Raw genomic sequence first — 255,442 nt, forward strand, 5'->3', positions numbered from 1 at the left:
CTTTTTGAGCGTGCGCGAATGTTTTGCTTCTTCCGCCGCCATGTCTCGTCAAGTGATTGAAAGGATGGGTTTTCCCACTAATTAGGATCATAAACTATACACTGGCTAAACAATGAACATGTTCTGCTTTCCAGGTCAAAGAGTTATTTTGTTCTCTCTTGTCACTTTTTTATGACACCGCACTGACCGACAGATAACTTCTATTCTTTTCATGCACCGTGTCGCCTTTCTTTTTCTTCTTTACCGCCTTTGTTTTGAAAATATGGGCACTCCAACATAAAACACATAAATTCAGTCCCGAAAAACTTTCAAGATATCATTTAGAAGATCACACAATATGTGTATCATCATTCATCTTCCTTTTCAGTCCTTCCTTCAAATGCAGATAAAATCATTTACAATTAAATTGTGAAATCAAGAGAAAAAAGAAAATAGTAGAGAAATAAAATTATGACTGAATAAAAAAAATAATCTAATAGACTGAAAGAAAACAGTAACTGAATATAAAAAAATTCAAATGAAAAAACTATCGTTTGAAAAAACTATTCGAATGAAAAAACTATCGAATAAAAAAAACTATTCAAATGAAAAAACTATCGTCTGAGAAAACTATTCAAATGAAAAAACTATCGTTTGAAAAAACTATTCGAATGAAAAAAACTATCGAATAAAAAACTATCGAACGAAAAAACTATTCGAATGAAAAAACTATCGAATAAAAAACTATCGAACGAAAAAACTATTCGAATGAATGATTTTAAACTATCGAATGAATGAATATTTTAAAACTATCGATAGTTTGATAGTTTTTATTCGATAGTTCCCATCACTAAACATTAGTGATAACACAATTAACCTCATGAAAACCAGGAAAATTTGGAAACGTCAACTTAAACGCATTTTTCATAGTAATGGAAATCGAAGAAATCAAATATATCAAGAACTTTCTGCTCGGATCTTCTGTTTAAGCAAAATTATAAGAGACAAAATAAGAATCGACTTAAACGAAAGACTTAAATCAAGACTTCAAAACCTTAAACCTTCATCCCAAGTTTTTAAAGAGATTAACCAGCTCACTGGTCGTAAAAAATCCAGTCCCTCTCAACTGCCACTTTCATATAGAAATAATATTCTTCTAACAGACTCCGATAAGATAAATGCATTTCAAAATTTCTTTTCTGAATTATATGCAGATCAAAGTATTTCGTTCAATCCAGTCACTGCACTTGAAGTTTCAACTTCAAAAAGTGCCTTTCTCACTTATAATAACAACCCTACCATTTCTTCTTTTTCTCGACGAAACAAATCAGACTCTCCCTCCGAAAATAATTTCATTTCGACTTCCTATATTGAAAACACAATCCTAAACCTAAATAATAAAAAATCTTCGGGCCCTGACAAAATTTCAAATTTTTTTATTGAGAAATGTAATAAACCAATTTTAATCCCGCTAACTATAATAATAAACAACTGCTTAAACAATTCATACTTTCCCAAGGCTTGGAAGGAAGCCATTTTAATTCCAATTAAAAAAAAAGGAAATTGCAATAACATTGATAATTTTCGACCAATCTCAATAATTTCAAATCTGGGAAAAATTTTAGAACGCGCTATTTACAAACAAATTGAACCTTTCTGTGATGACAACAATATTATCCCAAATACTCAATTTGGGTTTAAAAAAGGTCACTCTACAGAGCATGCAATATTGATCTTAGAAAACCACATTTTAGAAAATTTGAGAAGAGAATGTACTGTGACATGCGCGTTAGATCTTAAGAAAGCATTTGATTCTATGTGGCATGACGGTCTCATCTTTAAAATGATCTATTTAAATTTCCCTGTCAATGTTATTAAAATTTTAATCAGCTTTTTATCAAACCGTTAGCTTAGAATCAAAATTGGTTCTAATTTTTCAAATCTAGTTCAAGTCCATTCTGGTGTCCCGCAGGGATCCTTTCTGGGCCCTTTTCTTTACAACATATTCATTCACGACTTTCCATCTTCGATAGGTGCTTCACGGAGTATTTAATACGCCGACGACACAATAATATTTGCCTCTCATGAAAGACCTCATGAAGGCCTTGAATTAATTAAATCTCACCTTAATCAAGCGATAACTTATTTTGATAAATGGGGTATGTCACTCAACTTCCAAAAGTGCGAATTAATATGTTTCAGAAATGCTTCTCCCTGAGGACATTACTTGGCAGTAAGAGAGAGTAAGCAACTTAATCTCTCTATACAAGGCAACACAATTCCATTAAAAAATCAAATAAAATACCTAGGCATAAACCTTCACCATAGATTAAAAATGAACATTCACGCTCGGCTTTCACTTAACAAGAGTAAGGCCGCTGCTGCTCAACTTAAATTTCTATTTCGATCTAGATTTGTCAATAAAAATACAAAGCTTCTTTTGTATAAATCACTTATTCGGCCTATACTTGCTTATGGCTTTACTTCTTGGTTCAAAATCTCCCCTACAGTAGCCAAGGAATTTCAAATTTTCGAACGATACATATTAAGAAATTGTGTCCATAAATATAGGAGACCTGGAGGTAAATGGTATAGAAACTCAATTATTTATGACGAATCTGAAATCAAACCGCTGCTATCTTATCTTTCCGAATTAGCAATCAAAAGAATACAATCATTTCGTTACCACGAAAACCCACTTATAAGAAATTTGTATTCTGAAAATATTAATTTTAATTTAGAAGAGAGATACTAAGCTTCTCCAATTAGTTTAGCCAATCCCAACTCTTTACAACTTCTGCAACTCAATAATAACGAATTCCTTTCTGACTTCTTCAGGAGAAGTAACCATGTCATAGATAGAGGATAACAATTCATAAAATTTTATAAATAATTTTTTTTTTTATCTTCAACCTTATTTTTAAATTAAGTAATATTTTTTTTTTCTTAAATTTGTTTTTGTATATAGATAACCTAACATTTAATTTTATCTATTTAATATTTGTTTCTTTTTCCAATCAATTTTGAAAATGTTACCAAATTTGTTATTTAAAGATTAAAACTTTAACTTGTATTAAAGCAATTTTTTGATAAATTACCATACGTTCCTTTTGTCAAACTTTGGTCATTTCACTTAATGAATTGACAAAAACACAAGTACCTACTTTTCTTTTTTTTTTTATTTTAGTTACTTTTTAATTTTTTTTTTATTGTTTGTTAGTTTTAAGTTGTATATACGTTTGTCTTTATATCTAATTTTAAGAAAACCTACACAATTTGGAAACTCTGTAAGTGCCTTTGAGCAGCACTAATATTGTTCCTATTACTATATAAGTTTCTTACCATAACATATTATAGAATTAACAAGTCTATTAATTTAAACTAGCCGACCCCGCCCTCGAAATTCGAGCGCCAATTTCTTTATTTTTTTTTTATTTGCAACAACTTTAAACACAATTATACCAAAATAGTTTCATTATTTTGTATAGTATTTGTTGTTGCGATTAACTACACTTTTTGAAGACAAAATACACAGGTATATATAATATACCTACTTCTTGATATTTTTTAAACCTGATTTAAATATTGTTGAACTACGTTTTAACTGCACTCAACTACGTAAAAAAAAGTATAGAAAAAGAAAATGCAAAGTGTAATAGCCTTAATGCATTGTGTTTGCACCTTACATTTTGCGATTCAATTCAATCTGTTTCATGTTCCATTCATTCAAATTCCATCATTCAATCATTCAACTTCCAATAACTTCACTCAAATTTGTCATTCACATCATTGTATACTTTGTAGGTTCTCGTCTTAGCTTAGCTTGTAGAAGTTTAAATTTCCGGAAGGGAGAGGGCGTTATTTATCGCACTTCCAGTTTGGAATGATATTTGTAAAAACTACCAAAAATTTTTTTGGAAACCAAAAAATAAGCTTTTTGCATCATTATTTTTTATTTTGTCGTCGTAAAAACTGTCATAAAATGAGTTTGAAATCTATCACTTTTTGACTTTTCGCAAAAAGTTGCCGTTGTAGTTATACTTTTAAAGCCTTAAGGTCTAACTACAATGACCTAAAAAGTGAAAAAGTGGGAAATTTACAAAAGTTAAAAAAATTTCTTTCTTTCAAGCTCCATTTGTTTTTGAAAAAAACTACAAAAATTGTTTTTCAAACCAAAAAATAAGCTTTCTGCATCATTATTTTTAATTCTTTGGTCGAAAAACCTATCACAAAAAGAGTTTGAAAATGTTGACTTATTGACTTTTTGCATAAAGTGGCTTTTAACTACATTTTCTCAAAAAGTTAAAAAATACAAAAGTGAAAATTTTCAAACGCATTTTTGTATGGTTTTTCGAGCTAGAAAATTAAAACAAAATATGCGGAAACTATATTTTTTTTTGTATAAAGACAATTTGTTAATGGTATAATGGCCTAAAAAGTGAAAAAGTGGGAAATTTACAAAAGTAAACATTGTTTTTTAAACCAAAAAATAAGCTTTCTGCTGGAAGGTATAAGGAAGAAAAAAGACGCTTTGCCATGCGGCGATAAAATATTAGTGACTTTTATTCAAAAATGTAAACGTCTAAAAGTGAAAACTTGGCAATATGGTAAAGGAACTGTCAAAGTCAGCTATTACATGAAGCCTCAAGAGGCTTGACACTTTTTTCGAATGTTCTTTTGATACACAGCCACACAAAAAAAAGTTCTAACCTGGGGTTGCGACTAAGTTTAAGACATTTTTTGAGGATATTTCAAAAACCTGACGTGATACGCCAAAATAGACTTTTCATTCGGTTTCAGCGACCCAAAAACTATATGAAAAATTTAGTCGCAACCCCAGATCAAAACTTTTGTTTTTTTGGGTTTGACATTTTTTTGAGGATATCCCAGAAACCTGACGTGATAGGGCGAAATTGACTTCGAATCTGGATTCAGTGATCCAAAAACTATATGATTAACATATTCCCACATCCAGATCAGAGAAACAAATTTTTTGTTTTCGTGACATTTTATGAGGTTATCTCGAAAACCTGACGTGATGGAGCAAAACGGACTTCGGATTCGGTTTCAGCGATCCAAAAACTGTATGAAAAATTTAGTCGCAATCCCAGGTCAGAACTTTTATATTTTTTTGTGTGGCTGTCCTACTAACAATTTTTCTTCTATAATGCTTTAAAGAAGCAACAATTGCATCTGTAAAGCTTTATAGAACCAAAATTGTTTGTCGGGTGTGTAATCATTCTGTGAGGCGCGTACTATTACACGATGCCTCTTGAGTCAAGGACTCAAATTTGACATTTATCTTTTGAATTAAAATTTGTTGTTGTTGTATTGCACCAAGAAGCAAAAAGAAATGTGAGGGAATGTTGAAAAAAAAGTGGGAAAAGAAACGTCAAAAAAGAGTCTCGGACTCACGACCAACGACTCTCCGGTCGGATAATTTTTTCTTTCATCTTTTTTCTCTTTTGCACTCATTATGTTTAAAAAGAGTAGCGCCTCTTGAGGCTTCATGTAATTGCTGACAAATTCTTATGTTCTTTCAAGAGAGAAAAGGACGAAGATAGACTTCATTGGTATCAAAAGTGTTTACAAAAGATTGGACCTTAGTAATAGACTTGATTTTAATAGAATTCGATTTTAACAAAAAAAGTTCATGGTAATAAAACAAACATCTTACTTCTAAACTTAGATAATTAAAACAATGAAAGTTAACCATAGTTTACGTGCGATCTTAAAACAACGCACCAATGTGAACCCACCTTAATGTTTTTTGACTTTCGCTGAATGCTTTCATTCATTCATTCAGTCATAAATGACATTTCATTCCAGTCGATTGGAAATTTTGCAATAGATATTCCAGTTGTTTTTGTTTTGTTTGTTTTTTTTTTTATTTTGTATCGAATTTTAATTTGTTTAATTTCGTTATTTCGGTTAAAAAAAAAAGTAAAAAAAAAGTGATTCTGCACATCTACGCGTCATTCTCTTTCTTTCGGTATATAATTTATGCCCCTTCGGTTTTTGGGGGCCCGGTAATTTGTACCACAAAAACCATGCTCGCCGTTTAATTATATGATATTGAAATGGTGAAGCTAGACTAATTCTAAGTCAGTTTTTTTTTTTAATATACTAATGTATTTCAAACATAACTACTTTATTGTAATCAAAATAAGTCTCAATAAATCTAAATTTGAATTTGAATTTGAAAAAAATTAATCGTTAAATTAATCATTGAGAAAAAATGCTCAATCGATTCAAAAATAGAAAATCCTATTGGGAAAAAGTGCGCCGTTACAAAAAAATGTTGAAAAGATTACACTGTGCTACAAAATAAAAAAAAAAAAAATACACCCGAGAAATAACATAGTGTAGGCTGTTCGTATGGTCGAATAATGCATAAAAATATTTTTGTTATATTTTTGGAACCCTCCATTTTTTTTTATTTACAAAAAACCATTTTTACAGACCTTACGATGTAATCTATCAATATCTCAGTCATTTTTCTAACAACTCTCAATATGTTATATGTTTTTGGAAAGAGGATTTCCAGACCTTTTGAATGATGTATATAAGTCTATTGTTTAAACAAATTAAGTGTAGGTTTTTATCCCACAAATCTTGAAAAAGTGATTTTTTTCCCAATTTTTTCAACTTTACCCAATTTTTTTTGCAAAATAAAACAAACAAAAAAATAAAGTAAGGTTATATTCTGAAAGAATATACATTTAGGCACAAATTGGCGTATTTTTTTATTGAAATTGACCAAAACTGCGGAATCTATGTTATTTTTTCGTAAATAGAAAATGTGGCTTTTCATGATGTGAATTGCAAGGTGCACAATAAGGTGTTCATTATTTTAAAATAATAAGAATTTCTATGCTCCTAGGATCTTATATGGTTGGAAATAAACTAAAAAAAATATTTTCCAAGTTTCAAGTCTCTAACTTAATTCTAACCCGTGCCGCCAAGCGGTTGAAGTTTCTTATGGGAATAACATGGGGTTTCTTGGACCTTGTTCGATCAATTTTAAATTCCAGCCAAACCATTCGTTCAAAAAATTTAAAACTTTACAGACTCAAATTTAATAAGTGTAGCTATCATGTGAAAATTTTTAAGATTTTTAATTGTTATAATTTTAGAGATTTAGCTTGGTAAAAAAAGTCATTTTTTCAGACTTTTTTAAAAATCGCTTTTTACACGTTTAATGCCAAAAATTTAAAAAACATACATTTTTATTCACAAATAAGCATAGCATGTATATTTAAAATGCAAATTTAATTCATAGTTATATAAAAAATTAGTTTTGTATTCATTCTTCAAGTCACATCGATATTCAAAAAACGTGTTCCCGATTTAAGAAAAAGTACTGTAGTAAATAAATAAAAAACTAGTTAATTATATAACTTTGAATTGAATATATATTTTAAATATACATACTACGCTTATTTGTGATTAAAAATGTATGTTTTTTAATTTTTTAACTTTAAACGGGTAAAAAGCGATTTTTGAAAAAGTCTGAAAAAATGACTTTTTTTTACCAAGCTAAATCTCTAAAATTATAACAATTAAAAATCTTAAAAATTTTCACATGATAGCTACACTTATTAAATTTGAGTCTGTAAAGTTTTAAATTTTTTGAACGAATGGTTTGGCTGGAATTTAAAATTGATCGAACAAGGTCCAAGAAACCCCATGTTATTCCCATAAGAAACTTCAACCGCTTGGCGGCACGGGTTAGAATTAAGTTAGAGACTTGAAACTTGGAAAATATTTTTTTTAGTTTATTTCCAACCATATAAGATCCTAGGAGCATAGAAATTCTTATTATTTTAAAATAATGAACACCTTATTGTGCACCTTGCAATTCACATCATGAAAAGCCACATTTTCTATTTACGAAAAAATAACATAGATTCCGCAGTTTTGGTCAATTTCAATAAAAAAAATACGCCAATTTGTGCCTAAATGTATATTCTTTCAGAATATAACCTTACTTTATTTTTTTGTTTGTTTTATTTTGCAAAAAAAATTGAGTAAAGTTGAAAAAATTGGGAAAAAAATCACTTTTTCAAGATTTGTGGGATAAAAACCTACACTTAATTTGTTTAAACAATAGACTTATATACATCATTCAAAAGGTCTGGAAATCCTCTTTCCAAAAACATATAACATATTGAGAGTTGTTAGAAAAATGACTGAGATATTGATAGATTACATCGTAAGGTCTGTAAAAATGGTTTTTTGTAAATAAAAAAAAAATGGAGGGTTCCAAAAATATAACAAAAATATTTTTATGCATTATTCGACCATACGAACACCCTACACTATGTTATTTCTCGGGTGTATTTTCAGTGTCGCACCGTGTTATCAGAGATAAAACAAACTAAGATTTCGACTCATAATGCAAATGTTGGTAGTGACATATGCGTTAGTCTTAGTGTTGACAGTATTGAGAAGTCGAGGAAATATAGCTTGGACAAGAGCACATCTGAACTAAATGCCGAACCCAGTCAGATTGATGTAGAAAATTGCGAAGTCGTAAGTTCGGGAAGTGGTTTAAAAGAATGGGCCTTAAACCACAACATAAGACATACGGCTTTAAAAGATTTGCTGTTTATTTTAAATCAACATGTACCACAAGCGAATCTTCCAAAGGACCCAAGGACCTTATTAAGCACCCCCCAATCTATAATAATCAATTCAATTGGTGATGGGTATTACTGGCATCAAGGGTTGGAATTTTGTCTTCGACAATATTTCGACACAATTGTTGGCAATATAACCATATCCCTTAATTTCAATATTGATGGCTTACCCTTATATAATAGTTCTCCAATACAGTTCTGGCCAATTTTATTCAACATTAATGAAATCAAAAGTTTTAAGCCAATGGTTATAGGAATTTATTGTGGCAAGGGAAAACCATCTGATCTGAATGCCTATCTATCACCATTTCTTAAAGAATGTAAAAACGTCATCGAAAATGGAATTGTATTTGGGAACAACCAAATACAGGTAAAGATAAGAAGATTTATCTGCGACTCACCAGCACGAGCATTCATCAAAGGTTAAATATTTATAACTATAAAAAAAAATTGAGCAACTTCAATACTCTGGAAAATCGTTATAGGGGTGATGTATTTCAATGGAAAACATGGATGTCTTAAATGTACAGTTGTAGGAGAGTACATTGACCATTGCACTGTGTTTTTAGGAACAAATTGTCCAAGAAGAACAAATGAAGGCTTTAGGTGAAGGTTGTATGGTCCTCATCATAAACATACCACTCCACTTGAAGAACTTCCTGTTGACATGGTTGAAGACTTTCCAGTTGGAGATGCACTTCATCTAATTGATCTGGGTACATAATGTTTCAAATTCTTGTGAATTTTTTTTCTCACAAAAATGCTTTATATTAGGTGTTATGAAAAGAACTTTAACTGGATGGGTTCACGGCCATTTTAAAGGAAGTCCTATAAGACTGAGTGCCAATGAAATAAGAAAGCTTTCCGAAGAACTGACTAACTTCAAAGTGCCAAAAGAAATTCATAGAACGACAAGAGGCTTAGACTGTTTGGCTTTCTGGAAGGGGACTGAGTTCCGAACATTCCTCCTTTATGCTGGGCTGGTGTTTTTAAAAGATATATTAAGATATGATGCTTACGAGCATTTTCTTTGTCTAGTGTGCGCTATAATTATTTGTTCTTCCCAAACATATAATCACTTTCTTCATTTAGCAAATGAAATGTTAATTTTTTATATACAAAAATATGAAGAACTTTACCATAGGTGATCTATTACAAGCAATGTACATAATCTTTGTCATCTTGTTGATGAAGTTAAAAAATTTGGTGTTCTTGAAACCTTTAGCTCTTACCCCTTCGAAAATATTTTATCATCTTTAAAACATTTACTTCGCACCGGTTCCAATCCTGTTGCTCAAGCTGCAAAACGAATGAGCGAACTCTCAAAAACCGAACGTTATCAAGAATCGAAAATAATTTATCCCATTTTAAAAAACAAAAACAAGGACGGATCATTTAGTAAACTTATATTTGAAAATTTTACTTTAAGTAACGAGATGCCAAACAAATGGTTTTTGACAAAAAACCAACAAATCATAAGTTTTGGAAAAGCTTCAAAAACAAGCAATTTAATTTCAATAGAAGGTTTTCCCTTAAAAGAAAAAAATGATTTTTTCCTAACACCTGTTAAATCGACACATTTAAAAATATTTTTCTCAAAATGTGAAGAAACTGATTTATGCCTATTTAAAATAAACGAAATAAAATGTAAATGGTGGCTGTTCCATATAATAACAATGGAATAGTTTTCTTACCTTTGCTTCATACGTTGTAAATATCTTTCAAATAAAATAAATAAAAAACAGTTAAACAAACAATCTTTCATGTATCTACATTTTTATAGAAACTTTATTAATTTTTAAATTACATTAATAGGTATAATTTTCCTCATTTTGTGAAACAATCTTCTTATATTTCTTTATAGGAAGACGTTATTTAAATAACAAAAACATAAATTACTTTCTTCTTTTAATAAAATAAATAAAAAACAAAGTTTAACTTCTTATACATATCGTCGGCGTAAAGCGAAATTGTTCTAAGTACATACGATTTCATAAGGACTTAGAACAATTTTGCTTTACGCCGACGATATATCTATATAAGATAACTTCTTATCAACAAATAAATAATTTACTTCTTTTCAAAAAAATAAATAAAAAACTAAGTTTAACAAACAATCTTTTTATACGTCTATATAAGAAGACGTTTTTAAATGAAAAATAAATAATTTTGTACTTAAAAAAAAATAATAAATGCCTGGTTTGAGTCTTTTTTGACATTTATGTTGATTTTGAGGTAGCCGGGTTGCCTTCAGCTGGTATGCTAAATGATAAAAAACAAGTAGTAAGACTTCGAAACATTATTTATTATTTGGTTACTTTCTTACCTTCGTTCTTCGTTTGTTTGTTTAAAATTTTTTTGTGATACTCGGGATCGTTGACTGGATTTTCTAGTTTGAAGAACCTCTTGGTTTTGAAACCTCGTTGCATTTCTTAAAATTTTTTTAAAAAAATCTTTTGTTTTCTCAAGAGAAAACTCGGGGTCGGCATCAACTTAAACCTCGGCAAAAACGTTTAAAATATTTTTGAATTCGCAAAATGGGATTTTTCCTTCAAATTTTTTTGATGTCCCTGTCCACGAACATTTGGTCAGAAAATTTCTAACAAAAATTGCATCAATCAATTCGTAGGAGCAGGTCCACCCTTGACCGAATCTTTTGCCATTTCTGCCAACCAGGAATGACATCTTACGTACCTATTGAAAACAAAAATATATTTTTTTATAAATATTACATTATTTGAAGAAAAATAATTTTATCTTACCATTTCACTTTTAAATGGCGCCTCCACAAGATTCTTTTCAAATTCTTGCGCCTCCAATAGAGTCGATATTTTGGTGAACTCATCGGCTTGTTCTCTTAGGACATGCTGTTTTTCATCTGGAACACATCTGTCTGCCTGGGTAAGTAGTTTTGCCATTCCTGTAGTAATGACTTCTTTAATGATTTGTAGTTCGTCCATTAATTTTACTTGGTTTTCGAGTATAATATTTTCGCAGCTCAATGTCGATGTTGGACACGAATTCATGACAAAACTGGCAGTTGGTGGTTGTAGTTCTTGTTGAAAAAATATGTTATGTGTTCCAAAGTCATTGAGTATGTCGGTGTTGTCTTGTACCTCCAGTTCCTCCATCAGCCCATTAAAGTCCGCCTGTGGCGATCTTGTATGTTGGGATATATTACGTTTTGTTAAAACGATTGATTCCTCAGAATCATCGTCTGCGTCGGCGGCTGCGTCATCATCAGCTTCCGTGATGTTTTTGTCTAACAAAGCGTCCTCTGCTTCCTCGGCCTCAGCAAATGTTTTGATGTTACTTTTTTTTACAATGCAAGGCCGTGCTTCCCAGGAAGTTTTATCTGGTTTGGCGTACGCATTTTTTATTATGTTATTTAATTTTTTGGTGCTCCAATTTGAAGGAGGAAACCAATAAACTCCATTTTGTTCGAATGCACTTGGTATTATAGTTAACACGATTTTTTTTTTATTGCTTTCTTGAATTATTTTGAAAGTTATATCGATTAAAAATTTCTTTAATTAAAAACACATAAGGAATGAACCGAATTACGACACGACGGAATAAAAACTTAAAACAAATTGAATGTGTGTCATAAAACCCGTTTTAGAATATATTAGGCGTGTTTTTTTGGCACCGCTATCCCTATCTGCAGTGGGAGCTTCCATGTATTACAAATACAACACCCAGCTGCGGATAAAACTTAAACTTAAATCTAGCTGCGGATAAGAAATTGACATTTTTTCGAGTATCGATACTCGATCGGAGAAAATTTCGGATAATCGGATAAATCAAGAGTCTCGAAGCTATGTTCGCAGAGTGCAATCTGCAACGTACTTAAAGTGCGTTCTTTTATTTAAGTTTATTTTGAATTAGTATTGGAACGCACACATAAAATTATTTCTACATTTCATTTATATACATATTTACCATTGATGAAAACTTAACCTACTCTAAACTTTAAATGCTTTTTAGTGAAATAAAATCAAGGAACAAGTCGCACATAATTATTATACGGTGTTTAATATTTTTCTGTAATGTCGTTTTTATTTGCAAAAGTATTTTTTTTTTCTTTCTAGCGCCATATTAAAAAAAAAACTAAAAAAATTGTTTTTGACATCAAGAAATAAGTTGTCTGCATCATTGCTTTTAATTTTGGTATGCAGAAACTTTCAAAAAATGAGTTTGGATATGTCCACTTTTTTCAAATTTATGAATCTGACAGCTAGAAGTGGATGTAAAGTGAGGAAAAAGGGGAAAAGTCTCAGATTTCATGATCTATTTGAGACTTTAGCCATAACTACAATGACCTAAAAAGTGAAAAAGTGGGAAATTTACAAAAGTAAAAATTTTTTATTTATTTCTAGCGCTATTTGTTTTAGGAAAAAACTACAAAAATTGTTTTTTAAAACAAAAAATAAGCTTTCTGCATCATTATTTTTAATTTTGTGGACAGAAAAACTATCACAAAATGAGTTTGAAAATTTTCACTTTTTGACTTTTTGCAAAAAGTGGCCGTTGTAGTTATACCTTAAAGTTAAGTAAAAGTTATTTATACAAATTTTGACCCTTATTGTCAAAATTAAAAAAAGTCTTCCACATTTCACATACGAATTTCAATTTCGATCTTTCGACCCTGCATATAAACGGGCCACCTATAAAAACTCCAAATTCATGAACGACGACTGTACCCAAATCTACGAACATATCCCAATATGTCAAAAACTTATCCGAAAGCAAAACCCAAATAAAAAATCAAACTTTGAACAAATGCAGATGGATGTACAAATGGAAAATAAGGAAAATCCATTTTTAGTAATTTAATTTGGTCTGTTTCATTTCTAACGTTTAAAAATCAATAAATTATGCGTAAAAACTACTCAAAAATAATCTTGAATAAAATTCGGTTTTGTTGTTTTTGTTTTATTATCTGACAGCTAGACAGCTGCGGATGGGCAACTGCGGATACGTTTTTTTGGGAAATACAATTTGGCTGCAGATAGCGATGCCAAAAAAACACGCCTATTGCTCCAGAAGAGTTTTATATGTGTGTGCAAAGAGCTGGTGTGAGCAGGAAAAAAATTAGGAATTGGACCGAAAAATGAGATGGATATAATCATTGGGAGAAATGTATACACATTCATTCACAAATTTGACTGGCACATAACCCGTTTTAGAACATGTTGCTTTAAATGAGTTTTATATGTGTGAGTAAAGAGTTGGTGTGAGAAGGAAAAGAATTATAAATTGAAACAAAAATTGAGACGGATAATCATTGTGAGAAATGTATACACAATGATTGACAAATTTGACTGTCGTAAAACCCGTTTTAGAACATGTTGCTTTAAAAGAGTTTTAGATGTGCTTGTAAAGACTTGGTGTAAGAGAGAAAGGAAATTATGAATTGAAACGAAAAATGAGAAATGAAAAATCATATACAGGGTGATACCTCTATTTAGCTTTTAGGTATTTATTTTTTAGTTCTTGGCGGGGAAAAGAATTATCAAAAAAGTAAAAATCCTTGTGTAGGGCTGAACTATGGAAAATAATTCTGAAACTATGTTATTTCAAACAAGACAGTTTTTGCAACACTCCAAGCGTAAACGTGAATTGTTTTGACAGGAATTCACGTAGGTAAATGCAAGGAAAATAATTTTTGCAACACTCCAAGTGTAAACGTGAATTGTTTTAGCAGGAATTCACGCAAATGCAAGGAAAATAATTTTTAACGTGATTGATTTCACCCAAGACAGTTTTTGCAACAATCCAAGTGTAAACGTGAATTGTTTTGACAGGAATTCACGCAAATGCAAGGAAAATAATTTTTAACCTGATTGATTTCACCCAAGACAGTTTTTGCAACACTCCAAGTGTAAACGTGAATAGTTTTGACAGGAATTCACGCAAATGCAAGGAAAATAATTTTTAACCTGATTGATTTCACCCAAGACAGTTTTTGCAACACTCCAAGTGTAAACGTAAATTGTTTTGACAGGAATTCACGCAAATGCATGGAAAATAATTTTTAACCTGATTGATTTCACCCAAGACAGTTTTTGCAACACTCCAAGTGTAAACGTGAATAGTTTTGACAGGAATTCACGCAAATGTAGGGAAAATAATTTTTAACCTGATTGATTTCACCCAAGACAGTTTTTGCAACACTCCAAGTGTAAACGTGAATATTTTTGACAGGAATTCACGCAAATGCAAGGAAAATAATTTTTAACCTGATTGATTTCACCCAAGACAGTTTTTGCAACAATCCAAGTGTAAACGTGAATTGTTTTGACAGGAATTCACGCAAATGCAAGGAAAATAATTTTTAACCTGATTGATTTCACCCAAGACAGTTTTTGCAACACTCCAAGTGTAAACGTGAATAGTTTTGACAGGAATTCACGCAAATGCAAGGAAAATAATTTTTAACCTGATTGATTTCACCCAAGACAGTTTTTGCAACACTCCAAGTGTAAACGTGAATAGTTTTGACAGGAATTCACGCAAATGTAGGGAAAATAATTTTTAACCTGATTGATTTCACCCAAGACAGTTTTTGCAACACTCCAAGTGTAAACGTGAATAGTTTTGACAGGAATTCACGCAAATGCAAGGAAAATAATTTTTAACCTGATTGATTTCGCCCAAGACAGTTTTTGCAACACTCCAAGTGTAAACGTGAATAGTTTTGACAGGAATTCACGCAAATGCAAGGAAAATAATTTTAAACCTGATTGATTTCACCCAAGACAGTTTTTGCAACACTCCAAGTGTAAACGTGAATAGTTTTGACAGGAATTCACGCAAATGCAAGGAAAATAATTTTTAACCTGATTGATTTCACCCAAGACAGTTTTTGCAACACTCCAAGTGTAAACGTGAATAGTTTTGACAGGAATTCACGCAAATGCAAGGAAAATAATTTTTAACCTGATTGATTTCACCCAATACAGTTTTTGCAACACTCCAAGTGTAAACGTGAATAGTTTTGACAGGAATTCACGCAAATGTAGGGAAAATAATTTTTAACCTGATTGATTTCACCCAAGACAGTTTTTGCAACACTCCAAGTGTAAACGTGAATAGTTTTGACAGGAATTCACGCAAATGCAAGGAAACTAATTTTTAACCTGATTGATTTCACCCAAGACAGTTTTTGCAACACTCCAAGTGTAAACGTGAATAGTTTTGACAGGAATTCACGCAAATGCAAGGAAAATAATTTTTAACCTGATTGATTTCACCCAAGACAGTTTTTGCAACACTCCAAGTGTAAACGTGAATAGTTTTGACAGGAATTCACGCAAATGCAAGGAAAATAATTTTTAACCTGATTGATTTCACCCAAGACAGTTTTTGCAACACTCCAAGTGTAAACGTGAATAGTTTTGAAAGGAATTCACGCAAATGCAGGGAAAATAGTTTTTAACCTGATTGATTTCACCCAAGACAGTTTTTGCAACACTCCAAGTGTAAACGTGAATAGTTTTGACAGGAATTCACGCAAGACAGTTTTTGCAACAATCCAAGTGTAAACGTGAATAGTTTTGACAGGAATTCACGCAAATGCAAGGAAAATAATTTTTAACCTGATTGATTTCACCCAAGACAGTTTTTGCAACACTCCAAGTGTAAACGTGAATAGTTTTGACAAGAATTCACTCAAATGCAAGAAAAATAATTTTTAACCTGATTGATTTCACCCAAGACAGTTTTTGCAACACTCCAAGTGTAAACGTGAATTGTTTTTACCGGAATTTGCCGTATCTTCTCTTTCTCTTTTAAGGCATCTCTTTTTGCTTATATATTGAGAGGATCGAAATAACAAAATGTTCGTGCACACAAATAAATTCGCTTATTGAAAAAAAATCTCCGCCTCAAACAGAGATTTCTGTTCGCAATGTTTGCTTCAAAAAAGTCTTACAAATTCATTTTGGGTTTTGTTTTTGTTGAACAGAGGCACTCTATGTTCTTATTATAACAGGCCGCCTCCACAGGAGATAATTTTTGTCATGTTGACGTGTCTTAACAAGAAATGTCTTGTGGATGGAGGCTCGCCATTTCTTGTTATGATTCAATGTTAGACAACCGTGTCTTCGATTTTGTCTGAACACGATTGTCTAACATCGAATTTGACAGATGTGTTTTTTTTCTTTTGGAACTGCAGTTTTTTCATAATTTTTTGTCCTCTCATGAAGAAGGTTGTCTCCGTAGTAGCGGACGACAAAATATATTTGTTTGTTTTGCGAATTTTTGCATGTTTTATGTTGAAATGAATTAGATTTCATGAAATGGTATTATACTTTTTGAATTTATTTAATAATTTTGAATTTATTTAACAGGTATTATAATTGATTTTTATAAAAATAAATTGTTTATTTTTTGGAAGGCAAATAAAAAACAGAATAAGCAATGGGTACATGTAAAAATTGAAAAAAATTAAAAAAAAAGAAGTATTCATACAAAATGACCATATAAAATAAATTTTGTGGCGATGGACAATTCTGATTGGTCAAGAAGGAAGAAATAGACGAATTTATTGTTAGATAGGGCTGGGGTCTCAGAAAAAAAGAGAGTATACAGAAATATTTATTCCAACCACCCATATGCTGCTAATACTTTTTTTATTTTCAAAAATTATTGGCACTGGTCTATAACTTAGTCTCGAGTTTTTTGTTTTTGAGAAAAATATTATTTAATTTATATCCTAGCAGCTTATATAAACAAAAGTTTTCTCATTTTATAAATTCGAATTAGTCTAGTGGACTAAGCGATTGCCTTTTACTCCACCGGCCTGGGTTCAAATCTGGGTGTAGTTGTGATAGCTTTTTAAAAAAAAATTTTTTTAATTGTGTTTTTTTTTATTATTTTTCACAAGAATATTCGGTTGTGATAAATAATTTATCAATAATAAACCATCATTTTGGTTATTTTACCATCGACAAAGTCACTTTTTATTTAGTGCTATACTCTAAACATGGATTTCCGTGTATTAAATTTTGATGTTTTGCTAACGGCTAAACTGTAGGTTAAATTCATTATTGGTCTGCGGATTTTCTAAAACCTAAAGGTTTTTTTTTAACCTTAGCACTAATTTTGATTATTAGTAAGGCCCAATATAAATTTCAACTTTACGGAATAAAGTTTAATGCAAGTAAACTGCACACCTTTAAGTTAGTCTGGCAGGAATTTTTTTTTCTCAACTTCTCGATGGTTAAACTAAATTCTATAAAAAATTCAACCTTACAATGCCAACTTTTTTAAATTTTTTTTTTACACTTTCAAGGTTATTACATATATACAGGGTGTCCCACAGTCACCGCCCCAAATGAAAACCATGGATTCCTGAGGTCATTTTAAGTCGAAAACTTAAAAAAAAAACCTTTAGGTTTTAAAAAATCCGCAGACCAATAATGAATTTAACCTCCAGTTTAGCCGTTAGCAAAACATCAAAATTTAATACACGGAAATCCATGTTTAGAGTATAGCACTAAATAAAAAGTGACTTTGTTGATGGTAAAATAACCAAAATGATGGTTTATTATTGATAAATTATTTATCACAACCGAATATTCTTGTGAAAAATAATAAAAAAAACACAATTAAAAAAAATTTTTTTTAAAAAGCTATCACAACTACACCCAGATTTGAACCCAGGCCGGTGGAGTAAAAGGCAATCGCTTAGTCCACTAGACTAATTCGAGTTTATAAAATGAGAAAACTTTTGTTTATATAAGCTGCTAGGATATAAATTAAATAATATTTTTCTCAAAAACAAAAAACTCGAGACTAAGTTATACACGGAGAGAAAATAAGGTATGAGCTACCTTATTTCTGGTATATTTAACTTTAATGTAAAGTTTAAATAGGGATGACTCCCCAATAAAATGGAATTCACCTTACTTTTCTAGTAAATTTATAGCTTAGGATTAACTTTACAGTAAAGCCTTTTTTTGTATGACTTTCTAATAGAAATTACTAGAAAGTTAGGTACATATTGTACCTTACTATAAAGCTGAAAATACTGATTTTTAAAGTAAATTGAACTTCTCTATGGAAGGTATATACCTAATTTAGTTCCAGATTGGATCAAATAAAGTCAATTTAATTTTTATTGATGACATTTTTCTAAATAAAATTGTGTGCATTTATCTTACAAAAATTAAAATAAAAAAGTTGAATTTTGTAATTATTGAAAAGCATAACTAGGTAACACGTACTTAATCCTCAAAGCTATTTAGAAGTAAGTAACGTATGACCCTGTTATGTTTTTCAATAATTACATAAATTACCTAGTTTATTATAATTTTGTAAGGTGCAAACAAACAATTTTATTTAGGAAAATATCATCAATAAAAATGGAATTGACTTTATTTGATCCAATTTTTATCTAATTCTTCATGAATTAATTAGATTGAATGATGTTAATCCATATGGATACCTATATATTTTTCTAACACAAGAAAAAAATATGCTATCCGTAATTACGGAGCCAATAACAACGCCTAAAAGAACACAAAAAGTAATGAAAACATTACACTTCCAAAAGAAAAACACAAATGAGAAAACAATTTTTTTAGATTTTATTTCTTTATTAATTATTCCGCACCCGCACACCTAAAAGCTTTGACAAAAAAAAAATTTCCAAAACACATGGAAGACAAAATGGCAGACTTTTCAATGACAGCAATTAAGAGTTATTACTATGTATAGGGGAAAATTCCTAGAATTAGGTAATATTATTACCTTAGTGTAAGGTAAAACTTATTCACAGAATAGTTAAATTTGTAAAATATGTTTTACTAGAATCTTAAAGTGAAAAGAGTCATACACTTTTTTGGATGAAGGTTTATTTTACTCTACGTAAAGAAAATATTGCTACTCGTAAGGTATATACTACTTTATTTTGTTCACCATAATTTTCTTGTAAAAATTACTTTACGGAACCAAGAAATGTTCAATACGTAAGGTAAATTTTACTTAAAATCTAGGGCTTTTTACTTTAATTTCCTTACTAGTCATATGGAGTATAAAATACTAGATTCATTTTTCTCCGTGTAGACCAGTGTCAATAATTTTTGAAAATAAAAAAGTATTAGCAGCATATGGGTGGTTGGAATAAATATTTCTGTATACTCTCTTTTTTTCTGAGACCCCAGCCCTATCTAACAATAAATTCGTCTATTTCTTCCTTCTTGACCAATCAGAATTGTCCATCGCCACATTTGTTTTCGCAAATTCTCATTTCTCTTTGTAACTATTGCCAGATCAAAACCCAGTCAAAATAATAGTTTTCCATTTTTCGAACTTTTGTCGCGCATACTTTTTTCCTTGAATACTTTTGTCTGTTCATACTTTCCTTCCTAATACTAAAAGTCGTGAATACTTTTTGTTTTCACACTTTTGACGGGTTCCCGAAAAAAAAAATTGTTATGTTGTAGATGTTAGACTTTGAGTTAGAGAAAAATATCTCCTGTGGAGGAGGCGGGGTGTAAAAGATGCTTTACTATCTAAAACAACAGTTTTGTAGACATTAAGACGCATAGAGGCTCTAAAAGAGTTATTCTTATTGCACAAACAAAATGGCTTTTATGGTAGAAGTTAAGAAATTTCTCCACACATTTTTTTTATTTTTGTTTCCAAATAAATATTAAAAAATTAATATTTCGAAGGCTCGTTGTACAATTTCGAGGTGCAACAACTATGTTTATGATAAATATAAATTGGCAGATAAAATCATTCAAGTGCACGACTGAGTCATTACTTTTTAAAGTATATATCATTATTTATACAATGATAACTATTTGTTAAACTATTATTTTTTTTCAAAATACTTATGTTTGAGAAATAATTTCAAAGTTCAACACAAGCAACCATCTCATTTTTTTCTTTTATATTTATACTTTACTAATACTTAAGCAAATCGTTGTTATATTTTCATTTCACAGCGAAAAGCTTTGAAACTTTCGTTTGATACCTAATCTTTGATAGAGCTAAGAAGTACTCTTAATCAAAATGTAAAAGTCAATTTTTTCTATTGTAGAACTTACGGGTACTCTAGCATTATGTTTAGAACCCTAATCGTGCTGATAAAAATGCTTTAAATTAGCCATAAAGTGACAAATACACTAACACTAATGCTATTGGCCAGTGCAACCCGCATGTAAGAACTGAAATGGGGCTCATTTTAGCTCTCAAAATCGAAAAAATAGCTCTTTATAAGTTTTTATACAGCATTATTGATGCTAAAGAGCTAAATGAAGTTAATAAAATCAAATTATTTAGCTTTATAAATGCTGCTAGAGCTAAAAACGAACTAGAATTAATCTTAATCTTACGGCCATATTATTCACTCTGGATTTAGTTTGGATTTAAGTTAATTTTAAATCCAATCCATTAAATCAGAATTTCATAAATCCAAGGATTTAATTTTTTGGTCATATTATTCACTCAAAAAAAATTATATGTTTATTCAATAAATTTTGTATAATTTGCATTTATCTTTATTTTTTCTTCACAAAATACGTGAAAAAACAACTGAACACTGTGAAAATTAATTTTACATCTGGATTTATAAAGTTAAACAGACCTCCAGAGAGCAGTTTAAATTTGTTTGGATTTAACGAGATTGGATTTAAAAAATTGGATTTAAGATTGGATTTAAGTAGTGAATATTATGGAATTGGATTTATTTTTGACATTTGACATTGTTTACATCCAGATGTATTTTTTAAACTAGTGAATAATATGGCCGTTATACTATGTTTCCACCTACGCTAAATCCGAGATTTAGCTAAGTAAATTTAGAATAAATCTCGAGATTTATTTTAAATCTACTTCGCTAAATCTCAGATTTGGGTTCAGCTACCCTAAATCTAAAATTTCCACCTGCTCTCAATCCGAGATTTAGAATAAAACTAGAGATTTATGCCAAATCTACTTCACTAAATCTCGGATTTAGGGTAGGTGGAAACGTAGTATTAATCTTAATCTTAATCTTATACCTACTATGTTTCCACCTACTCTAAATCCGAGATTTAGCTAAGTAAATTTAGAATAAATCTCGAGATTTATCTTATACCTACTATGTTTCCACCTACACTAAATCCGAGATTTAGCTAAGTAAATTTAGAATAAATCACGAGATTATTCTAAATCTCGGATTGAAAGTAGGTGGAAATCTTGGATTTAGCGTAGGTGGAAACATAATATTAATCTTAATCTTACATATCGTGCCTCGCAATTGTTGCCAACCCAAAAACTACTTGTCATAATTTAACATAACTTTAGTATTCATAACTCAATTTTGCATGACTTCGGTTTTGCATAACATTGTCGCGAATAACTCTGTCGTGCATATCTGTGGTATGGATAACTCCGTTACCATTTTATTATTTTAAACTTTGGAATTTTAGCACTGCACTTTAGAACAAATATGTATAAGTTTTGATAACAGGTATTTTGCCTAAAAATTACAGATTCATTAAAAAACATCAAATTCATGAACATAAACGAAAGGAATTGAATTCGATCAGAAAATGTCAAGGAGTGAAATGCAAAACACCTTATTTCACTTTCGGAAAGTGAGTTCGAAAAAAGTGAAATGCAGAACATAAGTGTAGTGAAATATTTTTTAATTCAAATCAGAAGTCGCAAACTGGAATTTGCTTAAAAACCCACTAGTAATGTTGACCACTACGATTTTGAGATATCTGTCAAAAATTACATTTTTGTTTTGCGTAAATTTTGTAAAAAAAAGGCGTTGAATTACACAAAAATATTTTTAAAACTTTTGTTATTCAATTCACAATTCGTTAATCACAATTTTATTAAGTGAAAATTAATTTAATTTTTCCATCCCCCTTGCATCCCCCATGCACGGCATAATGCTTAACCCTTAACGAAAGTCAACGAAACGCGCATATGCGCATTATGGCTATCCCATAAGGATTGTGTATGTTCGACAACTCACTCATGCCATTTTGACATAAGCCCATGTGCGCAAATGCCTATTATAGTTGGGCCTTTAGTTTCAAGTACCTATTTCAAAAACGTGACGTGGCAGTGAAATTTTGACTTCGGATTCAGAGTTACCACACAAGACTCCTTTAGAAAAGTATGGTTTGGTTCAAACTTTACTTTCGCTGGCCAGTGTTATTGAATGAAACCCATTATTTGGACTACAGGTCATAACAAACTAACAAAATTGAAGTTAATTATCAGTTGATTATTTTGTTCATTAACTAGTCCTGTGCTATTTGGTTTCGAAAATGAAAAGATTTATTAATATGAATGTTTATATTGCAATTTTTGTTACAATAATTCAAACTATAATGGAATACAAATTTGGCGTTTTTTCAAATAATTGAAACTACTTAGTCAAGATTAAGTGTTTTGCAGAGAGTTATAAATTGTAAATTGATTTTTTTTTATGTACCTATTTGTGATTCAGAATTACAAACTTAAAACGAATGGTTTGGTAAGTAATATATTATTTGCTGCGATTAACATATTTTTTTTTTTTTTTTATATTTATAATTCTTATGCTTCGAGAAATTTTCTTTTGTTATGTTATTATTTTAATTCAAATCACGCATTCAATAAGTCTTGTGCTTATATTTGTAAGACTTTATTAACTAAATTTGTCATTTTGAATGCATATACCTATAAATCTAAAGAATTCCTAATAATTTTTCATATTGTGTGCATATTGAGCTCCCTGAGCTCAAAGTAATGGAATGTTTTGTTTGTTCTTCATTTCTGAATATTGAGATTTTTTTTATTCCAAACTTTAAATTATATTGAAATAAAGTAAAGCAAATAAAAAAAAACGATAACTTTTTAAGGAATAAACAAATTAAACAAAATAAAACTTTCATCAGGCGTTCGCATTATTTGGCGTTTCACAAATACAAAGAAACCTAAACTTTAGAATCAAAAAGAAGTATCCAATAAGGGTTTGCTTGAAATTACTGTATGTTTGCTAGAAAAATTAATAAACGTTTTGGTTTGTTAATATTTAAACGGAAAAGAATAAAACTTTTTTTTCATTCTTTTTAAACTTAATAAACGTTTTGGTTTGTTAATATTTAAACGAAAAAGAATAAAACTTTTTTTTTATTCTTCTTCGTTTAAATATTAACAAACCAAAACGTTTATTAAGTTTTCTAGCAAAACATACAGTAATTTCAAGCAAACCCTTATTGTTTTTTTTCTCCCATGCAATGTCTCACTGGTTGGCGTAAATAATTACGCCAACAAATTCCATATACTCGTAAATTCTATTTTTTTGGAGATATGCTATATCTTTTCCTCTTCAATAACCTTCCCTTCAAGCAAGAAAACGGAGTCCAGAAAAGACAGTCCGACCTCCGACCGAGAAAAGCGGGGTTGCACTCACACACTTGCAACTTTTTGTGTATGAACACAAAGTCGAACGAGAATCGTGGTGGAAAGTGAGAAATGGAAAAAAAAGTGAAACAGACATAGCCAACAAGAGCAAAAGCGTCATTTTGTTATGTTTCGTTGAAGTGTATAGTCGCGTCGCGTCGTGTCTCGTGTCGTTGTTATTATAATATTAGTATAATTATAAACAATATCAAATTATAAACAATATGGAAACAAAAAAAGGTATGTTGTATATATCGCTCAAAGTGTTTGGGTTAAAATGTTGTTTCTTCTTGTGTTGTAGATGTAATCTCTAATGATGAAGAATAAGGCAGAAGGTGAAACATGCGATTGGACATCTAAAGAAACACCAACGCAACAACAAATAAAATAAAATGAAAAAAATGTATTGTATTTTATATTGTATATATTGTGAAAATTTCGTTTGCAAAAATTAAATAAAAAAAAAACAGTTTCAGTGAAAAAAAAAAATAAATCTTGTTCTTTTTTGGTCGCAAATGCGAAACGTCATCCCTTTTTTGTTCCTCTTTCTAGTAGGTTTTCCCTGCTCCGACTCAGGTCCGCCTTCGGCTCCATTTTCTCGGAATGGAGATTTTCACCACACCAATACATGTGCAATCGACTTCGCGGTGATTATAATTTCCATACTAATTTGAGCCGCCTTCGGACCAGTTTCTGATCCGAAGTCGGACTCAGCTCCGCCTCAGGCGGAGCGGATTCGGACCGAGGTCGGACCTGTTTGCTTGAAGGGTTACTACAAAAAAGTATCAAAGTTTGATGTAAGAAAATCGCCAACCATGCATAGCAATGGTAATAATGCTACGGCTGTGCGAGTTGAGCATCCACAAACTATATGCAATATGCCTACAAATTTGTTTGTGTCCTGTAAAATAGAAAAAAAGGAAAAAATGAAATGTTTATTACATATTGTGCGTATGTATTCGTTTAATTTGTTTGTTTTGTGTGGGGTTGGATTGGTTTATTTATTATTCTTTTTGATTGATTGATATTCATTATTGTTATTAATGTAACCAAATTAATTTTTTATCTGCCACTCGAATTCTAAGTCAAAAATTGTACTAGCTCCATATATGAAATATCACAGTTATAATGCCTATACCAAAAAAAAAGCTTTTTTTGTGCCGTTTTCACAGAAAAATAGACAGTTTTATCTGTTATCGAATGTTATTACTAATTCCGTTTTCGTTTGGTAATTCTTAGAACGGTCCGGGACTGTCCGATCCGGAGTTCCACACGAACAAACTTGGATACTTCTTTTTGATTCTAAAGTTTGGGTTTCTTTGTATTTGTGAAACGCCAAATAATTCGAACGCCTGATGATAGTTTTATTTTGTTTAATTTTTTATTCCATAAAAAGTTATCGTTTTTTTTTTGTTTGCTTTACTTTATTTCAATATAATTTAAAGTTTGGAATAAAAAAAATCTCAATATTCAGAAATGAAGAACAAACAATAACATTCCATTACTTTGAGCTCAAGGAGCTCAATATGAACACAATATGAAAAATTATTAGGAATTCTTTAGATTTATAGGTATATGCATTCAAAATGACAAATTTAGTTAATAAAGTCTTACAAATATAAGCACAAGACTTATTGAATGCGTGATTTGAATTAAAATAATAACATAACAAAAGAAAATTGCTCGAAGCATAAGAATTATAAATATTAAAAAAAAAAAAAAAAAAAACAAAATATGTTAATCGCAGCAAATAATATATTACTTACCAAACCATTCGTTTTAAGTTTGTAATTCTGAATCACAAATAGGTACAGAAAAAAAAATCAATTTACAATTTATAACTCTCTGCAAAACACTTAATCTTGACTAAGTAGTTTCAATTATTTGAAAAAACGCCAAATTTGTATACCATTATAGTTTGAATTATTGGAACAAAAATTGCCTTCTACCATAGCGTCGAACTTGTCGAGTTGTAGAAGCTGAGTAGGGTCAAAGAGTCTCGAGAATTTTTTCTCCAGAGGAGTCCCCAAACCAAAGGACGCTTCAACTCCCTTTACCTTACCTCTTCTCCTCTCCCCTCCCGGCGGTTGATGGCTTTCGTTGGCCGCCATTACCCATATCGTCAGCGTGATGTTACGTTGCCTGACGAGACTACCATTTAATTTCAATCCATCTCCCTCCAATCCCCCCATCTCAATTCCCATTGGGCTGGATCAAGGTGTTATACGACCCGTGCCGATGATCAGCTTGGCTGAGAGCCCAACTCAAAACTAGCTCAGTCGCAAACGGAGTATCCGGATACTAGGCGACCTCCGGATTAACTAGCCTTTTCTGTATATGCGAATCTCTGTGCAGAACGACCTTTTTTCTTCGCTAATCGTGGGTTCAAAAATGAATGAAAATAAAAAACAAAAAAGCAGATGAGACCGGTTCTTCTTCTAAACCGGGCGACGGCGCGGCGCATGCGTTGCCTGTCGTTTCTCCTGTGATTCGCATCAGTGAGGAGGTTGTGGTTAACCGTGGCCCCCCATCTGAAGTAAATCACAACGAGAAAAACAAAACGGTGGAAACACCAAGTGTCAGTAGTAGGAAGGTTGCGCAACGTGGCCTTCCCACTACTAAAAAGAGTAAACCTCTCCCTGATGTGTCTCTTGCGAGCACATCCAATAAGAAAAAAACCATCAAAGTATCGCTATAAGGAGAAGCGGGATGCGGAGAAGGTTTTGAAAGGCTCTGGAAATGCGCTGGAGTCTGGAGAAAATTCGAAGCTTTCCGCAAGGATTAAATGGGCTAGAAAAATTCTAGATAAGACCAGCCGCGACTCTACGTCAAAGCGTGATCGGTCACTAGAAGAGGTCATTCCGGCACCCAAGCGACCCCGAGTGCATAACACCAGCACTTCCCAAGTTAATTCTAACTCCTATAGCGATGCTCTCAAAGGCAAGATAGTGATTGCGGTTATCGATGGGAGCGATATAGATGGCACGATCATACCCGTAGCTAGGATTTCATTTCGGGGGGGGGGGGGGGGGGGGGTTAGCTCAGACCAAACAAAATATTTTTTTAGAAATCACAATACTTTGTATCAACTATATGTAACTGCAGTCGATTCTAAATCCCGCTAAATCAAATAGTCATTTGAACTGTGTAGAAGCGAAAAATTTGCCAATATCCTTTTTAAGTATTTTTTAGGAGAGGAATTCGTAGTTAAAAGTTTAAAAAAGCCCTGCTTACGGTAAACGAATCTCTAGTTTTGTAGGTACAAAGAGTGATAAGTTGGTTGATATAAATTGCGAGCATTAGCCAGCAAGAAAATTTTTTTTAAGAAACAAATTTTAACCATTCTAAGGCTTTATAAAAAAATTATTTCGTACAATTTAATATATAAAACATTGAAAAATGGATTTTTTCTTGCACTGAAATTTTGTAGCAGAAAATTGACAGGTACATTCTATCTATTGAGTTCTAAATGAAATTAGCAATACTTAAAAACCAAAATTTTAAATAATCCAAGTTGTTTGACATGAGCTTATTACACTGGTCAACAAGGTTTTTGTTACAGAAACCAGGGTATACTTTTCTATAGGCTGAGCTCGAATCCGAAGTCAGAAAAATTCTATCATATCACGTTTTGGAGATATTCCGGTTAGAAAATCGTAAATGACGATTTTTACCAGTTTTCAAAGTTATTTTTTAGCGTTTACTTATTTTTTTTTTAAATTAAAGGAGACTGGGCACTTTTGTATGGGACGTGGCCCATCGGTGTAACACATTGTGACACACATCAAATGAAAGGTCTCGATGAGTGTATTATTTTTTTATATGGGCAAAAGTCAGCATCTCGTGCAGGGAAAGTGCAGTGATGCATTTTCTGCTCAAAAATGTATGTAATAAAATTCAGAAAAGTATACATTTTGACTTGATGCTCGATTAAATAATAATAAATTAAATAACATAACTGTGTTGGATGTTCAATTGGGCTAATCCATCACCAGTTTTCACCCATGACGCAATGCATTTTTCGGTTTCTAGAGCACTTTTGTATGGGACGTGGCTCATTGGTGTAACACATTGAGACAAAGATCAGATGAAAGATTTCAATGAGCGCATTTGTTCTTTGTATGGACAAAAGTCTATACTTCGTGCAGAAAAAGTGCATTGGTGCATATTATGCTCAAAGATAAATGTAACACATTGAAAATTACATACATCAAATGAAAGTTACTGATAAGCGCATTATTTCTTTGAATAGACAAAAAACTCTATCTCGTGGAAGGTGCAGTGGTGCATTTTATGTTAAAAAATGTATTCAAGGTTATTTTAAATGTTTGTGTTTTTAGAACAAAATAAGGTGGAGAAACGACTAAATCCATGTCGTATGGTTTGTGGTTTAAATTCATAATACCTACCAACATTTTATGAGTAATATATGTAATTTGTAGTTTGAGTTGCATTTTTGACAAATTAGTCACAACCTTCGTATATTTAAATTATTTTAAAACCAACAAGGTAGTTTCGCACACGAATTCAAAGTACAGAAGATCATATACTTACTCTAACATTTCTTGTTATTGCATTTCAATCTATAAAAAAACGATAAATGCATTTTTTTTTTTTTTAATTAAAGCAGTTGATGGATTAGTCCAACAGAACACCGTTATTATTATGTTTTTGAATCTAGTCAATCGATCATCTAAACAAATGAGCCACGTCCCATACAAAAGTGTTCTAAAAAAACGAAAAATGCATTGCGTCATGGGTGAAAACTGGTGATTTAATAGCCCAATTGAACTTCCAACACAGTTTTGCAATGTTTTTGAAAAAAATTTATCGAACGTCTAGTCAAAATGTCTACTTTTATGAATTTTATTACATACATTTTTGAAAATAAAATGCACCAATGCACTTTCCCTGCACGAGATACAGACTTGTGCCCATACAAAAAAAATAATACACTCATCGAGACCTTTCATTTGATGTATGTCTCAATGTGTTACACCGATGGGCCAAAATGCCCACTCTCCTTTGTAATAGTTTCTAAAAGAATTGTGTCAAAATTTGAAAGCGATTGGTACAGAACTTTTCGTTATTTGCTATTAAAAGCAAATAAATATGAGATGCCCCAAACACTTTGATTTCAAGTTATGATTTCTCGAGGAAGAAAATAGATATTTAAAAGATTTAAACGGATTTAGAGAGACAAAACTTAATTCTTTTAGAAACTCTTACAAATTCAATTTAAAAACAAATAAGTAAACGCTAAAAAATAACCCTGAAAACAGCACACAAAAAACCTATAGAAGAGTATACCCTGGTTTCTGTAACAAAAAAGAAGTTTAATTTTGTTGACCAGTGTTATACTTCACTTTGAAATTTAAGAATAAACTGAAATTGTTTAATTTTATAATTTGAAACAAAAGAATAACGAAATGTTGTAAATACAGTGCTTTGCAAAAGTATAATCGCACCATATAAAAATGCTATTTATATAAAACCGAGTATTGCAGCGACACCCTACTATTTTTTTATTAAAGGGGATCAAAAAACAAGAATATTGAGAAGAACAAAATGTCCCGTTACTTTCTCTTATAATTTTTAGAAATAAAAACAAGTTTTTCTTCCATTGCAAAAGTATAATCGCATTTTTTTTTATTTTGAGTATGGCCAACAAGGTTTTTGTTACAGAAACCAAGATATACTTTTCTAAAGGTTTTTTATGTGCTGAGCTCGAATCCGAACTCAGAAAAATTCTATCACGTTTTTGAGATATTCCCGTTAGAAAATCGGAAATCCCGCTTTTTACCAGTTTTCGAGGTTATTTCCTTGCGTTGGCGTTGGTAGGTATTACAGTCTCTGAATAAATCGATACATTTATTTTTGCTTACATACTGGATTTAAGGTTAACATAGAGCAAAAGTGGGTAATAAGCAACTGAAGATATCTCGGACAGTAGAAAAGATGTCTGAAAGATTTAAATAGATTTAAGGGTAATATTTCAAAAACGAGATGTGATCGAATAATTCCGTCTTTGGATTCGAGTTCGGCCACCGAAACCCTTTGAAAAAGCATAGTTTAGTCTCGTCACCAAAAACCCTGCATAAGTACTTGTGGTATTTAAAGGGTTCTTAAAAGAGCATTTTAAGGTGTTAACATAGTGCTTAAGGAAATGGTCAAAGAGATAAAAACTCTTTGTAATGCATCAAACAATTTTTGTTTTCCTTTATACAAACTTCATCGACAGCTTCTGCAACGATGCAAAATTGGTAGTGATTTTAAGGGAGATTTTCATATAGGTAATCAAATCACTAAAATACAAAAACAAATCATTTAGTGCTGCACATATTAGACTTGTATATGTTTATAATATAGGTATCTTTTGATTTTCTGAAAAAAAATTTCGGGGGGGGGGGTTAAACACCCAAACCCCCCCCCCCCTAAATACGGCTATGGGCACGATAACCTCTGATCAATGGCACATGATAAGAGTGAAGCTCTCGGCAGGCTTCTTAGATATTATGAAGGAAAATCCTGGACCACCTCCGCTTACAAGCGATGGCGGTTGGCATCAAGGCCATGTCAAACTTATCGTGTGTGATGATCAGAGATCGTGCAATCTGTATAAGCTAGCTGTTGACAAATTGGGTGAAGTCTGGCCAGGCGCGAAACTCGAGGTTGTGGCAAAGGAGGATATCCCTTGCAGACCTAGAGCTAGGGCATGGATTCCGGCGGAACCCTCCTGTATGGATGATATTCTCCAAATAATCAAAATAAGCAATCCCTCCTTGCCTACTCATGACTGGAAGGTCGCAAAGCTTGAAGAGGTTAAGGGTCTTTATAGAAGCGCTATAATCGTTGTCAATAAGGACTCCCTTGCCCTCTTAGCTCAGACAAATGGTGCGATTTGGTTTGGTTTTGACCACATCAACCTAAAAATATATAAAAAAAATGAGTTGGACGCTGAAGGCGTTCCAATACAACCCCCTGAAGATGTTCCTGTGGTTGAGGGTGCAGATACATTGATTACCTTCCCATCTATGGAAGACGATGTATCTGATCCATCCTTGAATATGGAACAGTCTTCTCAAAATGTCGACAGTTTGGCCGCTATGGAAACTGAAGACTCAGTTTTAAGTCCTCTGAATGAGGATGAGCTTTTAAACTCATCCTCTGAGTTGGAGGACGACGATATCACCGTGGTGGAGGTTGATCTATCTAGCCAAAATGATGCGGCTAGTACAGATTAACCTTCAGCACTCCATCAAGGCTTCGGCCTCCCTAATACTCCGCCTAACACAACAAGCGGAAGACATCGTCCTTATCCAAGAAACGTGGATTGTTAAATCCATGGTGAGGAGACTAAGGACTCCTGGTTACTACATACTGTATGCAACGGAAAAAGGTGACCCCAGATCTTGCTCTCTAGTTAAAAGTAGCATTAAAGTATTTTTACTCCCTAATTTCAGCGATAGAGACATAACCGCAGCCAGGCTTGAAACAGCCAAAGGCTTATTTTGGCTAGTCTCAGCATATCTTGGACATGATAATCTTGGCCCTCTCCCGGGACAAACCCTGGGGCCCTATTTTGTAAAACGATTATCGTTGAAACTACTTCGTTTTCGTTGAAATGCGACTACGTATTACGATAATCGTTTAACTTCAACGATACTCGTTAATCTTTACGACTGCCATTTACCTATCGTTTAACTTTCGTTTTCGTTTAGCTGTCATAGTATTATTGCGTTTGCTGTTAGAATTCATGTGAGCCTCAAAAAAATATTTTTTTTGGTTTAGTTTGGCCAAACGACTTTCTCGTTTTACATATTCGCTCTTTGTCGTGACTATCGTTTACTTCAGTATCGTTGACTTGACGCTCGTTTCGTATTACGTAATAGACCCCCTGGAAAAGATAATCGCTGAAGCTGAACGGCAGAAGATAAGCCTCATAATTGGAAGTGATGCTAACTCCCATCATACAGTTTGGGGAAGCACTGATATAAATGATAGAGGTGAGTCTCTATTTAACTATATACTCGGCACTAACCTTATTGTAAGTAACATTGGGAATGACCCCACTTTTATTACTAAAAACAGACAAGAAGTCCTAGACATAACTCTTGTCTCCGACAGTATTGAACATATGATCACTGATTGGAAAGTATCGAAGGAACACTCGTTCTCTGATCATCGATACATTCAATTCAGCCTAGATGTTGAACCTCCTAGCCGGATAAATTTTCGTAATTATAAGAAAACCGACTGGCCAAAATACAGGGTTTCCCTCAAAAACATAGTTAAATCTAATTTTGTAAGTCCTACCTCTAATATATACGAACTTGACAGTATGACAGTCAATGATCTCACTATAGCTCTGAATAACTCTATGGAAATCTCGTGTCCACTCACATATGTGAGGGGGAAAAAGAAACCACATTGGTGGAATTCTGAGCTCGAACCGATTAGGAAAAGCTGTAGGAAGCTTTTCAATCGAGCAAAATGCACCAGAAATGCCTCAGATTGGGACTCTTATAAGGACTCCCTAAAAATATATAAAAAAGAATTGAGGAAATCCAAAAGATCTTCTTGGAGAAAGTTCTGTAGCAATATAGAAGAAACCTCCGAAGCATCTAGATTAAGAAAAATCCTCTCAACCAATCCAATGATGCCTAGCTACTTGAAAAATGCGGATGGCTCTTGGACCAGTTCTTGCGCTCAACCAATTTCTTGAGACTCATTTCCCAGGAAGCACTCAAACTGTTAGTAACGTTACATATAGTATATCTGAAAACTTATATCTTGTAACTTATCCACAAGGTCTGATCACAAGGGAAAAACTGCACTGGGCAATCAATACCTTCAAACCATATAAATCAGCAGGACCTGATGGCATAATACCAGCCGAACTACAAAATACTAGTGACATTATTTTGCCTATCCTTGAGATGCTCTCAGTGCTGCCATTTCGAATTTTGAAAAAACATGATAAAAAACATGATTTCTGTTCAAAAAACATGATTTAAAAAAAATGAAAAAACGGATAGAAAATGAACAACCACATCGTGACTAGGGAGGAATAAAACAAATTATTTCGAGTTCATTTTATAAAATAGTATTAATAAAGTGTAATGTTTTATTCCGGGTTCACAATAAAACTTATTTAATTTCCACTTATATTTTCGTTCAAATAAGAACACTTTTTATTTCAACTCAATTTACTTTTAGTATTCGCTCAAACAAACACACTTTTAAATCACTTTATTTACTACTAACAATTCGCAACACTTTATTTCACTTTGTACTGTACTCTTTCACTTTCAAGATTAAACTGTCCCCGGTCGGTGTCTACGTTGCCCTTTTATACCGGAATCTCGAGACTCGAGAACGTCCTCGAAGGCTCTCGTCCCTGCCTCTCGAAACTTCCTTTCCAGGAAGGGGCACTTCATACTTCCAGTCTAGTGGGATATTTTTAGATGTGTTCAGTGGGATATTTTTAGATGTGTTCAGTGGGATATTTTGAGATGTGTTCAGTGGAATATTTTCTTAATTACTAAAGGTCCGTTCACATTTCTACCTTTGCAGTAGTAGGTAGTGTGTTCAGACTTTTATCTTAAAAGTAGTTCAGTAATTATCGTTACATTGCCCCCCTCTTAGGATTGTTCGTCCCGAACAACTCCATTGCTTCTTTCACCATTATAACGATGTAAACGGTCACAATGAACTACCTTTAGTTTGCCTCTTACCCCTCTTTGTATACGGTAAACCACGTCGTTAATTCTGGTTATTACTGTGTAAGGGCCTTCCCAGTTTTGTTGTAGCTTCGGTGATAGTCCCTTTTGTCGGTGGGGATTGTAAAACCACACAAGTTCTCCTTCTTGAAACCCTGTTGCTGTCGCTCGTGCGTCATATCTTGTTTTCATCCTGTCACTAGACGCTTTTATATATGTCCTTGTCCGTTGGTGAATGTCAGCCAGTGTTCCTTTCAGGTTATCTACGTACTCATCCATTTCATGTGGCTCGTTTGGAACACTTCCAAATTTTATCTCACTTGGCAGGCGTATTGTTGAGCCAAATAGGACTTCCGATGGTGTATGTCCAGTAGAACTATGTGTTGCACTTCTATAAGCCATCAAGAATAATGGAATATGTCGGTCCCAGTCTCGTTGATTATCATTGACTACTTTTGACAGGTGTTCCTTAAGTGTCCTGTTAAATCGCTCAACCATCCCATCAGATTGTGGATGAAGCGGTGTTGTTCGCGTCTTCTTGATGCCAAGGAGTAAGCAAACCTCTTGAAAAATCTTAGATTCGAAGTTCCTTCCTTGGTCGGAATGAAGTTCCATGGGTACTCCGAACCTGCTCACCCAATGAAAGACAATCTTATCCACAACTGTTTTGGTTTCCTGGTTTGGAATGGCAAATGCCTCAGGCCATTTGCTGAAGTAGTCCATCACTACAAGGATGTATCGATTTCCGTTTTTGGTTTCGGGAAAAGGACCTGCTACGTCTATTGCAATTCTCTCAAAAGGTGCACCCACATTGTACTGCTGCATCTTGCTTTGTATTTTTCTAGCTGGTCCTTTGCTAGCGGCACAAGTATCACATTTCCGGCACCACTTTTCAACGTCTTCTCTCATACGTAACCAGTAGAATTGCTGTCGTAGCTTTTCCAGCGTCTTGTTGATGCCTAAATGGCCTCCAGAAATTCCACCGTGCATCTCTCGGAGAACATCATTTACCTTTGACTGAGGTACGACTAGCTGCATTACATAGGATTTACCATCTGCGGATTCCCACTTACGCCTGAGTAGCCCTTCTTGCACATGAAGTGAGTCCCATTGTGCCCAATATGCTTTTAGAGTGGGGCTTCGGTCGGAGATGTCGGCCCATTCTGGTTTCTCTTGATGTTCCTTCCATGCAAGGATGGGTTCGATGTCCGAATCTTCTTGTTGGGCCATTCTGAGTTCTTCATTACTCCAGCCGCAAATGGGATCAGCTCTCGTTCTTCTAACAGCGACAACTTCCTTTTCTTCTAGTCGTGTGCAATGCTTGCAGTCTTGCTTGCACGGGCGCCGAGATAATGCGTCTGCATTTGAATGCAGCTCTCCTCTTCGATGTTGAATCTGACATTGATACGTCTGAAGTATCTCGATCCATCTTGCTACTTGACCCTCTGGATTTTTGAAGTTCAAAAGCCAATTTAGCGCACCATGATCTGTGCGAAGAAGGAACTTCTGTCCATAGATGTACTTATGGAAGTGCTTTGTTGCCAATACTAGAGCTAGAAGTTCCCTTCTGGTCACGCAATAATTTCTTTCTTGTTTCGAGAGTACCTTGCTGAAATAGGCAACGACCTTTTCTTCTCCGTCATGAACTTGCGATAAAACAGCACCAACTCCAACATTACTTGCATCTGCGTCAATGATGAATTGTTTGCCTGGAGTCGGATAGGCCAGCACAGGAGCTTCACATAACCGCAGCTTTAGTTCCTGAAAGCTTTTCTCACACTCACCTGACCATTTAAAGGGTTTACCCTTCTCCGTAAGTTGGTGCAAGCTTTTGGCGATTCTCGCAAAATCCTTCACAAATCGTCGATAGTACGTTGCCAGACCCAGGAAACTCCGAAGTTGATGCTTGTCCTGAGGGGTTGGCCAGTTCTTCACAGTGTCAACTTTTTCAGGATCAGTCTTCACTCCTTGGGATGAGATGATATGCCCCAAATATTTAACCTCGGTCTTGAAAAGTGCACATTTCTTTGGACTCAACTTAAGATGTGCTTCTCGTAGCCTCTGGAATACAGCCTTTAGGTTTTCACAATGGTCATCAAATGTTTTTCCGTAAACGATGACATCATCCAAATAGACTAGGCAAGATTTCCAGGTTAATCCATTCAAAACGCACTCCATCAAGCGCTCAAAAGTAGCTGGGGCATTACATAGCCCAAACGGCATGACATTAAACTGCTACAGACCATTTCCTGTGGAGAAAGCCGTCTTTTCCCGATCTTCTGGATGGATTTCTACCTGCCAGTAGCCACTCTTCAAGTCCAAAGTCGAAAACCATTGTGCTCCTTCCATTGCATCTAGAGTATCACTGATTCTTGGCAGTGGGTAACTGTCTTTTTTCGTCACATCATTCAGCCTGCGATAGTCGACACAAAATCGAGTGCTTCCATCCTTCTTTTTGACGAGAACTACCGGTGATGCCCAAGGGCTTTTGGAATTTTCGATTAGCCCGTCTTTCTTCATTGTTGTTATCATTTCTTCAACTTCACCTTGTTTGGCCAAGGGGAGACGTCTTGCTGGTTGACGAATCAGCCTAGCATCTCCTGTATCGATTCGATGCTGCACCAGTTGTGTTCGGCCGTATTGCCCGCTGGGTGAAGAGAAGATATCAGAAGATTCATGAAGAAGACTTCCCGCAACATTAAGCTGATGTTGACTCAGGTTGTCTGAATTGAGAATTTGTTTCTTTAGTTTCTCCGAGTTCATAGTCATCTGTGTATCCACCTCGTTGATCTTAGTTATTGCGGCCACAGATTCACATTGCCCAACAACTTCTCCTTTCATAAGCTTGATTGGGTACGGTTTGATGTTAAGTATCCGTACAGGTACCATGTTGTTCTTTGGTGCCACAAGAGTCTTCCCGATGATGATGTTTTGGGAACTTTGCTCAACTTCTGGTTCAACCATGAGGTATCGATAGCTTCCAAAGTTCCCCTTTAACTTGGTCCACACAAAAACTTCTGAAGAAGGAGGCAGGCACATGTCTTCTTTGATGACAGTTCTAATTGTTGTCGAGTTTTCGTTGCCATAGACCATTGGAATCTCTACATTTCTGTATTTCAGGACTTGATTACCTATATCCAAAATGATTCCATGCTCCTTCATGAAGTCGATTCCAATGATGCACTCGTCACATATATCTGCCACCAAAAACACATCGTCGCCCTAGTATTGAAGTGCCGTATGCGCCATTTTTACATTTTTGGGAAATCGCATTTAAATGTTCAGAAGATAATTGCGAAAGAACTAACCGCTAGTATTTTTTGATATTTTAGTATGATATATAATTAAAATGTGTCTTCTATATACATGTTATTGGACATCTGCAATTCGTTTAGTTTTCAAAATATTTAAATTTTTGTCCAAAATAAGTTTGCCGTATACGCCATGAAAATCAGAAGTTTCTTTTATTCATATACACGTACGTCAAAAAAAAACACAACATACGTCAAAACAATTCTCAAAATTTTCTTGCATTGCATGAAAAATTTGACGTAAATGCCAAAATTTCTTGTTTTTGTCAAAACAATAGTGAATATCTCGGCAACGAAAAAAGATAGAAAAAAAAGGATAGCAGATTTGAAAAGAGCAACTTCGAAAACATACGACTGCATACCTAGTTCAAAAAATGCAATTTGGCGTATACGGCACTCCAATACTAGGGCGACGACATGTGAAAACTCTAGTTCAGCTATACGGATCGTAAGACGAACTTCTCCGTACACTCTTGCTGCTTCTCCTGTGGCGGTCTTCAGACGGTAGCTGTTGGTGTTATGTAGCCATGTCATCTTCACCAAGTCTCTTCGTACAATAGAGGCGGTGGCACCGGTGTCAATTGTAGCCACGTGTTGTTTGTTGTTTATGGTCGCTTCCACTGTCAGACTTTTGTTGTCTCGTTTAGTCTGTGAGACTTGAATTGTGGTTCTGGAGCCATTGATACCAGAAACCAGCTTCTGCCCCTCGAAGTTGGTTCTTACTCGTTTTCTCGAATGGGAATCAAGATGGGCATGAGTGTTAGTTGTATCGCTTACCTGTTGTTGGGCAATATTCCTGTTTCCACAGTGTTGGCAAGCAGTTCTTCTTGGTGGCAATCTGCACTGCCGCTGGAGATGTCCGGTCTTGTTACAGTTCCAGCATCGATCAGCTCCGTCCCTCTGGTTTCTTTGGAATGCGAGTTTTTGACAAGAGCATTCTTCCACTGCAACTTCTCTTACCCGATGAACGCCTTGAGAAGCCTGTTCTGCTGCTTCCATAGTCAGTGCAAACGCTAATGCTTCAGGAAGGGAACGTTTTCCAGCTGTTCGAATTGCTCGCTGAAGATTTATATCAGATACAGCACGTACAAAGGCTTCTGTCGCAAACTGATTGATAATGTCGTCTCCTGCTGTCGGATATGCCAGATGAGCTAACCTTTCAATATCTGCTTGGAGTTGTTGCAGAGTTTCTCCTCTTTTCTGGACTCTTGTATTGAGTTGGACGCGGAAGACTTCCTGCATATGGCCATCTCCAAAGCGTTTTTCAATGACCTGGACAAGAGCGTTAAAGTTACCATTCTTTTCTGGTGGTAACGTTTGTAACAACTCAGCAGCAGCAAGAGTCAGCGCTATACATTTGTCTTCGTCATCCCAGCCATTTGTTGTGGCAGCTGCCTCAAACTGTTTCTTGTAGATCGACCAAGAACTTTGTCCATCAAATGTTGGTGGATGCATTTCCTTCTTCTTTGGGTACTCACCAGAACTTTCTCGGATCTTAATTTTCCGAACCTTGTCAAGTTCCTCAGTAATACTTTGCATTTTAACTTCCATTTTTTCAAATTTGTCATCCACTTTCTCGAACTTTCCTTCTACTTTCTCGAGTTTTTCTTCAACTTTCTCGAACTTTTCTTAAGATTGCTTTTCAACGCATTTGATGGAAGCATCAATAGCAACGAAATTGTTCTCGATCGCGTCAAGCTTACCTTGGATGATGTTTTTCTGTTCATCTAATTTTTCGAGAAGATTCTGTTGTTCACTCTTTTGCTCAGTACGTTGTTTTTCCATTTGTTCGAGAACACTCTGTTGTTCACTCCTTTGCTCGGTACGTTGTTTCTCTATTTGTTCGAGAAGATTCTTCTGTTCATCCTTTTGTTCTTTACGTTGCTGTTCCATTTGATCTTTCTGTTCTTCAAATTTTGCAAGGAGAACAGCCATCATGAATGACATATCGGAACTAGTACTTACTCGTTCTTCTACCATTTCAACTTCGAATTGAAATGTATCTAAATCTTCGCTTTTCTGGGTTAAATAATCCTGCAGGCGAATAATGAGGTCATTTTCGATCCAGCAGTAGGAAGACCTCGTTTAGTTAATTCCGCCTTCAGCTCAGTCAAACTTAACTGATTTAATGTCTTACCCATTTTAACTTTTTTTTTTTAAGTGAGCACTTTTACTTATTTCAAAATGTTTTATTGTTAAAACACACGCGCACTTTTTATTTTATTCGCGAAATTATCTGATTCGCACAAATAAATAAGTTTTATTCCACTTTTCTGACACCAATGTAATGTTTTATTCCGGGTTCACAATAAAACTTATTTAATTTCCACTTATATTTTCGTTCAAATAAGAACACTTTTTATTTCAACTCAATTTACTTTTAGTATTCGCTCAAACAAACACACTTTTAAATCACTTTATTTACTACTAACAATTCGCAACACTTTATTTCACTTTGTACTGTACTCTTTCACTTTCAAGATTAAACTGTCCCCGGTCGGTGTCTACGTTGCCCTTTTATACCGGAATCTCGAGACTCGAGAACGTCCTCGAAGGCTCTCGTCCCTGCCTCTCGAAACTTCCTTTCCAGGAAGGGGCACTTCATACTTCCAGTCTAGTGGGATATTTTTAGATGTGTTCAGTGGGATATTTTTAGATGTGTTCAGTGGGATATTTTGAGATGTGTTCAGTGGAATATTTTCTTAATTACTAAAGGTCCGTTCACATTTCTACTTTTGCAGTAGTAGGTAGTGTGTTCAGACTTTTATCTTAAAAGTAGTTCAGTAATTCATCGTTACAAAAGTATCAAAGGTATAACTACATAGGCTCCTTTTTGCAAAAATTCTAAAAGTGAACAATTTTAAACTCATTTTATGATGCAGAAAGCTTAGATCTTGGCTTCAAAAATTTTGTTTATAGCTTATTTTTCCGAAAAAAATGGACTTTGTAGGAAAAAATAGTTTTTTGTTTTTGTAATTTTCCCACTTTTTTCAAAAAGTTGTAGTAGTTGTAGTTATAACTTAAATTACTAAATGGCAGGAATAAAACTTGAAAACATAAATAAGATTATAATTTGTACGCATTTAAGATTAATTTCATATAAATACTTCATGTATTCAGTAACTTATTAAAAATAACAGTTCACCAAGTGAAAAAGGTTGTTAGTTAACGAACAGATTGTAAAGATTTTTCTCTTGGATTAAAAAAAAAAACATGATTTCGGGCACGAAAACAGTAAAAACATGATTTTAGTTCAAAAAACATGAAAATCATGCTAAATCATGATTTCTGGCAGCCCTGGATGCTCTTCAATAGCTGTCTGAAACTAGTTTATATACCTGTGATATGGAGAGAAGTGAGAGTTATATTTATACCCAAAGCAGGAAAATATTCCCATGTAGAACCGAAAGACCTCAGACCTATCAGTCTATCATCATTCCTTCTCAAAACCTTTGAACGAATGATTGATATCCACTTAAGAACAAGCATTGATACTAGACTCCTGTCTATGACACAGCATGCTTACTGCAAAGGGAAATCGGTGGAAACAGCTCTCCATACACTGGTAAGAACCATCGAATACTCCCTCCATCATAAAGAGTATACTATGGTTGCCTTCCTCGATATACAAGGTGCTTTTAAAAATGTCAATACATCTGCAATCGCGTCTGCACTGTCATCTCTTAAGGTGGAGGAGTCGCTTGGAGAATTGATCAAACAAATGCTAACTAGCAGAATGATCAACTCAAAGCTGGGTGACTCCTCTGCAAGAAGATCTGTCAGTAGAGGGACGCCGCAAGGCGGTGTCCTTTCACCCCTCTTATGGAACTTGGTAGTAAATGAGCTGTTGAGAAACTTAGAGGCGGAGAGTTACAGAGTGATTGCATATGCGGATGATATTGCTATTGCCGTATCAGGAAGACACCCCAATACGCTTAAAGATCTCTTACAACATGCCTTAAACAAGCTAACAAGATGGACTGATCGATGTGGACTAGATGTAAATCCCCACAAAACAGATCTTATCCTCTTCTCCAGGAAATACAAAATTCCTCATATAGAACCCCCTTACATTAACGGTATACCATTTAAATTCTCTGACGAGGCAAAATATCTAGGTCTGATCTTAGATAAAAAGTTAAGCTGGAAACCTAACATTCAAGAAAGAGTTAAAAAGGCCACAGTGGCACTCTTCTCATGCAAAAAAGCCATGGGAAATAAATGGGGGATTCAACCTCGAATTACTCATTGGCTCTACACAACAGTAATCAGACCGATTCTAATTTACGGTGTGTCAGTATGGTGGACTGCTCTAGATATTAATGCTAATTGTGTTAAACTAAGCAAAGTCCAACGTTCAGCCTGTCTGTGCATAGGAGGTGCACTTCGCACAACCCCTTCCGCAGCACTGGACACGCTGTTCCATCTAACACCCCTCGACATATATGGCAAACAAATGGCTGCAAGTACAGCTATTCGTCTCAAAGCCTCTTCACAATGGATCAATAATAACATTGGTCACTCCAATATTCTGAACTCTTTCGGATCAATACCAAGTAAAATAGACTACACCATCCCGCAACTGCAATTTGATAGAAACTTTCAGGTAACCATCCCCTCTAGATCAGTCTGGGAGGATAGGGAATTCCTGCAAGATGATTCGATCCATTTTTATACGGACGGATCAAAAACTGAAGATGGAGTTAGTGGAGGTGTATACTCAGACAGACTAAATTTAAGTCTCTCATTTCGGCTTCCAAATCACTATAGCGTGTTCCAGGCGGAACTTTTGGCAATAAAAGAAGTCCTGTCTTGGCTCAAAGAAAACGTGGTATCAAACAGTGATATCCGTATCTTTTCAGATAGCCAGGCAGCCATTAAATCTCTTGATTCTGTCTCTACCAATTCAATAACTGCCTTTAACTGTCGTTCATCTCTGATGGAGATGGCACAGCAGTTTAACATTCACCTTTGCTGGGTGCCGGGTCATAGAGACATTTCAGGAAATTGCAGAGCTGATGAACTTGCCAAAAGTGGAACACTGATACCATTATTACCAAATAAGGTCAACATAGGTATCCCCATCGCTACGTGTAAACTAATGCTCAAACAAGATGCTACAAATAAAACAAACCTTAGGTGGGATAATATCACCACATGCATAGCGACTAAACAGATCTGGCAAATACTGGATCTGAAGCGCTCTAATCGTTTAATATCTCTAAGCAGATCACAAATCAGCTCCGTAATAGGTGTCATAACAGGACACGCAACACGCCTCGGAATATATTCCAATGATTTCTGCAGAAGCTGCATGGATGAGGAGGAGGTGGAATCGATTCCACACCTTCTCTGTGAATGTCCTGCGTTATCTCAAAGACGTAGACTCCATTTGGGAGAATTCTACTTTAACAATCCTAGTGAGCTGGCAAATATAGACATAGGTAGTCTCGCTCGCTTTATTAGAAGCTCTAAATGGTTCAACGAATAGGAAGAATTAACATTAAAGATTCATTGTGGTATCACAACGGACCAATCATGGTCTAAGTGTATCAGCTCTCCAGCTGATAGCCACGTTAACCTAACCTAACCTAACCTAACAAAAATTGCAATATAAACATTCATATTAATAAATCTTTTCATTTTCGAAACCAAATAGCACAGGACTAGATAATGAACAAAATAATCAACTGATAATTAACTTCAATTTTGTTAGTTTGTTATGACCTGTAGTCCAAATAATGAGTTTCATTCAATAACACTGGCCAGCGAAAGTAAAGTTTGAACCAAACCATACTTTTTTAAAGGAGTCTTGTGTGGCGACTCTGAATCCGAAGTCAAAATTTCACTGCCACGTCACGTTTTTGAAATAGGTATTTGAATACTAAAGGCCCAACTATAATAGGCATATGCGCGCATGGGCTTATGTCAAAATGGCATGAGTGAGTTGTCGAACATACACAATCCTTATGGGATAGCCATAATGCGCATATGGGCGTTTCGTTAACTTTCGTTAAGGGTTAAGCATTATACCGTGCATGGGGGATGCAAGGGGGATGGAAAAATTAAATTAATTTTCACTTAATAAAATTGTGATTAACGAATTGTGAATTGAATAACAACAGTTTTAAAAATATTTTTGTGTTATGCAAAACAAAAATGTAATTTTTGACAGAGGGCTATGCGCGTTTATGTTCATTATGGCTACTCCTCATGTTGTCAGAAACAGTACGAAGCAGTTCGTTATCATTCGATTTCGACATATAAGCCCATGCGCGCATATGCCTATTATAGTTTGGCCTTAACAGGCCAAAACAAGTTTTTTTAGTATTTAGACGTCAACTGACATCGACATCATCGTTAAATTTTGCAAAACTACTTAGGGTCAATGTGGGTAAATGTAAACAGGGGTAAATGAGAACATGGCTGATAACAAGCTTCAGTTAAGTCTCTTTGACGCATACATAAGTACAAATCGCGGCCGCATGTATCTTTTAACTTATACGTCAAACTCAATGCTGTCAAAGGAGAATTCATTCGACGAGGTTATTTTCCGTGAAAGATAATTTTTTAAAATGCCAAACAAGTCGTTAGTCTTTCAGAAATATTAAATATTCTTGCAGATTCAATTAAGTCAGTATAATTTGCAAATACTTTTTAGTTTTGAATTTTGATGTAGATTCTATGTGAAACAAACAAATTTTAAAATACAGGACATTTATGTCGATTTGCATGCGTTTACATTTACCCCAGAATATTTTTCATAATGGGAAAATGTAAACAACGTATTCTGGGGGTAAATATAAACATATATTTTTGCTGAAATTATTTGTTTTAATAAAAATAAAGTATTTTTAGTCAATTACTATTGCTAAAGTGCCGTTGAGTCACATTTTAAAGTAGCCAAATCCATCATCTTCAGTGGATGATGATGCAAGATCGGTCTTTGACGTAAAAACAAAAAAAAATATGACGTTCAGAGCTGCTCAGGATGCATATTGGGTGTCTATATAAAAATGCAAAGGAAGAATACAAAAACTTTTATTGGAATTTGAAAAAGTTTTTGTGAAATACCTTCTTGAACGTTTTTCAAGTCGTTATCCATATGATAAAGAGGAAATTCTAAATTTTAAATCAGTGTTCACATTTACCCCGAATTTGTAAAAAAACACAAACATGGTGGGGTATTTGTAAACATGCCATATTTGACAGTAATTTCAACAATTTGGGAAATATTTGTTTATATTTATAAAGAAGAATTGCCATCATTTCATATTTGCATTTGAAGATACCTGTGAAGTTGTTCCGTGAAAACATATTAAAATCTAAAGTCAAAAGAAAAAAAAGACATGAAATTGTTTACATTTACCCATTGACCCTATGCAATCTGAAAACGCCATATTTTGTCGTCTTATATCTCTTAGTTTTTCGATGTAAAATGTAAAAAAAAAAAATTTATGAAAATTTTCAAACACCTGTGGTATAAAAAAAATCCATAGGAACGTAGGAGGCCAACTTTTTTAAAAATATGCGCGTCCAAAAGGGATTGCAGAATGGTAAAAGTTTTTATCAAATCAAGAGTTACTAGCAAGTTATTGGTACCAAAGTGCAGAAAAAGCCTATTAATTTAATAAATTATTTTAACTGTAAAATCTTAAGTTTTTCACATTGCTACATTGGATTCCATCAGTTTTTTTAATCAGTCATATTTAACAATAATTCTTTTAACACATAACTACTAAAAAAAGTGTTATAACCGTTGAACAATGGCTATAAAAAAATAATTTAACTTTTTTTTTAATGCAAAGTAGAAAAAAAAATATTTGTTTGCTAATTCGCTAATAACCAGTATAAAAGATAAAATAAGAAATGGCTCACAAAATTAACTGTAAATTAAATTGCATCTAACAAATATTGGATGTTTTTCGTAGCCCAATAACATTGGGAATTGAACAAAAATTTGAAAACATTGCAACATTTTCGATGAAGTTGCATTGGGCCAACGGGACCGAAAATCTCAATTTTTCTTTAAAACGGGATCATTAAGTAGTCAAAACTCAAAACAAGCTCTCCCGATGCACAATTGTATGCCCATTCTTAAACTGAGCAAACAAATATTTTTTTTTCTACTTTGCATTAAAAAAAAGTTAAATTATTTTTTTATAGCCATTGTTCAACGGTTATAACACTTTTTAGTAGTTATGTGTAAGAAGAATTATTGTAAAATATGACTGATTAAAAAAACTGATGGAATCCATGCATTTGTGGCAGCAATGTGAAAAACTTTAGATTTTACAGTTAAAATAATTTATTAAATTAATAGGCTTTTTTTGCACTTTGGTACCAATAACTTGCTAGTAACTCTTGATTTGATAAAATCTTTTACCATTCTGCAATTCCCTTTGGACGCGCATATTTTTAAAAAAGTTGGCCATCTACGTTCCTATTGATTTTTTTTTATACCACAGGTGTTTGAAAATTTTCATAAAATATTTTTTTTTACATTTTGCATCGAAAAACTAATTTCCAAATTTTTTTAAAGAAAAGATGCAACAGATATAAAAACTTTTAACTTCTTATGTAGTGAGCCAATTATTGTAGAAAATTATAAAAATAAGAAATTTATAAAATTCATTCATTAGTGGTTGTGGTTAAAGAAAACGTAAGATGATGAAATTTAAAGTACACTGAACGAAAAAAAGCTAATATTTTCTAAACTGGTTGCGATAGAAACTTTTTCTATTCCGCTTCAGAACAGTCAAAAGTGCACCTATCAGCCATTTTAGGCTTATCCATTTTCTACCGGACACCCTGTATATACATATTTTATTTTTATTTTCAAAAATAATATTTTTCTCAGATATTGAAAATAGAAATTTTGATATCTCAAAATCGTAGTGTTCAACATTGCTAATGGGTTTTTAAGCAAATTCCAGTTTGCGACTTCTGATTTGAATTAAAAAATATTTCACTACACTTATGTTCTGCATTTCACTTTTTGCGAACTCACTTTCTGAAAGTGAAATTAGGTGTTTTGCATTTCACTCCTTGACATTTTCTGATCGAAATCAATTCCTTTCGTTTATGTTCATGAATTTGATGGTTTTTTAATGAATCTGTAATTTTTAGGCAAAATACCTGTTATTAAAACTTATACATATTTGTTCTAAAGTGCAGTGCTAAGATTCCAAAGTTTAAAATTATCTATCAATAATAAAATGGTAACGGAATTATCTATACCAGAGATATGCACGACAGAGTTATTCGCGTCAATGTTATGCAAAACCGAAGTCATGCAAAATTGAGTTATGAATACTAAAGTTATGTTAAATTATGACAAGTAGTTTTTGGGTTGGCAATAATTGCGAGGCACGATATGTAATATTAAGATTAATACTATGTATGTTCCCACCTACAATAAATCCAAGATTTCCACCTACTTTCAATCCGAGATTTAGAATAAATCTCGAGATTTATTCTAAATTTACTTAGCTAAATCTCGGATTTAGTGTAGGTTGAAACGTAGTATAAGATTAAGATTAAGAAAAAAAAACAATAAGGGTTTGCTTGAAATTACTGTATGTTTGCTAGAAAACGAAAAAGAATAAAACTTTTTTTTTTATTTAAATGCTATTTGAATTAAGATAAAACGCTTTAAGTTGGGTATTAAGAGTTATGACAAACCTTAAAAAAAACCTACCAATTTGTATTGCATTTTCGCTTTGTAATTCAAGTTTGTTTATCTAAAATAAATATATATTTAAATAAATAAATGATCGAAAGCAAATGTATGTTTCGCTAAAATAGATAACTTTAATTTATTAATTGTGAACAAGTTGCTCTGTTCCAGATGTTATTAATAGATTACAGTACACATGATTATTTCCTTCCACGATTTTAAGCGATTCATTTGGGGATTCTTTGGAATTATTTGTGGTATCAATATTTTCGAAAGATTTTGTTGAAGACCGAACTACCATATCATTTAATGACTCGTCAAAATCGTTGGAACCCGATATGGTTGATTTCGGTTCAACATATCTAATATGTTCATTTATTGCGCATTTGTTGTCATAAATTTCGAAGCAACCAACTGAAAACGAGTTAGTAATGTTAGTTCGAATTTGAGAACTAACACTGTTTTCCGATGTGTCTTTTGACATAATTTGGTAACCTTCTTCATTTGTATGGGAAGGTTGCAATGGTAACGTTGAAGACAACTGGTAGTTCTGGGATAAGGAATTATCTTTTTGAGGTACATCATTTTCCTGTACCAATTTATCTGATACTACTTTATTGGTTTGAAATGAAGAATGTTGTGTGTTACTCCATTGGTTAACAAACACATATCGTGCTCGAATAGAATCAATGACGTCAAGTAAATTTTTGGCATCCATTGCCAAAACATGGGCTGCTGACAGCATACTCCTGAAATAAAAAAAATCCAGAGTACAAATAGAAAAATCCTAATATTAAACTAATTTTTATTACTTTCTATATTCCACATCTAACGTCGTTTCGTTATACTGTTGAGCCAGGCGCATTGTTGAAACCAACTCATACATATCCTTCGATAATACTTGATGTGCCATTTCTACTTCTCTGAAAATAAAAAAAAAAATCCACCTCATGACTTATATTTTTAATACAATTATTGTTGTTTTCTTACTTATGAGCTTGAGGAGGAAATAGTATGGATAGTTTATCCACTGAAACTAGAAGACTTCGAAGTTCAATTCCCACATATCTAACCAATTCTAAGTACTCTGCAGCACATGCTTTTTCAACACCTTGTGAAAGTGTCATTATTGCTCGAACTACACTTGTGGTGGCTGAATATACCTCATCATTTGAACGATCAGTAACTTGAACTAATTTTTGATATTTTGTAGATTCAAGAACATTATTTTTGCCTTCATACAATTCTTTGGAAAGAAATGATGCTTCTGTTGAACAGTCGGTTCCTGGCGCTGAGGAGCTTATATGTTGATTTGCTGTATTACATCCCGGTGAACTGGGTCTAGATGTTAAATTTAAGTTATTTGAATTTTGAGACCAATCGCGATTAATGTTTGCATGTGAAAAGGAGTTGTTATCTTCCTGAGCAGTAGTATCTGAATCCGTATTTGAATTAATAAGACTGAGACGTTTTTTCTACATAAAAAAAAATAAAATCAATCTATATTGTAATTTGTAAATCAATTCATACCAATAAATTTGTGAAGTTTAACAGACGGATAAAAAAATAAAACCATTAATGAAAATTTTATTATGTTTACTATATTAAACAGTGTTTTTAGATGTGTTTTATTTTCTTCGTGATCCAAATCATTGTTTATATTAGCTTTACAACAAAAGCAGGATTTTGGTTTGTTACGGCCATATTATTCACCAGTTTAAAAAATACATCTGGATGTAAGATTGTCAAATGTCAAAAATAAATTTTAACTATGAAAAGAGTTAAAAAATAGTTAAAAATTATTTTTTCTGTGTGATAGTGATATCATAGATTTGGATTTATTTTTTGACATTTCAATTTCTTAGCATCCAGATGTATTTTTTAAACTAGTGAATAATATGGCCGTTATTGTTTCGCAAATAAATACAATGAACCAGGGGCGAACGCAGAAAAAATTTTCGGGGGGGGGGTTTAAAAAATAAAATAACCATTTTGTTTTGTATTATTTATCAGCCCTGTTGTGAGTTTCACGTGGACATTTTTTCGCCCGCAATATTTTTGTTCGTCCGAAAATTAAAAAGCTATCGCAAGTTGCATCGGAATGAAATAAGCATTTTCCGCTAAACTGGTTATTTGTTTTTCACTGCTGCTTACCTCGCATTTTAACTAAAACAAAATACAAAAAAACAAAAACATTTAAGCAAAATACAAGGAGTTTTCGGGACGCGAACAGCTTCTCGCCATCATCTCACAATAGAGGAAAAGGGAAATTAAATTTTTCCGGGTGGAATCTTGTTCACGTGAAACTCACAATAGGGCTGAATATGTTTTTCGGGGAACATACATATATCGTGGGCACAAAGCAAAAAATAGGAATCTGCAAATTTGTTGTTTTGAGAAAAACTTCTTCAAAGTTTTGGAAACTCATGCAATCTTATGGAAACTCGTGCAACGGGAATTGATAATTTAGGCTTCAAGGCAACAGTTGGAGGATTGGGATCGATGCAGTGAATAGAGGGGATAAAAAGGATGCATTTAAGTGAAAATGTCTAGAAATGCAGATTCGCGGTTCGTCGCTTAAAAAGCAAAGTGACTGTTGCCAACTTAATTCGGAACTAGTGCGAGCGGGGTCTTAAGGTAGTGGGGGTTGACATGGGACTCAACCGCTAGAACGACTCAACGAACAAACCAAGCTTTATCAATTTTCTAACTGTGCCTTTAAAGTTTAAATGGTCCAAAAACGGAACATAGAGCGACCGACGAAAATACGCTTCAATAAGACCATCTTTATAATTGTCTCCCTTTCTCTGTTTTGCGATTATGAGTGTACTACCCATTGCAATTTCCATAACTGCAGCAAATATGCTTCCAAATCATTCTTCATAAAGTCGTCCAGTCAATGGAAAAAAAATCTGAAAAAATTGTGACGTCAGCTTAGCTTGGATGCAGCATTGAAGAGGGATTTCTTCTGACTATAAATCTCAATATTTTGAAAACGACGAAAACGACAAAATTTCTGTGCGACCACAGAAATTTTGTGAAATACCTACATATGTATAACTAATTATCTTAATTTCTCTTATATGTACATCTACGCAAAAGCTAAGATCGCATTCTTTTTTTTGTCAAAAATCACTAAGATTCTTCGTGACGCAAAAAATTGGCTGAAATTAGTGAAACAATAAACATAAACATATGTAAATTTGTATTTTGTATCAATCCGCATTCAAATAGCGAGATTATAACATAATTATATACTTTATAAGCCCTTAAGCTTGGGAATTTCAGCAGCAAATTAATGTTTTTTTTCTTTGGGAATTTTAGCAGCAAATTAATGTTTTTTTTTTTCTTAAAACAAAAAATTTCGGGGGGGGGGGGGGGGAGGCGGTTTTAACGTTGGAAGCTATTTTGAAATCCCAAAGTGAGTGGATGGCACAGAATTCAGAAATCATGAATGGATATATCAGTTGTCCAGTTTTTTCCGGCTTACAAAAAAGAAGAAAACTAGAAGACCTACTTGAAGCAGCTGGAGAAAAATTTTGGGGCGTGTTTCAGAGAAGCGCACATTTATGTAACCGAACGGCTTTTGATTTTAAAATATTAAGAAATCATAATAACAAAAAAAAAAAACACATCCCACTGCAACACGACCGACGTCGACGACTCCTTCAACTTTATGTTTTTTTTTTGTTAATCCGCACCGCACATTAAGCAACAAATTTATGTCATCTCATTCACACCTTTAGAGGTTAACGAAATAAAGGGTATAGGTATAAGACTTTCCTTTTCGCTAGGAGGAGAATGTTTCTCATATAATTTGTCAACTTTTTGCTATAAAATGAGTAATATTCAGCTTTATAAAAATGTTAAATGTTTTGGGGAAGCGCACCCTTGTTGCTGAAACATGTTTATCAGATTTATGTTTCATGAGATAAATGTATCCAGGTTTTGATCTTGAATTTAATCAAGACAAGTGCATGAAAATACAATTGCACTTTCACTCACATTTAAGTTGCGTAAAAATGCGTATAACGTTTAATTATATGCGTAAAATTGAATAAACAAAGGCTGGAAAATTTAGATAAGTAAGTATTAGTGTAGTTCTTAGATTTTAGGGTTCTATATAGAGATTGAAGTCCCGGGATTCGGGATCCCGGAATCCCGGGATCCCAGCCCATTGGTGGCTAAATATTTGCATACAAAAAATGACTCAATTCTGCAAAAAAAAAAAAATGGAAAAAACTTTCCTTACTAGTTGATTGTGGAATAGACTTCTCACGATGATTGAACGCTTTGCACTTTTAAAACAGAGCATTCAAAAATCGCTTATCGATCTCAATCACCTTATAAGGTTTGAAGAAACAGATTTTGATTTGATAAATGAGATTATTGAAGTACTGGGGCCCTATTTTGTAAAACGATTATCGTTGAAATTACTTCGTTCTCGTTCAAATGCGATTAGCTATTACAATGATCGTTTGATTTCAACGATACTCGTTAATGCTTACGACTGTCATTTCCTTATCGTTTGATTTTCGTTCTCGTTTGTCTTGGTTAAAAAAAAAAATTGCCCAACTTCGAAGCCAATTTTATTTCCACTGATTGCAATGAAATAACAAATATATAAACATACTCAGTTATTAAAACGAAGGAGTAAATTTTTTATTATTATTAAAGCACCACAACACAACAAAACGATAAAACAAACAATTGATCTCAATCTTCATGGCCAATTTGCAATGGCAGAGATAAAGTTCTCGGAAAGATGATTTTCTTCTTTAAATTCATAAAATAAATAGTCGAAATCACAAATTATGTCCATAACTTCAATTTCATTATGTTTTTGAATAGAAAATATTATTAAAAAGCACAAGAAAAGTAAAACTAAATTTTTTTGCCACTGAAGATTTTGTTTATCTACTTATTTTTTGACAGCTTTTCATTGGCGTGAAGTTGGTACGCTTGAAAAAAAAATTGTTTTTTCATTTTTATCTGGCAATATTTTCAACCATGCATTATCGTTGTACTAAATCGCTCTATGTCGTGACTATCGTTGTCCTGGGTATCGTTGTTTTGCCTTTTGTTTCGTAATACAAAATAAGGCCCCTGGCTCCAATAAATTAACAGTTGAATCTCTTTCTTTGCCGTTCTGATTCTAACTTGAGTATACAGCTGATGGTGCTCTTAAATTTCTTTTTAAGCAGTTAGAGTCAAAAACTTTAACAAACTTTGGACAGCTTTTATTAATCGCTTGAGCTTGCGGCGGCGAGCAGAATTATCTGGTGTTCTTGCTCACCTACAGAACTCAAAAGTAATTTTCGAAAACTCAAGCCCAGAAGTAAGAAATTTATTTTCAAATCCCAACAAAATAACATTAATAAAGCAAATTACATCAACTTTAAAACGTGTGGGTGCTGTCAACGATGACTATATTCATGAAACTAAACCTGTTCCTGTTTCTTCAAGCTGCGAAGAATTAGAAAATGAAGTAAAAAATAGTCTCAAAAACATAGAACCCCACCAAAATATAGAAGCGACTGATGAAACGACTTTAATTAAGCTATCAAAATAGGGATGCTGCTTTTAAGATAAGATAAGAGGAAAATACTTAGAGCAGGTACATAAATATTTAATGTCCATCCCTCCAACGAGTATTGAACCCGAGCGTGCATTTTCTGCTGCTGCATGTTTTGGAACCAAATTTAGAAGCAGACTTGCAGCCAAAACATTTGATCCTTTGCTTTTTATTCGATTTTATTATAAAAATAATTCCAATTTAATTTAATTTTATATTTATTTATTTGTTTAATTATTTCTTAAGTAAACCTACAAACTGAATTAATTATGAAATAATGTTTAGAATATATAGTTTATTCCGTTAGCAATATTTTTTAATTTTTGTTTAAAGCTATTTTGTTTTACTTGTTTTGTTTGTATTTATGAAGAATATAATTTTTTGGTCTTTGTCCGTTGTTAATAATAAAAATTAATGCATAAAACTTGTTTTTTTTTGCCTTCCAAGTTGAGTCTGAAAATATTTTTCAAATCCCGGGATTGAATTTTTTAAATCCCGAAATCCCGGGATCGGAAAATCATCCCGGGATTGCAATCTCTAGTTCTATAGCAAAGCCGACGGTAGGTACGAGCTTTCCATTAGCAAAAGCTTGAATTTAAAAAGTGCGAAAAGTAACTTAAAAATGATGATAGGCTTTTCAGTTTTTGCCGCCCTTGCCCCTTCATTTTTTTTTTTTTTTAATTTATATCTCGCTGTGAAAGTGTACCTCTCATACAAATTTTTAACTTTATAGCAAATTACTCGAAAACGGCTCTAATAATTTGTATTTAACTTTGCAGACGTAATACTCAAAGCAATTTCAAAAACAAAAGAAAAATTTTCTTTTTATAAAATTTTACCCTAAATGTCGGCTCTTCCCCAGCATCAAAATTTTTTAAAAATTTATATAGAGCCAGGTCTTAAAATCTACAAGTAAACTAACATAAAAGTGGTTAATTTCGTGCATTTTATTTCAATAAGTTTGAGTTCCTCTATTCTGCATTAAAATGATAGGTTGCCCGAAAATCAGGAGTCACTTGGGTTAAACCACATTACAGTGCGTCGAGTGTATGGGGGATTTGGACAAAATCAGAATATACAATATTTGTGTTTCTTTGAATAAGAAAACCTTCAGAAACACATATTTATATATCAAAGTAATGATTAATTTCACAAAAAAATAATAAGTATTCAAATAATATCGAATGAGAGCAAACTCTGCAGGCAAAGTTCCTTAAAAAAAAGTCCAACTTTTCAAAATTCAATCTTATCACTGTTTTTTATAATGCTAGATTCCTACAAAAACAAATAAAAAAAAAAAAAAACAAAAAAATGACGTGAGAAAATTGTACAAAAAATGAGAAAAGAGGAATTAAATTCCCCGATATTTTGGAACAAAATATTTTGAAAGGGACTTTAGCATCCACAGCTTTTTGTTTAACTTAAAACAAACTCATAAAGCACCTTTATATTTGAAAATTTTACAATTTAAGCCAATTCGAAAAAGTCCTTGTTTTTTTAGTACCTACTGAAAATGAGTCTACAAAAATGTAAATATTTTGAAGATGAGCAAGTATGAGCAAAATAGTGAGCATGATTAGAAAGTAGAAATATAAGGGAACCTTGTGGCAAACAACAAAAAACAGAATTTTTAAGGTTATTTTTTTATATACCATCCATCATCATAAACGTGGGGGGAGATGAAACTTTGACGGTTATCAGCGTATATTTCAAGTGCAGCTCCACCGTCAGAAACATTCTTAAAGATCTGCAAACCCTCAACGGCATCCTGTCAAATTAAATTAAATTATCCCACGCCTCTTTCCCCCCCAGATACCGCACGCGCTGGGGTCCATTTACACCGAGTATGATGGCACTTGCGGTGGCTAGTCATATCGGCACTTAAATTAGAGTTTTTTGAAGAAAAAAATAAACACGAGATAAGAGCGGGGCTGCTTATTACAAGCAGATACAAAATGTAAAAATAAATATGTATCTATATAGGAGCATGGGGAAGCATTCCACCATATAGAAAAAAAATTAAAATAAAGTATTAAATAAGGTTAAAATTTAAAAATAAGTAAAAAATTAAAAAAGTGTAGAAAAAAAAAACAATAAATAAAATAAAAAAGCATGCTTAAGCACTTGTTACATCAATAAAAAAAATAATAAAAAAAATAAAAAGTCCAGTTTCAGTTTATCTTTTACTATTTCACTATTTACTAATCTTTACTAATCTTTAGGTCCAAGAGAGCTATGAAATACCATATAGTAGGTTTTTTTGTGTGATCTTGCTGTTATTGCAATCAAAAATATTACAATTTTTATTAACATTCCTTAACATTCTCGTAATCGGTTCGTTTTTGCCATAATCAGTTCTATGAAGAGCTTGCGGGGTCGTTCTGAGAGAATAGGAACTTACGTTAAAACTAATTTGCTCAAGGAGGGTGGAGTTTTCAATTACATTACATAAAATTTGGTGTATGAAAATAACATCGGCAACTTCGCGACGTTTTTCTAAAGATTGTAAGTTAATGAGTTGCAAACGTTCTTGATAAGGGGGCAAGTTGAAATTATCAACCCACGGAAGTCCTCTTAAGGCAAAACAGAGGAACCTACGCTGTACTGCTTCAATTCTCTTGATGTGGACTTGGTGATAAGGGGACCAGACTTGGCTAGCATATTCAAGTAAAGGCCTCACAAACGTGGTATAAAGTGATTTCGTAACGTAAGTATCAGAAAACTCTTTAGACCAGCGCTTGACGAAACCTAAAGCAGAATTAGCCCTAGATACAATATTGTCATAGTGGGATCTGAAGTTAAGTTCATTATCACAAATTACACCCAAATCCTTAATGGTTGTTACTCTTGAAACAATATATTCATTGATAAAATAGTCACGTGGTGGAGGACGGAGTCGTTTACGGGAATATGTGATTGCTTGGCATTTTTCAACATTAAGATCTAAGTTATTTTTCTGACAGAAAACAAAGAAATTGTCTAAATCAATTTGCAAAAGCAAAGGGTCGTTTGACGATGAAATTGTCCTAAAGATTTTCATATCATCTGCGTCCGTAGAGACTTCACAATGCTGAATGACTGATTCTACGTCATTGATTGTCAAAATAAAAATTATGGGGCCCAAATGACTTCCTTGTGGGACGCCCGACTTTGCAATAAATGGATCTGAGATTGAAGATCTAAAAAGTACTTGATATTTACGATTATAAAGGTATGAATTCATCCATTGAATAAAACCGGGAGGAAATCCTAGAGCTTTAAGTTTCAACGATATAATTTTATGTGATATTCTATCAAACGCCTTGCTAAAGTCTGTAGCAATGACATCAACTTCGTTCTTATTTTCTAATGATTTCAAAGTGTACGATACAAACTCGGTTAAATTAGTGGTCGTAGACTTGCCTTTCAGAAAACCGTGTTGTCTGGCTGAAAACAATGATTTACAATTAAAATATAGTGTGTCGAAGAGAATACTTTCAAAAAGTTTTGGGATGCACGATAATTTGGCAATTGGTCTATAGTTAGCAATATCACTTTTGCACCCTTTTTTGTGAATAGGGATGATGAATGAATCCTTCCAGATTGATGGAAAAAACTTTAGAGTTATGGATTTTTGAAACAGAGTGGCAATAGGTGAGGCTAAATGGGCTACACAATTTTTTAGTACAATCGCGGGCAAGCCATCAGGACCCGATGAGAAATCATTCTTAAGTTTATTAATTTTTTGTATCTTCAACAGTAATATTAATTGATACTAAAGATGTTTGGTTACAGTTATTCATGTAGGTGAAGTAGTTACTATCAGGCACAAAGTTACTATCAGAAAACGCAAGGCTGAAAAAATTGGCAAATAAATTAGTTATAACTTTAGAATCACTAGAAGAGTGATTTAAATAATTTAAGGTATTAGGATAACCATCTGACTTTCTTTTTAGATTAATAAATTGCCAAAAACGCTTAGGGTTTGAAATTAAATCAAATTGCATTTGATTGATGCAGTCATCGTAGAGAAGTTTTGAAAGGCTCGAAAATTCATTGCTTACATCCATATAAAGAGAAAAATCCATGTCTGATCTAGATCTTAAATATTTCTTCCATAGAGCGTTTCGGGAGTTGCGTAGAGAACGAAGCTCCTTTGAATACCATGGGGGTGAAGAAGACATATTTTTCTTTTGTGAATACGGTACTGACTGGTAAAAACATTCGAAAATGGCTACGTAAAAATTGGTGGTTAAACTATCGATACTATCGTTGACACTATTTAAAATAAGATCAAAATTTATATTACTTAGAAGCTCATTCAGTTTGTTAAAATTAGCCTTCCGGAAATTAAAACAATATTGTTTTTCAGACTCTACTTCTGAGTTACAATGTTCATAGGCGAAGCTTAAGCATAGTGGTAGATGATACAGGTCAATAGTTGAGAGAATAAGGCTACTTTCCTTTACGATGCAGTTATGAGCATCATTGGAGAAGATCAGATCGAGTTGCCTATTCAAGTTATTTTTTATATCGCTAATCTGAAGTAAGCCGCAATCAGACAGATTATCAATGAATAAAGTTTCTTTTTCGGTTGTTGCGTTAGTTGCAATAAAATGTGAGTCATCCTCGGACTTTGACCACGACAGATTAGGAAGATTAAAATCAACTAGGGCCAATAAGTTATCATGAACTTCGATAGTGTCATCCAAGAAGTCAACTGCATTAATGAGATTTTGATAAGTTTCGATGGGGCTGCAAGGTCGCAAATAGCAGCACATAATATAAATGTTTTTTCGCATAAGTTTAATTTTTACACAAATCATTTCAATGTTTTCGGTATTAGGAATTTCAATCAGAGAACTGTCGTAACTAGTGTTAACAGCAATAAGAACCCCTCTTCCAGACCTATTCCCTAATTCTAACTGACCATCTTTACGGTAAACATTAAAGTCTGATGAAAAACATTCATTACTATTAAAATCATTAGTTAAATTAGTTTCGCTTAAAGCAAAAACATCAAAAGGAAGCTCTTGCGACTTTAAGAATACATCAGAAGCTTTGGAGCGAAATCCCCTTACATTTTGATAATAAAGGGACAAGCATATTAGTTTTTTGAAGCTGCATTTAAATGGATTTTTGACCCTTGTGTGTTTTTGTTTACAAATTCTTGAATAAAAGTGTTATCAGGCCATGATGAAGGGTGCATCAACAAATTAAACATAGGTTCGGGAACTGAGACTTTAAATGATGCTACTCTTCCACTAGACCTTTTTGTTTTTTTTTTTTTTTAAGTTTAGGTCATTAGAAACGTTATTTTTAATAAGGACAGACTTAATGTGATCTAAAATGTCTGTATGAGATGTTGAAATATCAAATTTAGAGATAAATATATTTTTGGGACAGGGTACAACTCTAGGTTGAAATATGTTTACTGGAGAATTAGTATTAGCAATAGGCAAAGTGATGTTAGTTGGGTTTTGAGTTTGAATTGAGTTTACATTGATGTTATTATTAGATAAACTTTCAGTGTTTATTGTAAGATTATTGTTGTGAACATGAAACTGCATTTCTTCCTGAATAGACATTGAAACAGGGTTTTCAAGAGCATTGACCGAAGTTTGGTTGGTAGTGGGAATCGTGGAATTAGAAATTTCAATATTGATCAATTTATTTAAACTATCTTTGGTACTTTTTAACTCATTCTCCAAAGCTGCGAAATGATTGTTGCTTTCATCAAAATTTGTATTGCTTATTGTTAATAAATTCTCAACTTCATTTGAAAGTTTGAGAACGGATTCAGAAATTTTATTATTAGTTGAGTTATTAAATGTATTGTGATTATTTATATTTTTATTAATCAAAGTCAAATTTTCATCAATTTTTATTAAAAGCCGCGAATTTTTTAAATTTTCTGAATTAATTTTATTAATTTTGGTGTCCAATACCTCATTAAGGGCATTGTCTAAGTTATTTAACGATTTAACAACTTTGGAGTGGTTTTTATCACTGCTTAGAGTGTTAAGTGATACAGCTCTACTATTGGAGTCTATAACTTTTTCTATTTTATCCACATTACCTTCCAGATCAATAAAATGTTTAAAAAGCAATCCAACTTTGTTTTCCAGGCTAAAGAATCTTTCTGAGTTATTATCCACTACAGATTTTACCATGTCTACATTATTTGTTACACTAGCGAAGCGAGATTAGTATTTAAATTTTGTAGTTGTAAAGAAATATTTGAACTTTTGCAGTGATTACACAAGAGTGAAAACTTTTGCAGAGCGATCGTTTGCATTCTTGTGAGTCTATCAGAAGCCTCCGTTATTATTGAATTACAAAAAAAACACCTTATTAAATCCATATTGTATGAAAAAAAAAAAAAATATAGAGAAAAAAGAAAAGCTTAATAACAATCAAAAATGGCAGGTGGTAGCCCTAGATTTGTTTATGTCACTATGTATGTATGTATACAAGAGAACCAACAAGATCACACAAAAACACAACACACGGGAAAAAAAATATTAACTATTAATTATGATGAAAAAGGAGGCAATTGAAAGTTAAAATACTAACTATTATTTTATTAAAAATTTATAAACTATATATTGTTTATTTAAAAAATCACTCACCCCAGAATTATTATAAGGCAAAAAATTATTTAACATAAAAATAAAACAAATAACATTATTGAGGCAAGAGAAAAGAAAAAAAGAGAATAAAAAATATTTAGTAGTAAAAAAAAAGAGAGTGATGGATAGTATATGGTTAGATGTTAGACACTGTAAAAAGCAAGAAGAAGAGACAAATAAGAGAAAATGAAATTTAGCTTTACGGGGAAGTAAACACCATGTACATGATACAGAACTAAATGGACACACATATAGATTAAATTTTTTTATATATTTTAACTTTTATATTACTTGTGTATTCTATTCTATTTTAACAAAGAAACATAATTAAATTAAAAAACACAATAAGAAATACACTGTCTAAACAAAAAACATAAATTTAGAAGAGGAAACAATAATTATTATAATAAAATAATTGTTTAGACATAAATTAAATGAAAACAACAAACAAAAAAATTAAGAAAGAGATTAGCACAGGCACTAAGAAAAAGACAACTTCACAGGGAGAGAGAGAACTGAAGCACTTATCGGCGGTGATTTTAAAGCGAGACATCACCTTTGGATGGATACAACTATTAGCATCGGAGGCAAGGCGATAGCTGATTGGCTGGATGCGAGACATCACCTTTGGATGGATACAACTATTTGCATCGGAGGCAAGGCGATAGCTGATTGGCGTACTTAATCATCAAAAGTCATGACGTAGACCGGCTGCAGAGAATCGTCGAACAAACCGTCACGCTTCCTCCACACAATAAGAACCTTGAGAATACTGAAATTGATGCTGCTATTGACTCCCTAGAATTGGCAGTGGACAATCAAAAACAGCCGAGGACATCAAAGGACCGCTACCAACATCTCCCAGAGCAGGTGCAAAACCTATACGCCCACAAGCAACGGTTAAGGAAACGCCTCCAAAGGATTCAACAACGGGACCTGAATACATCGAACGCCAATTATCGGACAGTGTGGAGTGAGCTACAGTGCACCAACATCATGCTCCGTAATTCCATTAAACACTATAACAACACACAGTTCCAGAAGAGACCACAGTCAATAAGGCCAGGACCTGATGCCTTCAAGAACATCAACCGAATTGTTGGACAAAAGTCACCAATGCCGGAAGTCGTTAACACCAACAATGAAGGAAGTAACAACATCTCAGGAAAAAGCAGAAGCATTTGCAGCCCACTTTGAAGGTAACTTCGCACCGAACCCTTGCGAGGCATCCATCCAAAGTACTTTGCTACCTAACCCGGATAAAGTGACATTCAGCGACACCAATACGCCCGAAAAGACTGCTGATATAATTAATCCATAGAAACCGAAGAAATCAGCTGGACCAGATGGAGTTTCCAACTTCGTAATAAAGAGGCTCCCGCAAACAATAATGATATTCCTAGCTATTATCCTCAACAACTCTATCAACAACAGCTACTTCCCGCAGAAATGGAAAACTGCAAGAATTGTGGTGATTCCTAAGAAAGGTTCTAGGAACGTGATCTCCAATTAGAGGCCAATCTCTCTTCTCAACAATCTTAGTAAGCTCTTGGAAGAGCTGACCCTCAGGAAGCTGAAGAAGTTTTGCAGCGATAACAACATCATCCCAGACATGCAGTTCGGCTTTCGGGAGAAGCACTCCACACTGCATCCGCTCATGAAGTTCAAGACATCACCTCAGCTTTAAACAACAATCAAGTTACCGTCGCATGCTTTCTGGATGTCGAGAACGCATTTGACAGTGTATGGATAGAGGCCCTTATCCATTAACTTCATTTACTAGGCTTTCCTTTAGCACTAATCTCTCTCTTCCAGAAACTTTTTGTGCAGGTGGAGGATCGGAAATCAACAATCAAACGCATTAGAGCTGGAGTAGCTCAAGGATCCAAACTTGGCCCCTTCCTTTACAGCATCCTGACGTCAGACCAACCACCTGCAAGTGAGTGCAAGAACCTACTTTACGGGGACGATTCACTCACATACTGCAAGTCCATCTCGCCAATAATAGCTGCCAGGAAAGTCGAAGCTCACATTCGGAAACTGTATGAGTTCTACAGTAAATGGGGTATCTGAATCAACTCATCCAAGTCGGAACTATTGTGCCTTAGACGATCAGGAGGACGAGGCTGTCTATCTGCTGGAAGCTGAAGAAGCATCACATTGACACTTCCAGATGGAACTAGATTGCCAGCCAAACGCAACGCCAAGTACTTAGGAATCAACTTTAACGAGCTCCTCAGATTCCACATTCACTCCCGTTTGGTCCTCAAAAAATCCAACTTTGCTTTCCATCGCCTTCACCCTCTGATGAAAAGAAGAACAGGATTGAGTCAACCAATGATACTCTTGATCTACAAGCAGCTTCTGCGACCAGTCATTGCCTACAGCTTTCCAGTATGGTACACCATCTTCAAGACAGCCATGAAGGAACTACAAATGTTCGAGAGAAAAATACTGAGGATGTGCACCGGACTCATCTTTGACCGACATCTGAACAAGTATCTACTGCAATCCGCGAAGATACTGGTAGGAAATATCGCCAACCATCCCAATCAACTGATGAGACGAATGACAGCCCAACAACGACATCCGGAACCTAGGTACCTTTGCGCTTTGGATATACTGGCTGAGAACATAATTTCAATGGACAACGAAGAATTTAACTTTTTCGCCGACACCCAGTCGGCTTACGTGGTTAACGCCAACCAAACCAACCCAACTCAACCAACCCCACAACTGGACATCCGGGTCTGAACACCCCGAGGACAACCTAGTCAGCAGACTTTTTAAATAAAGTATATCCATTAGGGTGTCCGTTATTTCCCAAAGTGATGTTTTCGGGGGAGACACCCCCTAGATCGAAAGCTTAGGGCCTAAATAAGGGGAATTTAGCAAAGAAAAATTTTTTGGAGGTCATTAACCCGTGCCTCTAGGGTCATACTTTCCCCATACAAATTTGTATGGGAAATTTTTAACTCATATATAAAATTTTTTTTCTCTCGAGTTAAATCATATTTTTTTTTAATGTTTGATAATTCTGGTTGAAAAACAGTTACTTTAAAAGATCACATTCAAAATTTCCCGTTAAAAATTTTTTTTATATTTTATTTCGGTTTTTGAAATTATTAGCTGTTTTCGTAGTGTTTGCTTTCACCTATCACACAATTTTAAAAGCAGTATTATTGGTTTTTAATCCTTTCAAATATTGCATTCAAAAATTTGTGAATAAATCAAAAATTTAAATTTTTTTAAATTTTTTTTTGAAATTTTTGCTGTTTTTATAATAAATAAATATTATTAAATACTTTACCCTTTCTTGTTTGCAACTTTTTTGATGTAATTTTTTAGGTGAATAATTTTTAAACAAAATTCAATAAAAATATTGTAAACATATCTTTTGTAGTTCGAGAAAAATAAATTTAAACGTATAAAAACGGCAAAAATTTCAAAAAAAAATTTCAAAAATTGAAGTTTTTGATTTATTCACAAATTTTTGAATGCAATATTTGAAAAGAATTAAAAACCAATAAAACTGTATTTAAAATTGTGTGATAGGTGAAAGCAAAAACTACGAAAACGGCTAATAATTTCAAAAACCGAAATAAAATATAAAAAAAATTTTTAACGGGAAATTTAAAATGTGATCTTTTAAAGTAACTGTTTTCCAACCAGAATTATCAAACATTAAAAAAAAATATGATTTAACTCGAGAGAAAAAAAAAATTTATGTATGAGTTAAAAATTTCCCATACAAATTTGTATGGGGAAAGTATGACCCTAGAGGCACGGGTTAATGACCTCCAAAAAATGTTTTTTTGCTAGATTCCCCTAAGCTTTCGATCTAGGGGGTGTCTCCCCCGAAAACATCACTTTGGGAAATAACGGACACCCTAATATCCATGTATAATATTTATTTATTTACAGCCATATTTATTAGATTTGCTTAAATTCGCTCTCAAAGGTAGTTTAGTTAAGCTTGCTTAAATATTTAATTCGTCTTTAAGCAACATTGTTTAAATTTGTATTTATAATCGAATTCCCACAGATGATTAACTAAACGATAGTTGTGTCAAAAAATGAGGGGAAATTAACTAATCTAGTACAAAATACTACTACATTTTAGAAACATCACGTACTTTTTGGCATTTTGTAAGTATGTATGTATTTGTAAACAAATATTCTTAAATTTGACTGCAAACAAAAACACTGATTAGGTCGTTGACGATGATTTTGCTTTCGTCGGGTTCCTAAATAAAATGCGCAGATCAAGGGCAGAAGAGGGAGTTGATTTTTACTAACCATTTTATTTTTTTTTTTTTGTTAATATTCTTCAATTCTTTAATTTCAATTTAAAATTCAAGCTCCTTTTAGGGAATAATTTCATTTCAAAACAAAATGACGTCTTCACATCAAAACCCTAGATAAATTAATAGCATGATTCTGAGCTCACGATCTTAGTAATAATTCATATGTGGTCAAAATCATTCTTAAAATGGCTCTAAGCAAGCTCTAAACGTGGTGAACGGCGTTTAAGTTAAGCAATCGTTAAGCAACGTTGCTTAAATGTGTAAATTCTTTATAAATACACATTTTGTACTTAAGAGCTATTTAGAGGTGGTTTAAAGTTAAACAACCTTTAAGATTCTTTTATAAATATGGCTGTAATTATTTATTAATTTCTTAGTCATTGTACACTAGCTCAAAAAATTAAGGTAACAAAAAAAATTTGTCATTTTTTTTAGTGATTTTCGATAGGCTGTATCTCAGTAAAAAATGATCGCAAATTGACAAAATAAAAAGAACGTGAAAGCTCTATTCTTCTAGTTTTAGGATTAAATGTTAAAATATTTTCATTCTATCTGTAAAATAGCTACTTACTTCTTGGTTTATCTTAAATTTAAACGATATTTTTCATTAAAATTATCAAATAAACTCAAAAGAATTTGATTTTGCTCATAAAAAAGTTCAAAGAAGTAAGTCATTTAGACCTGCAGAAATATGGTGTTTTATTTCATCTCAAAAGTTCAAACCCTCACAACCGAAAAACTGCTTGATGAATAAGTCTGTAACTTTGCATACTAATTACAGGTATATTAGGCTTCAATAATTAAGCCTCAGTTTAATCTTATCGCCCATAAAAATAAAAAAGCGGTAAATTTTCTAAAAAACCACAAAAATGACTATTTTGATAATAATCTCAAAAATAAGAAAACATTTTGTTTTACAAAGCAAACTTAATTTCTTTGTAGAGAATTGAATGAAGTTTTTAAATGGGTCCTTGAATGTTCTGTACAGTGATCCGTTATTGAGATATTGAAAGTCAAAGTCAGAAGTATGGTTTTTGGTTTGATGACTGATATTGCAGTCTAAAAAAAATCTTAGAAGTTTGAAACAAAATGAATCTTAAAGCCAAATAAAAAGTCTTTCTAAAAATAATAATCATTTTAACAGAAAAAATTTTCCCACTTTCTTAGGAGAACAGTAAAAACGAAAAAAATTGGAAAATGTTGGTTTTTGAACATTTCCAACAGTTTAGCTATTTTACCGTTAGAAAGAAAATATTTTAACATTTAATCCTAAAACTAGAAGAATAGAACTTTAACATGCTTTTTATTTTGTCATGATGCCATCATTTTTTACTTAGATACGGCCTATCGAAAATCACTAAAAAAATGACGATTTTTTTTTGTTCACTATATTTTTTGGGCTAGTTAATAAGGTTAGGCCCCCTCTGTGCCAACAAAATTTTGTATCTATCAATGTATATTAGACATAAGTTCATTTTAAGTCCATTGTAAAAAACAAGTTCATTAAAAACAAAATTGAAAATTTAATTCAAATCAAATTTTTTTCAATTCATTTTATTTTGTTTTTATATTAAAAGCATAGTTGTTAATTGTAATATCTATAATTTTCTATTTGAAAATCAAAATAATTTAAAAGTTTTTTTTTGTAAAATTTTGGAATTACAAAGAAATACATACATATATATACATATTTAAGCACCTATATACATGTATATATATATATATATATATACGCATTTAGCAAATTTTATTTAAGAGAAAAAAAAAAGTGCGGTAATATTTATTAAATAATACTTCGAAATTCAAAAAGTTTTGAAAGGAAAGCACCAAAAAAAAAAAAAAAATACTCCAAGATTCATCGGAAGAGTGGCCACTGCGACGAATAATTTTGGGAGTAAGATATTTCATGTTGTGTATGCCATAAAAAGGTCATTTATATAATTCAATAAACATTGTCCCTTTTTGAAATAAAATAAATCATAATTAAGTACATTTATCTATAAATACAAATGAAGTATTTGCCATAATTTTGATTTTCAAGATAAAAAAAGATAAAGATACTTCTAGATAACTTAATTTTTTTTAAAATTGAATCCTAATGTGAAAAATAATAATGAATAACTACTTTGTTAAAAAGTTGAATTTTAATTAAATCCTATGCTTACAAATTTAATATTGTAATGAACATACATATTCTGTCCATTACCCCCACCCCCGGACTATACACACCAGTCAACCATACCGCCCGGACTATTTACCTGCCCTATTACCACCACAACACACGACTTTTGCAACTGTACGCCCTGACTATAAAATCCAAGAAACCGTACCGCCCGGACTATAAAGCGTACCAACCATCACCACACCATCAACAGTAACAACAACAACATCTTATATAAAAGAGTTATTATAATGTGTATTTTTATATCAAAATTACTGTGTATTTCTTACAATTCACATTTAGTCTGAGCAATAATATAAGTAGAGGTAAAATTTCCACTGAAAAACCGAGAATCGTCAACCTTCAATAACAGAAGCAGTTCTCCCACCTATACTAAAGTTGAATAGCAACTTGGTTATGGTGCAAGGGGTTCAATTTTAATTAATTGTTCCGATTTTTTAAGCAAAAGCTTTTTTAGTTTTTTATATAACTCTTTCACCCTCGTTAGGAGGCTGTGCAGTAGAGACTTAATTAATTCCCCCTCACTTTGCGGCTGGGCTTTCTCCGAGAGTTATTAGGTAGCACTCTATTCATCCTCGCTAGGAGGTGTGCGCTAGAAAATTCCCCCTCATCTTGAGTCTGGGCTAATTCCCACTCAATTTGAGGCCGTTATTTGAAAAGGGGAAGATGAGGAGGAAGTGATGAACGGATAAAGGGGGGTCGAGGAACAGAAAAGTGTGCAAAGGGGTTGTTTGACGAGAAAACAACCAGGTAGGGTGGGAATTGAACTAAGATCTCGCGCATCATTAACACCAAGATGTATAGAGCCTGGCATAATTTTTTTGATAACGAGGAGGTAAAAGAACCCACAGCTGGGCTAGCGAGGGATGATTTTTGTGCCAGCAGAACCTCAAAGCTAAACAACTCGTTACATTTTTCAATTGGGACTGATAACTTTGAAGGGGGAGAAGACTTAAAGGCTTCCAAAGAGCTAAAGGAGAAGCTTAGTGAGCATCTTTTGTCACAATCCATGTTCTAGCTGCCAGATATAAATTCCACGCTTAAAATAAAATTGGTATGCCATTTTGTAGAAATCACTAACCAACATCTGAAAACAAAATTTCAAAAAAAAATACAATGTCTCGTTTTCGAAAATTTGTTTTTGGCTTATATTTGAGTTACATAAGTGCTTGTGTTTAGGGACGAAAACTGGTTTGGAATATAATATTTTCATAAAAAAGTGTAGTGTTTATTTGTGTACCTATTTATTTAGGAATAAAAAAGAAAACTTGTTTTCATGTTGTTGTTGTGGATGACATTTGAGTTGTTTGTGTATCAGGGAAATTTGTTGCATTGTATAATAACACTGGGGTGGAATCGGCTAAGGTGATAGTTGATTGTCACCTTTTTGATTGTCACTTTTGACCATCACCTTTTCTATGCTCTGAGTAAAGTGATCACCAAAACCCTACAAGTGCAGACATTTTAATGAGTATTTGACTAACACGCTGGATACCAAGGTTCGATCCCTACACTGCCGTGCTAAGCAAAAAGGGCGCATATCCATTTTTGTAGTTTTGAGATAAATGCATTTTACTGACAAAGTAAAAGGTTGAGAATTGTAAATGTGCTCAATTTCAAAAATGATTTTAAGCAACTTTTAGTAGGAAAATTATAATTTTTAGTTTACACAACAATTAAATATTGTTAAAGGTTCCCAAATGTGTATCTATTTTTTTTTTTAATTTTTAGAGTTGTAGTAATAAATGCATTTTTCTATTGAGGAATACAGCGGAGTAATATCGTTGTGCTCATCTTCATTGACTGTTTTGAGCCACTTAGAATTGAAAATGCGTTGTTTTTAGTTTACATATAAATGAGGCATTGTTTCAGGATGTCAAATATGCCTTTAACTCAATTTTGGATTTTTGGCTCATGCGCCCTTTTTGCTTAGTACGGCAGTACAGGTGCCCATTTTTTTTAAATTTCTCAATAAATAATTGAATATTCTATATTTTTTCTTCACAAGAAACCTTATTTTACTCAACGAACTAAAATGTTCGTATTAATTTAGAATATAAAGTAGTTCGCCACTGAGAATTTCAATAAAAATAGAAAGTGACACCTAAATAGCTGTCACACACAAACATTAACAAAAAGGTGATAGTCACTTTGATAATCACCTTACGTGGAGCAAGTATTTATTGTGATGATCAACAATAATTTTTTTTTGTTTATTTTTTATTTTCATCAATCGAGTTACAATACTCTACAGACTACGAAATAATACAATAATAATACAATAACAATACAATAAATAATACAATATAAAATTATCTATTTAAAAAATATAAATTTAACAAATTTTTAAAAGTTTCTCTTCTATATTGAAAATTAAAATCAAAATCATTCAAAATAGCATTTACTTCTTTCACACATCGATTTATAATGCATAATTCGTTCTATAATTTGCTTCCTGGAATAAATTACGATTTCTAAGGAAGCGACTTGGAGCATAAAAATTAATTAATTCAAGAAAAAAAGAAACAATTAATGCGATAAGATAATATATATATAAAAGAGTTATTGAATATATTTTGCGTCGGTTCTCAAGAGTATGTATGCCAATAAGCTGATATGTAGTAGGTATTATAATGAGGAAAAACAATGACCTTAGCCGATTCCACCCCTGGTCTGCCAGGAAATTCTCCTTTTAATGAAACTATACTTTTCGAAATGATTTTTGGGTTCTGATTCCGAATCCGAAGTCAAAATTGGCCTAGCACGTCACGTTTTAAGGATATTCCCGTTAAAAAATTTCGAAAACCCATTTTTTTGCTGTTTTCGAAGCAATATTTTGACGTAATGTAAACTTTTTCAACTAAAACGGTTTATAAAGAACTTATTTTTTTCTTTCAAATTCAGTTTCAATCTCCTCAATATCTCTTTTCATATTAGATATATATAAATTTAAGTAAGTTAAGGGGGGAGATCCCTCTGGAAGACAGCTTTTTCAATAATTTTTTTTGGAAAACCGAAAGTATATAATATTATTGACATTATGAAGTACTGATACAATTTTTTTGAAGTAAAATAAAAACAAAATGGCGGCTCTACAGCTCTTTAAAGTTGGCGTCTACAGTTTGCGCCGTGCAATGCCCAAGTCCAGAAAATTATTTATAATCAAAAAAGAAATTTTTTTCCAATAAAATATATTTATACGCATTGCATAAACCTTAATTTAGTAAAAAAAAGTGTAAAATAAAAATTAGTGACTAAAAAAACGAAAAAACACAATGTTTTTTTATAAAAAAATTGTTAAAAAAAATATTTATTGTAAAAATTATATTGAACTTTTAGGTTCATGCAATGGCCAATAAATTAACGAGTAATTTGCATTTTATTTCAAGTCGATAGCTGCATTAGTTTTTGAGTTACGTTTCGAGAAAAGTGCGTTTAAAGTTTTCGTTTTCGTACTGTGGTAGGTTCGAAGCGCGTAGGTTTCGGGACTATCTAGGGACTTTTGAGGCTTCATTGAAGGCTAAGACCACTGACAATAGTTTCTTCGGTTGATAAATGAATTTATTACGAAAAATAAAAATAATGCAAAAATAAAAAATTCCAGAGGGATTACCCCCCTTAAGTAGGTTTGGCATAGCTTACCATAAAGAAACTGATCATTAAAAATTCATATTTCTTTTTCCAAAGAACAAAAGTATACTTCTCTAATAGATGTTAGTATGCTGATTTTGAATCCGAATTCAAAAAATTTCGATCAGCTCCTGTTTTTGAGATATAGTAGTTTTTTTTTGAGATTTTTTAACCAAAAACTTGATTTTCTGATTTTCGCGTTGGTATATCTCAAAATCCTGACGTGCTAGATTCTTTTTGAGTTCGGATTCGAACTCAGCACATCAAAAACCGTAAGAAAGGTATACTTTTGTTCCTAGGAGAAACACATTTTAAGATTTAGAAGGCAGAGTATCGAATGGTTTATCACAGATAAGGTATTTCTAAATAGAATTATGGTATATAAGATTATAAAACACCTATAAATATGTTTTAATGTATTTTATTATAGTTAACTTTACATATTTGACTTTATATATACAACGGGCGTTGAGATTTTACATTTTCCTCAATTAAGCTGTTTTTGTGCATGTGGAATTCACTAAAAACTGCAGGATTTCCATATTTTTGCTGTTTTTGTCAATTAATATCTTAAAATGTGTGTAAACTTTAATTAATGTTATGAGAAAGTCCTCCAAAGTTGAGCACAATACGAGGAGTAGTTTTATTTTTGTACTAGGTCAACCGAATCTAAAAGGGTTATTTTCTACAAACTACTCATATTTTTCAAAAATCATTAAAAAAAAAATGGTACGTGCTAGAATTTTTCTTAAACCAGATTTAGATTCAGGAAAGTCAAATATTTCATAATTTCAAAAAACTTTGAAGGAAAAAAAAAAAGAAAAATTTTACAGACCAGTGTAATTATAATTTCTCAGCAGAAAAGTAGGTAGAGGATGTGTATTGTGGCTTAAGGGTGCTTTGTTAGTGTAATGAACTTGACAGTTTCTTATGTGAAGGATTGAGAAGGATTGCTTTTCACGCACTTGTTGACTTTTGGGTTGGTGTGGGTATGTGGTACAAAAAAAAAAATAGGTATGAATATTGAAAAAAATATGGAATGCGAAATGCGAATGGAAATTATCATAGATATTACGCCGCGGCCAGTTGTAGAAAAACTTAAAGGAAATAGGCATTGGTAAACTTAAAAGTGACGCGGTTGACAGCATCGATAGCAACGCCTTAAATCGTTAATTTGTTTCGTTGCCTTCCGTTACCGTTCCCAACAGCATAAATAGCTCAAATGATTTAAGACTTAGAGAGGACAGTAACCGTATCCATTTTGCCTTACCTCTCAAAAGTTTTTTAAAGAGTATAACAAAAACAAATGAACGCGTATTCAAATTGAATGAATCTATAAACACCAAAGCAATCTAGTTACCGTAAGAGACATAGCTGTATTACATCGCTCATAAATGTAATAGAAGATTTGCGACAGTCGATGGATGAGGACAAAGTCTCATTCTTAGTTCCACAGCCTTCGATTCCGTAGATTTTTCTGTTATATCCAACATCCATGTTGGTAAGCCTTGTCGTGGCGGATGGGCTTACGGTGACTAATACTATGAAGCTTAGAGCTATGCGATCTCGAAACTTATTTTTGCAGAAGGGGCTCCCATGGACGAAAGGTCGAAGCGGAGTAGGCTGCTGCTACTAATTACCCCCTCAACGAAGGAGGGTACTTCCAACAAATGATGGTAGCGGAAGAATTCTTTTTTAGAAACATCGGTTGCGTCACCAGTTAAAGTAAGACCGAACTACTTGGTGAACACCTTATACGAGCTACTCAGACATATTCAGAGCACAGGTCTTTAAGGACCAGCCTAGCCAACCTCTCGTCTTTGGATTCACTAAAGGGCCTGGCCCTCCAGATTTGAGGCTTTTGCCGCCGAGGTAACTGCTCGACCAGAATGTAGTTTTGGAACGACGACAAGCCTCTGATACGGACGGATTTACTGACGACGACCCTAGCAAACGAAATAAGGACAATTCATTTCGGATCTGCACGTGGAATTTTAGGTCCCTCAATAGACCACGTCCAGCTGAACAATTAGCGGAGGCCTTCGACTGCTATAAAGCAGATATAACTGCCATCCAAGAAATAATATGGCTATGGAAATTACCACTGAAGGTTAGTGTTTGATATAATTAAAGCTACATTTTGAAAAATTAGTTTTTAGTATTTGTTTAGAAACATTTGAACTAACTTTGTGATATTATAAAAACAAATGTCTCAGCTTTGTATTGCGTCAATGTGATCGTCCAGCGCCTTTCGTTCAAGTTTAATGTTTTTTTTAGCTTGATATATAAGTTAAATCTACATTTGTTGCAATATTCTTGTTTGATAGGCATTACTTCGAAATGGGTTCGAGGTCAGCGGAAATCAAATACCTTGCACAAACCACGAGTGCTGGGGAAATGCACGTGTATAGATTCATGTAAAAAACTTAAAAAAAAAACTGAGTGCTAATTTTTAAAATTCAATTTCATTTTTGAAAACGTTCGGCAAAGGGTCAAATGTGGGTTTGAGGTAGGGTTCCCAACCGTACTATAATATATAGTATTTTACTATATTTTGGCTTTGAGTACTATATACTGTTGAAGAAATATATAGTGCGCAAAAATACTATATTTTAACCCGCTGAAAAAAATATCATACACATCTGCCATTTTGATTGCACCTTAAGATTTAATTTCATCACTCAAGAATCTGAACACGTCTAAGGGTCTAAGTCCTTCTGTCAATGTCAAAGTTGACAGCCATGAGATATTTTACAGTTACAACTGATTTGTGTTCGTTTAATATTTACTGTTGAACTACGTTTTAACTACGCTCAACTACGTAAAAAAAGTAGCGAAAACGAAACTGCAAAGTGTAATCGTCTTAAGGACATTGTGTTTGCACCTTGCATTTTTCAATTCAATTCAACCAGTTTCAAGTTCCATTCATTCAAATTGCATCATTCAATCATTCAACCACCACCAACTTCACTCAAAGATGTCATTCATATTTCATTCTTTTTTTCATTCGGCACATAATCAGGTCTCCATTTGCTTTTTTTTGTAGAACTAAAAAGAAACCTTAAATTAATAGTAATAACTACTTAAATAAAATCTTTACAATCTAATAAATAAAACGAGAATAATTTTACAACAAAAACCGTGTGCAATTTCTTGCGCACTGTGGACATTAAAATCCAACAAAAATCAAGTCGGCAAGTGCCGCCGAGTATACATTTACTCTTTATTAATTTTTGGCTATTCAATCGGTTTTGTATTCACAAAATTGTGTCTTAAGTATTAATTGTGTCTTTAAAGTGTTAATAATTGTTTTGCTAATGGAAAACGAAAGTAACGACGAAAGTGGTCCAAGTACAAGTAGTACTATCGTGCCACAAACTCCCACTAAAAAGCGAAAATTTACAAAAAGACTGCAAAAATATAAAGTAGAATGGGAAAAGCAATATGTTTTTATTTCAAAAGATCCCCAAAATGAATTTAATGCAAAGTGCATACCATGCAACATAACAATTGCTATTGGAAAAAGTGGTATTGGCCAGGTGAGTTCCTTTATGTCGAGCTATGTTGTTCCATCTTTCTTTGCCGTTTATTTTGAATCGATTTTATTGAATGAATTTTTTTAATGCTTTGAATGAAAATATGTATGATTTGTGGTATTATATTGTAATGTTTTATTCCGGGTTCACAATAAAACTTAAGTTAATAAAAATAAGAACACACTTTATTTACTACTAACAATTCGCAACACTTTATTTCACTTTGTACTGTACTCTTTCACTTTCAAGATTAAACTGTGTCCGGTCGGTGTCTACGCTGCCCTCTTATACCGGAATTTTGAGATTCGAGAATGTCTTCGAAGGTTCTCGTCTTTGCTTCTCGAAACTTCCTTTCCAGGAGGGGCGCTTCATACTTCCAGTCTAGTGGGATATTTTGGGATGTGTTCAGTGGGATATTCTGGGATGTGTTCAGAGGGTAGTTTCTTAATCACTAAAGGTCCGTTCACATTTCTACCTTTGCAGTAGGAGGTAGTGTGTTCAGACTTTTATCTTAAAAGTAGTTCAGTAATTATCGTTACATTGCCCCCCTCTTAGGGTTGTTCGTCCCGAACAACTTCATTGCTTCTTTCACCATTATAACGATGTAAACGGTCACAATGAACTACCTTTAGTTTGTTTCTGACCCCTCTTTGTATACGGTAAGCCACGTCGTTAATTCTGGTTATTACTGTGTAAGGGCCTTCCCAGTTTTGTTGTAGCTTCGGTGATAGTCCCTTTTGTCGGTGGGGATTGTAAAACCACACAAGTTCTCCTTCTTGAAACCCTGTTGCTGTCGCTCGTGCGTCATATCTTATTTTCATCCTGTCACTAGACGCTTTTATATTTGTCCTTGTCCGTTGGTGAATGTCAGCCAGTGTTCCTTTCAGGTTATCTACGTACTCATCCATTTCATGTGGCTCGTTTGGAACACTTCCAAATTGTATCTCACTTGGCAGGCGTATTGTTGAGCCAAATAGGACTTCCGATGGTGTATGTCCAGTAGAACTATGTGTTGCACTTCTATAAGCCATCAAGAATATGTCGGTCCCAGTCTCGTTGATTATCATTGACTACTTTTGACAGGTGTTCCTTAAGTGTCCTGTTAAATCGCTCAACCATCCCATCAGATTGTGGATGAAGCGGTGTTGTTCGCGTCTTCTTGATGCCAAGGAGTGAGCAAACCTCTTGAAAGATCTTAGATTCGAAGTTCCTTCCTTGGTCGGAATGAAGTTCCATGGGTACTCCGAACCTGCTCACCCAATGAAATACAATCTTATCCACTACTGTTTTAGTTTCCTGGTTTGGAATGGCAAATGACTCAGGCCATTCGCTGAAGTAGTCCATCACTACAAGGATGTATCGATTTCCGTTGTTGGTTTCGGGAAAAGGGCCTGGTACGTCTATTGCAATTCTCTCAAAAAGTGCACCCACATTGTACTGCTGCATCTTGCTTTGGATTTTTCTAGCTGGTCCTTTGCTAGCGGCACAAGTATCACATTTTCGGCACCACTTTTCAACGTCTTCTCTCATACGTAACCAGTAGAATTGCTGTCTCAGCTTTTCCAGCGTCTTGTTGATGCCTAAATGGCCTCCGAAAATTCCACCGTGCATCTCTCGGAGAACATCATTTACCTTTTACTGAGGTACGACTAGCTGCATTACATAGGATTTACCATCTGCGGATTCCCACTTACGCCTGAGTAGCCCTTCTTGCATATGAAGCGAGTCCCATTGTGCCCAATATGCTTTTAGAGTGGGGCTTCGGTCGGAGATGTCGGCCCATTCTGGTTTCTCTTGATGTTCCTTCCATGCAAGGATGGGTTCGATGTCCGAATCTTCCTGTTGGGCCATTCTGAGTTCTTCATTACTCCAGCCGCAAATGGGATCAGCTCTCGTTCTTCGCTATTACAACTTCCTTTTCTTCTAGTCGTGTGCAATGCTTGCAGTCTTGGTTGCACGGGCGCACAGTGGGCCCATATGGCCTTAGGCGCCTCAAAAATCTGTAACTTTGTTGTCTTATGTGATAATTGCTTCAAATTTGGAATATAATGCCTTTGATGTATAACGAACCATTCAACTTACTTTTTTTTTAAATTAAAATTGTTTTTAAGCTTTTAAAAATTAGTCAAAGTTCAAAAGGTACGATTTTCGCTTGATTTGGGTATTTAAAAATATCTGTAACTTTTTTGTCTCCTGAAATAATTTAACCAAAGGAGAATGGGCATTTTGGACGTTGAGCGGCCATCAATAAAATTGGTATCAAATGAAAGAATTATAGCCCAGGAAAAACTTTTACTATGGACGTTTCGCTGTATTGCGTTAAGAATGCAAGATAATGCAGTATTAGTATTGTTAATGCATTGTTCAATGTATGAAGGAAAAACTGATTTATATTTTTATATGGAATATAAAATATGATGCTCTGTCATTTTCCCTGAGCATGAAGACATTAATCTTGAAAATCCGACCAATAGAACTCATAATATAAGATTTTTAAGACAACCATTTCAGGTTCGAAAGTTTTCAAACAATTCAAAGTAACAAAAAATTGAACAACAAAACTCTAAAAATAGGCTTGAATTTGTTGTTTTAAAATGCTTATAGTTTGGGTTCTAGTGGTTGGATATTCAAGATAAAGGTCTTCAGACTCAGGGAAAATGACAGAAAATAATATTTGGCACTTAAAATACACAATTGAGTTTTAACTTTGAGACATATATAAAGTGTTAAATGCAAAAATGCATTTTATCCGTTATTGAAATACGTCACAGGGATAAAACTTCTGCACAATATATGTAAACCTTAATTACATCAAAAAATAACAAATTCATTCCTGGCCGCGTAACGTCCACGTTTCATACAAACTTGCCCATTCTCCTTTGGAACATATAATCTTTAATGTATCAGAAATCAATAAGCGTAGTTTTTTTTAAGTGGAAATTATTTTTGAGCTTTAAAAAACTAGGCAAATTTCAAAAAGTACAATTTTGGCTCGACTATGGCGTTCCAAAAATCTGTCATTTCTTCGAGTCTGAAAATAACTAACTCAAATTAGGAATATTACCTGAAATGTTTAGTAAATTATTTGACACACTGTTTTTTTTAGCTAATATTTTTATTTAGGTATTAAACGTTTGTTCAAAGCTAAAAAAATACGATTTTGACTAGGCTAGAACGTCTCAAAAATCTGTAACTTTTGTATCTTAAAAGATTATTTTCTCAAATTTTGCAAAATAAGATAAAACTGGTTTCAATTTTTATTAAGGCCTTCCTTTCGTGTCTTAAAATTACTTAATTACATATTTTTATGAGTATAAAATAAAGAAAAAAATACATTTCAATGTAGTTTGTTTGTGTTACGTTATTTGAAATTAAAGCTATTTTATTGAAAAATTATAAGAAAAATATTGATCATACTCATTTTCTTTTGTAAGGCAAAGTGAAATAGTCGAAAAACTACGCTTTTGAGAAAAGAGCAAAAAAAGAAATCAATTTTCACGAAAATCCTTCTTAATTAAATACTTTAAACGGCTCTTTTGAGCCGAGTAAAATCAAAATCAGTAAATAAAATCTCTATGTAACTTTTTCCATAGATGAAATTTTTTTCAACAATTACAATATTAAATTCATTCATTTTTCTGCTACCTTAGACTTTTTCTAATAGTACAATGACAGCATTGTTCAAAATACAAATATCTTCAATTTCGAGTGCATATACTAAGCCTAAGAGCCCACAGCTAATTTTGGGAGTGGACTTATAACCAAAATGTGAATCGCGGCTTTATATGGTTTCCGAAGGGTTAAATATCGCGAGTTTTCCAATTAATGTGAGTAGGCTAAATTAATACAAAATCACATTCTAAATATAAGGACTGATGCTCTGTCATTTCCCCAAAGCCTGAAGACATCAATCTTGACAGTGCGATCAATAGAACTCAAGATATGTATTGAAACAGGTCAGGATGCACCAAAATACGTCTTTTTGTTTTTTTTTTTCGAAAGACATTTCGACAGATATATCGTTCTCCTGCAAAGAAAAGCAGATAAAAGCAGCCAATTCTTTTTGTATCTTTTGGTACATAAACCAAAGAACAAAATTGTGAAAAAAAGAAGACAGCGGAAACATTTAAAACTCAATTCGAAATTAAAAAACTGCAAATAAAAGCTTATTGTTTGAAAAAAATAATATTAATTAAAAATATATTTTAAAAAATTTTTATTTTAAGCAAAATAAATAGCAGTTAAAATAAGCTTTCCAACGACATACAACAGTTGTATAATTTATTCAAATATAGTTTTGAAAACGTATCGTGAAGATTTGCTTTATTTTGTTACTCAAACAAAGTATTTTCAAGTGGAGACTTCAGATACAATTTTGTAATAGAGGAACTCATTTAAGAGTGGGTGTCCCCGAATGACGAACTCAGACTTCATGTAAATGAGTTTGTGTGTATTAGTGACCTTTCTTCGCCATCGCCATACATCTCTCACGTTCAACGTCATCTCAACTCAGTTCTCTCTCGGTATCTTTATTTGCATTCTCTTTCCCTTTCTAGAGAACCAAAGTCATAAAATTAAAGTCTATTTAGGTAGAAAAAACAAATCAGCATCAAGGAAATAGCAAAAAAAGGGTTTCAAGCCTTGCAAGTGTATATTGCGGTTTTGCTTTGCGCAACCGAATTCACTTGTGTTTTCGTTTTCCGTTGGTTTTACTCTATGTGCAATAGTCATGGTAGGTATATTTATGAAGAAAAAAATGGTATGATATTCAGTGTTGAATTTTTCTATCTTTCTGCGCATCTATGCACCTACATCACTTGGTATTCTATATAACTTTTGCAAGTGTTCGTAGGCGCAGGAATCTGATCGACTTTTTTTTCTTTGTAATGGTATTCAGTGATGATATTTATTTTAGTAGTTTAAAAACAAATTTTTTCAACATTTTTTTTTTTGGCAAATAAAACGTTTATTTTTTAAAACTATTAGGTACATATTTGTTTATTTATTTGAATGTTTTTAACTTTTTCTTTCGAATTTGTACATAGATTTATATATAAATATTATTAATTGATATTATTGTTATTCATATATACAGGGTGTCCCAAAAGTAATGGATCATCCCAAATCCTTACGGTTTTCGATTTAATGCAGTTTTTGTGAAATTTCGAAAAATGCCGACTTTGCATCAGTATTTTGCTTCCTCCGCTCATAATTGATTTTTGTTTTTTACAATTCTTCCACTAAAACATTGCCCAATAATAGGAAATTATTAATTAGTCAAAATATTTTCTATTTCATACGCCATTTTGCTGCAAATTAATTAACAGTTCCATGTTTTATAAAAACTCAATTTCTTACTTTTATTTCAGAGCAGCATCCCGAAAAAAATTTGTATGGTATGATACCGGTTTATTATTTTGAAAACTTTTCGTGTTATTGCGGTTTTCAAAAATGTATAAAAGTTTCCAAAGTTGAAATTAGAACGAAAGATATTACAATTTGAATGCAAAAAAACAGAGCGTTTCAGAGCAAAATAACAAACAAAAATAGAGGCTTTTATGCAAAAAGAAATAAACAAACAACAGTCGAACAAATGTGTTTATTTTTCTTTGTTATTTTTCTCTGAAAAGCCCAGAATAGTAATGCGCGATTTCACAGAAAAAGACAATTTCATCTATAAGATCAAATTTGAAAATTTAGATTTTCCAAATTTTTTTTTCATAGAAAAAAATATATCCATACAGTTGCTTAGAAGAATACCTAACATGCAACATCATAAATTTATGAACGAGATAAAAAAAAAATAAGAATACAAAAAAAAAACTCGTTTATCCTATTCCATATACCTACCACGCAACACCAGATGCCATATATTGCGAACGTGCGAGAGATCCATTTCCTGTATCCTCTCATTTTCGCGAAAAAAAATACAACAACACTTTGCATGCGCGATGAGCTTGCCTGTCCTTTTTTATGGAAAAACCTATTGTACAAACAATATGTAGAATGCAGATACCTAAGTTCATCTTATTCTTTATACCACCAAACAACCACTCGACAGAGCGAGTGCGAGAGATCATGTAGAAACAAAAAAGAAGATAATAAAGAGAGGGATACAACTAGCGCCAGCGGAATTTGTTTGAACTACAAATTCCAATACATACGCATTCCATGAATTTCTGAGGAAAAAAATGGAAAGTAGACTCTTTTTCAAAAATTAACTGTAAGAAAACTATTATAGCAATTCTTGTTTTCTAACTTGATATTGATAGAAAAAATAATGAAAAAAATATAACAAAAAATCTTAAAATTCTGGTTTCATAGTACAGTTTATTGTTTTTGGGACTATTTAAAAAGCGATTGGAGGGTTACAAAATAATATTTTTCAACAAAATATAGCTTTACTCCATAGTCCATAAACTTAGCTTTTAAATAAAATAAAAATCAAAATCATACTTTGAAAAACAAAGAAATTAAACCACTTTTTAAAAAAAAAAGTTAAGAAAAAATGACTTTTTAACATTTTTTTGTTGTTTAAGACCTTAAAACTTAATATAAATTTCTTAAACTAATCAATGTGTTAGTATTTGAGTTGAGGTATTTATTTCTTTTAATTTCGATGAATTTTAACAATAATTGCAGAAGTTACACATGTTCAAACATTGTAACATAAGGAAAAATAGCTTCAGTTTCGATTAATTTTTTTCTATGAAAAATACATTTTTAGTTTTTCAAAATAGTTTTACTCCGTAGTTTGATTCATCCTCAATCGAAAATAGAAATAAAAAAAATAAAAATTTTAATCTAACTAAGAAACAAACCAATGTCTTTCAGGTCGTTCTAAAACAACGAAAATTTTATCATGTTTTGTTCTCTCTTAATTACAAGTGCACAAATTTGGAAATTGTGGGGATGAAGATATTTAGCCTTGTTTATTACCTAAATAATAAAATTTATTTCATTCAATTATCTTTAAAAATGTAAAAGTTATTCACCGATTTGTAAACGATAACCCGATTTTTACGTGGTCCACTCAGCCTTAAAAAATCAATTTTCAATGAAAACATATACAGGGTGTCCCACAGTCACCGCCCCAAATGAAAACCATGGATTCCTGAGGTCATTTTAAGTCGAAAAACTTAAGAGGTAATTTTCTCGTTTTCGTCCCGTTTTCGAGTTACCACGGTTTTTATGATTTTTGTTCTCTTGTCCTTTAACTGGCCTTATCTTTGCCAAACTACGTTTGATTTGAAAGATTTTTTTTACAACCAATCAAGAATTTATTACAGTTTAAGTTTGTCTCAAAACTGTTTTTTCTGCGGACAACCGTTTCACCACAATTTTGCATCAAACACAATTTTCTTCGTTTTTTAACTTGTTTTTTTACACTTTCATATCATTTAAGTCAAAAAACACGTTAATGAGTATTAATTTTTTGTGGTTTTTATTAAAGCCCAGTTTATTTCCATAAAAAAAATAACTTTTATTTCATAAAAAAGGCTACTGAAAGTAATTAAAAAAAACATAAACAAACTGAGTGAATAAAAAAAAAATTATTTATAAATAAAAAATTAATTTAAATGAATTAAAAACTTTTTCTGAGCTTTATCTATTTGTTCTTCTTAACCACAATAGCTCAGAAAAAGTTTTTAATTCATTTAAATTAATTTTTTATTTATAAATTATTTTTTTTTTATTCACTCAGTTTGTTTATGTTTTTTTTTTTAATTACTTTCAGTAGCCTTTTTTATGAAATAAAATTTTTTTTTTTATGGAAATAAACTGAGCTTTAATAAAAAGCACAAAAAAATAATACTCATTAACGTGTTTTTTTGACTTAAATGATTTGAAAGTGTAAAAAACAACTTAAAAAACGAAGAAAATTGTGTTTGATGCAAAATTGTGGTGAAACGGTTGTCCGCAGAAAAAAAGTATTGAGACAAACTTAAACTGTAATAAATTCTTGATTGGTTGTAAAAAAAATCTTTCAAATCAAACGTAGTTTGGCAAAGATAAGGCCAGTTAAAGGACAAGAGAACAAAAATCATAAAAACCGTGGTAACTCGAAAACGGGACGAAAACGAGAAAATTACCTCTTAAGTTTTTCGACTTAAAATGATCTCAGGAATCCATGGTTTTCATTTGGGGCGGTGACTGTGGGACACCCTGTAGATTGATTTTTTCTTGATTCATTTCCATAAAGAAATAACCAAAAATTAAAATTTCATAAAAACCATTTCTGAGACGAAAATGGTCCTTTGGGCCCATTGTGGGGCGCCGAGATAATACGTCTGCATTTGAATGCAGCTTTCCTCTTCGATGTTGAATCTGACATTGATACGTCTGAAGTATCTCGATCCATCTTGCTACTTGGCCCTCTGGATTTTTGAAGTTCAAAAGCCAATTTAGTGCACCATGATCTGTGCGAAGAAGGAACTTCTGTCCATAGATGTACTTATGGAAGTGCTTTGTTGCCAATACTAGAGCTAGAAGTTCCCTTCTGGTCACGCAATAGATTCTTTCTTGTTTCGAGAGTACCTTGCTGAAATAGGCAACGACCTTTTCTTCTCCGTCATGAACTTGCGATAAAACAGCACCAACTCCAACATTACTTGCATCTGCGTCAATGATGAATTGTTTGCCTGGAGTCGGATAGGCCAGCACAGGAGCTTCACATAACCGCAGCTTCAGTTCCTGAAAGCTTTTCTCACACTCACCTGACCATTTAAAGGGTTTACCCTTCTCCGTAAGTTGGTGCAAGCTTTTGGCGATTCTCGCAAAATCCTTCACAAATCGTCGATAGTACGTTGCCAGACCGAGGAAACTCCGAAGTTGATGCTTGTCCTAAGGGGTTGGCCATTTCTTCACAGTGTCAACTTTTTCAGGATCAGTCTTCACTCCTTGGGATGAGATGATATGCCCCAAATATTTAACCTCGGTCTTGAAAAGTGCACATTTCTTTGGATTCAACTTAAGATGTGCTTCTCGTAGCCTCTGGAATACAGCCTTTAGGTTTTCACAATGGTTATCAAATGTTTTTCCGTAAACGATGACATCATCCAAATAGACTAGGCAAGATTGCCAGGTTAATCCATTCAAAACGCACTCCATCAAGCGCTCAAAAGTGGCTGGGGCATTACATAGCCCAAACGGCATGACATTAAACTGCCACAGACCATTTCCTGTGGAGAAAGCCGTCTTTTCCCGATCTTCTGGATGGATTTCTACCTTCCAGTAGCCACTCTTCAAGTCCAAAGTCGAAAACCATTGTGCTCCTTCCATTGCATCTAGAGTATCGCTGATTCTTGGCAGTGGGTAGCTGTCTTTCTTCGTCACATCATTCAGCCTGCGGTAGTCGACACAAAATCGAGTGCTTCCATCTTTCTTTTTGACGAGAACTACCGGTGATGCCCAAGGGCTTTTAGAATTTTCGATCAGCCCATCTTTCTTCATTGTCGATATCATTTCTTCAACTTCACCTTGTTTGGCCAAGGGGAGACGTCTTGCTGGTTAACGAATCGGCCTAGCATCTCATGTATCGATTCGATGCTGCACCAGTTGTGTTCGGCCGTACTGCCCGCTGGGTGAAGAGAAGATATCAGCATATTCGTGAAGAAGCCTTCCCGCAACATTAAGCTGATGTTGACTCAAGTTGTCTGATTTGAGAATTTGTTTCTTTAGTTTCTCCGAGTTCATAGTCATCTGTGTATCCACCTCGTTGATCTTAGTTATTGCGGCCACAGATTCACATTGCCCAACAACTTCTCCTTTCTTAAGCTTGATTGGGTACGGTTTGATGTTAAGTATCCGTACAGGTACCATGTTGTTCTTCGGTGCCAAAAGAGTCTTCCCGATGATGACGTTTTGGGAACTTTGCTCAGCTTCTGGCTCAACCATGAGGTATCGATGGCTTCCAATATTCCCCTTTAGTTTCGTCCACACAAAAACTTCTGAAGAAGGAGGCAGGCACATGTCTTCTTTGATAACAGTTCTAATTGTTGTTGAATTTTCGTTGCCATAGACCATTGGGATCTCCACATTTCTGTATTTCAGGACTTGATTACCTATATCCAAAATGATTTCATGGTCCTTCATGAACTCGTTTCCAATGATGCACTCGTCACATATAACTGCCACCAAAAACACATGCGAAAACTCTAGTTCTGCCATACGGATCGTAAGACGAACTTCACCGTACACCCTTGCTGCTTCTCCTGTGGCGGTCTTCAGACGGTAGCTGTTGGTGTTATGTAGCCATGTCATCTTCACCAAGTCTCTTCGCACAATAGAGGCGGTGGCACCGGTGTCAATTGTAGCCACGTGTTGTTTGTTGTTTATGGTCGCCTCCACTGTCAGACTTTTGTTGTCTCGTTTAGTCCGTGAGACTTGAATTGTGGTTCTGGGGCCATCGATACCAGAAACCAGCTTCTGCCCCTCGAAGTTGGTTCTTACTCGTTTTCCCGAATGGGAATCAAGCTGAGCATGAATGTTAGTTGTATCGCTTACCTGTTGTTGGGCAATATTCCTGTTTCCACAGTGTTCGCAAGCAGTTCTTCTTGGTGGCAATCTGCACTGCCGCTGGAGATGTCCTGTCTTGTTACAGTTCCAGCATCGAGCAGCTCCGTCTCGCTGGTTTCTTTGGAATGCGAGTTTTTGACAAGAGCATTCCTCCACTGCAACTTCTCTTACCCGATGAACGCCTTGAGAAGCCTGTTCTGCTGCTTCCATAGTCAGTGCAAACGCTAATGCTTCAGGAAGGGAACATTTTCCAGCTGTTCGAATTGCTCGCTGAAGATTTATATCAGATACAGCACGTACAAAGGCTTCTGTCGCAAACTGATTGATGATGTCGTCTCCTGCTGTCGGATATGCCAGATGAGCTAACCTTTCAATATCTGTTTGGAGTTGTTGCAGAGTTTCTCCTCTTTTCTGGACTCTTGTATTGAGTTGGACGCGGAAGACTTCCTGCATATGGCCATCTCCAAAGCGTTTTTCAATGACCTGGACAAGAGCGTTAAAGTTACCATTCTTTTCTGGTGGTAAACTTTGTAACAACTCAGCAGCAGGACCTCTAAGAGCAAGAGTCAGCGCTATACATTTGTCTTCGTCATCCCAGCCATTTGTTGTGGCAGCTGCCTCAAACTGTTTCTTGTAGATCGACCAAGAACTTTGTCCATCAAATGTTGGTGGATGCATTTCCTTCTTCTTTGGGTACTTACCAGATCTTAATTTTCCGAACCTTGTCAAGTTCCTCAATAATACTTTGCATTTTAACTTCCATTTTTTCAAATTTGTCATCCACTTTCTCGAACTTTCCTTCTACTTTCTCGAGTTTTTCTTCAACTTTCTCGAACTTTTCTTAAGATTGCTTTTCAACGCATTTGATGGAAGCATCAATAGCAACGAAATTGTTCTCGATCGCGTCAAGCTTACCTTGGATGATGTTTTTCTGTTCATCTAATTTTTCGAGAAGATTCTGTTGTTCACTCTTTTGCTCTTTTCGTTGTTGTTCCATTTGTTCTCTTTGTTCATTGCGTTGTTTTTCTAATTGTTCTCTCTGTTTCTTGCGTTGTGTCTCAATTTGTTCTTTCTGTTCTTCAAATTTTGCAAGGAGAATAGCCATGATGGATTACATATCGGAACTAGTACTTACTCGTTCTTCTATCATTTCAACCTCAAATTGAAATGTATCCAAATCTTCGTTTTTCTGGGTTAAATAATCCTGTAGACGAATAATGAGATCATTTTTCGATCCAGCAGTAGGAAGACCTCGCTTAGTTAATTCCGCCTTCAGCTCAGTCAAACTTAACTGATTTAGTTTTTTACCCATTTTAACTTTTCAAAACGCGAGCACTTTTACTTATTTCAAAATGTTTTACACTTTGTTTATTGTTAAAACACACGCGCACTTTTTATTTTATTCGCGAAATTATCTGATTCGCACAAATAAATATGTTTTATTCCACTTTTCTGACACCAATGTAATGTTTTATTCCGGGTTCACAATAAAACTTATTTAATTTCCACTTATATTTCCGTTCAAATAAGAGCACACTTTATTTCAACTCAATTAACTTTTATTATTCGCTCAAGCAAACACACTTTTAAATTACTAAAGGTCCGTTCACATTTCTACCTTTGCAGTAGTAGGTAGTGTGTTCAAACTTTTATCTTAAAAGTAGTTCAGTAATTCGTTACAATATGAATGTTTAAAAATTGTTGCAGATTAAACAACATAGCGAAACAAAGCAACATAAATTAAAAATTGAACTCAACAAGAAAAGTGCAACATTAGATCGCTTTTTTGGTTCATCAACCGCTTCTTCTGTTTCCCATGATACCTGTGATGATAAGATAACAGCAAGTGAACTTGCTCTTACTTACCATACTGTCAAGCACAACATTTCGTATAATAGCATGGATTTCACCGTGAAACTTAACAAGATTCTATATACCGATTCTAAAACTGCCTTAAATCAAAAATTAGGGCGAACGAAAATGGAAGCTTTAGTTGAAGAGGTGTTAGGACCATACGCCCTTAAATCTTTAATAAATTACTTAAACAACCCAGACTTATATTTTTGCTTGCAAACTGATGCAAGCAACAGAAAGAATATCAAGTTATTTCCGTTAGTTGTTCAATATTTTGATATTGAAAATGGTATCCAGAACAAAATGATAGATTTTTACGAAAACTGCGACGAATCAGCTAATGGGATGTTTGATGCCATTAACAATTCATTGTCCCAACACAATCTTTCCTTTGAAAGAGTTTCTGGTCTAAGCGCGGACAATACCAATGCAAACTTTGGCGTCCATCATTCCCTGTATACAAAAATAGAACATCTAGTTCCTAATTTAGTGAAGGGTAATTGTCACGCACACATTGTTCACAACCCAGTCAAATATGCAATGAACTTTTTAGAAATTGATGTCGAAAATATAGTATTAAAAACCTACAGCCATTTTTCTTCGTCTGCAGTTCGAAGAGAAGAACTGAGAAAGTTTGTTGAGCCTGTTGAAGGTGAATGGCATGAGCTAAAACGACATGTTGGCACTAGGTGGCTCTCATTGCTGCCTTGTGTGGACAATATAATCTTGAATTGGAAGGTTTTGACTGATTATTTCAGTAGTTAAGATGAAGAATGCCCTACCCATATCAAAAATGTTTTGTGTATGCATGAAACTGATGGGAACGTTAAAGTTCAAATCTTTTTGAACTTTGCTAGCCATTTCTTACATAATTTTAATAAAGCTGTAAAACAACTTGAAGGTAACAACAACATCACGGTTTTAGATTTATTTAACATTATGTCCACCTTAAAAAACGCACTTGAACAACGGAAGAAAGATTGTTTCTTTGGTTATGAAACCAAAAAAATGTTGCAATCCTTAGAAGCCAAATCAGCCGAAGAAAGTCATAAAATCAAGAAAAAATTTATAGTATTTTCTGATAAATGTTTGGAATACCTTAACAAATGGTTCAATTTTCAAGAAGACAATTGGTTATTCAAAATTCAAAAATTTAATTTAAAACAAGAGCTTTCTTTTAATGATTTCGAGATGGCCTTAGAAGTTCTCAACATACAAGAAAGAATGAAAATCCAGATGGACGAACTTTATTGCGAAATAACAATTCTCAATGAAGTCTTTGCAAGAGTTAAGAATTCAAGGGAGTTTAACGACAAAACAACTGATCAAAAGTGGCTTAACATCTTTAAAAATACCGAAAACGGCCTGCGAAATATTTTTAAACTAATTTCATTCCTACTCTCCATTCCTGCCACTTCGGCGTTCACGGAGAGAATATTTTCAATCATGAACTCTAAATGGCGTGAAGAAAGAAACAGGGCAAATCTTTCTTTAATTAAAAATGAACTTTTGGTATCTATTAATTTAAAAATCGATTGTGATAAGGCTTATGAAACTTTCATTGTTAACAAAAAATTGTTAAATGATGCAAGAAGTGCAAAAAATACAGATTTTATAAAAAATAATTTATAACAAAAATATCTTTGACTTTTTCTTACTCTTTTCATAAAGTACTATATTTTTTGGGATTGTATTATATTTTTTTAGAGCTTATTTGAAAAATACTATAATCATTTGGAAAAATGTTGGGAACCCTAGTTTGAGGCATTAGGGGAATAAAGTTATAGCATATGAAGGTAGGTACCTACTTCCTAACTATCAATGTAATTCGTGTCTATAATTTGGCACTTTTAATTTTTTTTTTGAAAAAAGGTTCGTGCAAAAAATTTAAGATTTGAGCAATCAACAAATTCCTGAATACCTACTTACACATTTTCTTAAATTTAAAAATTTTTCCTTTTAGGCAATTTAGTTCTTTTTGAGAAAACGGTTAAATTGCATTTAAAGGCCAAATCGTGTAGCAACAAATTCAAGCAATTTTCAATTGGGGTTTTCAGTGCTTTTGAATTTAAAGTTTCCCCCTAAAAATATGCAACATTTTTCATCACACCCATAACGACATACTGCCATAGAAAAAAATTGCATAACGAACGAAATTTAAAAATTTTAAATCCAGATGAACTGAAAGGTATGTTTTTAGAGCTACAAACCTTTGTGTGTCCATAATGAAATATGTAGGTACCTACCTACTACGTCATAAAATTTTTAAATCGAGCGAGAGACCTTCATAGAGGTCTGAAACCGACTAAGGAAAAAACATTTCAGGGTGTGCGTTTGTATTATTTTCATCAAAGCACACTGTGAGGGGCGGAGTCAAAATTTAAATCAACGCATACACACTTGATTATTCCTATTAACGATGAACACATTTATGTATTTTGTTTGCTTTTATGATAAAAATAAGTCGCATCGCAACCTGATTGGGTGAATAGCATTGAGTTGTGATTTTCGGTTGCTTTAGTGGTAGTAATCTCTCCAAAACTAGAGTGATAGACTCTTGGGTATAAAAAAGGCGATGAAAAGAATTACAAAAAAATGTTGGGGCTTGGGGGTATTAATATTTTTCAAGAGATGTCTATATGTGATATGTCTATAGATGTTTGTTGTAGTAATATATGTTTAAAAAAAGTGTTTATACGTTGAATCAAATTAATTTTTGAAATTGAAGTAGGTACCTTATGGTAAAATAATAACGGAAAAACTGTCTAATGACAAATGGGGAGTAGTCCTACCTACCTAGCACCTAATTAAGAATTGAGACTTTCAATAAAAATTAAACTTTGTTTTTGTTGTTGAATTGTACTTAACGCCTTCTTAAAAGGAGTCCCGCACCTATAGGTAGGTACTTGTTTTAAGGCCTTTTAAAGATGAAAGGGTAAGAATACTTGAATATTGGAAATTTAGCTTTAAAATAAGTAATTTTTGGAAAATATACCTATATAAAGGTATACCTATAATACAGTGGCGTCGCGTGAATAATTTAGATAAGTGTGCAATCCTTGAAAATTATAAGCTTATTTAAAAAAAAATAAAAAAAATCAATTCATTAATCTAGCTCTTACCATTATACTGTTTTCTCCAAATTAAAACAACAAAAAATATCATTGGGTATATTTTTATTATAAAAAAAGACTCCACTAAAACCGTAGGTAACAAAAACTAAATAAATTAAACTTCATTTTTTTATAATATTAAATCGATTTTTCGATTTTTCTTGGTAAATTATTCAATCAACTTCTGAATAAAATTAAAACTTTGGCAACAAAACAACAAAAAACATGAAAAAAAGTACCTCATGAAACTGTGTCCAATTCATTTCATTTTCACATTTTTCCTATGAAATTTGGTGTTGGTGTATTCTAACTAAAACAGAAAAATAATACCTACATCGCCGACTGTCGTGCATTGCTTTTTTTCGCACGAGCTTCGATGTAATTCATTCTATTCTACCTAAACCAAAAAAAAATATCTACCCCGCCGACTCTCGTACATTGCATTTTTTCGCACGAGGCTCTATTCTACCTGTAACTGAAACAGAACAAAAAATACCTATACAGCCGACTCTCGTGCATTCCTTTTTTTCGCACGAGCTTCGATGTAACTCATTCTATTTTTCATCTTCAATGCTTTACAAAAACAGAACGGAAGAAAAGAAAATAAGAATAGAGACCGTGCACAGAAAACCGTCGTACGAGTTCACTACAAATTCATCAAAGTAAAGATTTTGTGTACCTGTGTGTATCTTGCGGGCGAAGAATGGCGATGGGGATGGATACTGCGAAAATTGTGTACGATCGAGTTGCATGGATTTATTTGATGAGAGAAAATGTGCACAGAAGGATTTCGTATGAGCTTATTTGATATTTTTGTTTCTGTTGTTTGATGAAAAAATTTCGAAAGAAAAATTAAGAAGGAAGAAAATGAATGTAGGCTTTGTGAAATGAAAAATTAATTTGTGATACAGGGTGTATGGGTGCATATTGGGAATATTTTATTTGTGCGTGGTAAATGAGAACTTGTTTGATGAGAGATATTTTTCGTTGTTAGATCAGGGTGTGCAATGCACACCTTGCACACCCTGACGAGACGCCACTGCTATAATACATACCTATTGCAACTGTTGCCGCCGATTTGAAGGTCAAAGCGTGGAGCAACAAATTCGAGATAAGGGTAACAAATTAGCAACAAAATAGCTTAATATTCCTGCGTACTTAGATTTTCAAATTTGCGTTGTGGCGTACCCAGATTGATGGATGACGTCATTGAAAAATTAGTTTATCTCCTGTAAGATGGGATTGGGTGGTGATAGAAAATTTAAAAATAACTTTTTGCAGAGCAACAAATTCTGTCTATAATTTGGCGTTTTTAGTTTTTTGAAAAAGCGTAAAGATAAAAAGTCTCCACAAAATTGCATCTGTTGCAGTCGATTTGAAGGTCAAATCGTGGATTGCTTTTTTTCGCAAGATTCAAGATTGGGGTAACAAATTAGCAACAAAATAGCCCCAAATTCCTGCATACTTAGATTTTCAAATTTGCGTTGTGGCGTACCCAGCTTGACGTCAAGCTGGGTACGCCACAGATTTAAGGGGTAAAGGGGGAGCAACAAATTCGGGATTGGGGTAACAAATTAGCAACAAATTACTGCATACTTATTTTTTTGAAATTTTGAGTATTACGTGTTTTTGCGTTTTTTTCGTTTCATCCACATATGTTCCACAAATGCATTCAAGCTCCACAAGGCATTTTGGACATGAAGGGATTGGAATAAAAACTTGATATGGACCTTTTTGAAAAGGTTTCAAGGACCCACAAGTGACTTTTCTATTGTTCTGACTGCACAGTGTAAAGCTGTCTCTACACTTCTACCTTTTGTGTATGCATGCTGAAAGGGTGATATAGCCTCCGGTCTTAAATAACTGCGGATATGTATATCGATTAACCTTTCAAGTGTTTTGAGTGTAAAAGAAGTTAGACTGATAAATCTTAAATCTTTGAGTTCTGTGTAACTGGATTTACCAGCTTTTGGTATAAAGACAACTTTGACTTCACGCCATGTTTTAGGGACATATCTCAATTGTAGGCTATTTTGGAATATTGTGGTCAGGTATAGAATAATGAATTCACTACTTTTTTGCAGCCTCAAGGGGAAGACGCCGCCGCCGTCTAGGCCTGGAGATTTATAAGGAGAGAAGGAGTTGATGGCCCAGATCAACTTTTCTTTCGTAATAATTTCTCTAGGAATTTCACATTTTGAGTGCAAAGAGTTTGTAGACTCATTTTCCAATTCAGAGTTACAATCTGGGAAGTGGGTTTCCAACAGGAGTTTTAGACTGTCTGGACAGGATTCTGTCCATCGATTTTCAGGCCCTTTTAGGGACCCTATAGAAGTATTCGTCTTGGAGAGTATTCTCTATAGTCTCGCCGAATGGTTAGTACATTCGATAGTACTAAAGAAATTTCTCCAAGAGCTACGTTTGGCTCGTTGAGTTTCTTTCTTGAACTTTCTCTGACTGGTTTTGTAAGATTCCCAGTCACTTTCTGCTCTAGTGCGTTTAGCAAGGTTGAAAGTTGTCTTGTTTCTTTTCTTATGTTGCTGAGCTCAACAGTCCACCAGGGTGGTTTCTTGTTTTTCTTCGCCGCGGTAGTGAGAGGACAGCTTTTGTCCAATGCATAGCGTAGAATTCCTGTGAATTCCTCTGTCAATTGATCTAGACCATTTGTGTTTAGGTTATTGTCAATGTTTAAGTGACTAATGTTCTTAATTATTTGCCTATTGAAGACATGCCAATTGGTACGCCTATTATTCCTAAAGGGCTTATTGTGCCGGGCAGCATCAGGGACATAGAATTCTATTAGGCGATGAATGTGTTTTTTAACAACAAGAATTTGACTTTAAATGGCTGCCATTTTGTATTTACTCACTCAAATACAATGAAATTACATACAACGATATAAGGAAGAGAATGTGTGTTTATTTTTTGGTCTACGACAATCTGGATTAAAGATATTAGCTTAGAAGTAAAATATCCCAAAAAATGCATTTTGTGAATAACTCCGCTAAAATGAATGATCAGGTGGTGAGAAATTGGGTTTAAGCCTTTTAAATATACCCCTATCGATCCATGAAATAAAAACTGACAGTGCCTCTGTGCGTAAGGTGAGGCCCTTTTATCCGACGCTTTGACTAGAGTGCAAACGTGGCTTTCTTATATCTTTCTTGAATGTTTGGACCCCAGTTAAGTTTCTTATCCAAGATCACTCCGAGATATTTCGCTTTATTCGAAATCTTAAGTGGGGTGCCATCAATTTTTGGCACTACAAAAGGAGGAATTGATTTATTGAGCACATTAAAATCCTAACGTTACAGGTAAATATAAATATAAATAACAATAATAATACAAAATGAATGTATGTATAAAAAAAAAAAAAGATAACACAATTAAATTTTTAATTTACAAAATTAACGAAAAATCTAATTTTAAACTGTTTTGATTTCAAATTTACGTTAACAGAGTCAATTAAGTTATAATGTTTATTGAAAATATTAATCAACTGATTAATCGGACTGTTAGACCCATAGTTCGATCTGCTAAAACTGGGACGTATTGGCAATCTAGTTCTTAACCCGACACGGGCCGCGTTAAAGCTCAAACGACCCAAAACTGAGAATGAGCAAATAGATCCATTCATTAATCCAACGATGAAGCAAAGCTGCAAAAACTCTCTATGAGCAGAAAGGGATGGGATATTCAAGAGAATTAAGTTCTGAGGGTAGGAAGGCGATTCAATTAAATTTGACCGAGGAAGAAATCGAAGGTAAAACTTAATGAATTTCTTTTGGACACTTTCAATTCTATTTGTGTGAACATTAGTGATGGGAACTATCGAATGATTTGAACTATCGATAGTTAGTAACTGAATGATTTGAACTATCGAATAGTTCATTCATTCATTCATTCGAATAAAAACTATCGAATAAAAACTACCGAATAAAAACTATCGAATAAACTATCGAATAAACTATCGAATAAACTATCGAATAAAAAATATCGAATAAACTATTGAATAAAAACTATCGAATAAACTATCGAATATATACTATCAAATATTCAGTAAAAAAAAAGGAAAAAAAAAATAGTCGAGAAATGACCACTGGAAAGGATTTGTTTCCTTTTCTTACACTTTCTATTTTTGCTCGTCCACATGCAAACCATACAGTTGCATCATATTTTTGTCTAACCCATTAACAACCCTTTACAAAATCCACTTGTTGACACATATACCTGCTTTTTGAGCGTGCGCGAATGTTTTGCTTCTTCCGCCGCCATGTCTCGTCAAGTGATTGAAAGGATGGGTTTTCCCACTAATTAGGATCATAAACTATACACTGGCTAAACAATGAACATGTTCTGCTTTCCAGGTCAAAGAGTTATTTTGTTCTCTCTTGTCACTTTTTTATGACACCGCACTGACCGACAGATAACTTCTATTCTTTTCATGCACCGTGTCGCCTTTCTTTTTCTTCTTTACCGCCTTTGTTTTGAAAATATGGGCACTCCAACATAAAACACATAAATTCAGTCCCGAAAAACTTTCAAGATATCATTTAGAAGATCACACAATATGTGTATCATCATTCATCTTCCTTTTCAGTCCTTCCTTCAAATGCAGATAAAATCATTTACAATTAAATTGTGAAATCAAGAGAAAAAAGAAAATAGTAGAGAAATAAAATTATGACTGAATAAAAAAAATAATCTAATAGACTGAAAGAAAACAGTAACTGAATATAAAAAAATTCAAATGAAAAAACTATCGTTTGAAAAAACTATTCGAATGAAAAAACTATCGAATAAAAAAAACTATTCAAATGAAAAAACTATCGTTTGAGAAAACTATTCAAATGAAAAAACTATCGTTTGAAAAAACTATTCGAATGAAAAAAACTATCGAATAAAAAACTATCGAACGAAAAAACTATTCGAATGAAAAAACTATCGAATAAAAAACTATCGAACGAAAAAACTATTCGAATGAATGATTTTAAACTATCGAATGAATGAATATTTTACAACTATCGATAGTTTGATAGTTTTTATTCGATAGTTCCCATCACTAGTGAACATTGTAATAAGGGGCCCATATAACACAGCCATATTCTAATACAGATCTGGCAAACGAAAAAAATAGACATTTAATTACGAAGGGATCACGGAACTCAATTCCAAAACGTTTAATAAAACCGAGTGATCTATTAGCTTTTTTGATTATTGAATCGTAGTGATTAGTAAATGATAACTTTGAATCTAGGATTATACCAAGATCAGAAAAGCTGGGGGTACATTCTATAAAAAACGAAACGAAAACGATCGTTCGTTTTTGAAAAACGAAAGAAAATTTGTGACAGATACAGAACAAATTCTTTCGTTTTTCAAGTTGTGTGAATCAAACCTTTCGCACACACGAAAACGTTTGTTCGTTTTCGCCATACAGAATCTCACCCCTGGATTGGACGTGTAAACTAGAGGAGTTTAACATATAATCAAAAACAATGAAATCATGCTTGCGTGTGAAACGCATTGTCTTGCATTTATCAACATTTAAAAATAAACGATTGTTATTGCACCATTCCCAAAAACAGTAGGTCATTTTGGAGAAGATTACAATCAGTCAATGAATTTATTTTCCGAAATATTTTTACATCGTCAGCGTACATTAATGAAGAAGAGTTTTTTAAAAAAGATGGAAGGTCATTTATAAATAAAACAAATAATAGTGGTCCCAAATGACTGCCTTGAGGTACACCGGAATTAACGACAAAATTATTTGAGTGATTATGTCTGAATATTACACTATAATGTCTATCACTGAGGTAAGAAGACAACCAATTTATAAACGAATAATTAAGTCCAATTCTTGACAGTTTATTTAGAAGAATACTATGATTAAGCTTGTCAAATGCCTTGCTAAAATCGGTAAAAATGCAATCAACTTGCAGATTTTTTTCAAAAGCGTCAAAACAAAACGTTGTGAATTCTAACAAATTAGTGACAGTAGATTTCTTTTTAACAAATCCGTGCTGATTTTCACTAATGATAGAAGAACAATTAAAGGATAAGAAATCACAAACTAACAATTCGAACAATTTAGGTATAACAGAGAGTTTGGCTATGGGGCGGTAGTTAGTAACTAAGTGACTAGGTCCTTTTTTATGAATAGGTTTAAGGAAGGCATATTTCCATAGATCAGGAAATGTAGAGTACTTAATTGAGTGGTTAAAAAGAATAAATAGTGGGTAAGATAAATGATTTGCACATTTTTTTAACATGAATGACGGTAAACCGTCAGGGCCAGAACTTAGACTGTCAAGTTTTAAAATTTGTTCACGAATTGTAGATTCAGTAATCGAAAAATTTTGAATTTTCGTTCTGTTTGTGAAAAGTACCAGTTCTGTTTTAAGGGGGTTTACTTTAAGGCCGCATCTCCTGGTCTAGTTACTGACCTTGGATAATGCGTTTTCTAATTGTTCGCTTACAGTGGTTAGACATTTACTTGTCGCTAGAAGAGCTAGATCGTCTGCGTAGGCTATAACCTTGACACCGCTGTTATTCAGGAATAATGAATTCACTACTTTTTTGCAGCATCAAGGGGAAGACGCCGTCTAGGCCAGGAGATTTATAAGGAGAGAAGGAGTTGATGGCCCAGATCAACTTCTCTTTCGTAATATTTTCTCTAGGAATTTCACATGTTGAGTGCAAAGAGTTTGTAGAATAATTTTTCAATTCAGAGTTACAACCTGGGAAGTGGGCTTGCACCAGGAGTTTTAGACTGTCTGGACAGGATTCTGTCCATCGATTATCAGGCCCTTTTAGGGACCCTATAGAAGTATTCGTCTTGGAAAGTATTTTCCTTAGTCTCGCCGAATGGTGTGTACATTCGATAGTATTACAGAAGATTATCCAAGAGCTTCGTTTGGATCGTTAAGTTTCTGTCTTGAACTTTCTCTAACTGGTTTTGTAAGATTCCCAGTCACTTTCTGCTCTAGTGCGTTAAGCAAGGTTGAAAAGTTTTCATGTTTCTTGAATTCCTCTGTCAATTTATCAAGACCATTTGTGTTTAGGTTATTGTCAATGTTTAAGGGGTAATATCACCTTGTAAACCATGAAATCGAGCGGCATATTCATCACCGTATAAAACAAAGAAGAAATATTATTTTCTTTTGGTGTTTGTTTAGTTTAATTAAGTATATTAATAGGTAACAGAATAGGCTAATGTAAAATTTTTTAATGATGTGAAATTTTTTAAATGGCGGTGTAGTCCAGGATGATAGTAAAATCCTGTGCTCCCATCGGGCGACCAACTAACTCCTACAATTTTTAACCGATTGGGCTGAAATTTTGTGTGGAGCTTAAAAATACTATTCTCTAGTGAAGTACGTAGGAATTTTTTGAAATATTAATTTTTAAAGAAATGGCATTAGTTTGAAAAAAATTATTTCATTCCAAAAAACAAAATTCGTTGAAAAAAGACCATAAAATCGTTAAATTTCAATATTTCAAAAAAAATTCACTAGAGAATAGTATTTTTAAGCTCCACACAAAATTTCAGCCCAATCGGTTAAAAACTGTAGGAGTTAGTTGGTCGCCCGATGGGAGCACAGGATTTTACTATCATCCTGGACTACACCGCCATTTAAAAAATTTCACATCATTAAAAAATTTAACATTAGCCTATTCTGTTACCTATTAATATACTTAATTAAACTAAACAAACACCAAAAGAAAATAATATTTCTTCTTTGTTTTATACGTTAATGAAAATGACGCTCGATTTCGTGGTTTACAAGGTGATATTACCCCTTAAGTGACTAATGTTTTTTACTATTTCCCTATTGAAGACATGCCAATCGGTACGCCTATTATTCCTAAAAGGCTTATTGTGCCGGGCAGCATCAGGGACATAGAATTCTATTAGGCGATGGTCGGAAAGAGATTTCATCTAAGACCTTCCATTGTTCTAATTGGTAAGTATCTGAATTACTCGTCAAGGTAATATCAAGAACCTCTTCCTATACATTTCCAAATGTATATAATGACTACTTGTGTGTTGAGATGTGAGATTTGTGTGGGCAATTGTAGGCAAGTGTATGCGCACATGCATTAGTTTCTTCGTTTTCTTTTTTGTCTTTTGTTGTTTTTCGCGCCTTTTTCAGGAAATCAAGGAATTTGTAGATCGGAATGTGAATACTTTACGATCAAGTCCTGTAGGTGATGTATCTTGTTCTTTTTTCTGTGCGGATTTTGGTGTGTAAAAAGAAAGAAAGGGGTGATAATGTCGCGTTTTTTTTGTGAATGTTAGATGTCCGGTATGAAAAATAGATACTTTTTCTTATGTGTTGAGATGTGAGATTTGTATGGGCAATTGTATGCGCACATGCATTAGTTTCTCGGTTTTCTTTTTTGTCTTTTGTTGTATTTCGCGCCTCCTTCAGGAATTCAAGGAATTTGCAGATCGGAATGTGAATACTATACAATCAAGTCCTGCGATTTAGTTAGTTCTTCTGATAGTTAAAAGATTTTTCAAAACTAAATACATATCTTTATTAATTTTACTTTAGCCTTTTTTTACTTAATTTAATTAATTTATTTATTTTCTTTGTTATTTACTACCTAAGTCATTTTTTTTTCATAACATATATCATTTTTTTTAAATATATAAAAAAGCGGCATCTTGGAGTAGAACAAAGTGCGTAATTATTCACTGTGGATCGACAAAAACTGAATGTCCAGATGTAAGATTGTTTGATTTCCCAAAAAAAGATACTACCTATAAAGTATACGCAATGGCTAGCGTTAGTAGGAGAGTCACAAGAACATATAGAAAGCCATAAATGGCCCTATATATGCAGCTAACATTTTGAGAAATCATTCATTTATTGGAAAAAAATATTTAAGAAGGAATGCATATCCTTCGCTATACTTGAAGCGATCTGAAGATTTGTCTTGTTCAAATAGTGAATCTGTTCATTTCAATCCCAGCAACGCTAGAATTACTTAAGAAAAGCAAAATGAAACTGGTGTAAAATGTAATGAAATTAATACTGAATTGAATCATGCGTCTACTGTTCAAACTGTGAAGCTCATTTAAAAAGGCATTCTTTTTATATAAAAAGCATGGAAAAGGTAAATAAAGCAAATAATGTCTTGGAAATGAAAATACAAACTAACCGAAAATCAAAAATTAAAATCTCCAAAAAATTAGTCGAATAAATAAAAAAAGGCATGAAAAGAATTCAATTGAAAAAGAAATAGATTTAATGCAAGGTTTAAATCAAAATACCAAGAATTTTGCTGAGCTGATTTTATCTCAGACCTCAAGAGAATATTCCAATGAGGAAAAGTGGGTGGGCAATGCATTTTTTTTTTCGTTCTTCCTGTGGCTACAACTTTGTTCGGAATCAACTTGGTTTTCACTTGCCACATCCATCTTCCTTGCATAGATTGATAAACATAAAAAGACTTTCTCCTGGGGCTCATATTAATGTTTTGAACGAAATAAGGAACGTAACATCAAAACTATCAGCAAAAGATCGAGAAGTCATTGAAATTTTTGACGAAATGAGTTTACAAAATCTGACCTACAATAAATTCAAAGATAAAATTGAAGGTTTTGTGGATTATGGAAATAACCAAAGGTCTAATGATTTTGCTAGATCTGCATGTGTGTTCATGATTCGCAGTGTCTGTGGCAATTTTAAGCAGGAGTTATATAATGTTGTTTGTCCAAGCAATAATCCTATGAAGCAACTTTCAAAAATTTAGATTGTTACCTTTTGATTGTTTTAGATCAAAAGATATAACATGTTAAAAATCCATTATCTCTTAATTGTGAATATAAAATTAATACAAATATAGTCCTAGTTATTATCTATCTATGGTTAAAATTTCATTTATTTATCTATTAAAATAAAAAGATATACAGTGGCGAGCAAAAAAATAGCAGCGATTTGAAAAATATTTTAAATAAAGCATTAAACATTAAAAGAGCTTTGATTTTGGAAATTTTTTTAAGTAAAACTCCTTAAGTTTCATTAAAATTTAATTTTTAGTACAAATGGAATTTAATTTATTTCTATTAAGCTTAAAAATAATCCAAAGACAAAATAAGCCTCAAATTAAAGCTAGCAAAATAATAGCAGTGATTTTCTTTTTCTTTTAAATTAAAATAAAACAAGGGCGAACAAATTTCAATTAGACGGTATTTTATTAGAGAAAAGGTAGTTTTTGCTCCCATGACCGTTATTTTGAATTACCGCTTCGCAACGACCTTTCTTGAAGTTGTAAAGTCCCTGAGATCTTTAAAGTGTTATAGATCACTAAACCTGCTCAGGAACGGTTAATAACTCCCGTTATTTTAAGTTTTGGCTTTAGACACATCTGCTATTATATCCCCCCCCCCCAAAGTTTCTAGAAGGGATTGGGGTCTGAAAGACTGAGCAGGTCACTTTATGACCCCAATTTTAGTATCTTGAAACCATTGCCTGGTTGCGCTACTAATGTGTTTTGGGTTATAATCCTCTTGGAAGACCCATTTAAGCTTCATTTGGTGTCGAAGTAATAGCAGCATAATGTTTTGCAAACTATTCAGGTGCCAGAGCTGGTTAATTACAGTTTTGATCCAATGTATTAGGCCAAGTCCATAGTAGCAGAAGTATCCCCAAAACTTTATACTGGACCCTGCTAGTTAATTAGTTTTTGTAATGTATCTAGTTTTAAATTTCGTTCCAAGACGCTAAATCACCATAAAGAACCAATTTTCTCTCATCAGTCCAGAGAATATTCAAGATAATAAATACTAAAATTGGGGTCATAAAGTTACCTGCTCAGTCTTTCAGACCTCAATCCCTTCTAGAAACTTTGGGGGGGGGGGGGGGGATATAATTGGAGATGTGTCTAAAGCCAAAACTTAAAATAACGGGAGTTATTAACCGTTCCTGAGCAGGTAGTGATCTATAAAACTTCAAAGATCTCAGGGACTTTACAACTTCAAGAAAGGTCGTCGCGAAGCGGTAATTCAAAATAACGTTCATGGGAGCAAATACTACCTTTTCTCTAATAAAATACCGTTTAATTGAACTTTTTTCGCCGTTGTTTTATTTTAATTTAAAAGAAAATCACTGCTATTATTTTGCTCGCTTTAATTTGAGGCTTATTTTGTCTATGGATTATTTTTAAGCTTAATAGAAATAAATTAAATTCCATTTGTACTAAAAATTAAATTTTAATGAAACTTAAGGAGTTTAACTTAAAAAAAATTTCCAAAATCAAAGCTCTTTTAATGTTTAATGCTTTATTTGAAATATTTTTCAAATCGCTGCTATTTTTTTGCTCGCAGCTGTAGGTATCTAAATAAAAAAAACAGTTAAAACGGTTCCCCATAATTTGGTCAAAAATAATTTTAGAGCTCGTACATGCGTGCGCTGCGCATAACCAACACCTAAAAAAAAAGTACTCAAAACTATCCCTAAAAATAGGTGTTTTTCAAAAATTCATATTTCAAAACGAAACCCCTCAGAAAAAAATTAGTATAAGACGCCTGATTTTTTTTTCATTAATTTCATTAGCTTTCTAATGACAACTTTAAAAAAAGAAAATGTATCTGCCCTGGCACTAGAAATTTGAAGAAAAGATGAATTAATAAAAAAAAGGAGCGGAAATAAATGCACGGTTAACCCACCTAGCCTTGATATATCCTTAAACTCGAAGATCGGATTATAAAAACTCGAGCTGTAAAGCCAATCATATCCCTTGATTTTTTGTATTTACAAAAACAACGGAAAATGTATTTTTTTTATATGTGGATGCGTCGTTAAACGACCAACTCTCCTGCACCTGCACACCACCAACCAGAACACAAAAATAAACCATAACAAACCCATTTTGTTTCATTTGTGAAGAATGATCATGTGTGTATTGTGTGAGTGTGTGTGGTGTAGGTGTTGAGAGAAAAAGAAAATAAAAAAAAATAACTTTAGTTCTTTCTTCGTCTTTTCTTTCATAGGAAAGAAGAGGTTTTCTTCAAGAAAGAAGATGAGCGAGATGATTTTGTGTGTATTTACTGAATATGTTAAAGCTTTTGGAAAAGCTTTTTTTGTTTGTCAATTTCAGTTTCATATATCATTTCTCTCCATATGAATAAGACATCTGTATAATTTATTATCTGTGCTAGGATGCTTCTCCTTGTCTCCCTCAAAACTGGGCATCTGAAATGGACCGTGTCTTATCGATCTTTTAGGTTACAAATGCTGCATAAGATAGGAAGATCCTGTCGATGGGGAATAAAGTTGAGTCTTAGAAGCTTTCCTCGTATTCAAGGAGCTTTTTACAATTACAACAAATTGACTTTTATTATAAGGACAACCACCCGAACTAATTCCATGAAAACAATTTTTTCCCGCGAAAAATGTAATTTCATGCCCATATTTTGACTAATTTCTCTGAGCTATTAATAGAATCAAGCTTAAGATTGTTATTATAATTTATTTCATCTGAATTATCTTCATCTTTTGAATCGAAACTTGTGTGGCGTATGTTACTTTTTAAAGGACCATGAGCATTTGGGGCCCAATTTCAAAATTGCTCAACAGTGATGAAACGTATGTCAAATGAAAGGTCTTGAGGAGTACTTTAATTTATTATATGGGGGTTAAGTCGAAATCGAGCGCAAAAGTGGTGTTTTTGACCATTTTATAAAATAGTACTCCAAGTGAAAAAAAATTTGTTTAAAAAAAGTGGCAACACTTACTATAAAGTGTTTCACCTTTTTCAAAAGCTAGACATCCCACCTTTAATCAAAATAAAGTTATTTCTATTAATAGTTTTCGAAAAAAATGATTTATAAATAAAAAAATGTAAACAAAAATAAGGTAAAATCAAAATATTTAGTACTAATTTTTTTTTTTACTTTTTGTGAAATAAAGCTCTAAAATGACTTTTTATTCACTGCAATATCAATTTATAAAATACTGAAAACCAAATAGTTTTATCTCTTCTAGTTTTTAAGAAAATCGAAAATTACTAAAACTTAATTTTTTCCATACGATTTTTTATGCTGATTCATTGCTGATGTTTTTCCAATATTTTTTTATTTTATTTTATATTTACTAAACCTACTAATTCGTCTTACCAAATCGTCATGGACCAAATCGTAACCGATGTCAACGTTTTGTTGAAAGAAAATAAAATTACAGTTATCCAGACTAGAAACATACGAAAGTAACGAGTAACGATATTATTGATACTGGCCCTAGAACCAAACCATATGCCATTGATTTTATAACTGCAAGGCCCAGTTGTACAAATATTTAATCCGTGGTTCAACAACTTTTATCTTATGAAATCGGTGTTAAGGTTCCAGTTTAGCACTAGTGGAAGGTCCACATATGTAAAAATAGCCACATCCATGTTTGAACCGAAGTTGATCCGCAGCTAATCCGCGGAAATCGGTGGGTTAAATTCCTGATCCGAGGCTGAACCACGTTTGTACAACTGGCCCTACATAAGTATTAGGAATAGGTCTATTTTCACAGATTGAATAGTTGAACAAAGTAGGAGACTTCGGTGTCACTTATCCAAACTTGATATGTATGTATATTCCTTCGTCGTTAACTTCAAGAAAAGTAAGCGTAAATACTCAGGACTCAGCATAAAAAATCATATGAAAAAAATTAAGTTTTAGTAGTTTTCGATTTTCTTAAAAACTAGAAGAGATAAAACTATTTGGTTTTCAGTGTTTGATTAATTGATAGTGCAGTGAATAAAAAGTCATTTTAAGGCTTTATTTCACAAAAAGTGAAAAAAAAATAGTACTAAATATTTTGATTTTACCTTATTTTTTTATATTGTTTTATTTATAAATCATTTTTTTTCGAAAACTATTAATAGAAATAAATTCATTTTAATACTGAATTAAAGGTGGGATGCCTAGCTTTTGAAAAAGGTGAAACACTTTATAGTAAGTGTTGCCACTTTTTTTTAAATATTTTTTTTTTTAGTTTGAGTACTATTTTATAAAATGGTCCAAAACACCACTTTTGCGCTCGATTTCGACTTCACCCCCATATAATAATTTAAAGTACTCCTTTCATTTGACATGCGTTTCATCACTGTTGAGCAATGTTGAAATTGGGCCCAAAGTCCATACAAAATCATTTACAAATTTAGATGATTTTCTTTTAAAGTATTCTTTTTTTTACGAAACAATCTCTAGCAATATGCCCAATTTTTTTACAAAAAAACATTGCACATTCATGTTTTGACAACGGTGATTGTAGTTAGGTTCCTGCTGCTGCTGCTGCTGTTGCTTATCTGATCGTTTGCTCTGAGAATTTCCCAACTTGTTCCATTGCTGCTGTGCCGTTTCACAACTCTCTGCAAATGTTTTCGGTGTCGTATCAATTAATTTTTATTGAATTTTTTTGTTGTGTATTCCCACTAAGAAACGGTCTTTTAGCGCTTCATCCAAAAATGTTCCGTATGCACATGAATTAGCTAAAGACTTACGTACAACTATGTAGTCAGATAATGTTTCGTCATTCTCTTGATTCTGATTTAAAAATTTGTATCTCTCGGCAGTGACGATTTTTTTTTCGGAAAAAATGTGCGGTAAGCAATTTCACCAGTTCATCGAATGATAGGATTTCTGGTTTCTTTGGCACCACCAACGTTTTTGAAATTTTGTTAAGTTCTGGGCCGCCAAACCCGATCATAAAGGAAATTTTACTTGCACTGTCTTCAATTTTATTTTATTTAAGCAAATGCTACATACGTTCAATATATGATCATCTCCAATATTAAAGTAATCTATTCTTCCGATAAAATTAGTCATTGTGATTTTATTTAACTCATCAGCCTTTTATTTTTCTAACTTCTGATTCTTCATCAGTTCCCGCCATAAACTTCGATATAACTATTTTCTTTGTTAAGCTTTTTTGTATTCTTAAATTTTCTTTATATTCGCTTTTCACCGAGTCTTTAAAATGTTCTAAATTCCCAAGTATTTGAAAAATTCATATCAAGTACCAGTTCATAAAAAAGGCCCTATGAACTCAATAACAAATTATCGTCCTATAGCGAAACACTCAGCTATTCTTAAACTGTTTGAGTCTCTTCTCTGTGAAATAGTTTTTTTTAATTGTTCATCTGTTATATAAGAAAATGGATATGGTTTCGTAAAGAAAAAATCTACTGTCACTAATCTATGGCAATTATCTACTTTTTGTTTGGAGTCATTCGAAAATTATTCCCAAGTACGTAGATTGCATCTTCACAGATTTTAGCAAAGCATTGATAAATTAACCCGAGTCGAACTTTATGTACGGATTTAGTACTCAAAGTACTTAATAGAATCTATTAAAGTATCTACTATTCATTTTAAAATAAACCTAAATTTGAACTTTTTATACTTACTAAACTCAGTAACTCCTAAGATAACTTCACGACTGATGATTAAAAACTTTTAAAACTGAAAACACTAGTTTTATCCTAAATACTCTACTTATGTCCTGAATTTAAGACCTAACTATGTACTTGTAAACCTTATTAATCTTGGCAGATACTATTAAATCTATTTAAGCTAGTTTAAGACTGTTAAAACTGAAACACTTTTTCAGTGCTAAATGTTCGTCATGTGTCTAAATATTTTACAACTAAATTTGTATTCTTTTAGTTAGTTTGCGACTATCAAAACTCCAAATTGTAGTTAAGTTCTAAAAATACAAGTTCAGACTTGCACCTGACACATTGAAGGCCATTCGAAGAAGTCATTCGGCGAGCTCGGATCAATGACTGTGTTGTCGCGATATTTTAATTTTTGAAATATGTACAAAGAAAAGTTAATAATAATTTTTTGAAAAAAGCAGCGTGCGCTTAAAAGTGTGAAAAAATTGAATTTGGAAAATAGTGAAAGTGAATGAAAAAAAGTTAGTAATTTTGTAGTCACAAAGTACCTAATTAAAATACTCCCCATTGCTTTCATGTCAAAAAAAAAATAATCAAAAATGGAGAAGTCCAGAAAAAGTGGTTTTCGTCATGACGTCTTTCGGTCTATGCGTCCGTGTCGGTGCGTTTGTGCTTGTCGTAACATGAAGCTGCGTGCTGCGGCCTAATCGGGGACGGATTTTCTTGAAATTTAGTACAGATGATTTTTTCGTTATTTCAAAGTGTTTTTTTTTTTTCTAATATCTAACTTAAAAAGTGTACCAAAGTGTATTAAAACTTAAAAAAAAAATGGGAAAAAATTAAAACAAATTTTTGTTCATGTTTTTTTTTATTTTTTTCTGATTTCTAAACAAATCGTTAAAATTGCATTGGTAAGCAAACATTAAGATGTGTACTTTTTATTATAAAAGCAAGTACGTGCTACCCAGTCGTATTTACTTTTTCTGAACGTGTTCAGCAGATTGTTCTTAGTACTAAGCTCAGTAAAATTCTGCACGTGAAGTACAACAAATTACTGCTAAGGATTAACAAAATATCTATGGGTTTGTTGTGGTTTGCAAAGAAAGTTAAAATTTTAAATTAAATAATAGTGCAGATTTTATTAGTAAAACATACTCATTTGTTAATATATTCGTCGCCTTAGTATTGGAGTGCCGTATACGCCAAATTGCATTTTTTGAACTAGGTATGCAGTCGTATGTTTTCGAAGTTGCTCTTTTCAAATCTGCTATCCGTTTTTTTCTATCTTTTTTCGTTGCCGAGGTATTCACTATTGTTTTGACAAAAACAAGAAATTTTGGCATTTACGTCAAATTTTTCATGCAATGCAAGAAAATTTTGAGAATTGTTTTGACGTAAGTTATGTTTGTTTTTGACGTACGTGTATATGAATAAAAGAAACTTCTGATTTTCATGGCGTATACTGCAAACTCATTTTGAACAAAAATTTAAATATTTTGACAACTAGACGAATTGCAGATGTCCAATAACATGTACATATATAAAAGACACATTTTAATTATATATCATACTAAAATTTCAAAAAATACCAGCGGTTAGTTATTTCGCAATTATCTTCCGAACATTTAAATGCGATTTCCCAAAAATGTAAAAATGGCGTATACGGCACTTCAATACTAGAGCGACGATATGACAGCAGATTACGAATAAATGTCTAATCACGCATTATAAACAAAATAATGTAGGTATAAATAAAATAAAAGGATAAACAAAATACATAAACAATTTATACTCCAAATTAAATGGAAAAAAGTGTGGTTCCCATATTCGCATCCGATGGAATTAACAACAATGTTGTAAATAAATTACATATATTTTTGACTCTTCAACTACAAATGATCGTTTGTTGTTGTTTAAGGTATTAAATGTTTACTCAGCTAAGTACTGAATTACCACAAAGCACAAATTGAATATAAATTCTATCTTAATTCGAATTTGAAGGACCTAATGAGAACATTTAGACTCTAATGAAAACAAAAAAGCCTATAGAATTTTTCGAAATTTTTGTAGAATATTTAGGTTTTAAAAAAGGGTTACTTATAATTTGTTGGTCCTAAATAACTACCCAAAATGGGATTTTTTCCGATAACCGACTGTTTGAGGTCTTAAGTAGAGGTTATTTCCTTTAAGAATTAAGTGATATTTATGGTTTATTAAATCTTAATAGAAAATGTTTGGGTTTAAAACAGGTTTTAAATAGTGCCAAATGTTCGACTCGGGAAGTCATAAAATACTTCTGAGTAAATTAAATAAAATTGAACTCAATGATCATTTTGTTATGTGGATTTCGTCTTACCTTAAAGATAGATATTATAGTGTTATGTCAATTTAAAGTTAATTCTAGTGTTCTTCAAAGGAGTCACCTTGGCCCTTTGCTGTTCATTTTATTCATAAATGATTTTCCATCTGTATTTAAATATTCAATGCCATTAATCTATGCTGATGATGTAAAAATATTTAGAAAAATTAATTCCATTACGGATTGTGAACAACTACAATATAATCTAAATACATTTTAGGAATGGGGCAACAACAATCGTTTGATTTTAAATATAGATAAGTATTAGACAATGAGTTTTACGTACCTAATTTAATTAATTATGACTATAATTTAAACTCGACGCGTTTAAATCTGTGAATCTAGTTTTTCTGATCTCGGAATCATATTAGACTCAAAATTAACAATTACTGACCACTTTATATATAATATAATTATAAAGAAAGTTAATAAAATACTTGGCTTTGTGAAATTACTGATTTCTATGATCCTTATTAGTCCCGTCAATTTAGACATCCGAGGTTACATTAATTCCCAGCAAGCTGAAAATTGGTAGGATTGTTGGAAACACCATGATAAATTAAATCTAAAAAGTCCTCATCGATCCGAGGCCTGGAAAAAAAATTACGGGGGTCAAAGGTCACAAAAACTGGTTTTTCACGATTTTCAGCAAAACGGTTTTATCAAAAAATTTTCAATGCAAGAATTGTAGACCAGATTATTATATATAAAAAGTGTCATGACATTTTTTTTCCTACCCACCCACCGTTTCTTAAATATAACGATTCCACCGTTTGTTAGGTATAACGATTCAAAAAGTTGAAGTTGAGTTGTAATCGTCATAATCAGGCCTATTCTGAAAAAAAAACTCCTAACTGAAAAGTTCCTGAAATTTCAATATTTTTTTAGCTTGAATTTCGTCCTTCAATGGTAAAGAATATGGGAAAGCAAAAAAAAAAAATGGAAATTTTCGCCATTTTTCCGATTGGGGCCCTTCTCTCGAAACCATTTCCCTGGGAATTTTTGTTTAGAATATGTCTGAATAAATACAGGGTGTGCAAAAGAGAATGGACAACCCTAAAACGGCTTATAGCTACACTTATGACTGTTCTAAAAACAGACAGAAAAAAGTTCTATCGCAACCAGTTCATAAAATATTGGGTTTTTTTCGTTCAGTGTATTTTAAATTTTATCATCTTATGTTTTCGTTCACTACAACCACGAATGAATGAATTTTATTTATTTCTTTTTTTTTTATCATTTTCTACAATAATTGTATGAGTACATAAAGGCTTTAAAAACTGCATAGCTATTGCACATTTTCGTAAAAAAAAATTGAAATCTGTTTTTTGATGGAAAATGTAAAAAAAGTATTTTATGAAAAATTTTAAACACCTGTGGTATAAAATAAATCTATAGAAACCTAAGTGGCCAACTTTCTTAAAAATATTCTCGTTGTCGTTTGCTTTCACTCTATTAAGGAGTACTCTAAATTTGTACTCTTTTTCTGAAGTGATAGAACATAATGAGGGTAATATTTTTTTTTGGAATTGTGTGTGACAAGGCAAAAATGGATAATTTCTTTGAACAAAATAGTGATAACAGGTCTAGGGAAAAATTTTATGAATTGAAAAAAAAAAAATAATACTAATAACATATCGTCGCCCTAGTATTGAAGTGCCGTATACGCCATTTTTACGTTTTTGGGAAATCGCATTTCAATGTTCCGAAGATTATTGGGAAAGAACTAACCGCTGGTATTTTTTGATATTTTAGTATGATATATAATTGAATCGTTTATTTTCAAAACATGATAAGTCCATTTTGAAAAATTTTCATTAAACCCATAAAAAGGATGATATTATATGTTTTTATGAATTTAAATCTTAATCAATAGATACTTTGATTCTTCCTAACATTTGCATTTAAATTAAAGGTCAAAATTGTAAAATACAAAAAAAATGTGCTGTCAGAAGCTTTTTTTGGTGAAATGGACTTATAATGTTTCGAAAATAAACGATTCAATTAAAATGTGTCTTTTATATACATGTTATTGGACATCTGCAATTCGTTTAGTTTTCAAAATATTTCAATTTTTGTTCAAAATGAGTTTGCCGTATACGCCATGAAAAGCAGAAGTTTCTTTTATTCATATACACGTACGTCAAAAAAAAACATAACGTACGTGAAAACAATTCTCAAAATTTTCTTACATTGCATGAAAAATTTGACGTAAATGCCAAAATTTCTTGTTTTTGTAAAAACAATAGTGAATATCTCGGCAACGAAAAAAGATAGAAAAAAACGGATAGGATTTGAAAAGAGCAACTTCGAAAACATAAGACTGCATACCTAGTTCAAAAAATGCAATTTGGCGTATACGGCACTCCAATACTAGGGCGACGATATGAAGCAAAATGAGCGTTCGTTGATAGGTCTGCTTCTACACGAAGACACAAGGCGCAGAAATTATCTTCGAATTTCCTTTTAATTTTCGTTTCGGTGCTTCGTTTCGGTCTACACGTAGTATTTTTTTCAAGACGCGAATTTGACAGCTATTTTCTTTGGTTTTATTTTGTTCTTGTTTTCGTATGACGACTTTTACAGGAAGACGTAGACGCACAAGATGCACATAAGAACAAGGGAGAGAGAAAGATCGATTTCTCATTTGCTCTTATGTGCTCTTGTTCGTCTACGTCTTCGTGTAGAAGCAGACTATGTATTTTAATTTAAAAAAAACACCAAAATATACAAAAAAAAAAAAAAAAAATCCAGTGGGGTCTATGTGCAACGAAAACATTTGAATAAATTAAAAACGTTACTATACACGCAAATAATACACAACTGACGGAGCAGACTCGGCGACCGTAGAAATAAAATAAAGCAGAACAGCGAAAAAAAGGACAAGATCAAAGAAAAACGTCAAAAAGAGTCACAAAATTTTTTAGTGGAGACTGACGGTAGAAAATCTTCCCTTTTTTTCGAACTTTATTTCCCCCTTGCTCTTATGTGCGTCTTGCGCTTTGCATCTTCGTGTAGAAGCGGACTTAGTTTAACTTTTGGTATATTTTTCATTATACTTCTGATCGGTTTTTTATCAGCCTAATTGTCACACACCCTTAGTTTGATAATTGTAAAATAAAAATATTCCATCATCGCAGAAAAAAATGGGATTTTTTTATCTGGTACAGGATTTTTCTTTATTGATGAAGAACACTAGCAAAAACTCTTTTATTCGGTTTTCAATTTCATTTTGGAAAAAGTGAAGAATTAACATGAAATCTTACGTTTTTTGAGTAATTAAAGTGTAAATTTGAATAAATAGGCCAAAATTGTAAACAATGATAAAAATTTTTTTCGAATTCAAGCTTTCTTCATTTTTTGAATTTTACTAGAAAATGTTCTATAGTATACTAATGTAAAATTTTTTTTACACCATCAGAAAATAGACATTTTAGCGAACGAAATGCCCACCGACTTTTTGAAAAAAGCTGATATTTTGACACGTGAATTTTCGATTGAAAATTAGGGTGTTTTTTTGGTATTAAGTCAAAATTAGGTGAACAAATTAATATATTAAATCAAATAAATTACAGTGTATTTGAGACATAATAAGGTAAGTTTTCACCAAATTTCGTAGAAAAATTTTTGTTTTTGAAAAAGATAAAAATAAAAAACCAAAAACTCGGTTTTTTGAATTTTTCACATAAATTTTGAGGTTATGTGAAAAAATTGTTTATACAAAAGTTGTAGATCTTTTTATTACCTACAACTTTGCCATACAACTTTTTTCTATAGGATTTGTAGTTTTGCCGGAAATCGAGATATACAATTTTTTACCACTAAAAACTCAACCCACCCACTTCCCGAACTCGGCTCGCCCGTAATTTATTTTTCCTTTAATTTTCATCATATTCACCTCCTTTTCCAATGGGTTTCATTCTACTATGATTTTTTTTGGTTTGAAAAATTATCGACCCTGGTCTAAAAAGTGAAGAATTAAACAAAAAAACAATGGAAGAAATATATATGGCGGAATATAATATAATAGGAAATATATTCATAGTGGTTGTTTTTGTTAATAACAAAAGAATTTTAAAGAAACACTTTTCACATTTTTCTCTTTTCAAATAAAATTTTTCAATGCCAAACTTCAAATTCATAAGTGTGTGTGCAAATCGGTGTGAATCTGACTAAAAATGTGGGGTAGATCCTGGGTACTCCGTAGTACTAAAATTACTCCGGAGTAATTTTATTTCTACACTTTTGTGGCGTCAAAGAACACAAAACCTTCAAAGGTGCGAAAATAAGTACTAAAGGGGTACTCTTATTGGAGTGAAAGAAAACGACATAACGTCGGCCTAGTATTGAAGTGCCGTATAGGCCATTTTTACATTTTTGGGAAATCGCATTTAAATGTTCAGAAGATAATTGCAAAAGAACTAACCGCTAGTATTTTTTGATATTTTAGTATGATATATAATTAAAATGTGTCTTTTATATATGTACATGTTATTGGACATCTGCAATTCGTTTAGTTTTCAAAATATTTAAATTTTTGTCCAAAATGAGTTTGCCGTATACGCCATGAAAATCAGAAGTTTCTTTTATTCATATACACGTACGTCAAAAAAAAACATAACGTACGCCAAAACAATTCTCAAAATTTTCTTGCATTGCATGAAAAATTTGACGTAAATGCCAAAATTTCTTGTTTTTGTCAAAACAATAGTGAATATCTCGGCAACGAAAAAAGATAGAAAAAAAACGGATAGCAGATTTGAAAAGAGCAATTTCAAAAACATACGACTGCATACCTGTTTCAAAAAATACAATTTGGCGTATACGGCACTCAAATACTAGGGCGACGATAAGTAATTGAGGAGCTTGTTTTTGATCAGCTCAACAAATGAAGCGAGTTTGAAATTGCTTGCATCTATGGTAAAGAAGTAAGAGGGGGGTCAAAAATGACCTGAGTTGTAAATAAGGGTGTAGTCCCAAAGTAATAAGAGAACTTGGCTGGGACCTACCGTGCCTTTTGATCTGAATATTTAATATCTTTTACAAGGTTAATAAAGAATCAATCAAACGTGAATTAAATGCATGGATATTTTGTTTTTGTTTTCCTAACTACACGGATTCTGTGCATCCATGTTTTATAAAGAAACTTACAAAATCTATGCTCGAATACTTACCAAAGCGTTTTCTTCTTGAATGAGCCATTTGCTATCAATTTCACTTTCTATTTGCTGTTTAAGACGTTTTTGTTCAATCTCCTCTTGCGTGAGTTTCTGAAAGAAAATTAATGTTTAATGGTTGAAAATACTATTCTGATTATTTGAAAAGGCCTACGAATGCGTGTTCTTCATGAATAAACCACTCACTATCCACTTCACTTGCAACATATTGGTCCTTACTAACTGGTCTTGTCAATTGTATCTGAAATATGAGATAAGTTAGATAAATGTATGATAAAAATAACCATACTTATATTTAGTAGACTGTCAACTTTTCAATAAAAAACAGGCTTAACATATTCGAAAATATGAAGATAAAAGTGTCTCAAAAGATGAGCTTTTAATACTAATATAGAGGTGCCTATTTCTATTTTCCATATTTCTGATTTTCTATTTTCCATATAAAAAACATGGGAAAAAAATTGTTTTTTTTTTTTTATTTTTGTAGTTTTACAAAAAGGGATTATAAAAACTAACTGAAATATGATTCTTATAGTAAATTTAGTGTTTCTTTAAAATCTTCACGACATTTTTTGTTAGGGTGAACCCCACTGTAGTTATTCAAACTTAAAGTTCAAAATATATGAAATTATGACTTTTATTTCATATACTTCGTCGTTATTTAAAAAAAATTGAAATTTGTTTGCTCGCAATGTCTTATATGGTTGGAAATAAATACAAAAAAATTTACCAAAGTTTGAATTCTCTAACATAATTCTAACCCATGCCTCTAAGCGGTTGAAGTTTCTTATGGGAACAACAAGGGATTTCGGACCTTGTCCGATCACTTAGTTTTTATAATGCTTTTTTGTAAAACTACAAAAATATAAAAAAAAAAAAAATTTTGTTCCCATGTTTTTTATATGGAAAAAAGAAAATCAGAAATAGGCACCTCTATATTAGTATTAAGAGCTCATCTTTTGAGACACTTTTATCTTCATATTTTCGAATATGTTAAGCCTGTTTTTTATTTGAAAAAGAAAAGTTGCCTCAAAATGATACAGCCTAATATCTAGCCCTTTCCGTAAACGGCAAGAAAAATCGTGAATTATGAATAACACTTAATTGTATTTTTCAATATTGAGAATGAATATTATTTAACTTGTTTCTTAATTTTATCAGCAATTGCTAAAAAAAACGTTTTCATCAACTTTTTCTCAAATAAAATTTAATTACCGTGAGCGACAATGTCGCTTACGAAGAAATGGCGGAAAGGGCTCGATATAAACAATAAATACAATAACCCAACAAATAATACAATACAAATAATACAATAATACTAAAACCAAGAACAGCTATTTAACTTATTAAGTTTATGTAAGGTACCCGAGTAAAAATGGTAGAGCCTACTATTGTACGTGTATTAAGGTACACGTGTTACACGTGTATTTATATTTACACGCGTTCGAACATGTAGATTTTGTGGCGATTTCTTAAAAGATGCATTATATTAAAAAAAAAGGATATTGTTCAGGTTTTTGCGTTTATTGGCCTGATTTACACATTGACATTGCTCACAAAATTTAATTGGACCCTTCAAGCAAGAAAACTGAGTTCAACAAAGAAACTCCGACCTCAGACCGCGAAAATCGGGCTTGCACTCACACACTTGCAACTTTTTGTGTATGAACACAAAAGTTAAACGAGAATCGTGGTGAAAAAGTGCGAAAAGGAAAATTGACGAAGGAAAGATAAAGGGAACAGAAAAACAAAGCGTCAACTTCATTTTATTTTTTTTTCTTGCAGTGTTTGTGGCATGTCTCGCCTTGTTTAATATTAAATTATATATATTAAATATATAATATGGGATCATTTTAAGCCAAAAAAAAAATTCATCCATAAAATATGGGTGAGTGTGCTCGCGCAGTGATTTTTTAAATAATAAACTAATCATTTTGTGTTTTTCTTAGGAAATCTTCTTCGGCAACCTGATGCCACATGCACCCACATACATTCAACATCCACAATTTGTCGAAATACATCGAGTTCTCCTGCCGCTGGCCTTCACCAGAAAATAATAATAAAAATTGTGTTTGTGAAAATAAAATAAAGAAAAGAAAAAAATAAAATAAAACAGTTTCAGTGAAAAAAAAATCTAGTTCTTTTTTTGGTCGCAAATGCGAAACGTCATCCCTTTTTTGTTCCTCTTTCTGGTAGGTTTTCGCTGCTCCGACTCGGGTCCGACTTCGGCTCCGTTTTCTCGGAATGGAGATTTTCACCACACCAATACATATGCAATCGACTTCGCGGTGATTATAATTTCCATACTAATTTGAGCCGCCTTCGGACCAGTTTCTGATCCGAAGTCGGACTCAGCTCCGCCTCAGGCGGAGCGGATTCGGACCGAGGTCGGACCTGTTTGCTTGAAGGGGAAATTCTTATTCAAGCCGCAGTTTGGTTATTTGTCATTATTCACTCCTTTAATAAACTTTTTTGTTTACAGAAACTTTTGAGTGTGAATTCGAATGTTTATGGAAAATATATGGTTTATATGGCACGGTTGTCTTGAAAACGCGGCAGGTTTTATAAAAATGCATCCCAAAAGTAATGATGCAGATTTGTTCGAAATGATCTCAGGATTCCAAATTTGTAAATTTCAAAATCGTACCTGATCCCTTTTTTGAGTTACAGGCATTATACATATACAGGGATAGGATCTTGTGGACCTAAAAACTTAAAAAAAGGCAAAATAAAACTCCCAAAGAGGCATAAAAAGGCATTTATTGAGAAAAGAATGAAATATAAAAATTAATTGCAGTAATTTTGAACAATCATGAGTTTTTTAAAATTTTCAGTTAACAAGCGCCTGCGATTGTCACTTAAGAGTGCCCTGAAGGAGCTAAAATATCTCTCTACTTTTGTAGAGACGACTGGACCCCAATTAAAGAACTCGACATCGCCCACTTCAACATTTGCCGGGAGCTCTGAGGTCGAACTACGGCATACGTTCGCTAACGTTTTGACTATTGCTTTCTCTATTTAATTAGAAGAAAATGATAGAGACATAAAGCGTCAATACGTTAACGTACGTATGCCGTAGTTCGACCCCTGGATTTGTGTTCCAATGTATTACGCAATTTATTTGTTCAACTCTTTCGAGTCCCTTATTTGCCAAAAAAAATTGATCGGTATTTCTCAAAAACATCTTTTGCGACTGCCCCTTTCGCAGCTTCCAAATCTCTCTGGATTATGTCCAAAATCTGGAGAACTTCTTCAATGGAGTATTGTAAATTGAGTAAGTTAGCTTTTGAAATCTGATACGTGTCGGTTGTCGGCCGCGCAATAGAACGTAGAAAACAATAAATGGTAGCAATAGCAGACAAACAAGTTGCATAGGTAGATCTTTTCACTCAAATTTTGTTTGTGTTGTTAGTGTATTTTTAATATAGAATAGATATATTGAGCAAGTAATATACTGAGTAAGTTAGCTTTTTGTTTGTATATTTGGGTGTTTTGTATGTAGGCATACCTTTAAGACGCTAAAACGATAAAAAAACATAGGAAAAGACAAAAAAAGGCAATAACAAGAGAAAAGGCAAAAAAGGCAATAACGAAAGAAAAGGCAAAAAAAAGGCAAAATAAAATACATATATTTGGCACAAGGGGGACGTGAAACGTGTTTGTTTTTAATCTATAATGTCGTACGATTAAGCAAGAAAAAAAGGCAAATTCCACAACATCCTATCCTGTACATATACATATATATATATTTGACTTAGAATGGGGAAAAAAATTAAACAAAAGCACATTATAATGTCCTATACCTTTTTGGAAAGCTAAAAATTTGATGTTTATTTGAAGTTAATTTAGTAAATAGTTTTTGAGAAATTTAATTTCAAAGTCAAAATTTAAAAAAGAAAATAATTTTTTGTATTTAAGTTATTTTTTTTTAATTTGAACCTTGTAGCAAATTTTTTTTTCAAAATTTACTGCTCTATTTAGTTCTTAGTCAAATCCTTAAAAATAAATGCAAACAACTATTCTAGTTTTTCAAAAATTGGAAAAAAGGATTGGCACTTATATATTTGTTTTATTTGTTCCTAAGGAAAAAATTGTATAATGGTTATTTAATCAACAGATTTCTAAGTTCTAATCACACTTAGTGTGACTCAGAATCAACCCCAAGAACGTAGTGGTATTTTGGCTCCTTTTTTGAGGTTTTTTGTTCATTTTTGGTGTTTTTTTTAATGTTTTTTTTTTGCCCTTTTTAGAGTTTTGTATTTTTTTTTTTTATTTTTATATTTTTTAAATTATTTTAATAACGTTCTGAATATTTCAGGACTATTTTTGAAATGTAAGAGTTATATATTACGTATATCAGAAAAATATCCCACATAACATAGATTTCAGGACAGCTAAGGTCCTCAGGGACCACAAAACCGTTTCTCGATTTTCATCGTAAGAGCCATTTTCCATGAATCCATAATGACCTTTCGCGTTAATTTAAAAAAAAAAGAAGACGTCCTGATCAGCAGCGTGTTACAGTGACCTTTTTTTCCAATATATTTGAGGCTAATTCTTTTTATATTTAAAAAAAAAATTTTAAAATAGCTAAAAAAAAATTTGGAGAAAAGATACATTTTTCCTTAAATCTTAAAAACTAAGATACTTTTAAACATGCGGTTTTTTGTTTTTGACTTAAAATCAATGAGAGCATTGATTTGTGTAAAAAAATTTACCCTTTATTAAAAACAAATGAATAAAATAAACTAAAAGAAAAAAAAAATATTATTTTTTTAAATAATAACTTTAAAATTAAATTTCTCAAAAACTATTTACTCAATCAACTTCAAATAAACATCAAATTCAAGGAGTTTATTTTAGCTTTCCAAAAAGGTATAGGACATTATAATGTGCTTTTGTTTTTTGTTTAATTTTTTTTCCCCATTCTAAGTCAAATGTATATATATGTATAATGCCTGTAACTCAAAAAAGGGATCAGGTACGATTTTGAAATTTACAAATTTGGAATCCTGAGATCATTTCGAACAAATCTGCATCATTACTTTTGGGATCCATTTTTATAAAACCTGCCTCGATTTCAAGACCACCGTGATGGAAATTAGAAAAATAATTAAGTTTTTTTATTATTAATACGCTTTTACTAGCTTTGTTTGTAACTGACAAAGCTAGCAAGACTAGCAATATAAATATTAGAAAACTACTTTTACCTGATTCCTATTATCGTATCGAACTAAAACTTTGTACACATATGAAGTTCGGATGGCAACGCAATATTTTGGTGTCCGGACACAGGGGAGGGGCATTGGGGGGTTGAAACACCCCAACTCTATTTTATCCCATTCAAATTATCTCAAAGACTTTGGGCGCTCATACCACCCAAATAAATTTTCATCTACTTTCAAATATTATTCGACTAAAAAGTAAAATAAATAAAACAGATTTTTAGATCAAAAGGCGTAGAGGGTTTTGTTCAAACTATACTATAGCACAATTTAATTATTTTATAGGTTTTAGTGCTTGATAATCTAGGGTGTTTTCATAAACGTCTGCCTTACGTAGACCTGCGTAAGACGTGTTCATAAAGTCAGACCTGCGATCAGACTAACTAAGTCCAACTGCAGTACTGCTGTTCATAATCGTCATTTATTTCGTCAACGTCGCGACGCGTCGGGCAGATTGCGCAGCCAAAATTTTATGGCTGCAGAACTCGCGAAGAGGTTATTTGGCTTTTGATTCGATGTTTTTATTTTTAATATGTTAATATTGTAAAAAACAATTAAAAGCAAACATATTAGTTAGGGTGGTGCAAAAAAAAGTTTCTTTTTTCGAAAAATTTAGGTTTTAGTGATACAGAAAATTTCTAAATCGTGTTTTTTGATAGATCGAGTTTAATTTTTTTTTTCGTGTTAGGGTGGCTCTAAAAATTGTTATCTTCTATAGTTTCTTGTGGAATTCGAAAAAATTCAACGTGGATATTATTTTGACCAAATTATCGAAGAAAATAAAATTCCATTAGGGTGGTTCAAACATTTTTTTTTTTTTTTAAATAATTTTCACTGCAGAGAAAGTTTGAAAAACATGGTTTATGAAATAAAATGTAAGGTTGAGTACGCATTTTCGCATAAGGAGGCTCAGCAACATAGTCAGCCCTATTGTGAGTTTCACGGGTTGAATCACAAGATTCAACCCGGAAAAATTGAATTTCATTTTTCCCCTATTGTGAGTTCCGGACGAAAAGTTGTTCACGTTGGGCAATCTCCTTGTATTTTCAACTTTTTTTTCAGGTAATTTGTCAGGCATTCGACGGCTCTTCTCTCACTAAAATTTTGGTGCCGAACAAGAAACTAGTTCAGCGGAAAATGTAAATTCCGCTTTTTAAATTCCGGGCGAACAAAAATATTCCGGGCGGAAAACATTCCACGTGAAACTCACAATAAAGCTGAGTATTTTAGTTAAAAACGATAAAAAATGACCGTAAAGTCCTCAAATAATTAAATTAAAAGAGTAAAAAAGCACCTTTAGTGACTTTGCCAAGTTTTAATTTTATTTACTAAAAAATTAAAATAAAAGAAACAAGTTAAATAAAAAACTCGATGTGCTGAAAAATAAAAAATACATTAAAGAAAGGGATGAAAGAGACAAATCAAAGTATAGTACTATGATTGAACCAATGAATTTTGTTACGAACTTATCACAACAAGTGTTCACAAATGATGAATTGTCTCTGCTACAAAAGCGCTTAAAGTTCTCCCCGAAACCAGAAAAAACAAGTATAATTGATTTAATAGCAGATATTGAAACTGGTATAAAATATGGCAAGGAAACCACAAAACAGGACATCAGGTCCACAACAGTTTCTATCATTAATAAATCCTCTTATAAGAAAAAAACAACACCGATTTCAAAGAAAAATCACAAAGTTTTAAATGATTTAAAAAATAAAGATTGTCTATACATGAAGTGTGACATTATGACATTGTCATAATGGACAAATCACAATATAAAGAAAAAGTAACTGAAACTATCAACTCTGGTAGTTTTCAACTACTGAAAAAGAATCCATTACCAAAAATGATTAAAAATACAAATATCCACGGATTCCAAGAAGTATGAGGGTATGGAATACGTAATATAACAGCAAACGATCTACTTTCTATTAGAATATTATTACTTTTCAAAACTATGTGTATTTTTCTAAATCTGTAACACTATTTTCTTTTTTCGTTCCATACCATTCGGGATGTTCCTCTCAAATAAAAGTAAGAAATTGAGTTTTTATAAAACATAAAACATGTTACATAATTTGCAGCAAAATGGCGTATGAAATAAAAAATATTTTGATTAAATAATTATTTCTTATTATTAGGCAATGTTTAAGTGAAAGAATTGTAAAAAACAAAAATCAATTATGACCGGAGGAAGCAAAATACTGTTGCAAAGTCGAGATTTTGCGATAATTCACAAAAACTGCATTAAATTGAAAACCGTTAGGATTTGGGATGAACAAGTTACCAAATTCTGAGAGCCCAAAAATTGGCCTATCTGCATATTTCGTTTGATCCATTACTTTTGGGACACCCTGTATATGAATAACAATAATATCAATTAATAATATAATATATAAATCTATGTATAAATTCGAAAGAAAAAGTTAAAAACATTCAAATAAATAAACAAATATGTACCTAATAGTTTTAAAAAATAAACGTTTTATTTGCCAAAAAAAAATGTTGAAAAAATTTGTTTGTAAACTACTAAAATAAATATCATCACTGAATACTATAACAAAGAAAAAAAAAGTCGATCAGATTCCTGCGCCTACGAATACTTGCAAAAGTTATATAGAATACCAAGTGATGTAGGTACATAGATGCGCAGAAAGATAGAAAAATTCAACACTGAATATCATACCATTTTTTTCTTCATAAATATACTTACCATGACTCTTGCACATAGAGTAAAACCAACGGAAAACGAAAACACAAGTGAATTCGGTTGCGCAAAGCAAAACCGCAATATACACTTGCAAGGCTTGCAACCCTTTTTTTTGCTATTTCCTTGATGCTGATTTGTTTTTTCTACCCAAATAGACTTTAATTTTATGACTTTGGTTCTCTAGAAAGGGAAAGAGAATGCAAATAAAGATACCGAGAGAGAACTGAGTTGAGATGACGTTGAACGTGAGAGATGTATGGCGATGGCGAAGAAAGGTCACTAATACACACAAACTCATTTACATGAAGTCTGAGTTCGTCATTCGGGGACACCCACTCTTAAAAGAAGTTGAAAGAGTATTAGACCCCAAAACAAAATGGAGTCTTTTAACATCAAACCCGTCAATACCAAAGTTATATTGCTTGCCAAAAACTCACAAAGATATTATAAACCTAAAAATGCACCCAATAGTTTCTAACTGTAATGCACCAACAGAAAAATTTGTAAAATGGTTAGTGAAAAAGTTTAATGAATACCCGAAACAAAAGGATTATTTGTTGAAAATAGCTTTGAGTTTTGCGACAAAATGAAAAGTATTACAATAAAAGAAAATGAATGTTTAGTGTCTTTTGATGTAGAGTCTCTTTTCCCAAGCATACCTATTCCTGAAACACTCATCATCTTGGAAGACTGGCTCAAAGAATATGAACCAAAGGAAGAAAAGAGACATTTGTTCATGAATCTAACAAAACCTTGCATGAATCAAAACATTTGCCAATTTGAAGGTGATTTTTATCAAATTACAAGAGGCACCTGCATTGGAAACGCCTTATCACCTTTCATTATGTCAAGTTTTGAGACAAAATTGAAGGAAACAGGAAAATTACCAACTTGGTGGAGATACTTTGACGACGTTGCAGTAATAATTGAGAAAGGAAAAGAAGGGGAAATTTTATCATATTTAAATACACAATGGCCAACAATTAATTTCACGTTAGAAATGGAGAAAAATTCGTCATTACCTTTCTTGGATGTACGTTTAACACGAAAAATTGACGGTACTATCGAATTTTCTGTTTACAGAAAACCATCTAACACACCATTTTACATTCCATCTGATTCGCACTGCCCAGTGTCTCATAAAAAAGCTGCATTCCATAGCATGGTTCATCGACTTTGCAGACTTCCACTCAACATCAAAAATTATATGGAAGAATTGAAATACATCAAGTATGCAGCTTTATTAAATGGTTACAATGAACAAATGATTTAGTATCTCTACATTCGAAAAAGATAAACATACGAAGCATCACGACCATATCTAGGGAAAAAGAACAACCAAAAAGAATATTATTACCTTACGTGCCTGAAATCACCAACAAATTAAAAAAAGTCTTCAAAAAACATAACATGGAAATTGTACACAGCAGCAACAACAAATTACAAAATGTAATTGTAAATTTGAAAGACAAAACGAACTTCCAACAAAAATCTGAAATTTATGAAGTCTCATGCAATGAATGTGAAGAAAAGTACATTGGCCAAACAAAAAGAAGCATAGAGGTGAGAATGAAGGAGCATTTGTCTAGCATTCAGAAACAACAAACTATGAGAGCATTTACAAACAAACGCCTATGAGAGCATTTATATGTTCTTAAACAGAAGCATATCTATGAACACGATGGAAGCCCCAATATGCTCCCCACTATTCAAATGCATCGATCAGTCTACTAATTGACGTTTTAATTTGTATTATTGTTTTTGAATTTGTTTTTAATTCTTCTTTCTCTCACGTCCAGCTGGTCCATGACAGACTGAACTTAGTATAACGTGCTCGCTGAGGATGACTAATAGTCGGAATGTATCCAAAAACATTAATTTAATTTTTAAAAAAAATTTTTTAGTAAATAAAATTAAAATTTGGCAAAGTCACTAAAGGTGCTTTTTTACTCTTTCAATTTAATTATTTGAGGACTTTGTGGTCATTTTTATCGTTTTTACGTGGAATGTTTTCCGCCCGGAATGTTTTTGTTCGCCTGGAATTTAAAAAGCGGAATTTACATTTTCCGCTGAACTAGTTTCTTGTTCGGCACCAAAATTTTATTGAGAGAAGAGCCGTCGAATGCCTGACAAATTACCTGAAAAAAAAGTTGAAAATACAAGGAGATTGCCCAACGTGAACAACTTTTCGACCGGAACTCACAATAGGGGAAAAATGAAATTCAATTTTTCCGGGTTGAATCTTGTGATTCAACCCGTGAAACTCACAATAGGGCTGACTATGTTGCTGAGCCCCCTAATGCGAAAATGCCTACTCAACTTTACATTTTATTTCATAAACCATGTTTTACAAACTTTCTCTGCAGTGAAAATTATTTTTTTTTTTCAATAATTTAAAAAAAAATTTTTTGAACCACCCTAATGGAATTTTATTTTCTTCGATAATTTGGTCAAAATAATGTCCACGTTGAATTTTTTCGAATTCCACAAGAACCTATAGAAGATAACAATTTTTAGAGCCACCCTAACACGAAAAAAAAAATTAAACTCGATCTATCAAAAAACACGATTTCGAAATTTTCTGTATCACTAAAATCTAAATTTTTCGAAAAAAGAAACTTTTTTTTGCACCACCCTAATTAATATGTTTGCTTTTAATTGTTTTTTAAAATATTTACATTTATTAACAATAAAAACATCGATTCAAAAGCCAAATAACCTCTTCGCGAGTTCTGCAGCCATAAAATTTTGACTGCGCAATCTGCCCGACGCGTCGCGACGTTGACGAAATTTATGACGATTATGAACAGCAGTACTGCAGTTGGACTTAGTTAGTCTGTAAGGCAGACGTTTATGAAAACACCCTAGATTATCAAGCACTAAAACCTATAAAATAATTAAATTGTGCTATAGTATAGTTTGAACAAAACCCTCTACGCCTTTTGATCTAAAAATCTGTTTTATTTATTTTACTTTTTAGTCGAATAATATTTGAAAGTAGATGAAAATTTATTTGGGTGGTATGAGCGCCCAAAGTCCCTCTCTTGCAAATTACCTACAAACTTTTTTGAGATAATTTGAATGGGATAAAATGGAGTTGGGGTGTTTCAACCCCCCAATGGCCCTCCCCTGTGCCCGGACATCAAAATATTGCGTTGCCATCCGAACTTCATATGTGTACAAAGTTTCAGTTCGATACGATAATGGGAATCGGGTAAAAGTAGTTTTCTAATATTTATATTGCAAGTCTTGCTAGCTTTGTCAGTTACAAACAAAGCTAGTAAAAGCGTATTAATAATAAAAAAAAACTTTATTATTTTTGCTAATTTCCATATAAAGCATATATTTTCCATAAACATTCGAATTTACACTCAAAAGTTTCTGTAAACAAAAAAGTTTATTAAAGAAGTGAATAATGACAAATAACCAAACTGCGGGTTGAATAAGAATTTCAAATTAAATTTTGCGAGCAATGTCAACGTGTAAATCAAGCCAATAAACGCAAAAACCTGAACAATAATCTTTTTATTCAATATAATGAATTTTTTAAGAAATAGCCACAAAATCTACATGTTCAAACGCTATTTACACGTGTAAATATAAATACACGTGTAAATAAATTACACGTGTAAATGTTTTTTAGATACACGTGTATCGGGTAGATACACGTGTAATTATATAAACGAACAATATCGTAGGCTCTAATATATGGCCACACGCCTGAAGCAAAGATCAAAAATTGTTTTTTATCTGAACCACCGCCAAACCATAGCCGCGCCATGATAAAAAATTTCTATGATCAAAGTACTATGATCAAAAAAACGAAAATTACTATTTCGTCGAACCACCGATGAAGCTCAACCGCATGAATCGAGCGGTCGTATTTTTCCTCCAAACGGCTGTAGTTTGGCTTTGGTTCGGCGCACAGTGTGGTAAATCACGAATCTAGCTGGACAAAATTAATAACTCGCGTTAAATCGACTTTTTTTAAACAGTTTTAAACAAATGAATGAGAATAGATAAAATTCTATAAAAAAGAAAGATTTTTTAAAAAGAAATCTATAATTTGTGCAAAAAGTAGTGAAGAAAAAAGTGCATATTTATAGTATTTGAATTTATGTTTCCACAAACATATTTTATGATTGGATATACTAAATTATTTTTAAAAACGCTTTAAAAATCTCAATAAATAAAAACTCTATTGCTATTCACGAAAAGAGAGGCAGAATAATAAGTTTTTATTACGAAATAGAACTTTTACACACGTTTTTGACAGGTGACATACATGATTTGTTTTCTCAATATCGTGCTCTAAATTAAAATTTTAGCAATGATTTTAATTATATATGTTTCACAATCATAAAAAATGCCGTACCCTTTAAAAATATCTGCAGATATTTTAAAAAAGTAACTCCTTTTTGTGTGATGCAAACTTGAAGCATAAGTGTGTTTGTATTACCTTCGATGTCTTTCAAGTAAATAATGCTCAAAATTTCTTCGTGACCCTATTTTTGGCCTTTTGCACTTGCTTGCTTTTTGCATTGAACTTGTTTAATTGATGTTCCGACAGAAAAGCTTTATTCATCAATGATAATGCCTCATTAGTTGAAAATTCTAGTGGTTCAGTGGTTCCAGAGGATCAGAACTTAATCTTTTATACATTTTGATCCTTCTCTCAAAGAAAATTTCGATAAATCCTTTACGGTTTTATGGAAATATGCTTTTCTAATTTTGCGGGGAGCGATTTCACTGGTTTTTACTATCTCCTAATGAATAGATGCACTTAGGAGATTTTTAACCTTCCGTTTGTTATATTTTTCCCGCTTTTTTTAATTTTTAAAATTCTTTTCTACTTTTGTTTCACTATATACTATTTTTGTTAATTTAGTCACCACATAATATTGGAAAAGAAAAAAGTTCCTATCACTGTAGTGAGATGGATCAATGAAATGCTGAGCACAAGAACAGCTGAGGTAAGGGCAGGTCTTAATGTACAAACTATCATCACAACAAGAGGCTGTCCTCAGGGGGGGGGGGGGTCCTTTCACCCTTGCTTAAGAGTATTGTTGTTGATGAACTACTAGAAAATCTAACTTCCCTAGGTATACGATATCTCGGTTTTTCCGATGATATAGTAATAATAGCCAGTGGGAAGTTTGAAGAAACTCTTTGCGATATTATTCAAGGAGGATTGAAAAACATTCGGAAATGGTGCAGGACTTAACATCAATCCTACCAAGACAACAATTATACCATTTACCAAAAAAAGACATCTTCCCCGTATGAAACCCATACGGTTAGCTGGAGAAGTAATAGAAACACAGAAAGAGGTTAAGTATCTAGGTATCACACTAGACAGTAAACTCCTCTGGAACAAACACATAGAAATAACTACTGGTAAAGCTACGAAAGCCTTAATGATTTGCAAAAGATTAGCAAGCAATTCATGGGGCTGCAAACCATACATCCTAAGATGGATGTACACTATGATGGTAAGACCTATAATTACCAATGGTGCGGTGGCTTGGCACAAAAGAACCGATCTTGCAACAACTAGAAAATCACTAGATAAAGTGCAAATACTCGCATGTGTCTGCATCACCGGGGCTATGAGAACATGCCCTACACCAGCAATGGAGGTTATTCTTGATTTAACTCCCCTTCACCTTATTATTGAAAGTGCTGCTAAGGGAGCTATCATGAGATTTGCCAAGGAAGGAACTGGGGCTGGAAAATGCATAGGCAACAGAGAAAGAGAATTCCTGTCCAGATCCTCAGAAGAAAACTTCCTTGACTTTCCAAGAGATGCAATGGTCACAAATTATAACTTTGTGAAAAACTACAATATACATCTCAGTAGTAAAAAAGATTGGGAAGGTGAATCTATCAACTACTCTTTTAAAGAAAATACCATCAAATGGTACACAGACGGGTCGAGAACAGCGGAAGGTACAGGGGCAGGCGTTTTTGGGCCTAGTACCAAACTCTCCGTACCTATGGGTCAATCCCAAAGTATCTTTCAAGCTGAGGTAAATGCCATTGTAAAATGTGCAGAAATAAACCTCGAATTAAATCACCGGAATAAAAACATTGCCATTATGTCTGACAGTTAAGCTGCCCTAAAAGCACTTAAATCCTACGAAATCAACTCCAAGCTAGTATTGGAGTGTATAGGAAAACTTAACGAACTTGGCAAAATAAACAAAGTCACTCTCCACTGGGTACCTGGGCACGTTGGTGTTCAGGGTAACGAGGAGGCGGACTCCTTAGCAAAAACGGGAGCAAATTCCCCTTTAATGGGACCCGAACCGTTTTGCGGAATAGGAGCAAATGTCATTAAAAATAAAATAAAACTAGACGAGGAGTCCAGGAGAGTAAAAAACTGGGCAGAACTACCAAAACTGAGACAAGCGAAAATGCTCCTCGGGAACTACAACCGAGAGCGTATCAGTCTAAGTAGGAACAATCTCAGGTTAATCACTAAACACATGGGTCGCTACCAAGTCGAAGAAGATAAATTGCACTCTTTGAAAATACCCCAAATAATCAATTTCATGAAAGGAATTAGGTTAAAGGAGGAGCTATTAAATGAGGTACTAACTCATTTAGCTTAATAGAGGGGTACAATATATCTTACAGGTCGCAGTACATCTTACACCCCAAATATCAATCAATCAAATTGGTCAAGCAAGAAATTCATGTAGAAAGAGCGGTCCAATGTGTCTTCCACCTTTTTTGCCTTTTTTTCGGTTAACTTGAAGCACAAAACTTTTATATACAGGGTGTCCCAAAAGTAATGGATCAAACGAAATATGCTGATAGGCCAACTTAAGGGCTCTCAGAATTTGGTAACTTGTTCATCCCAAATCTTTACGGTTTTCGATTTAATGCAGTTTTTGTGAAATTTCGAAATATTCCGACTTTGCATCAGTATTTTGCTTCCTCCGCTCATAAATTATTTTTGTTTTTTACAGTTCTTCCACTTAAACATTCCCTTATAATAGGAAATAATTAATTAATCAAAATATTTTTTATTTCATACGCCATTTTGCTGCAAATTAATTAACAGTTTCATGTTTTATAAAAACTCAATTTCTTACTTTAATTTCAGAGCAGCATCCCGAAAAAAATTTGTATGGTGTGATACTGGTTTATTATTTTAAAAACTTGCCTGTTATTGCAGTTTTCAAAAATGTATAAAAATTTCCAAAGTTGAAATTAGAACGATAGATATTACAATTTAAATGTAACAAAACAGGGCTTTTCAGAGAAAAATAACAAACAAAAATCGAGACTTTTATTCAAAAAGAAATAAACAAACAACAGTCGAGAAAATGTGTTTATAATAATTAAGTAGTTTTAGGCCGGAAAAATGCGGAAAAATAACTTTAACTCTATTTGAAATGCAGTTTTTCACCTGCGGACATGATATTTTTAAGGATTTTTGACATAAGATATAGAATATCCAAACAAAGATAGAAACAAAAAAATTAGCCTATTAGCACTAATTCCAAGATTGTACCAGGATGTTTTTTAGTGCATATGCCAAAATTTCCCCTTTTTTCAAAAAATACCAATTTTTCATAGATATGAATGTTTTTTTCATTGCATTTTTTTGATTCCTAATAATAATGGATATGAAAACCTTCATACTAAATTTGGTTCCTCTACCATAACTTTTAAGGGTTTTTCGGTAGTAAGTTTGCAACTGTGATAATAATATGGGTTGACAGATGAAAAACTGGTATAACTTTTTTCAGAGACGTCAGATTGTCTTGATTTTAGATTTTTTGGCATCAGCATTGAAAAATACCTCGAGGACATGTATCATATGTGTATTTAATACCATTGTCTACTATTGCTAATTTTGAAAATCTCCTTTCCCGCTTTGACCTTGAAAATCGCGACTCGCGGACATTAGATTTTTCTAGACTTTTGAGGTATGTTATAGAATGCCAAAACGAAGATTTTGAGCAAAAAAAAATTCTATTAGCATTCATTCCGAGATTTACCCCTTTTTTCACCTTATAGCCCAGTAATTTTAGACATTTTTTACCCCAATCTGCGGAAAAATTCCTACTGGGCTCGATTTTGGTATAGACCTTCGTTACGGCGTTGTTATGAAGATGTGAAAAATCGACATTGATATCGTGTCCGCGTTAAGAGTTATAGGGGTCAAAAGGTCACAAAAACTGGTTTTTCACGATTTTCAGCAAAACGGTAAGTCTTATCAAAAAATTTTCAATGCAAGAATTGTAGACCAGATTATTATATATAAAAAGTGTCATGACACTTTTTTTCCTAAGACCCACCGTTTCTTAGGTATAACGATTCAAAAAGTTGAAGTTTAGTTGTAATCGTCATAATCCTATTCCTGAAAAAAAAACTCCTAACTGAAAAGTTCCTGAAATTTCATTATTTTTTTAGCTTGAATTTCGTTCCTCAACTGTTAAGAATATGGGGAAACCAAAAAAAAAATGGAAATTTTCGCCATTTTTCCGATTGGGGCCCTTCTCCCGAAACCATTTCCCTGGGAATTTTTGTTTAGAATATGTCTGAAAATATACAGGGTGTGCAATAGAGCATGGACAACCCTAAAACGGCTTATAGCTACACTTATGATTGTTCTAAAAACAGATAGAAAAAAGTTCTATCGCAACCAGTTCATAAAATATGGACTTTTTTTCGTTCAGTGTATTTTAAATTTTATCATCTTATGTTTTCGTTCACTACAACCACGAATGAATGAATTTTATTTATTTCTTTTTTTTATAATTTTCTACAATAATTGGATGAGTACATAAACACTTTAAAAATTTCATAGCTATTGCACATTTTCGTAAAAAAAATTTTGAAATCTGTTTTTTGATGCAAAATGTAAAAAAAGTATTTTATGAAAAATTTTAAACACCTGTGGTATAAAATAAATCTATAGAAACCTAGGTGGCCATCTTTCTTAAAAATATTCTGGTATAAGGAGAATATTTTTAAGAAAGATGGCCACCTAGGTTTCTATAGATTTATTTTATACCACAGGTGTTTAAAATTTTTCATAAAATACTTTTTTTACATTTTGCATCAAAAAACAGATTTCAAAATTTTTTTTACGAAAATGTGCAATAGCTATGAAATTTTTAAAGTGTTTATGTACTCATACAATTATTGTAGAAAATTATAAAAAAAAGAAATAAATAAAATTCATTCATTCGTGGTTGTAGTGAACGAAAACATAAGATGATAAAATTTAAAATACACTGAACGAAAAAAAGTCCATATTTTATGAACTGGTTGCGATAGAACTTTTTTCTATCTGTTTTTAGAACAATCATAAGTGTAGCTATAAGCCGTTTTAGGGTTGTCCATGCTCTATTGCACACCCTGTATATTTTCAGACATATTCTAAACAAAAATTCCCAGGGAAATGGTTTCGGGAGAAGGGCCCCAATCGGAAAAATGGCGAAAATTTCCATTTTTTTTTTGGTTTCCCCATATTCTTAACAGTTGAGGAACGAAATTCAAGCTAAAAAAATAATGAAATTTCAGGAACTTTTCAGTTAGGAGTTTTTTTTTCAGGAATAGGATTATGACGATTACAACTAAACTTCAACTTTTTGAATCGTTATACCTAAGAAACGGTGGGTCTTAGGAAAAAAAGTGTCATGACACTTTTTATATATAATAATCTGGTCTACAATTCTTGCATTGAAAATTTTTTGATAAGACTTACCGTTTTGCTGAAAATCGTGAAAAACCAGTTTTTGTGACCTTTTGACTCCTATAACTCTTAACGCGGACACGATATCAATGTCGATTTTTCACATCTTCATAACATCGCCGTCATTAAGCTGTATACCAAAATTCAGCCCAGTAGGAATTTTTCCGCAGATAAAACCTAAAATTACTGGACTATTATTTTACTGTATTAATACATGAATGTAAACAAAAACCAGTTTCTCTTAAAGCCTAAACCTCCCCCTCAATGACTGGGCACATTAATATGTGTTGGTACTAAGCACAACAACAAAAAATTACCTCAGAAATTAACTTTTGTAAAATTTTTAGGAGAATGGTCTGATTTAGTGTCAAGTGGATTAGCTTCTGTTGCAAGTGGTTCGTGAGGTTTAAAGGAAAAGTTTTTTTTTATATTTAGGCCGTGTGTGAATTGCGTTAAATAGTTAAATCCGTGTTAAATTTTTGACACTATTGAGGTGAACAAAATAATTTATTGTTTAAAATTTTGTCTGCCTTTTTTCTGCCATGATACTCCTTTTTAATAAAAAAAAAAACACAACCAAACAACCAAAAAATTTAACTCAAATTTAACCAGGTCCCGGAGCCCAATAAATTTTTAACAGCTGAAAATTTTTTATTCACCTCAATAGTGTCAAAAATTTTACCCGAATTTAACTATTTAACGCAATTCACACACGGCCTTAATATAATATTTGTGATTTTAAACTTAAGTTTTTTTTTTATAAAGTGTTGTCATAAAAAATGGGGTGCTTGGAAGCAAAAAATTAGTGAAAAACTATCTGTTTTATGTGTTCATTAGACAAAAAGTATAATTTTACAGTGTTTTTCAAGGTTGAGACCCTTTTTTTGAAAGCTGTATATAATTGGAACCAAAAAGTGTTTTGTCTTTTTGCGCACAGGTGCGACACTCATACAAATTTTTTCGTACTCAAGGATGCCAACCGAATTTGGAAAAAAACAAATTTTTGATATTTGGATTTACAAAATCAAAATTAAGCGCTTCGATGCTGTGTTTTCCTTCGTTATGGATAATTTTAATAGTTTTTCATTTTCTGAAGAGGCAATTAAGACAATAAAGGGAACCATCAAAACTTTATGTTTGAGGTTTGACGAAAAAATGGCCAAATGTGGTCGTCATAGAGAACGCTTTGAAAGCAATATTTGTGATTGGTTAAATGAAATCATTAAACTGCCACAAATTGTTTTAGATGAAATTCCCTTATCATCTATATCATCTTCGTCACAAACCTGCTACATTTGCGCAGCAAAACCATCTGAAATGAACATTCAGCCAAACTTTCGCAAAAGGAAGTGTACCAACAAGCAATGTCCTTTGGGTTAAGTCCGCTACACTCTTGGATCCGGTTTATGGAATGTAACCTACACATCGCTTATAGACTAGATGTTAGATGGCAACACGGCCAGAAGATTTTTCAGAGATGAAGAAAAAACTGCTGAAATTACAGGAATCGAAATTGAAATCATAAAAATGTTTCACATTATTTTAGAAGCGCTTGGGATTCCTTTGAAGCATTTGGAAGAGAAACGAGGGAGCTATATAGGTATCAGAAACTATAGCTGGTTTTATATGTCAGCAAGTATTCATAAAGTTAAATATTAAAGACCATTTTTGATAGTGGCACTGTAAAAGCCAAGGTTATGGAAAATAGCCAAAAAATAAAAATCTAATAAGAAAGTAGTTTCCTTATTTTTCAATTTTCTCAAAAAAAAGAAGGCATAGGAATATATGAATTTTAGTGTTTGATAATGAGTGAATTGAAGCAGTTGGATTTATGAATCAATTTTGTATTGACATCCAAAGTCTTTAAAAGAATAGTGTTCTGTGTTTTTTTAAACTTTTTTTTCCCAAATTTTGACTTTGAAATTACTTATTTCAAAAACTATTTATTAAAATAACTTGATTTAAAAATAAAAATTTAGTATAAAATGTTGGCTTTTGAAAAAGGTATAAAGTGTTGCCATCGTTTTTAAATATTTTTTTCTTAATTTTAAGTAATTTTTTAGAAAATTGCCCCTCTCTCTTAAACGGGGAGAAAATGACCCCTTCTCCTGTAGTAAAAAATGCTTGTATTAACCTCCTCTACAAGAATTCCATACAATTCTTCACCTTATGAGTTATCGTACATTAAACCTCTTTTAGTTAAAAATATGAAAGAATATTAACAAAATCGTTGTTTGATTTCATTTTGTATATATTTGATATAAATTCTATTAAAAAAAATCCTCAAAAAGTTATAATCAGTGAGCGTTATTAATTAAATCTCGCTAAATGTGCGAATTGTCACACTGTGCGGCGCACAGTGTGGTAATTCGCCAACCTGACTGGACAAAATAGAAAAAAAAAGTTTAGCCACATGATTTTAAATCATGAGTTGAGCTTCTCAATACAATGGGTAACTGTAATTCATGTTTGGTTTTTTTGTTTTCATCTCGGATTAGAGTAAGCTAAGCTTGAAAGTTGGTTCTTGTCAACAGTTGGATGGAGATAATACAAAGTATTCTATTTTTCGCTTGAGTTTGGTTGACGATTAAAAACGCTGTGGTAGTTTTAGTGTTGTAATTGTTTTTTTTTTTATTGTTAATCTACATTTGGAGGTAAAGTATTATAATTTGTATTTATTAATTACCTTTGCAACTATTAAAAAAAAAATAAATTCTGTAAGACGGCTAGGAAATGCAAAAAAAAAATATCTTTGTTTTTCAAATAGAGGTAAAGTTAATTTTTCCGCATTTTTCCGGTCTGAAATTAATTAATTAATGTGTTGTGGAGTGTTTTCATTAAGATTAGCTATTTACATGTCGCGCGTTTTCGCGACCGCCATACAACTTTTTTCACTTTTCAAAATGAAGTCAAGATTTTCAAAAAAACAAATTTTCGAAAAATGTGTCAAAACTGCCAAATAAGATCGAAAAGACAGTTTTTTTGATCTTTTAATGAGCAGGTATCATCTTTGGAACATTTTTGACAATAAAGAAAAATTAAAAACATATATAAAAGTTTTGTGCTTCAAGTTAAGCGAAAAAAAGACAAAAAGGTGGAAGACACATTGGACCGCTCTTTAAACATGAATTTCATTTTTGCTAAACAAAAACAGTAGATAGTGAAACAAAAGTAGAAAAGAATTTTTAAAAACTAAAAAAACGGGAAAAATATAACAAACGGAAGGTGAAAAGTCTCCTAAGTGCACCTATCCATTAGAAAATAGTTAAAATCAGTAGAATCGCTCTCCGCAAAATTGAAAAGGCATATTCCAATAATACCGGAAAGGATTTATCGAAATGTTCTTTGAGTGAAGGATCAAAATGTATAAAAGATTAAGTTCTGATCCTCTGGAACCACTAAACCACTGGAATTTTCAACTAATGAGGCATTATCATTGATGAATGATGCTTTTCTGTCGGAACATCTTAAACAAGTTCAATGCAAAAAGCAAGCAAGTATTAAAGGCCAGAAATAGGGTCACGAAGAAATTTAGAGAATTATTAGCTTGAAAAACATCGAAGGTAATATAAACACAGCTGTTTTTAATAGGCCCTTATGTTTCAAGTTTGCATCGCACAAAAAGGAGTTACTTTTTTAAATTATCTGCAGATATTTTTAAAGGTGATGCATTTTTTATGATTGTGAAGCATATTGAAATAAAATCATTGCTAAAATTTTAATTTAAAGCATGATATTGAGAAAATAAATCATGTATGTCACCTGTCATAAACGTGTGTAAAAGTTCTATTTCTTAATAAAAACTTATTATTCTGCCTCTCTTTTTTCGTGAATAGCAAAAGAGTTTTTATTTATTGAGATTTTTAAAGCGTTTTTTAAAATAATTAAGTTCCAATCATAGAATATGTTTACAGAAACAGAAATTCAAATACTATAAAAATGCATCATCACTATTTTGAACCACTTTTTGCAGAAATTATTTCTTTCTAAAAAATCTTTCTTTTTTATAGAATTTTATCTATTCACATTCATTTGTTTAAAACTGTTAAGGAAAAAAGTCGATTTAACGCGAGTTATAAATTTTTCCAGCTAGATTCGTGATTCGCCACACTGTGCGGAGCGCCGCGGCGGTAGCAAAAGCCTTATCTTTGAACATAACATTTATTTAAAAGAAATGAAATAAATATCTAAAAACAAAAATATTATCATTAGTACATGTAAAATTATACATAAAATTAACAAATAAAAAAAAATGGTTACATTCATGAAACTTGGCAAAAAGTTTGCTTTTGGGATAAAAACCAAGAAAGTTGGGTGGAAGGTTGTTTTTTCGCAGACAAGAGGGAGGGTTCAAAAATATACTGAAAAAAATTGTTTGTCGAATATTACCATATGAAATATGTTTTTCAGGTATTTTTTGATGCTGAATCTAATGACATAAAAATAAAGTCAATACGATTGCTCTAAGAAAAGTTATAGCCGATTAAAAAGAAGGGTACTTCAATAGGTAAAATATAACGGAAACCCATGTTTAAAGCATGCAACACTGATGAAATTCGGGATGAAGGTTTAAGATAAGGCAGGGACAAAGGATTCATAAAGCTCTTAAAAATATTTTTAGTTTAAGGGTGTTTTTTTGATGAGTTGAGTTATGTGTGAGAAAGGTATCATAACAGTTGACATAAATCTTATTAGTTTTTAAAACGTGGTGAAATAGTTTTATTTGTAATAAGAATTAAGAATTTATAAAGTGTACAAAATTATTTTGAGTGAAAGGGTGTTTTTTCTAAGAAATGACGATATACGGAAATATGACCACAAAAAATTGTTACACCAATGAAAATTGGTAAAAATGTATCATTTATAACAGAAACCAAGAATTTAAGAAGTCTACACAAATATTTTAGGTTAAAGGTGTTCTTTTTGGGAAATAGGGAAAATCCGCGATAAGTCAGATAAAATCAATGGTATAAATGGTATTTGTTGTTGTCTTTCCCATAGGAATTACGAATAAAACTAGTGTATATATTTTTTTCATGTGAAAGGGTGATTTTTTTAGGTGTAGAGAAAATATGGGTACATGTATTTGAACAAATGAGTATATGTATTTGAAGAAATGAGTGGTACCCTATTGAAATTCAGCAATTATGTTACTTTTCAGATTAGAAACAAGATTCTAAAGTGTCTATAAGAATATCGTGGTTGAAAGCGTGTTTTTTTTTTTAGTGTATACAAAAATGATGGATCACCCTAATGAAATTTGGTTCAAACATTGATTTTGGGATAGAAAGCAAGAATAAAGAGTTTTCATAAAAAAATTTAGGTCAGAGGGTGTTTTTTTTTCGAAGGGTAAAATTTGTAATAGGTCCCCAAAAGCCAATGATTCGTGTAAAACTTCTAAGAACTTATGGATAAACGTTTAAATGGTCATCAAAACCAAAAATAAAATGAATCTTCAATTCAATTTATTCTTTTTTAAATGTTTATTTTACCTGTACTAAACATACTCCTTTTCTTGTCATATTATCAAGAGTTTCGACAAGACACCAAATCAGGCAAAATCTAGGCAATTATTATTATTATAATTATTATTAAGACCCTCTGAACTGAACCAACTACAGAAGCATCTTTGAAATCGCGACCATCGATTTTTGTCACTCCCATTTCGAAATTTGGTTTGAAATACCCAACAAAAAATTTCTAAAAAGTTTGGGCCCTTGAAACTAATTTTCAATCAAGTTAAGATAATTAAAAAAATTTAAAAATTGCGCGGTGTAACAGTCAAAATATACGCGGGCGGAGACCAATCACGTTTTGTAGAGCTAGTCAAACTGATTACGAAACGGTATTTAAAAAGTCCCTAACACCCCCAAAATCTGGAGTTAGGGGCAAAAAACGGTTATTTGACCTTCACCCATTGAAAAAAATCTAGCTTCGTCAAATTTTTACCCATTTTCGATTTTTTTACAGTTTCGAATAGGAGATAAATATACCTTTTCAACAATGTATAAAACATGTAACTCGGTTAAACCGAGTGAAAATATATACTATGTATGTATATAGTTATGTAACTCGGTTAAACCACCTAGAATTTATAAGCTGTCAAAGTTCAAAAATTCCATTTTTTTCGTCATTTACCCAACTTCGACATCAAATTAAAGTATATATTTTCACTCGGATTAACCGAGTTACATGTTTTATACATTGTTGAAAAGGTATAATTATCTTCTATTAGAAACTGTAAACTGTAAAAATGGAAAATGGGTAAAAATTTGACGAAGCTAGATTTTTTTCAATGGGTTTTTTGCCCCTAACTCCAGATTTTGGGGGTTTTAGGGACTTTTTAAATACCGTTTAGTAATCAGTGCGACTTTTAAGTAAACAGACCTCGAGGGATTGATTTAATATAAACTAAGTACGACAAATAAAAAAAATTATTTGCATCCTTATTAGATTTGTCCTTATACCTCTCTTTTCCGAAAGTGCCTCGCCCCCTAAAAAGTTTCCAAATAAATAAATAAAAATACCCTCAAAATTTCAAACGCTTATCTCAATAATAACACGTGCCGCAAAGCACGTGAATTCTGCCATTTGATTAACATGGCGTTTTCAATCAACATTGTTCATAATTTCCCTGTACCGTCAATATATACGAGAAAAATCTAATTTCTTCAGGAATGTCTCGGAAAATCCCGATACTATTTTATCAAGCTAAAAAAAAATGGAAATTCAAAATGGCGGATCCAAAATGGCGGCTGAAAAAAATCAAAATCATTGAAATTCGGTCGAGGGTCAAGTTATATAGGTTTTTGGGGTCGCTGATGTCAAATTTTATATCAGAAAAATAAAATTCAAGATGGCGGATCCAAAATGGCGGATAAAAAAACAAAAGCAGCGTCAGTGCAAGAGAGTGAAGTCATTTTTTCACCAACTTGAGGTTTGCGTTCTTCGGATGGATTTGTTGGATAAAAAAGTCTTATTGTTGACAAATCGAATAGTTGTGTCAAGTGTTTTATTGTATTGGAGAGATCTCGATAAGTTTGTGTTCAAAGAAATAATTGTTTAACTAGATTCGGTCAGTGAATAACTAATTAGTTTTTGTTTGCTTTATCACGGTATCCATCACTATGGCTACTCTGCCGTATTTACGTGAAAATATATACATTATCATTATTAGCTCACAGCAGGGTAATCGGAAAAGAATTCAAACCAGTATGGCTGATATTCGACCATTGCTCGACAAAGGGATAGAAGATTTCATAACTTCAGAATCCCTTGAATTTTTTGAAATTTTCGAAATAAACTCCGAATTTTTGAAACTCGATCCATCGACATGGGCTCAAAATAATCTATTCCAACAGGGGTTGGACATCGTTAAGCCTCTCAAAGTCGTAAATGATTGTGCTGAGAGAGCGTTTAATTTTATTCAGTCTTATAATAATCTTTTTACACATGACGAAGAACAGAAACAATATATGTTGCAATTAGTGGCATTGTGCAGAAAAGAATTTCCTGATGCTAGAAAAAATACGAGTATGGGATTGCGAGTATTTTCGTAAAATGTACAGAATTTTCCTTTAAAAGATTTTCTAATAAATACACAATCTAATCATGATCTACTTGTTATTATTGAGATTAAATTTTTTATAATTTGCAGATTTAATTTTAGAATAGCGGTCACAAAAACTGATATATTTCCAGAGAATTAAAACATTCTTAATGATTTTTGTCACTATTTTAGATAGGCGATCTTGAATTTTATTTTTCTGATATAAAATTTGACATCAGCGACCCCAAAAACCTATATAACTTGACCCTTGACCGAATTTTAATATTTTTTTTTTTAGCCGCCATTTTGGATCCGCCATTTTGAATTTGATTTTTTAAATTCAAAATTCGACATCAGCGACCCCAAAAACCTATATAACTTGACCCTCGACCGAATTTCAATGATTTTGATTTTTTTCAGCCGCCATTTTGGATCCGCCATTTTGAATTTCCATTTTTTTTTAGCTTGATAAAATAGTATCGGGATTTTCCGAGACATTCCTGAAGAAATTAGATTTTTCTCGTATATATTGACGGTACAGGGAAATTATGAACAATGTTGATTGAAAACGCCATGTTAATCAAATGGCAGAATTCACGTGCTTTGCGGCACGTGTTATTATTGAGATAAGCGTTTGAAATTTTGAGGGTATTTTTATTTATTTATTTGGAAACTTTTTAGGGGGCGAGGCACTTTAATTTCGGAAAAGAGAGGTATAAGGGCAAATCTAATCCTTATGGACTTTATGTGCAATGGATGGACGGACAGCCATTAGCTTTGGTCACATTTAATACCAACTCTTTTACTGTTTTCAATGGCCTGAAAAACAGTTCTTTGTAAAATCAACGACAAACGAAAAGTTTCTCTTGAAAAAGAAAAAAAAAATACTCAAACGAGTTTTAAACAAATAGCCTAAGCAAATTACTAAATCAAATCGCATTTTTCGCGGGACAATTTTTTTTTCATGGAACGTGTTCGGGTGTATGTCCTCATGGTAATGGTCAACTTGTTGAGATGATAGGAAGTCGGGAACAGCCACCATCTTGGAAAAGAGGTCGGTTCCGTTTTTATTGCATAGCTCCATTTTTACTCATTTAAACCAACAATGTCCAAGTACAAACTTATTCACAATTAAATTAACTAAAAAATGATATAGGGGAGATCTGCTTAAGATGACATACTTTTTCTATAAGGGTGAAAATAAAAAAATGTACAACTCATAGCATTGAAATTGAAATAAATTAAGTTTATTTATTTATTTATAACAAAAAATTATATGCATGGAATTCAGTAGTATTTTTAAAAATTATTTTAAATTTGGTCCTCAGCCCTGTATAAGTTGACATACCTTTAGGTAAGATGACATACCCCCTTTTTTCATTCTTAATTGCAAAGCTCGCAAAGAAATTGTTACATTTTGTGATCAACACCGACACATAATGCGTGCTAATATGTAGTGCATGCCTTGCAACAAAGCCAATGCTCTCCTGGACGTGAAATACTATATGCTATCTTCAGCAGCATTGTAGTGAATGCAAAATACATACCGTCATTATCTTCTTATTCTGTAATATGCGTCGTTATGTAACTTTTTAAGCTTTTTATATTACATTTCGGGTAAAATAATGTATGTCATCTTGAACGGACAAGCGTCATGTCATCTTACCCGAAATGATCAAAAATGGTTTCAGTCTTAAAAGCATACAAATTACACGATCTAGTCCTTAACTAAAACAAAAACTTCATAAAACACCAATTACTGCATTCATAAAATACTTGAGATACAACATTGTACCCACCTTAAAAAAAATATCTTCTTTAGAACTTTTGCTAAAAAAAAGTTAAGGTGTGCAAAATTTTTCTTTCTGCTTCTGAAGATACACTTTTCCAAACTAAGGAAAGTAACAATAATTGAGGAACTGACATTTTAAAACTGTACATTTGTGCGTTTTTAAAAGTCCAGTAAGAACTTTAGTTGCTGAGAAAATGCCACTATGTCATCTTGTCGACTATGTCATCTTAAGCAGATCTCCCCTACAAATGAATTCCGTGAGTTTATTAAATTCAATTTAATAGAACTTTCTCGGAAATGGGTGCAAAGTGGCGGAGGTGGTTATAGAAGGTGTTAAGGTGACAATTATAAAATGGCAGAAAGCTAAGTGCATGGAAAAGGGGTGGCCGAAAGGGCAAAGTGGTAATTTTTTTTTGAAATTTACTGACCTGGGAATGGCTTAATTCAAAAGGGCAGAAAGCGGATTAGATGGGTTCTATTTTTTTTCATTTTTTTTACTTCAGAGAGTACTAAAAAAACTTTTATTTAAAAAAAAATATTTAAGAACAACGGCAACACCTACAAACTTATAATAGCCCTGTTCCATTGGAGGTGGTAGTTTACTACTAGTACATGTTTTGGTTAATCTAGTACTATCATCTACTTATGCTCTTCTTCCCGAGTAGATACGATTTGTATTGAGTTCGTTGAAAGTGCGTTCCATTGAAAATCGCTAGTAAACTTCTAGTAGTACTTTGCCACCTCCCAATGGAACAGGGCTATTATGTCATTTTTTAAAGCCAGAAACCTATTATTTAATTACACTGTGATAGTTTTTAGAACTTTTTTTTTGCAACAGAGCGGAGACACATCGATTCTAGTTAATTCGAGTGTGCTGAATTCAGTGGTGGCAACTGTTTTAAAAGTTTGGCTCAGGTTTTCGAGATATTTCGAAAATAAAATCTTAGGTCGGGGCTATTAAAATACTGATATTTTCGAATAATTAAGTTTTTTTAAGCAGTTTTTAGTTTAGAGAAAAGCTATTTTAACACTATTCCAACCTAGATTGTTATGTTTCGGTCGCTTAAAAAGCATTTTTTAAACAAAATCTTCACTTTTTCATGTTTTTTTTTATTTTTTTGACTTTCAAAGCCTTTAATATGGATGCAATTTGAGTTTATGTAACATTGATTCAGGATATTTTACATTATTGACATAGCATATAATTCAAAAAATTAATAAAATACTGCAAACCTGAAAAAGTTCACTAGTGAAAATCAGTCTATTAAGCTACGGAAATGTAGGTATTAAATAACACTGGTAAGCTAAATTAAACTTTTTTTTGCCACAAGAACCAAAATATACTTTTCTGAAGGTGAAAAGGGTGCTGAACTTGAATCCGAAGCCATAAATATTTATTTGGTTTCCCTTTTTAAATATTACAGTTATAAAAGACAAAAAACGTTATTTTGACTGCTTTTATCCCGGCATGGTGTAAGTATATAAGAACGTTTTTTGTTCTTCCAAAAACTGTATAATTCTTTTATTATCTGATATATCTTAAGCTTAAGCTAAAAATACAAAAACTTAACTATCTTAATCTTGAGTTCAAGTTTTGATAAATTTCCGTAGTTTAGTAAGTTGATTTCCACTACTGAACTTTTTGAAATTTGCAGTATATTATTGGAACTAAATGCTATGCCAATAATATAAAATATACCGAATCAATGTTAAACTCAAATTGCATCCATATTAAAGGCTTTGAAAGTTAAAAAAAAACATGAAAAAGTGAAGATTTTGTTTAAAAAATGCTTTTTAAGCGACCGAAACATAACAATCTAGGTTGGAATAGTGTTAAAATAGCTTTTCTCTAAACTAAAAACTGCTTAAAAAAACTTAATTATTCGAAATTATCAGTATTTTAATAGCCCCGACCTAAGATTTTATTTTCGAAATATCTCGAAAACCTGAGCCAAACTTTTAAAACGGTTGCCACCACTGAATTCAGCACACTCGAATTAACTAGAATCGATGTGTCTCCGCTCTGTTGCAAAATCGAACTATCACAGTGTTATCTCTTCAAATAATGTTGTTTTCGTGAAAAAAAATTTTTAAATTCAAAATTTTTTACTTTTTTAAATTTTTGTTTCTTATTTTTATTTTATTTTTAATTTTATGATATCAAACACTGCTTTTGTTTTTCGCAATCAATTTTAAATCAACTACTGAAAACCAGATGATAAAATGTCGTACATTTTTAAATTTTTAACTTTATTTTTTTTTTAATTTTACGATATCAAGAATCGCTTTTGGTAATTGAATTCAATTTTGTAATCAATTTTAAATCAATTACTGAAACCATATGCTTAAAATCTACTGCGGATAACTATGCCAAAAAAACAAGCCTAATTTCTTATGATCAATTGATTGTAGTGCATTTTTTTTACACTACGGCTCATTGAATTAGGGTCATGTCAAATGTTTGAGTAATTAGTTGGGCATTAAAGTGATATTTGCCTTAAAACTGATACAGCTGAGTTAAAATTAAATGCACTTGTTAGCAGAGTTATTCAAGGTCTCGTAGCAAAAGAAAAAATTGAGAAAACTTAAGATTTGTAGTCACGGCACATGAAAGACCGGCACAGGGTGACCTTTTTTCGATTTTTTTCGAATGCACTGCACATAGCTCCCAAAATTTATGGCTGCGATTGTTTTTATTATTTATCTGATTACAGTCACCACCTACCCTATCTACCGTTTTCGTTTCGACGTTGACTTTTGGGACACCCTGTATATGACAAATTTCCTCTGATACATTTTTAGATAATTACACGGTGTTACAAAAATGAGGTTTTAAAATATACGCGGGCGGAGACCTATCAGGTTTTGTAGAGCTAGTCGCACTGAATACGAAACGGTATTTGAAAATCCCCTAACACCCCCAAAATCTGGAGTTACGGGCAAAAAACCGTTTTTTGGACCTTCACCCATTGAAAAAATTCTAGCTTCGACAATTTTGTACCCATTTTCGGTTTTTTTACAGTTTCTGATAGAAGATAAATATACCTTTTTAACAATGTATAAAAAATGTAACTCGGTTAAACCACTTAGAATTTATAAGATGTCAAAGTTCAAAAATTCAATTTTTTTTGTCATTTACCCAACTTCGGCATCAATTTAAAGTATATGTTTTCAAAACAACATGCTATTTAAAAAATATATTCTAAAACTATATCTATTTCCCAATTGATCGAGGTATTTTTTATGAAAATCACTTCAAAATTGGCTTAGAAAAAAAAATTTTTCGATTTCAACCCAGATACAGAAATTCGAACTTTTAGGTATAGAACAAAAATGTTGTTTCGGCACGTAGTAGGATAAGTTGGGCGCCAGGATTTGATGAAGGATTTTTGTAGAGGAGCTCAATACAAAAATTTTTTTTCTTTGGGAGGGGGGTCTATCTCCCCCCGTTTAGGTGGGAGGGGCATTTTTCAAAAAAAAAAATTATCAAAATAAAAAAAAATTATTAAAAAACAACGGCAACACTTACAGTAATAAATGATACCATTTCCAAAATGCAAAATTGTGCATTTGATTATAATTTTTAAATCAATATAATATTACTAATAGTTTTTGAATTAATCGATTTCAAAGTTAAAAATAGGGGAAAAAAATTTTTTAAAACTCATTTTATACTATTTTTGTCCAGACTGTGAATTTTAATAAAAAAAATTACTCATACAGAAAACTGCCTCAATTGATTCCTTATCGAACCGTGAAAACTATATGTTTCTATGTCTTCTAGTTTTTGGGAAAATTGAAAAATTATTTTATCAGATTTTTCTTCTTTCAAAATATTTTTTGTTTTTATTTGTTTTTATTTTTCAATTTTCTCAAAAACTAGAAGACATAGAAACATATAGTTTTCACTGTTCGATAAGGAATTAATTGAGGCAGTTTTCTGTCTAAGTAATTTATTTACTAAAATTCACAGTCTGGACAAAAATAGTATAAAATGAGTTTTAAAAAATTTTTTTCCCCTATTTTTAACTTTGAAATCTATTATTTCAAAAACTATTGGTAATATTATATTGATTTAAAAATTATAATCAAATGCACAATTTTGCCTTTTGGAAATGGTATCATTTATTACTGTAAGTGTTGCCGTTGTTTTTTAATTTTTTTTTTTATTTTGATAATTTTTTTTTAGAAAAATGCCCCTCCCACCTAAACGGGGGGAGATAGACCCCCCTCCCAAAGAAAAAAAATTTTTGTATTGAGCTCCTCTACAAAAATCCTTCATCAAATCCTGGCGCCCAACTTATCCTACTACGTGCCGAAACAACATTTTTGTTCTATACCTAAAAGTTCGAATTTCTGTATCTGGGTTGAAATCGAAAAATTTTTTTTTCTAAGCCAATTTTGAAGTGATTTTCATAAAAAATACCTCGATCAATTGGGAAATAGATATAGTTTTAGAATATATTTTTTAAATAGCATGTTGTTTTGAAAACATATACTTTAAATTGATGCCGAAGTTGGGTAAATGACAAAAAAAATTGAATTTTTGAACTTTGACATCTTATAAATTCTAAGTGGTTTAACCAAGTTACATGTTTTATACATTGTTAAAAAGGTATATTTATCTTCTATCAGAAACTGTACAAAAATCGAAAATGGGTAAAAAATTGTCGAAGCTAGAATTTTTTCAATGGGTGAAAGCCAAAAAAAGGTTTTTTGCCCGTAACTCCAGATTTTGGGGGTGTTAGAGGATTTTCAAATACCGTTTCGTATTCAGTGCGACTAGCTCTACAAAACCTGATAGGTCTCCGCCCGCGTATATTTTGAGTGTTACACCGTGTTATTATTGCAACAACTTTGTATCTTTTTTCTTTGAAATTATACCTAGAATAGGTTTATCAATTATCCTGCATCACAAATGCATCACAATTTCATGTCTCCGAGGACATGAAATAATAAAAACACTGTGTTACAAAATAAAAATCATGTCAATTACTTTGGAAATGACCTAGCAGAGGTTGTAAGTATTACTGAGTACATCATATTTCGGCACTTGAAATTTTTCGTAGACCCCCAAAATTTCAAGATATCGTCAAAAAACCGTTTTTCAATGTTTTCAGATTTCAACGATTTTTTATTCAGCCATTTTTCGGTCAGTTTCAGATTTTTTTACAGTTCTAAACAGAAGAGTACTTGTTCTTTTTGAAAATATTTTTTTATTATGTTCAAATACCAAATTGGGTGTAGATTTTATGGGCTGATCTAAAAGTACAACATTTTTTCATCGTTTTTTGGAGTTCGAAACCGTTTTAAGCTTCATTTTGCTTTTTTTTATAAACAGTTTTATTGTTCTATTTATGGTGAGTAAAAAAACGTTTAATTCATCAGAATTAGTGAGACATTGTGGAAGTTGTGAAATTAATTTTTTTTAATTTTTTTTTCCTATTTTAATTTAATTTTTAATTTTACGATATAAAGCACTACTTTTGGTAATTAAAATCAATGTATAGACTCGAAATTCAGATTCAGCGTGTCCAAAAACATATAGAAAGAAAGGTCTGGTTTCTGGTACATGACACTTTTTTTTTGTGTGCCGGTGTTATTTTTCATACTTTTACTTTTGCACTTCACTCCTTCAAAATATTAATTTGTATGAAAATTTAATAAAAAATAAAAGCAAGCAATTTAAGTTGTGCATGAATTTCAATATTCCATGGTAAATATAATTCATTTTTTGAATATTTGTGATTCTCATACGATGTATAAAATATATATGCGGTTCAAAAAAATGCAAAAATTTTCCATGCGCTGCTTGATCTTGTTTCTTATCTTAAAAGTAACATAATTGATAAATTTCAATAGGGTACCACTAATATTACTCTAGTATTACACACTTTTTCAAATATACCCATATTTTCTTCACTTCTAAAAAAACACCCTTTCACATAAAAAAATTTATAGACTTACATTATTCGTAATTCCCATGGGAAAGAGAACATATTTAATGTATTTCGTGAATTTATACCATTGATTGATTTTATCGACCTTATCGCGGATTTTTCCTTATTTTCCAAAAAACACCCTTTAACCTAAAATATTTGTATAGACTGTTCGAGTTCTTGGTTTCTGTTATAAATGAACAGTTATACCAATATTCATTGGTGTAACAATTTTTTCCTAGTTTTTGTGGTACTAATTCCGAATTTCATCATTTCTTTAAAAAAAAACCCTTTCGCTCAAGATAATTTTGTACACTTTTAGATTCTTAATTCTTATACCAACCAAAACATTTACACCAAGTTTTAAAAATTAATAAAACTTAAGTCAGCTGTTATGATACCTTCCTCACACAAAACTTAACCCATCAAAAAAACACCCTTTCAGCAAAAATAATTTTAAGGTTTTTATGAATCCCTTGTCCCTGCCTTATCTAAAACCTTCTTCCAAAATTTCATCAGTGTTGCATGTTTTAAACATGGGTTTCCGTTATATTTTACTTGTTGAGGTAAAAAAACAAGCACCCTTGTTTTAATCGGAAATAACTTTTCTTAGAGCAATCGTATTGACTTTATGTCATTAGATTCAGCATCAAAAAATACCTTGAAAACATGTGTCTAATGATGATATTCGACAAACAATTTTTTTCAGTATATTTTTGACCCCACCCAACTTTTTTTATAGACTTTTTTTGTACTTGGTTCTTATCCCAAAAGCAAAGTTTTTGCCAAGTTTCATGAGTGTAACAATTTTTTTTTTTAATGCCTATTTTACCTTTACTATTAAGTAAAGTTAAGTAAAGGTTATTTATACATTATTTGGCCCCTATTGTGAATATAAAACAAAAGTCTTCCATATTTCACATACGAATTTCAATTTCGATCTTTCGACCCTGCATATGAACGGGCCACCGTTTATATGCATGACTGACCAAATATACGAACATACCACAATATGTAAAAAACTTATCCGAAAGCAAAACAAAAAAAAAATCAAACTTTGAACAAATGCAGATAGATGTACAAATGGAAAATAAGGAAAATCCATTTTTAGCAATTTGCTTTGGTTTGTTTTCTAACGTTTCAAAAATATATAATTATACGTAAAAACTACTCAAAAATTATCTGGAATAAAATTCGGTTTTTTGTTTTTGTTTTATTATCTGACAGCAAGACAGCTGCGGATGGGCAACTGCAGATATATATTTTTCTTCTGTAATGTCGTTTTCTATTTGCGAGATTTAAGATACAACTACAACGACAATTTTTTGCAAAAAGTGGAAAATTTACAAAAGTAAATTTTTTCTTTCTAGCGCCATTTATATTTGAAAAACAAAAACTACAAAAATTGTTTTTGACATCAAGAAATAAGTTGTCTGCATCATTGCTTTTTAAACTGTCACAAAATGAGTTTGAAAATGTTCGCTTTTTTCAAATTTGTGAATCTGACAGCTAAAAGAGGTGGTAAAGTGAGGAAAAAGTTGAAAAATCTCAGATTTTCATGATCTATTTGAGACTTGAGATTCAAAAATATGGATTCGAGATTAAAAAATCTGAATCTCGATTTTTATCAAGATTCACACATAGGTACAAGCACACGCACTTTCAAACACACTTCTCTGTTTGACATTTTAAAAAGTTAAGTTTATATGAACACATTTCGAAAACAAAACTAGATTTCATCTACTATTTACCAGGAAAAATCTGAGATTTTTACACAAAAATTTCAAAAGCAATAATTAGAAAACGACATAAGTGAAATATTTTTTAAGTTTTTCTGACCACAAAATTAAAAACAAGCTTAAAGCTTATTTCTTGTTGTCATAATCAATTTTTGTAGTTTTTTTCAAATATAAATGGCACTAGGAAAAACAAAAATTTGTGTACTTTTGTAGATTTGCAACTTTTTGCCAAAAGTGGCCGTTGTAGTTAAGTAAAGGTTATTTATACAAATTTTGGCCCCTATTGTCAAAATAAAACAAAAGTCTTCCACATTTCACATACGAATTTCAATTTCGATCTTTCGACCCTGCAAAACCAAAAAAATAAAAATCAAACTTTGAATAAATGCAGATAGATGTACAAATGGAAAATCAGGGAAATCCATTTTTAGCAATTTAATTTGGTTTGTTTTATTTCTAACGTTTCAAAAATAAATTAATTATACGTAAAAACTACTCAAAAATAATCTTGAATAAAATTCGGTTTTTTGTTTTATTATCTGACAGCTAGACAGCTGCAGATGGGCAACTGCGGATACGTTTTTTTGGGAAATCGAATATGGCTGCAGATAGCGATGCCAAAAAAAAACACGCCTATTGGTTAGTTTTAGACTTTTAAAGTAAACAGACCTCGAGGGATTGACTTAATATAACGGCCATTCCAAAGTAACGAAGAAGACATATTGACATTGTTTCCAGTTTATCTTGTTGAAGAAGCAATCGTTTTTCTTGAAACTTGGTAGGTCTTAATGACTCATGATAAAGTTGATGTTCTAAAAGTTTCACGAAAAACTAATTAAACGTAGCCAAACTACTCACAGATTAAGCGGTAACGGAGAAGACGCGCACAAGTCTTCTCTAGAATATTTTTGAGTAGTTTTTACGTATAATAAATTTATTTTTGAAACGTTAGAAATAAAACAATTCAAATTAAATTGCTAAAAATGGATTTTCCTGATTTTCCATTTTTACATCTAACTGCATTTGTTCAAAGTTTGATTTTTTATTTTGGTTTTGCTTTCGGATTAGATTTGACATACTGTGGTATGTTCGTAGATTTGGTCTGTCATGCATATAAACGGTGGCCCGTTTATATGCAGGGTCGAAAGATCGAAATTGAAATTCGTATGTGAAATGTGGAAGACTTTTGTTTTATTTGACAATAGGGGTCAAAATTTGTATAAATAACCTTTACATAACTTTACTTAACAACAACTGCCACTTTTGGCAAAAATTAGTAAATTTAGAAAAGTACACAAATTTTTGTTTTTTCTAGCGCCAATTTATATTTGAAAAAAAAACTACAAAAATTGTTTTTGACATCAAAGCCTGTTTTAAATTTTGTGGTCAGAATAACTTAAAAAATATTTCACTTATGTCGTTTTCTAATTATTGCTCTTGAAATTTTTGTGTAAAATCTCAGATTTTTTCTGGTAAATAGTAGATGAAATCTAGTTTTGTTTACGAAATGTGTTCATATAAACTTAACTTTTGGGGCATTTCACGTGAAACCAGCAGCTAAAAATGTGGTGGGTCGTCAAATTTGTTCATATTTGGTATATGTATTCCTTAATCGAATTAAAAAATACATCTGGAAGGATTTTGAATTTTAAGCCTTGATAGCGGAGTTATGGGCTTCTAAAGTTTTGGAAAACTCTGGGAAGAGTTTATTTGAAAAATTTATATAAATTAAACGAAGGGGTAACAAAATTATTTTAATGATGGATTATACGCAAAATTAGACGTGCTTTTCAAATATGAAATCTAAACCGGAAATAGATTTATTTTTTCGACAGAAAACCGGAAGTTGGCACTTCAAATCCAAATTTAAGAAACTTCGACCATTTTGATATTTTTATAAATAGTCTTAAAATAAAGCTTATACAATTTAGAAACTACATGCCAAGTTTCAGAGTGGGATATCAAGCCGTTTAGAAGATACATAGGTTTTAGTGAGGGGTCTTCGTGCATGTAAAACCGGAAGTACCCAGTTTTCTCTGCTCTGACCCAGCAGTTTGTACCACCCCCAAATTTTTTTTGCCCATTCGATAGAGCATTGGCTGAATATCATTATCCTGATTTTTCGCACTCGCGAAATTCACCTTTCAGCCGCCATCTTGGATTTTAGTTTTTGTTGAATTTCTCGATTTCTATTTATCCTACATAAAAGTTGTATATGCAAGAAACGTAGGAAATTCAATTTCGCGTCTTTATGTTAAGAGAACTTTTTCGATATTCCTAATATTAAAAAAGTTGCAAGCCAAAAAAGAAAAAGAAAACGAAAAAAATGACAATTTTAAAGTTTTGAGCACTTTTTATCAAAATTATGAAAAAACCTTCCGAGGAAAGATTATTCCTTAAAATTCTCTACAACTCTTCTATACAACTTTTTTTTGTAACGCTATAAACACAAACGTTATTAAACTTTTTTTGTTAAAAAATGCTCTTTTTTGTTTGTGTTTTTATCTTTACTTTTTTCTTAATTTTTTTTTTAACAAATATTGAATTTTAAATGATTAGTAAGTATTTTAGAGATTTATGTTACAAGAGAAAATTCAGGACCTTTTTTCATAATTTTGATAAAAAGTGCTCAAAACTTTAAAATTGTCATTTTTTTCGTTTTTTTTTTTCTTTTTTGGCTTGCAACTTTTTTAATATTAGGAATATCGAAAAAGTTCTCTTAACATAAAGACGCGAAATTGAATTTCCTACGTTTCTTGCATACACAACTTTTATAGAAATCGAGATATTCAACAAAAACTAAAATCCAAGATGGCGGCTGAAAGGTGAATTTCGCGAGTGCGAAAAATCAGGATAATGATATTCAGCCAATGCTCTATCGCATGGGCAAAAAAAAATTTGGGGGTGGTACAAACTGCTGGGTCAGAGCAGAGAAAACTGGGTACTTCCAGTTTTACATGCACGAAGACCCCTCACTAAAACCTATGTATCTTCTAAACGGCTTGATATCCCACTCTGAAACTTGGCATGTAGTTTCTAAATTGTATAAGCTTTATTTTAAGACTATTTATAAAAATATCAAAATGGTCGAAGTTTCTTAAATTTGGATTTGAAGTGCCAACTTCCGGTTTTCTGTCGAAAAAATAAATCTATTTCCGGTTTAGATTTCATATTTGAAAAGCACGTCTAATTTTGCGTATAATCCATCATTAAAATAATTTTGTTACCCCTTCGTTTAATTTATATAAATTTTTCAAATAAACTCTTCCCGGAGTTTTCCAAAACTTTAGAAGCCCATAACTCCGCTATCAAGGCTTAAAATTCAAAATCCTTCCAGATGTATTTTTTAATTCGATTGAGGAATACATATACCAAATATGAACAAATTTGACGACCCACCACATTTTTCGCTGCTGGTTTCACGTGACATGCCCCTTTTTAAAATAAAACGATAACTTACTTTAACGCCTCTTTTAGCTGTCAGATTCACAAATTTGAAAAAAGTGAACATTTTGAAACTCATTTTGTGACAGTTTTTGCACCCCAAAATTAAAAGCAAGGATGCAGATAACTTATTTCTTGATGTCAGAAACAATTTTTGTAGTTTTTTTTATATATAAATGGCGCTAGAAAAAAAAGAATTACTTGTGTAAATTTTCCATTTTTTGCAAAAAGTGGTCGTTGTAGTTATACCTTAAATCTCGCAAATTAGTGAGGCGACTTGCAACAAAATCGTGCACTTTGTGATAAAAGCATGAAATTTACATCATTGGTAGTACTCAATATAAAAGTTATTTTGAGATATTGGGCCACCTTGTACTCCATCTGGAAGGGTAGATACTTTTTTATTAATATGATATATGATTTCGAGTTATTTTTTAACGCCCGATCGAATTAAATCAATACCAAAATGTCTCGACCATCTTGTAAAAAGTTATTGGACTCTTTATGAATTGTCTTTTACTCAAAGAGCAAGAGTCAGAATATTACCAAGTACTCCTTGAAAAAAAGCGGTAGGTTGATAAAATTTCGTGTGGACGTTTCATATACCATAGAAAAAAAAAATAATAAAGTATGTCCATCGAAAAATTTCAGGTCAGAGTGATTTTTTTTTAGCGAGAAAGAACACTTTTGAAATGGTACCATTGCAGCACATGGAAAATTTTTGCATTTTTTTGAACCGCATATATGTATATTTTATAAATCGTATGAGAATCACAAATATTCAAAAAATGAATTATATTTACCATGGAATATTGAAATTTATGCACAACTAAAATTGATTGCTTTTATTTTTTATTAAATTTTCATACCAATTAATATTTTGAAGGAGTGAGGTGCAAAAGTAAAATTATGAAAAATAATTGTGCAGTTTGTGATAAAAAGATCAAATTAATAGGATTGTTAATACAGTATTCTTTTATGCCAAGGAATCATAATCAGCAACAAAAACTCTTGATTGAATTTGTTCTAGTTTTGCTCTGGAGGTCCGGTCTATTAAATAGACTTACACGTAAGCTTTAAAGAATTTTTTTTTTAAATTTATACAGGTACGCTGAATTTTATGCTATTTCTATAGCATAAGCATATAACTCAGAATCGTACGTTCTAAAAAAGTGTCGTAGGTGACTTTACTGTAACTTCCACCAGTGAGACAGGATAGGTCATGAAAGCCATTAGTTCACGATTTTTTTTTCCGATCTTATTTCGGTTTATTTCAGAAATGACTATTTTTACAACAAAATTGTAAGGGACAAAATTGTAGAACATTGAACCTACAATTTTGCCATACAACTTTTTTCCATAGGACTTGTAGTTTTGCCGGAAATCAAGATATACCATTTTTTACCATTAAAAACTTAACCCACCCACTGCCCGAACTCGGCTCGCCCGTAATTTATTTTTCCTTTCATTCTTATCATATTCACCTCCTTTTCCAATCGGTTTCATCCTACTGTGATTTTCTTTTACTTTTTAATGTTTTTGAAGGCTTCGGCACTGGTCTATTCGCCGAAGGAGTTTTTATAGATTGTAAGCTATGTAAGTCAAAATTAAACAGTGTATCAAAAATCAGCCAGTTAAAATAAATTTTCCTTGAAAAAATCTATTTTTACTGTGCTAGTAAACTTGAGTCGCAGTCATGCAAAACGCTGGTTATGAACGAATCTAAGCCTATTATCTCGGAAATATCAATAAAAGAGATTCAATTCAAAGAACTTTTTTGAAGGAAATTAAATGCTCTAACAACTTAGTCACATACAGTTTTGTTGTAGAACTAGTCATTTCTGAAATAAAACCGAAATAAGACCGAAAAAAAGAAAAATATCTAGAAATATGGGTTTCATGACCAATCCTGTCTCACTGGTAGAAGTTACATTAAAGTCACCTATCACACTTTTATAGAACGTTCAATTCTGAGTAATATTCTTTGTTACCCATTGAAATAGCATAAAAATCGCAGGTGGCCATGGCACAGAGTAATGGGTAGATGACTTCAGAGCCAGACATCGTGGGTTCGAGACCAACGGTGGCCTCAGAAGTTTTTTCTAAAAATCGCCAGCTTAACTGAAGCCACCTGTGCGATAACGGGATCGGGTCAAAATTCTGGCTTCAAAATTCTGCTTTTTTAACGAAAATTCTGTTTTTCAAAATTCTGCTTTTTTTGTATTCTGCTTTTCAAAATTCTGCTTTTTAAAATTCTGCTTTTCAAAATTCTACCAGCATTATAATTGAACAAAAAAATTCTGCCAATTCTGTTTTTTTTTTATAGCATATGAGCTGACTAAAGAAAAATACACCTCATGTAATTCAACATTGGTACTTTCCTAAATTTTTTTGTTTAAGTGTCGCAAATATTTTTTAAAATGCATAGACTGACTTTCTTTCAAATAAAATCTATGTTTAACTTATTGGAACCGATGTTGTTTGATACAAAATATTCCTTTTTTTATTCAAATTTTTGAATATTCATCTTTATTTGATAAATTTAAAAAATTTAAATTATTTTCGGAAATGTATTAAAAACCTTTTCTTAATATTTTCAAATTTATTTATTTATAAAACAAAAATGAATTTGCTTTCAAAGAATGACAAATTATAAAGGTAAGTAATCAAATAAGCAGAAAATTTTTTAAGAAGATGATTTTACAAATTTTTGCAAAAAAATTAAAAAAGGGTTTGGAAAATGTTAAAAAGCGCGCGCTTTTTAAAATTAAAAAAGGGTTTGGAAAATGTTAAAAAGCGCGCGCTTTTTAACATTTTCCAAACCCTTTTTTAATTTTTTTGCAGAATTTTGAAAAACAGAATTTTGAAAAGCAGAATTTTGAAAGCAGAATTTTGTAAAGCAGAATTTTGACAAAAGAATTTTGACCCCGGCAGAATTTTGACACCAACCTGCGATAACATGAGACAATTGTCAACGATGTCTCCCCTCTGTGCCACGTAGTTATGTGATGTGTTTCTGTTGTTCTTTCTTTGTCTTTCTCTGTTTTATTAATGTCTTGTGCTGTATCAGCAAAATGGACTAAGTTTCCGAAGCTGCAGTGTGTCTAGTCTAGAAGATTTATCTTCAGATTAGATTAAAATGTAAAAAATGTAAATGTAGCATAAAAATCAGCGGGGCTGTATAAATTAAAAAAAAAAAAAAACAATCACTAAAACTTACGTGTACCTAATTTTGTATGGAAAATCTTCAAAAATTGATTGTCGCGTAAAAAAAGCATATACAACACATTAATAAATTAACACTTATTGGACAACCAAGCTTAAGCCTAATGTCACTTCTTATCACAGATCAATTGTTGTTATTTATGGTCATAAGTACCTACTTATGTTACTTATTTCCATAAGTAATAATTGATCTGAGATAAGAAGTTATATTAGGCTTAATTTTTGTTAATTTATAAATGTGTTGTTTATTAAATGTTAATTTATTTAATATAGTGTAAATTTCACAATTCAAAAAAAAAAAAAAAATAAATATTAACCCCTGAAGAAGCTGGAGAAGACTAGCGAAACGTTTTCGTTGGGTAAAATTAATTATTAATTTTTATTTTATTAATTGCATCTACGGAACTCAAACATCAATATACAGGGTGTCCCGGGATGAGATAAGAAGATTTTGAGGGATGATTCTTGGGTATATTGTAAGAAAAAATTGTTCTACAGTAACTCTCTATCTGCAAAGTTTTTGAAAAATTTATTTTCAAAATCAAAATTTGAAAAAAAAAATTTCAAACTAATTTTTCTCAAAATTGTATGTTATTAAGTACTAATTAAGTTTTTAAAATTGCTCTTATTTGTTTTTAAACAAAAACAGAAAATGTGCAGAAAACAGAAATAAACTTAAACTACTAAAATAAATTTTTAATTCCCACCCATTTTTGACTAAAGCAAAAAAAACACATTTTTTAGAGAATTTATCTGGTGCAGGTTTTCCCAAATATCATAAAATCTATAAGTTTTCTGGCAGTTTTGTCAACAAAATTTTTGTTCATTATTGTTTTCTTCATAAGAATAAATTATTAATAAAACACTATGTTTATAACACATTTATCGAAGAAAATCGGCCCCAAAGGGGCAATTCCATGGTAACTCACGTTACATTCACAAAAATTTCCGATACATAAATAATTTTTTTTTGTTAATTTTTATATAAATTGATACGAATTTACTATCCATGAACGGAGCATAACCATTACTTTCATAATTAACAAAAAAATTTTTCTTAATTTTAGTATTTGCTTGGGATGAATAAAAGTATGATGGTAACTCACATACTAACACCCACAGTATGAAGTTTTTCTGCGAAATTAAGAATCTTAATTTGTTTTAAATGAAGATTTCATACATAAAAAATTACAAACTTTTAATATTAGAAAACCAAACATTTATTCGATATTTCGAGGAAAAATTTTAAAATGTTTAGGTAACTCACGCTACATTATTTTGGTAACTCATGTTACCTGCTTTACTTTACTTTTTCCAAAAGTAAAGAAAAGATGCATTTTCACTCAAGTTTTTTTTAAATCGAATATTGTGTAACGAAGCTTGCTTAAATGTTAATTTATTTTAGCAATCACGAGGGCATATTGTCATGGTCACTATTAGATTCATCCAATTTTCTGTGGGCTTGTTTCTCCGTCATTTTCATGTGAAATTCTTCTGTAGTTGGCAGCTTATGCTTTAAAAATGCTTTAAGATTATTTATTCTCCTTGAATTTAATTTCTATCCATAAGGGAATACAACAAAGAATCTTTTCTTGCAACTTTCATAAAGTGTTACCGTTTGTAAATAGTAATTTGCTATTACAAAAAGTAAAAAAAACTGCATAATTTGTTCAAAATTCGTGTCCACTTTTTCATGGAATTACCCAAAGTCAAAAATTATCATGGGTAAGAAAAAAATAATTCCATTCAAAAATTAATATGTGAGCAATGAATAAAGATAATAACATTTTTTAAATGCAGGTGCAAAGAATAGCATTTCTTCCAAAATCAAGACATTAATGAAGTTTTTATCATTAGTATTAACGGAGTTATTAACATTAACATGAGTAACGGCATACCAAAGCAAGCGTTTTCTTAAATCATCGCTAAAGGGTATCAACTGCAGATAGAGAGTTACAACAATTTTTTTCTTAGAATATACCCAAGAATCATCTCTCAAAATCTTCTTATCTCATCCCGGGAAACCCTGTTTATACAGGGTGATTCAGGCGTAATGTGCCAAACAGCTGGAGCGTGTAGGTTGGGTCGAGAAAAGAAAAAAATCGTATAGGAGAGGGGGTCTATTCCCCTTCGTTTAGCGGGGAGGGGCAATTTAAAAAAAAATTGACTTAATTTGGGAAAAAAAATATTAAAAATTAATGGTTACACCTACAATAACTTACTATACCTTTTTGTAAAGATAAAAACCTAGTCTTTTACAAAAATTTTGAAAAAAGGCATTTTATGGCAGTTTTTGAAAAATTAATTTTGAAAATCAAAATTTTGAAAAAAAATTTCAAACTAATTTTTTTCAAAATTTTATGTAATTAAGTACTGATTTAGTTTTTGAAATTCGATGCTCTTATTTGTTTTTAAACAAAAACAGTTTTCAGGTGTTATCAATGAAAAAAGTTGATCAATCCAGGGTTAATCCAATACTGTATCACTTTATTGTATCCTTATTTATAAGGATACAATTGCCGAATGGTAAATGTTTCATAAATTAATTTATCGACAAGTCCAGCTACGTGAAAGCAGAAAATAAAGAGGTTTTTTAGAAAAAAGTAGTTTTGGTTTTTTGTTAATTTCTCGAAAATGAGAAGATATTTTGGAATCCGGTTTTCTGTTTTTGTTTAAAAACAAATAACAGCATCGAATTTTAAAAACTTAATTAGTACTTAATTACATAAAATTTTGAGAAAAGTTAGTTTGAAATTTTTTTTTCCAATTTTTTTTATCAAAATTTTGATTTTGAAAATTAATTTTTCAAAAACTGTACCATAAAATGGCTTTATTTTAAATTTTTGTATAAGACTAGGTTTTTGGCTTTACAAAAAGGTATAGCACGTTGTTGTAGGTGCAACCGTTGATTTTTCCAATCTAAGTCAATTTTTTTTAAATTGCCCTTCCCCGCTAAACGAAGGGGAATAGACCCACCCGCCCATACAATTTTTTTCTTGTCTCGACCCAAACTACACGCTCCAGCTTTTTGGCACATTACTACTGAACCACCCTGTATATATATTTTTTTTAATTAAATGATTTTATTCTTATTAGTAGTTATTAGTTTTTGCTAACTTCAAGCTTACAAATAGAGTGAACAAGAAAAAATAATACAGTTGATCCGGTTAGAAGACGACCATTGAATAAGAAGTACAGTAGTGAACCCGTTCTGGAGTGATTGATAAATTTTTTATATCATATAATGCATTATGTAGTTAATAAAATACATGTGTTATTCCTCCTCTTGCTCATGTGAACAGATGAAATAATCATAAAAAACTAACGAAAAAAAAAGATGAAACAAAATTGACAACCATAAAATGGGTGAATATCTGTATCGCAAGTAAAAATTTGCAACTATTTTCAAGGCGCTTCAGGCGCATGATTACTACCCAGATACATTTAAAACAGTTTGAAACCAAAAAAGTAAATGAAAAATACAAAAAAATTTAAGCAGCAAGGGGTGCGCAAACCTGCGTGCGTATATCTTTGTTTACACATTGTTCATTGGGCTTATATCCAGATTCAAAAGGTTGTCTTTCAGAAGCATCCACTTCGAAGAACTGTCGTGTTTTTTCTTGCTGTCGTTGCAGAGTTGTTGATACTTTATGAAGACATGGGACTGAATTATCTACTGGTATATTTTTTCGTAATATGGGCAACGAACTTGGTTGAGGGGCAGAGCTCGTTTGAAAACCATCAGAGGTTCTTATGTAATTATTGTTAGGAATCATTGATGTATACATTGTGTTTTTAGGAGTTTTAATATGGCCCATATTTTCTTTTCTTTTAACAAAATGCCGATGTGAAGGATGCGGTTGCTGAATGTTACAAGAGGCAGAGGACGATCGTTGTGCTTCTGTTAAAGGTGGTTGGGAACAGGATTGTTCATTATCAAAATGTTGCAAAGTGCATCCACCTTGAGATGAAACCAATTTGTTATTGGATAATGCACAGCTTTTGACCTTCGCTCCCCCAAAGTCATATATACCTTCTTGTTCTGATTCTAAAGTAGTATCCATTGGTGGCCGATACATTTGGTAACTACATTCAAGGCTTCTCGAGTGATAACTATTCATTTGTTGATTTCTTTCAAGACTACCACCTCGGAATGTACGATTGCGAAATATGTTTTTAACGTCTGCAACTGATTGATTACGTTCTAGGCTCCCACCTTTTGGACGCATACATATTTGTTGTACAGACTTATGTACTTGTTGATTTCTTTCGAGACTGCCATAAAATGTACGTGGTTGCCTCTCGAAATTTTCAGGTGCATTAAGACTTTTGTTTAAGTCAAGTGTATTGATATTGCCAGTTTCACGAATGAGCGAGCAAATTTTTGAAGATTGTAAAGGCTTTATTTTATTATGCTGCAGTTTTTGGTCCAATACATATTGATGAGTCAAATGGTCATTATGAGTATAGCTTAGAACATTTTTTGAACTAGGGCCGGTAAAATGTTGTTCGATATTGCAATGATTATTTTTCAAGTCGATTTTGTTTGTGGATGGATCAAGTATTTTTTTGTGAGTAGGACTATGTGAGGTAGTATTATCGCAGATCGAAGATAATGTAGACGAAGAGCTTAAATGTGAGTCTAGAGTTGTAGATATTAACATGGGTTTACTGTCATTTCCTAAACTATCTGATTTTAGGGGATGGGTTTTTTTAATTGATATGTTTTCTTCAATCGTAGGATCCAACTTTTGAAGTTTTGAAGCAGGGATTTTCGTAGTTTTGAGAGATATATCCGCCGGGTTAATGTTATTTGATATCTTAGACTTATCTTGATCTACATCTACGGCTAAAGTATTAAATACCGATGCTGGAGTGGTATAGCAAGATGGATTAATGCTACGATTCTCGTTCTCCATCATAAGACGAGCAAGGACGGTGGAGTTTTGGGCAATTATGTATGTTAATGGAGCTCCTTGACTATCTTCCACGGCAGGCATCCGAAAAGACGAATCTATAAAAGTTGAAAAATTTTAAATAGGTATATTTTATCGTTCCAGATGTGGCTAGCACCAGTCGCCTCCTAAAAAGTCCTGAATTTGTTCATTTGCTTTGAGAGTCTATTAAACACTAAAAAGCATGTAAATAATTTGTACTTCTTTACCTAGCTTTTAACGCATATTTATGGAAATTAAATTTTTTAAACTGGGTAGGAACGCTGCTCGAAAACAACTTGATGAATTACTTAGAAATTTTAACTGCGGCTTTAAAACTATATTATGTAGAAAAGATTACTTTTCGTCGAAAGCGTGAATATTTTTTTTGAATAAGTGTACAAAAATCAATTAAGAAGAAAACTTCTATATACTTTCATAGCGAACATATACTTTGAGAACATCATCACAATTCCGCCTGTTGCAACGAAACATAACAAATTAACTATTTTATCAACAGTACATTCGTTTATATACCACGCAACAAAGTAAACTACAGCATACAAGTCACCCTTTAGTTCACTTTGTAGACTTGAGAATTCCGTACACTTCATTGAAGTATGTTCAGCTTTAAACGTTATAACACAGGACGAAGTCAAAGCCGTTTTAATTGGACCCGACTGCCAACTACACTGAGGGAAAAAACGCAACCTAAAATATTCAACTTTGATTTAATGTTGAAAAAATTAACATGAAACTTCTTCAAAATAAAATTGAAACTACGTAAGAAATTTTTTTAATTTTTATCGGACTTCAGCTTTTGTTGAATTTTATCACTCTAATTTTCAACAGTGAGATAGCAGGTTGGTAAAGCATTCGTCTAGTAACCCAAGAGTTGTAGGTTCGATCACCAGGGCTGCCCATTTTTTATTTTTTTTTATAAATTGATGCTTTTTCTTAAGTAAAGTTGAAACAACTTTGATTTGAAGATGTTTTATAACTGTTAACCACTTTAAACTAACGATGTTCTCCTTTGATTTTAAAATTTTCGTCTTCAACGCAAAATCATAAATCATGTAGAAAAATAGTTGAATCAACGTAGTTTTCGTTGATTTTAAATTGTTTTTTCCCTCAGTGTACCGGATGTTTGACCTATTATTTCATTACTTCCTCAATTTTGCCCTAATCGACTTAAAATTTTGACTCTTGAAGTACTATGCATTCAGATAAAAAAAATGCAAACAAAAATTTAATACCTTATCTCCGACTCTTAAGAACAGAACAAATCCTGAATTTATTGGTAAATTAATTTATTAAACAGTCAACTTTTTTTTTATTTATTTTATTGCGGATTTGTATGAGGACACAATAAAGTGAAAAAAATTATTAATTCAGGTTCATCCCAATACTGATTGGGTTGACCCTGAATTAATCATGGAATGCGAATTTGCACAAAACTAGTCAAACGTGAACTGTCATATTTGACTGATGAAAACATATGAAATAAAATTCGTTTTGAGTGGTTTAAATAGCTTTTTTCCTTTCATAATATTTCAGTTTCATAATTTATATTTAAATACTGTACAATTATTTTTTCTTTTTTCATCAACTCCACAAAAAAAATTAAATTAAATACAATTATTTCCATCAAACAGCAGACTGAGAAATGTCAACTAACTTGAAGTCGAAATTTTTACACTAAGTCGCACAGTGGTCAATTTTGTTGATCTAGGTGGACATAATTAAAAAAAAAAGTGATCCGAAATTAATTAAAAACCTCACATATGGCTACATTGGGTAAATGCACAATCCCTCATAAAAACGTATGACATCACTGGTAAGATAACGGTATCACGCGAGATCAAAGTCACATGTTTGATTAACATGAATACAAAAAGAAAATTAAACAAAATTCAGCCGTTAAAGTGAACTGATGTCCTAATCAAATTAAAGTGTTAATATTTAAATTAAGCTATGCACTGAAGGTTAGTGTTTGATATAATTAAAGCTACATTTTGAAAAATTAGTTTTTAGTATTTGTTTAGAAACATTTGAACTAACTTTGTGATATGTCTCAGCTTTGTATTGCGTCAATGTGATCGTCCAGTGCCATTCGTTTAAGTTTAATGTTTTTATTTAGCTTGATACAGTGCGGTTCACATGGTTAGACGCACCAATTTTCTTTCACTTAAATTTCATTTTTTTGTAGGTGTGTACAAGAATAACAAAAACAATTGTATTCATTAGAATGGTTATTTAGTTCTTAATAGAAAAACAAAAAGAAATAGTGGGTGAGTGGAAGTTAACGGTACTTTTTACTCCTTCTCGTCTCTGATGTAAGAAAAAAGGGCACTTTTTTTGGTTCACATGATTAGACGCACACCTTAAATTACTTAGTTTGGCGAGATCTATTGCACTGATTTGATTAAATTTGGAAGATTAAGCATCAAGGAGTATTTTTTTGTGAGTTTCATTCAAAATCTGTACAAAAAAGTTCTGAGCGCGAAAGAAAAAGTGAAAAATGACGCGATGGATTCCAAAAGTGTTTCCATAGGCACCGTTGCCAAAACAATAGGATGAAGTGACCATTTCGAGAGGATTTATTTTTTAGACAGTGCCTCCTACGGTAAAAACTTCAAGGGAGGAACAATAGAAGCTTTAACACCTCAGGAAAAAAGAAAATTTAGAAGAGAAGCTTCGAATTCAGCCCCATCCACGAGCAAAATTAAAGAAAAAGCTGGGATAATGGAAAGAACATCAACTTTCAGCAAACTATTTTGAGTACCGAACAATTCAAATTAAGCTTTTTTTCATTTAAAAATAACACATTTGGTCAGTTTAGAAAACTTCAGTAACTTGTTTCATACGTTATGTGAAGAGTGCGATCTCCAACCGCTATTCTTTTCAAACAGAGTTTTTTAGTGGCTATTTTTAAGTTTTATTTTAATTAAGGATGTTCGGTACTCAAAATAGTTTGCCGAAAGTTGATGTTCTTTCCATTATCCCAGCTTTTTCTTTAATTTTGCTCGTGGATAGGGCTGAATTCGAAGCTTCTCTTCTAAATTTTCTTTTTTCCTGAGGTGTTAAAGCTTCTATTGTTCCTCCCTTGAAGTTTTTACCGTAGGAGGCACTGTCTAAAAAATAAATCCTCTTGAAATGGTCACTTCATCCTATTGTTTTGGCAACGGTGCCTATGGAAACACTTTTGGAATCCAACGCGTCATTTTTCACTTTTTCTTTCGCGCTCAGAACTTTTTTGTACAGATTTTGAATGAAACTCACAAAAAAATACTCCTTGATGCTTAATCTTCCAAATTTAATCAAATCAGTGCAATAGATCTCGCCAAACTAACTAATTTAAGGTGCGCGTCTAATCATATGAACCAAAAAAGTGCCCTTTTTTCTTACATCAGAGACAAGAAGGAGTAAAAAGTACCGATAACTTCCACTCACCCACTATTTCTTTTTGTTTTTCTATTAAGAACTAAATAACCATTCTAATGAATACAATTGTTTTGGTTATTCTTGTACACACCTACAAAAAAATGAAATTTAAGTAAAAGAAAATTTGTGCGTCTAACCATGTGAACCGCACTGTATATAAGCTAATAGACTGTAAAAAATCTTTAGCTTTTTATTGCGAATTACGAAGTTATTTCGTTTTTTGCAGACTGTAGGCAGATTTCTAGAATAGAACTTTTCGACGAATGGATGAAATGTGCTCGTGGGAATAAGCTGTCGTCGTTACTTGAGTTTATTTTGCAAAAATTTTAAATCAATCATATATCCCAAAGCATTAAAGGTAACATTTATGAGAAGATTAAGAATTTTGAAGGATTTGTAGCCAAAAAATGGAATGAATGTGGAAGAAACTATGAGCGTTTAAAAAAAAAATACAGTTTGTGGTAAGTAAGTTCGTTTATTGAGTTACCTGTTATCACTTCGGAACCTGACCATACTCCCATAAAAAGAAAGTCTGCAGGCAGGCCTAAAAAGGAATTTATAGAGACGTGCACAAAAACAAAGAAACGCAAGGTAAAACATTTGGTTGATTCAGCTAGTTCTTCTGAGTTAGTGTTTGCCGCGGAAACAAGTTTACGTGCTTCGGAAAAAAAGATGCAGCAAAGCTGATAAATATGACAGTTTCAGGTTCTCCCGGTAGTGCTACAAAAATAAAGCGCTTAACAAATACAAGTGCATCTTCACCTAAACCCAAATCTTATCGTCTTGTGGAAGCGCTGGCATTTATGTTGGATGCGAAACAATCAGGGCCAGTTGTACAAACGTGGTTCAGCCTCGGATCAGGAATTTAACAGACCGATTTCGGCGGATTAGCTGCGGGTCAAGTTCGGTTTAAGTATGGATGTGGTTATTTTTACATATGTGGACCTTGCACCAGTGCTAAACCGGAATCTTACCACCGATTTCAGAAGATAAAAGTTGCTAAACCACAGATTAAATATTTGTACCTCAATTCTTATCAACTAATGCGAAAACAGGCAAATGAATGTAACGCTCCAATTTACCCTCCTTATACTACGTTTCCACCTGACCTAAATACGAGATTTAGCTAAGTAGATTTAGAATAAATCTCGAGATTTAGAATAAATCTACTTCGCTAAATGGTGGATTTAGGTTCACCTAGTTCAGCTACCCTCAAACCGAGATTAGAATAAATCTCGAGATTTAAGGTAAATCTACTTAGCTAAATCTCGAATTTAGCGTAAGTGGAAACATAGTATTACCATCGCTCCTTAGAAGCTAAAAAGGAATGTTATCCTTCATCAATAATTATAACTGAAGGTTCAGGGGAAGTGGAGCTCCAGTCATTATTAGATCATACAATTCAACGCCCTTTTGTTATCCTTGGTACTGATGTTTTAAAAAGAACATCAAATTGTGACCTTAAAATTTTTAAATGGGGCTTTGATGGCAACTCTGGTCAAGGACTCTACAAGCAAAAGTTTGCAGATGAAAATACTTCTGACTCTGACTTATTTGTTGCATCTTTAGTACCTTTAAAACTTAGCACTATTACTGATGATATAACTTTGTGGAATAATCCGAGTCCAGAATCAACACGGTACTGTAGGCCAATAAAGCTTATGTTTAAGAAGGAAACAACACAAATGTCCAAAGAGCTCCACGACCAGGGCCCTATTGCACCAACCACCACCAAATTTGCATTTTGCAAATTTGCAGTTTAACTTTGCAAATTCTTTTGCACCAAACTCCAATTTACAAAGAGGAGATTATTTTTTTGAAAAGTAAAACAAAAATTCCTTCTCTGCAAATTTTGTTGCACCAACCGCAAATTTGCAAAGCGCAAAGTACTTTTCTGAAAAAAAAAAACCAAAAAAACTTTGCACGTTCCATATCAAATTCTGCAAAGTTTTGCAATAATAAGCAAAGACAAAATTTCATTTGCGGATGGCCATTTCTCGTGTATAGTTTGGGTATATTAAATGATAATTTAAAATGAATCGCTTTGAATGACTTTTTGAAGATAGAGTATAGTAATAGGTACGTGAGTGATGTAAAATTAGGAATGAATTTTGAAATTAGGAATAATTAACTATTGGGAATATTTAACCATGGTTACTATGTGAAAAGAAGTTGAAGTGGCATTATTAGAATTTGTTGTGTTCTTTTTACAAATCATTTAAAAACGATTTGTTTTCAGATAATGATAAACTGTCAAATGAATTTTTTTTATAATAATTTCAATTCCTTTGTTATAACCGAAAATCATGTTTTTATTCAAAATAAATGTTCTCCCATCATTTCCAAAATTACATTTTAACTAAATTTTTCGCTGATTAATAAAAGTAATACAAATGTTTGAATTGTCTTGAAAATCAAACATCTTATTTTTAGATCAACAACTCACTAAACTCGTATCATGGAAGTGTGTTGGATAAAGTTACGAATCGTGACTATTTGACACTTCAAAAGGAGTTTAGGAACCATTTCAAATAGTTACAAATTGTAACTTAACAATAGACTATTTAGTTCGATAATATAAACATAAGTAAACGATGGTAAAATAAAGAACGCACCTCTGCCCTCTGCTTCATGGCCACATAGCCTCCTCTAGAATTGCCAACCACCTTATTCAAAATTATCCGTCATTCAAAAAATGATTGCAATTTAAAGTTAAAATAATGAAATTATATTGATATTGAAAATTCTATTATTTTCTTCTTTAAACAAATTACAGCAAAGCAACAGTCTAAGTAACTATAAACAACAAAATAACAAATGATAGAGTAAAGTACAACAAAATTTCAAGAGATATTGTTGTTTTACCTTCCGATGACAACAGGGTTGCTATACCACCCCAGGCTTAATTTTTCTTTCTTTGTTTTTTTTTTAAATAAAACTATTGTTTTTTTTATATGTGAATTATCTTATTTCTGATTCTGTTGAACCCCATGAAGTGTTATGATTAAATATATAATTTTCTCTGCAAAAAAAACATCAAAAATTGCAAAGTGCAAAGTGGGGAACTTTTAATTTTTTGTGCAACACTTTGCACTTTTACTTTGCAGAAAAGTATTGTTTTGCAAAGCTGCAAAATGCAAAGTGGTTGGTGCAATAGGGGTCAGCTAGAGGCACAAATAGTTTGTTTGACACCCACTCTGGTAAATAAAGATGGACATGAATTTAAAATTCATCACAAGATGCTTTTGAAAATGGTTGATGGCAAAGTATGCAATGGCATATCAGGAAGTTCATCCCAGGTTTGCTATATTTGTAAAAGCTACCCCAAAAATGATGAACAAACTTGTGGTGGAGAGTACATTAAAAAAGCCAGCCAACGAAAAAAATTATGAGTTTGGACCTTTCACCCTTCACGCATGGATCCGTTTCTTTGAATGTTTTTTACATGTTTCTTACAAACTTCCCATAAAAAAATGGCAAGCAAGAACGGATGTGGAAAAAACAATTGTAGGAGAACAAAAGAAACCGATCCAAGAACAATTTCGAACAAAAAATGGGTTTGCTTGTAGATATACCAAAGCTTGGGAGTGGCACGACTAACGATGACAGCACTGCCCGCCGTTTTTTCAAAAATAGTTTAGAGTCAGCATCGATCACGGGACTGGATCCTGGTCTTATTTCAGCTTTTTCAACAATCCTTGATACTATTTCGTGTGGCTTGGAAATCAATGTTGAAAGGTTAAGGAGTTTCTGCACAAAAACTGCTGAGTTATTTGTAAAGCTTTACCCATGGTACTACCGGCCCTAGCGAGGTATTCCGTCGGAGCGGATTTTTTCCGATTTTCTACGAATCGGAGACTTTTTGCTTCGGGGTATTTCTCCGATCAGCTGATCGGAAATTTTCTCCGACAAATTTCAACGCATGTCATTGCATGCGATGAAGTACTTTTAATTGTTGTATTCTTGACAGATACAAGATCACCAAAAATTGTGCATAAATTGGGAAGATCTGCCCAATCAGTTGAATTGAATTGGACCACGACAAAGGGATGTTGATGAATGGAAAAAAGGATGTTCTTGACTATACATAAGTCCAACATAAAATAAAATTGAAAAGAAATCGCGGGCACTGGCGGGCGGTCTTTCTTAAATAAATTTTCTTTCACTTTTTAAAATATTCCTTTTTTCTTAAGTTTTTTTACCCTTGGCTTTCAAAAACAACGCGACACTTGTCACGGACACTTTAATTTTCTTCAATGAAATAACTTCAACTCGTTTGTTATTCTTTGAATTGTTTTTTTTTTTTTTTTTGTCATCTGTTGTTTTTTTCTGTCATATGTGATAATTATAGAGATGGCCTTCTCCAAAAAAAAATATCGATATTTTTCGATTCGATATTTTGTTGAATAGATATATCGGAATATCGATTTATTTTTAAATTAACGCAAGGGTGTAATTTACCGTACATTGACATTCTTATATACTTATGAGAAACTATGAAATGAAACTCTCTATATAGTTATATGACAATTTAAATGTATTTAGGTGTTTTTATATAAAAATATCGAAAGATATACCAACTTATCGATATATCGGTATACTTTGCACATCACTATTAAAATCTTGAATCTGACGCATGTCAAATTATTGCGTCGTAGAATTTCTCTAGTATTTTTTCCGATGAAAGATACCTCGAATGCAATTTGAACCTCCGACGGAGTATGCGTTGAGGAAAATCTCCGCTCCGATGGAATACCTCGCTAGGGCAGTATATGTCTGTTACCGAGCACAAAATATTAATGTCCAGGTAGAATACTGTTTTTGACCACTTTGCGTCGGAGGGGAAATTTTAACTAATTTTTTAGTTGTTTTCAGCCAATCAGAACGAGTCGACTATGTAGTCACTAGATTCGTGAATGCGCCTTGTCTCTGGCGCGCTTGCCACCGATGGATTGTATTAGTTGTTAGGGCCTTAAAGCAATATAGTCATAAAAGCATATAATTTTTTTCAAAATTTTAAGTTTGGATTTTTTTTTTTCAAAAATACACTAGCCCAAAAAATTAGGGGAACAAAAAAAATCGTGATTTTTTTTAGTGATTTTCGATAGGCTGTATCTCAGTAAAAAATAAAAAGCATGTGAAAGCTCTATTCTTCTGGTTTTAGGATTAAATGTTAAAATATTTCATTTCTAACGGTAAAATAGCTAAATCCTTGGAACTGTTCAAAAACCAAAATTTTCCATTTTGTTTGTTTTTATTTTTCTCTTAAGAAAGTGGGAAAATTTTTTCTGATAAAGTTTATTATTTTTAGAAAGGCTATTTATTTGGCTTTAAGATTCATTTTGTTTCAAACTTCTACGATTTGTTTAGACTGCAATATCAGTCATCAAAACAAAAACCATAATTTTGCCTATCAATAGCTGTGTTTTATTTTCCTCGTGATCCGGATCAGATCATTAATTTATTTGCGAAACAATAACAAAACAAAATCCTGCTTTTGTTGTAAAGTTAATAAAAACAATGATCTGAAATGGATCACATCATTAATTTATTTGCGAAACAATAACAAAACTAAATCCTGTTTTTGTTGAAAGGCTAATAAAAACAACGATCTGATCTGGATCACGAGGAAAATAAAACACAGCTAATATCTCAACAACGGATCACTGTACAGAATATTCAAGGACACATTTAAAAACTTCATTAAATTTTCTACAAAGGAATTAAGTTTGCTTTGTTAAACAAAATGTTTTCTTATTTTTGAGATTAATTTAGAAAAGCAAAATAGGCATTTTAAAGTTTTTTTAGAAAAATTAGATTTATTCATCGAACAGTTTTTCTGTTTGAACTTTTGAGATGAAATAAAACACCATATTTCTGCAGGTCTAAATGACTTACTTTCTTTTTTTATGAGCAAAATCAAATTCTTTTGAGTTTATTTGAACATTTTATTGATAAATATCGTTTAAATTTAAGATAAACCAATTTTTTAGAAAACTGTCCCTCCCGGCTAAACGGAGGACAAAAGACCCCCTCCCATACGATTTTCTTGTCACAACCCAACATCCACACTCCTATTATATTTAAGGATTTATATAACGATGCACAGAAAGCAAATTAAAGGAATTTGTATGAAGTTTGTGAATATAAAAAGACTCTACATCCTTGTAGGTAAAATATTAAGTGGCCCAATATTTTAAAAAGAGGGTTATATATTTTACTAGCTGACCCGGCGGACCTCGTTCCGCTTTTCCTATTATTTATTTCTTTTTTGGTTTTGAAATGTGTTAACAACTTGATGTATGGAAAAAATACATACATAAAATTGTTTAAAATATTAAACAAAGCAAATCATTTGTTTGACAGCTATTATAAATTTTTATCGGAATTTATTTATCCAATAAAGGTTATATAATTCACAAATGTACAAAAACTGGCTCTCGTTTAACTTAATTTTTTTTTCTTTTTTTTTTTTTTGAAAAAAAGTGACTTAATCGATGATAATAAAAAAAATATGACTTATTCTCACATTCTATTGTGAAACTGTTGAATGATTAGAATCCCAAGAACGATTTTTTTACTTTTTTTACACAATCTGTTTTCTTATGAAGTTATCACGTAAAATTATCGTGCGTAAACCGACTTTACAAACAACCAATGTTTTTATTTTCTTCACTTTCGTTTTAACTTCTGATGTATTTATATGCGGTATGTAGCTTCCGCTTTTAACGCTTATTTGTAATCCACTTTAAAAATAGTATTCTCTCTCTAACATATTTTGGTTTCATTGAAGTTTGTATTTGTTTCTTTACGGTTACCGTGTGAGTAATCTTGGAGTCAGTTACCGAAACAATAGCAATAGCAAGCAATAGTAAAAAAAAAACCATTAAAAATGAAAAGATTCCGTCTTAATTCTATTCATACGTCTATAAATATTAAAATGTTTTGTTAAAAAATTAAATCATTTGAAATCAATGCAGAAATTGTATTAGGTAATGGTAGTTGAGACGCAACTTAAAGAAATTTTAAGTTGCTGTTTATCATACCAATTTTCAATTGTGAGATATCCTGGAAGGAAACAGTTATATTTCTGGAATTAACATTTTAAGGATTTAATTCATGTTTGTTTTTATTTGCCTTGAATATGAGCTATTTTGAACCTCAAATATTGAAATTGCCTATAACTTGAAAACAGCGCCACGTACCAGGTCCAACTATAAAAACAAAATCTGTCTCGAATGAACACACAAAATTTCATAAAAATTTATACCTACACTCCAACAGTCATTCGGACTCCAAATATGGAATTTAACTATAACTTGACAACAGCGACACCTACCGGGTCCATATCACACACACAAAATTTCACAAAAATCTCTATAATCGTACGGTAAAAATTTTAAAATTGTTTTGTCTTTTTGTATACTTCCCAAATAGAATATAAATAAATATATAAGTACTATAAAAGTATTTATTAAAAATAAGGACTTCATGTTCTACACTTAGGAGCAAAAAAATGGAATCAAACTTTGAGTTCTGAATAACGAAAATTCGTGAGGATGCAATTGACACACATGAATTTTAAGTGCACCATTTAAAAGCTTAAAACAAAAGCTTTAAATCAATGGTAGACACTTAAAAACACGTTCACTTTATAAAGATCCAATCAACATAAATGAAGTATGTAAGGAAAAAAAAACTGAAATTGAAACATGGAGAATATCTGAAAAATTTATCATTTTAAAAAAATTAAGTGCAATTTATTGACAGACAACGTCAATAGTAACGTAAGGAAAAAAAACTGAAATTGAAGCAGAGAGTATCAAGAAAATTTAACATTAAACAAAAATGAAGTGCAATTAATTGACAGATAGCGATGAAACTATCGTACGCATTATTATGTTTTTACCAACAATTCAAAGTAAAAAATCCAAGCTTTCAGATGAGACCATGAGATTTGAAGAAACTTTATTTTATCCATTGCATTTTTTGTTTTAAATAAAAATAATTTATTTGATTCCGTTTTTTTGCTCCTAAGTGAATAAGGACAGCGAATTTAAAAATTTGGGGGCTGTTACAGTTTTAACTTGTCGTTTTATAAGCCAAAAAAAGATCAGTACGAAGGCTGTTTTTCAAGGCAAACACAAAGCCAGATATTGCTCAAATGAGTGAGTTCAACAATCACAAAATAGAAAAGGCATCTATGAAGGCAGAGATAGATCTTGATCGCCATGTCATTGAATCTAATCATGCCATTGTGTGTTTTGATCTTCAAAGTGTCTTTTCCCTGCCAAAAGGTAACGCAAAATTTAATTTATTGTAATATGGCCACTGATGGGCGAGTTCGTGTAAAAAACTGTATTTTACATTTATTAAAAAATGGTAAATAATGTGTAAAAAAAAGTAAAAAATGGTATAAAACAGTGAAAAAAATGGTACAGAACTTAAAAAACGAATTAATTTTGACAGCTTGCCATTTGAAGTTTTTTTTTGCGGCATTGAATTCTAATAATCGTTTATAAATCATAGTTAAAATATTTCCAAAGTCATTAATCGTCAGTTTTTTCCAAAGCCCAAATGAAAAAATTTCGCAAATAATCTCATTTGAAAGAAATTTCCTCTACAATTTGACATCCAAAATGAACTAATTTTGTGAAATTATCTTATTTGGGCTCTAGTGAAAAAATGCTGTAAAGTTCGAGTTCCACAAACACACACAAATTTTTTTGCAAACCTTTCAAAACATGGATTATACTCACTCTTTATATTACACTGCACAACAAAATTAAACTTTCCGTATGATGAATAAACCAAACAATACTTTTCCAAAGTCTTTTGAAGTGCTGGACTCGAATTCAGAAATATTCTATCAGCTCCCGTTTTTTAAATATTACCGTTAGAAGATGCAAAAACACCTGTTTCTGAAGTTATCCTGCAATGTGAGGGAATTTTTTTTAACACTTTTTGTGAAGGTTTGTATAAGAATTGCTTTTCTTCTTTAAAAATCTGTTTAAATTTTTGTGATGTCTTTTCTTTAATTTGAAGCTACTGCAGTTTGAAATAACGTTATTGATAATATAATGTCGAATTCCTTTCAATGCAAAAATCGAATTTTCAGGGATCTTGAAGCGAATTTTTTCTGAAAATCATGTTCCATAGAAAAAAAATTAGCTTCAAACGAATTTTTTAATCCCTCTTTTTTGAGAGACTTACACGGATTTGCACACACACTTGGAACATTTGACATTTCTCAAACGTCAAGCTGAAAGATTTCTTCGTGTTGTTTGTTTATTTGAGAACTCAAACTTCAAATAAAGAGTAAATTATAACCTTATATCGTATTTTTATTGCGGAAAAATATAAAATAAATTAAAAAAAAACAATGTGCAGTCAAAATATATTTTTCCTAGCATACTTCTTGTGAAAAAGTCAAATTACTGTGACTTTGCTCCCCGTGATTGTCTTCAGGAAATTTTTCCTCTGTAAAACCACAGCATGCGGCCTAAATAATTAACCTTCTACTTCATCTTCACTCAGATCTTAATAATATCTCTAATTTCTTATTGATTTTGATTAAATTAAATTTATGTTACCGAAGAAAATAAACAAAATTATTAATCAAAGGAATCTCTGGTTTTATTTTGAAGGAACTGTTTTGATTTCATCTTGACGTTCGTGTAAAAATTGTTGTCAAATGACACATACTCCAGTCAAAGCGTCGGAAAAAAGGGCCTATCCTTGCGCACAGAGGCACTGTCAGTTTTTATTTCATGGATCGATAGGGGTATATTTAAAAGGCTTAAAACCAATTTCTCACCACCTGATCATTATTCACAAAAATGTATTTTTTGGTATATTTTACTTCTAAGCTAATATCTTTGCTCCAGATTGTCGTAGATCAAAAAATAAACATACATTCTCTTCCTTATAATATTTTTTATCGTTGTATGTAATTTCATTGTATTTGAGTGAGTAAATACAAAATGGCAGCCATTTAAAGTCAAATTCTTGTTGTTAAAAACACATTTTTGTCATTATTTCGAAAAAAGCTTGTATCATGACATTTTTCTAACTTATTTTGTAGCCCTATTCATGTCCTGCATTTTAAAGAAATAAAATGCACGACTGGGTCGCACGAACTTGCTCTTAGAGTTAAAGTTGCTTAAATTTTTAAGACTTTTTATATAGAAATTTGGAAAAAAAAATAAAATTCGTTTTTTTTTTAAATTAAATAAAATCTGAAATCAAATTGCCCTCCAAAACAAGTATGCAGTTTTGATTGATATATTAACATGCATTTTTAGAAAAAAAATTTTCAAAATCGTTAGAGCCGTTTTTTAAAAAACTAATTTTTTATAAATAATTTTTTAGAAAAAAAGTTCTAAAATAAAATTTGTATGCCATTTTGTAGAAATCTTTAATCAGCATCTAAAAACAAAATTTCAAAAAAATTCAATGTCCCGTTTTCGAAAATTTGATTTTTCAAAAAAAAATTTTCAAAATTTTTTTAAAAATCCAAAAATTATTTTTTTCAAATTTTTATTTTTGGTTTATATTTAAATTATATAAATGCTTCTTCACAAAAAGTTTCGTTGAAATCGAATAAGTGGTTTCGGAGATAATCCGATTTGAAAAAAACGGTTCTATGGCAGGTACCGTTAATAATGATTTTCAAAAAAAAAAAATTTTCATTAAAAGGTAGACCTTAGCTTAAAACTAACGTTTGAATTTTTTAAACAAAATCGTTGGAGCCGTTTTCGAGATATTTCAATTTTAATAAAATCGGTATATGACAAGTACCGTTAATTTTGGTCCAAAAAAATTAATTCCAAAAACCCCTCTGGAGAGTCGACAAATAACGCTACATACCAAGTTTGACATTAATCGGTCCATCCGTTTAGGCTGTAGGTCCTTATACAGACAGACAGACAGACAGACAGACAGACAGACAGACAGACAGACAGACAGACAGACAGACGGACTTCCGGGACCCACTTTTTTGGCATTCTCTACCATCGTAATGTCATGGAAAAATGTTATCTCAACTTTTTTTTTTTGTACGAATGCATAACTTGATATATAGTACCTATATCGCAAGTAAAAATCAGCTCTTTATCACCAAAGATGGCCGAGTAATTGATAAATGAACGCATGCAAAACCGGTGCGAAAACACCCAAAAATATCGTTTTTTGGGAATAACTCGGCTTCAGAGTGTCCTACGACAAAAAATAAAGCTATTAATTGTTCGTTACAACATTTTCTATCGATTTGGTGCACAATATTTTTGTTGAAACAAATAAAAAATAAGTAATATTAAGTCAAAGACGTTTTTTTGTTTAGCAAACACTTGCCTTATTATTTTGTAAACGGTGCAAGTATTGGCTAAAAAAATAAAATACTGTTGTAGTCCTTTAAATTATCTACAATTTAAAAAAAAAAGTTACCTCTCTACGACCCACAAGAGCCGAGTCCGAGTTATTATAATTTTAAGAAAGCATCATTCCGTAAGAAAATTAAAAAAAAAATTCCCTTGTTTATAAGTCGAATAATAGTTCTCAGTGAGGAAATGGTAACGGAGTTACGGGCGACAGAGTAATGGCCGTCAAAGTTACGCGAAACCGAAGTTACAAAAAACTAGAGTTACGAATTCTAAAGTTATGATAAGCTATGACATGTGATTTTTGGGTTGGCAACAATTGCGAGGAGCGATATGGAATTATGGAAATACAAACAAGAGATTAACATTTTTCTCATTGGTCAGAACTAAATGAGTAAAGCGAAAATGGGTGTTATTTAATCTTGTAAAATTTTGATTGGATAGGTATAGATATACATATATGGTTTTGTTTTTGTGAGAAGATCGCAAAAACGTTGAAATAGAAAAAAAAAAAACATAAGTATACTTATGTAAGTTTGGGTTATATAATTGAAATTGACTTCTTATTTGTCCAACTAATATTGCACCGACGTATTTTTTTTTTTTCTATTAATTAATATAATTATTCATAGCGTATTTTGTAATACCCACTTTGTTATTATTTATATTAAAATAATAACCAAACCACCCCTTTTTTTTACAGACGTTATTTTGGTGTGGTGAACTGATGTGCAATGGTCTTTTATATCATTGAAGTTGCGATCATTCACTGAGCTTTGGTCTAACTGGCTGAATACAATGGTGTAGCTGTGGCTGTAGCTTGTAGTACTATCAAAATTTTATTAAGGGAAACAACATCAAAAGTTGGCGGCAGCTGAGCAAAAAGTTGAGAATTCTTCAACTTGCGCTACAAGCTACAGCCACAGCTACACCATTTTATTCAGCCAGTAAATTACACTCCCGCCCTCTTTTCTCCTCAGAAGAAATTATTGAATGGGGCACAATTTGCTGACGTTTGTTTTTTTCATTTCTGTTTTGTTTGTAAAATTGAATAGAATAATATGTGACAAAATGTGACACCACAACCTCCTTAAACGGCGGTCAGGGAACCACTAAAAAAAAAAACAAACCAAAGATGAAAATGTTCTACTTCAATCGTTTCTGTTTGGTAGGGGAAACTCCATTCATAATTATGTAAATAATTTGACAATAACTGACAAATAAAAGCAGATACATAACATTATACAAATTCAATGCACACCTATTGAGAAAGAACAATGGTGGTGGTTGGTCAATATTTCCCCAACTCTAAGAATGGATCGCGGATGTAGGAGAAGGAAGGAGCAGTCAAAAAAATAAAAATAAAAAATCATTCACATTTCCCGGTAACGCCTCCGACGTCTCACCTACATAAAGGGGCCAAGGCATAGAAACCCTCGCATCCGTTGATTTGTCGACGGATTTTATTAATCTTGATAAACAACATTTTTATAAGAACCAATTCGTATATTAGTTGGACTTGATGGTTTCCGTTTGTTTATAGGTCTGTTTTCATGAGAACTAATGTATTTTATTGAATTGTCCGTTGAATGGACTCTTAAAAACGTATACAAAAAATTCATATCCCCACTTTTAAATAAGTTGAAAATATATAGAGTTATTTTATTTTCATAACAATGAGTTCAGTCAATGAGGAATCAAATGCAGTGGATCCGACAAAAGTTGTAACGTCTGCTAAGTTTGGATGCAGAATTGAAGAGGGGATTATCCTGAGTATAAATCCTAGAGAAAAAATTGTACGGGGAAAGAAAGATAATTATATTTCCAATCTAAAAATAAAAAGCCCTAGCTAATTTTCTGTTCGACCAGGCGTTCTCGAGATATTAAGACTAATGCGTTTTTCAAAATGGCGCACACAGGTAAATTTTCCCAAATTCATGGCCAAAACTACAAAAAAAAATTTGCGATTTGTTGTTTTTTTTTAATGCCAAGTTGTTTACAAATAACATAAGCTTAGAATCTGATTGATCATGCGATGCAAATTGTAACTGTTTAATCAGTAGATGCTTTCAAAGTCGAAAATTTTAATTAACGAGTGCAGTAGCAAGGTTGGTTTCTTATAAGAAGTAGTTTGCTTTGTTTTTTATTAATTTTTTTTTTGGCTATTTTTAAAATAATTTAACATGGATTCTGTTGCTAGTGGTATGTAAAAAAAAGATAATGACAAAGATAATGCAATATTTTAAGTCTAAAGTAAATTTTCAAGCTTTTTAAGATAATGTGTTTGAGCAGTAAAAACAAACAAATTTTTTTTTCTTTGATAATGAATAAGTTAAGTTGATTTGCGTTTTCTTGTACTGAAAATAGTGTTGAAAAATAGTTAAACGTTTCCTTTATGGGAAACAATTCTAAAACATTGCGGCTTTTTGCGACTTTTTATAATATTGGCTTCAAAAGGTGATTTTTTTTTTTAATTAGATTTTTCTTTTTTGACACAGGATTGTAATTAAGTTTTATTTTTCTTTCAAGAAATAAGCTTTCTGAATTTTTAAGAAGCTGTTCGTCTCGTGACATTACAGAAAAAAATAATTTTTTGGTAGCAAAGGTTGAAAACGTGACCAATATTGAAATTTCGGAGCAAATAGAGAAAAATTTAACGGATTTCGCATTATGAACATAGAAGAAGATGGCTGAGTGCCTCCAGAAATAACAACACCTTCTTAAAACAAAATATAAATTGGTTGCAATATGAAATATCGTTTCCATGCCGAGCCTATGGCTTTGTTGGACGGCCTCAAATGGATTTTCAGACCTAAGCGAACGGTCAAAGAGACGTAAAACAGAAGATTTACGTTCTAACTATAATGCCGAAGAATTAAGCTATGCTGCGCGATGCAACTGTGAGAAAAAGGGAAACTTGATTCATCAAATGTAATGAAAAATATAATATTTTCAACTCCTTCACGTGCTGAAAAATATCAAAAGCTTTGAAAAAAATGGACCAGAAAATTATTCCATATGCAGCAGAAGAAGCACTTTCAATAGTTGTTGAAGGAAAATTAACTAAGTTTCAATACAATGTTATAAGAGATTCGGCAATAAAACATAATAACCATATGTATCCAAACTTAGGTTTCAATAAAATTTATTCATTCATTCATTCATTGGACAGCCGGCGAAGAAGCCCAAGAATCACGAGAAAGTTTCCCAAGAAAATTTTCGAGGCAGCAAAATATGGAAGATGTGTTTCATAATCTCTTGGTCTCTTCTGACCCATTAATAAGTGGTTTGAGAAAACTAAATCCTAAAACAAAAAATGTATTTCCCTCTGAAGTACTTCAGTTTCTAATAGAACCAGAGATCGAGCAAGCAGACTTAGGGCCATTTTCTTCAGTCGGAGTTGAACATAACTTGAGAATTTTTAATATAAAAATTCTCAAGTTTTGTTCAACTCCGAGTGAAGAAAATGGACCTTAGTTACAGTTTCACAACTCACAAGTCATTGAATGATATACACACATACAAACTCACACTCATATTTATTTATGTACATATATAGTTGTTATCTATGCCTACATTATTTATTTATTTATAATAACGACTGTTCAACTGTTTTTTTTTTTTTCAATCTATTGAATGTATAAATATTGTAAATATTATTAAATGTCAAGTGAAAGAAACCCTATGGTGTACTGTAAAAAAAACGACTTTTTTCATTTTTTGCTTCTTTTTTATGAATTTTCGTGTAAATTTACTTAAAAATGCTGAATTTTATGAAAATTATCTTATTTTGTTATAATCATGCAATTAAAAATTGAATAAACACAAAAAATAATTTTGGCCATGTTTTTGGGAAAATTTACCTATGTGTGGCGGACGCCTCACAAGACCAAATATAACGCAAACTGAGATTTATACTCAGGATAAAAACCTCTTCAATACTGCATAAAAACTTAGCAGACAGACAACTGTCGGAATTTTCCCCATTGACTGAACTAAATGCAAGTTTTAGAAAAGAACAAGTCAACAATTTTTTTTTTGAAGCGTTTACAGGTGTATGTGTGGGAGATGAGGAAGTTGTAAAAGGGTGGGTTATTATCTTAAGACAAGGAGGAATAGTTGAATAGTAGATGTAAAATACAGCTGTGAACACAAAAATAGCAGTGCTTACACAATTTTCATAAAAAGTTAATTATTTTTAAAGTGCACTGAAAAAAGTATTATTCTTAAAAACTATGAATCTCGTTCATAAACCAAAATTCATACATTTTTAAGAAAAATTCATTAAATTTAAGCACCAATTCTTAAAAAAAAAGTTTATTTTTAAGAAAGATTCATAAAATTTAAGAATCAGTTTTCATAAAAATTTTCCTATGGAAAAAATTTTTATGAATTTTTTTTAAGAACAAATACGAAGGTTTATGAATAAATTCATAAACTTCTAGCTCCAATTTGAAAGAATATTTTGCTGATTCTTAGAATCTGGAAATACTTTTATGAATGAAATTCACTATTATTTTCCATTCAGTTGTATTTTGAGTTAAAATAATTTTTAAAATTGACTTTTTTCCCTTCTAAAATTGAGAAAAATCTATTTTTAAAATTACATTTGTATGGAGTTCATAAATTTTGTGTTTTTAAGTATTTTTACTTAAAATGAATGTATTTTTTCTTAAAATGAATGTATTTTTTCATAAATTGAAAAATAACGAAAATTTACCGTTATCCTGCATTCGGTATTAAGAACTTATTCTTAAAATCTAAGAATCTGTTCATACTTTTTAAGTTCGAAATTCATATTATTCCAAAATTTATGAATTAATTCATTAAATTTTGTGAAAGTATACATATAATTTATGAAAAAATTCTTATCTTTTGAGTTTTTAAGTATATTTTCTTAAAGTCTATGTATTTTTTCATCAATCTATGAAATAATAACTGTTATTTTGAATCTATGCCTTAGACGGATTTCTCTGCGGATTTAGTTTAACATCTGATATTCAAAAAGGACGGTCGTTGCCGAAACAAATTTGTGAATAAAAAACAATATTTATTATGTGTTATGCATTTTAAACCACGTAAACAGTTTTAAAGAGTATAAGACATTTCAACAGTGGAAATTATTGTTGGTTCATGTTGCCTCTTTCCCATATACTCAGATAAGTATAAAAACATAATATGTTAAACATTTCTTTCTTTTATATATTAAATACATTTAAAATTTTTTTTGTTATAGGTACGGTACATAATTGAGATACTTTTGGGAAATGAGTTGGCACGTGAGTAATCTCCAATTTGAGAGCATGTTATTTTAGCAAAAAAGCGAAATATAGGTAATAGAACCGGCAAAAGGGCACTAAATACTGCTTCGTAAAAACCATCTTAAAGGCTGTTTGCAATAGATCCAGTACACCCGAAGTTGTCATTGCAGAATAAAGAAAACACAAGAAAATAGAATTTAGTAAGTGTTGCATGTTATTTAATTCCTTTAAATATTTAAATTTTGTTTTAATTTTGTTTTATTCTATATAGTGATGTATCTACCTAAATTTTTTATATTTATCTTATCTTTCCAGATGATGCATCAATTAAAAAAGAAAAATTAAATTAAAAAATAAATGTATAGTGACAGTGGCCAATAAAACATTTTTATTACGTTAAAACTCAATCATTTCTTTTATTTTTAAGAACTATTTCATTTGTTTGTTTTAGATTTTGGGTTGTTTTCTTTGTCTGTTGGTTTGATTGGAATACAATTTTTTCAGGAACAAATTAAATGCTTGGAATAATGGTAATGTATATTATATGGATCTATATAAATAAATGCATATAGGTATTTTAATGAAAAGTGTATTACATTTTATGAAAACAATCATAAAACTTTAAGAAAAATTCATAGTTTTTAAGATTTTTTTCATAAAATTTAAGCAACATTTCATTCAAATTTTTACGGAATTTATGAAAAATATCATAAAATTTAAGAAATAATCTTAAAATGTAAGAAACTTTTCTTAAACTTTGTTCTTAAATTATAAGAAATAATTCTTAAATTGTATGAATTTTTCTTAAAATCTAAGAAACTTTTCTTAAACATGTTCAAAAATTTTCGAATTCGTGTATGAACAGAATTCATAAAATTTAAGAACTTATTCTTAATTTTTAAGAAAGATTCATTCCCTTATGAATTTGTTCTTAAAAAGATTCTTAAATTTAATGAATTTTTACATTGGCTCATTTGCCATGAATTTTTACATTAATTTAATGTACAAATTCATTAATTTTATGTACCTTTTTGGTTCAGTGTGCTGCTTTGCAAAACAGTTTAAAATTATATTTTGCATTGGGCAGGACCTCAGTTATCATATCCAAGGTTTTCAACTTTTTAAATATGCTTATCACTGTCTTGTACAAGACATTTATTGAAGCACTCTAGTTTATGCCCGAACATTGAAATAGCAGTGTCTTTGTTTTTTCTCTTTCAAGCTTCCAAATGTAACTTTTTTTCATTTTCTTGGTAGGTAAACGTTTTTTTAAAGTGTTATTTCTTCTATAAGCCTAAATTGGCATTGTCAAAAGTTGTCAAAATGGCCCGCAGAAAGCATTGTTCAGAAAAGTTCATGAAATTCAATAAAACAAACATTACTAAGAGAAAAAAAACTTACCAGATCATCTGAGATATCGTAAAATACCCTGTTGAAATAGTGAGCAATACAGGAATATCCAAAATAGTAACATTAGCTCAAAATACGTAATCTAAAAAGAATCAGGACTTAGCGAAGTGATTGACAAATTAGCTAATTGGCAAAGTTTCATTCTTTAATAGGCTCCAATAAACAAAAAATTTACTTCAAGTGTCTGTTAGCGCTATGGTCTTAACAGAACATGTGCTGGAAGCTAAACTACTAGCCTAAAGTCTGCTAAAAGCACTATTACTGACGAAAAATCATGTAGAAAAAAGAATTAAGTTCGTAAAAGATTGGCCCAAGATGCAAGTGAGGAACTTTCTATGTATTAATGATACAAAACTAGTTATTTTTGGGCGTAGGCACCATAAGGAGAATATCAAAAGACCCTTGAACACAAAAAGAACTATTTTGGTATCATTAGTGCATAGAAAGTTCCGCACTTGCATCTTGGGCCAATCTTTTACGAACTTAATTCTTTTTTCTACATGATTTTTCGTCAGTAATGGTGCTTTTAGCTGACTTTAAGCATGGAATACACGGTACAATCATCGCACACGATTTGCGTTGTACCGATATCGTAAACAATATCGAAAGAAAACACATACACCATGCGATTCACTTACGATTTCATTAACTGTCAAACAATTTTTCTCATTTTTATCCATTATTTGAATGTTTGTTAAAAAAAATTTAAATGATTTCAAAAACTAAATCAAAGGTGAATTGAAAGCGAACACACGGTACAACCCCCATCTAATCAATAGCATACTACCTCTTGTTTTCCATCCTCAGCATTCGACCGTGCGATATGGGTACAGCGGATACCTTGGTGCACACATACGATACAATTATCGAATGCGATTCAAATTTTGTACGATAATCGGTACGATAAATTGTAGCGTGTATTCCATGCTTTAGGCTAGTAGTTTAGCTTCCAGCACATGTTCTGTTAAGGCCATAGCGCTAACAGACACTTGTAGTAAATTTTTTGTTTATTGGAGCCTATTAAAGAATGATACTTTGCCAATTAGCTAATTTGTCAATCACTTCGCTAAGTCCTGATTCTTTTTAGATTACGTATTTTGAGCTAATGTTACTATTTTGGATATTCCTGTATTGCTCACTATTTCAACAGGGTATTTTACGATATCTCAGATGATCTGGTAAGTTTTTTTTCTCTTAGTAATGTTTGTTTTATTGAATTTCATGAACTTTTCTGAACAATGCTTTCTGCGGGCCATTTTGACAACTTTTGACAATGCCAATTTAGGCTTATAGAAGAAATAACACTTTAAAAAAACGTTTACCTACCAAGAAAATGAAAAAAAGTTACATTTGGAAGCTTGAAAGAGAAAAAACAAAGACACTGCTATTTCAATGTTCGGGCATAAACTAGAGTGCTTCAATAAATGTCTTGTACAAGACAGTGATAAGCATATTTAAAAAATTGAAAACCTTGGATATGATAACTGAGGTCCTGCCCAATGCAAAATATAATTTTAAACTTTTTTGCAAAGCAGCACTTTAAAAATATTTAACTTTTTATGAAAATTATGTAAGCACTGCTATTTTTGTGTTCGCAACTGTATATAATTGTGATTTTTTTAATGAGTTTTGACGAGAATTCCCTCCATAAGAAACAAATCGACTTATTAGGGCGGGGAAGGTGGGTGAGAATCGCTTCTCCCTGTCTAACACCTGCATTTTTAAGACAACAACTTGCTTTTTCGATTAATATTTATATTGGTGTGGATTGTCGATGGGAAAGAGAATTCGCGCGATTTTTATTAAACTAAATTTGTCGACTACTTATCATTGTGCACTTATTATTTATTTGTGGTTATTTTAAATTCGCAAAAATGGATCAAATTCAATTAATAAAAAACCAAAATAATGGAATTAATCTGAAATATAAGGAATACCAGTATCACAAAAGTAAGAAGGTTGTTACTGATAATGGAATTGTCCAGTATTGGGTATGCCAACACCGGTTAAAAACCAACCCCTTTTCCGGAGGCTCAAGAAAAAGAAAACATGTGGTAAATTTTAATTTTAGTAATGGTTAACAAGTTTTATTACAGTTTAATTTTGTAGGTATGCTCATCAGTAATGCATACACCGAAAAAAAAGCCAATATCAATTTAACATTTTTTAAATATCAAATTAACATTTCTTAAATATCAACAACAATTAACAACATCCATCAAACCCACTGTAATCCCGAGACCACGAAATGCTCTATAAAATGTGTTTTATGATATTTAAAATGTTAAAACAACATTTTTATTATCAGGATGATATTTAAATGTCACATTTTGGAATTTTTTTTTTGATATTTTATTATCATTTTTTCATATCAATTTCTCATTCCAAATTATTGAAAAATATTAAATAAAAAACTCTTAATGTGTACTAATTTAATGGCGCTTTGTGTTTTTTCGAAGTAAAATGTATGATTTACTGAGAAAATTTGATCGGCACTAAGATTTTAATTCACATAGTTTGGGAGAAAATAACAAAACAATTATATCACCTATATAATAGAAAAAATAATATCACCACTATTTTGTAAAGAATATTCCCTTTCTGTAATGTTTTGAAAAAAGAAAGAAAATTCTTAAAATAATAAAAATAACCCAGAACCCTGCAGCAATAGTTCAAAACTATAAAGCCACAAAAACGATAGAGGAATTGGAGAGTCTGCCATCGGACATGGCACTAAAAAGGTCCATTCAGAGGTATGAAACAATGAATATAGTTAAGAAGCATGGTACCTGTAATGTGAGAAGGTAGTATCATAAGCGTTTTCATTTGCAAGGTGGTGTCATAAGTTTATGGCGTTCGTTTTGTCAAAGTCAAAAGCAACAACAATATCCAAGACAAACAACAACAATTTCAATACAAAAACTTAGGAAGCCATCTTTTTTTCTTTCGTCGGACAGTTCTTGATACAGACTTTCTGCTTATGATATTATCTTCTTTTCTTATACCATGGTTTAGAAGGTAGTGATAGGTAGGGTTTGGATCTTGCTTCCTTTGGAACAAACGTGGTGCTAAGAAGGTAGTTTGTGCTCCATTCGGAGCTAATTTGATTCAGTTTTGAGAAAAAAAAAACTACTCCACTTTATCTTCACTTTTAAAAAATTTAAAGTTTGTTTTAAAATTAAGAAAACATTTCTTTAATTGGCTTTGACCTCATTCGAAGTACAGTAGCGAACAAAAAAAAAATGCAAACGAAAGAGGTTTAAGGAGTTTTGAACAAGAACTAAGTTGACAAATTTGGCATATTGAAACTGTTTTATTTTCATTAAACAGAGTCAGTTTGTGGAATATTTTACTCCAGAACCATTATTTGGTCAAAAGTCTACCTAAATATGCGTTTTTAGACGAGCAAAAAAATGAAAATGTTTTTTTGTTTGCATTTTTTTGCTCGCTACTGTATATGATTTATTTTCTTGGGTAACAAATAATTTTTAAGAACATATTTTTAAATTTATTTTTCTAAGAGCCGATTTTTCAGTCTTCTAATAAACAGTCAGTTAACTAATCGACGAATAAAGTTATAAGGGGCATAAACAATCAAATAACAATATTGAATTTTCTACAGAATAGCAAAACAAAATTGTAATTGTAAAAAAAAATGGGTAATAAAAACAGTTTTTTTTCGTTATTTGGTAGAAATTCTTATTAGAAATTTAATTTTTTGCACACGTAAGTTTGTAAAAAATTTTGAAAAATGGGCAGCAGGCTGATTGATTAAAATTTATGTAGAAGCCATATTTAGTGATCTTTTTTTTCATCTAAGGTATTTGTGGACAAGAAATATATTCTTAATTTACCATTTACAGAGTTCAAAAAAAGAATCAGCCATTGGAACCAGTGTGTTTAACTGATGGCATCGTCCGGGAGGAGATGAAAAAATCAATTGAAGGCCATGCATTTTACAGAACTTGCATAAGTCAGAATGGCTGTCGTAGCTTTGTGTTCGCTACTGACGAACATTTAAAGTTCTTAGAACAGTCCCCATTTTGGCTGATGGTAGGTTTTCTTATTTTTTTTTGTGCATCTATATATTGTTTATAACTGTTACAGGATGGAACCCTTGAAACTGTTCCCCATATATTGTTTCAGCTATATACAATCCATGGAAAGGTAGGTATAGTCCAAGAGCTAGTGGCACATTTGACTAAGGTAGCTCTTGTAAGGCTGAAAATTCGTACAGTGGTAGTTTTTAGCATGCTAAGTAAGAAAATCTTGGTCTGGCAGGCCTCAGCGGTGCACATCATATATATATATGACCTTGAAAGTGTAATTTTCAACTTTTATTGCCCAAAATTTGACTTTGAAATCGATTATTTCAAAAAGTATTGATTGAAATAACTTGATTTAAAAACTAATATAAAGTGTAATATTCTGCCTTTTGAAAAATGTATCATTCACTGTAGGTGTTGCCGTCGTTTTTAAATAATTTTTTTTTATTTTGAGTTACTTTTTTAGAAAATTGCCCCTCCCTGCTAAACGGGGGGAGATAGACCCCCCTTTCCATAGTAAAAAATGCTTGTATTTAACTCCTCTACAATAATCCGTTAATAATTTTCCCCGCCTTAGTTATCGTAATTTCCCCAAAAAATATAAATACAAAAATAAAAATCTGAACCAAAAATGGTTTTCTAAGGCGGAGAAAATTAGTAACGGATTCTTGTAGAACATTACACTTTATATTAGTTTTTAAATCAAGTTATTTCAATCAATATTTTTTGAAATAATTGATTTCAAAGTCAAATTTTGGGCAAAAAAAGTTGAAAATTACACTTTCAAGGTCATAATATATATACGATGTGCACCGCTGAGGCCTGCCAGACCAAGATTTTCTTACTAAGCATGCTAAAAACTACCACTGTACGAATTTTCAGCCTTACAAGAGCTACCTTAGTCAAATGTGCCACTAGCTCTCCTACTAGTAGGAGCGATGAAGATTCTACCATCGTTCCACTTGCTTTTGTTCTCATGAAATCCAAAGATGAGATAGCTTATGAGGACGTTTTGCAAGTAAGTACCTTTATCAACATAGCCGTATTTAGGGGGGGTTTTGGGTGTTTAACCCCCCCCGAAATTTTTTTTCAGAAAATCAAATGATACCTATATTATAAGCATATACAAGTCTAATATGTGAAGCACTAAATGATTTGTTTTTGTATTTTATTGATTTGATTACCTATATGAAAATCTCCCTTAAAATCACTACCAATTTTGCATCGTTGCAGAAGCTGTCGATGAAGTTTGTATGAAGGAAAACAAAAATTGTTTGGTCCATTACAAAGAGTTTTTATCTCTTTGACCATTTCCTTAAGCACTATGTTAACACCTTAAAATGCTCTTTTAAGAACCTTTTAAATACCACAAGTACTTATGCAGGGTTTTTGGTGCCGAGACTAAACTATGCTTTTTCAAAGGGTTTCGGTGGCCGAACTCGAATCCAAAGACGGACTTTTTCGATCACATCTCATTTTTGAAATATTACCCTTAAATCTATTTAACCCCTTGTAACCCAACATCGTAAATTTTAAAATTAATAATGTAAATCGAAAGGGCTTTAGCTATAATAAAACAAGTATTTTTTAAAAATTCAATAAATTCATTATTTGCTTAGTTATTTCTATATTTATGCAGTAAAAAAAAAAAGTTTAAATAATTTATTTTTGTATATAAATGCAAAAATTCAAACAAAAAGCTATCTAATATTTATTTTTAGGCGCATTCCTAAGATCCAAAAATAAAACCCCGTTAGTTTATGCACGAAAAATATTTTTTTCTGAATTTCGTAGTTTTTACATAAATTTGCTTGTTTTCCAAAAAAGCCGAACTTTCAACATTAACTGCCAATTAAAAACTATTGGTGCTATTTATTAGAAATATGGCGCATTATTTCGATAAAGCAATTCTTTAAGATTATGTAAGAAGCTTTAAAAGAATAAAAATATGTTTTTTACAGCTTTTGGGCGATCTTTTTCGGTTTGTTACAGAAATGTCACATGGGGCTACAAGGGGTTAAATCTTTCAGACATCTTTTCTACTGTCCGAGATATCTTCAGTTGCTTATTACCCGCTTTTGTTCTATGTTAACCTTAAATCCAGTATGTAAGTGAAAATAAATGTATCGATTTATTTAGAGACTGTAGTTCTTCTCAATATTCTTGTAATCCAGTCAAATAAGGGTTTAACCTCGGAATGAATGTTAGTAGAATTTTTTTTTGCTCAATATCTTCCTTTTACCATTCTATAACATATCTCAAAAGTCTAGAAAAATCTCATGTCCGCTTGTCGCGATTTCAAGGTCAAATCGCGAAATGGAGATTTTCAAAATTAGCAAAAATAGGCTATGGTATTATATACACATATGATACATGATTTCAAGGTATTTTTTAATGCTGATTCCAAAAAATCTAAAATCAAGGCAATCTGACGTCTCTGAAAAAAGTTATACCTGTTTTTCATCTTTCAACCCATATTATTATAACAGTTGCTAACTTACTACCGAAAAACCCTTAAAAGTAATGGTAGCGGAATCATATTTTGCATGAGGGTTTTCATATCCATTATCATTAACAATCAAAATAATGCAATCCAAAAAAACATTTATATCTATGACAAAATGGTATTTTTTGAGAAAAGGGGAAATTTTAGGATGTGCACTAAAAAACATCCTGGTACCATCTTGGAATTAGTGCTAATAGGCTAATTTTTTTATTTCTATCTTTGTTTGGATATTCTATAACTTATGTCAAAAATCTAAAAAAATCTCATGTCCGCAAGTTCTAATTTTCCAGGTTAAACTAAGTTAGGTGCAGATTAAAAAAAATAATAAGAAAACTTTAGATTCTTATATGTATACCAACATAACCCATATCATTTCAAGGTATTTTTTATCGCTGATTCCAACAAAACCCACAAACAAATCAATATGACCATCCCTGAAAAGTAATGTACCTTATTCATGTTGATCTGACACAAATATCTGAAGAGTAGTTTTTCAATTTTTTCAAATCTGCACCTTATCTTCAAACCAAGAAAATTAGGACTTGCGGACATGAGATTTTTTTAGATTTTTGAGGGTAGTTAAAAAATATCCAAACAAAGATTAAAATGAAAAAATTAGCCTATTAGCACTTATTCCTAAGATGAACAAGAATCTTCTTTAGTGCATATCCTAAAATTTGCCCCTCCATCAAAAAATGCCATTATCTCGTAGGTATATATATTTTTTGTAATGGATTGTTTTGATTTTTAATAATGATGGATTCTAAAATTTTCATGCAAAATTTGGTTTATCTACCATAACTTTTAAGGGTTTTTCGGCAGTAAGTTTGCAACTGTTATAATAATATGAGTTGACAGATGAAAAACAGGTATAACTTTTTCCAGAGACGTCAGATTGTCTTGATTTTAGATTTTTTGGAATCAGCATTAAAAAATACCTTGAAATCATGTATCATATGTGTATATAATACCATAGCCTATTTTTGCTAATTTTGAAAATCTCCATTTCGCGATTTGACCTTGAAATCGCGACAAGCGGACATGAGATTTTTCTAGACTTTTGAGATATGTTATAGAATGGCAAAAGGAAGATATTGAGCAAAAAAAATTTCAACTAACATTCATTCCGAGATTTACCCCTTTTTTCTCCTTATTTTACTGTATTATTGTTTTTTTATCAGCTTTAATAAAAAATAGTAGGGTGTTTTTAGGGTAGGGCATTTTTATATGGTGCGATTATACTTTTGCAAAGCACTGTATTTACAACATTTCGTTATTCTTTTATTTCAAATTATAAAATTAAACTATTTCAGTTTATTGCTAAATTTCAAAGTGAAGTATAACACTGGTCAACAAAATTAAACTTCTTTTTTGTTACAGAAACCAGGGTATACTCTTCTATAGGTTTGTTGTGTGCTGAGCTCGAAACCGAAGTCAGAAAAATTCGATAACATCACGTTTTTGAGATATTCCCGTTAGAAAATCGAAAATGCCGCTTTTTACCAGTTTTCAGGGTTATTTTTTAGCGTTTACTTATTTTTTTTTTAAATTGAATAACAGTTTCTAAAAGAATTAAGTTTTGTCTCTCTAAATCCGTTTAAATCTTTTAAATATCTATTTTCTTCCTCGAGGAATCATAACTTGAAATCAAAGTGTTTGGGGCATCTCATATTTATTTGCTTTTAATAGCAAATATCGTAAAGTTCTGTACCAATCGCTTTCAAATTTTGACACAATTTTTTTAGAAACTGTTACAAATTTAATTTAAAAAAAAATAAGTAAACGTTAAAAAATAACTTTGAAAACTATTAAAAATCGGCATTTTCGATTTTCTAACGGGAATACTTCCAAAACGTGATGTGATAGAATTTTTCTGACTTCGGATTCGAGCTCAGAATATAGAAAAGTATACCCTGGTTTCTGTAACAAAAACCTTTTTGACCAGTGCAATTAGCTCATGTCAAACAACTTGTATTATTTAAAATTTTGGTTTTTAAGTATTGCTAATTTCATTTAGAACTCAATAAATAGAATGTACCTGTCAATTTTCTGCTATAAAATTTCAGTGCAAGAAAAAGTCCATTTTTCAATGTTTTATATATTAAATTGTACGAAATAATTTTTTTTATAAAGCCTTAGAATGGTTAAAAATTGTTTCTTAAAAAAAATTTTCTTGCTCGCTAACGCTCGCAATTTATATCAACCAACTTATCACTCTTTGTACCTACAAAACTAGAGATGCCGCTGAATATTCGGCCATTTTTAAATTCGTTTACCGTAAGCAGGGCTTTTTTAAACTTTTAACTACGAATTCCTCTCCTAAAAAATACTTAAAAAGGATATTGGCAAATTTTTCGCTTCTACACAGTTCAAATGACTATTTGATTTAGCGGGATTTAGAATCGACTGCAGTTACATATAGTTGATACAAAGTATTGTGATTTCTAAAAAAAAATTTTGTTTGGTCTGAGCTAACCCCCCCCCCCCCCCCCAAAATGAAATCCTAGCTACGGCTATGTTTATCAATAATATATACATACATATTTCTGTTTTTGATTCGTTAACGTCTTATAAATTGATGAAATTATCCACGAAAAAGTGACACCATTTTCTCAGAAAATGCTAAAAACTTCAGGTGTAACGATTTTTAGCACTGTTGTATAGATTGCAATTCAAAAATAAAAATACAATATTGTAGATACAAAAACCGTAAAGTTAGTTTTCGTTTCGACGTGGTTGGCTCAAACAAATTGTAACTTTTTTGTAGGAGTCGCGTCGTATAGATATGATTGACACATAATAAAGTTGAAAAAATTTTAGCGCTTTTTGTAGGTGCCGAACAAACATGATTGAGGTGAATACTATGAGCTGAAATTATAAGCTTTCAGATGATATAAAATTTATAATACTTATGTTTTTTTTTTTATAAAAAGATTGACAAAATGCTGTAAAAAGAAAATTATAATTTTTTTCTTTACTCATGGCCAGGGCCCGGATTTTTATGCCCTAAAAAACACGAAAGTCTTGTCTTGCTTCTCATTCTGATCACACGCTTATTGCTTGCTACTAATTTGCTATGAGTGCTAAATGTAAAAAGTGCTTAGCTGACATATCACCAAGCGACTCTATCTCCTGTGGTGTTTTCCACGGAAAGTGTACATCGTTAAAAGCAAACGAAATCAAATTAATTAATTCTAATGTTAATTTGTTTTGGAAATGTGTTAATTGTAAAAGTCATGTATTGTCTGTGCACATTAAAAAAGTCAACCATAACTTTGCGCTCCTACAAGAAGCACTATGCGAATTAAATTCTTTTGACAAAAACAACAAACCAAGTGTAAATTCGCCATATCAGAATAGTCAAAAAAAAGTTCATTTGGATGTTAGCAGAGAGGTCAGAGAAAATACAAAAAAGCAAAGAATTGATAGGGCTAAAGAGCAAAGCCAACAGCAAAAAAAATTCTTTAGCACATTCATCTCCTGCTATAAATCGTATTCTTAAAAAGTCCAGTAATTATTCGGTTTCCCCTGGTCCTTCTAATCGATTGACTGTTGAAAATAATACCATATCAACACCTTTATCGAAAATCTCAGTTGATGGTGAGAATGCGCTTTCTCTCTCTGAACTTACTCAGAGTGAAGTAATAGTTGTTGGAGCTCATGATAACATCGATGACGTCGTTATAGATAATGCTCTTACTTCATCTGCTGGAAAAGATGATAATGTAAAGGGCCAAAGTCAACAACAATCATTGCCTCCTACCTCTCCAATTTCTGAGTCTATAATTGTTGACGGAGATGTCAAAAAAAATTGCGACAATGCACGTAACAAAGACGAGGATAAAGATGGTAAAGTAAATGCGAATAATGAAGATTTTGTGGATCACGAAAACATTAATAATAAACCAAATGATACTAAATCTGATATAAGGGATGACCATACTGATCTTGAGGTGTATTTTAAACTTAAATGGTTTCATATATCAAGTTTTAAACCAAATACAAAACCAGAATCCATAGTTTCATACGTTTCAAAGAAAACAAATTTATGTGCAAAGCTTTTTTCTTGTTATAAGTTGTTGGCAAAATATAATCAGGGAGAAAAAGATGAATGGAGACCAAATTTTGTTAATTTTAAAATTGGATGCCCATTGGAACACGTAAATTCAATCTTTCGTACCGATTTTTGGCCAATGGGTGTGAATATTCGTACTTTTGATTATAAGCCAAAAAACTAATTAATGCTGCTATTGTTGATGATAATGATGATGTTGGTTTTGATGATGGTGCTGTTGACAATGTTGCTCACAATGTTGGTGACGATGATGTTGCTGTAAATGTTGATGATGATGTTGGTTTTGATGATGATGCTGTTGAAAATGTTGCTGAAAATGTCAATAATTCTAATACACTAATTGAATTTGTTGCTCATGATGCTGTTTTTGTTGCTGATGTTGCCACTGATGTTATTACTGCAAACGATGTTGATGATGATGCTGTAGATGTTCCTGAAATCCTTGATTCTGATCCTGGGTGTCTCCTCAATTTTAATGTATATTACCAAAATGTTGGTGGAGTAAGAACAAAACTAAATAAACTTTTTGTATATTTTGCCTCTGAAGAATATGATATTATTGTACTAACTGAAACATGGCTTAATGAAAATCACTTAACTTTAGAGTTATTTAGTAGTCAACAATTTAATGTTTTTCGAAAAGATAGATGTTCTTTAAAAACTGGTCTTGAACGAGGTGGTGGTGTTATTATTGCTGTAAAAAGCAATTATGTTTGTAATCAATTAGAGCTAGTTTCTGATAATAATGAATTAAATATGGATGTTGATCAGATTATTGTAAAGATTTCTTTTCAAAAAAATCACAATCTATATATAAGTGCAAGCTATATTCGCCCTGGTAGTTCAATAGATATGTATAATTTGCATTTTAAAAATTGTAATTTTCTGAATAATTTAAGCTCATCTGACCATGTAATGATATTAGGGGATTTCAATCTTGGAGATATAAGCTGGAAATTTGATCCTGATGCTAAACAATTAGTGCCTTTTAACATAACTAACGAAATTGAAGCCGCGGTAATTGATTTCTTTAGCCAATTTGATCTCGTGCAAATAAACAATCTAAATAACAATCTAAACCGTATTTTAGACTTAGTATTTGTGGACACTAATTTCGAAGCTTATGTCGATAAAAATGATTTTTCTGGCGTTCAAAATTCAATTCATCACATATGTCTTATTATCGATTGCAAGTTTCTATCATTTATTAAACAACCAATGAAATCGTCTGATTTCACTTATAACTATAACAATGGGTACACATTTTTGAGAATCTGAGTTTAAGTCAAGCGTTTGATATGTTTTTGAGCTCACTTGAAGCTGCTTTTGATTTATTCATTCCAAAAAAAACAATTAGGTCTTATTCGAATCCACTTTGGTTTAATAGAAGGCTAATAAATCTAAAAAACAGGAAAAATAAAGCTTACAAGAAATACAAAACTGATCAAAATAATGTTGCTTATCGACAGAATTATTTAAAATGCAATTTAGAGTTTAACTGTCTGAACAATTTTCTATTCAACAGCTATATTTTAGAAATAGAAACCAAAGTCAAGAACGATAGTAAGCAATTTTGGAAATACATAAATTCAAAAAGGAAATCGGTTGGTCTTCCTAATTGTATGCAGTATTCTGGGAATATATCTAGTGAAACGAGTGTTATATGTGACTTGTTTGCCGATTTTTTCAGCTCTGTTTACTCAAACTCCTCTTTTACAAAGTTTCCGGATTTCTCTCCTGTTGAAGTTGTGGATATATCAAGCATAAGTTTGGATATTTCTGATATCTTTGAAGCCTTAAATAAGCTTGATATTAATAAAGGTGGTGGTCCTGATGGTATCCCTCCCATTGCATTAAATAAATGTGCCGATTCCTTAGCTCTACCTCTTTTTCTGATATTCAGCAAATCACTTAATATCGGTGAGTTTTTAGATACTTGGAAGATCTCTTATATAACTCCGGTACATAAATCAGGATCAAAGCAGGATGTGACAAATTATAGACCAATTTGCAAGCTTTCGGTGATTCCAAAAATGTTCGAAATGTTGGTTTGTAACAAATTAAATTTCATGATTAAAAATATAATATCTGAATCACAACATGGATTTGTTAAGGGTCGATCGACCGCTACAAATCTTGCTATGTTGTCCGACTCCGTCATTAATGGTTTCAGTGATGGTTTGCAGACGGACATTATTTTCACTGATTTTGCTAAGGCCTTTGACAAAGTTAACCATGAAATCCTGATTTTTAAGCTTTCTAGGCTAGGATTTCACTCTAGCTTTATCAAATGGATTTCTTCCTATTTGTGTAACAGAACTCAGTTTGTAAAAATTGGGTCCTTAAGATCAAAGAAAATAACAGTTACCTCTGGTGTCCCACAAGGAAGCCATATAGGTCCATTGTTTTTCATTCTTTTTATAAATGATATCCCTTCCAACTTCAGATTTTCTAAATATCTTATGTATGCTGATGATCTTAAAATCTTTCGGTCAATTGAATCAACTAATGATTGTCTTCTTCTTCAGCAAGACATTCAAAGTCTTGTTAATTGGTGCAATGAGAGTCAATTGCTTTTAAATGTTAAAAAATGTGTAAGTTTTACTTGCCACAGAAAACTGAATCCAATAGCACGGTGTTACAAAAATGAGGTTTTAAAATATACGCGGGCGGAGACCTATCAGGTTTTGTAGAGCTAGTCGCACTGAATACGAAACGGTATTTGAAAATCCCCTAACACCCCCAAAATCTGGAGTTACGGGCAAAAAACGGTTTTTTGGACCTTCACCCATTGAAAAAATTCTAGCTTCGACAATTTTTTACCCATATTCGATTTTTTTACAGTTTCTGATAGAAGATAAATATACCTTTTTAACAATGTATAAAACATGTAACTCGATTAAACCACTTAGAATTTATAAGATGTCAAAGTTCAAAAATTCAATTTTTTTTGTCATTTGCCCAACTTCGGCATCAATTTAAAGTATATGTTTTCAAAACAACATGCTATTTAAAAAATATATTCTAAAACTATATGATGGTGTTTCAATATTCCAGTTCAATTTAAAGAACAATAAATTTGTAAGTCTTCGTTGGACTCTCTCAATCCTTAAAGAATGGGTTTCATAATAGGGATTCCAAATTACACAACAGTATTCTAGTATCGATCTTACGAGTGAGATATAAAGAGTTTTTATCGTGAATGGGTCTGAAAAATCAAGAGTATTTCTTCGAATAAACCCCAGCATTCTGTTAGCTTTATTAACTATGTAGTCAATATGATCGGCGAATGAGAAACGTACGTCCAAAAACACACCCAAATCTTTTTTGATCGTTACCCTTTCTAATATGACATAGTTGATATTGTATTCAAAAACTACACGGTGTAACACTCAAAAAATACGCGGGCGGAGACCTGGTGATAGATGCTTGCTTTTCAATGTTCAAACGCTTGATTTAAGAAGAAAATATTTTTGCATAATGTTTATCAAAGATTTAATCAACTTCCATTCTAATTGTCCTCAGTTGTTGGAGCGTATAAATTTCTATTTTCCATCTAGAAATCTCCGAGTTAACTTTCATTTTCGTGAAAATTTTTACAGAACCAATTATGGTAGAAACGAACCTCTTGGACGTTGTATAAGAGAAACAAACCTTGCAATTGATAATATTGATATTTTTGGAAACATATCCAGGGAATTTTTCAAATAGAATTTGATGATGGTCTTACAATATTATCAATAGTTTTCTTTAAATTGATGTACAGCCCTATGATGGTAGCCGATCGGAAGAGATTTGTATCCGATTTGTACGATTTTTTCAGTTTTCATATGCAGCCCTATGATGGTAGCCGATCGGAAGAGATTTGTATCCGATTTGTACGATTTTTTCAGTTTTCATATGATTTTAACCCTTCCGACTGTAAAATCGGACAGATTTACGAAAAAAATCTTAGGTGCGTTGAAAATTCAAAATACATGCGATGCTATGCAGTGAACTGTCAAAATATTTGAGACGAGTAGTGCTTTGTGCTTTTTTTTCTTTCCGATTCCTTCCGATAGAAAATCAAAAGTGAAATACTATCCGAAAAATATAAAAACCAAAAAAATTGGAATAATAAACAAATAAATTGTTCAAAAACACACAAATGAGTGCACAAAACAGTAATGAGCAAGTAATTTCTATTTTTGTATGTTTTTGTGTTTCTAGTGTTTTGTTAAATGTTATTTTCACGATAAAAAAAATATTTTTGCAAACTGATAGATGTCAAGTGAGTGCGTTGTTTGACGTCAATTTTTCTCCTCAAATTCGGGTACCGTGAATACAAAAATCTTCCGATCGGAACTTTTCTCCGATCGGATATTTTTCCGATCGGCTACCATCATAGGGCTGATGATTTTAACCCTTCCGACTGTAAAATCGGACAGATTTACGAAAAAAATCTTAGGTGCGTTGAAAATTCAAAATACATGCGATTCTATGCAGTGAACTGTCAAAATATTTGCGACGGGTAGTGCTTTGTGCTTTTTTTTCTTTCCGATTCCTTCCGATAGAAAATCAAACGTGAAATACTATCCGAAAAATATAAAAACCAAAAAAATTGGAATAATAAACAAATAAATTGTTCAAAAACACACAAATGAGTGCACAAAACAGTAATGAGCAAGTAATTTCTATTATTGTAAGTTTTTGTGTTTCTAGTGTTTTGTTAAATGTTATTTTCACGATAAAAAAAATATTTTTGCAAACTGGTAGATGTCAAGTGAGTGCGTTGTTTGAAGTCAATTTTTCTCCTCAAATTCGGGTACCGTGAATACAAAAATCTTCCGATCGGAACTTTTCTCCGACCGGATATTTTTCCGATCGGCTACCATCATAGGGCTGGTAATATTTATTGTTATTTATCTGCTCCACCTCAGTTTTCTAATAATTGTATGTATTTGTATTTGTATTTTTAAATTTTAAATTATATTTATAGTTGTATATATTATCATTATTTACTTATATTATTTAATATTATTTACATTAATTTGTTAAAAATTAGTCTATAAGAGATGTTACTCTGCTTGATGAAATAAACAAATCAAAAATAGAAACATGCGCCTAAGATATGCGCTTAAAATTACTTAATATGCCATCAAAAATCCTTAATAAGTCCAAAATATGCTGCAGTAAAATAAAAAATAACTTAGTCTTTTATTAATGGAAAGTTTACACAGCAAACAGTAAATAATATTAACATAAAATTCAGTTAGGTTAGTATTAATACATTAGTTTCGTATGGGTTTTCTTAGCATGAATCATGAAATGTTTCCTGAAGTTTTCAAAACTAAACCGTTGGGATTTGGTCTTAACAAACTTTTATAAATGGAAAATGACCTCTACGCGTCCACAGAAAACTCTACTGCATTTATTTTCGAAATTTCTTCTTCCATCAAATTTACTTGTTTATTAAGCGAGTTCCAACCCTCTAGTTTTACTATAGTCTCACTGAGAAACCTATAGTTTGAACTTATGAAAGTCAGCTGGAATTGTGTTTAGTGCTGCCAAGTTCTCAACAGTATTCTTTTCCAGATGACGATAGAAATGTTCGGAGAAATTAGTTTAAGGTCTTTAAAGTTTATTTTTTTTTAAATATGCTCGAAAAATATGCATTTATTGTGAAAATATACCTATTCATTAAACCAGAATATGCATGTTTACCAAAATATGCAAAAATATGCGCTAACGATTGAATGCCACTTTAAAGCAAATCTCTTGATTCGAAAAAATATCTGATTCATTTGTTTCAAAGGCCGTCCAAAAAAAAGCACTTGCATAAAAATCCGGTCCCTGCTCATGACAAATGTGTGATTTCAAGAAATTATTCATACTTTTTACACAATTTATAGATTTAAATGAATACGGCTTCATTTTTGAATAGAGATATATGTACCTAAAGTTTTTGATTATACAGGGTGTCCGGTAGAAAATGGATAAGCCTGAAATGGCTGATAGGTGCACTTTTGACTGTTCTGAAACCGAATAGAAAAAGTTTCTATCGCAACTAGTTTAGAAAATATTAGCTTTTTTTCGTTCAGTGTACTTTGAATTTCATCATCTTACGTTTTCTTTAACCACAATCACAAATGAATGAATTTTATAAATTTCTTATTTTTATAATTTTCTACAATAATTGGCTCACTACATAAGAAGTTAAAAATTTTTTAAAACTGTTGCATCTTTTCTTTAAAAAAAATTTGAAATTTGTTTTTCAATGCAAAATGTAAAAAAAATATTTTATGAAAATTTTCCAACACCTGTGGTATAAAAAAAATCCATAGGAACATAGGTGGCCAACTTTTTTAAAAATATGCGCGTCCAAAGGGGATTGCAGAATGGTAAAAGTTTTTATCAAATCTAGAGTTACTAGGAAGTTATTGGTACCAAAGTGCAAAAAATTTAAGAACTGTTTTCCATCTTTGGATACCTGTTTAAACTTTTCAATATCGCTTGTATTGCCCGAGATATCTTAAAATGAAGTAAATGGGTTTGACTTCATATATCATAAAGGAGATAATGACATTATAAAATTTATAAAATATGCCAAACAACTGAGGATATCTCCGGCAGTAAAAAAGATATCGGAAAGACTTAAACAGATTTAAAAAGGTGAAAAATAGTTCTTATAAAAACCGTCAGTAAATATGCTCTAACAATTTTCCTTATACAAAAGAAGAAGGTCCGAAGTACTGCATTTTCTAACGGTAATATTTCAAAAACGGGAGCTGATTAATTATTTCTGACTTCGGATTCGAGTTCAGCACACGGAAAACCTTCAGATAAGTATATTTTTGTGTCTGCAAAAAAAAAAAAGTTTAATTTTGTTAACCAGTGTAATCTACTCGTATATAGCTAAAATATTTTTTATTTTACCATTGAATGTAAAATATAATGTTAAGTATTGGTATTTCTTGTAATAAACATATCAAACGAAATGGAAAATCCACAACCTACTTTCATAATAACCGATTTTGAGCTAGCTGCAATAAATGCTGTCCGGGCTGTTTTTCCCGAAATACAGCCAGCAGGCTGTTATTTTCACCTACAGCAAGCTTTTTTGAGGAAGCTCAAAAGCTGTGGGTTATACGATAAATTTGGTAACAACTAAAAAGATTATTCCATATATTTAATTTAACAATGAGTTTCCTTTCCTTATAGCAAGTGATTATGTGTTCGCCAAACACTTTTTTATGATTGGTGAGTTGGCCTTCTTGCCACCCCAGGAAATACCTGGAGCTTTCGAAGAACTTAAGCTCAGGTTTCAACATCATTTCCCTGGGTGTGAAAAGGTGAAAGAGACAAAGAACTCGTTTCCCTCCATCTCTTTGGTCAGTGCATGAAAGGACGAGTAAGTTTGCAGAAATGGGTAAACCACATTAAAATTTCTTATGAATTAATTCTAATTTACAGTCCTTGGGTTTCCCAGGACTCAAAACAACGTTGAGTCCTGGAACAACAGGTGGAAGCACCTTCTACAAAAAAAACATGTGGGAGTTCATCATTGAAGAATTGAGGAAGGAGCAACATGCGGTTGAATCCAAAATTCGGAATGGACTTCTCTCAGGCTTTATGGCTTGATTTATCTTTATCTTTTTAATTTCAGTTTTTCTTTAATAAAAAAATTATTTCAATTAAGGTTCCAGCAAAAAGGAAGCTAATGCTTGAAAGAGAAAATTCCCTCAAGGAATTTGTTAACCTAAGAGAAGAGACAACAACAATTGATTTCTTGGAGTCAATGGCCCTCCGACTTCATGACGTTCAACTAAGGGCTTTAAATTCTTAAATTTTTTTTATGAACTTAATTAATTTAAATAATTTATATGTGTAAATATAATAACCTATTGTTTAAAAAATTCAAATAAAAAAAATAAACTCAAATATTGAATTTAAAACGAAACATATTGCAGTTACGATTTTCTTTTCTTCATAACCTTACTGCTAAGCCATCGGAAACGAACGCCCCGACATGTTGAGAAAATTCCCAGGGAAGTTTGCAAGTGTTCACTGGTCTACAAGATTTTTATTTGCGATGTAGGTACATATATATAATATGTTATGCATTCGTACAAAAAAAATAAAATGCACGACTGGGTCGCACGTACTTGCTCTTGTAGTTCACAATATCTTTATCTTAAATGTCTATTTGAAATTTAAGATTTTTTTAAGTGTCGAGAAAAAAAAATCAAAAAAAAAATCGAAAGTTTAAAAATTAAATTAAAATTTGTTTGTTTTTTTTTCAAAACTGTTTTTAAAAATATTTTTTTTTACAATTTATACTTCAAAATAATGTCTGTAAATATTTAGCAAAATTGACTTATGCTTTGATGAAATATATGAACTTAAAAAACATGTCAATTTTTGAAAAACGGCAACGCCATATTTTCGTTTTCCGCATTTTTTGAGAAAAACTAAAAACGCAGTTTTGTTAGAATCAATAAGTCTATTACGTTCACCAAATTTAATCAAAATCGTTAGAGCCGTTTTCGAGAAAGTTGCAATACCTCGAAAACGTTATATGGGAGATATGCGTTAAAAAGAGATATTTAAAAAAATAAAAAAAACGGTCCTAGGAAATAACCTAAAAAGCATCTGTACCAAGTTTCAAGCAAATCCATTCATCCGTTTAGGCCCTAGCTCGATGTACAGATGGACGCACAGACGCACGGACGCACAGACAAAAACACGCACACACGCACAGACCGACGGACGGCATGACGAAAACCACTTTTTTGATCTTCTCCATCATCGTAATGTTGGTTTTGATTAAAATCTCAATTTTTTTTTCTACACGAAACCAATACTTGCCCTATCGAGCAAGTAAAAATTGCGATACCAATTAGAAATGACATTACGATATTAAAATGCAAAAAAGTGGGTACCGGATGTCTTTGAAGATTTTTTGAAAACTCTTCAGGGGATTTTTTGAAGACTCTTCAGGGGGTTTTTGGAATTAACTTTTTGTTGGACCAAAAATAACAGTGCCTGTCACATACCAATTTCGGAAAAGTTTAATTTTTTCGATAATCATTGTTAACGGTACCTACCATATACGTATGAACTGTTTTTTATTTTTTTTTAATCCGATTTTCTCCAACTCAATTTCAACAAAATTTTTCATACAAATGCATTTATAAATTTGCTTTTATATTTAAATAAATATAAATCAGAAATAAAATTTTTACAAAAATAATTTTTGGATTTAAAAAAAAATTGATTTTTTTTTTGAAAAATTAAATTTTCGATTTTTTGAAATTTTGGGTTAAGATACTGATTAGATTAATGGCATACTAATTATATTTTATAACTTTTTTCCAAAAAATTATTGATAAAAAACTAGTTTTTTTAAAAAACACCTTTAACGATTTTGATATGTATTTTTTCTAAAAATGTATCTTTATGCATCTTTTTATGTACCTATCACATTTCCCAAATTTCAATATAAAAATATTAACAACAAGATTGTGCGAACCAGTCGTGCATTTTATATAACCAAGAACCAAAATAGCACCCGTAAAACTTTCAGAAAAAGTATAATATTTAGATTTTTTAGAAAATTGCCCCCCTCGGATGAAATAAACACCCTCCGTCCCATACAATTTTAATATACACGCTCTAGCTTTTTGGTACATTTCTCCTGAATCACCTCGTATATGGTTCCTCTCAATATTTGCCAATTCATGAACCACATTTTAAAGCTTTGGTATTCATAATTCATTGCTCTGATTTTATAACTTCGGTTTTTCATAACTTCAATTTTTCACAACTTTCACTCCCATTACTATGTCGCTCATAACTTTGATACTTGTATGTTTTCTAATAATTGAATACATTTTTAATAAAAAATACAAACAAATGAAAAACAACTTATGTATATTTTTTTTTATTTTACCGATTACGATTTTACGAACAAATTTAATTTAATTGATCTTTAAAAAATTTAATTTGTTCGTGAACACATATTGGGTGTTTTCATAAACGTCGGAAATCTGCGTTGGTACAACCGCCTTTCTGCTTTGCTGCATTAATGAACACACCAACTGCGCAGAATGTTTGCAGGCCTGCGTAAGTACAATTTTCTGCAGTCACTAAGTGTTCATAAATGTCAGAAAAAAATATAAAAATTGACCATAGAAGAAGTTTTGATGCAAAAAAAAATATTTAAATTTTCAGTTCCCGAAATGTTTTTAATAACACAGAAAATTTGTTAACCGTGTACATTAGGGTGGCGCAAAAAAATACATATTTTCTTCTAAAAAAATAATAAAAACAACGAGCAGTTCGCATTTGAAACAAATTATCCATGGAAAAAAAAATTTTAATTAGGGTGTTCAAAAAAAATTTTTTTCACGTCTTAAAAAATATTTTGCTTTAGTGCACAGAAAATTCGTTAAGTGCGTTTTTTGTTATAATAAAATGAAATTCATATCAAACTAATTAAATCGAATTTAGTTGAATTCCAAGCGTAAGTGAGAAATATACCATTTTCCTGAGCCCCCTAAATTCGAAAATATGTACCCAACTTTACATTATATTTCATAAACCATATTTCTCTGCAGTGAAATTTATTATTTTTTTTTTTTAAATAATTAAAAAAAAATTTGGACCACCCTAATGAAAATTTTGTTTTCATCGATAATTTGGTCAAAATAATATCCACGTAGAATTTTTTGGAATTCCACAAGAAACTGTAGAATATAACATTTTTTAGAGCCACCCTAACACGAAAAAAGTCAATTTAAACTCATTATCTCAAAAAACACGATTTAGAAATTTTCTGTGTCATTAAAATTTAAATTTTTGGAAAAATGAAAAAAGAATCATTTTTTGCACCACCCTTACACTGTGCAAGTCGAAATTCTTGACAGGCGCGCGAATAACTGTTTCGAACTGTCCGAAATAGGACCCGAGAAATCGATTGACGTCATTAGTTTTTCGATTTATCGGTACGACTTCGAACAAAATTTTTTTTGAAAGATTTACAATTATTTTGAGAATTTTCTACTTTTTTTAGTAATTTTTCAACCAAAAACAATATTTATATTGCTAAAAATTCTGCTCAAACGTTATTTCCTACCAGTAGGAAGACATTAGGTGTGTTTTTTATTACAACCGGTCTTAACTGGACAAAAAAAACGCAGTCTGGGCTAAGCAATTTACATGTTAAATACAACAACACCTTAGCCCCTTGGGCTTAGTTGTTTAGCCCGGAGATTTCTCTGGGCTTAACTTTTTGAAGAGTTTTAAATCTGTGCTACCAAACTATTTTTTTCATAAATTGTTTAGAATTTGTTTAAAAACGTGAAAACTCACGTTTAGAAGGACAAAATGTATTAAAATAGTTTTGCTAGCATACATTCTTGTATCTCTTTGTAAAACATACATGAAAAATACAAGAAAATGACGAAAGCGAAAAATATGACAACTCTAAATTTTTGTTGTGTCTGCTGTTTTCGGAACATTCAATATACAGTGCTGCCAAGATTTCAGGTTAAGCCCCGAGGCGTTTTTTTTGTCCAGTTAAGACCGGTGGTAATAAAAAACACACCTATTATAAACTATTTTGAACAATTTATTTGAAAATTTAGTAATTTTTTTTGAAAAAATTTAAAAAAATCGAAATTTTTTACATTGTTTATGGTTTTTTCGCTGTTTTTGTTCTCTTTTGCACAAATACATTGCATGTTTTCCATTAAAAATTAATTTAACTGTTAATTTAGTGTTGGTTAAACTTCGACAGTCTATCGATAACATCGATAACAAAAAAATATCGAGTATATCGATACTTCACAAAACTATCGCTAGTTTCAATACTTCCAAATTATTGTACCACAAGGCTACCGATATTATCGATAGCTTTGAAATTAATTAAACACAATTTGAACTACAAGTTAAGTTTTCGTTTGACATTGGATATAAACAACGAATTAACATAGTGTTTGGTAGATATCGATAGTTTCCATTATCGATTGTATCGATAGTTTTGAGAAAAAACTATCGGTAACCTTGTGGTAAAATAATTTGGAAGTATTGAAACTATCGATAGTTTTGTGAAGTATCGATATACTCGATATTTTTTTGTTATCGATGTTATCGATAGACTGTCGAAGTTTAACCAACACTAAATTAACAGTTAAATTAATTTTTAATGGAAAACATGCAATGTATTTGTGCAAAAGAGAACAAAAACAGCGAAAAAACGATAAACAATGTAAAAAATTTCGATTTTTTTTAATTTTTTCAAAAAAATCACTAAATTTTCAAATAAATTGTTCAAAATAGTTTATAATGTCTTCCTACTGGTAGGAAATAACGTTTGAGCAGAATTTTTAGCAAAATAAATATTGTTTTTGGTTGAAAAATTACTAAAAAAAATGGAAAATTCTCAAAATAATTGAAAATCTTTCAAAAAAAATTTTGTTCGAAGTCGTACCGATAAATCGAAAAACTAATGACGCCAATCGATTTCTCGGGTCCGAAATAGGGCGAAACAGTTAATCGCGCACCTGTCTCAAAAAAAATTTTCAAAAAACTTGCACAGTGTTATTAATAATTAATATTTTTTTTTACAAAATTTACATTAATTAACAATAAAATCATCGAATCAAGAGCCAAATAAATTTCTTCGTGAGTTCTGCAGCAATAAAATTTTGGCTGCGCAATCCGCCCGACGTTTATGAACAGCAGTACTGCAGTTGGACTAAGTTAGTCCGATCGCAGATCTGACTTTATGAACACGACTAACGCAGGCCTAAGTTAGGCAGACGTTTATAAAAACACACATTATATTATGATCCGAAAAATAAAAAAAAATTCTAGTTTGAATCGTACATTTGCTGCAAAGAATCGTAATTCTTTTGCTCTCCGAACCCTGTTACCTTACTTTTTTCTTTGACATTGGGAGTGTATGACAAATTCAAATTTCAAAAATCATCCATATTAGGCGGGTTCACACACATTGCCTAACTTACCGGCAAAGACAACAATGAACACTTTAATTCAGCTGACGTGACACGTGAGTGACCTCACTCACACTTAAATTTGTCAAAAATTTGTAAGGTAAGAGATAACAGTGTTATACAGTGGCATCTTAAATGAAAAAAAAAAAATGCATTCTTATTTCCCCACCCAAATAAGTAAAATAAAAAGCGCATTTTTATTTCCATAATATAACTCTGTTTCTGTGTTTAGATTAGGACAAACCTAAGCCAACGATAGATGACATCTTTCTCACACACACTCCCCACCTCCACATCAACTAGTCGAAAAAAATGTGTCATTAAAATATGGTTGTAGTGTTATGTAAAGTATAACACAAGGTGGAGAGGGAGAAGTAGTCGAGTAGTCCAACAGATAGGTTCACGCTGTGATTGTGTTGCTCCCACTTCCACCTCCCACCAAAAAAGAACACTTTATATGGAACATTTTGTTGCTTAAATTTGTTTTATTTTTTAGTTGGCCTCTGACCTCCATCGAAAAAGGTGGTTGTGTTACTTCCTTCTTATATTTTTTTTTCCTATAGGTATCTACCTGTCATCCTTATTGCAATTGTCAGGTATTAATTGATGATAAATACTCAAATTCGTTGTCTTTTTAAACTCAATTATTAAATTTTAATATACATCAACTATAGTTGACAATAGCAATTGGGTTGACAATCTTCTAACGAACCAAAAAAAAAAAAAAACATAAAATTCTGATAGTTGCGTAGGTACATAAATATGACACAAAAGACCTGCCCATATGGCAAATATATAGGTATATTAGAATTCTTTTTATTAGGTGCGGTTTTTGTTTGATTTTTAACTTATCCTGTGTCAAATAAATAAACAAGGAATGGGGTTGTTTTTTGCATAAAAAGATTAAACCACACCAATTTTCGTTAAAATCTATTAAAATAACCAATGAGAATCGATATTCTCTTATTTATGTTTCCATAATTCCATATCGTTCCTCGCAATTGTTGCCAACCCAAAAATCACATGTCATAGCTTGTGATAACTTTAGAATTCGTAACTCTAGTTTTTCGTAACTTCAGTTTCGCGTAACTTTGACGGCCGTAACTCTATCGCCCGTAACTCTGGTATTCGTAACTTCGTTGGTTTCCCCTCAGTGAGAGGGGTTGTTTTCATTGTTTCTTGTTATAAGAGGATTTATCTCATGTTTTTCGTTGCGCATTTGGAACTTTTTAAAAAAATTAATTTCTCGGCTCGTGTGGGTCGTAGAGAGCTAATTTTTTTTTAAATTATAGATAATTTAAAGGACTACAACAATAATTTATTTTATTTTTAGCCAATACTTGCACTGTTTACAAAATAATAAGGCAAGAGTTTGCTAAACAAAAAAACGTCTTTGACTTAATATTACTTATTTTTTATTTGTTTCAACAAAAAATATGTGCACTAAATCGATAGAAAATGTTGTAATGAACAATCACTATTTCGCACCGGTTTTGCATGCGTTCATTTATCAATTGCTCGGCAATCTTTGGTGATAAAGAGCTGATTTTTTCTTTAAAATGCAGGACATGAACAGGACTACAAAATGGGTTAGAAAAATTTCAATCATGATGTAAGCTTTTTTTCGAAATAATGACAAAAATGTGTTTTTTAACAGCAAGAATTTGACTTTAAATGGCTGCCATTTTGTATTTACTCACTCAAATACAATGAAATTACATATTATAAGGAAAAGAATGTATGTTTATTTTTTGGTCTATGACAATCTGGAGCAAAGATATTAGCTTAGAAGTAAAATATCCCAAAAAAATGCATTTTTGTGAATAACTCCGCTAAAAAGAATGATCAGGTGGTGAGAAATTGGGTTAAAGCCTTTTAAATATACCCCTATCGATCCATGAAATAAAAACTGACAGTGCCTCTCTGCGCAAGGTCAAATGACGCTTTGACTGGAGTAACACACACAATCGCAAAAAAAAATTTGGTCTGTTTTCATGTTCCTTTTTCGATTTTTTTGTGGCGATTCAAAAAATTGAAAGGAATTCGACATAAGCCAAAACACACGTACTGAAACTTAAGATATCTCGGATAATAAAACAGATATCAGAAAGTTTTAAACAGATTTTCAAAGAAAAACAGTTTTATATAAACCGTTAAAAATTATGTTGAAATAAGGTACCTCACATCATAGCATAACCTCAAAAACAGCCAAAAACACGTTTTTTCGCAAATTCTAATGGCAATATTTCAAGAACTAAGACTGATAGAATATTTCTGACTTCATATTCGAGTTAGGCACAAAAATTATTGGAAAAGTATAGTTTTGTTTATTCATAATAAAAATAGTTAAATTTTGTAGACCAGAGCTATTAGCCAAAAAAACGTGTTTTTTCATTTTCTAATGGCAATATTTCAAAAACTAGAGCTGATAGGATCCAGGATTCAATTTCAGCACACCAAAAACCCTTGGAAAAGTATTGTATAATTTATTCATCCAAAACCTTGTTGTGCAGTGTTATTTGTATCCATTTTTCTGGAGCAAATTCTGACAAATTATCAAATAACTTTAACTTTCTTCTAAGAAACTTGTCAGGAGAGAGCATTGAAGAATGTCATAATTGTAAGCAAAAAAGTGGATTAATTGAAAAATGTTTTTAGAACCACGACTGAAATAAAACGCGGTAAGCTTTCCAAAGAAGCTTTGGAATATTAAATTTACCCGTTTCATCAACCCAAATTGCCCAAAATTTAAATTTGCTGCAAGTCAATTGAGGAAATTAATTCACATTAATTTGAAAGAGTGTTTTTCTCTTCCTCCAAATAGTCGAAAAAAAAAGCATAAAAAGATGTTTTTGTTTTGGTTTTCTATAGAAATTTCATTTTTTTTTTTTTCATTTTCTACATCAGTGAGTTTTTTACATGTACCTAATTTTGAAGTTTAATATACCAAAATGTAGGAAATTTAAAGTTGTAACAAAGTTATTACAAGAATTTTTTCTCTCAGATGAACTTAAATCGAAAAACAAAAGTAAAACTCACTATCATCTCTGAAAGTTTTACATATTTTCCAATAACTTTTTTTACAGAAACATTACAAAAAAATCATAATAAAAATGGAAACATTTTTCTAAAAAACAAGACAAAAATATCCATTCTACGACAAACAAGAGCCGAGAAAATCACACATTTTTCACGCACCCACGCGCGAGTGTAATATAATAAATAAACAATACAACCCAGAAACTAACCTAAATATGCAAACCAATCATAGTGTACATGTCAAATGTGAATACATATTTTTACACACACAAACAAGTGCGTACTTACCAATGCACATACCCTACCTATATCCCCGCACGAGCGATATGAATGTTACACATTGCAAAAAATTTCGCTGACACAAAAACAACCCAAAAATGACAAATTTGTCAACTCGCACGCGAGTGCGATATTATAAACACGAAATTAATTGCTAGGAAAAACCCAAGAGTGAACAAGAACAAAACAACCCTTTTTGAAAACCAAAGAAAAACGATCTTGCAAAAAATATCTACTATCTACCTACTCTTTGCAGCATCTTCACAGTTTCATGCATAGAGAAAGGAATACCTAGAGACGCAACTTCGGGGGGTTTTTCTCTTCGACCCTATAAGCTGCAATGAAAGAAAAAACTCCACAGTGCTTATACAGTTGTGTTCATAAAAATAGCAGTGCTCCCCAAATAAAACAAAAAGGCTAATATTATCACCGTTATAATATATTTCACAAAACTTTAAATAACAAATTAAAGTATTTTATTAATATTACCAGAAAAAATTAAGATTGATTTTTTACCGTTGCTTTTGTCACAGATACATCAATTTTAAAAATTTGTGGTTGTTCACAAAAATAGCAGTCCATAGCATTTTACTGCATCTATAGTAATTGCGGGATAGATGCCGCGGTTTTTGAAAAATTAATTTTTAAATTATATAATGGTGAAAAATATTAAATTTTTTTAAGAAAACAAAACAATGGGTTTGTTTACTATCATAAAAAAATACTTAACCTAAAAAAAAATTATTTTTTTATGAAATTAACAATAAAGAAAAAAGTATTAAGTGGGCCATCTCTCCCTTCATGTGTGGGAGAGATGCCGCATAGTAAATGCATTGAATTTGTATTTGTTAATTAATGTGGAACATGTTGTATTCGTTAATCATCACGCCTACAATCTGTACGATTGATGAATTCGTTTTTTTTTTGTACAGTGTACGACTTTTTAGTACCCGTTTGCTACATTTTTTGCATTGGATGCATTCTTGTTTTTTTTGTTTTTTTTTTTTTTGTTGAGAAATAGTTTTTCCAACATTGGACACAATTTTTTCGGTTCTCAGCGGGCTTAGCCAACTCAACATTCACTTTTCAGTTGTTATCTCCTTTTAACCTGTTTTTCTTTCTATTAACGAGATAGTTAGGTAGTGGGTAAAACCCCTGAAAATACCCTAAGTTTTTAAAAATTTGGCATCGGTTTTTCAGGAAGTGGTGAAAATAATTTTTCTGGCGCAGCGCTTTTGAAATATAATGGTGTGTGAATTCCCTTTTCAAAATGATTGCAAGAGTGAACTTGATTGCTTCTGAAATTATTGTAGGAAGAAGAGCTGTTTCTGAAAGCTGAGATGTTGCGGGGTTATCCCTTTCTCGATGCATTTTAAAGCTTTTTCTAAGACATCTTTGGTCTAACTTCCTCTGTTATTCTTACAGATACATTTTCGTGACCTAATAAAGCTTAATATTTTCTTTTAAACAATAAAAGACACTAAAATCAGAATGCGGCATCTTCTCCCAACAAAAATGCGGCATCTCTCCCTTTTGTGAGGGAGAGATGCCGCACGACACCACACAATAACAAAAAATAAGAACAAAAAAAAAGTCACACGCATCACTTCATGAAACACATATTAACTAAACAAAATCATTACATTTAGAAAAAAACGCAATAACTTGTCTCAGAAACGAAAAATTCCCACAGGCTGAAAAATTTCCATAGTCAAAAGGCGAGCAAAAAACAAAACAAACGACAAAAACTCCCGTTACATATACAGTATGTGCAGATTTTTTTTGCTACGTTTTAATTTGAATGTTAACCGAACAAATTAGAAAAAAAAATTTTTTGCCTGGACGACTAGATATATGATTTCGGTTGACTGCGGCAACTCTCCCGACGCGGCATCTCTCCCGCAATTACCCTATAAGGCAAAAAGTAAGAAAAACTATTGAAAGTTGTATGAAAGTGTATTAATTATTTAAGATTACCTTTAATACTTTGTTATTTAAATGATTGGAATGCATTTTCGAGGCATAGAGTTCTTTTAATTTTGATACCTTTCGACCGATATTGAAATCCACGAATCTCGCACTATCTCCCACAATTCTTTCGAATTCTTCGGTTTCACCTCATGGACCTTATGTTTTACATTCCCCAACAAGTTTTAAAAGGGGTTAGGGTCGGGAGGAATGTGCGGGCAACTCCATAGCGCATACCTTTTTCTCGTGAAACCATAATTTTGCCCCTTTCGAAGTATTCTTTGGGCCATAATCTTGTCGGTATACCCAAACCAAAGACATTTTCTCTTTAGCATAGGGTAACATAACCTCCTCGAGAATTTTGACGTACTCCATTATACCCCTGATGGGCCTTGATGGGATAAATAGGCTCAACCCCGTTGTATGAAAAGCATCAGTTTCGCACCGCCATGCTTCACCATTTTCACGGTGTATCGTGGATCGTTTGATACATATTTTGGTGTTCTCACATACTTCATTTGGGATCTAAGGATCGTCGGGAGTATGTGGGAAGACCAAAATATGTTTCAAACCCCCCCCCCCTTCTCGCCCTTAAATATCGATTTTGTATTGCACTTTTTAGATGCGAATAGATTGTAATTTTTTTTTTATAACATCAGGGTGAGGCTACCCCTTTTATTATAGCCAAAAACGAAATTTATTTAAGAACTTTTTTAACAAAAATAATTTTTTTATTTAACGAGGTTAAACAAATAATTTAAAAGGTTCTAACGCCCCCTATTTACTTAGAATTTTGTAAGAAATACGATTATTTAAAACACATCTGATGAAATGTTATCCCAAGGGCCCTTGATGCCATCATTTGACATCTCTTTCTTCAGATACGGCTTTCGATCTTCATAAACTACCCGTTATAGGTAATCCCACACATTTACCTTTACAATTGAAGCTGTAGAAACAAGATTGGAAACAACGTGGGCACCATAGATTCGGGCAATATCTTCCGTAATGGAAGATGATGAGATGATTGACAGTTTGTCCGATATGGATACTGATAACGACAAGGATGAGTTATTAAACTCTACCTCAGAAACGGAGGACCTTAATGCCAATGTTGATCGTACAGGTTGAAGCCATGCTTCAGGTAGTACAGATTAATTTCCTACACTCCATAAAGGTTTCGGCCGCCCTTTTTCTCCGACTAAGCAAGTCCGGAGAGGATATAGTCCTGATCCAGGAACCTTGGATTGTAAAACCCTTGGTGAGAGGCCTCGGGACGAAAAATTATTCTCTGCTGTATGCGACGGATAAAGGTGAGCCTGTATCCTGCATACTAACAAAGAAAACACTAACAGCCTTTTTACTGCCTAATTACAGCGATCGTGATATCACAACCGCTAGACTGCAGACCGCCAAAGAAACATATTGGATTACGTCTGCTTATCTAGGCCATTATTGGGCGAATGATCGCAGCAGCAGCGATCCAAAAAGTAGATCTCCTAATTGGTAGTGACGCTAATGCTCATAACACAGTGTGGGGGAGTACTGACGTAAATGAAAGAGGTGAGTCACTTTTTGATTTTATTCTAAGTACTAGTCTTCTTATTTATAATATTGGTAATGAATCTACCTTTGTCACAAAGAACCGACAGGAGGTATTGGACATTAGTAATTGGAGATTAGTAATTGGACTGTATCTAATGATCACTCATTCCCAGAGGTATATTAAATTCAGTCTCGAAGATGAATGTATAAAAAATAACTGGTTTTCATGATTACAGGAAAACCGATTGGGGAAATATAGGGAAACTTTCAGTACCTACCTGCTATAATAATCAGGACAACATCTTCCCTTCTAATATTGATGGTCTTGACTTAGAAGTCAACAATCTCACTAAAGCTCTAAACAACTCCATGGCTAACTCTTGTCCCCTTATCTTAATAAGAGGAAAGAAAAAACCGCACTTGTGGAACAAAGAGCTGGAACCGCTCAGGAAAGACTATAGAAAGGATTTCAATAGGGCTAAACAAACAAGGAACCCATCAGATTGGAACTTGTATATAGGGACCCGTAAAAAGTTACCAGAAACAACTACGGAAAAGTAAAAGATCCTCCTGGAGGAACTTCTGTAGTAAAATTGAAGACTCCTCTGAGGCATCTAGACTAAGGAAAATCCTTTCAACTGATTCCTCCATACCGAGCTCTCTAAAAGACTCAAATGATGATTGGACTAGCTCCTTTGAGGAACTTGCTACTAGACACTCATTTCCCTGGTAACTCAAACTCAATAAGTGACATTGGTCACCGATCTAACCAATTTTATCAAATTAGTAAAGATCTTTTCCAAGGATAGACTAATATGGGCAATAAACAGCTTCGATCCATACAAATCGCCTGGGTCAAATGTATCATACCCGCCGAACTACAACACGTCTCAGATATCATATTGCGAAAGTTGGAAATTATGATGATAAGCTTTATAAGCTTCTCGTATATTCCAAAGGTCTGGAGAGAAGCTAAGGTGGTTTTTATACCTAAGGCAGGAAAATGCTCTCATGTCACTCCAAGAGATATAAGACCTAGTAGTCTATCATCCTTTCTGTTTAAAACTCTAGAAAGAATGATAGATATCCATCTAAGACAGGAAATAGAACCATGTCTGATCTCTAAGGCACAACATGTCTACACTAAAGGGAAATTGGTGGAAACTGATCTCCATTCTCTGGTTAGAACCATTGAATATTCCCTACACTACAAAGAGTACACTCTTGTCGCTTTTTTAGACATAGAGGGTGCGTTTGTAGTGGCAGACTCACTTAACTAGTTTCAAAAACCCAAACACAGATGGCAGCACCCAACAACAAAAAGAGAAAAGTCGGTTGTATTCCCGAACTTATTTTTTATGCATCAAACCATCGTGATTTGTCATTGTGTCATTTTATAAAATTGAATTCGATATAATTAAAGCTAATTGTAATTATACAAAAAATGTTTTATAATTACAATATTGGTGACCCCGACATCGTTTTAAAGTTTAAGCGATTTAAAGTTAAAAAGGCTTCTTAGTTTTCACAAATTGTATGTCGCTGGGTGTGGCAAATCATAGCGATTCGTGCAATCACCGCTTTCTTTCAATTGTGTGCTGCTTAGTGTGGCACAAAGACATAGCGGTTCGTGCAAGCACCGCTATAGTGACGAAAAGCCGCATCAACCACTCACGTGATCACAAATCATTACAACTTTTTCGCAATTCACCGTTCCGTGGCACAGAACCGTTGGGAACACGCCGCCCCACGTCGCCACAATTTGTAAATACAATTTTCGTTGCGTTGTAATTGCTATCACGATCGTTGTGTAAATTCACGATTGTTCATTTGCAATTGAGATCACGCAGTTCAAAAGTGTGTGGCAATCGGAATCCTGTGAAGATTCGCTGCGCTATTAGGGGCCAACATCCGCCACGAAGATTTTTTTTTTGGCCCAATAAGATACAAAGTACCACCAGCACTCGTCAAGCCACCACCGCCACGTCGAATATTTTTGCCAGTACCATCAAAAGCCACCACAGCCACGTTGAAAAATTTTTTGCCAGCACCATCAAAAGCCAACACCGCCACGTCGAAAAATTTTTGCCACCACGTTCCACGATCCACCACCTCCGCTGTACAATTCTCCATCAACAAAAACATTCTGTTTGCAGAACAAAAGTTTAGAGGGCAGTCAAGACTACCACTATCCAGATCGGAACAGAAATCAAGTATTTAACTATTTAAGCATTTAAGTATTTAAGTCATCGTAGAACAAAATTCTTTTCTTTCAAAAATATTTCAAAATTTCTTGGTTGCCTAAGCTCTAAAAATAATTTTAAGTAAGAACTATTAAAGTCATTCTAAATTTAAAGCTCACGAAATACAAATTTTTTTTATAAATTGAAAATCGAATCAGAAAACAGTAAAATCATTTCCAGAGCAAATAAAAATCAAAAGCTAACGCAATTTTAAAATTTTTTTTTATCCTAAGTCAATATTTCTCAAAATTAAATTTATTAAACAATCGTAAATCATATTATAAAATATTCTCAATACAAACCTTTTTAAGAATTTTAAAAAATCAAATCACTTAATTACTTTTTCACAAAAGCTGTAAACGAATTTTCTCAGCTACCATCTTAACTTCGAATTTAGTAAATAGGGTTTCTCATTTTTTTAAAAAATTTTTTTTAATAACGTTTTGAATCGGCTCAACAAAAGCAATTAAAATGCCTGATACAATACCTCAAGCCCCAATCCCTCCAGCTGCGATTGCTTCCGCACTCACAGCAGGGTTAGTAAACGCGATTTCAATAAAACTGCCCGAATTTTGAACAAAAATGCCTGCAATATGGTTTATTTAGATCGAGTCTCAATTTTCAACTCGAAATATAACCTCCATACGCAATAAAAAAAGCATTAATCGATAGACATTCCATGAGCGAAAGCAATCGCATAGAAGCATTACCCAGCCACACAAAAAAAAATAAAACTCCTGACCTGGGGTTGCGACTAGGTTTACCATATAGTTTTTGGGTCGCTAAAGCCGAATCCGGAGTCCGTTTTGCCCCATCACGTCAGGTTTTCGAGATAACCTCAAAAAATGTCACGAAAAAAAAATATTTTTTTTCTCTGATCTGGATATGCGAATATGTTAATCATATAGTTTTTAGATCGCTGAATCCAGATTTGAAGTCAATTTCGCTCTATCACGTCAGGTTTCTGAGATATCTTCAAAAAAATGTCAAAACCAAAAAAACAAAATTTCTTATCTGGGGTTGCGACTAGCTTTTTCATATAGTTTTTTGGGTTGCTAAAACCGAATCCGAAGTCTATTTTGCCGTATCACGTCAGGTTTTTGAGATATTCTCAAAAGATGTCAGATAAGAACTTTTTTTTTGAGTTTAGTAATTTTTTGAGGATATTTCAAAAACCTGACGTGATACGGCAAAAAAAACTTGGGATTCTGTTTTAGCAACCCAAAAACTATATGAAAAACCTAGTCGCAACTCCAGATAAGAACTTTTATTTTTTTGGTTTTGACATTTTTTGAGGATATCTCAGAAACCTGAAATTGACTCCGAATCTGGATTCAGAGATCCAAAAACTATATGATTAACATATTCGCACATCCAGATCAGAGAAAAAAAATTTTTGTTTTCTTGACATTTTTTGAGGTTATCCCGAAAACCTGACGTGATGGGGCAAAACGGACTTCGGATTCGGTTTCAGCGACCCAAAAACTATATGAAAAACCTAGTCGCAACCCCAGGTCAGAACTTTTATATTTTTTTGTGTGGCTGTGTTATTATCAGGCGAGGGGATGGGGACAGAAAGCCATCTGAATTTTACAGAAGACTTCAAACTTTGGCTGGACAATCTGTGATTGTTACAGAAAGTCTTATACTTGAACTTTGGGGCCAACCGACGTCTGCCCGCCCTCGTCCAAGCTGAGAGATTTCATCGTCAACTAAAAACCTCGATTCGTGCTCCTGGTGACAAAATTCACTGGTCACAACAACTTCCAATCATTCTTCTCGAAATATGCACGTACGACGATTAAAGATGATCTCAACTATACACCTTCCGAGTTCCTGCACGGAGAAAATGTCAAATTACCTTTACACTTATCCATCTGTTCTTCTGAGAACACAAATGAACACAACTTCATTGAACAACTCAAACGATTTTTCAAAAAAAAATTAAGCCAACTGAACACGAGAAAAACAACAAAACACGTATATATACACTGCGCGTCACTTGAATAGAAACAACAATTTTTCTTTAGAAAAAAGCGATTGGCACTTTGGTGAGGTAAATTAGTAGATTTTTGGTTTTGCATTTTCAATGAAGAACTTTTAACAAACAATGTTGTAAAAACAGAAACCGTATGGGGTAGTCCAGTAATTTTAGGTTTTATCTGCGGAAAAATTCCTACTGGGCTCGATTTTGGTATAGACCCTCGTTACGGCGTTGTTATGAAGATGTGAAAAATCGACATTGATATCGCGTCCGCGTTAGAAGTTATAGAGGTCAAAAGGTCACGAAAATTAAATATTGCCTAATGCATTTTTCTGTAAATCCAACCGTTTTCGGAATAGAGCTGTTTCAAGCGTGGGCATAATACTTGAAACGTAATAATAGGTTTGTTTTATTTAAGAGTGAATAATTCAGTATTTGAATACTGAAAAATACATGTGTAATCTCTTTTGCTTTTTATTAATACGTTTTTATAAGTTTCACATGTAATCGATATTCAAACTAATTTACTAACTAACTTACTAACTAACTAACTAACCAAGTTACTTAGCTACTAACGAACTATTTAATAAAATCTTAGCAATTAATTTTGACCCTCAGGTCAAAATTATCTACCCTGAGATGTTTTGGTCTCAGGGTAAAAACATTTGAGGGCCAAAACACCCCAAATCAATCTTAGACTACTTCTAAAAGTCATATCGAAACTTTGAACAAATTTATGTAGTTTGAATGACTACGTTATAATATATTCCGAAATCGGTTGGATTTACAGAAAAATGCGTAAGGCAATATTTGTAGATAATTTTATGACGAACAGATTTTCCATAGACCCCTATTGACCTCCGAGCAACGGGTCACGAGATATATGCGAAAAACTGATTTTCATGACCTTTTGACCTCTATAACTTCTAACGCGGACGCGATATCAATGTCGATTTTTCACAACTTCATAACAACGCCGTAACGAAGGTCTATACCAAAATCGAGCCCAGTAGGAATTTTTCCGCAGATTGAGGTAAAAAATGCCTAAAATAACTGGGCTTTGGCTACTAGTTGCGTTTTTTCGCATTACTTCACAAAAAACAGTTTTTTTTCTGCGTCACTTGAATAGAAACAAGCTCTTAAATAAGATAAAATGATGACATTCATTCCATTCTCCTAAAAAAATGTGTGCGTATTATATCGAAACTACTTACTGATCTCTTCCATTTATCCCTCGCGCAGTGTTTTTTACCTGATGTTTGGAAAGACTCCTTTATTTTCCAATTCATAAAAAAGGTCCACAAAAATGCAGTCATAAACTACCGATAGCTAAACTATCGTGTATTCCCAAACTCTTTGAAAGTTTAGTGTATGACTCAGTCTATTTCCACTGTAAGTCTGTATTCTCACCCGTCCAACACGGTTTTCTTAAAGAAAGATCAACAACAACAAACCTCGTTGAATTTGTCTCCAAAACACTAAATGTTCTTGAAAATGGGAATGAAGTTGACACAGTTTACACGGACTTTGCGAAAGCCTTTGATAAAGTGTCACATAAAATCATTTGTCTTAAACTTGAAGCATTAGGATTTCCACCAAACTTTATTTCTTGGGTAACCTCATACTTGGAGAACCGCGTCTATAGAGTTTTGTTTCGTTGCACAATATCTAAACCAATTTTCGCCACATCTGGAGTTCCTCAAGGTAGTCACCTTGGACCTCTTCTTTTTGTTCTTACAGTAAATGATGTGACCGCTATCTTAAAAGACTCTTCCCTTTTAATGTTTGCAGATGATATGAAAATTTTCAAGGAAATTTCAACTCCATCTGACTCTAATCTTCTCCAAAACGACCTTAATCGCTTTTTCAATTGTTGCACACATAATTTTTTAGATTTGAACATCTGTAAATGCCTTAAAGTTACATACTCCCGAAGACGTACATTAAATTCAAGAATTTACTACTTTTTAAATGAACCCATCCAAATATCAGAATCCATGTGTGATCTGGGCGTCTTATGTGATAGAATGTTAAATTTTAACTCTCACATTGATCAGATAATTAACAAAGCCAACCGGTCCCTTTGTTTTATTAAACGTTGGTCTAAGGAGTTCAATAATCCATATGTTACAAAATCCCTTTACATAACATTCGTAAGACCCACTCTTGAATATGCTTCCCAAGTTTGGTCACCTTTTTACGAATATCATTCACATAGAATTGAAAACATTCATAGAAGATTTATTCGTTTCGCTTTACGTGCCCTTCCGTGGGAAGATAGATTCAACTTACCCCCATACCATGACCGTCTGAATCTAATTGGCTTGCAAACCTTAGCCCAGCGTCGCAAAATAGCCGACATACTCTTTGTCCATCAATTGCTTACAGGAAACATTAAATCATCTACTCTTCTACGTGAAATCAACCTAAACACAAATCCCCGAAGTCTCCGCTCTCCACCCTTTTTTACCTTTCCCGTCATCGAAACAATTATGGCCACTTTGAACCTATGTCCAGAATGTTAAGGCACTCAAACGAAGCAATGCCCTCCTTTGACTTCCATATAAGTAAATCATCACTTAGAAAAAATCTCCGGAATATCCTGCTGCACTAATCATTCCCATCTTATGCCCCCGATATGAACACCTCCATCCAAATCCCCTTATTTTTTAAGCTTGGTGTTTAACGTTTAAGTTTTTTGTTTTTTTTCGTTTTTGTTGTTTCCCATAAAACAACATTAAGGTGGGCCTTAGGGCCCGGTCTTGATACAATAAAAACAACACAAAACAAGAACCAAAAAAAAAAAAAATGTTAAATTAGTCTAAGGTAGTTTAAGTTAGTTTTAAGTCATAGCTTGTACTAAGCTTAGATAAATAAATGACAAATCATGGACAATACTAATTTAAGTAAAGCAATATTAAACTTTGACATTATTTGCACATCATAACTAATTATGGGCTACGACCTACCCTAAGGCACCACAGAAAATGCATAAATAGAAGCTAACATTGAAAATGCACTTGCACTGTACACAATCGTGGACCAAATTGGAGAAAGTGATTATAGTGTTTGGTAACTTCTTACAAATTTAGAAAATGATATTTTCTTCAATTTAAGGATTGAATAATTGAAATAAACTTTCGTTTTCATCCGGAATGCATCTGTTTTGTTTCTATTGCGTTGTTTTTTTCTGGAACTATCCTTGCGCAATCTCTATGACGGTTGTTCTTCCACATTCCTAAACTCTCCAAGAGCTTCTACCATTATTTCTTTGTAAAAGTTTGCATCTTTTTTCGAAACGTGAAGCTTCAATTTTGCTATTGCACATCATAAGATCAAATCGTATTGTATAACACATTTTAGTGTCCTTTGGTGGCGATGCGATTAAAGTTATTCTTTCTTAAACCAATGATATAGGACTAGTATTAATATGGTCCATCTGAGTTGGTATGTTTACTTTAAAAAAAAAAACACTCTTTACCTCATTTCTTTTCAGTTCGAATGCAACTATAAAATAGCTAACTTTTTTGTTATTCTATAGGAGCTTAAAATTCTGTTATTTTGCATTTTGGGGCCTTTTAAATGATGCGCACATTTTATAATGTGATGGAAAAAAAAAACACATTACCATCGCATTAAAACAACGTTTTTGACCAATTTTAGCTGCAAAGTGAAGGAAATTGCAGCTAGTTGCTAAATTATTTTTTTCTCTACTCTTGATTTGGGTCTCACCTGTCTTATTTTCTTATTTAATCACTAGTTTACGATATTTTAAAAATATTCTCATCCAAATTTGGCAAGTTTTTCAATATCTTTTGCGATTATGCATAGTGCAAGTGCATTTTCAATGTTAGCTTCTATTTATGCATTTTCTGTGGTGCCTAAGGGTAGCTCGTAGCCCATAATTGGTTATTATGTGCTAATAATATCAAAGTTTAATATTGCTTTACTAAAATTAGTGTTGTCCATGATTTTTCATCATTTAAGAGCTTGTTTCTATTCAAGCGACGCAAAAATAAACACTGTTTTTTGTGAAGTAATGCGAAAAACGCAAATAGTAGCCATAGGTTTCTGTTTTGGGTTTTTCGTTTTTGCATTGTTTGTTAAAAGTTCCTCTTTGAAAATGCAAAACCAAAAATCTACTAAGTTACCTCACCAAAGCGCCAATCGCTATCTTCTAAAGAAAAATTGTTGTTTCTATTCAAGTGACGCGCAGTGTACCTAGTTGTCTAAACACTTGCGACAAAGTAAGAAAAAGTATGGAATCCCCATACGAAGGCCCGTTCAGAGTAATAAGAAGGCTACAAAAACAAGTCGATCGATCGAATCAAACCATATTTCAGCTCATAATATTTTTAAAGAAAAATTGTTCCACGAGGACAGCTTTGTGCGACAAATTAAGCTTTGAAAGAAAGAAAGTTTACAATTGTCTCATACAGTCGATTTTGTGAAACATATTAGTTGCACTTGGAGGGGAATGTTGTAGTGGCAGACTCACTTAACTAGTTCCAGAAACCCATACACAGATAGCAGCACCCAACAACAAGAAGAGAAAAGTCGGTTGTATTCCCGAACTTTCATTTTATGAAATTTAATTCCATATAATAAAAGCTAATTGTAATTATACAAAAAGTGACAGGAACTCAGCAATCATGATTGCTCTAGACGATATTAAAATAGAAGACCCGCTTAAGAACATGATAGACATAGCAGAATTATCAGTTCAGACAGTGCCGGTTTAAGCGCTACCGGCGCACAGTGTAAATTTTTTCCAATCCAGCGGAACTTAAGTCAAAAAATAAAGTTAAGCTGCTGAGTACGAATTGGTGTTAATCAATTTTAAACATAACAGTTTATTCATTTCAGGTGGTGAAAACTTGATATTTCCATTTTGTTTTGTACAGTAAGCTGTCAAAGTCAAACATTGTGCGAACAAAAAAATTAAAGGCATTTTACAGCCGAGTAACTGAGTTGTGCAGTTTTTACAAATGCGTCTTAGGAACAGTAATATTATTATGTATTTTGTATCTTTGATGTTAATACTACATGCTCCAGTAAGATCATTGGTTTTATTTTTTATAATTACTTACTTACATTAATTTTTGCAAGGGTATAAAAAAACGTCTTTCAAAACTTTGAGATAACGGTTTTTAAGTAAGCCCGCGTTTCGATTCTTTGTAATTTATATAATTAGAATCAAGAGTTATTTTTGGCAACTTTTTGCAATCTTTTGCAATATTTTATTTTTTTTTGTTCGATTCATGGATCAAAAACCTATTGTCGATGTTTTCATAAATCGTAAATCACATTTTTATGAATCGCAAATTACTTTCTTAGATTCTTCATAATAATATAAGACGAAAAGATCAAATAAAATTTTTCGATATCTCGCTTCGTTTTCGAGATATAAATAGTTTTGAGAAACAACTTACAAAATCGTTTGCTCGATGTCGGCTCTTCCTCATCTATTGTAGTAAATTATGTACTCGTATACCACATAGCGGACATCTAATAAGATAATATATTTAAAAATGAATGAAGCACCTGTAGAAATACATATTTAACATAATTAAACTGGTTTTCATACCAAAAATTAAGTGTACTTGGAACCATGAATTAAGTTCCGCTAGATTGGCAAAATTTCACACTGTGCGGCGGCCCTGGGCAAGATTGCAAGTAGCGCCTCTAAAAAAAAATCATTTTAAAACAAAAACCCAAAATCCCGAAAACCCAGAACCCCGAAACCACAAAATCCAGAATGGGATCCCGAAATAACATTTTTTCGGAATTTCGGTTTCGAAAACAATTAGTGTGTAATTAAGGTGTTAACACGTAAAAAACAATAAAAGTGTATGATTCCGTTAATATCTCTTTTTTACATGATTTCAAGTTCTTATTGCGCTTTCAGCAGTGTTTTGTTGTGATTGAGTTAAGTTGGAAAAATCGTTGAACTAAAATCAAAAGAATTATGAATTTTAATATTTAACTTATAATAATTGTATGTTGAAATTGTTATTTAATTGGTTTTAATTTTATGTTTCAGTTAAAATTTCAGTGAAACACAATTTTAAAGAGTTTTTTATTTTTTCTGTTTTATTTTCGGGACTTTGGGTTTTCGGGTTTTTGGTTTTTCGGGATTCTGAGTTTTCAGGATTTCGGGTTTTCGGGATTCTGGGTTTTCGGGATTTTAGGTTTTTGGGATTTCGGGTTTTCTGGTTTTTGAGTTTTCGGGATTTAGGGTTTTCTGGATTTTGGATTTCGGGATTCTGTCCGTCTCCCTTCTGTTTCTATATTCATTATTACAGTCTGGATATTCTCCATAAACTATTTTGTCTCGTCCATATCCGGAAAAAATAAAGAAACACACTCCCTCTCCATATTACCAGCTATGATTTAGTGATTTATATATAGAGGCGCCTTTGCAAAAATTAAATTGGTTGGAGGAATATTAAGATTGCTTTAGTCTTCCAAAAGAAATTGGGGCGCCTTGTTCTTGATTTTGGACACCATTGTCCCAAAATTGGGGGCGCCTTCATTCTTCAAAAAGTTAAGGACAAAAAATACGACCGCCCGTTGAAAAGTTAAAAAAATAAAATGCACGCCTGGTTCGCACGAACTTGCTCTTAGAGTCAAAGTTGCTTAAATTTTAAAGACTTGTTACATAGAAATTTGGAAAATGTAGGTATATAGGTCCAAAAAAAATAAAATTCGTGTTTTAAAAAAATAAAATAAAGTCTTAAATCAAATTGCCCTCCAAAACAAGTATGCAGTTTTGATTGATATATAAATATGCATTTTTAGAAAAAAAAATTTCAAAATCGTTAGAGCCGTTTTTTAAAAAACTAATTTTTTTTTAATAATTTTTTAGAAAAAAGTTTTAAAACAAAATTGATATGCCATTTTTGTAGAAATCAGTAATCAACATCTAAAAACAAAATTTCAAAAAAATTCAATGGGACATTCTAAATGCTATCTTAAATTTTTTTTTGTACGAATGCATAACTTGATATATAGTACCTATATCGCAAGTAAAAATTGGGGCGGTAGGGTGTTTTTTCGCGGACAAGAGGGAGGAGCTGAAGGTCAAAAATATACTGAAAAATATTGTTTGTTGAATAGCATCATATGGCACATGTTTTCGAGGTATTTTTTGATGCTGAATCTAATGACATAAAAATAAAGTCAATACGATTGCTCTAAGAAAAGTTATTGCCGATTAAAAAAAATGGTGCTTGTTTTTTGACCTCAACAGGTAAAATATAATCGAAACCCATGTGAAAAACATGCTACACTGACAAAATTTGGGATGAAAGTTTAAGATTAAACCAGGACTTCTAAAAAAACACCCTTTCACATAAAACAAATTTATAGACTTACATTATTCGTAGTTCCCATGGGAAAGAGAATATATTTAATGAATTTCGTAAGGGTACCATTTATACCATTGATTTTATCGGGCTTATCGCGGTTTTTTCCCTATTTCCCAAAAAACACCCTAACCTAAAATATTTGTATAGACCAGGGATGGCGAACATTTTTAGAGCCTCGTGCCATTTAAAACAAAATATTTATTTGAGGTGCCTTCGGCGTGCCATACAGTTTTGATCTAGTTTTTTTTGTGACCACTAGAAGCAAAAATAATTAATTTTAAACTACGCAGCGTTTTATTTGTAAACACACCTATTAATTTAAATTTGAAAATAACAGATTATTATTGTAGTTCGTTTTAATAAAACAAAAACAAAATTTCAGATTAAAGGTTTAACTAAATGGCCACTTTTTGCAAAAAGTGGGAGATTTACAAAATTATTATTTCTTTATAGCGCTATTGTTTTTGAAAAAAACTACAAAAAATGGTTTTGGAACCAAAAAATAAGATCTCTGCATCATTGTTTCATATTTTACGTTCGGAAAAACTGAGTTTGAAAAAAATGAATTTGAAATTTTTCACTTTTCAATTTTTAGATGTACCTACCTCAACAAAATAAAACAAAGAATAAAAAATGAAAGAAATATTGTAGTATGACTTCTCTTGTTGTGAACTTGATGCGAAGTAGTTTATATCAGGGCTACTTTAAGCAGAATGCAGGCTGAACTGAAATATAAAGTTGGAATCATCTGACAATATGCTTCTAAACGAATCTTTAGTGTTATTCATTTGGAAAAATTATGACTGACAGGCGTAAGTAGGTGAAAATATTGTCAAGATCTCCAACTTTTCCAATTTCATGTTTCCATTAATTTGGTATTGTTCGTCGTATTGCCCTCCACTCTCTCTAGTTTGGTTGATTCCAACTCTTTCCTCGTTCCGACTAATTTTTGAGTCGATATCGGACAAATTCGTTCAGCTCCATTTCAATTTCTTCAATTACCAGTAAAATTTAAACATGTTAAGTTTATCAAAGGATGTCGTATCAGGGTCCATAGTAGATCTAGCATTTCCGATAATTCTTTAGCTTGTGAAAACCTAATAACCTAACCTACAGTCAGTGCCGGATTAACCATGTCATGGGCCCCTAGGCACAGTAATTTTTGGGCCCTTTTCCGATGGTTTTTCAATATCATAAGCTCTTTTTAAGTTAAGTTAGAAATGTGTGTAGGTAACTTACTAAAGACTAATCGGCTATAATCTGTGTCCTATCATGTCATTTTATAAACGTAAACTAAAAGTTTTGTAATAACTATAATAAATATTGCAGCGATATTTCAACATTAAAGCAACTTGATGCTTCACAGATAACTTCGATTAACGATAAGTTATTAGAAAATATTAATATGATGATTTTTCACGAGTCGGTTTTAGCCACATGATATGTCTCACGGCTAAAGTAGTATGGGGATTATCACTTTAGTCGCGTGCGGCTTACCTTCACACGACTCGACTGACGCCGAAAAGCTTCGCCGCACGGCGAAAATCGACTCGTGATAAGTCGGCATTACGGTTTCATTATAAAACTGGAGAGAGAAATCATACCAAAAATTTTTAATTTTGATTCTATTATTATAGCCCAGGCAAATTAGTCAAAATATGGGCATGAAATCAGATTTTTTCACTTTACAATATTTTTTTCATGCGAAACACAGGTTGTCCTTATCATAAAAGTTAATTTGTTTGGATGATAGGAGGTCGGGAGCAGCCGCCATCTTGGAAAAGAGATTGGTATCGTTTTTATTGAATAGCTACATTGTTGTTCAAATAAACAAAAAATGACAAAGGTAAGATTTATTAACAATAAAGTTATCTAAAAAATGATATACAAACCAATTCCGTGATTTGATTAAATCTAATATCAATTTGAGTAACTTCTCTGCGTGCACAATCTCACATTTTCTGACGTATCTGATTGCAACATGAAGATCTTGAATGGCACCACCTCGTTACTAAACTGTGGTTCGATGTCGTTGGAATTATATTCGAATACACAAGTAATATTAATTTTTTTTTTTTAAGAAGAGATTTACAGTTTAAATATTAAGGTTGGAGCACATGGGAAGAAGTATTTTTTTTTAATTTGTTATATGAATATGATGAATTTTGATTTTGTAAAAAGAACTTTTTTATTAAAACGTGATATATTTTGAGCTGACTGTATTCCCATTTTCTGGGTTGATTTTTCCGTTTTCCCTAATCAAAAATCCCGAAAAAAAAATCCCTCAATCTGGCATCGCTGGGTTGGGTCCTTCAGGATGGGATGGGAGTCATAATTCATTATAAACACATGCATACATATATACAATAGCCCTGTTATATTGAAGGTGGTAGTTTACTCGTGAGTAGAAATCTAGTTCAACAACTACACATTCCTATCTCCGCGAGTAGAAGATTGTGTTATTTATAGTAGGTACTAGATCTACTCATGACTAACCACCTCCAATGGAACGGGGCTAATGTTTTAATGATTTGCAAAAGTTTTTTTATTCTTCTTTTTTTTTTTGTTGTTCTTTTTTCTTATTTTTTCAAATACAATGTAATGCTGTTTTTTATTGAAGATACTTTTCCAAGAAATTTTGTTTGTTCGTTGTCAGGGTGAGGGGCCCCTAGCTGAAGTGGGGCCCCTAGGCAGCTGCCTAGTTTGCCTTGAGGCTAATCCGGCACTGCCTACAGTTTTACAAAATCTCAAGAAAAAATTTACTGGAAAAATCGTTGAATGTCGCTCAAATGGCAATTGAATTACTAAATTGGTGGCTTGCCGGAAATATTTTATGGCGTGCCACCAATGGCACGCGTGCCATTGGTTCGCCATCCCTGTTATAGACTATTTGGGTTCTTGGTTTCTGTTATAAATGAAACATTTTTACCAATTTTCATTGGTGTAACAATATTTTCCCAGTTTTTGTGGTATTAATTCCGAATTTCATCATTTCTTGAAAAAAAACACCCTTTCACTCAAAATAATTTTTTACTTTTTATAGATTCTTAATTCTTATACCAACCAAAACTATTTCAGCAAGTTTTAAAAATTAATAAAATATAAGTTAGCTGTTATGATACCTTTCTCACACACAACTTAACCTATCAAAAAGACACCCTTTCACCCAAAATATTTGTAAAAACTATGAATCCTTTGTCCCTGTTTTATCTTAAACTTTCATCCCGATTTTTGTCAGTGTAGCATGTTTTTCACATGGGTTTTGGTTATATTTTACATGTTGAGGTAAAAAAACAAGCACCCTTGTTTTTAATCGGCAATAACTTTTCTTAGAGCAATCGTTTTGACTTTATTTTTATGCCATTAGATTCAGCATCAAAAAATACCTTGAAAACATGTGTCATATGATGATATTCGACAAACAATTTTTTTCAGTATATTTTTGACCTTCAGCTCCTCCCTCTTGTCGGCGAAAAAACACCCTTCAACCCAACTTTTTTGTATAGACTTTTTTTGTACTTGGTTCTAATCCCAAAAGCAAACTTTTTGCCAAGTTTCATGAGTGTAACAATTTTTTTTTTATTTTTTGATTTTATGTACTATTTTACCTGTACTAAATGAATAAAACATCGATTGGAAAGACTTCGTTATTAATATAAATTTTGTAAAAGTATATATAAATCGCACCCCTGGGCGACGGCCCTAGACATCTTCAGGAAACAAGTAGCAGCAAACTCAGCCACTCGTTTAAAAGCAACCTTTTAGTGGACCTGTAATCACACTAAGATTCTAAACAACTTCGGATTCATTCCAGATCGTTTAGACCACACCTTAATTGGTGTTCAATAATAATTTCCAGACCTCTATTCCCTCCAGAACTGTATGGGAGGACCGTAGTATTCTGGACAATGACTCTTTGTACTTCTATACTGATGGTTCAAAAACCAACGAGGGTTTATATTCTCGGAAAAACTGAATCTCAGTCTTTTCTTCCGCCTACCAGACCAATGTAGCGTGTTCCAAGCGGAAATTCTCGCGATTAAGGAGGTTCTCTCTTGGCTTAGAGAGAAAACGTAATATCTAATACGGATCTTAACGGACAGCCAAGCAGCTATTATATCTCTTGCATCCGTCACTACAAATTCAATCACCATACTACCCACAATCTCGTAAAGACCCTTACTACAAAATTTTCGATTTTGATTTTTTTGCATATTTGGTGTAAGGGCATTGTCTCTGATTTATTCTCATTTAAATTTTTTACCTTAAATGAGTCAGAAAAATCCAAAAGAAATTTTATTTTTTTTTTTTTTTCATTTTAATATGCAAACTGCGTATTGGATTTAGTATTTCTCTCTATAACTCAGAAGTATGAAAAGTGTAGTTAGGGCCTTTACGAGATTATGGGCAGCATAGGTGTTCTTACAGGACACTATCTAACAGGTAGACACTCAAAAAGAATGGGCGTGTTCTCTAGCGATTTCTGCAGGAGTTGCATGATCAACATCTTCTGTGCACCTGCCCTGCTCTCTCTAATAGAAGAAAACTCCATCTAGGAGAATTCTTCTATGAGGACACTAGCAACCTTGTGAAAACGAAGGTCAAAAATCTGTCCTTAATCATAAGAAGCTCCGAGTGGTTCGGCTAGTGAGTTCCTAACTTCCTAGTCTTTCGTGGTATCACAATGGATCGATAAGGGCCTAAGTGTATCGGGTACTTTGCCTGACAACCACTAAAACCTAACCGAACCTTGTTAATATTCTGATTCTTGCTTTTTAAGACTATTCATAATAGTCTATTGAATAGACCCTTTTGACCCTCGTTCAAGAGTTTTTATTGCTGATTATGATTCCTTGACATAAAAGAATACTCCAGCCAAAAGTGCTACTAAATCCATTGGTGCATTTCTGAGAAAATGGCAACACTGGTCGGTTTTCAGTTTTTTGATTTAACTCAAAAACTAAGCTTTGAAATGGTTCAAAGACACTTTTCATAGCAAATTAAATTTTCTGTCAAGTTAAGATGGTTAAACAATTTTAAAAATTATTTTTCACTAAAATTCTAACCTAAAATCAAAGAAAAAAAAGTTAAAAAATTGACAATTTTATTTTTTTTTACTAAATCAAGGGGCATTTTGTATATGTACGTCCAAACTTTGCACAAATGAAATAAAGTAGAGGTAAAAGCCACACAAAAAAAATATAAAAGTTCTGACCTGGGGTTGCGACTAGGTTTTTCATATAGTTTTTGGGTCGCGGAAACCGAATCCGAAGTCCCTTTTGCTCCATCACGTCAGGTTTTCGAGATAACCTCAAAAAATGTCACGTCAGGTTTTTGAAATATCCTCAAAAGATGTCTAAACTCAAAAAAAAAGTTCTTATCTGACATTTTTTGAGGATATCTCAAAAACATGACGTGATACAACAAAATAGACTTCGGATTCGGTTTTAGCAACCCAAAAACTATATGAAAAACCTAGACGCAACCCCAGATAAGAAATTTTGGTTTTGACATTTTTTTGAGGATATCTCAAAATCCTGACGTGATAGGGCGAAATTTACTTCGAATCAGGATTCAGCGATCCAAAAACTATATGAATAACATATTCGCACATCCAGATTCGTGAAATTTTTTGAGGTTATCTCGAAAACCTGAGGTGATGGAGCAAAACGGACTTCGGATTCGGTTTCCGCGACCCAAAAACTATATGAAATACGGCGCAGGGACAGTGATGGAGCAAAACGGACTTCGGATTCGGTTTCCGCGACCCAAAAACTATATGAAATACGGCGCAGGGACATAAGTCCCCGGGACACAAGTCCCGAATTTTTTTTTTCGGGACTAATGTCCCGCTTTACTGGGTCACAAGTCCCGAATCCAATTCGGGAATTATGTCCCACCCTACTGAGACAGAAGTCCTGAATTTTTTAGTCGAAAATGGGACATAAGTCCCGAATAAAGTGAAAACTATTTTATATACATAAATTTTTACTATAAATGTTCATATAGGTACTAATTAATCCATAACATTAGTTTTTGGTGCCATGAAATACGCCCAAGTGAAATAAGGAAGTATTTCGCGAATTGGTATAATTTTAATTTTCAAAAGAGAAATAAAGCCATTTTTCAACATTTGGCTTTCTCTTTCGCGTCAATTTATTTTCAAAAAAAAAAAAATAAAAGAAAAGTGCCTCGTTTCGGTTTATTAAAGCGAAATAATACCATTATGATTTTTAAATCATTCTTACTTATCAAAGAATAAGTTTTATATAAAATTTGTCTTTATCCAGTTTGCTCCAAGGAAACAAAATATAACTCAAACTTCAAAGAGAATATTTTGTCAGTTTAATGTTTGTTCCAAAGATATGCTTGTGTTCTAACTCGATAAACGCGAAGCGGAAAAAAATTTCTCAGATTTGAATCTCTTTAATTTGCACAACCCAAACGCGGAGCGGAAAAAATTTTGCCCACGGGAGAATCCATTTTGAGGTGTGCAAATAAAAATTCGCGCGAATTTACTCCAGTTTGCTCCAAGGAAACAAAATATAACTCAAACTTCAAAGAGAATATTTTGCCAGTTTAATGTTTGTTCCAAAGATATGCTTGTGTTCTAACTCGATAAACGCGAAGCGGAAAAAAATTTCTCAGATTTGAATCTCTTTAATTTGCACAACCCAAACGCGGAGCGGAAAAAATTTTGCCCACGGGAGAATCCATTTTGAGGTGTGCAAATAAAAATTCGCGCGAATTTTTATTTGCACACCTCAAAATGGATTCTCCCGTGGGCAAAATTTTTTCCGCTCCGCGTTTGGGTTGTGCAAATTAAAGAGATTCAAATCTGAGAAATTTTTTTCCGCTTCGCGTTTATCGAGTTAGAACACAAGCATATCTTTGGAACAAACACTAAACTGGCAAAATATTCTCTTTGAAGTTTGAGTTATATTTTGTTTCCTTGGAGCAAACTGGAGTAAATTCGCGCGAATTTTTATTTGCACACCTCAAAATGGATTCTCCCGTGGGCAAAATTTTTTCCGCTCCGCGTTTGGGTTGTGCAAATTAAAGAGATTCAAATCTGAGAAATTTTTTTCCGCTTCGCGTTTATCGAGTTAGAACACAAGCATATCTTTGGAACAAACATTAAACTGACAAAATATTCTCTTTGAAGTTTGAGTTATATTTTGTTTCCTTGGAGCAAACTGGATAAAGACAAATTTTATATAAAACTTATTCTTTGATAAGTAAGAATGATTTAAAAATCATAATGGTATTATTTCGCTTTAATAAACCGAAACGAGGCACTTTTCTTTTATTTTTTTTTTTGAAAATAAATTGACGCGAAAGAGAAAGCCAAATGTTGAAAAATGGCTTTATTTCTCTTTTGAAAATTAAAATTATACCAATTCGCGAAATACTTCCTTATTTCACTTGGGCGTATTTCATGGCACCAAAAACTAATGTTATGGATTAATTAGTACCTATATGAACATTTATAGTAAAAATTTATGTATATAAAATAGTTTTCACTTTATTCGGGACTTATGTCCCATTTTCGACTAAAAAATTCAGGACTTCTGTCTCAGTAGGGTGGGACATAATTCCCGAATTGGATTCGGGACTTGTGACCCAGTAAAGCGGGACATTAGTCCCGAAAAAAAAATTCGGGACTTGTGTCCCGGGGACTTATGTCCCTGCGCCGTATTTCATATAGTTTTTGGGTCGCGGAAACCGAATCCGAAGTCCGTTTTGCTCCATCACCTCAGGTTTTCGAGATAACCTCAAAAAATTTCACGAATCTGGATGTGCGAATATGTTATTCATATAGTTTTTGGATCGCTGAATCCTGATTCGAAGTAAATTTCGCCCTATCACGTCAGGATTTTGAGATATCCTCAAAAAAATGTCAAAACCAAAATTTCTTATCTGGGGTTGCGTCTAGGTTTTTCATATAGTTTTTGGGTTGCTAAAACCGAATCCGAAGTCTATTTTGTTGTATCACGTCATGTTTTTGAGATATCCTCAAAAAATGTCAGATAAGAACTTTTTTTTTGAGTTTAGACATCTTTTGAGGATATTTCAAAAACCTGACGTGACATTTTTTGAGGTTATCTCGAAAACCTGACGTGATGGAGCAAAAGGGACTTCGGATTCGGTTTCCGCGACCCAAAAACTATATGAAAAACCTAGTCGCAACCCCAGGTCAGAACTTTTATATTTTTTTTGTGTGGCTTTTACCTCTACTTTATTTCATTTGTGCAAAGTTTGGACGTACATATACAAAATGCCCCTTGATTTAGTAAAAAAAAATAAAATTGTCAATTTTTTAACTTTTTTTTCTTTGATTTTAGGTTAGAATTTTAGTGAAAAATAATTTTTAAAATTGTTTAACCATCTTAACTTGACAGAAAATTTAATTTGCTATGAAAAGTGTCTTTGAACCATTTCAAAGCTTAGTTTTTGAGTTAAATCAAAAAACTGAAAACCGACCAGTGTTGCCATTTTCTCAGAAATGCACCAATGGATTTAGTAGCACTTTTGGCTGGAGTATTCTTTTATGTCAAGGAATCATAATCAGCAATAAAAACTCTTGAACGAGGGTCAAAAGGGTCTATTCAATAGACTATTATGAATAGTCTTAAAAAGCAAGAATCAGAATATTAACAAGGTTCGGTTAGGTTTTAGTGGTTGTCAGGCAAAGTACCCGATACACTTAGGCCCTTATCGATCCATTGTGATACCACGAAAGACTAGGAAGTTAGGAACTCACTAGCCGAACCACTCGGAGCTTCTTATGATTAAGGACAGATTTTTGACCTTCGTTTTCACAAGGTTGCTAGTGTCCTCATAGAAGAATTCTCCTAGATGGAGTTTTCTTCTATTAGAGAGAGCAGGGCAGGTGCACAGAAGATGTTGATCATGCAACTCCTGCAGAAATCGCTAGAGAACACGCCCATTCTTTTTGAGTGTCTACCTGTTAGATAGTGTCCTGTAAGAACACCTATGCTGCCCATAATCTCGTAAAGGCCCTAACTACACTTTTCATACTTCTGAGTTATAGAGAGAAATACTAAATCCAATACGCAGTTTGCATATTAAAATGAAAAAAAAAAAAAAAAATAAAATTTCTTTTGGATTTTTCTGACTCATTTAAGGTAAAAAATTTAAATGAGAATAAATCAGAGACAATGCCCTTACACCAAATATGCAAAAAAATCAAAATCGAAAATTCGCGCGAATTTTTATTTGCACACCTCAAAATGGATTCTCCCGTGGGCAAAATTTTTTCCGCTCCGCGTTTGGGTTGTGCAAATTAAAGAGATTCGAATCTGAGAAATTTTTTTCCGCTTCACCCTGGTAAGTACTCATATCGGTTATCACAAATATCAATTATTAAACTTTCACTTTATACATTTGTTTATATTTTGTCACAATGCAATTTCGACTTACCAATAAATTTGCAAGCTTTGCTTTTGTTTTCCAACAGCTTGTAACCGTACCTTACATCGGAGTTGGTACTACGAAAAAAAATCGTGAGAACAATATCGGTTCTATTATTTCGTCAGCTGTAGTCTTTAATAGTCTCTATAGATATATTTATACAAAAAAAAAACGTGGGACATAAGTCCCGTAAATTTTTTTCGGGACTAATGTCTCAGTAAGGTGGGACATAATTCCCGAATTGGATTCGGGACTTGTGACCCAGTAAAGTGGGACATTAGTCCCGAAAAAAAAATTCGGGACTTATGTCCCTGCGCCATGAAATACCTAGTCGCAACCACAGGTCAGAACTTTTATTTTTTTTTGTGTGGCTGTATAATGTGCAATTTTTAATTTTTTTTGTCAAGAAACGACTTAAGTGTACCTATTCAAAAATTTGCACTTTTTCTAAATCTTTGACTTTTTTAGTTAAAAGCAAGTTTTTAAAACTCGATAAAATCGTATTAATTGGTAACTTTTAGACTTTTAAAGCAAACAGATTTCAAGGGATTGATTTAATATAAACTAAACATGACAAACAAAAAAATTTATTTGCATTCTTATGGCCTTGTGTGCAATTTTGTTTATGTGCATTTTTATAAATACGGATCGAATGGACGGACGGACGGTTGTCCAAAATGACTTATCTCGTTGCAAAAATCATAACTTTTGAACGGATTGAGTTAGTGGTACAATTTTTTTTTATTTGAAGGAAATTTCTAGGGCTGTTATACCAATGAATTTCAATAAAATTATTTCACAGGGTGTTTCGGAATCATTGGCCAAAAACAGATTTTCTTTAAAAAAAAAGTTTAAATTAAAATTGGTATGCCATTTTGTAGAAATCACTAATCCACATTTAAAAACAAAATTTCAAAAAAATACAATGTCCCGTTTTCGAAAATTTTATTTTTCAAAAAAAAATTTAAAAATTTTTTTAAACATCCAAAATTTATTTTTTTTTAAATTTTATTTTTGTCTTATATTTGAGTTATATAAGTGCTTCTTCACAAAAAGTTTCGTTGAAATCGAATAAGCCGTTTCGGAGAATATCGGATTTGAAAAAAAAAACGGTTTTATGGCAGGTACCGTAAAAAATCCATTCGGTTCCATGCATTAAGCCGAATAGGGTATGTGTACCAACCAATTGTTGATCCAAAATAAAAATATTTAGCTGCGCATGCTTGCGCACTGCCGAGATTTTGTACTTTGAAAAAAAAATGAAGGCAGAAGGAACAGATTTTCTTAAAAAAAATGTTTAAATTAAAATTGGTATGCCATTTTGTAGAAATCACTAATCCACATCTAAAAACAAAATTTCAAAAAAATACAATGTCCCGTTTTCGAAAATTTTATTTTTCAAAAAAAATTTTCAAATTTTTTTTAAAAATCCAAAAATTATTTTTTTTGAAATTTTATTTTTGGTTTATATTTGAGTTATATAAGCGCTTCTTCAAAAAAAGTTTCGTTGAAATCGAATAAGCCGTTTCGGAGAATATCGGATTTAAAAAAAACCGTTCTATGGCAGGTACAGTTAATAATGATTTTCCAAAAAAAATGTTTTCATTAAAAGATAGACCTTGTTTTAAAACTAACATTTGAATTTTTTAAACAAAATCGTTGGAGCCGTTTTTGAGCAATTACAACTTTACTGAAATTGGTGTATGACAAGTACCGTTTTTTTTGGCCCAAAAAAATTTATTCCAAAAACCCCTCCGGAGGGTCTCCAAAAAATGCTACATACCAAATTTGAAGTCAATCGGTCCATCCGTTTAGGCTGTAGATCCTTATACAGACAGACAGACAGACAGACGGACTTCCGGGACCAACTTCTTTGGCATTCTCTATAATCGTAATATCATGGAAAAGTGTAATCTCAACTTTTTTTAGATGTGAATTAGTGATTTCTACAAAATGGCATACCAATTTTAATTTAAATATTTTTTTTTTAAGAAAATCTGTTTTTGGCCGATGATTCCGAAACACCCTGTGAAATAATTTTATTGAAATTCATTGGTATAACAGCCCTAGAAATTTCCTTCAAATAAAAAAAAAAATGTACCGCTAACTCAATCCGTTCAAAAGTTATGATTTTTGCAACGAGATAAGTCATTTTGGACAACCGTGGGACGGAGAGCCATTAGCTTTGGTCTATTGCATAGAAGAACATTTAATACCAACTCTTTTACTGTTTTCAATGGCCTGAAAAACAATTATTGTAAAATTAGCAACCAACGAAAAGTTTCTCTTGAAAAACGAAAAAAATACTCAAATGAATTTTAAACAAAATAGCCCAGGCAAATTAGTAAATCAAATTGCATTTTTCACGGGACAAATTTTTTTCATGGAACGTGTTTGGGTGTATGTCCTTATCGTAAAAGTGAATTTTTTGGGATTATAGGACATCGAGAACAGCCCCCATCTGGTGCCGTGAAATAACGCCGAGCGAAATAACGCCGAATTCCAAAATTCGGCGTTATTTCACTTTACAAAAGCGAAATAACGCCGAATTTCAACATTCGGCCTTATTGCACTTTGTCAAAGTGAAATAACGCCGAGTCCCAACTGAGAAATAAGGCCGAATGTTAGAAGAGTCAGCATAAGAGCAGACGCAAGTTAACCGGTATGTTACCCTTTTTCTTATTTTCAAAGGCATATAAGTCCCAAATTTATTTGGGCACAATGGCTCCCATACCAATTTGGGACTTATGTCCATCCCATCGAGGTATAGGTTCCAAAAAAGATTTGGCTCTTATTTCTTATATGCCTCTTAATTATTCATTAACCTAGATAAGTTTCAAGATGTGATAAAAATGTGGCGCAGGGACATAAGACCCAAGGACATAACGCCCACTCTTTATTTTTGGGAGTTATATTCCACTTGAGTGGGACGACATTTAATTTAAGAATTATATCCCACTTGAGTGAGACATTAGCCCAACATATTTTTTATTTAACTGGGACATAAGCCCCACACTTTTCGAAATATAAAATAATAATGTAGAATAACTTTTGTTCTATTTTATTCGCGTTTTGTTTCAGATTCTTTAAATGAAAAAGAAACTTTGAATACAACCAACCTCGCATGATAAGCGCGGGTCATTTTGAAAATTATCTCGCAAATAGGGCGGTCATCACAATACAAAGATAAGAAACGAATAAATCCCACCTGTTTTAATTGGTGGAAGGCAAAGCGGAAAAAAATTTGCTTACATGAGAATATATTTAATTTTCGGAACCCACACGCGAAGCGGAAAAAAATTTTGCCCACGGGAGAATCAATTTTGAGGTGTGTGTTGTACTCAAAATTGATTCTCCCGTGGGAGATTCCCCCATCTTGGAAAAGAGGTCGGTGCTTTTTACTCATTTAAACCAAAAATGCCCAAGGACAGACTTATTCACAATGAGATTATCTAAAAAATGAAATACAAATCAATTCCGTGAGTTAGTTAAATTCGCCGACTATAAAAGTCAGTCAAAGTCCGGGTTCTTCAAATATCTGAATAATTGCAATTTCGATTCTCATGAAGTTTTTATGAACAAGGTTTGATCTGATACATTAAAAAGATATTTTAAATTTAGTTTATATAATTTTTCGAGTTTCTTTTTGGTTTTTTTTTATCGTTTGGCTTGCTTTCTCTTATCTATCCCTGTTAAATATAGTTACATATGTCATGGCTCTATTTGATAATATCCCTTTGGGAAAATCAGCAAACAACAATTTGATTCTTAGACAAAGACTAGAAGGGACAGGTAACAATTTGAATATCGGTCACTTTAAGGCTAGGCGCACACATGCGATTTTGGTCGCGCGATTATTCAGTCGCAAAAATGGATCACAAGGATTTCAATGGCTGTGAACACACATGCTTTCCGCGATTAAAAATTTGAAAATTGTGTTTACAGTCATTGAAATTGTTGTCATCTAATTTGCGACTGAATAATCGCGCGATCAAAATCGCATGTGTGCGCCTAGCCTAACAGCCAAGGTCTTAAACCATCTTTGAAATCTTCTAAGCTCGAAGAAGTAAGATCAATTCTTGTGGGTTGCTATCTGAATGTGGTAGGAGTTTCTGAAACATGGTTAAAAGATTATGTTTCTGATAAATCCATTGAAGTTTCCGGATACTATGTAGTGAGGAATGATAGAAATATTGGTAGGGGTGGAGGGGTTGCGCTTTTTATGTCAAACAAAATGAAATGCAAAGTAGTATGTTGTGTTTCTGATGGTCATATGGGTTTGGAATGCATTTTTTGTGAATTCCATCTTAATAATATAAAAACTCTAATCGGTGCTGTGTATCTGCCTTCAGGAGGCATCAACAAATTAGATGATATTCTTGCTGATCTTTCTCCCCAATATGAAAATATTATTCTAATGGGCGATTTTAACACAAATTTATTAAATATTGATCAGACCTATCTTACGAGTATACCAATTTTTAATAATTATGGCCTAACTGTTACCCATAACTCTGAACCAACACACTATGATATTCATCACGGCAGTACAAGTCTCATCAATTTTTTTGTAGTGAGTAAACCCGAATTTGTGAACTTTACTGATCAATTTTGGATGCATGGTGTCTCTAAGCATGCGTTTATTTTTTGGATCCTTTCACATTAATCATAATAATAATACGTCGAGTTCAAATTTCTTGTTAGAGATTTTAACACAGTAAATGTAAATGAACTGTTATCCGAAGCTTTTTTTATGACTTGGGGTCGTTTTACTCAACAAAAGATGTGGATTCAAGGTTGTTAATATTAAATGATGTCATGAAGTATTTATTGGATAAGTTTGTTCCACACAACTGAAACAAAGAAATAAAAAGTCTAACATTATAACTACAAAATCCATCTGTAAAGCTAAAGAGCTGCGAGATCTTGCACTGAGAGCATTTCTAGAAGAGCGTACTGAGAATCGTTGGAATTGTTATTGCTTTTATAGAAATCTTGTGTGCAAAGAGGTACGTTCTGAAAAAAGAAAGCGTTCTGTGAATGTTTTTTCGGGTGCACACTCCACCAAACAGTTAGGGTCTAAATTAAATGATATTGGAATAAATAATACATCATCAAACTTAAGTTCCAGCATTGATGTAAATTCTTTAAATTCTTATTTCGCTTCTTGTTTCTCATCAAATAACACTTCCCGTTCCGATGTGTTGTACCCTGAAGCAGAGAGTAGTTTTTCTTTCCGCAATATATCCGAATGTGAACTTTATGAAGCGTTTTCAACCATAAAATCAAATGCTGTTGGAAATGACGGAGTTCCCATTAAATTTCTGAAACTAATTTTCCCAGCGTTCGGCAAACATTTTCTTTTTCTCGTTTCTCTACGATGGCATGTAATCTTATATTTTCCTTTCTTAATGGGAGAAGCCAGGCTGTAAACGTGAACATGGAAACTTCGTCATTTTTATCCCTCCACCGCGGTGCACCGAAGCGTTCCCCAGGGATCGATTTTGGGCCCTGTGCTTTTCACAATGTTTGTTAATGATTTGCCTTCGGTTGTTAAACATAGTTCTGTTTTTATATACGCCGACCACGTACAGATGCTACATTCCACTGAGCTGAGTGATCCAAACAGGTGTGTAACAGAACTTTCTTTCGATTTTGATATGGTACTTAACTGGGCCAAGGAAAACTCTTTGGTTTTAAGGGGTTATATCTAGTTGTAAGTGCCAAAAAAAACCTTCTTTTTTGTGGATTTTTTGTAAAGAGGCATTTAATTATATAAACCTAAGGAATACATATCCCTATAGCAAATTTAATGTATAAAAAGAATTCGCTGTGTATTTAAAAAAATATTGGGTTCCGTTATTTTTGTAGTAGATCTCCTAGACGACCTCCAAAAAAAATGTGTCTGGCGGTGAGCACGATTACTCCGGAACGGCTGGACCGATCGGCTTGAAATTTTTACTGAATTTTCTTTGATACTTTTTTCAGGATGAACGAAGGAAAACGGTTTTTGACAATAATTGGATTTTTTATGCCATTTTAAAGTGTAAATTTTCGTGAAAAAAAACGATTTTTGTCTTTGAGAAGCCGCCATTTTGTCAAAAATCAAAATTTTGACTATTCCTTCGTTCATTACCTGCATTTGTCTATCCTGGAAATGAATATTTTGGATTTTTCAATTTTGGGTGATTTGTATCAGAGATATCTTGCTCACCGCCAGACAGCTTTTTTTGGAGGTCGTCTAAGAGATCTACTACAAAAATAACGGAACCCAATATTTTTCTAAATACACAGCGAATTATTTTTATACATTAAATTTGCTATATGTACATGTATTCTTTCTTTTTGTATAATGAAATGCCTCTTCACAAAAAATCCGCAAAAAAGAACGTTTTTTCGGACTTACAACTAGATATAACCCCTTAAACGCTGGAAAATCAAAATCTATTGTTTTCAGAACCTCTTTGAATCCAGTTTCATTAAATTTGCTGAATCTTGATGGCAATATAATTCCATATGAAAGTAGCGTTAAAGTACTAGGTTTCTATTTGGTTGAAAAATTATCATGGGAAATTCATGTAAACAGCTTAATCAGAAAAATTACTTTCACATTAAGAAAACTATATTCGATAAGCGATTATTTACCTCTCAAGGTTCGCTGGAAGTTATGCACGGCCCTCGTTTTTCCATTCTTACTCTATGGCTGTGAAGTTTATAGTGGCTGCAATTTGAGTTTACTTAATAAACTTAAACTTTGCTTTAACTCTGCTGTGAGGTATGTTTTTAAAAAAAGAAGGTTTGATCATATTAGTGAACTTGTAACTAAGTTTCTTGGCTTATCTTTTGAAAATTTTATTGAAATGCGTTCAATGATTTTAATTTTTAAAACTATTAAAACTAAAACTCCTTCATATTATATATATTCATGACAGCATTACGTTTAGCGCACTTCGACTTCATCCAACGAACATTAATACAGCTCCCCATAGAACTAACATTATGGCGCGTTCCTTCATGGTGCGTTCTGCCAAATTATGGAACTCTTTGCCTGATCATATCAGAAATATTTCTAAATCAATTAATGTTTTTAAAAAAGATATTAGTCTGTTCCTCCAAGACACCCACAATAATTGAATTTGCTTCTTGGCATATTTACATTTTTGGCTAAAACAGTTTTTTTTGCTATTTTATTCCTTTATTTTTTGTTTTAGACATACTTCTAAAAAGTTTTGTATTTTAATATGAATTGATAAAAATTAGGGCTAAGCAAGCATGAGCCCTATTCCGGACATTTACCTGAATAGAACAACACTTCCCAAGTGCGAAAAGTTCAAATATCTTGGATCTATGATCAACAACCAAGCTTCTTGTGATGACGACATCAACCACCGAATAAGTGTAAGGTGGATGAAGTGGCGCAAAACTCTGCCACCTTCTGTGACCGAAAAATGCCCCCTAAACTGAAAGGAAAGCTCTATACTGCAGTTGTTCGCCCGGCACTTACATACGGTTCACAATGTTGGACAATGTACAGAACGTATGAGAGTAAACTGACAGCAGCTGAGATGAAGATGCTTCGTATGACAGCAGGAGTAACAAGCTTGATCGAATCAGAAGCAAGAAAATCCGAGGAAGCCTTCACATCAAAAACACCATCTTGGATAAAATACAGCATGACCGTTTAAGCTGGTACTGTCATGTACAAAGACGAAACCCTGAGAACCCAGTTCAAAAGGCGATCACTTACGACGTTCCAACGCAATCGCGAATAAGAGGCAGGCCTAAGAACTCATGGAGAAGACAAATCAACGACAACTGCATTCAGTTGGCCTTAGACATGGAACAATTCAAAATCGAGAAGCCTGCCGACGTTTCCTGAGGTCAACCCGGCGAACCCCACATGCGGAGCCGTAGTGTGAAGCAGTAAAGTGGGAGAGTTGTTACCCCATCCGAGATCATGACTATCGTCGATAATGGAGAAGAAGAAGAAGAAGCAAGCATGAGCGATTATAATTTAATTTATTATACAGTATATTTACACGGTTAAAAATTCTGGAGTATTTTTTAATACAGCTCTTGTATTAAAGCAATTTTCAATACAAAAAATATTACAATTTAATACTTCCAAAATATTAAAATTATTTTTAATCTTTTTGGTATTAAATTTCAATATTTAAGTATTAAGTTTACTACTTGCAATACAAAAATTATTAAAAAATAATCTCCGTGGGTTAAATTCTAATCTTGTATTGAATTTTAATACCGCTGTATTGGATTTTAATATTTTTGTATTATATTTGAGTGTATTGTATTTCATTTTAATATAATTATATTACATTTTAATATAATTGTATTAAAATATAATACAAATTTATTAAAAACTAATATAAAAAGTATTAAATTGTAATACGAGAATATTAAATTTTAATCAAACGTCAGCAGCCACAGTACACATAATAAGGTTATTATATTCCGAACGTTGTCAAAATTTGTTTGTCAAAAATGGGCACCAATCTGTCAGGTCGGCCTTTAATATTTATATTTTAATCGCAGTAAACAGGAAATTTGTTTTAGTTTAAATTTATAAAGTGTCATTTGAACAAATTATAAATTAAAAAATAAAAAATTTTCTTCGTGTTTCCTCGCGTAAAACGGTGAATTATTGTAAACAAAAGTCGTGTGCGTGGTTTTTCAGTTTTTGTGCGTTTTCCATCGCTAAATAAAAGAAATAAGATTTACGGTAGCTGACATTGGTTTGGAAGATATTACCTTTTATGTGTGTACTGTAGTCAGCAGAAGCCATATTAAAAATGAAAAAAATCCTTTGTTTGAGGTACCTTTTCTAAAAAAAAATTTAATTAAAATTTGCAAATTTTTACTAATTTGAAGGCGCTTTGTGTTTTTTCGAAGCAAAATACATACATTACAGATAAATTTTGATCGGCAATAAGATTTTACATGCCACAGTTTGTGAAACAGGTAAAATAGAGAAAATAATATCACCATTATTATATTATTTATGATTAATATATATTAATCATAATTTAATTTTATATAAGAAAAAATGAACAGAATTTTTTTTTACTTTGATCGTCTAGCAGTTCTGTTGTAAAACATTATATCATGTATAAAAATAAAAAACACCGATGATAGACCTCTTAAAATTTTTTTTAACGGCTCAAATTTTCACCAAATTTTTTTTTCATCATCCTGAACAAGATTTTCGAAGTAACTTTCAAAAAAAAAAATATTTTATTTTTTTGGCCCAGTCTAATATACATGTATACATTTCTTTTGCTATTCATATAATAATTAACTTTAGTTTATAATATTTTTTTTTTGTATTTAAGTCGAACTTTTTACATTAACTTAGTCCCCTCTTTGATGATCTGTAAAGGTCCTAGGTTGCGTTTTAGATCTCAATAAAAAAAAAAAAAGAATTTTTGATTTGTTTGGGATTTTCTTTAAGGTCAAAAATGATTTTTAAAACTTTTTTAGCCATCTTAACTTGACAGAAAATATAATTTGCTATGAAAAGTGTCCTTGAACCATTTCAAAGTTAGGCTTGGTTTTCGAGTTAAATAAAAAAAAAAACTGAAAACCGACCAGTGTTGCCGTTTTCTCAGAAATGCACCAATGGATTTAGGAGCACTTTTGGCTGGAGTATTCTTTTATGCCAAGGAATCATAATCAGCAATAAATACTCTTGAACGAATTTATTCTATTTTTGCTCTGGAGCTCCGGTCTATTAAATAGACTATAAAGAGTCTAATAACTTTTAACATGATGGCAGAGACATTTTTATATTAATTTAATTCGATTGGGCGTTAAAAAATACTTCTCTATCATATACCATATCAATAAAAATATTTCTTTACCTATACTAAGACATGCAACAAAGAGAGTGCAACACAGAAAAACTCTTGTATCTCCCCTTCCGGATGGAAAACATGGTGGCCCAATATCTTAAAATAACTCTTATATTGAGTACTGCCAACGATATAAATTTAAATCTTTTATCACAAAGCGTATAATTGAACTCTTTTTTAATGCTAGGTCGCCCCACTTCTTAACTACTTATTAATCAGTCAGAATTAACAGGAAATGGAATACTTTTTTAGACAAGCCGTGAAAGAAAAATAATAATCCATGTTCATATGTACCTCATTGAAAGAAAGTAAATCCCTGGAAATTCATCTATATTTTAATATGGACAAAGTTATAAAAAAAATTAAATCTCATTACCTATAATAAGTATTAGTTCGCATGAGCTTATGTCAAAATATAAGGAACTGGTTCATCATTTTTTTGAAAACCATAATGAACACTGCCAGTTACGGAAAGTTACTTTTCAACCTTGAATGATATAACAATAATAATAATTTTAACTATATGCCTGTAAGACCTAAGAAGTGCGTTCTTTTATACGCCGATGTTAACTATTGTTAACAATAGTTAATAGTAGTAGTTAGTTAACATCGTTCCTAAATGAGAAAAAAGTTACGAAATGTAACATCGTGACGTCACAACATCGTTCCTAAATCCAATGTTGAAGTGTCAAATAATTACACTTTGTAATTTTTTTCAACTCAGCTTCTCGACTTGAGTTTCAAAGTTAATCTGTCAAACACAACTAAATAGGGAAGAGGGGGGAAAATGTGAGAAGAGAATATTTTATTTGTTTTCATATTTGAAATTATTTAATGAATATTTTTGTTTCAATTTGCTTAGAATTCAATTTAAAAGAATTATTTCAGTACCAAATTAATTCCTTCTTATTTATTCATTCATAAAATTGATCTCAAAAAATTTTGTTTTGACAGATCAACAAAATGTAACATTAGTCGTTCCTAAATCAAAGTTGAAATTTTCTAACAAAATCTTACAAAAACAAATACAACGATATTTTTGACACAACAACCAAATTTAACTTTATTTAATAAAAGAACGGGCCAAAGGTCTTTTAAATGCTAACTGCACGGCACTAGTCAGAAGGAATAGAAAGATAGGAAAAAATTTTTTGTGGGTACAGTGAATTGAGAATAAGATGACTATTATCTCATATAATCCCACGGGTGCACAGTGTGGGATTTCGCGAATTAAGCGGAATTTAATTCTAAAAATGACTTGTCTTGTTTGATGCCAAAACCGGTTTTTCTTAAGGGGTAATAACACCTTGTAAACCATGAAATCGAGCGTCATATTCATCAGCGTATAAAACAAAGAAGAAATATTATTTTCTTTTGGTGTTTGTTTAGTTTAATTAAGTATATTAATAGGTAACAGAATAGGCTAATGTTAAATTTTTTAATGATGTGAAATTTTTTAAATGGCGGTGTAGTTCAGGATGATAGTAAAATCCTGTGCTCCCATCGGGTGACCAACTAACTCCTACAGTTTTTAACCGATTGGGCTGAAATTTTGTGTGGAGCTTAAAAATACTATTCTCTAGTGAAGTACGTATGAATATTAAAATTTAACGATTTTATGGTCTTTTTTTCAACGAATTTTGTTTTTGGAATGAAATAATTTTTTCAAACTAATGCCATTTCTTTAAAAATTAATATTTCAAAAAAATCCTACGTATTTTTAAGCTCCACACAAAATTTCAGCCCAATCGGTTAAAAACTGTGATTTTCGAAAAAAAAGTGACCCATTTTCCGAAGAATTTTCCGAGATTTTCCATTAAAAAAAAAATATTTTCATTTTCCATACAAATTCATGTTCTGCTAACTTGAATTTGGATTTTTTCAAAAAATTCAATTTTTTTCGACAAAATTCGAATTGAATAATTAAGTGCTCGAGAAATTTGAATTAAGTACCCCATTTTCCGAAGAATTTTCCGAGATTTTTCATAAAAAAAAAATATTTGAATTTTTCATACAAATTCGTGTTCTGCTAACTTGAATATTGATTTTTTCAAAAAATTCCACTTTTTTCGACAAAATTCGACTTAAATAATTGAATGTTCGACTAATTTGAATTAAGTGCTCCATTTTCCGAAGAATTTTCCGAGATTTTTCATTAAAAAAAAAAAATTGCATTTTCCATACAAATTCATGTTCTGCTAACTTGAATTTGGATTTTTCAAAAAATTCCACTTTTGACAAAATTAGACTAAAATAATTGAATGTTCGACTAATTAATTACTCCATTTGAATTTTGTCAAAAAAAATTTATTTTTTGAGAAAATCAAAATTCAAGTTAACAGAACACGAATTTGTATGAAAAATTAAAATATTTTTTTTTAATGAAAAATCTTGGAAAATTCTTCGGAAAATGGGGTACTTAATTCAAATTAGTCGAGCACTTAATTACTCCATTTGAATTTTGTCGAAAAAAGTGGAATTTTTTGAAAAAATCCAAATTCAAGTTAGCAGAACACGAATTTGTATGGAAAATGCAAATATTTTTTTTTAATGAAAAATCTCGGAAAATGGGGTACTTAATTAGTCGAGCACTTAATTACTCCATTGAATTTTGTCAAAAATAAAATGTATTTTTTGAGAAAATCAAAATTCAAGTTAGCAGAACATGAATTTGTATGGAAAATGAAAATATTTTTTTTTAATGAAAAATCTCGGAAAATTCTTCGGAAAATGGAGCACTTAATTCAAATTAGTCGAACATTCAATTATTTAAGTCGAATTTTGTCGAAAAAAGTGGAATTTTTTGAAAAAATCAATATTCAAGTTAGCAGAACACAAATGACAATTTTTTTTTTAATCTCGGAAAATTCTTCGGAAAATGGAGCACTTAATTCAAATTAGTCGAACTTTCAATTATTTAAGTCGAATTTTGTCGAAAAAGTGGAATTTTTTGAAAAAATCCAAATTCAAGTTAGCAGAACATGAATTTGTATGGAAAATGAAAATATTTTTTTTTAATGAAAAATCTCGGAAAATTCTTCGGAAAATGGAGCACTTAATTCAAATTAGTCGAACATTCAATTATTTAAGTCGAATTTTGTCGAAAAAAGTGGAATTTTTTGAAAAAATCAATATTCAAGTGAGCAGAACACAAATGACAATTTTTTTTTTAATCTCGGAAAATTCTTCGGAAAATGGAGCACTTAATTCAAATTAGTCGAACTTTCAATTATTTAAGTCGAATTTTGTCGAAAAAGTGGAATTTTTTGAAAAAATCAATATTCAAGTTAGCAGAACACGAATTTGTATGAAAAATTAAAATATTTTTTTTTTTAATGAAAAATCTCGGAAAATTCTTCGGAAAATGGGGTACTTAATTCAAATTAGTCGAGCACTTAATGATTCAATTCCAATTTTGTCGAAAAAAATTGAACTTTTTGAAAAAATCCAAATTCAAGTTAGCAGAACATGAATTTGTATGGAAAATGAAAATATTTTTTTTTAATGGAAAATCCCGGAAAATTCTTCGGAGAATGGGGTACTTAATTCAAATTAGTCGAGCACTTAATTATTCAATTCGAATTTTGTCGAAAAAAATTGAATTTTTTGAAAAAATCCAAATTCAAGTTAGCAGAACATGAATTTGTATGGAAAATGAAAATATTTTTTTTTAATGGAAAATCTCGGAAAATTCTTCGGAAAATGGGGTACTTAACTTATATTAGTTAAGCACTTAATTATTTAAGACAGTTTGAAAAAAATTTTTTTTTCGAAAATCACAGAAAAAAAATTATTTTTGGAAAAAAAATTATTTTTGGAATTTTTTTTTGGGATTCGTAGAGCACTTAATTAGCACCTAAATATTATACCAAACCCGATTTTTCTACGAGCAGTTTAGGGCATTTTCTCGTAATTGCTCTGCTAACTTTAAATCAAGTTAGCAGAACATTAATTTAAGCACTTAATTTAATTTTGGGGCACTTAATTAGCACTTAATAAGCACTAAAAGATCCAATAACAAAACATATGTTCTGCTGACCTTGCTCTGCTAACTTGAGAGACATGTTTTTTTCGATTTTTGTACCTCTGTTAGAGCAAAACTTTAGTTATTCCGCGTTATTCCGCTAAGAGACAATATTCAATGCAAAGCTTGATATATTATCTTTCAAGAATCACTAAAATTTGGAACCCCAATTATGTTATAATATATTTTTTTTTGATTTTTATAAGTGATTATTCAACAAAAAAAAAGATGACCAAAATTGAATAATTTTTTAGGATTTGGTTAGCTATGTTATAAATTTAAGAATTTTTTTTATTTCACAAGGTGTTTAAAAAACAATAGGCTAGTGAATTGCATTTAAAAATAGTTATAACAGAAATACTGGGTGTTCAAATCCAAAATTTAGAGTAAGAGAAAAAAGAAGAAAGTAATTTGAAAAATTAAAAGAAAAAATTACCAGGGAATAAAAAAAGATTATATCGGATAAAGGGTGTTTTAGTAATAATAAAAAAAATTTAAATAATTTAATATTTTTTAATTTCCATAACGTTTATCGATATTTAAGCAGGGTTTTCATATTTGCATACCTAAGTTAATAATCAAGTGCTTGGTCATTTATAATTCGTGGCTTAGACAATGTGCTGCTTTCTGAAGATAGAATAAATTTATTTATGGCAACTATAAGAACGCTTTGTTAAATATTCAGTGAAATATGGACTCAAATCGGTCGAAACTGGGGAAGCTTGAAATTCACATACTTTTCCCGACTCATTGAGAATTTAAGACTACTGTAAATAGTCTAAGATCAAGTAACTTTCTCATATTATGATAGCAGACCACCATAAGATAAAACAAAAAAGAATTTGATGAGTCCTGCAAAAAAGGCAAAAAACCCAATGTTTCCAGTTAATCTTTATGTAGTTTCAGAACTCCGTTTATCAAAAAATTGGCTAATTATGCATACAAAATTATTTCTATTTCATTTTCGTATATAATAGTTATGAATAGTACCAACAAAAATGAATGAAAAGTTTTTTTCTGTGCGAAATTAATTTTTTAAGAGGGTCTATCAAAGTGCCAAAAACGTGTACTTTTAGAGCTCTGTAAATCAAAAATGTGTGTATATATATGGTATTAATCGTACTTCTACTCATTAGTTTACTTATTTTTAAATAATATTCTTCTTCTTCCTTTTTCTCGGCGCTGTTATGATCTCGATATCGAGGGGACCATAACTATCCCACGTTACTGCTTCACACTAGTGATCCGCTTGTGGGGTTCGCCGAGTTGACCTCAGAAATCGGCGGCAAGCCTCCCGGTTTTGTATTGTTCCATTTCTAAGGCCAACTGAATGCTGGTGTTTTTGCATTTGCTTGTACCAGGAGTTTTTAGGCCTACCTTTCTTTTTATTGATATTGCTTTTTTGACGGGGTTCTCAGGATCTCTCCTTTGAACATGGCAATACCAACTGAGTCGGTCGTGTTCAATTTTTTGGGAGATGATATTTTTAACATGAAGGCTTCCTCGGATTTTCGTACTTCTAATTCTATCAAGCTTTGTTACTCCTGCTGTCATACGAAGCATCTTCATCTCAGCTGCCGTTAACTTACTCTCATACTTTTTGTACATTGTCCAACATTGTGAACCGTATGTGAGTGCTGGACGCACAACTGCGGTGTAGAGCCTTCCTTTTTAGCTTTTCGATCACAGAAGATAGCAGAATTTTCCCGCCACTTCATCCACCCTACGCTTACGCGATGATTGATATCGTCATCACAAGTACATTCGTTATTTATCATAGACCCCAGATATTTAAACTTTTCACACTTGGGAAGCACTACACAATTCAAATAAATGTCAGGAATAGGCCTGTGTGGATCAGAAAATGGGCAGCATAGGTATTCTGTCTTTTTCGCGCTTATGCGGTACCCATTACCTTCTAGAACATCCACCCATACATCAAGTGCTCGTTGCAGGGATATCGGGTCTTCACTTATGATGGCTCCATCGTCAGCAAAGAATAACTGATGAACTTTTGTGTCCGTCACTTTGCCTTCAAGCAGGTAATCAAGAACGGTAATAAAGAGCAGAGGACTCAAGACGCTTCCCTGGTGTACACCTACTGTGATTTCGAATTCTTCGGTGACTCCAGCTGCACATCTTACTTTAGTAACTGCTCCATCATACATGTCCATAATTATTCGCACATAGGTTTCCGGAACTCCTTGTTGTTCGAGGGCCACCCATATCAGATCTCGTGGTTGTCGATCGAATGCTTTTTCAAAATCAACCAATACCACATGCAAATCCTCCAAGGAATCTCGATGTTTTTCCATAATGATTCTGATACTCTGGATTGCATCTGTGGTTGATTTACCCGCAACAAACCCGCACTGGTCATCAGATAGCCTTATTATTTTTCGCAGTCGGCTACCCAAGACTCGCTCAACGATCTTCATGGTATGTGACATCAGCTTAATCGAACGGTAATTATCACAGCTTCGATTATCACCCTTCCCTTTGTATATTGGAAGAAGGTAGCTTTCCCTCCATTGATTAGGCATTCGATCACCTCGTATAAGCTTGGAAACAAGAACCATGAACCATCTAGACCCGATGTCTCCCATCTTTTTCCAAAACTCTGAGGGTATTTCGTCTGGCCCAACAGCTTTTCCCTTTTTGGAGTATTTAACAGCCTCACTAACTTCTTCGACTGTGACATCGGATACTTCGCTTAAGTTAGGTGAAGCCATTGGAAAGTGTAGCCTTGGAAATTGTTCATTTAGAAGTTCGTCACAATACTGTCGCCACCTGTGGAGGATTTCGTAGTTTTCCACAAGTAGTTGGCCCTGAGCATTGTTAATAAACTTTGGCGAACAGATCTCCTGAGCATTTCTTCTTATTTGAGCGGCTATTTTGAAGATGGTTGCGCCCTTATTCACGTTTTGTCGTAGCTCTTGAATAGCATCAGCAGTCGGGGTAGAAATAACATCTAGCTCCCGATACAGGTCTTCCGTATTCTTGGCTTGAATTTGGGCACATATCTTCTTCGCTTCTTTCTTGCAGTTTCTGTATTCCACTTCGAGGCGCGACTTTTGCTCTGTATTATTAGAGGGGCACTTCGACCAAGCTTTGAAAGCCATTTTCTTTTTACTTACAAATGCTTTAGCTTCATCATTCCACCACCATGTTTCTTTGCCTTGTTGGTTATGTCCTTTTGAAACCCCTAACAGTGTTTTGGCTTTTTCTATGCAAGTTCGCTGTAGGAGGTCCCACATACTTTGTGCTGTACTCTCTTCATTTAGAAATATATTGGTGTTGTTATACAGATAGTTTTGCATATTCGAAATAAAAGTTTCGCCTTTTTCCTTATCCAGATTATACCATTTGATCTTCCCAAAAGTCTTTGTCTTTTTGTTGTCGTTCACTGTCTCCATAAAAAATTCTGTCATTAGGAGACGGTGTTGGTGGGCGATCGCTTCTCCCAGTATCACTTTACCATCCTTGACCCGAGGTTTCATGAAACTAGATACCAAATGGTAATCAATCTGGGTTTCATTTCCACCACTGCTGTAAGTGACCAGGTGTCGGCTTTGTTTGATGAACATGGTATTTAGTACGATAAGACCATATGTTTTGCACGAGCTCAGGATGTCTTCACCAGGAGAGTTCCTAGTGCCGTATCCGAGGCCTCCATGGCAATCTTCATAGTCTTCGTTTGTTTTCCCGACATGTCCATTTAAATCTCCGCCCACGAACAAAAACTCTTCCTTTGGGATGTCCTTAAGTAGGTTGTGAAAATCAAGCCAAAATGCATCTTTTTCCACCTGCTCACATCCAATTTGGGGAGCATATGCAGTGACAATATTCCACAACTTTCCTTTAATCACCAATTTAAGGGACATCAAACGGTCACTAGATTTCGAAATGGACAATATGCTGCCTAAGAGGTCTTTTGCAAGGATGATTCCGATTCCGTTCTTACCCTTTTCCGTTCCATAGTAGAACATCTTGTAATTTTTTGTCCTTATTTTTAAATAATATTGTAAAAAAGAAATGGTAAATTTTTTTTTTTTTGTGACCGTACAGTACTTTTAAAAATGAGTCCACGAATGGGAAAAAACTTGTACTTTCAGAGCTCTGTACATACAAAATTTGATATTTAAATAATTGTTATTATATTTCTTTATTGATATATTTATAATTAATCTTGCAAAAAAAGAATTCTCAAAAAGTTAAATCTGTAAGCGCTATTAATTTAATTCCGCTAAATGAGCGAATTCCCACACTGTGGGGTGGCTTCGAAGCTGGGGGATAAAGAAGAGAATGCTGCCTGAGGTAGGGCTCGAACCCACACCTACAGGTTAGCAATCAAGCCATACATACACTGCACCATTGCCACTCGCAAATGATGAGTCTCAAACTATGTTCAAACCATTGTGATAGTAATGAATGAATATCAATTATCATTTTTACTGTATTTTGCATTTCCGCTACTCTACTCACATAGCATAGTAAGATATAAAAAATCTAAGATGCCGCCATTGACACTTGGCATCACGACACCTGGTGGATAGCGACGAAAACCTGAAAGTTATATAGATTATTTTCCGATTTTCCGCTCAATGTAATTTCTATTAGAAAAAAATAAAAAAGACCTCGAAAAACATTTATTTTACGAATTAATTTTATGTTATGTACGAGTATCAATGTTACGATTGTAAAATGATAATAATATGTGTTTATATCTAAATCAGGTTTAAAATATATCAAAAAGTATAATACCTGTGTAATTTGTATTTAAAAAGTGTAAGCGAATCGCCTGAAAACAACAAAAAATACTTAAAAAAATATAGAAGTTATTAAATTATTCTTTTATTTGTTTTGCTTTTTCACAAATAATAGTAGGTAAGCATTTTTTTTTATTTTCAACAATTTTGAAAGAAAATTAAACCAAAATAGTTTCTATATTTTTTGTAGTATTTGTTGTTGTTTTCCTGCGATTTGCTTCTCTTTTTGGAGACAAATTAAATAGGAATTATTATTCTTTTTGATATATTTTAAACCTGATTTAGATATAAACACATATTATTATCATTTTACAATCATAAAATTGATACTCGTTCATATAAAATTAATTCGTAAAATAAATTTCTCTCGAGGTCTTTTTTGTTTTTTTTCTTATGAAAACTACATTGAACTGCAAATAAAAAAAAAATCTATATCATTTTCAGGTTGTCGCTACAAATGGTAGATGGCGTGGAAATCTATTTCCCAAGTCACAATAGGACGACCTACCCTCATCCTTATACCAATTGAGAGTTATATTTTCTGAAAGGTAGTGTCTAAGAAAATAAAATGCATATGGGTTGCCTAGCGATATCCTGTCAAGGCAAAGGGTTGCCAAGCCTTAAAGTTTATTTTTCGGTATTTTTGAATACGCGATCCTGCTTATATGGCAAGACATTTAAAGACCCTGAGTTTAGGCATTATTTTTGCAGCAAAAAAGTAACCATTGCACTTGGGGTAAAATAATTTAATTTCGGTGATTTTTTCAGGGCAAATACCAGAGTGAGTTAAAATATGAGGATCAATAAATAGATAAATTGAAATATGAAAATAAGAACCTCTTAAAAAAATCCCTCCGTAAAAACGGTAAGTTAAATTAAAATTTTGACAGATACGTTCAAGTTCTTTTATTTTTTCTAACATATGCAGTTTATTTCCTTATGTCGTTTTCTATTGACGAGATTCAGAATGAGATTTGTGAATCTGAGAGCTGAAAGGGGGTGAAGAGGGGAAATAGTGGATAAATCTCAGATTTCATGATCTATTTGCGTCTTGAGATTCAAATAATGACAAAAAAATGAATCTGAGATTCAAGAATCTAAATCTGGATTTTTATCAAGATTCACGCATACAAACACACGCACTTTCACACACACTCCTCTGTTTGACATTTGTCTGAACATTTGTTGTTGTTTTATTTTTTTTATACGCACAGATTTCGTACACAATTACAAAAGTAGATTTCATATTCTATTTGCAGTGGAAAATCAGAGATTTGTACACAAAAATCTCAAAAGTCAATAGAAAACGACATTAGACACTACCTTTCATATAACTCTCAACTGGTATAACGATGAGGTTAGGTCGTCCTATGGCGGGATCTCCTACTATAATAACAATAAGCTTAGAGAAATATATTGGAAATGAAAAAAGTTTGATTTTGGACACGAAAAAGATTGTTTAATTGAAATCGAAGACGAGATTATTACTTATTATTCAGCAACAAATACATCATTTTTTGTATAGCATAATTTTAACCCTTTTAAAAAAAGTATATTATGACCCTGCTTTGGGTATGCAGTGCTTTAGGGCTGCCATTTCCGGTCAAAAGGCCGAAAGGATAGGGTTTTCCGCTATTTGTATGCTATCAACCATGTATAAACTTAGCCTACCAACTAAACATACCTTTTGGAGTATTCATTAAGCTTCTTTTATTTAAAAAAAAAAAAACAGCACTAATTACCTAATTAGGTAAAAAGTCGGATTATTTCAGAAAAATATTTTTGTTTTAGTTATTTATGGAATATTTTCAACAATGTTATATCATTTTGAAATGAGAATTGAACAAGCCAAGTTTTAAGGTACATAACTTGCCATAACTTGTATTTTATTACACTCCCGTCCATTGAATTTGGGCCATGTAAAATATTTGTTTATTTAGTTGAGCGAACTGATGCAGCTAAATTTAAGTTTTTGAATGCGATTGTTAGCAGGTTTAATCAAGGTTTTATAGCCAAAGACAAAATTGATAAAACTTAAGATTTGTAGTCACGGCTAATGAAAGACCACTATTTTTCAAATCCTTTTAACTCACAAAATACATGACTACGATTTTTTTAGTTTGAATTTGGTTTTTGAATGCAAACTCGGTTTGCGCTTATTTGCTGATAGTTTGACTGCATATTTGAACAAAAGCACTGTAGTATAATTGAAAGAAGGTCGAATCCAAATAATCGTTTAATTTTTTTTTCTTGCATATCGTTCAGTTAAAGTGGAAATTACTGGTGTAATTTATAATTTTGGGGTGCTGAAGACGAATTTGACGTTCAACTAAATTTCTTACGGCAACCCTGAGAAATTATCGAAAGGCAGAAAAAACGCGTTTTTTCTTGTTATTGACTTATAACTTGAAAAAGTGATGTTTTTTTACAAACACATTTTGTGGAGATCAAAAAAAGAAAAAATTAGGTACCAATAATTATTGTAAATTATAATTTATGCTTTACCCTTTTTTAAAGACTTATGGCTTTTACACTGAAAAGCGTTATAAAGTGAAAAATCATTATGCTTTATTGTTTCAGCGATCCACTTCTAAGTATATCATCCTACATTTAAGCTCCCGTATATACATTATAGTATTACATACCGTTTTTACTAAGGAATTTAAAATTGTACCGTAAGAAAAATCTTTTTATTCTAGCGAAAGAATAAAACATAATAATTGTTCCTATTTATATTTTCTTAACAACGTTTGTAAGAAGAAATTTAATAAAACTTTTAAAAAACATTTACATCAAAGGCTGGTCATTCTGCTAAGTTGAGGTATTAAACAAAAAGACGTTTTTGAAAAAAATAAAACTGTAGTTAAAAAAATGTGATTACATCTTGAATGTGTGTTTAATAAAAACTCCCGTTCCCTCTATCTATAAATTAAATTTTCAATTTCAGGAAACAAAAAGACGTTTTTGAAAATGAAACTGCAGTTAAAAAATAAGTTAACAACTTGAATGTGTGTTTAATAAAAACTTCCGTTCCCTCTATATATAAATTAAATTTTCAATTTCAGGACTTTTTCAGTAGGGCTACAGTGGTGTTGCCCCTTTATTTTCCATATTATTTATTTTATTTATAATTTAAATTACATAATTTTAAAAAAATCTAACAAAATAAGATAAAATAAAATTAATTACAATGAAATAAAACTGACTAAAATTTAAGTTAAAATTAAAATTAAAATAAAATAAATAGAATAAAATTAATAATCAAATAAAGTAAAATAAAATATTTTAAAAACATAAAATTACACAAAATAAAATAATATATTAAAAATATAAAATAAAATATTATAAATATAAAATAAAATATTATAAATACAAAATAAAATATAATAAAACAAAATAAAATAAACAAAATAACATAAATGAAATAAAATTCAATTAAAGAATTAATTAAAAAACGGGAGAGTCGGAAAAGCAGATAGGGGAGAGGATAAACAGAGAAGTACGAAAGTAGTTAAAGAGATGGGGAAAGGGTAGCGGGGCGAAGGAAAAATACAGGGAGAAAAAAGAGAATATCATGCTATGGTTGAAAGAAAGAAAAAGTAGCAGCGAAAGGACATAATAAGAGAAATTGATGAAGCCAATACCGATAATAAAGTACAGGAAATAAAAAATAGAGAGGTCTGGGTACGTCACAATCGAAATTTCAAATTCTGAGTATGCAGGAATTTTTTGCTAATTTGTTACCCCTATCTTGAATTTGTTGCTCCTGCCCTTACCCCTTAAATCTGTGGCGTACCAAGCTTGACGTCAAGCTGGGTACGCCACAAATTAAAATGCAAAATTTCAAAAATGTAAGTATGCAGGAATTTGTTGCTATTTTGTTGCTAATTTGTTACCCTAATCTCGAATTTGTTGCTCCACGTTTTGCCCTTCAAATGCACAATAACAGTTTACGCAAAAATGCTAAATCGCTCAAAAATTATCGCACAGTCAATAAAGTGGTGTCAATATAAAGAGCTCCTTGAAACCTTTTCAAAAAGGTATATATCAAGTTTTTCCCTTCATGTCCAAAATGCCTTGTGGAGCTTGAATGCATTTGTGGAACATATGTGGATGAAACGAAAAAACGCAAAACACGTACTACTCAAAATTTCAAAAAAATAAGTATGCAGTTATTTGTTGCTAATTTGTTACCCCAATTCCGAATTTGTTGCTCCCCCCTTAACCTTTAAATCTGTGGCGTACCCAGCTTGACGTCAAGCTGGGTACGCCACAGCGCAAATTTGAAAATCTAAGTATGCAGGAATTTGGGGCTATTTTGTTGCTAATTTGGTACCCTAATCTTGAATTTGTTGCTCCACGATTTGACCTTCAAATCGACTTCAACAGATGCGCAAATTTGAAAATCTAAGTATGCAGGAATCTTAAGCTATTTTGTTGCTAATTTGTTACCCTAATCTCGAATTTGTTGCTCCACAATTTGACCTTCAAATTGGCTGAAACAGATGCATGATTTTGAAACTTTATGATACAAAGTTAACAATGCATAGATTTAATACTCTTTGAAGATAAACGCGTTAGTTTGTCAGTTAAAAACCAAGCTAATAAAAGCGTATTTATATTAAAAGAATTTAAATATTTTTGCAAAGTTTCCGTAAACAAGGGAGTAATTAGTGGCAAATAACCAAACTGCGGGTTGAATAAGAATTTTCAATTAAATTTTGCAAGCAATGTTAGTCTGTTAATCAATCCAATAAACGCAACAAAACCAGAACAATAACGTTTTCAACGTTGTTTTCGTTGATTGTAAGTTGTTTTTTCCTTCAGTGTATAAATATAGTTGTTGTTTTTTTTTTTTATAAATTATTTGAATCTGCGGTCGGTTTTTTTCGTACAATTTTATTTGGACTTGAAAAGATGTATTGGCTAATGCTTGAAAAAGTACAATAAGTATAATATTTTTTTTTTCTATTTTGTTAAAAAAAAAATACAAATTATATTCAAAACAAAAATCTTAATTTTCTGCATCCTTTTTGTATGTTTTCCAGTTAGAAAAAATTTCACAAAATGTTCACTTTTGAATTTTTCACTTATTCTTGTACGTACCAAAATGGCAATTGACTCAGGTATCGGATCCTTGTTTCTTACTACTTCATAGAGGGCATCACAAAGAAAACAAACTAATTTTTAAATTTTTAATAACTTGCATACATTTGGAATTTATTTTCGCCTTCGAAATGCGTTCATATTTTGGGAGATTTATTGAAATAGTACATTGCATGGCATACCTCTGGGAGATTTATTTATAAGTTCTGACTAAGTAGTAGGTATACTTTTGGGAAAATTGTATGTAATATTCTAATTAGGTTTCAAGGACGCACACAATGTAGATTTTTTTTATCATCTAATTAGGTTTCAAGGACGCACACAATATAGATTTTTTTATCATTTAAGAATGAATCAATTAATATTAATTTTTGTTAATATCAGCAATTAAATTAGATGTAACATTTTATCTGAACAAAACTGTACATAACTCTTAGATGGAATTTGCATTTAAATTTTGTTAGTTTTTATATAGCTGGTTAGGTACGTATGTACCCAGTGTAAACTAAAATCAGCTCTAATTATTTAACTAAGCTTGTACAACACTCGGTTTTTGTTGTACAAAACTCCTAGATAATTGTAGAAATTTTTTTTTATTTTGATGGAATTTTAAAAAATCTCCGGGCTGGGGTACTTTCACTAAGCTATAACTTTCCTTGGAAGCTTGTACAAGACTCGGTTTTGTTTGTACAAAACTTGTATGTATTGTATTTATAAGTTCTGACTAAGTAGTAGGTATACTTTTGGGAAAATTGTATGTAATATTCTAATTAGGTTTCAAGGACGCACACAATGTAGATTTTTTTTATCATCTAATTAGGTTTCAAGGACGCACACAATATAGATTTTTTTTATCATTTAAGAATGAATCAATTAATATTAATTTTTGTTAATATCAGCAATTAAATTAGATGTACCATTTTATCTGAACAAAACTGTACATAACTCTTAATGGAATTTGCATTTAAATTTTGTTAGTTTTTATATAGCTGGTTAGGTACGTATGTACCCAGTGTAAACTAAAATCAGCTCTAATTATTTAACTAAGCTTGTACAACACTCGGTTTTTGTCCGGGCTGGGGTACTTTCACTAAGCTATAACTTTCCTTGGAAGCTTGTACAAGACTCGGTTTTGTTTGTACAAAACTTGTATAAAACTTCTGCATACTTTTTTTTTAATTTTGCGATAGGTCCGGGCTGGGGAAATGTACGTAAAAAAACGACGGTTCAACACCCGCCGACAAAAAAAAAACTGGCCGACGAGTGATTTTGAATTTAACACTCTAGCACGAATATACCTAACTAACGATGGTGAATTTTGGTTATTCGTCCACAGCAAAATTTTGCTGTTGTCTCTCGGTCTACAATCTTAAACAAAAAGCAATAATAATTGCTTCTGCACATTTTAACATACCT

At 32.2% G+C, this 255,442-nt stretch overlaps 2 protein-coding genes and 1 long non-coding RNA gene across 3 annotated transcripts; all 3 read right to left on the reverse strand.

Moving 5' to 3' along the window:
* Window positions 1–10,414: 10,414 nt before the first annotated feature.
* On the reverse strand, window positions 10,415–17,394 carry LOC129906509 (uncharacterized). The gene is made up of 3 exons (XR_008770811.1): window positions 11,384–17,394; window positions 10,948–11,315; window positions 10,415–10,883 (listed from the first exon to the last, which is right to left on the reverse strand). It is a non-coding gene; the product is annotated as an uncharacterized LOC129906509 (long non-coding RNA).
* A 29,451-nt stretch (window positions 17,395–46,845) lies between these two features.
* LOC129906508 (uncharacterized) lies at window positions 46,846–168,408 on the reverse strand. Its single transcript, XM_055982288.1, has 6 exons — window positions 155,859–168,408; window positions 111,157–111,243; window positions 111,000–111,095; window positions 47,726–48,210; window positions 47,548–47,658; window positions 46,846–47,484 (listed from the first exon to the last, which is right to left on the reverse strand). Exons 1-6 carry the CDS (start codon window positions 157,341–157,343, stop codon window positions 46,878–46,880), a joined length of 2,871 nt encoding a protein of 956 aa, XP_055838263.1. The 5' UTR covers window positions 157,344–168,408; the 3' UTR covers window positions 46,846–46,877.
* A 38,255-nt stretch (window positions 168,409–206,663) lies between these two features.
* Window positions 206,664–252,255, reverse strand: LOC129906511 (uncharacterized). Its single transcript, XM_055982292.1, has 2 exons — window positions 241,340–252,255; window positions 206,664–219,113 (listed from the first exon to the last, which is right to left on the reverse strand). The coding sequence occupies exon 1, from the start codon at window positions 248,138–248,140 to the stop codon at window positions 245,732–245,734; it is 2,409 nt and encodes an 802-aa protein (XP_055838267.1). The 5' UTR covers window positions 248,141–252,255; the 3' UTR covers window positions 206,664–219,113; window positions 241,340–245,731.
* Between the last annotated feature and the right edge of the window lie 3,187 nt (window positions 252,256–255,442).

The sequence above is a fragment of the Episyrphus balteatus genome, chromosome 1, assembly GCF_945859705.1.
Source record: "Episyrphus balteatus chromosome 1, idEpiBalt1.1, whole genome shotgun sequence".
NCBI lineage: Eukaryota > Metazoa > Arthropoda > Insecta > Diptera > Syrphidae > Episyrphus > Episyrphus balteatus.

Bases quoted from the DNA above. Each gene is read 5' to 3' on its own strand.
- LOC129906511 (XM_055982292.1), bottom strand. From the start codon at position 248,140: ATGTTCTACTATGGAACGGAAAAGGGTAAGAACGGAATCGGAATCATC.
- LOC129906508 (XM_055982288.1), bottom strand. From the start codon at position 157,343: ATGCCTGCCGTGGAAGATAGTCAAGGAGCTCCATTAACATACATAATT. The intron at 111,096-111,156 runs GTAGGCCTTTTC...ATTTTCTTTCAG, and splicing joins TTCATGAAGAACACGCATTC to AAACTCACGCAAGAGGAGAT. The intron at 47,659-47,725 runs GTAAGAAAACAA...TTTTATTTTCAG, and splicing joins TTTCCTCCTCAAGCTCATAA to AGAAGTAGAAATGGCACATC.